General features: G+C 41.4%; 5 protein-coding genes, 1 long non-coding RNA gene and 1 other non-coding gene across 12 annotated transcripts; 3 read left to right on the top strand and 4 right to left on the bottom strand.

Annotated features, from left to right (window-relative positions):
* Positions 1–13,172: 13,172 nt before the first annotated feature.
* FBXO43 (F-box protein 43) lies at positions 13,173–28,363 on the bottom strand. Of its 2 annotated transcripts, none has more exons than XM_075213855.1 (5): positions 28,166–28,363; positions 16,079–17,571; positions 14,750–14,852; positions 14,321–14,509; positions 13,173–13,457 (listed from the first exon to the last, which is right to left on the bottom strand). In XM_075213855.1, exons 1-5 carry the CDS (start codon positions 28,214–28,216, stop codon positions 13,257–13,259), a joined length of 2,037 nt encoding a protein of 678 aa, XP_075069956.1. In that variant the 5' UTR covers positions 28,217–28,363; the 3' UTR covers positions 13,173–13,256. The 2 variants fall into 2 exon arrangements, with proteins under 2 accessions (XP_075069956.1, XP_075069955.1); XM_075213854.1 differs by having other exon boundaries at positions 13,173–13,505; positions 28,166–28,361.
* A 15,441-nt stretch (positions 28,364–43,804) lies between these two features.
* Positions 43,805–60,660, bottom strand: POP1 (POP1 ribonuclease P/MRP subunit). Its single transcript, XM_075213853.1, has 16 exons — positions 60,565–60,660; positions 59,483–59,625; positions 59,148–59,282; positions 57,127–57,302; positions 55,155–55,403; positions 54,386–54,473; positions 53,840–54,027; positions 51,114–51,514; positions 50,782–50,875; positions 49,895–50,000; positions 48,340–48,459; positions 47,401–47,516; positions 46,794–46,985; positions 46,563–46,717; positions 45,377–45,667; positions 43,805–45,148 (listed from the first exon to the last, which is right to left on the bottom strand). Exons 2-16 carry the CDS (start codon positions 59,604–59,606, stop codon positions 44,512–44,514), a joined length of 3,072 nt encoding a protein of 1,023 aa, XP_075069954.1. The 5' UTR covers positions 59,607–59,625; positions 60,565–60,660; the 3' UTR covers positions 43,805–44,511.
* A 130-nt stretch (positions 60,661–60,790) lies between these two features.
* Positions 60,791–76,690, top strand: RIDA (reactive intermediate imine deaminase A). 4 transcript variants are annotated; one of them, XM_075213849.1, is made up of 7 exons: positions 65,396–65,420; positions 67,413–67,473; positions 68,530–68,635; positions 69,641–69,695; positions 72,539–72,607; positions 74,049–74,104; positions 76,432–76,690. In XM_075213849.1, the coding sequence occupies exons 1-7, from the start codon at positions 65,411–65,413 to the stop codon at positions 76,498–76,500; spliced, it is 426 nt and encodes a 141-aa protein (XP_075069950.1). In that variant the 5' UTR covers positions 65,396–65,410; the 3' UTR covers positions 76,501–76,690. The 4 variants fall into 4 exon arrangements, with proteins under 4 accessions (XP_075069951.1, XP_075069953.1, XP_075069952.1 ...); XM_075213850.1 differs by lacking the exons at positions 65,396–65,420; positions 67,413–67,473 and adding an exon at positions 60,791–60,940; XM_075213852.1 differs by lacking the exons at positions 65,396–65,420; positions 67,413–67,473 and adding an exon at positions 64,045–64,138.
* Positions 76,691–137,410: 60,720 nt separating this feature from the next.
* Positions 137,411–144,468, top strand: RPL30 (ribosomal protein L30). Its single transcript, XM_075213847.1, has 5 exons — positions 137,411–137,474; positions 137,601–137,645; positions 138,857–139,002; positions 142,953–143,083; positions 144,375–144,468. The coding sequence occupies exons 2-5, from the start codon at positions 137,625–137,627 to the stop codon at positions 144,425–144,427; spliced, it is 351 nt and encodes a 116-aa protein (XP_075069948.1). The 5' UTR covers positions 137,411–137,474; positions 137,601–137,624; the 3' UTR covers positions 144,428–144,468.
* On the top strand, positions 143,144–143,276 carry LOC142159718 (small nucleolar RNA SNORA72). The gene has a single exon (XR_012692978.1). It is a non-coding gene; the product is annotated as a small nucleolar RNA SNORA72 (small nucleolar RNA).
* Positions 144,469–149,643: 5,175 nt separating the features above from the next.
* Positions 149,644–231,357, bottom strand: MATN2 (matrilin 2). Its single transcript, XM_075213846.1, has 18 exons — positions 231,278–231,357; positions 218,514–218,630; positions 197,323–197,892; positions 194,388–194,510; positions 191,849–191,971; positions 189,780–189,902; positions 189,135–189,257; positions 185,450–185,572; positions 177,895–178,017; positions 176,851–176,973; positions 171,798–171,920; positions 170,102–170,224; positions 165,759–166,172; positions 162,539–162,691; positions 153,814–153,855; positions 153,461–153,547; positions 152,607–152,696; positions 149,644–150,314 (listed from the first exon to the last, which is right to left on the bottom strand). The coding sequence occupies exons 2-18, from the start codon at positions 218,626–218,628 to the stop codon at positions 150,259–150,261; spliced, it is 2,634 nt and encodes an 877-aa protein (XP_075069947.1). The 5' UTR covers positions 218,629–218,630; positions 231,278–231,357; the 3' UTR covers positions 149,644–150,258.
* A 1,317-nt stretch (positions 231,358–232,674) lies between these two features.
* Positions 232,675–237,228, bottom strand: LOC142157882 (uncharacterized). 2 transcript variants are annotated; one of them, XR_012692674.1, is made up of 3 exons: positions 237,067–237,228; positions 233,155–233,265; positions 232,675–232,747 (listed from the first exon to the last, which is right to left on the bottom strand). It is a non-coding gene; the product is annotated as an uncharacterized LOC142157882 (long non-coding RNA). The 2 variants fall into 2 exon arrangements; XR_012692675.1 differs by lacking the exon at positions 237,067–237,228 and adding an exon at positions 234,822–234,953.
* Between the last annotated feature and the right edge of the window lie 38,861 nt (positions 237,229–276,089).

Below are 276,089 nucleotides of genomic sequence, written 5' to 3'. Positions count from 1 at the left end.
CATTAACCAAAATCATCATCAGGATTAAACTATATACATTGTGACCATGTGAGGTGAATAGGTACCATCTCCTGGCACAGATGGCAGCAAAGAGCAGCAATAAGGTGCATTATTTTCGGTGTAACTAACCCCAGTCAGTTTTATTAGCACATTAAAAAAATAAATAAAAACCTTGCCTGTCCAGCACTCACTACACATTTCATGTAGACCCTTTCTCAAGGGTGAAGCACCTTATGTTTCACACACAAATCGGAGGCAACCAACCTCCTCCCCAGGTCTGAGAGAGAGAGAAGGTGGGAGAGCTGTAGCCTTTTACAGCCATCACTCAGGTACAGCTCCTAATTAGTCTGATGCGAGTCTAAAGACCAGAAGACCCGGACTGGGCCTTTTCAATGGAGCCCACCCTGCTCTCTCCATGCAAAACACAAGGGATTCTTAACAGCTTTTCCTGAAGTCGAGCACAGTCTTTTGAATGCTGCTTCCTATACAGAGCAAGCTCCTTGGGTTTAAAAGCATACAAGTCAGACAGCCTGGGACATGAATACCTGCCATACAAACCAGTGACTCTGTCACAACATCTACAGATTGTATAATATTAAAAAACATCAAATACATGACTAAACTGGACTACAACTGATATAGAATTTGTTTCTATTTAATTGAGGACAGAGGGTACTGATCGATCAATGAATAAAACATGGTAGTCTAGTACTAGTGATGCCAGAACTGGTTAAATGTATTTTTGTATAATTTAAAGGGCATGCTATGATCAGGGGCACCGATGGGGGGGGGGGGGGGGGGGGGGGGTGCTTACTGATACCGGGGCCCGGGCCCGCACTGCAGATTAGCAAGATTTTTTTTTTCTTTCACTATTTTTTTTTTCTGCGGTTTTTTGGGTTTCCTGGGAGTGGGGGAAGCGTGGGGGTGTCAGCAGGCAGTCTATGCATTCCCTGTCTAGGCTGTCAAGTCACATACTGTGCGCTATGACAGTCTATGCAGGGACTGCACAGGCTGCATCCATCTGCATTAGGCAGTGGCTAGATCGTGGTCTCTGTGACTTCAGCAGGTCATGGACTGCTGCAGTCACATGACACACAGTGCAGGCGGGCTGCTGGATATCTTCATGTTCTTGTGTAATGTGCAGTGGAGAAAAAGGTAAGATAAAGGAGTGATGTGATGAGGAGGGGGCATGTGTTATTCAAGCTGCTGGGCTGAGGGGGACATGTGTGATTAAAGCTGCTGGGCTTTTCTGTAATGACAGTGCTCCAGGGCTCAGTCCCTAGACTACGGCAGCCCTGTAGCAACAAATGATTGTATCCTCTAATGAGGGTATATTAAATTATTCCTTGCCTTGCGCTTTTTACCTCTTAGGCACGCCCCCAATGACACACAGCCACACCGCCAATAGTATGGCCACACCCCTTTGGCAGTGCGCTGCCTCTGCATGGTGGCACATGGGTTTCCTTTCTAGTCGACAATAGGGGGTCCCGACAACTCGGATTCTGACGGTCCTATCACGATCAAGGCCATGCAAAACATGTTCTCCATGTTTAAATCTGAAATATCAGAAATGAGATCGTCAATCAGGGAGATACAGCGGGAGGTAGCGGAGTTAGGCGGTCGTACTGGCCAAATTGAAGATATACTGGAAGAGCTGACGGCCTCGCATAATAATCTAATAACGGAGAATGCAACCTTGAAAGCAGAAGTGAGCACATTTCGGGACAAATTTGCGGATATGGAGGATAGATCCAGAAGGAATAACATCAAGATACGGGGTATTCCAGATTCAGTTACCCCAGCTGAGCTACTCCCCTATGTAACAGATCTTTTCCGCAAACTATTGCCTGGAGCGACTGAACAGGACTTGATGATTGACCGCATACATAGGCTTCCTAGACCAAGATCAGTGTCGGATGACCTACCTAAAGATACACTTATGAGAATCCACTTCTTCCAAACTAAAGAACGTATACTGAGAGCGGCTAGATCAGAGGATAACGCTGAATCCCTCCAGAATCTTCAGATATTTCAAGACTTTTCTATGGCTACGATATCTAAACGGAGATCCTTTCAAGCAATCACCAAAGCACTAAGAGACCAAGACATCATATACAGATGGGGATTTCCTGTCAAGTTAATCATCAGGAGGAATAACTCTACCCACGTTATTGCATCAGTTGAGGAAGGTATAACGTTACTGAAAACCTGGAGTGTCCCTGTTCAGGACGTTGCATCCGCTCCTAGGTCCCGTGTGAGACAATAGGGGGTCCCATGATATTGCTGTACCAGGGCCCAAAATTTCTCTTGGCGGCCCAAGCTAAAATCACTGATAAAAGTATTTTGCACAAATGTAATAGACATTTATGGGTGATGGACCTATCTGTCAGCTGTAGTGCAGCATTGGGCAATGCAGGTGAGAAAAGTCATAATTGTCTATTTATCAATAGGAGAAAACCCCAAGATCAGGCAAAAACATGAGTTTAAAGATTTTTTCCTATTTATCAAAGACCCCTAGCCTTTGAAGACAAGGGCATCCAGTGAGGTTTTGCAGGGGGAAGTCTATCTATCATAGATAGTAGCTATACAAGTACTGCCATTGTCCTCCGATTGCCTCTTGAAGCCCAAGGTCCGGCTTCCAGTTCCTGTGTATGTACGCGAGTCGGCATGTCGGTTTACGCATGCACTAAGGGACCGTGCACTGGTCTGGTGTGGGGTAAGACTCTTCTTACAGCTGCCAGCCAGTGCTGCTGAGGGGCTGAGCATCGCTCTCCTGTCCCAGTGACGTGTTTTTTTAGATAATTACAGCAAGTGAAGATTATCACTCAGGAAATTACAAATAAGAACACAGTTCGTAGAGGCAGTACAGAGTAGCTGGATACTAGATCTAGCTCAGAGGCTGGAAAAACAGAGAAGGCTAAAGACACAGGCTGTACCACGGTGTCAGGATACTTGGTAGACTCGGGAGGCACGAGGCACTGGATGAACTATGGATGACAGGCTACCTGGTTACTCAGGAGGTACAAGGTACTGAATGAACCACGGTAGTCAGGACTCAAGGTTCTACCAGGAGGCATGACGCACTGGATCATTCCGCATTTGTCAGAAGACAGGAGGGTCAAACAAGCTAAAGAATCAAAAGCCAAGAGGGCCACAAAGGTATCAAGGAATGAGCTGAAGTGTAGTCAAGAATGGAGCCAGGGTCTGGGTCAGAAAATAAGCAGCAAAACCGAGGAATAGGCAGGGGTCAATACCAGGAAGTCAGACTGGAACAGGACGCAGAATACAAGATACTCTGAAAGATCAGCAGCAGCAGACAAGACAACAATGAACTGCCAGATTACTGGGAGAGGTAGTCTTATAAAGGCAGTGAAACAGGTGTGGTGCTGATTAGGATAGGAGGTAACTCCTGTTGGATAGGTGGAATGTTCAGTGGCAATGGTGAGACAGCAGCACCTCTGGTGGTAGAGAGCTACTGCAGGCCCGATTCACATAATGGCAAAGTCCAACATAGTTCTTAGCAGACAGGAGCTGCAGGAAGCACGCAGCATCCCTATGGAGGATGCTGCAGTGCATCTGGAGGCAGATCTTGACAGATATATACAGACATTAAGGGGTGTATTCAATTCAGTACGAGGTCCCGTAAGAGGCTCACACGCTACTGGTTATTATGGTAGAGAAATCTACACTCATTTTTGCTGAAATGAGCGTAGATTTTAACCTGAACAGTGCCACTGATTTGCAGTGAGATTCATTATGCAAGGCTCCTACAGGACCTTGCGCTGATTGTAATCCTATAGGCAGCGTTCTGTGTTTGATTCTGCAGACACTTAACAGCGTAAAGTAATGTTAAATATTTAAAGACAAACCAGCATTTTTGAGACATACACTGTAATCCCACCTGGCACACACATTATAATTATATATATATATATATATATATAAACAAATACAATAGATAGTACAGCGCGTAACTCTGAGAAGATAAACAAGTTCCAATTCAAATATTGTCCTTTGGAAGAAGTGGATATCCTATGTTCAGGGGGCTGCCAAAGTTCCCACAAAGCCAGTTGGTGGACTGGAATAATCTAAAACAAAATAAGTAGGAGGGGGCGCCACATAGTATAATACTGTATTCAACAATACAGATAGGTGTACCGCAAGCCAGAATTTAAATCACCAAGTGGGCATAGGCACTCAGGTATTAGAAGTGAATCAGTAAGGATAAAAACACACAGAGGAGGAAATATTTCCAAGATCACCAACACCATACCAATATGCGTACCAGATAAAAGAACTTTAAAGCTTATCTGTAGGTATAGTAGCTTTGATTCCCCTTCAAGTTGGTGGAGTGTTATTCTCAACACTTACAGGAGCATGAACAGACACTTCAAATATCCTCAGTGGTAGCCACATTTATATAGAGGAAAAAAGGGGGAAGACTCTCATAGTGTAATACCATATGGTTACACATTTATTGCAGAGTAAAATACAGATGTACACTTACATTAAAAAAATTAAGATATATGCTTATCTGGGTATCTTTGAGCTGGAACAGGACAGCAGGATTCAGTAACTATCACGCTACCACATTGCCAAAGATCCAGATCACTGAGTCCTTAGGAAATAATCCTCAGCCAAGTTCAACACAGAATGCGCTGCCACGCTATTGCTCCTCCATATGGACCAACTGCTACAAGACAATCTTTAAATTCTTCTTTGATGTTCCATTCCATTTGGGTGACGTTTACTACCGTAAATTTGATCTATACCAAATGGAATGGAACATCAAAGAAGAATTTAAAGATTGTCTTGTAGCAGTTGGTCCATATGGAGGAGCAATAGCGTGGCAGCGCATTCTGTGTTGAACTTGGCTGAGGATTATTTCCTAAGGACTCAGTGATCTGGATCTTTGGCAATGTGGTAGCGTGATAGTTACTGAATCCTGCTGTCCTGTTCCAGCTCAAAGATACCCAGATAAGCATATATCTTAATTTTTTAATGTAAGTGTACATCTGTATTTTACTCTGCAATAAATGTGTAACCATATGGTATTACACTATGAGAGTCTTCCCCCTTTTTTCCTCTATATAAATGTGGCTACCACTGAGGATATTTGAAGTGTCTGTTCATGCTCCTGTAAGTGTTGAGAATAACACTCCACCAACTTGAAGGGGAATCAAAGCTACTATACCTACAGATAAGCTTTAAAGTTCTTTTATCTGGTACGCATATTGGTATGGTGTTGGTGATCTTGGAAATATTTCCTCCTCTGTGTGTTTTTATCCTTACTGATTCACTTCTAATACCTGAGTGCCTATGCCCACTTGGTGATTTAAATTCTGGCTTGCGGTACACCTATCTGTATTGTTGAATACAGTATTATACTATGTGGCGCCCCCTCCTACTTATTTTGTTATATATATATATATATATATATATATATATATACTGTGCTGAGTGTAAGGCTCTCACATATATAACATATTTCCCAGAATGCAGAGCCAAGACATTAGCATACTTTACACTACTTAAACACACACCACAAATCCATCTGTGAAACCGCACTGACAGATGATTTGTTAAGTAACCCAGGAGATGGAATGCTGTGGCTGGGAGCCAGAGTGGGAAAGGTATAAAGGGGACTGATTAGCAGCCTCAACTGACTCAAATGTTTGAAAATGTATATGGCGACTTGTTATGATGCCATAGATACTATGTTTATTTTATACAAATAAGTACAGAGACAAAAGTGACACAGAAAAACACCACTCCAAGTAAAATGAAGTTTTTGCTGAAATTTCATAAATGGATACATTAGACCAATATACTACTAACCTGGGGTACAGTGTTCCGCCAAATCTTTAATTCCCATCTGCCTCGGTCTAGCAATGCTCTTCTTGCTCCTGATGGCTGCATATTGTTGGGTGACAACACGCTGCCTGTATGGAAAAAACCTGCCTTGTCGGATAGTAGCAGACATAAGGGGCATCAGTTGGAATGCCAGATCTCGGCTAAGTCATATTTTGTAGTAAAGTAATATGTTTGATTAATGCTTAACTTACGGGACTCCCACTCAAAACTGAAAACTCAATTTTTGGGTAGAATTAGCCTTTAAGATATTCAACGAATATTGTCACGTGACAATTGCTATGGTTACCAGTGTTTTGCATATAGTAGGCAACAATCAATCCTTTTAAACAATTGTTCCTTACGTTAGGTAGAATGTCGTACTCTGTTGGCCAGTAGTAAAGATGTGTTCAATTTAGTAGTGGAAAATAACAAAAGTTACATGGCTGACTTGTTTCATAGCTATTGGTATATAGAAGCATCAAACAGCCTTCAGGCTAAAAGATGCATACTGTCCAATAATCCCAGTTGACTCTGTAACGGGGACTGTCCAATAGTCCCAGTTTACACAGGAAAGTTGCAATTTTTGTAGCCCAACAGAGAGGCTTTATCAGAAAGGTCAAGTGTGGCTGAGGGAGACATCTTGTGTTTGAGGCAAACACTAATATCTCCTGGTTGGTGGTGTGAATATGGGATATTCTTAGCAGGTCAATGCAATGTGTCCTTACTAAGAGCTTGAGGCTGTGCACCGAAATAAAAATCTTAACTAAAATCGGTCTTAGCAGGTATCTAGACCCCAGTCATCATCATCATTTATGTATATAGCGCCAGCAGATTCCATAGCGCTTTACAATTGGGAACAAACAGTAATAAAACAATACTGGGTAATACATACACACGAAGAGGTAAGAAGGCCCTGCTCGCAAGCTTGCAATCTATGGGACAGTGGTTTAATACACCTCTAATACACTATAATACCTCGTCTATTAATCATTGCAAATTCTTCTACTGGCGGACTCTCAGACATTGTACATGTGAATGATTTTATTTTACATGTGGATTTAGCAGTTTCCTCTAGGATGTTTATTTTATACATGTCTTCGGGCCTTCAGTGGTCATCCCTTGCTTTCACGAATAATTTTTTGGTATGCACCTTCACAACAGAATGGCCTCCCTGCTCATGGTAAATTTAATTCTATATCATCAACTTTTCATTGCAGTTTATAAGGATTTTATGGTCTTTTGATTTTTGTTATGTAAATGTTGCTTATCTATATGTATCTGCTGTTTGTGACGGTTCTGTTTTGTTAGGTTTGAAAACTTAAATAAAGTCGCTAAAAAATAATAATGAAGTACCGTTATCCTTTAATCTGCAGCAGCTCAGACCAAATCAACCGCGGACAGATGGAAACAATGTTCAATTTTCCTGCATTGGTCTGAAGGACACAGGCACAGGGAAATCACCCCTGTGAAAGAACCCTAATGCATAGAGCTGGATGAAATGAAGGCTGTGGAGACATATGAGAGGACAGCTTACATGGAGCCTGATTAATGGAGCAGAGATGAAAAACGAGTGCAGGAACATGTCACATTTATGAATGGGAAAGCAGAGAATGAATGCGGATTGTGGATGTCACATGTAATTAACAGAATTGTTGTTAGTGCCTGGTTCTTAGACAGGTAATTGGTACCAGATATGTGAATAAATTTATTTTTGAAGTACTGTAAATGCATAAGGGTTTGGTGTGTGTCAGAATTCTCTACAGATAACTGTTTTACAGAGAAGTCAGCAATTTGTATACTTCAGAGGAGCACTGGATTATCCATGCAAATATCAGTAGTATAAACAATTACAACTCTTAAGATGCTTCTTACTGTTGTCATGATTAAAAATATCACAATTTGACGATACCCTTTTAAAAACCATTTCCAGTGGCAGAGCTTGAAAGCCGAATGGAGCAGACACGGATGTGTATCGCGCTGCTAGCCAAATCATTTAAACTGTTAATAGTGGGGTACTCCTACCTACAGATTTTTACATAAAATGTATTACCCTCTTCTTTTACGGGGGACCCTACTGCTCCATTGCCTGCCACTCTGAAGATCTGTCCTTTTCACCCAGCTGAGAGATACCAATCAAAGGAACTGTCTGAAATGCAAAGACGCATAGAGGAACCAGAAAATTGCAGCAGACGCAATAACCCAAGAGTTAGAGTCCTGGAGGATATCCCAACTAAAGGTATTGTTGATGTTGTCATGAAAATATTTAATAAAATACTAGATGTTGACTCCCAACAACTTCATGATGTTCGAATGGGCACTAAAGCCAAGAAGTCCCCAGACAGAAGAACCAGGGGACATTATATGTCACCTTCATTATTACAAAGTAAAGGAAGAGATCATGCAAAAGGCCAGAATACTTGAGGTCATCGAATTCGACGGTCATAAAATAAAGATCTTCCAAGACCTGTCTTGGCAGACACTCATACAACTTTGCCTCCAACGTCCACTAAATGACACCCTAAAGAAGCAAAATATTAGGTTTTGTTGGGGATTGCCCCTGAAAATCCAGGGCTCACATGAGGCAAGTCGGCAACTCTGTCCAGTCCAGCGTACTTATCCATGTTTTGTGAGATGCTTGGTTTACGGAAGATTTCCCTACCAGACTAGCTGCAAGCTGGCACTTATCTTGATCCTCCTCTGGGCTTTAATTGCTTGGAGAAATTTGCACCTGAATCTTTATGGTGAGAAAGATTATATTATGAATGCCCACAAAATCCTATTGAGGTCTGCTCAGGTTCCAGAGCAAGGGACAGAAACTGAACTCTGTGTGAACCGATATGATGAACAATATTAATTGTACGACTTGTGTGCCAAACACCTGCCTAGATGTTTATCAATCTAAGCAAGAGAGGATTCAACTTCACACAAATGCTAACATTTTAAGGTCTGCAATTAGGGATAAATGTTATTTTTGCTTTTGTTGTTTCTGGGTGGTAGTAATCACCATCCAGGATAAAATGTATGAAGAAATGTACACCAATATTATAATCCTGAAATACTAGTACAAAGACAAAAAAAAAAAAAAAAAAAAAAAAAAGTAGGAAAACAGTTTACTTAAATTATAAATAAAAATAAAAAATAAAAAAAGAAAATCACAAACAAACATGCATAATCTCTGGATCAACTCTGCTGCCCTTCTATCTGAATCATGCATCCTACAATCTGGAAATCTGGCATGACTTTTCTTCATCCGCCAGAGAGATCCAAATTAATATTTTACTTTGCATTCCATATATCGCCTTAAGTCTCAGCAACAAACATGAATTTTTGGACAGTAAATGGCAGTAGTACTCTATCTACAAACAAAACTAATCACCTAGCGCTGACTAAATACTGGAACAGAAGAAACATAACCCTAAGCCAATATATACAATTTATTTATTTTTATATATACACACACACACACACACTAAAACATTTATAGTAATGAATTATGTAGAATACTCATGCAATGAAGAGGTTTAAAATAAGTGTTGAATAATATGGCCACAAATATTAAAAGGTGTCCAGTGCTAACCAGAACAGATCCACTTCTAGGTTACTTATTAGGCTAAAATAAAGGTGTAGCTCATGTATTCTCAAACCCACATGAAAACACCTGTAGTCTCACAAATGCTGATCATCATCTGCTATTTATATAACGCTACTAATTCCACAGTGCTGTACAGAGAACTCACTCACATCAGTCCCTGCCTCATTGGAGCTTACAGTCTAAATTCCCTAACACACACACACACACAGATAGAGAGCAGGGTCAATTTGATAGCAGCCAATTAACCTACTAGTATGTTTTTACTCACTCTAATGCAGGTATTTAAGTTAGAAGTAGGTTTACAAAACCTTCATGAAATAAATAAATATGGGAGGTGTTGCCCATAGCAAGCAATTTCTAGCCATCATTTATCTAGTATAGTCAAGATCATCAACTGGTTGGTTGCTATGGGTAAAATCTCCAATTATTCTTTGTAGAAGGTTTGATAAATATACCCCTTAATACCAATGTGTTTAGTCAAATACGTTGCATTTCATAGTCGACCAGCAACATTATTCAAATCCATATACTAACCGAAGAGTGACATCCAAAACGTGTAACATAATGTACAGAAGACATACTGAACCTGTGACCAGTATAAAAGAGGGTATTTTCAAAAGAATCATAAATGTTAAAATCTCAGTGCTTAATTCTTTACCTCAAACTGGGGTCTCATTTGTATAGTACATATTAGTATCAATACCCCAATTCCTTCATATCTGTAACCTCTTATTTGACTTCATAACTGAAATATTTTTTTTTAACCAAACAGGGTATCCGAGTGCTTAAACCAGTTGGTTAATAGAAAATATACAGTATTCTGAAGTACCTTGTTCAGAATCCATACGAGTCAGGGGGTCTCAGGCCAACATTCAGTTAAGACCCAAAGAAGGGTCAATATCTTGGGACTCAACAGGCCTTCAAAAAAAAGGTCCACAGTCCTGGGCTCGGTTTATAGAGATCTCTTATTCATAGGACCCTATTAAGTAAATAGGCCATCTTCAAAGCGATAGTCTGTCAGACATGTTGCTCATCCCCCTTCTCAATGTACCCTATATAATCCATAGATTAGTCCCTCGTGAAGAGGGTGGTTAGCAGCAACATGTGTCCATCCAGCTTTAAACAGTAAAAATATCAGTTTCCTAAATATATTGACTGAAAGGAAATCAATTGAAAATATTCAAATCAACTGGTTTGCCATCCTAAATTGATTTATGCAGTTTAGACAATATATAGTCATACTTTACATAGCCATAATGAAGAGTCCAAGAGCCCACTAACATTGGCTATACCCAGGTCCCTGCTTACTGTGGTGGACCAGAAACTCCTCTTTGGAGGCCTCCCAAACAAGGAAAGTGGAGACTGGAAGCACCGGGCTGGCTGCCTCAGTCCCATTCAGGAGACTGCAACCGCTGCAATAGCAGCGATAAGGAAATAAACAAAGGAAACTAAAATAAGAATATTTATATCAGCTGCCATAGGCAGCACTGTACATAAACGCCCTTACTCCAGGGCACCAAGTTTAAACAGAGGAGCAGGTTAGTGATGGTCTCTTAAGTGGAGGAGATTTTGTTTCCTTAGAGTTAACTCCTAAGAACCCAGCTCCACCCTGTGGTGGCAGTGTCTCCCATATAGGATGTAAGAAAAGGCATATACTATAGCAACATGATTCAGCACACACAATATGCACCATCTGGTGCTGGGAAGAGTATAGGAGACGTTGCTCTTTTTTTTTTTTTTTAACCTTTTGGAGGCATTTCCGATTAGTGTTTCCATTGTATGTTCAACGAGTAGTGGCAACCTAATACAAGCAGGTTTGGATCTGTTACAGATTAGGTCGTTTTTTTTTTAGCTTACAGGAGAAAGTGTAGGACTACCCTGCACCTACCAGGTCTCCATGATATACCCTTAGCTTGGAAAACAAGCCAAATGTATGGTCAGCAATTTCCTGTGAATGCCAAGTCTGAGTGGAGCTTGTGCTTCCTTGAACCTGATAGAGTCAGCAGATAGAATACAAGAAACTGTTTCATTGAAACAAAGTTTTTTTTGCATACAATTTGATATTACAATCTTCTTTCATCAACTAGACCCTCACATTATTTTTCTGCTGCTAAGGGAGGGTCTTTAATCAGTTGTTTCCTGCTTGCTCCCATTCCCCGCACACCATGTGGGGAATAACGGGTCACTACTGCCTCTTACTAGACCAGCACACAAAACAGGCTATGCACAAACATAAAAATAAGACCAACAAAAAGGTGCTCAACTAGATAAAAAAAAACACAAAAAAAACCAAAAAACCCCACACCAGAAACCACACAGTTGATGTTTTGATTTGTCAAAAAACCAAATAAATAGTTATATTCTATGGTGCCCTCTGGTGGTTGACTTACCTGTTCACAAAAAAGTTTCACTGTGGAAAAATTGTTAGAACAGGATGCACAAGTTGGACCTTTTAAGAAATTCAACAAAAAAAATAAATATTGTATGAACTGTATTTACAAACTTTTTTTTTTAATTTTAATCCTTGCGAGCAATCGCAGGACAGCATAATGTGGCTTTGGCGAAATGATCAATAATCTCAGAGGGGGGAAAAAAATAAAAATAAAAACCTTGAGACACAGAGTGAAAGACAGGGAAAATTGACAGGGTACACAAGTCGAAATGAAGCAACAAGTAGCCATTTATTCACACATTAACCTGGACATAAAGTTTATTGTGTAAGGCTTCAGTGATCTGAGAAGTCAGGTTATGTAAAGTCTCTTGTCCAATGTGGTGGCATAGTAGGCAAGGGGAACGTCAGTGTAATCAGCTATCCAAATTTAGGTTGCACAATCGTTAGAGTATGGGATAATTTTACATTTCTAACTGCACAAAACAAAGTGATTGAGCATTATACTACACATGTTTAGCATGCGAATGGTAATACAAGAGAATATGGATTCCATCTTTCCCAAAAAGGAGTCACACTGTCCCATGAAAAGTATATGTCAAAGTAAAAGCTCATTTGCAGACATTTATGAAATACACCATATAATTATATAGAAAAATATATTTATCTCAGAACCAATTCAACTCAAACTTGAATGAATATTGTATGAATGCAAAACATATACAAGAAACAAACACACACAATAAGAGAAAGTTCAGGTTATTTCATAAACTGTATAGGCCAATTTCACTGTATAACGCTATAGGATAGGCCACTGAAAACACCTGCACAGTGACTGCATGATGTGGCCTGGTCACACAATGAGATGGACAAACACCATCCCAATCCCTTTTCATACAAAATACCTAGGGTCACGTTTTACTGTACCGCATTTAATAAAATGACACTTCCTAGAAATGGAAGAATTTAATATGTGAAACAGTAGAAACTATTCACAAACAAAAGTATGGATGGCACAAAAGTAAAATGAAAATGTCCTAAAATATTTTATTTAAAATTGTGCATAAACAGCAAGATACATAAACAAAAATAAATTTAAAATAAGTTATAAAAGATGTGCAGCTAAGTTAATGTATATACATATAACACATTGGACTATTTAAAATATTGTAAAACAGTCCTATAGCTAATCGGTCTAGATGCAAAATAGTGACAATAAGTGCTACACCTGCAATACATTTGTTGTTCTGCAATAATGATGTTCGCCCTATTTTGCAGCAATGAACCTAGCTATGTTAATACTCTAATCTTTACATCAGTCATAAAAAAAGGTACAAAAAGAACAAGAAATGTAAGATACAAAAATAAAAGCTGGATTAAAAACATAAACAAACTGATGAGACTGGACCAAATGGATCAATTTCAAAGCCTTTTCAAATTGCGCTTGCTCTGGGCACTTCCAGGGAGTACATCTTTTTTATGCACCCGCTTTCCTGATCCACCGCTACATTCCTTAGAGCCATGAAAAGTGCACAAGCACAAAATACAGAAATCAAAGCCACAGTCTTTCCTACTGCACTTGCCACGTTTCTTTAGGGACTGGTATTTTGCAGGGTACTGGCACTGTGGACAGGGTTTTAAAGCTTCATCTGTGAATAAAGTTTTGGCAATCTGCAGAGCAAACAATATTTAACTCCATGAACATAGTAAAGTCGTACTTAAAAATCAGATAAAACAATTATGGCAAATTGATGTTAAAAACTGAAATGATTTCAAATTATATATACAGTATGTGTATGTATAATCTATCTATCCTTGTCCTGAGCAGAGCACTGGGTTCCAGGGAGAAAGGAATTCCTCACCAATCATTCAGACTGGTAGTTATTGCCTTCTTCCTCTGTCAGGTGAAGGGGGCAGTCAGTGACCTCATCATGCATGTACATTACATCACAGAGACAGTCACACCTTTAGCACAGCGGGAGGGACGAAAGAACCCAAAGACAGGGAGAGATTCCAAAAAAAACCAAAAAAAAACAGCATTTCATGTTATGTGAACATTTCCCAAATTTATTAGATGTATTAAAAACCCGATGTTGTCCCACTATTTTGCCACCTGCAGGAAGCTACTATGCATTTGAGTCTAGGGTTAAAAAGTAATGGTATATTTGGCAACAGGGTTCAGAAGGGGTAGTTTAGTTTAAAGTGAACATTTTTTTTTTTTAAATATCAAAATATATACGGTCCACTTGTACCATATACAGTAAGAAGTCATCTGTTTAGGACTCTTCTAGACAACAGTTTTGGTTCACACATTTTCTTGCAGTAAGGTTTATCTTACGGAATTTAGTTTTGGGTGGAGTTCTCCTTTAAAGATTTGGAGGCATTAAAACAAACAAATGCCACAAACAACTCCATGGGTCGGACCCCATTTTAGCCTCTCATTACTATGCATAGATGAAGACTAGTTTTAATAGTAACAGACTAACCTTAACATATTCTTGTCGTTTGCTTGCAGAATAGGGAATGGTCGTAGAGTCTTTTGGTGTCAAAGAACCACAGGAAGAAGTTGGTGTATGAAACACAAATTTAGCTTGAGCTTGAACAGATTTCAAAGCAGACCTGTTTAAGAGATGCAATCTGGTTGTTGCATCTTCTGAAGGGAACGTGTGCCCTTCCTGTAAATGACAAGTTATTGGAGATTAGAATACCTGTATTGTTTAATTCAGTAGGAGAAACAAAACAAGAACAGGGTATAGATGGGAATGATTCAAATTACTTCTTCAGAAGACATATCAGATGTGTCACTTGCTCAGTACAGAGACCTAACTACTCATAAATAACTTTATCCCATCATCAAGAGATCTTATTGAATGTTTAATCTACCTGACAATAAAGCAAACAGTACAACACATTACCTCAGCTTCAACCCTCTGTTTTTTCAAGAACCGTTTTCTTCTCTGATATGCATTCTTATCTTGAAGAACCATTTCACGCCACTCCTTGCTTACTTTCCAAATACTAAAAAGAAAAATACCACACTTGTTTCAATGTTAAAGGCCACAATAAAATCAAAACTTCTATTGACAAGATTCAGTTTCGGGTGGAAAAATCAAAGTTAAACCAGACCCTCAATTACTTACCTGGGTGAGGTTATAATGCAGTGAAACACCCCCCAATACTTACATGCTCCCACTGATTGTGTCAGTGGTCAACACGCTATAAGGAAAAAAGAATCCCAGGTCAGCAGGAAGGTGGGTGCTCTGTCTCCCATCAAACCCTTTTTTATTTAATAAAGGCAGCATGTTCAGTTGTGAGTGGAGTTATACCTAACTAGGTTTACATTTTGAGGAATAGTCATAATACAGCTACATATACATACTGTATTACATATGTGCTACAAGTTAAAACTCTTTTAAATGTCTTTTAATATACAACCAAGATTCATAACCCAAAAATAGTAATTAACAGCAAGAACATTTTCCCCAATTTCAGTGGACAAAACAGAAGGAGCCATATTCATCAATCTGCGACAGAATTAGGACGAGTGGTTTTTTTTTTGGTTTGTTTTTAAATTGATATTATTTATCGATATCATCTGCGGTAACTTTGAAAAAAAACTAAGGAAAAAAAAAAACTCTTGCTGTAATTTAGTCAAAAAAATCTTCCCCAGACCATGTAGCTTACGTAGGCCCGGTGGAAATTAAGACCCAGATTTGGGTGGCTTTAGAAAAAAAAAAAAAAAAAAAAAAAAAAGCTCCAGAAATGTATAACAGTAAATTATTGCAGGGTTGAAGGGCTGGGGGAGACAGTATTACAGCAGGGGGAAGGGGGGATGTTACTGCAGAGGCACGGAGGCCAAATTTGTTACAGGGAAGGGGCATGGCTTATTATGTGACCACACCCTTTTCTTACAACGGCCACTCTCCCTCTAGGAATGCACCACAAAACACTTCGGTAATCCATGCAGACTACTTAACCATGACTGCAAATAGATTCCTCTGTTCTTGTAATAAACTTTACATGTTTAAGCAAATTTAGTTTATGGAGGCCCTTCAAATGAGTACCATCTTTCAACGTGGCCCTCGGACCAAACAAAGGTTGCGCAATATTTAGATGCTGTCAAGCAATTGGTTTTTTAGCAGTGAATATTGCTGAATTTAGGGTACATGCTCTAAAGAATCAATTGTATAGACACAGGAGTAAAACATGACCTTGTCTTTGTATGTACTTTACTTTGTTCTCACCTGCAAATGCTTTCCACATTTAATACTTTAAAAATAAGAGCTAGTATATGCTTCAAATTTCTGTATTTCAACTCAGATAAAATATCTATTTTTTCTAAGCCCATTTTCCTTCCAATAAGTCTTGTAAGTCCATCTTCTGATAATTCTGAAGAATCCAAACTGCCCAGGAGCTCCTGCACCGTGGCCTGCTGTGCCCTTTTCCGGGTGCTTCTCATCAGTATCTCACGAACTACACGAAGGGCAGGTGTACCAGTCAAATCTTCAATCTTTAAAAGAGAATTGGTTTCACATTCTTCAAAGCTGAATTCATTTTCCTCATCTACAGAATTTCTTGCCACTTTCGATTTGTATGTCAAACTCAAGAGTTGCTTTTCAGAACATTCTTCCTCAACCTCTGACTGGGAGCCTCGTTCCCGCAAAGTGGATAGTCTTCTACACCGTTCTAGTTTTCGCGGTCGATTTTTATGAGATGATTTTGGGGTCTCCTTCTGCTTTTGAATAAGCTCTTGGAAAGAGCCTTCATGATCAGTTAAAGAGTCTTGCGATTTATCTAAGCCGAGTGAGTGAAAAGCACTGTCCTCAGTTATTGAATTGTCAAAGTCACTTACTGGAGGACCAGTGGGTGTGCATAGATTAAAGCGAAAACTTGCAGCAAGGTCACTGACAGGAGTTTGAAACTCTTCTTTGCCACAGGAAGTTATGTTACAGGTTGGAGTGGCAGGCACCTCTGAAATGTATTCCTCACTAACACTGAGAATGCTATCATCAGTTGAATCGGTAGAGTACTGAACTGGAGAGAGGTTTTCAACTTCTGGGAAAGAAACAGTTTCACATTTAGACTCATCTATGGTGGAACTTCTCTGTTGAGCAAAAGACAGTCTCCATTTACTACATGACGTGCCAGAATCTGTTTCTGTTTTTAAAGTGCTTGTTGCTAGTGGTTTGTAAGAGGTGTCTTTTGGGGAGTCTACAAAACCATTGGAAAAATTGGCCTCAAAACTTGGAACGCGTTGAAGAGTTTTCTTCCTTCCATAGGTTTCTCTTGAACATTCTGAAGCATCAAAGTCTAAACTCCCACCAGATGTAGCTTTGGAAAGTAGTAACCTACGTCGCAGTGAAGCTTCTTTTTTAATAACACGTGGAGTTTCATAAATTTCAGAAACCATCTGCTTAGTGTTTTTTAATCCAATTTCAGACTCCCAAACTATTTTGTATCTTATAGGAGAGCATATCAGGGTAGGATCTACATTCTCAGAGTTTTCAGATTCTTGCGTTGGAGTTTTGCACTCTGAAGAATCACTGCGGCTTTCTCCATATCCTGGACTGAAGGCCTTAAGAGATTCATTGTATCCACTGTCCTGAGATAATTGCATTAGACACTCTTTGTAGCCAAAAGGATTTTCTGCACCCGCTATGTAGAGAGTTTGGTCTGCAGTAGGTCTGTCTAAATTGGATCTTTTGTACGCCATCTCCGATTTCTTTCTTCTATATGCCTGCAAAACGTGAATAACCACAAGTTTAGAATTTTTAGTTCAAAATTGGACCACAAAAAGGAAAATATCCTAAGCATAATTTTACTTGTAGAACACATACATGTGACATTTTTTTTTGGTCTTTTTTTTTTAAATTGTGAGTAAATAAAATTCATACAAAAACATACCTTTATGCTAGTTATTTTTAAACATTAGATTGTCTGTCACATCAATTCTACCACTTCTTTTCAGTCTAATTTTTTCTTTGTTTTGTTAAGATAAATTAAAAATTAGCATGCGTCACCAGAATACTTTTCATTCCATTTAATTCATTTCTGTGACAAAATTGCATGTGCACCCCAGCTATGGTTGCAACTGTGGGGGGAAGGGGGGGGGGGGCAACACTTATTTTGTCTCCATGAGCTTCTGTCCAGTTCACCTTGACAACCAGTCCAATTTTAATCAACCAGGTGGCACTTCTAGCTCCAGCAAAAGAAAAAAAAAAAAACCCCACACACTACAAAAAGCCTACATGAACTGTATTAATACTTAATATATTTGAATATTTCCATATCACCTTTGTCTTTTCTATCCAGTAACCTTTACATGCAGCCCATGAACTATTTTAGTAGACTTCAGATATTTTTTTTTTTTATATATTTAATTAAATGTCTTTTTGGAGATGGGGTCTCCAGAAATATACATACAGTACTTACGTGAAGTCTTCGCAGTGGCCTATAAAGTGGCAATATAACCTCCCAACAGTTGCACACCAGTTTGTGGTACTAGCGATCTTTCCAGAAATTACAAATTGAATTATACAAAACAGGGTCAAACAGTTCTTTTTATACACAGTTTCTGACTCCTATGTTTACAGGTTGTAAGCCAGCCCCCTTGTCCAACCAGGCACCAAAGAGTCTGAAACATTACATTCAAAAGGATGCAATATGTTCTCTCTAAACGTAGATTTTAGATGTAATTTATACTTAAAACTTACACTAATCTGCGATTTCCCAAATCAAGTGCTGTTTACATTGTTGACAAATGTTCTAACACACAGACAAAAGGCCACACAGGAAAGAAGGGCAACAGCCCCCTGCTGTGTATTCAGGCTAAACAAGTATTGGTCACTTTACATGAAAAGCTCTAATCAACTTAAGATTTCATCTCAAAGTTACAAAAAAAGATTTTCTCCAAGACATGGCTACTGTATCAGGAATCAATACCTCAGAAATTAACACATTTCTAAATACCACAATGCAACACACTATTTATCACACAAAAAAACAAAACAAAAAAACCCCCACACAAAACCTTAAATTAAAATAAATATCTACAATAAGTTATTTCTATGAGATACAACCACACTCCTCCCCCCTTGTACATGCAGACTACATCCCCACGGTTTGGCTCCTGGTCCCATAGTCTATTTGGGTTACTGGAGGAGACGTGGCTCTTTCTGCCGAGACAGTCCGTTAGCAATGCTGTGGTCCTTTCCTTGCCTCTGAACAATATAAAAATCATAAAATTTGAAGTGCAAGGCTCCACCGCAAAAGTCTGCCATTCTCCCCTGAGGTGTGTTGTAGCCACTTTAAAGGGTTGATATCAGTCACCACAGTAAAATATCATCCATACAAAAAAGGCCGACATTTCTTCACTGCCCAAACATTCCTTTTCGATTGTGGCATACCCCACCTCCTGATTCAAAAATTTCCTGCTTAAATAGACCACAGAGTGCTCCTCCCCACCGGGCCCCACCTGGCTAATACTGCCCCAAGTCCATACTGTGATGCATCAGTTTGCACAATAAAGTCCTGTCATAATTGTGCACCATCAGTACTGGAACACGAAACTAGGGCTTCCTTTGATGACTGACATGCCAGCTCACAAGTGGGTGTCCACACAACTACTTTGGGGATTTTCTTCTTAGGGAACTCTGTCAAGGGCTTCGCTACAGTACTTGTCTTTGGGTCGCGGCCAGTATCGGATTGCCTCCACCTTAACTAGTTTTGGCTTAATCCTACCACCCCTCCACTGTCCCTCAGACATTTGTCTGTTCAGACCTGCCCACTGAATCTTCTCCAAAACCTGCCCTACATGTTTCAGATGGTCTTCCCAAATGGCATTGACAAACTCAAACAGGCCAAATGGGGTGATGAACGCAGACCATTCTTGAGCCTCTGGGGTCAGTGATATTTGCCAATACCACTTGCTCAAGTTAAATGTCAAAATATACTTTGCTCCTGCTAATATGTCTACCAGAGCGTCAATGTGGGGCAGAGGATAGGCATCAGACACGGTCACCTCGTTCAATCAGCAGTAGTGCATGTAAAAAACATGTTGTCTTTCTTGGGAACAAATACAATGGAGGACGACCAGGGACTGCGTGATTGCTGGATTACACCTAGCTCAAGCATCTTGTGCACCTCCTTGTATATACACTCCTTTACCTCTTGTGAGACTCAATAAACGGATTGCCCAATTGGCCCATGCTCACCAGTGTCCACATGGTGCATCACCAAGGAAGTCCAGCTGGGCTTCCTACTAAATTGAGCCGCAAAAGGGCCCCAACATCGCGTGAAGCAGCTCCCTCTTGCTGGCACTTAACTGCTCATCACAATCCACTTCCTCTAAACCACCTTAACCTCTGGCACCCACGAGGAAGACAAAAAGTGGATCACTTCCTGGTTCCTCAGGCGGTAAGCAGCAAACCCCAACTACCGGCTTCACATGCACATGGTATGCATTCAACATATTCACATGGTTGGTCCGCTGCCGCCTACTGTCGCTATCAAATGACACCATATGGGTGATGTCACTTAGGCAATATGAGACTGTACGGTCCAGCGCAGGCAGCCTGGAGCTTTTTTCTGATGAGTGGGCATCAGAACAAGGACCTTCTGCCCTACCTCAAACACCCTGGTGCACACGTCCTTATCATACCAAGTCTTCTGCTTGGACTGCGCTTTCGCTAGGTTAGCTGGCGCGAGTCCCTTGAGATTCTCTAACCGATCTTTAACACATACTCCACCAGAGACATCCTGGGTGGGTAGTGCCCTTTCTCAAGACTCCTGGAACTGGTCAAGATGTCCACAGACTTTGCGGCCATATAGTAGTTCAAAAGGTGGAATAACCGGTAGTCTCCCATGGCACCACCCAATAAGCAAACAGAAGGTGTGGCAAGTAGCATTCCCAGTCCCCCCCACCCTCCGAAGTTACAACTGCCTGTACCATGTGCTTCAGAGTGCCATTGCATTGCCCTCACAGTTCGTTAGTCTGGGGGTGGTAGGGGGCAGTACGAAATTGCCACACTCCACACTTTGTCCAGAGACAATGGACCAGTTAAGATCTCACTATGGAACCCTACTGTACTAAGGACTCCTAGCAGTGTGTCAGTTACCTTTTTCGCAGTGATGGCGGACAAAGCCACAGCCTCTGGATACCGGGTAGTGCAGTCCACCAGTGTGAAGCTGTACCTCTTCCCCAGTCTACTGGGCACAGGCAGAGGACCTACTATGTCCACAGCCACTTGCTGAAAAGGTTTACCCAACTATTGGAGGACCTGAGGGGAGCACAGGCTTCAGTGTTTGGTCTCTTCCCTGGTGTCCAGCCATAGGAATTTCATGGGAAACAGTCATCAGAGTTGCGCGAAAGCTCTGTAGGACAACCAGTTGAATTTGTTCCCTGACTGGTCTATCCCCACCTACCTTGCTAGCTAGACAGTACAGCAACCCATCATGCCAGGTCACACTCCCCACCTCCACCCCTGAAAGGCTGCTGCCAGCTTGGCGCCTCATGCCTTCCAGCAAGGGATCAGAGAGTTGAGCTACCCTGAACCCTTTCATGCAGTCCTCACTATGGTCTAAGTCGAGACACTACAGGAAAGGGGGGGGGGGGGTGTTGATGTTACTTGGGTCAGTAAAAGGGAGGTCACTGTGGTTAGCTATACTCACCGCTGGAGCTAGCATACTAGGGGCAGGAGCATTACCGGGCACCCCCACAAGATCAGATAGGAATGAAGATCTAGCAGCTTGAGTATCTTCCTCTGGGCTGGCTGAAGATGTGGTTGCTAGCGATGGTTGTTGTCTAGCAGCTGTGGTCTCTGTTCCTCTGGATTGGTTTGTAGAGGCATAGATCTTGAGGAATATAGTCTCTTAGTTTGGCTCCAGGTAATGGAGTAGAGAAATGCGGTCACAATACCTCCCCCTACATGGTTGCCCAAGATCACATCAGTTGGGAGGCCATAAACAATGGCAACATCTCACAACTCCTGGCCATCTCCCGAGTCTAGATACACTCTTGCTACAGGCACTTCCATCTCCAGTCCATCTGCCACAGTAACTTTGGCAGTGTAACACTGCAGCAGGATGAATACGATTTGGACTCACTACAGTTATTGAGGCCCCTGAGTCTTTAGAGAAAAACAAGTGACACTTATCTCAAGTCACTTCCAATCACGCCACACTCCACTGGGCTGGAAACAGTCTCTACTGGCTCACCTTCGCCTGTTAAGTCAGCTGGGACCCAGGACTCCGACCAGGGGTACAAGTGTGGTGCTGGCTCTAGGGGACAATCCATCCTTAGGTGAAAGATTATCCCGCAGCTGTAGTACTTCTGCAGCCTGGTCTCTTGTGATTTCTGATAAAGCTCAGGGACCGGCATGAAGGTTCTTTGCAAGGTCCTAGAACTTCTGCTGATAGGTCTCTGGTGTAATAGTGTAACGTTCATGATATGAAATCGTAAAAAGGGCCCTCCTTAGTCACCACAGTCCTCTGAGGGCACACCACATCCTTGCTATGTGGGCACAAAATGCTTGACCCATTCCACTCTGGGTATGGCCGTCAGCTGGATCCTTAGCCCATCTGACCTTCATAGGATACTATACTAAACGCAATGAAGAATAATTTTCCTTTCACACCGCTTCTTCTGCATGGTCTTACAATGGCTCCCTATCCCCTACAGAATTCTCTTCAAACTCCTCAACCTCACCTACAAGGCACTATCCTACTCCACTGCGCCATACATCTCCAACCTCCTCTCCATCCTATTCCCTGTGATCTGTCAATGACTGTCACCTCACCTCCTCCCACTCCAGAATTCAATATTTTTTCCTAAGCTGCGCCCCCCTCCGTCCACTTGAACAACTTTCCACCTTCTATCAGACTGTTCCCTAATCTGTCCACCTTCGAACAGGCACTTAAAACTCATCTGTTCCTCAAAGCCTTCCACCTAACCATCTCCATGCTTGATCTCATCACCTCTCTCTTCCCGTCGCCTTACTAGCTCCACTTGTACTTGGATCTCCTCCACTGACCCATTGTGCCTGTTGTCTGTTTGCCCTCCCTTTAGAATGTAAGCTCTTTTGAGCAGGACCCTCTACCCTCCTATCTCTAGACCTATTCTTCTGCACTAGCTGTGTTTGGAGCATTTAGAGTCTTGGTATTACTCGTTTATCGTTCTGTACTGTTTCTCCTTGTATGGTCTACTGTACGGCACTGCAGAAATCTTGTAGCGCCTTAAAAAAATAAAGACAGAGGGACTAGTTCCATGGATACAGTCTGTTGAGCATATCACACTGCTCTCTAGGGTTCTGTTTCACCTTGTTCCCGATTATAAACTGGGCCTCCGCCTTGGCCATTACCGCCATAAGTTTCCTCCACTGGGGTACCATGTTGTAGGTGCCAATCTCAGCATCCCTCTTATATCTTCCCTGTTTGGCGAATGCCCGATATCAGTGCCATTGGCACTGCACAGATTCTCAAGGTCCGTCCTGGACATGTTGGCGTAATCAGTCATCCTGTGCATTCTCCTAGCTGCAGTAATTCCTCTTCTGAATAGTGCACAAAAAGCCACCTGGTGTTATCCCACCACTTGCCATCAGAAATCTGTAACAGGATGGATCTCCTATCCACCCTGTCTGTGTTGCTGGGCTTGCCTTGTCACTGCCCCTTTCTTTATCCCAAATTGCGCCCCTCTAAATGCAGGAGGGATTTGCTGCTGCCACCACTAGGCTCCTTTGTGGGCACATAGAACAAATTCCTTCTGGGTAACGCTTGCTGCTAGTAAACCCCCTTTTTGGGCACCTGGGCTGGTACACCTCAACTTTTCCTTTAGATCAAGGTTGCTGTGGATAGTCCTCCCTGGCCCGAGCTGTGGAGGTAGCAGGCAGAGCATTGGTACCGGATGTTGGGTCCCAACCTCAGAACGGATAAAGGATTAGATTAGACCAATCTGTAGGTTACAGGAATTTTCAGCAGGTAAGTTATTCGTCAAAGCAGGGTTTTGAAGCAGTGATGTTTTATTAGCTCAAGTAGTCCTAATAAGGACAATTAGATGCTAGTTTGTAACTTCTGGAAAGATTACTAGTACAATAAATTGAATGATACAAAACTTGGTCAGACAGTGCTCTTTTTATACAGTTTGACGCATATGTTTGCATGGGGTAAACCACCCCTCTTGTCCGACCAGACACCAGAGAGCCTAAAACATTACATTCAAATATTAGCATCAGGGTTGCTGCTATTAAGATGCTGATTTAAGGAGGTGCACGCTGTAGAATTTGTTTTTTACAAAGCATTTTACATTCTACAGGGTGCACCTCCTTAAAATTAGTAGCAGCAGCAATCTTAGTGTCGCCCTGCAAACTGACTTAATTTTGTCCGGAAGGGATATTGATTTGTCACAATCCTTTGAAGTGTGTTTTTCAAGCAGTCGCCATTACATGTCTGTCAGTAAGCACAGTTTTGCTGTTACTAAGTAATGCCTTTTGTTGTCGAGGTTGTGGTAGTCGGTGAAAGCTACCCAACCCTCAGGATGCAATATGTTCTGTAAACTTAGATTTTAAATGTAATTTACACTAATCTATGATTTACCAAATCACATGCTTTCTACACTGTTCAGACAGGTTCTAACACAGGATGAAAGCCCACAGCCCCCTGCTTTGTATTCAGGCTAAACAAGTGTTGGTCACTTCACATGCAGAGGTCTAATCAACTTAATGAAGATTTCCTCTCAAAGTTACAAAACAAATTTCCACCAAGAAATGGCTACTGCATCAGAAATCAATACATGTCTAATACCACAATATAAAATAAAAAACCCATAACAATCACTACATTTCCACTGCACCCCTAATTCAAATATCTATCTACAATAAGTTATTTCTATGTGATCCAGCCACAGGCATCCAGGAGGAGATGGCAGAGAGGCAACTGGACACCCAAGAGAAGTCGGGAGTAATGGAGGTTAAATGAATTGACGATTCCACCACAGGAGGCGGTGTACAGAGAGAAGAACAGAGATCCAAGGACAAGACTCCTGTGAGAAGGAACCAGGAGGTAGAAACAGATGGAGCATTTGGCAAGATAGGAGACGAACCACGAAAGGACTGGGTGCCAAAAACGTCAATGGTATGGAGTAGGAGAGAGTGATCAACAGTGTAGTCTAGGAGGATAAGCAGGGAGAAGTGGCCCCTGGATATGACCGAGAAAAGATCATTGGTGACTTGGGCAAAGCAGTTTCAGAGTGGAGAGGGCAGAAGAGAGATTGGAAAGTATCAAGGCAGGATTTATCAGAGAGGTAGCTCCTGAGACTTTTGTAGACAAGCGGATCAAGTATTTTGGAGGCAAAAGGGGAAAGAGAAGTGGGATGGGGTCAAGATTGCTTTTTTAAGAATGGGCAAGACAAGAGCATGTTTAAAGGATGCAGGGAAGATTCCAGTGGTGAGGGACAGATTGAAGAGATGAGCCAGGTGAAAGCACGCAATGAGGGATCCAGGGGACAGGTTGAGGGTGGAGAGGAGAATATAAGAGAATGGACTTCTCTTCACTCGTAGTGGGGCAGAAGAAGTACTACAAAGAGGTGGTGGCTGGAGGGAGAGGGGGGGGTGGAGTGGTAGAAAACTGATGAGGGGAAGAGGAGATTTCATATCCTATTGCCTCCCTTTTCATATCCAAAATTGAGGCAGTAAGGGAGGATGGAAGGGGGGGGGGGGAGGGCAAAGGAGTGAATTGAAAGTGGCAAAAAGACAGCAGGTACTGGAGGACTGAAGATATGAAAAACTTGACGGATTGTTTAGCAAGGGAATGGGCGGAACTGTAGAATGAGAGGATGAACATGAAATTAAGTCTGCTAAGAAACAAGAATTCTTCCAGCAGCGTTTAGGGGTACGCGTGCAATTTTGAAGAAAATGGGTAAATTTTGAGTGCCAAGGTTGGGATTTAGAGCGATTTAGGTGGACAGAAAAGACAGGGACAGGAGAGTCAAGATTGGTGGTGAGGGTGTGGTTGTAGCGGGAGGCCACGTGGTTGGGGCAGGCCAGGGTGGATAGAGAGGAGAGTTTCAAACAAAGAGGCAAAAATAGCCGGATCAAGATTGTATCCAACAAGGGTAAATTTGGGTGTGAAGAGGGGTAAAGGAGATGGGGAAAGAGCGAAGGAGAGACGACAGTGGGAAGGGAGAGTTTGAGAAATCGTAAAGAGCACATTGATGGGAGAAGACGAGGTCAAGGGAGTGGCCAAGATAGTGGGTGGGGAAGAGGTTCATTGTGAGAGAGAGACTAAAAGAAGAAGAGGGGGCAAGAAGTTTGATAGATGCTGTGTCTGTGGGGTTGTCGATGGGGATGTTAAGGTCACCTAGGATGATGTAGGGAAGGTCTGTGGAGAGGTAGTGGGGGAAGCCAGGCAGCAAAATCATCAAGAAATTGGGAAGTGGGAACAGGGGGGGCAGTAGATGACCGAAACAAGATGAATGGGGTTGAAGAGACGGATAGAGTGGGCTTCAAAAGGAGGAGAAAAGAAAGGGAGAACTCAGTGGAGATGACACGAAAGGTACAATTGATGGATAGAAGGATGCCCACCCCGCCACCTGGGTGGTCAACAGGTCTGACGGAGTGGGTGAAAGAGAGGCCACCATAGGAGAAAGCAGCAGGAAAAGTAGTATTACTGGAGGAAAGCCATGTTTCTATGATGGCAACAAGGTTAAGAGAGTTGGAGTTGCAGAGGTCATAGGATAAAGGGCAGTTTGTTGTGGATGGATCTGGAATTCCAGAGAGCACAGGAGAAAGGGAGAGAGGGAAGTAGGGAGATATTGAGGACATGGGTAGAATTGCTGGTGCATGGGAATGGGCTGGATCTGGGATGAAGATGAAGGCAGAGGGTGAGGATGGATATTGGATAGGAGCAAGTAGACAAGGCAAAAGACTAAGGGAGTAGGAAGAGGAAGCATAGAAAGGAGGAGCATGAACTAGCAAATGTGTGGGCGATAGGGGCAGGGGTACTAGGAAGAGCATCAGGGGCAAAGACAGCAATGTGTGCGTAACTGACTGACATGTGTACGCATATGTCCTCCATTAATGATCATCCCTTATCGCAATGAAAAAGGATGATATTCAATTATATCTCCTGCATTAGACTTTTGTTAACTAAAAAAAGTTACTTAGTTAAAACTTAAAAAACAAACAAATGGCTAGACTATGAGAGGGGGGGGGGGGAACACATTTCAGCATGGTTACAGCTTAATAGACACCATAAAGTGCTTAAAATCACAATAAGAACTGCATCTAAGAGGCAGATAGAAAAAAAACAAAAAAAAAACCAAAACAGTTTTGTTGGTCAGTGGGTCACTACTGAACGCAATGATTGTCCAGGGACAAAGACTTAAAACTTGGCACTATCCCTGGAAAATTAGGAACAAAGTCTAAATTTCTACAGCTGGCCATACCAACATCCAGCAAAGGGTGGGTGTGTGGAGGGCACTTCAACGTACCCCAAAATCAATCTCATTCCTGCACTCACCCATTTTTACTTACACCCCACACCCCTTTACACCAATGTCATAGTGTTACATCCCCAACTCTATATATGGAGATTTCACATGTTCATTATTGCATAGAAAAGAAAACCAGTGCACCATTTTAAAAATGAATACTTTCAAATGTAATAACAATCACACAATGTAATACAAGAACAAAGCAGACAGGTGCCAGTTACTGCACACACTATAACACTATACTAGCACCAAGCAGTCAGGTGCCAGTTACTGCACACACTATAACACTATACTAGCACCAAGCAGTCAGGTGCCAGTTACTGCACACACTATAACACTATACTAGCACCAAGCAGACAGGTGCCAGTTACTGTACACACTATAATACTATACTAGCACCAAGCAGACAGGTGCCAGTTACTGCACACACTATAATACTATACTAGCACCAAGCAGACAGGTGCCAGTTACTGCACACACTATAATACTATACTAGCACCAAGCAGACAGGTGTCAGTTACTGCACACACTATAATACTATACTAGCACCAAGCAGACAGGTGCCAGTTACTGCACACACTATAATACTATACTAGCACCAAGCAGACAGGTGCCAGTTACTGCACACACTATAATACTATACTAGCACCAAGCAGACAGGTGCCAGTTACTGTACACACTATAATACTATACTAGCACCAAGCAGTCAGGTGCCAGTTACTGCACACACTATAATACTATACTAGCACCAAGCAGACAGGTGCCAGTTACTGCACACACTATACTAGCACCAAGCAGACAGGTGCCAGGTACTATGCAGGCATTACAAGTGAAGCCCATGTGTCACCTTCAGTCCGTGGAGGAAGCTCCAGCAACCAGGCTCATAGCTTGAGTCCATAGAAATAAAGAAAATAAACGGCTATATACATAAACAAAATAAAAGCAGATAAATGCAGGTAAAGTGTAGTGCAGCAGTGTCAGGAGATGCTCGGACAACCTAGTCACACATCATCTTGCAGAATAACTCACTAGGACATGTCGCTGGTTTATTATTGTAATTACAGTGTCATGCCAGTTACCCTATGGCAACGCCAATCCCAGGCTAGAGCCACTTGCTATGGGAACTGCCGGTACCTGCGTACCCCACGCCAGCTGTTCCCTCACTGGGATTTAAATCGCCCGCCTTTTCCAACCGTCACCTGCCTGGGGGGGGCGCGTCCCGCACCCAGGAGAGCGCGTTTGTCGCGGGAACGCGCGCGGGTCGTGGCCGCGCCTGGAAGGGCGCCCTTGTATTGCATTGGGACACGGACTGTCTTCGTCACTTTTAAAGCCAAAACCAAAATCCCGAACAGAAGGAATGTGGTTGTGGGGGAGGGGGGACCTGTGTCATGTATGTTCTAAATGGAGAAATGTCACCTTGGTTAGATGAAGGGATGCTGCTTTGGATAACTGCTACTGACTAAAAAAATTTCATTAATTCCAGGTATTCAGTAGGGATAGGTGTTATCCAGCACAAGAGATAGGCAGGGACCAAGAGCAGCAGGTATGGTCACCCTCAGTGCTTTTTTTTTTTGTCATGGAACTGGGTTCCGGCACCTTTTTGACAGATTTTCCAAGTTTTAAAAAGTAACTTTGGAACATTTGAGGTTTGGTCCACGTGGACTTGAATCGCCCTGTCGAGCGTAGCAGGTTGGCGGCAAAATCATTAAAACGGTGCATGCGGGCTGCTTGTGTGTAGAGCCCGATGCATGCGTACATCATCCGCGCTGGTTGTGGTGGCGCCGCTTGGCTTGTGGCGCTGTTCAGCTTGTGATTGGTAGTGTGGTCGCACGCCGAGTGCTTACTGCGGGCGGCAAACGTTAGGTTTCATTACACAACTGACGTATGTGTACAGTGATTGACTACGTGATGTGAGTTCCGGCACCTTTTTTCTTACAAAAAAAATAGATAAAAAAGCATCGGTCACCCTATTGGACATGTGCTGCCCCATGGGGTAGGCTTCTACTAAATGTTTGTTTGCAGTGATAAAAATCCCCATTATTTATTTATTTTTTTTACTCATCAATATTTTTATTGATCAAAGCTTTGCTAGTTATTTGGGGTACAGAAAAACAGACAAGGGGAGGGGGATTGCTGAATGAGTAGTACCATAAATAAATATTGACAAATGTAAAAAAACAGTAAAAAAAACATGAAAAGAATTACAACAGTTAGCATGGCTGGGCAAAATTACAATGAAGAATACCAGCATGAGATCTATTAAGCATCTTGAACGGGTTTGAGTAGGGCTAATTGGGATTATACCAAGGAGGAGGAGATAGACCACCAACCCCCCCCCCATTGCTCCCGCACTTTCCGTGGTATATTCGTGCTATTTAAATCATTTCGTAATGGGGGCTGGGTTTTTTTTGTTTTTTGTTTTTTACAGAGTAAATTGGAACAGAAGTTGCGAATGGTCTTGACACCAAATGGCCATCCATCAGAATCTCTGGCAAAGGGCACATCTGCATACAAACCAATGCCTACAAACTACTATAACCAGCTATCACAGGGGTAGCAGATTCTCAGTACCCTAAAACATATAAACAGATTAAGAAGACATTTGTAACATAGCACATAGCCACCTCCTACAGAGAGCCAAGCTTGTAGTCCATGCACAGATTATTCTAAAGCAGAGGTGTCCAAACCAGTCCTCAAGATCTACCAACAGGTCACGTTATGCAACATCGATCTGTGTGGAGTTTGTATGGTCTCCCAGTGTTTGCGTGGGTTTCCTACCACACTCCAAAAACATACCGATTGTGTATGTGTGTAATTTAGACTGAGCTCTACTGAGGCAGGCACTGCCAATGACAAAATATTTTCTGTACAGCACTGAATAATATAGCAGCGTTTTATAAATAAATGACAATGTAAGCCAATATAAAGCTGTAATACCATGCACCATTGTATTATGTGGTGTAGGTTTTCCATTTTATCAGCTCAATAAAATAAAGAGATTGGCAACATATACAGTATGTGCAATCAGTGCCTTTTGCCATAAACTATTTATAGAAGACCAGTTAATAAGACTCAAAAACCATCCAGAATTTCAAAAGCACCTGTTGCCCAATAGGATCTGAATCTTATTAAATATGCTCTGCACCAACCACTTCAAAACCATTGGAAGAATTCAATTTGAAGAGCCATTCATATAATAGTTTTCTTTTTAGCAGTTTGTCAGATAAATAGTATAAGAACTTCAAGCATTACCAGCAAAACATACAGAAACAAAGTAATCTTGAGGATCTTCCCAAAGTCTAGGCAAAATTAATCAGAACATTATCCTACTTACTTTTTACCCCCATCTAGGAATCTGGAAGAATATAACAGACTAAAGTCATTGAATGAAGGAAGATGCCTAAAAAGCTATCTACAAAGGACAAATCATTTGAGGATGGCAGACAATTTGTACTTGCTTTTTAGAGCACAATAAAAAGGCCAGCTTCAAAAACCATCACTGACCAGATGGTTAAAGGACACCATTGCCTTACACTCTAGTCTCTCAGGAAGAAACCTCCAATGTCTGATAAAACACATTCCACTCAGGCCATTGTGGCCTCTTTGACAGACAGGCGGATGGTTTACTCCGAGGAAATACGCAAAGCAGCCACATGAAGATTCATACCTCCATAAGGTATCATAGGCTTGACACAGAGGCACTGAATAAGGCAATGTCTGAGAAGGAGTTTCTCCAGACACACTTACAGTTAGTAACTGTGGTGTTATCTTGGAATAGCAGGGTACAGGAAAGCTTCTTAAAGGACAATAATCTATTTAGTAGGATCTTCTTGTCCTATTGTAGAAGGAAATTGCCCAATCGCACCGTGTGTTGGTGCTCAGACTGGGAATAGAAACTGATGGAAGTATCATTTTTATTTTTTTTTCATACAAGTTACACTGAGTTTTGATAATGCATTTACTGCATGGATCATCAACCTTTTTTTTTTTTTAACCAGAGTTCAAGAGAAGACAGCATACGGCAATACACACCTATATATAGAACCCTTACATGTATGTGCCTCTTTTGGGCACCAGGCCAACCCTACAAAACTTGACATACACATACTGAATAATGGTTTTGCAAAATCAACCTTTATCTGTGATTGTGTATGCATGTGAAGGGACTGCTTGAACTTTTAAAACAAGTCGGTCTATTTACTGTGGTCTAGCACACACTCAACCTAGGGAGAAACACTACATTGCTAGGACTCCTCACCTCCGGGCCCTGTAAACAAACACAGCACTACTCACAATAGTGTTAGTTCCGACACTGTCCTAGCTGTCCATTTGGTTTGCAGTGGGAGAAGGTCAGATTCTAATTATTTCTTTCTGAATCGACCCCATATTGGGGCATAGACTAAGATGATCGAAAAGTACGGCATTAGGGGGTCACATTTTTTATTTTTATTTACAAGGCTGGGAGGTATTAGCTGCAACATAGCAATTGTACGCCTTCTAACATTTCAAGCGGTAAAGAACCACACTTCAGTTCTATTATATAATGTCAGACATTTGTGCTAATAGATATGCAAACACACCTCAACAAACATTTCAGAAACAATCATGTTGGGAGTTACTTGTAAGAGGGATGGAGAGTATCAATAAACTAGAATGAACTCTGGGTGATGCTCAAACCCTGGGTCACACCACATACTTACACACTTCTCATGCCTGACCACCCATTCAGTTCTCATTTATCAGCTTCAGGCCACCATAGAGTTTAAAGTTTTATTTGAACACAAAAAAAAACCTAGCTGAACAGTGCATAAACGTACACAGCAAGACTCAGACTTTAACTTTTTTGCAAAAAAACATCCCCCCAAATACATTTCAGTATATAGAAAATTCTGTAGTCCAAGGTGACCATTAACTGTCAAATGAGAGCAGGAAAATGTTTGGGAAAATTTGGGGGCCCTTACAGCCATGGTCCCCAGTCTGCACTAAATACTGCTACTATCATTTATCATTGCAGGGAGTGCAAACCCTGCAGGTTTCGGTGTTCACAAAAGTACAGACATAGAACTTCTGTCCAAATGATCATAAACCAGCTTTTTATACACAACTAAAGACACTACAAAGAACTAAACATTATGTACTATCAGAGAGGAGTGCTACTAAGAAATATGAATGCAGGATAACTCGTGTGGAAAGCTGTTGAAAGTTTATCTATAATAGATCTGAATATCAGACCCAAGAGGGGTAGTTGGTAATAAAATACATATAGGTGGACTTGGGTCTCAATTATGCAAGTGGAGGAATGAGTTGGGGGTATATAATTGTGCAACTAACCTGTTGGCATCTCCATGGTTTTACATAGATTAATGCTCATTTAGAAAAACACATTAGTCCTTAATAACTGTACAACTGTGTATTGGACAGTAACAAAAACATAATCTATACTTTCCAAGAAGTCCAGCATGGTTAGGCAGGTCTGGTTTTAATTTATTACTCCCAGCATTGCAAGGTATGCAAATTATTAGTCTTCAAATATATTCAGATGTTATTTAATTTTATCTTGATTTTGTTTTTTTAACCAAATAAAAAAAATAAAATCAAAAGCCTAAAGTTTTTACATATGCAATTAATGAAACTGAAGTTCAGTTTAGTTCTATTCTTAATAGGCTCATATGTAAATACTAGCAGCCAAGCTAGCAATAATGGCTACAGGCTCTGGTCACTGGACGTTTACTGGAGAATGTGAAGCTATTATGGATTTAAACAATGCAGTCTATAAGTATAGTATATTTCAATGTTGCAAACAGTCCCTATTTAAGTTGTCTCAGATAAAAATAATTGCCAATTATACTGTGACAGTTCTCCTATTCTTTTTATTGAATGGAATGCCTACCAGTTGTTAGAATTCCGTTTACTTTATACATTGAAAAGCGGAATATTTAAAATACAAAAACTGCATCATAACCAGGTTCAGTAAGCATGTTATGATGGAGGGTATATGCATGGAGGTCCACCAATACAGTACCCAGCAAGACATATTTAGATATACCTGCTCATCACCTAAGTGTCCCTGAAAGTTTTTTGTTTTTTTTATATATATTGTTGGCAGTATATAAAGACATTTCAGGCAGCTGAAAGCGTATGCTTATAGTGTAAAAAGGATTCTTGAATAACCACTTTGACCAAAATGTTGCATCATGATTTCATTGTGCATAACTTACACATTCACTAGTAGCAAACACTCTAAACACCAATCAATTGCAGCAAACAAATAAAAGAGCCTTAACACTGTAGTTTGGTAAGACACCAGACCTGTATATCCATAGGCTTCTATTCACTTGTAGAATTCTCTGGAGAGCAAAATGGAAAAGCCAACAATCAAAGGGAAATGAGACTGTAACAAGCCAACCAGACTAACTGCCACTGATTTCACATCACATGAGGCACATATGGTTACTTTATTTAGGTGAAGCAAGATATATTGGCTAGATTTGCAGCACCTTGTGGATGCTACTGGCTCTGCAGTGATTTGTTGGTAACAGGTGAATGAGCTCTGATTATTAGCAGGTTGGGTTGCTTTCTAGTTTAACCAGAAACTAACAAATGCTATTCTAAGGAATGATAACATAGTTTCTTTATTCTGTTATTTTAATGCAGCGGTAAAAGCAAACAAACAAATATTCCAACATGACACAAAACATGGGTTTGTATTTGTAAAAGTGTTATCTGCACAGTCACTTTCTAACAATAGTCTATTGCATGCAAATACCAACTGCTGGGGCTTGAGTGGGATTAAAACCCTCAGTCTGTTTAGTTTAGTTTGAGTACAGACTCTCCAACCAGACAGCTTGCATCTAGTACGAAATGCTCTGCTCCTGGACTTCCCACTTAATTCACTATTGTAGTTACCTGTCCTGAATATATTGATTTACATAAAAAAGACATTGCACATCAGTTACTTAATACTGCACAGGTACCTACAATAATTAGTGCATTAAGTTTGAAGTTTGGGAGCACACCATTTTGTACTTAGCGAAAGTAATCATGTTGGAGGATCTGAAAATGACATGCTGTGGCATTACTCTATAAAAGTTTCAGCTTGAAGTTTTAATTAACTCAAATATAGATTATTTTAATTTTTCCATTTTCTGATACTGTTACTCTGGATTGTTTTGTACATGTCAGGCACATTTTTTGGACCAAAATTACCATGATCTCTTACTCTGTTTGTTATTGACAACCAGCTGTAAGTATAATTTATTTCAGACCTAACGTGGCCTATTTAATTTGGGGAAAAAATGCTCTGCTCCTGATCTTTCCACTTATTTTTCCATTACAGTAACCTTGACTGATTAATTTTATAGGTGAGCGCAATGCATGTTTCTTTTGTTGTTTTTTTCTTTCTTTTTGTAAACGCCAGTTAAATAAATTCACATAAAAACAACAACTTCTTGCAGCGCTACACAGTAATGAATCACAAAAACTCACAGTAAATTAAGTAATCAGCTCCTGGTCACCATGTAATCAAATAATCTGTTTAATGTGTTTTGCATGTAAAACCACAATATCATATCATCAATTAGAAAATATGAACTCAACCAAGTAAGATCACATACTAAAATACATTACCTAAAAATAAATGTCTAAAAACAATTCCAGCCAATAGATTAGAAAAAAACATATCAAGTAATGAGATGTAAAACATGCTGGTGCATAGTAGGAAAACTCCAATTGAGCAATAGTTCCAATGTATACAATGATTAATTAGCAGCCTTTTTATCCAATGATGATGTTTTTGGTATTTATATGTGGGCCCACAATATATATTTTATTAGACAAATCTAATTATCTTTAATGGATAAAAGATTCAGTGTATACTGCTGGTATAGATTGTAAATAAAATTGGTTCTTTTGTAATGATCCTCCAATCTTATGTGTGTTTCAATTAGGAAACTACTCAATGAATTGGTAGATAATTTGATATTTTGTCAATCCAATGAGATCATATATGTTCCACACTGAGATGTACAAGCTCTTAATGTACATTAGTGCGTACAGGGTTATCCCACAATGGGGACATTTTCGAGTCTGTGGAACTTACACCCATTGGAATGGTGCTAGAATCCCATAAGTGTAATGATAAAGTGATCATTTAGAGCAGGTGGCTCTATGATAGGGAGGGAACCATAGTAGTGTACAAATCGAGAAATAATTAACCATTGCACCTCCACCCATAATCTTATTGAATCCTTTGGGGTTTTGAGACCCAAGTGTATGATTTTGCATTTTTTGGCATTAAACTGTAGTTGCCACACTTTAGACCATTCCTCTAGTCTACCTAGATCATCAATCATTTGTTTTACCCTCCTGGTGTGTCTACCCTGTTGCATATCTTTGTGTTATTTTCAAAAAGGCATACTTTCCCTTCAATACTATTTTCAATGTCACCAATTAAGATATTAAAAAGCACTGGTCCACTCAACCATCCTAGGGGCGTATTCAATTGTTCCTCCGGCCGCCGGAAAAACGAGCGCTCTAAAACTATTACCGTTTATACGGTAATATTGCGTGCAAAAACCGTTAATACGGTAGTTTACTCGCTGAATTTCATCTCGCAGCCCTGAGCTGCGAGATGAAATTCAGCGAGTAATTACCGTATAAACGGTAATAGTTTTAGGAGGGTATTCAATTGTTTCTTTTAACGCGCTAAAACAAAAAAAACCGAGCGCTCTAAAAAAAATTCATATTATACGGTAATTTTGCGCGCGTAAACAGTTAATACGGTACTTACTCGCTGCCAGCGAGCTGAATTTCAGCTCGCTGCTCAGGGAGCTGCGAGATGAAATTTAGCGCGTAATTACCGTATTAACGGTAATATTTTTAGAGCGCTCGTTTTTTTTTGTTTCAGCGCGTTAAAAGAAACAATTGAATACCCCCCCTAGAGCGCTCGTTTTTCCGGTGGCCGGAGAAACAATTGAATACGCCCCTTAGAATCCAATCCCAAGCTTTTGAGTTTGTTTAACAGCCTCGATGTAGGACAGTGTCAAAAGCCTTACTAAAATCTAGATAAACTATATCTACACCCCCCCCCCTTTATCGATTACTTTAGTAACCCAGTCAAAAAAAGTCAATAATATTTGTTTGACATAATCTCCCCCCAGTAAATCCATGCTGTTTGGGATCCTGTAAGTTACTGGTATTGAGATATTTCTTTTAAGAGTGTTTCCATCAATTTCCCCACAACTGATGTAAGGCTCACTGGTCTGTAGTTGCTCACCTCTTCCTTGCTTCCACTTTTGTGCAGTGGGACTACATTGACTCTCTTACAGTCCCCTGGTATTACTCCTGTAGCTAATGACAGGTTGAATAACTCTGTTAATGGTGTCTCTAATAAAGGTGGATATGTAGTTGCATATATTTGATTGTAGCATATATATATATATATATATATATATATATATATATATATATATATATATTTATTTATTTATTTAGAACAGAGATGGCATGGTATTACTGGGTAAACTGTACACTGCCTTTGTGGGTGTTTAATTAATGAGATGAGTTATTAAATAGTCATAAAGTATTTGCCTTGCAGCTAGTCATACAAGTGTAGCGATGTGACTTGGCAGTGTTAGTAGGAAATGTGAAAGTCATTTTACCCTATTTGTGCACAATATAATAATACAATGAAGTGTCATATACACAGAGAGCAGTGTTATTAATGCACAAGTCAAATTAACCACAGGAACTAAATACAAACGTCTTTTGTCTTCTTCTTTAAAGATCAAATAGGAATCTTCTTTCCTTTTCTTTACTTGATATCAATCAAGTAATGTGAATAGATGGCTGCAGCTTCATATAATGTAGAAACCGCAACAATGACTGCAGTACTGTCAGTGAGGGAGGTTGATTTGCAATCAGTCTGTCAGGAACACACATGATTAGTAGTTCAGCTGGCACAGTCAGTCTGGTTTGCAGTACCTACAACGTTGGCATTCACCAGCGACACTCACAAGGACGTATGGTCTTCTCTGCTAGTGCCATACAGGCTGTGGCCCCACAATCAGGTACAAGATGGGACCAGCAGGTAACTATAAGGTACTAGAAACTGGAAAAGGAGTGCCCAATATGTGTAGGAATATGCTGGATTAGGAATAGCAGTAAAAGCCAAGGATGACAGTGGAAGCAGACTACAGTTAGTTATTTAGATATCTCTGGAGCTGGAACACAGGAAAATATTCTGGAGCCAAAAATGATCCAAGTAGTAGGGCTAAATACACTAGAAGATTAGGCACCTTATAGGTGAGTCCTTAAATTTCAGGTATGTGTGTGTGACCGCCCAGAGGTAACAATGGCGGTCACATCGGGATACAGGGCCAGCGGTGCCCTGGAGCAGTTTGCCAATGTAGAGGCCTCCAGAAGGTCCAGCATGTGACACAGCCAATCAGAAGCGGCTAGATAGTGCTGCTGACTATCATCATCATTCAGTCTTGTTGCACCAGCCCTCCAGGACACACAAAAGATACACCTACTGATAGGTGTTTATTGGTATGTGTCTTATTGGTATGTGTCCAGGTTTACCTCAGTCATAATTATGTAAGCATGCCCTTAGTAAACTCCATTTTTGCCTGCCGCTCCTTCCCTCCCACAGTTCCGTCTCCACAGTCATAAGAGGCTACAACATCTGCAAATGAAAATGCATACACATTTTTGGTGTACAGTAATTACATGTGCACAGTACGGAAATGTGTATTTTACACAAATAAATAATGCCCAAGTCTACATGCGTCCCAATGTTGTGCTCGTCAGACTGTGATCTCCAGCATACTTGAATGATTTTCTACCAAGTATGAAGTGGCTGGAATGAAAATCAACACCTTCAAGTTCGAGGCCAGTGGATTGCTCCTCATGAAAATTTATCTTGGGATCTTGTTCGTGAGTGATGGAAAAGGAGAATGTGAGATTGACAAAATGCTTAAGATCAGTGGCAACTGTGTTGAGCATGTTGTAGGTCCCAAAACAGGCATGGAAGCTCCCTGGTCAAATACTTACAGAGGATACACGCCTGATGGCTTTAAAATAGAAGAAACCTTGTGTAAGTCACCCCAACAGTTTTTCAAATTTATCCCCAAATACTCTAAAGTATCTTTCTGACATTTGAAAAATATACTGGAAAATATAGATGATGCAAGACTCGGCAACATGTTTATATTTAGAGTTCAAATAGGGTGGGAATATAATCATTTAATATCCTCTTTAAACTCGGTAGGAAAGCCAAAGGCTTCTAGTACGGGCAGCACAGTGGTTAGCATTGCTGTCTTACAGTGCTGGGGCCAGGGTTCATGTCAAGCAGGGCCTTATCCAGATGCAGTTTGTATGTTATCCCTGAGTATTTATGGTTTTCTCCCAGTCTATAAACATAATGGTAGGTTAACTAGCTACTGACAATAATGACCTTATGATGGAGCTATATAAAAAACAAACTAGTAATAATAACAATAGTACATTAAATAAAAAGTGCCAATCTACTCAATCAAACTTCTTACATGATATAAAGATAAGAGCATGGATGAGATCGTATTTAATTTAGCCCACTGAATAAGACCCAAGGAATGTCTTATATCACCATGTGTCTCTCACACTTGAATGAACCCCAGTTCATCTGTGATAACTAGGAGAGGGACAAATTTGGTGAATATCTTAGTTGGGGAATACGCAAATCTCTGGTAATTAAGGATATGGATTGTTTAGTTTTATCCAATTTTTCTGAATGTGTGTTATATGGGTTTCTAGAAGCTTAACAAGGAGATTATTTATCCTCTAGCGAAGCATTAAAGAGTCTATGGAGACCAGCAGTCTCAGGTACCTGCTGTAGATAGAGAAGTCTTTACTTATGCCCAAAATCCCTGCCTCACTTATAGGCGCCTTGTCCCTTGATTCAGGAGATAGTGGTATAAGATGACAGACATTTAGTGGAAATCAAATCTGCAACTTTACAATCCCCATATAGAGTGAAGTAAAATCGACAAACTCAGATGGAATCTCATTAGAGACATATAGCTGGGATCCTCAGGGCGCCTAATCAAGACTATAATTTTCAAGTCAGGTTTATTCCCCTTTATATGAAATAAATGTGAGATCTTTTTGAAAACACAAATGGTACTTTCCCCAAGTTCCCTTTATAAGATCTTCCTTCTAATTTTTTTGTGACAGTAAATTTGCTTGCTTTGTCCATTTGCACTGAAAGCAGCTTTAGCTATTATGAATGATCTAATAGTTGATTTAAAGGCTGAGCAGGAATTTTAAATCAGTATGACAAAAAATATTTCATTTCCTCAGTAATAAATGGTACTAATGAGATCCAAAAGGTATCCACTTAATAGATATAGGGCTCTTTGAGGTGCACAGTTTGGGAACCACTGATGTATAGTACAATGCTAGCATACAATTGGCCATTTAAAGATGTCTAGAATACGGTCCAGTAAGTAGAATATAAAATGTACCCTGTCATTGGTGACCTTACCCCTCACTCCTCAAAAAGTTTAAACACTGGTTTAAAAATACATGTTTTTCTTCCTTTCCCAGTACTAAAGTAGCAGGTTTCACATTTCTTCATAAATGTGTAGAAATAGGACTGTCTCCTCCTACAGATTTTCATGGAGTGAGACCTGGATTAAACAGGGGATATTGGTATGAGGAAGAAATGTATACAGATTAATTGCTAGAATGCACACATTTCTAGAACATATAATAGGGGGCATTTATGAAAACGGTTCCATAGGTAACAGTGTAGAAAAGGAAGTGCTACCCAATCAGAATCTGCAATTTTACAGTACAGGATAAAAAAAATGAAAGGAAACATGTGATTGGTTGCTGTGGGCAACACCTCATGTTCTACAGCAATGTCCATGGAACAATTTTCGTTCTGTGTTCTCTCTACTTTTCTCCCATAGACCAAAACTTAGTAGAAGGTTAATTAACTTCCAACAAAAATGGATCCTACTGTGTGTGGAAAGGCAATTTAGACTGTAAGCTCCAATGGGGCAGGGACTTGTACATGAATATATAATCAATGTACAGCGCTGTTTAATGTAATTAGTACAATGTAATCTGATGACAATAAAAAAAAAAAAAGAAGCTTTTTTTAGGTCTGTTAGAAACACAGCTAAACATTGTACATGACACTAAATACCTTCCTAATCACAAGATATTACAGATATTTGTTTCACTTTTTTTTTTTTTTTTTAAACAAAGCACTGTAAAAATCAGTGCTTTATCTGTAGATTTCAGTAGTTTTATTCTACCCACTCCTCCCCATCTCCTTTTTAGGTGTTATCCAAGAGTACTAAACCCCCCATACTATTGAATTATTCAAAGAAAGACAAAAAACTATTACCAACTGTACTTATTTTTATATGTATTTTACTACTTAGTAACGTTCAGGACTGTGGGAAGTAATGTAAGCGTCAATTTCACTATTTCAACACAGTGTGAGAAACCACTGTGCATGTATGTATTTTTCAATGTGTTTAAGCAGTGCGGGGCACCAGAGCTCAAGATTACCCCAGACCAGTGTTGGCTAACCTGTGACACTCTAGGTGTTGTGAAACTACAAGTCCCAGCATACCCTTCCAGCAATAAGCTGCTATATATTGGCAAAGCATGCTGGGACTTGTAGTTTCACAAACACCTGGAGTGTCAAAGGTTAGCCAACACTGCCCCAGACTGTGGGAACAATCTCTATGCATTAGCTTTCATATCCACAAAATAGTCAAAAAGCAGCTTTCACGGGATATGGGATAGAGTTCTGCTGGGCTTCTCAAATGAGCAATTCCATATATTCCAACCTATCCCACAGTTTAAAACATTTTATTTTTTCAAAAAACTTTACTCACAATTTACATTTACCCCAAGTGTAATTTGCTTTCCATACTCTATTTGACATGCGATCTCTTGTACTGGAAATCAGATCTGAGGAGCAGGATCTGCCCCAGGAGGAGATGGCAGTACTCCCCTAGACAGACAATTATTTTCATCTTTCCACTGGAAGCCAGAATACATGTCTAGTTGTGTTTCTCAAACTCACAAAATTAATCTTATGCATTCATGAATTTTGCAGACATCTGCTCATTTACAGGCTGCAAATAATGTGGATATTCTTTATATCTGCAAAACTGTGTCCACCAACCGCATATCAAGGTGAACTCCTATTTTTTGCTAGTTGGAATTGCCACCATAATGCATCTACTTTCTGGGTTTTCAGATCCCCCTGCAGGAAACTGTAGAGACATCACTTTAAAGTTCAACCTAACAATTTATAAAATACAACTATTTATAGCCTCATTTATGTGATTGCATGGTCACTATTGCATATTTGAATGTTTTTTTTAGCTCCCATATAAACTGCAGGCTCAAGTCAAGGTAGATGCCATGTAGACAAAAGTGTATCTAAGACTCTCCCACTTGACCCTCTATTGTCCAGTTGAATTGTGTGTGATCCAATATCTACTAGTAGAGGGGCGCTCACAGACAGAAGCCGCAGCCGATTGTAGTAATGATGAGAGCAATTCCATTGTCAAAGAATGTTGCCACTAACAGCCACCTACATGCTCTCACTTACCTGTAACCAGAGTCTACAAACAATGGACCTTCACCTGAGGAATGTATACACCGGCCTGGATCACATTCCAGAACAAGAAAAGATATTCTCTTCACAGGAATCAGGGAAGACTTCTGTCAGTCGATTGACCAGCAGAAGTCAGTGGCATAAGGGTTGTTGTACCTCAAGGCACACAACCTTGATTAAAGGTCACCCAGATAAAAGATCATAGTGATCTACTGTAGCCACAGTAAAACCATGGGCATCATTCATAAACATCCTACACATGGTGGATAGGATGAAGGAGCGTTGTTCCATGAATGCAAATCAAAGAAACCTGCAATGCACTGAGCAGATTGAACCGTGAGAGGAAAGCTTGATGTTGTACCCCTCTGAGAGATTATCTCCCATACCAAGGGTCCATTGCTACTTGCTAATAATACCACCCCAAACTGTCAGGGCTGGCGCAAGGGGGTTGAAGGGTGTCATGCTGAAGCAGTCTTGGACCCTTGTTCATTCAACTGTCAGCAGGCTTGTGGACAGCCCTCACAGAAAATTTGTTGTACTCCATATTTGATGAGAGATTTCCCCATTTACTGTTGAGCTGCTGACAAAAGGACCCAAAATAGAAAAATGGTACCAACTCCCCTGCAGCTTTGTTAATATGTTTAAGCTCAAATCCAGAGCTTTTCATGAAAGGAAAGAATTGCTATGAACCCCTTTGGCTCAAAATTTAGTGAGCAGATCTTGCCTAGAGGGCAAAACTGACAGCTAATGGGGACAGAATAAGGACTTCACAAATGTAGAAATAAGACTTCACAATTTAAGATTCTAAGAGTGGGAGCTAAGGAGGGGGCATAGATGGAAAGTCCTTTAGTTTTTTTTCCCCAATCAGTCCAAGGACCGTGCAGAAGGTCTCCATACACTAGTTTACAGCCTTTAGCAGTCACTACATCAGGACAGGTTTAGTGGTGTACCTGGACAGTCATGGGTGAGGTCAACTGCTGTCAATTTTCACTATTTTACAAAAGTATCTTCTGATAAAGGAGAAAGCAGAAGTAGAGAAGGGAGGATTAAAAGGTGGGAAGGAGATGGGAGTAGAAGAACCTCTCGAGCAATGGTATAAGAAACCCAGAAGTGGTATACAAATATGACTGGGAAGGTATCGGAGCAAAAGAAAGGAAAATACCATTCAATAGAGTCCATGGACCCAGAGTTTTATGAAATGAAACTGATGAGTTCCATAGGAACCAGATCTCATATGAACCAGACCCTGAGGGTAGTCAGGTTAGAAGGGATTAGGATCTTTCAAGAGCCAGCAATGAGACAGGTAGTGGCACTCATAACATATCTGACAAATTTAGTAAGATGCTTTGGCACATCTGAGAGTGTGAGGGGCAGTAAGAAACATTTGGGGTAGAAAGACATGAGTCAGATAAAGAGTTTACAAGAGAATGGACATCTGACCCGAATCTCCATGAAGGGCCAGGCAAGTCCACCACATATCTAGAAAGGAACCAGCCTCTTGACAGCACCTCCAGCATACAGGGAAGGATCTTGGTTAAAACTTGTGCAGTTTGGTTGGGAAAAGGTATCACCAGTACAACAGTTTGAGTTTTCTTTAATACATACATTGATAGAAGATTTGGCAACTTCTAACCAAATATCTGACCAATCCTCTCCGTCCAGTTCCTCACCCATATTCCTTTCCAAATTTTTTCATGACGAGGTTTCAAAGATGCAACCTACGTTAAGGAGGAGTGGTACGGGGACGAGGGACTAACCATCCAAAGATATTCAAATGAGGTTAGAGACCTAGCAGACATCCTGGTCATTGATAAATGAAAAGCTAGACTCAAAAAGGTAGAATGCTTTTACTATGTTTATACACACATATAAAAAGCAAAACTGAAACAAAACATGCTGCTGTAACATACATTTTCTGATTAGCAAATTGGCTGCTAATTAACAAAACTATACAGTATTCTACTACAGAAGTAAAATGATGGATACGGAAATAAAGTTCATGTAATATTACTTTGTTACCAGCAGCATTTACATTTTGGAGTATTATATTTTCTGAGCTAGGCCCTGTTTTTCAGTTACATTTTGTTCCCTTGAAGCATTTGTAAGGTGCTGTGTAAGCCCAGATCTGAGGGAAGGGCACACAGGCCCTGGTCTAAGGTAGCAGAAGTGTAGGTGAGGAACTCTGCAGACTTATTTTTATTTTAGCAATTCATTATTATTTACATTTGGGGTGATATAGGGCATACTTATTTAACGTTAATTCAGATAGGATGCAGTGGAGAGTTGGGAGCAGAGCGAGAGATACAGCTGCTGGATGGCACAGAAGAAAGATGGCACAGAAGAAAAAAGGCACCAGGGCGGCCATGTTAAAAACATAAATCCAGTACTGATGTGAAGCCCTTGTGCACCCTCTCCCTTGCACACATTCCCCCCCCCCTCTCCCCCAGCACACACCAGTTGGAAAACCTTGGTTACAGGCAAACACCAGGGTGCCAAGCAAGATCACCTAGCAACCATAGTTTTATATATACTTTTGTATCTGGAAATAAGGCAACAGATGTTTGTTTTTATATATCTATGGTTATTTTGGCAAATCTGTACAGAAGAGATGTTGGGTTTCTAATTAATACAAATTCAATCTTCTCTCGATGTTGAGATAACATGTGTGTTAGACCTGTTAAACTAACAAACCCTAAAGCCTCACCACATCCTGCAACCATGGAATAATTCCCTTGAGTTACATAACCAAGCAGGACTCTGCTACAGTGGGTGGTGACCTCCGGCAGAGGACTCGGCCACAGTCCTAGAGTCAGCCCTACGTCGGACAAGACCACACTGGTTTCTGTTTTCTTGGAATCCTGGTTCAACTTTGCTTTAGCTTTTGCTTTCTTTCTGTCCTTTTTAAGTTTCAATACTTTATTCTTGAAAGGGTCACTGTGTTTAGGCTCCTGGGGACCAGGGAATGATTTTTCTTTTTGCAAGTGAAGCAGATCTTGCTCGGATGGAATGCAGATCAGAGAGTGGAGCTCTGGACTTCCCTTCGTCAACATGGACAGTCTGACCCACACCAAGGATCTTGGGAAGTCTCTGAGAACATCATTTACCATATTAGACATTTCCTGGGATGACGACTCATTTGCTCTCTGACCTCCACGTCCAAATGTATCATAACAGGTAGAAAGCATCCTCAGGACCTTTTTATTCCTAAAAAAAAACCAAAAACACAGCAAGACATGACTACGAATGTTGAGTTAGGATATGGTTTAAAAAAAAATATAAAGAAACTTTTTCCTGCTTTGCCGAGCCCTATAAAATATAAACAAAAGTTTGTGTCTTTAAAAACACAAAGATCAGTGTTCCTTATATCTTTCTAGCCTAACTGCATTACAAATACAACAAAATGAAATATTGGGAAGGTTTGATTTGACCGACCTTAATACAGAGAAACCTCTTGCACATTTTGCATCGTCTTCCTGTACATTCTGGGTCTCAATGGTGACTGCAGAGCTGGTGTCCATCTTCAGTTCATCCTGAGGTTCTATCTGGGAACCACAAGGGTCCTCTTTAGCTTCCAGCTCATCCTCCTCTCGCTGTTTAACTGCATCGACTTTAATCCCAGTTCTAGCCCGAATCTCCCACTCCCTTGTGAGCGGATCCCAGGGACAGCAGAAAGGAGCCAGTATACCATGCTTGATGAAGTTTGTGCGCTTTGCAGGTGGACGTCTAATGAATAAAGTAGAAACCCCCCCCAAAAAAAATTGACATTTTTGCTTGTTTGTGACTTCAAAACAAAAGCAACATTATTATTAATTGGTCGATTTTGTACATGAACATTATGCAAATTGTGGTGACTTGGTGGCTGCAGGACGAAGTGTGAAAAACAATGCATCTAGGTCATGTATTCTCTTTAATGTTCGGTGACGAAAAGCAAACACAATCTTGTAGTCTTAAAATAATTTTTTGTTTATCTTCATAGATATAAAAACTATAAATAATGCAAAACAATAGACCAATCCACGTAAACGTCTTGCAGCAGATGGCATTGGTTCCCATCATTGGTGAATAGGAGTAGGGAGATAGATCCAGTTAGTTAAAACAAATAGCTATTTAAAGGGTGGGTGGGAATGTCCACCTGTGAGATGGACAGCTGCCACATTGGGAGTTTTCTTTTTCTTCTCCATAAACACATTTAGAGGGACATGTATAAAGACTAGTGCACAGAAATATCTAAGTTTTAGGTTTTAAATTAGCAAACTAAAGAATCTCCCTCTGGTGCGCATTCTGTCTCTTGTGCACCAGTTTTCATAAGTGTCCCATTAAGAATATAAAAGGATGAACCAATGTCTTATGTCAACACATAGTGACACACCCTCCTAAGCATCTCACCCCCCTGCCCCTCCCCCAAAATGGCAATAGATTTGGACATACAGCAATTCGGACAGATTTAGTTAATATTTTAGCACTTCAGTTATTGTGTATAATTATATGATGTTTGATACATATTAACTTACAAATAACGCTTTACTTGCCCTATTAGAACGTTCAGGCAATACAGCAAATTATTAGCCAAACCCAGTAACCCCGGCTGCAGTGTCATGTGACAAGAGGGAGAATTTACCTGGTATATTTGGCTAGCAAATGAGCCTCAGTCTCCTGTGCTGACTGGACACCAGCTGGGGTGTCGGGAAAGTCCCCAGGAACGAATGGAGCTCCCATATACTGGGAGTGCTGCAATCCTTGCTGTAAGCCGCCCACTCTGACACCTCTATAAATCTGAGATTTCATTATAAGAGATTACTCGTTGCACCATCTATACTTGTACTGTTAGAGACAAAGATCACACACTCACCAGAGGAATCCAGAGAGCCATGCCCCAGCCTTTAGGCATACAAACGTCCCAGCCACTTCCCCACCCTGGACGGTCTCGTCCTGTGACTTTACCAGGCTGCTGGATTAGTAGGACTGGTATCTTGGATTCACCGTTACCGAGATCCAGCTGTGAGCCAGGTACGAGGAGCTCGCTTCTGAGCCTGTTAATTTCCTGTAATAGGTCATGGTTTTGGGAACGGGAAAAAAAAAAACCAAAAAAAAAACCCAAAACACAGTAATTCACTTATGTTTAACATAATTGTGTGTGTTTGGCATTTTCAGCCAATAAAGATTATTCATCACTTAACGTTATAAATGAAAAGCCAAATGTATGAAAAGTCAGTGATGTGTGATATGGTCTCATTACATAGAGCAATATGGTAATGGTGACTTACATATCTATAGGTGAACTATAATTGTTTCTATGTAGGCAGGGTCAATAAATAAGCACATAAACATATTTACACGCGCACATGCTCTATGCTCACCCCGTGTACCCTTATTTTAATAAACAGTAAAAAGTTCTCAGGTACATCATATCATCCATCCCAGATACAGAGTGTTCTGTAGGATTTCTAGACAATCACCTGTTCAGGTATTTTATTATCGGACACATGTGAGCGAATGTCAGCAGACCAGATAAGACTTTCAGTGCACTCCACCGGAACACCAGCCACCGCCAAGGACCTCGCTTTGCCTCCATCTGGAAAAAAAACAAAGAGAAAAGACGCATTCTGTCCATAAACAGACAAACTCTGCCGGGTACTGCGCATCACTCCACATTCACATCAGAGGCAGACGGCACGTGGTTAAAATGATATGCTGCAATTTGTAGTTTACCAATAGCTGTTATTAGCATTACAGCTCTAAGGCAAGAGCCTGACTAAAACTGGCTACATATGGAATAGGCGCTAAATTTGAACTAGGTCTGGCCAACTGGCTCTTAGGCCAAGCAGGCAAATCTGGACAAATGGGGCAAGGTCAATGAGGTCACTATATACCTACATATACAGGTCGATATCGGTCATCTGACGGGATTTACAGCTATGCTCGATAACTGTATGAATGCTTACCCTCTGAGCATTATTGGGGTCATATCATTTGGGGGCACACATATGGTTTAACCACATATTACAGGGTGTGGGGTCATCATTAGAGCAATGTATTTATACTCCCTGAAAAACTACAAATCAAAACCACTTCAATACCATCTACCATCAGCTGAGACCAGTGTCAACATTTCTGATTAGGAGGACAGGAAACCTAACACACAGAGTCTGGACCCATGTTATCTTATTTAAAACACAAACAAGATTTAAAAGAAAACGAATAAAACAAACAAAAAAACAAAACAGACAATACTTTAGTAATTGGCTTTGCCAGGATTTGAACCTGGTCATCTGTATGGAAAGACAGAGGCTCCCACCGAGCACAAAGCCATCAGCAGAAACTTACTCCTTCTCAAGTCTACGAACATGACAAGTCCACATTTCTACATGGCTACAAGTAAATAAAAGGAGGTTCACCTTCATATTTATCTAGATTCGGCAAAGTTTTTGTCCTCTTATTAGGCAAGTTGAGTCTTGGATCCCCGACCGTGAGGCCCAAAATGGTTCCGGATGGCATCTGTGCTGGAGATTCTATCCCTGGGAAGAGTGCAAAACAAGTAAGGAGGAGATTATAAAAATATTGCGTCAAAGTAATGAAATGAAGACATTAATTTCTGTTAAATCAGTTGCCGCAGAAGTCTAAGAAAGAAGCGTTCCAAACAGATTGACGGTGCCAAAAACTAGGACAACTGTAGGGCAGGGATGTGGGGTAAGAGGCGAGATGCATGGGACCTCTGGTCATGTTCAGCAGGCAGTCTGTAAACATTAGACCTCATTTACAAAGCACGATGGGTGCACAGCACAACACACCTTCATTTTGCCCGTGCATAAAAAAAGTGCAGACCTTCTTTTCGCTCGCAAGAAGACACCTCCACCAACCACTGCCTTGTTTTATGGGCAGGAGAGAAAACATAAAGAAGTGCAGAAATGTAACGTCACATTAAAAGTCCAACTTCCTACCACGTCCCCTCAGCACATTAGGACTGTATTACACGGCACTATTATTTGAAGCTTATTTCCACACTGCGAAAAGTGTACCTAGGAATTGTGTGTCTGCTAAAGTGTAACTAGACAGCACAAAATACATCCCATTAAACGTATAGGGTGAGACCACTCCCATCTGTGCCAGCTCAGACCTGGTGCAAATATAAAGGACATTTGTGGGATGGAAACAGCAGATTTTTCCCTCTGTACAAGTCAACTAATAAAATAAAAATAAATAAGAATTACAATAGAGTCTATAGGCAGAAAAAGAAGCTGTACAAACAGAGAAGGACACTCCCGGCAACACCAGATATCAAACATCTCATGTTGTCAACTTATTGGAATGGTCACAGATTGGAGAATTGTTATTAGTAGCTCATATATAAAGCAATATTTTTGGTTTATTATATAAACATTTTTATTGCAGTAACAAATCAAATAAAAATCTCAAAACATCTCGTATAGCACAAAGAGAAATGGTGAATCTGGGTACATTACAAAGCACTAAGAAAAAACAATAAACTGTGTCCAAAACGAATGAACACAACATTGTCAATATTTTAGGCTTAGTGGTCTTAAAGCAAAGATTCCCACCATTATGCATTGCAGTTTAATCATGGACATATTTACATGGTTTTCTAACAATTTCTCACAACTAAAAAAAGACAACTAAACCGCAAAAAGTAATAGCGTTGTTTAAAGTCAAAAGCAGAACGTGTAATAAGATAATCAGGTCTTTTATGCAACCTGATAGATGTGCTCAAGATATGGTGCTGTGTCTATTATACGATTTCCTATTTATTCCTTCCTAAATTGTTCGCTCTTGTGAACAGGGAGGGTCTCCCCTTTTTGTCTCAAGCTATGTTCTATAATTATTATCAATGAAGTTCTCAAAATCAATAAAGTTCTCAAAAGTTTGTTTTGCCTCAGTGCTGCAGCGCACATTAATAAGTTACAACAAGATGAAATACGAGGATAGGATTTATACCTTGCAGTAACTGGAACAAGGATTCCTGGCGCTTATGAAGTAGAACGTTATCTGGATTCTTGCAATAATCTGCCCACCAGCTGTGGGGTCCGGAATTTTCAACTTCCTGAAAAAAAAAAAAAAAAAAAATAAAAAAAAAAAAAAAAAAAATCGCAATTAAAAAAACACGTTTGTAGTACAAGATCTACAAGATTAGAGAAAGCCTGTGCATGACAAGCATTGGGATATATCATCATCATCATTTTATTTATATAGCGCCACTAATTCCGCAGCGCTGTACAGAGAACTCACTCACATCAGTCCCTGCCACATTGGGGCTTACAGTCTAAATTCCCTAACATACACACACACACACACACACACACACACACACACACACACACAGGAAGAGAGACACAGACTAGGGTCAGTTTGTTAGCAGCCAATTAACCAACCAGTATGGTTTTTTTTTTGGAGTGTGGGAGGAAACCAGAGCACCTGGAGGAAACCCACGCAAACACGGGGAGAACATACAAACTCCTCATCCCAATGCTTGTCACACACAGGCTGACCCTTCCGTTCTTCCAGAGCAGCCGGTGATGGGATACAATTGTACCGGTCATATACCTGGTCAATTTGATCACAATTCGGTGATACCCCCACCTCCTCCAATTACCATTTAGCTGATATTTACTACACACTGGCTAACTGTGTAATGTTTGTATGTTCTCCGGTGTTTGCCTGGGTTTCTTATTCCCTGGGAGGTGTTGTGTAATATGGTTATTATTGTAAACTCCAGGCCTGATGTGCTTGTATAGATTTCTGTGCCTGTACACAAGTGTGCGGGATATGTTGACATTCTATAAATAAAACAGATAGGAGAATTCAAGTAGATAATGTGCTCTTACGTTATGAAGGGGAGCAGCGCGCAGAGCATCGGTGAGCACGCAGTGGGAGAGGGGGCCGACCAGCCGATATCGCACAAATTCCATGGTCAGATCCCTGGATAGCAAAGAACACGGATTGAGAATCAGCATGGAAAAGCTAAAAGATTGGTTCCCCTAATTGCATTTGGTGCTCTGCAGCAAACAGCCACAAGCCAATTAGGTTGAAATCTGGCAAGATGGCAGACAAATAGTTACACCAAATTCCCTAACAAATACTCAAACTGTCTAATGAAAAAAAAAAAAAAAAAAAGGTAAAAAAAGATAAAAATTAAAAGATGTTCATTCCTAGGTACCGAATGCTGATGGTTGTTTGTGTTGATGTCCACCGATAAGGTTCAGGGATAGCCCTTGTTCCATCACCGATTATCTTTTTCACAGGAACATCCTTTTCTCCTTCCTTGTCCTGCAGTTTCCTCTTCTTTCCTGCCCTCTTCACACCTGCTGGTCTCTCTTCCTGGGTAGGAACCAGAGCCGATTGTATTGATGTCTTCTGAGAAGGTTCTGGGATAGCTGTTGTTCCATCACTGATGACCTTCACTGGGACAGCCTCTTCTCCTTTGTCATCCTGCAGTTTCCTCTTCACACCTTTCGGTCTCTCTTCCTGGGCAGGAAGAGGTGCTGGCTCCAGGGTGCAGACCGCATTATCTGGTCTGTCTTCACATCCACACACCAGCCTGAGCTCCTGCAAGACATCCTGAGAAATACAAAGTTTGAAATTGCTACCATTACAATAAAATAAAGCGATGGCAAAGTTACAAGAAGTATTCACTGTCTAACCACAGAGACATGAAAACACAGCGTACAGTGAAGACAACAATAAGATGACAGCATTTCATTTCCTACAGCTTTTGGTGAAATCAAGTGAAACAATATTTATTCAGGATCAAACAGAAAAGTGCACTAACCCATAGCAACAAGACATTACTTTCATTGTTTAACACACGAGCAAAGCTCGGGGCTGCAGGATAATGCACAGTTAACCTGTATAGGAACAGCATACATGACCAGCAAATGTATCTTTGTATCAGTCTTAATGACCAGTCATTTTTTGAGATTATATTTTATTTTTGTTTTATACCCACACTGCTCTGGACCAATTGCATAATGTTACTATTGGTAAGTTAGTAGTTTTCAAAATACCTTTATAAATTCCCTTACTAGTTTCACCAAGTTTACCCACGTTTAGGGATACATCAGTTCTACATAATGTGAGTTATGTGGCATTCTGCTCAATAGGAGAAGGATATTTTAAGTGTGTTTATATATTCTATATACAAACGTAAAATATCTCCTTATATTTGGTGACCAGTGAGGTCACGGCTCATTTCCATGATAAATTATTTTCTCCAAAGCCAAATAGACACAATCATTGTTATTTGATTGTAACCTCCTCTTCCCAACAACTAGAGGAACCCTATCCCATGGTGGATGGACCGCATCTCCCATTTGGGTTTGGAGAAAAGAATATAAATCACAGTGTTAATCACTAAGTGGGCGAACAAGCAAATCAGTTCTGGACACCAGATTACACTGGTCACCAATAAGCTATCCAGATGAACAAACAGTAATTATCCTTTAATATAGCAGATGATTTAATTTATATTTAAATTATTATTATTAAATTATGATGTTACAGAGAAAACAAAAACTACGAACCATACATTACAATTACTAATAGGGGTGAACTCTATAAACAGTTCTGGACATCCCTGAACTAATCTATGATGAATTTATTAATAGGGACAGAAACACAGATTAGCACAGACATAAGGAGATCGCGTTCTTCTGATCTTTGGATAGTTTTATAGTTACTTGAAGCAGAGTTTGATGACAAATTATAATGAAAGAAATTTTCAAGTGTTACTATGTAGTTATGATGTATCAACTTTATGGATAAGAGATTAGCACAATGCACAGAGACTATGATCTTTGCGTCATTTTATCGGATTAATAAATAACACTGCTCCTATTCATTCATTCTGTCCGGTGAAATAAGTTTCATTAAAGGGACACTTCTAAATTCAGAACCAGGTTTAATAATTGAAGAACTTATACAATTATGATGTGAACAAACCAGTGTGTGAAACTTGAGAATAAGGAACGACGATTTAGACTAGGATTGAGTTAAGAATATGTAAAGACATACTGTGAGTTCTGTGCAGCTATTACATATAATACTATACATCTCTGCCATAACGGCACCATTACCAACCGCTGCTAATGATATATATTCATGACATGGTACCCTAGTGGCTAAGTGAGTCAGCAGTCAGTGCTGGACAACGGACGTCATTATCAGTAGTATGCTATGCAGGAGCTGAGCCTGAATGCACATAAAATTAGTGTGAGTGCAAGCAGCAGGTACAAGAGAAAAACCTTCTCCAACAACGTCTTAAGGAGTGCAGAGAAAGAACGTTTATTTTACTGGGAGATATCTAACAATCGCACTGTGACTGCAATAGGGCATCTTCATGATGTCAGGCAGATCCATTTATAAGTGCTACCTCTTATCACAGAGCCAAAGTGCAAGGATTGCGTAAGATGGCCTGGCGGGCCTATCTCTGATGCAGCCCTGAGAGTGGACGCCCGCTCTTTATGCACCCAGGATAAGAGTGTGACATGGAGGACACCCAAAGCTGCTCTGACCACCAGAGGACAGACCGGTGCTCACCAATTGCTGCAGGTCTGGTGCAGCAACCAAGTGAGCAGTGGGTAACACGGCAAAGAACAGTGACTAAGACAGAACCCCTTCCCCTGTTCTCATTAGGCTCCAAGGCCTGCTTCATGGGAGTGGGAGAGAGAGAGTAGCCCAGAAGGGAGACACCAGGCCAAAGATACTATCACAAAGTAAAAAAAAATTAAATTGAAAGGTAAAGAGACAGTAGAAGAAAACACTGTGACCCTAACGTCACTTCCAACCACACACAACCCCCCCCTTCCCCCATCTCAGGGCTCTGTGAGCTGTATAAATTGTAACACCCTTATATATTACCATAGGGGCTACTCTATATATTTGTACCTGTTTGAGAGCTGGGTGCAGCCAGATCCAGAGCTGCCGATTCTCACACTGTGATTCTGGAACACATCTGGGTTTCCAGATGAAGGTCACTGAACCGAGCGCCCCCACTGGGTACTTGTCAGCTCTGTAGAGGGTCAGGGAGCCCTGACGCTTTCCAGACAGACAAGGGGCCGCTGCAAACGTAGGGCCTGGGGGAGAGAGAACAGAAATTACAACACTATATAAAAGTAATTCTCACCGAAGACACTTCTAATTATTTAAATGTTATTATGCATGAGTTACATGAACACAGCATTTTTTGACAATAGACTAGTTAATGGCATTTAATATGTTGTGTAATGTATATCAAAAAGAGAACAGCAAATCACTAGCAAAGTAGGTCATAATTCTCCCAATAAATATTTCATGTTTATGTAGAACCAACTAAAACAAAGGATTTAAAAGAAAAGTTACATACAGTCTCCTGGTAGTATACAAATACAATAAGCAGCGTTTAATGAACAAAGGTGGCTGAAGACAAAAGACGTAACCGCTCACGAACGCTACCTGTATCTATGCTGCATAGTCTGGACAATGCTTTCAGTAGTTCTTCCTCTTTGCCCATTAACTCCACACAACAGAGGTAAGACTGGTCCTAGGAAGAGGAAGGTGGAGGTAAAACATTGGCACATGGTCCTTGTGTGTTGTGGTGCAGATAGGGACTTTTGAGAGATTGTTTTGCACTAATAAGCATATGGCATTACAAATAGACATATAGTACATATAGAATACAGTATCCAGTTCATTAGACTATAAAAGGCATTAGAGGTTATTCTTTTTTGGCAATAAACAAAAGGAAAAAATGTTTCTAAAGCCTGGTGCTTTTGACCATTCTTTAAGGATTCAATCTCCACCGGGACAACGAACGAGGCCAGACCTGACTTTTCCACCAGGCAACCTAGGCTAGAGCCTAACATCAGGAAAGTTTGGGATAGGGGAGACGTTGGGACACAAACTGCAAAAAGGGAAATGGCTCTATAGCGAGGTATAATCTGCCCAAGCACTGCTTATTTAAGGTAATGTGCAGCTACAAAAATGTATTAGAACTATGGAACTAATATTTAAGGCATTTTGGCGTCATGTTTTATACCTTTCCCCCCAAAGCTCCTTGGATTCCTGTAATGGTGGTAGGGCCATGTGTAACATTATGTGAGAGCTCTTCACTGACTACATCCCTGGGCCCTGATGGTCTTGACATGACGCAGAACAAACCCCAACAACCACAGAAACCCGAGACAGCAGTTACATTAATCCCCAGAAGGAAGAGCAGAGTCACCTGCAGGAGACAGTGATTGGACATGGCCCGATAACATGCTCGGTAACTCTTCATTGTAGGCCGGTCTGCCAGGCAGAACCCCCACTTCTTCAGCATGTGGTACCGCTTTGTGTGCCATATGTGGCTTTCCAGCCATATGTTTTTCCTCTGCCGGCGGTTAAACTCCAACTGTAGATTCCCATGGCGTCTACGCGCTTTGCGACATTTGCTTTTCGGCTGCTCTTTCTTCTGGTGCACTGATTTATCAATCTAAAATAAATAAATAAATGAATAACACAATCTATCGACGGTGGTTGAGCTGTAACACAAAATAAATATTTGCATATTGACCTATAAAGGTCTCTATAATGCCAGGTTCCATGAAGCCTCCCCTCCAACACAGCGTGTTTGACAATAGACTAGATAATGGCATTTAAAAATGTTGTGTAATGCATATCAAAAAGAGATTTATTATAAGTTGTTCTATAGGAATTATACAAAACCTACTCCTACATAGAACTTAACTGTTTAAATTATACATTGGTACAAGCTCTTGTTGCTTTAGTTAGATTTATCCTAATATTCAGAATGTTTGCGATTTTATCTGCAGCCAATTAGAATAGGACTCAGTTATCTTTTCCTTGGGCAGTTTATTTTCATGGTTGGAGCAAAGAATCTTTCTGCCATGGAATCTTAGTGTTACTCTGCAACAAAACCCTCCCATAATGTATTACACAAAATATTTTAAAATAAATTATCCATTTTACTCCAACCGCATAGATTATTCTCAGACACACTTCTAACCCCAGTCTTCCCACCAGAATAGAATGTAGATTATGCACATTCCAGTGATACAGTCATGCAACAACTGAGAAGGGTCTGTTAGGTTAAAGGTCAGAAGAGAAATCCCTTGCAACCAAATGACAAAGGTTTTCTAATAATTCTCTAGAACAGAATGAACCCATGCTATATTTTACCAATTTAGAATTTAAATAAATGTACATGTGTTCATCATTTGAGACAGAAAGAAAAGCTAATCCGGGTGTTTGAGGTCTACACTACAATAAGGAAAGGAGCAGGATAGAGAGGGTAACAGTCTGTTAGTAAAGATTATCTAACACTATAGCCTTAAGAGACAATATTCTTTGCAGATCTCAAAGCTAATTGACTGATTATCGGGTAATATTGTACTGGTAATGCCTTTTAGCAGCCACACAGCTCAGTGTGCTGCTAGAATATGCCCTTTAGTGAATAGACCCTTAATTAACTAGTTCATCAGCTGAGAGGAAAGAGGATGTATCCTGTGGGGGTTTAGCCATCATTATGTGGAACTGGCCCCATGTAAGCACAGACTAATGTATTTGACTGGCAGCAATGAGTATAGTGACCATGGGGATGTATAGCCTTCATATTAAGGTAAACAGCACCACATTTATAGTTCATGACCTCAATGAATGGAGACAGTACGTCAAGCACTGGAGATAATCTTCCTTCTGCCCGAGATTAAATGATTCCTTGCAGTGTACAAGAGCCGCTTTAAATATCAAGACTGGAGGAGGTGCTAGGTCTAAGTTTTCTGACATTCGATCTGTAATTCTATTTGCCAGGCACTGTGGCTAGAACCATTTACGTATTTAAGTATTCCATAAGATTTTAAAGAGATCTACAGACAGCTCACCGGTAGACTCCAGTGCAGCACAGTAAGGTGGACAGCCTACTATAATAGGGATAATACCAGCAAAAGAGACTACTGGCCAATAATGCCCTGTCTGGGTTAAAGTCCCTTGGCTTTACCTTGGGGCATTATTGGCTGGTATTGCCCTGTTCCGAGGGCCCTATTACTTAAAGATGATATTTTATTAAGCATGGTCGGATGTTCCATACCTATAGAATATTGAGATAGAAAGCTCCCCCTGATAAGTGTCCCCTTAGAAGGTTCTCATACACGTGTAACACCACAAGAACAGTCCAGAAGGTGACCAAAGAAGGATACCTCTTTCTTAGCCATCTCGCGAAGTCTTCTGGGCAGCCGTTTAATGTCATGCCCCATGGCTCGTCTGCGCATGTGTCTGGGTAAAGACTGAAACACCAGGGAGTTGGAAGACTTCTGAGACACGGCCTTAACCATGGCATTGATTTCCGCCGCTCGGGCCTGAGCAAACATTGTCGCTGGGACAATAAAACCCAGTTAATTAGTAGAGAATAGGATAAAAATATAAAGGAAATAAATTAAAATGTACAATATACATATAGATCCTTTAATCTTAATAAGCAATTGCAAAGAAATAAAAAATGCAATACAAGATAGAACGAGCTGGCATAACATTCTTTAAAAAAATGTAAAAAACAAAAACAAAAATAAACCACTGCCATAAAAAGCCTCCAAAACTTATACGCAGTCAAAATCTACAAAATAATGATTTCCACCGTCCCACAGTGACTCAGTTACTTGTTAACTTACTGAATTCACAACGTAAAGCTTTCTAAATAAACAATTTAGGGTGTGGGGGAGGGGTCTTTACCCCTGCACCTCTTTATATATGGCTAGCATTCCTACCTCACATTGCTAGGGTCATGAGTTCGATTCCAGCCAGGACCCTATCTGTGTGGTGTTTGTATTTTCTCCCTGTGTTTGCATCGGTTCCCTCCGGTTTCCCCCCACAGTCAGACATACAAGTTAATACCGATTATTGGTTCAAAACAACTGTACGTATCCCATAGCATGTGGAGCTTATGCCTACACATATAAAAGTGCACACCGCTAGACTGCCCGTTGTCAGCCTGCATAGCAACAAATATGATGGGTTTGCAAACTCATGCTTCCATACTGCTCTCCTGCCTGTCTAATACACCGTAATGTGCTATATTACACAGCACAAAATGGTTAAACCTAGCACTATGCAATATAAAATATAGAATGTATCATGGAGCCAGAACTACTGTTTGGAATCGTGGTTTAGGGAACCACAAAATGATTTATATCATCTACCATCTCACTCACTGTATTTAAAAAACAGGACTTGAGATCTCTCTACGGTCACCGGCCACAAGTCTATTTGGGCTTCGCCTGAAGGGTAAGGTTAACAAGCTGACAACTCTATATTTTCCAGTTGTGTACGATAGCAAAAGTCAGCATAACAAGACTCTGGTTGGCTCCAGCAAGTCCTACGATAAGAAGTTGGAAAGCATTGGTTAACACTACTCTTGGGCACAAGAGGTTTGTGTATACCAGCAGGTAGGCCCTAAGGAAATTTGAGGCCATATGATACAGATGGGGAATCAAGTGCGTACAAGGATTCGAGCCGAGACAGCAGATCCCAAATACTTAAGTTTACAGGTCCCCAGGTCAAATGTTTAATGGCAATTGTATCTGTGTGGTCATCCATGCGTGGGCATTTCTGATTTATAATCCTGAACGAGTTTAGCACATATGATGTAATTTGTGTTCTACTTATGTGGATAATTCCCCTAATTTTGACTGAGTTATACTTGCGTTTGCTTCTTTTTGCATGTTTTCTTTATTTTGTATGTATGTTTTTGTTTTTTTTAAAAAAAACAAATAAAAATATTTGATTGCAAAAAAATAAAAAAAATACAGTATTGTTTAACAAAAGTACATTAGTCACTTTCTCATAATCAGTGAGCTGAGTGATATTGTTTCCAGATATGCAAAGACTGTCAACTCTGTTGTAGAAGCTCTATGGTAGCTAAATCAGAGTTTTGAATATGGTTCAGCAAACAAGGTTTTTAGAAAACTGATTAACAGAATCAGATATTTAACAGAAGCGGGGAACAAAAAAATGTGCAATTATTAAACTACTTAAATTTAGACTGCCCACTGTGCTGCAAGTGCTGCTAATCGCACAGCAATGATTATGTGGGTTAGTAGCCATTAACCTTAGTTAAGCAAGACTGGTTAAGAATTATTAATCTAAATGCATCCAAGCCACAGCTGAGGATGATTAAGAAAACCAAATATCAACCTATGATGATCCAGTTATTGCATACACTTACCGGTGATATATTTTGGAACCTGAGTTGCCTCACTGGGTGCTCCTCTTCCTCTACCTCCTCCTCTAGACTGGAAATGGGGACCAGGTGACTGGTATGTACCCCTCTGTTGCTGTCCAGATGAGCCAGGACTACTGCCTAAAAGAAAAAAAAAAAAAAAGGAATGTAATTGTATTAGCCATGAAGACCTGTGAAGATTGTGATTATAAAGGACAAATTAGAGGATTGACACAATTTGGGTTTTTTTTTATATGGGGAAAGGAGGGTCCAAAATGCAAATAAAAGCCAAAAACTGTGACGAGCATTAACTCTGAATGCCAAACGCAGATTATAGTTACCTCGGTGTGGATGAAAAGCTCCACGTCCTCCATGTTTGGGTGGCCCGTCAGTCTGTTCAAAGCTCACATTGGAGGGTTGATTTCGCATCCGTTTTGCATATTTCTTATCTTTTGCAGTCGACATTGCTTCATTAACTGGAATACTGGAACAATTAAGTAATGTTTTTAGAAAGTAAAGAAAATTTGTTAATAGCAACCAGGACCAGTTTACTTTTTGGACTCGTGAAATTTAGAGTCAATTTATTCTAACTTCATGGGCAATGTGTAATTAAAATTATTCTAGCTTTTAAAAATAATTGTGAAGTTGGAATAATTATGGACCCTAAATTTCATAGTTATTATTATACTTTATATAGCACCAACACATACCACAGCTTTGAAGAGGTGGCAGGTCTTAGGTGGCTCATTACCAGAGGACAATATCAAGCCTAAACACTTACCCAGAACCACTTGAGTTACATAATTTGCAAAGATAAACCAGCCTCCTGTTTTCTTAATAGATATGGTCAACATAACCTTTTCCAAGTAAAGCATCACAGTAGATTACTACATAAGGATATTCCAATTTCATTATAAAATATCTCAACTATGTCACTGAATCCCTCACCATTCACCTGGAGAACAACCTAAGTCAAGAGTCAATATCACTAGGGAAATATCGTTAGCACATCAGAATTTAGCATTATAATAAACATTTCAAACTTTCAAAAAGTGACATCTAAGATCAAATGAAAACATTGTTTCTTATTAACACAGACACATGCTTCAGATGGCACCAAAATATAAACTATACAACAGAGATTGTATTGTAAATATGGGATCCATATTTCCAATACCTTTAGGAGTTCTCCCATAAAGGTATGCACATCTGACAAAGTCAGGGACAGTTTCTAAGCAAAGAGGAGGAGGCGGATAATAAAGAAGGTGAGTTGGTTAGGACCAAGTGATCACAATATATATTTTACACCAATGTCAGTGAACATCTATGCTATTTTCTTTATACACACTAGGCATTAATAAGCATAGACAATATCATCTGTGCATTAAGAGACCATGTAACAACATATATAAGTGTAACATACCAGTTGTGAGTTTGGTAGTGTCGCTCCTGCTCAGTCACTCAGCATTCTGCCAGCATTAACCAGGACCATATACTTCTCACATGGGCGACGCGCCGTGCGTACCAAGCCTCTTTCTGCAACTCCATCTGATAATCTGATTGGTGCATGTGGAGGTGGTATGACGTCATTGGAACGTTTGCCTGGATCTTCCTGACTGCAGCTTCCTATCAATCTGCTGCGCATGCGCACCGACCATGTGCAAGCTGTGGATATAGTGCAGATAGAGCAGCAGGGTGCACGTCAGTTGGAAGCAGAGTTCAAGTGTAGCAGCCATGGCTTCTATCGTCAGAAGGATTATTTGCAGTGCTAAGGCTCCAGCTGCAATTGGACCATACAGGTAACACTTTGCATGGTGCGCGCTATCGTAGCATTATTGTACATTTGCAGAGTACAAGCCTGCAACTCATTGCTAAAATAGGTGGTTTGCAACCAGACCAATTAACAAATACCAGTTTTCTAAACCAAGCGGCCTTTCCCGATCGCTTCTTTAACTGTACATAGATTTCCTCTGTTCTGTTATTATACTAGTTTATAATTCCAATCTATGATTGTTCTCGGTTTACCTCATCCTATATATTAAAATATACGTGTCAGTTCAATTGCTGTGACACTTTAGCTGCTGAGGCTTTTTCACCCATCTGCTGAACTCTCTCTTTTTTTTTTTTTTAATCACTTCTTGGGCAGGTCATATTCCAACATAAGTTTTAATAATTTTTCTGTGTGTTGCCCCCAAATCGTACCTATTTGTTTAACAACACTGTGTGTGTTATAAAGAAACCAACAGTATTTTTGTAACACCTGACATGGAATCTGTCCAATATGGGCAGATAAGTGTGTTTGGTTTTTTTGTTAGAACTGCAACCAGGATAGGGGCAAGTGCTTGGGGCTCACACTGTGTTTCATTCCATCTGTGACACACAACAAGGCTGTAATTGGTTTGGGGAAAGACATTTTTCTATAAATTCTACAAATATTAGTGATGATGTGCTCTAAATACCTTGTCAAATGTCCATGGCTTTCCAAGGCTGCTCATTCATCAGATTAGATAATCTTTATATCGTTTGTTTATTTATATAGCAACACGCAAACATGAGAACATACAAACTTCACACAGATAGGGCCCTTGTTAATTTATAACCAATAACCACAGCTGTGAGACAGTAATGCTAACTACTGTGCTACCAGGACTTGTATTAGGATCTGTGACTTTTAGTTCAAAATGCTGCAGAAATATAAATAATTCAGAAGGGTTCACAAACTATTTTTATTTTATTAAAGGACCACTGACCCCCAAAACTGTCCTCTTCAAATATATATGTGTGTGTAAACTGCATTGTCCAATCCATTCTTCTGCAACTCACTTCATTAAACTTGGATTAAGCCGCACCACATCAGCTGAAAACCCATTGAGTTAAGCCACTGGGATATTGGTGCCCAAGCCCTTTTGTATGAATCAATTTCTGCAAGCCTGTCACTCACTGCTGGCCCAGATCAAGCAGCACCTCTTTCATAGCTTGGCAATTAGCTGCAAAGAGGTGAAATAGAGCACCATATACACATTTATAAAAGTATAAGAAGAGGGTTTTATATGGATGTCACAGTTGGCCAGAATCTGTACAAATAATATTGCTGTGGTAGCAGCAAGTCTCCATCATTGTGCGCATGTGTGAGCAGGTTTGCACATGCTCAATGGAACTTAAACCCCAGATAAACACAGATAAAAATAACTTATCCCCCAAGAGACAAGAAACATTAAGTGTGTTTTGTCGTCATCGTCCTCATCTATTTATATAGCGCCAACATATTCCGTAGCGCCTTACAATTGGAGACAAACACAGTAAACTAATAAACAAACTGGGTAAAACAGACAGAGGTGAGAAGGCCCTGCTCGCAAGCTTACAATCTATGGGACAATGGGAGTTTGATACACGAGGTTAAGTCTACATTTTGCATTTCAGCCCAGCCAGACTGCAAATGTAAAAGTTACTCATAAGCTAAATGATCCCGTCGCACAGCAATGTTGGTCTGGGGGTAGTTGTCTTGGGTAAAATTGTGTAACAGGTGGTAATAGGGTAATGTAGTGATGTTAAGATGGTAGTTGAGGAATATTATAAGCTTGTCTGAAGAGGTGGGTTTTCAGAGAACGCTTGAAAGTTTGTAGACCAGAGGAAAGTCTTATTATGCGAGGAAGAGAATTCCATAGAGTGGGTGCAGCCCGAGAAAAGTCCTGTAACCGGGAATGGGAGGATGTGATGAGAGACGCAGATCTTGTGCAGAACAGAGTTGCCGAGTTGGGAGATATTTTGAGACAAGAGAGGAGATGTATGTTGGTGCAGCTTTGTTGATGACCTTGTAGGTTACTAAAAGTATTTTACATTGTATTCGGTAAAATACAGACAACCAATGTAGAGACTGACAGAGTGACTCAGCAGAGGAATAATGATTTGCAAGGAAAATCAATCTTGCCGCTGCGTGCAAAATAGATTGTAGGTTTGAGTCTGTTTGTCTATATAATTTTCCCCTTATGCACCCCTTTAGGTCGTGCGTACCGTAATCATGCTATACTAAAGGGATTAGTCGGAGTATCAGGAAACTGCACTGTAGATAAAGCATTATTATGGGGCTGTGGCGGAACTACCATTGGTGCAGCAGGTGTAATGCCCCTGGGGCCCATGGAGATAGTGGGGCCCACTGTATGAGGAACTAGTGAACTGTGGGCCCTGGTTACCTCCTCCCCGCTTCCCTGCATCGGGCACCACAACTCGCTGGTCCCACCTCTGTTATGGGGGGGAAATTCCCCGCGCAGCTCACTGCGGCGATGTAATATCACAGATTGTTTTTGTTTATCCCATACAGGTGTGCAGGAAAATCTGTGATCGGGTATTGTAATACCTGGAAATTAGTGTAGCTTAACACATAGAATTGAATTCCCTCTAAAAAGATTTACTAAAAGATTTACATTGACAATAATGGAGACTGAGGTAAAGAAGACTCATAGTAAACCTAAGCGAGGGGTGGCTTACACAGACTACAACACATAGGTTGTGACATATTCTGTCTTGTTTTCAGTTCAGTATTAATAAAAAAAAAAAAAAAATCATCAGAAGATCTGCACAAACCCTCTTGGGTCTACAAGCTCATAGTTGATAAAAGGCATATTAAAAACTTGTTGCTTGTTCAAAGTCAACATTCAGTGAAATATTCCTGGAACATTAATAGAGGTTGTAAATGGTTAATCGTAATTAGCCTCAGATTATACAATTGTCCTTTCAGCACTCAGGAAATCAGGAGGTTACAACTGTGTTTATCATAAACACTTCCAAAGTTTTGTTATTTTTATTGGTCAGCCAGAACCAGTAAGATTTGTGATCACAACTTGGGTGACTCCTTAGGTCAATAAAAATCAAAGGTTACATCTGCTGTTTGAATCACAGATTCTGGATTCACAGCCGAATGATTTTCAGTGGATCATGGCATTTACACTACGACGCATTATCTATACACCTAGAGCGCCTGTTCTCAAAGGAGTTTACAGGTATGATGTTTGGCTCTTTACTTTATACTAACTGCCATGTGTAACCAGCTATATTTCAAATATTTTGATACTTACATATTTGGAATTCTTGAGATACAATTTGTTCTCTTGATTGTAGCTTATTATAGCTTGTGCTCTCTGAATGTTAATGTTTATACAGTTACACAGTTAGCAAGGTTTATAAAGGAACCTTCAAGTTCAACCTTTTTTGTAAATTGTGCTGAGCCACAAAAAGGCAAAGCAAAGCAAAGCAAAACACACAATTAGGCAGTTGTCATTTTATCCTAAAGGACGTAATCAACAATTTATAAATGAGAGAAGGGATAAATTATAATGCACTCCCAACTGTAAATTATATTACAGCAGATGATGGATAGCCTATTGCTCTGGGGTAACAACAAGCTAAAGCCCTGCAGAAAGGGGTGTATTTATGGCTATTATGCATTTTCCTAAATTAATATGTTCCTGTTGGTTGAGAGATCTAATAATTGCTAATGTGACAATAGCTGTGTGTTGTAGTTTACATTATCATGTATAAGGGACGATGTTGGTGTCATTTCAAGACCTCAGACAGCAAAAAGTGATAACACTGACCCCTGTCACATGCGGTCATTACATCAGTTGCACATTTGTGCCATTATAACTGCTATAAGATCGGCACACTCATCTAGTGAAATACTCTGAGCTGCTTTTATCATTCCTTTGATCTGATTGGTTACAGGTTGTTCTGTACCTGCCCACTTCAGAACCGGGGACAGACAAAGGAACAGGATAGGAAAACTAATTATAAATTGATGATCTGGTCCAAACACCTTTAAAAAGCATCAAAATTGTGTAGAATGCGTTTTAAAATATGTAATTTTTTCTTGAAAAACACTACTAGTAAATAAAGGACACAGTCCCTGTATAAACAAATAAATCTTGTGAAACAGAAAATTGATATGAATTTAATTTAACAATATTACATTTCTTGATATATGGCTGTTTGGTAAACTACATGAAACAATTAGAATAGCCAAAGGCACAGTTCCATTATTTTAAGCAAATCGGAAACAAAAACCTACAGTGATCTATAGAGATACTATGCTTTACAGTAGTGATCGGAACAGAGACAGATCAATGATGCTCTGACTGTGGCTGAGTCAGTGAGTCAATAAGACTCAAAGGTTAAATAAATCTTGTGCTGGAACCATAGACTGAGAATATCGAGGCAGAACATGTCTGATAGACTGAGACGCATTATTTATACACCAAATGCCCCTGTTCGGAGGGATGTCTACAGGTATGGACGTTTCTTGCCTCTGTCAGGGGTAAACCATGCTTGGCACTGTGGAAACTGTTAAGATTATATTTTGGTACTTTGAGTGCTTTGTGTATCTTGTCTGGCTGTACAGTATTGTATAACATTAGTAGACATTCTGCAGTTATTGGTAATTGAGAAGGAACATCTAATTCCATTTATAGTTTTTGTAAAAATTATTAGCTTTTTGTTTTTAATGGGGTAAAAGTATCTTGTCTTCTAAGGACCTTTTAAACTTGACTGCTTAGGTATTTTTCGGTAGGACAACTACTATGGTAAAGCCAGACAGTTCTTTTCTTGTTTTGTTTGTATTTAGTGTATTTGAAGCACTTTAAATATGTTCCTAATACATTCTTAAAACACGGTCTTCATTCATTGTAAATAATATTCTAAAAAAAAGCCAAAAAAAACACCTTTCTGTCTGGAAGTAACTCTATTTTTTGCAGTGCTTTATATTGGTAATTGCAAAACCTGTTTTCAAGGTGTTTTACTCTGAAACTTATCTGCTGTGCTTTGTGCACTGGACATTAAGTGTCTCTTGCTTAATATCAAACAAAGTTACAAACAGTCATTTAACATTGTGTCTGAGATCACAACGCAGCTTTTGACAAAGTAATTCTGCTTTATAAAGAAAGCGATTCGATGGCAGTATTTTTAAGCAGACCATTGATTTGCAGTTGTGATATAGTGATTGGCATGGCTGTCTCAGCATTAGGACTTGGAATCGATTCCAACCAGGTCACTGAATGTGAGGAGATTGTATGTTCCTTGAGTGTAGGCCTGGCCAAACTACAAGTTCCAGCATGCTTTGCCATTAGGTAGCAGCTGGCAGGGCATGCTGGGACTTGTAGTTTCACAGCACCTGGACAGCCACAGGTTAGCCAGGCCTGCTCTAGTGTCCTCCCAGTCCCAAAAAATATACTGGTGGAGAATTTCGACTAATTCCACTGGGGCAGGGACTGAAGTAAATGCTATATTCTATATAATATGTTGTTAGATAATACGAATATGATATATAAGTAGTATGTAACATAACACAAGTAATATAAGTACTACATGTAAGGGATAGCATTCCAGTGTATGATTTGATGGACCAATGCTAGAGCCTGTGACCTGCAGCTGATGGCATGAAGACCTTTGACCCTTCTCTAAATAAGTAAAACAAAATAGACTGGGAGTTGTCCTGTACTGTCCAATCAGACTTCAGCCATCCGGCATCCCCCACCGCCATCCCCTCTGCCCCAGTGCTGGGCTGACACGCTGAACTAAACCTGTTCTCATTCTCACTGCAGTAATTCTTACAAGAGTAAAACTGTAGGAACAGTTTATTCTGACAGTAGGCTGCCCTAACTTACATCTTACGGTTCTAGATATCATTTGCAAATCAAGAGTTGGCAGGGCATGCTGGATCTTGTAGTACATTAACCGCTGCAGAACCTGTGTGATATTGCATCATTTTATTACCCCTGATGAAAAATGTATTGATTTTCAATTCTTAAAGTGAACATGTAACATTGAAGGTTTGTTTTTTCTATTCTCCCTCCCTTTATAAAAACTGTTTGCCCTTTGTTTAAGTACAGGGAGTATGTTTGAGCATTATCCCTTGTGGGCAGCATGGTGGCTAGTGGTTAGCACTTCTGCCTCACAGCACTGGGGTCATGAGTTTGATTCCTGACCATGGCCTTATCTGTGTGGAGTTTGTATGTTCTCCCTGTGTTTGCGTGGGTTTCCTCCTGGTGCTCTGGTTTCCTCCCACACTCCAAAACATACTAGTAGGTTAATTGGCTGCTATTAAATTGTCCTTAGTCTCTCTCGGTCTGTCTGTGTGTATGTTAGGGGATATAGACTGTAAGCTCCAATGGGACAGGGACTGATGTGAGTTCTCTGTACAGAGCTGCAGAATTAGTGGCGCTATATAATTAGATGATGATGATCCCTATATATACTCTTGGGCACCACCGTCCTATATTGCAGCTCCTCTGTCTCTACAATGCTTGGAAGGCCGCAGGATGACAGCCACTGGACCTCACTGCTGGTAATCACAAACACTGTCTTTCTTAAGCTTTCCTGTGTAAAATGGGCGATGGACTTTCTGGCTAAGAATATTGTCTATCCCTTTGTTTGTGATTTGGTTATGGTGTAATAATTATACTTTTCTCATTATATTGAAGACTGTGTGTTTTATGTGTGTCAACATTACCAGCTCTGCACCTCTTCTCCCCCTCTTGTGGCCTGTGAAGTACAGTTCTGCGGGTAGACTCTATTAAGCTGTTTTTGTATTTTGGGGGGGATTTTTTTTGTAATACCTAAATAGTGCAGTAGACACTATGTAAAAATAAAAAGTTGCACCTAGATCGAGACAGGATCTCTCTAAGAGGACACTTTCAATAAAAAATACCTTTTGTTGCAATAAGAATGAATTTCATTCAGGGAAAAGCTTCTTGTATTGTGGAAGATATCTGGATTTGGAGACATATTCAGATGAGAAGCGCAGGGTTTTGTCTCTTCCATTCATCATAGAAGCCTAGAACTGTATTACAGATTTTCTAGAAAAAGGGTTGTTTTTCCTGCTATTTGTACTAAATTTATATTTAAAAATTAACCCTGTGTGTCCCTACCCTGGCTCTGGCATTGTTATCCACATTAAATTGGTTAGCAGTGCTCCTCACAGTGACCGAATAAGGAGATACTCTGATTTTGCCTGTCTACATGACACACTTGATTAGCCGCAGCATTTATTTTCTTTCCATGTTTTTCTTTCTGGTTTTCACAAATGTCTGGATTAAATATGACTTAACTTAAGCAATTTTATATTGATTGAGTTTTTAGAGCATTATAATATAGATAACATTAAGTACAATGTATAATATTTAAGCATATGTCTGGGGGAAGTAGGTTAGGGGTTTGGGTTTTGGATAAGGAATTATTTTTAATTAAATATAACTGACCATAGAAATGTATTTATTTTTTACAATACTGATCAGCACTCCATGATGTACTGTTTATCACAGCAAGGTCTACCAATACAGTAGACAATAAGCATTATATTTTGTAAAACATAAAAGTGTTTGCTGTCCGTTCTGTATTCCAGTCAAGCAGTGGTGGTGGATAAGACCATGTACGTATCTGGGCAGCTTGGCATGGATCCTACCAGTGGACAGCTAGTGCCTGGCGGGGTTAAGAATGAGGCAAAGCAGGTAAAATAACACTTTTTTTTTTTCCCCCCCCCCATGACTTTTAAATACTCATTCTGTGGGTTGGTCTAGAGAAGAAGAGGGAAGCTTAACCATTCCTGCCTGCTGACCGTACATACAGTCATTCATGGTCACTATGACCACTGTACTAACATACACAGCCCCATATCTTCCCTGGAGGAGGCCAGTGGAGCTGAAGGGTTTTATATCCACTTCCCTGTCATCCATAATAGAGCCTACGGTACAGGGGTCACATACAGACTAACATTGTCAGTTTCTTTCACATGCAATTAATACTCAGCCTCTAGCTGTTGTTATACTCCAACGGCCCATAACAACCAATGAGATGTTTTTCTTCATTTTCTATCTTTCACTACAATATGAGAGCTAGAATCTGATTGGTTGCTGTGGGTTACTTCAGTTTTCCCACATACTAGGACATAAATGTCCCCAGTCATGCTCAGCTTACACACTTGATTCTTGCACTTTCATTTTATGATGTATTTTCGCTCCAATCTCAGATGTTGGCGGATCTGTGGCTGTGGGGAAACTCAGTTTCATATCCGGTGGTCCTGCCCGATAATCGCAGAACCTTAGTAAATATTCTAAAAAAACTTGTTTCTCATGTCCAAACAGCCACTAAACGTGTGCTAGCCAGAAACTTGAAGAACCCTCTCTCACCTTTCAACTGGGAACTTGAAAACTAAGTTTGGCAACTTGCAGCCATGGAGAAGATATTCTCCCCACTATAGGGGGGGGGGGATATATTTGGGCAGGTCTGCCCCCTGTGGCTATTTAGAGAAAGCCATATCTATAATATCCTCTATTTCAAAGGCACCTCCCTTCATGTGAATCTTTAATATACACTTGTATCTCCCCTCCCCAACTAACCCCCTTTTTAGCAGTATGCTATTTGTTATTTTTTTTATTTATACTTTTCATAAAAGGACAAGTATATAATATAAACAATGACCATGTAATCAACCCTTATCTGCCTATTGTAACCAGGCTTTGCTGAACATGGGAGAGATCCTTAAGGCAGCAGGATGTGATTATGGCAATGGTATGTGGATTGTTTTTTTTTTTTGCTTTAAATGTTCATCATGTGACATACTCTCCTTTGTAGGTATCTTATCTGAACCACAGTCTCTCCTCTTGTTTCAGCTGTGCCCTCTTCCACTTAGAATGTAAGCTCTGTAATGAGCAGGGTCCGTCATACACTTTGTTTTCATGTCTGCATTTATTTTGTGTTCCTTGTATGTCCTTGTTTTATGTGTGTCCTTGTCTTCCCTACCGCACGGCGCTGTGGAACACTGTGGCGCCTTATAAATCTACAATAATAATAATATCTTATCCAGGTACCCCTGGTAGTCGGATACCTTGTTTTCTTAAGAAGCATCACTTAATCTGTCTTTCTCCCCTTTCACCAAATCTGTTGTTAATTGAATATTGCCGTCTGGGCCATATCTAACAATTTGAGTGCCCCGTTAGGTGGGTGCTGCCTTGTCCCATATTTAACTCCTGCCAGGCTCTAGGATATGAACTTGTTTTTTTTTGTTGTTGTTTTTTTATAGTCTCTGATATTTGTCATTTGCCTCCAAACACTTATTTACACTTATTTAATTGTGCCCCATCTTCCCTACTGCCTTTGTTTCCAAATCCTGTGCATCTAAGTACATAGAGATAATTCATCTCAAACTGAGCCCCTTCATGTTTTTAATATATATCTATAATATGGTACATATTTAATTGTTAATGTGAAAAGTAAGAAACTTAATAAGCAATTATGTGTAATGTGATTAGCGTTCGGCCTCTGCAGCACTGTCCTAGGCTTTTGGGCCTTTGTAGCAGGACCCGGCCGTCTCCTTTTCAGGTTATGTGTAATTTTGCATTGTCCTCCAATCAGTTTTGAAATATATGGAGCAGCAAAGCCTAAATCTGCCCATAAACTGTGTTTTGAATAGCCAGTGTCATTGTCTAAACAAAAGGAACCACAAGTTTTGTGTGTTTGCCCAGACTCCCAGTGTGTAAGTGGGATAGAGCATCAGCTCTAGGACCCTGTCACAGGCTGTGATGGCTGCTGTAAGGGCCACTTAAGTGCTCTAACCATAGAAATGTACAAAGATTTACTCTCAGTTCATCACTAACCTCAGTAGCCCCGATTTTATCGTTTCAGAGAAGCAATTTTCCAATCGCCCCTCTCAGATTGAATTGTGTCTATGTCCTAGATAGAGCCATTTAATGCTCTTTGTCAGTCTGGCCCATTAAATTCTCTCTTTGTAATAATATTTTGTTATTTATATGTTTTGTTTTATGTGCACTTTCTAATGTACGGCAGCTTGTTTCCAAAACACTAGGTGCCAACATGTAATTAAGGAGCTGGCAGTGCAGGATATAACCAGGGCTGCACAGACGTGTGGGTAGTGTTCTAGAATATTAAATGTAGAAGGATGACAAACATCAGTATTGAATTCGATACTTTGGCTATGTGCAAGTATTTTGTCCACAAGTTTTATGGCTGTTGTAACTTTTGCATTTGCAGCTTGACGTGGATGCAAATATTGCTGAGGGGGATTTCATTACGTAGTAACAAGGACAGCGCTCTTTGAACAAATCAGTGTGTATTCTGTCAGTTCAGACACAATTGGAGATTTATTTATTTTTTAAAAAAAAAACCCTGCACAGTAGACCGAATAAGACCATAAAAGAAACTGTTGTACCACAGTTATACATGTGGCTAGTTTGCTGATACCGTTGAATGATACCTGTTTCTGGCTGCTACACATTTCCAGCTTATTTATAAATGAGAAGCCACATTTATGTACACAACAAGTGGCTGCTTTCAATTTTACATATTTTTTTTAGTATACAGTTTTTACAGCAATAAACGGATAATGTTGCATTTCATTATGTACAGTAAATTAAGCTTTTTTTTTTAATGCAATGTTAAATAGCCTGTATTATGGCACATTACATTGGTAATTATTTGGTAATATGTTCTCTTCTCTGATCTTTACAGTGTGTTTTGCAGTAAATTTAAAAATGCCCTAGTCTAAGCAGTATGATCCAGTAGCAGGAAGGTGGGGGTTATAATTCAGGTGATTTCAGTAGAGCAGAACCTCCTTAAGTACGTTCGCTTGTTTTTGTTTTTTTCTCTGTCATTGAACAAACGTGAAAGCGATAGATAAAAGTGATCTAAACACTTTGAACAGGGGATCATTTTAAAGGTGGTTTGGTGGAAGTCTGTTATTTTCTCCCATTGAGACTAAACTAGATACCCCCTCACCTGGCACACTTCAGTACTGGGGGGGGGGGGGACCATGCACTTGCTCCAGATATCATGACACCACATTACACCACATTACACCACTGGCTATACATGCTTTGGTATCCTAAGCAATGTGTGTGACCCTAAAATCACAATCGATAGACTCAGTATTGAGCATGTTGTTCAGTGCATCTTCCAACCATACTAACAAGCCCCACATAATTCCAATGTGATACAACCATCTAAACTGCCCAGGTCTGGTGGCTAAGCCTTATTAATAACAAACCTAGTGACCGATTTTGGCCAGAATATACATTGGGCAATATATGCACCCCATATCATATGATATATGAACGCATACAAGATATCTGCTTCTGTATGTGACTGAACACTATTGTCCTCTGTTATCAGGTAATGTATGGCTCCAAAGACTTTCTACAGTGTAAGTTCTTTTTCATTGGCCAGGGAAAAAAAAAGCTGCAACACTTGTTCATGAGAAATACGCTTTATCCAGAGGCCAAAACCATGTATTCGATATCTTCAATTCACTTTGCTGGTCCTGGCTACTAAAAGTTGTATGTCACATAGACTGTGGGAAGAATACATTTAAAAACAACTATTTTGTGTGTCTATTTCAGTCGTGAAAACAACTGTATTATTGGCTGATATCAACGATTTTAATGACGTTAATGACATTTACAAGCAATGTAAGTATGTGCTAGAAAATAATAAAATAAATAAATGAATATATAACCAAATAGTTTCCTCTTTACCTTTTCTTGCATGATTTGTTTAGATTTTTCCACTGCAAATACCTTCACAGGAGACATGGTTATTAGGCAGAATATAAGGCCCATTACTGCAATGTTTGCTGTTAAAGGGTCACTATGGTTTTGAAAGTTAAAGTTTTTAAAACAATCAGGAAAAAAGCAAGCTTTTCTATTAATGTTTATTTATAAAACACACACATTTTGCATTTCTGATATTTTATTTCTCCCTGCAAGTTATTTCTAACTTGCCTTCAATGATTTTATATTTTATACTGTGCATATTAATATAATAAGATAAACATAGAATGACTGACATGATTATTGACATTAAAGCGTACCTGTCATTTTCACACTGCTGCACATTAATTGGATATCTGAGCAGATCGCACATAACTAAACATATGTACATTGACTGTATGTCACAGCTGTACAGTGTCTTCTATATTCACCTTTCTATATGTTGGGATGCAGCCTGCCATTGTCTGTGCAGCTATGAATATTGAGTGTGATCCGCCCATGTACTGGCAGGAGCATGCTCAGTGCGCTCTTGGTAACCCTCCTGTGACATCATCAAGCTCCCACCTCTCACTACATTGGCTGTGTGTAATCACAGGAACTACTGCTCACTACAAAGCTGTTTTAAATAATTGTAAAGGTATTTATGACCCAGAAAGGAAGAGGCAGGGTTTTATAGTTGATTTTTCCAAATAATAGTAGGCGGTTTAATTAATATATATTACAATTGGGCTTTTAACAGGCTGTGCTTTATACTTTAAGGGTCATTTAACAAAGTACAGTGCAAAAGTGTGAGTACACAAGCACCTGTTTTTGCTAAAAACCCAAAGACATTCAAATGTGCAAAAATGACACATACAGTAAAGACAATACTGATGTCCCCACAAACACATGACTTATTTAAAACAAAAATGAGGCTAAACTGAAAACTTTAGTTTAATGACGGGGGTAACTCTAAAGTGTTTGTTGGTTCGACTTTGAAGTGACTTCTGTAGTGTTTCCAGCATGCACGTATTCAGTATTTGCATACCCCTTGTATGGGGGCATTACCATCTTGAAATGAGCTTGGGGTAATTGCACCAAAACAAAAAATTAATGCGTTGTAAACTGTGAGGCAAAAAGGACATTACTTCTTTCCTCTTGTATGATTTGAGAATATGTTTATATGGAGAAATCATCTGCACCAGAATTATCTTTGTATAATTTACTTATTACTGGCAATATATTTTAATTGGAGTGCTCTCATATAACATTGTTCTGCAAAAATAATGAAAGAGAGTTCTAATACTGGAGTCACATTGATGTGAGAATTAGTTATTTTAATTTTCTTTTTAATCTAAGCACATCATCTTTTCTTTCTCAGTTTTTCAGAATAATTTCCCAGCAAGGGCGGCTTACCAGGTGGTTGCCTTGCCGAGAGTAAGTTGTTGTTTTCATTATATCTTCTTTCTAAATACAGGATTATCAGCACTTATTGTATGTTTACTCCTATTCCTATTTGGAATAATAAAATCTGGTTTAAAGTTGAACCACCTGCTCCTGGAAATGTAATTTAAAACATGTCTACTGTGACAATATACTCGAACACAGGGGTCAGGGAACTTTTTTACCTTTTACCCCAAAATATATTTAGATACGCCGACGTTACCCCCTTGATTTGAAGGGAAGGAAATCCTATATCATTAATAATTGGAATACAAAATTTTATTGAAAGCTTCAAATTCAAAACTTCAGGTTTTGGAGAAATGATGTTGCTTCATTTTTGATTCAAGAGCATTAATATTGGGGCATTTTGATGTCTGAGCAATTTGGATAGTCTTCAGCGTCCAATCGATTTTTATGTTCGTTAGAGGGGAAGATCCTTGTTCGCAAAGGTAGGTTGTTGCAAAAGGCTGCAACTTTTGGACTGCCTCCTCATGCATAATTTTGAATGCCTTTGCAGCTGTTCACATCCAAAAATATGACAGATCTGCTTTGTTTTCAAATGCAATACGTGCTTCATTATTACATCGAAGTTCAAGAAGTGCCTCTGTCAACTCTTGAGGCTCTTCTGGTACAACAGCAATTTCACATTTAAAAGGGTCTACAATTGAACTGACAGCATGTGAATCGGCAGCATTACCCCCAGGAAATTCATTTTACCCCATGTGGGGTAATTTACCCCTGACCACTGCTCTAACACTTGAACTATTCCTATATGTGTACACTTATCTTTGTACTGTGTGCGCCCAGTCAGCCATCTTGATATAACCAATGTGTTTGCATGATGCCATAACACAGTACACGCCCTCTTCCTGTGCCCATGTGTATGCCAGTCTATCTCCACCGTACCCAGGGGATTATTGTATGTGAGAACACAAGAAATGGCCAACACACCCACCCTCGGCCCCAGTAATGTTAGTGGTATCCACGTAGATCAGCCAGGAGTCTTTGATTAAAATAAATCTGTTGTCAAAAGCTAACCATTTTATTTGTTAGCCATTTATTTATACTATATTTTTATTAGTTTGGTTGCTGTTATACAACAGTATAAAGGTGCACACTGCTGACCAAGACCACAATTAAAAATGTATGTGCAAAATCTTTGCAACTGACTAAAAACTGTCCTATAATGTATGTACAATAGCCACGTGTGTAATATATAAACACCATGGAGGCAGGACCAATGCAGCCTGTCCATTCACTAGGAACCAGTGACCTCAGTCACAAGGTCAGTGGCTCAAAGTCTAAAACTGGGTACACACTACAGAAATTTCGACCAACTTTTTATGCCGAGCGATTTTTACATGCGATCGATGGTCCGATCGCTCGGTCCATGGACTGCATACACACTAGCCTTGTTTAGGACGATAAAGGGAAGAGCAGACGTCCCTTTAGCGACTTTTTACAGCCATGTTGTCCTGAGCAATGACTGAAATTTCATACTCGCTGTTGTGGATCGGTCGGAAGTTTATACACACTACACAGCGGAAACGAGATTGGAACGAAAATATTAAACGGTACGACCAACCAAATGAGGCGACAATCGTCCATTTGGGCAGACTTTGGACCATCGTGTGACTGCACACACTGACCCGACTTTTGAATGAGAGATCGTATGTCGGCTGATTTAGCCGATTATTGGATGAAAACTGTGTAGTGTGTACCCAGCTTAACCAGAAGATGAAAAAGTGATTTCGTTTAGTCTGCTGCCCCCTATGGAAAGAAATCCTACCCAAAAAATATATTTAGATTGCCAATTGAATATGCTTTGGACTTTGGAAAACTTTGGTTACACCAGATTATTAATGCCGATGTCCACACAGGTTCCCCGTTCCATACTAAATACAATTCAACGTCCTCACCCTGACCTACAGAGCCCTCAACAACAGCCCACCACCAACCCATCCACCTCTACGTATCCGACCTCCTCTCAATCCCTCCTGTCCTCTCTAATCCATCAATGAACAATGCCTCAACTCCACACTGAGAATGGATGTGTAGTCCATAGATAGGGAGGCGGATGTAGGATGTGGTTACCAGTCAGACCACCAGCCTCCAAAGTTTTAGAATCTCCTTTAAGAACCTGTTGTAAATTCCTCGACAAATGTACTGTGGGGCCCACTATGGAGTCTAACTGATGACTCCTTCTGTGCCTGTGATGTGTATCTGTAGAACAATTCACTTAAACAAAAGATAAGGTTGGTGAGGAAGGTTACATATGTTTGTTTTATTTTTAACGTATTCATTTGTCCTTTTTGTTTAAGGGAGGAAGAGTGGAGATTGAGGCGGTCGCTGTCCTTGGACATATAACGGAGGTTTCCCCCGCATTATAAGGATAATTTATACATATAATACCGCCTGTGCTCATGGTCTTGATAGAAACACTGTTTTGTGGGGTTGTTTGTTTTTTTTTTAGAACTAAACAATAAAATAAGCATTTCTAGAACATTGTGTTTAATATCTCAATCAAGACTGTTTAATTCTACATGTCAGCAATAAAGGTTACACTTCTTTGTACACTCAGATTTGTCAAGGTTCAAGTGTTTTTCTTTTCCCCCTTTGGCTTTTATTACCAGTCCAAAATATAATACACATCAAAGGGTATATTTACTAAACTGCGGGTTTGAAGTGGAGATGTTGCTTATAGCAACCAATCAGATTCTAGTTATCATTTATTTAGTACATTCTACAAAATTACAGAATCTGATTGGTTGCTATAGGCAACATCTCCACTTTTTCAAACCTGCAGTTTAGTAAATATACCCCCAAGTGTGTGTAATCGGGAACATTTTCATGTAAAATGTATCAGTGGACAGTTCCATTGGTAATCTCATATCTGCAGGATTCTTATTGTAAAATCATCCTGGACATCTCAAGAAATATATTCATACTATGCTACAAAAGAAAAGCACTCCCCTCTTACCCTTTGCAATTAATTTATCAGAAACATACTGTAGAAAGTACAAACTTTACCAGGATACTCCCATGTTGTTGTGTGTTGGTCAGGACCAGTATGATCCTAGAAATATGGCAGAGTTGCATCTTTTACAGGTAAACATCCTATGCACATAGTAAATACATATCGATTAGCATCAGCCTGTGGTCCAAATAAATAATTTTTGTAGAGAGATTTAATGCTGTGGTTCTGATGCCCGACCAGGACCTGTAAAAAAACAAAATAAAAAAAAAAAGCACAGTGTTTGGCAGAAAAATGTTTATTAAAATAAAATATATAAAGTACTGTCATTAGCTTGGGGATTTGAGGAGCCTCCTCTGACTGTGGCATCTCTACCCGTCCCTCTAGTTGGTACGACGGACTACCAGATGCCAGCTGAACGTTCCGCTGCTTATTCTGCACAGATTCCAGCTGAGTAACTGACTGAATGTAGTCTCAGCCACAGGGATTTTCTCTGATTTATCTCCATTCCAGCAATGTATTCTGCACTCTACATCTACAGTATAACAAGCTGAAAATATTTGATATACAGTTGTGATCATGGGGAAGGATTTGTTTTTAAACAGAGCAGAATTCCCCTAAGAAATCATATTGAAGAACACTGGAATTTAGATGAAGATAGTTGATACAGTCCAGTAACCTCCTATTTAGTTATGCAGCAAATGTAGATCCAATATCAAACATCTCCAGTTCTTTCAAGGTATGGAAATTCCTAACTGCTCCTAAACAAGGCAACCTGCACGCCGGATCCAAAAGCCATTTTACATCTGTATTTTGGACGCATTTGCCCTATAGATCAATAGCTGGAAGAAAGAAGAGGATCTCCTTGGAATTGGCTGTGGAATAAATTGGTGAGTGAGTAATTTAGGGAGCCTTTATTTAACTAAAGTATTTTTGTCACAGTGTGTGGCTTGTTTGTTTTTAACAATATTTATTTTTACATTGCAGTGCTGGTCCCAACTCAAAATGAACATATGTACAGAAAATCTTTTATTTTGTTGCATGGCAGTGTTTAGTTTATTTGTACCTGTTTGCTTAGTATATTCTAAAGAACTGGATAATACTCAGATTAATTGTACTTGTCCACTTTGCCACTTGCATCCATGATCACGAGTATAAAACTCTCCAATACTATAGAAGACAGAGCCTATTTAGGCTGTCTACCAGGGTCACCAACTTCTCCACCACATGGGGACTGTTACTGACTTGAGTTAGTTTGTGTATCCTACCCGGGCCTGTAGAATTATACACTGATCCAACACAGCTCTCCTCTTGGTTTAATACACATTGTAACTTCAACTAATTATATTCTCAACCACTTATTTTTTCGTGGCTGGAGTTATATGAATCTTCAGGAGCCACAGGGACACTTGTTATATATAATACAAACACCACCCCCTCCCAACCAGTCACAACATTTAAACCACCTGCCTAATATTGTGTAGCTACCCCTAGCGCCACCAAAACAGCTCTGACCCTTGAGGCATGGACTCCACAAGACCACTGAAGGTGTCCTGTGGTATCTGGCACCAAGACGTTAGCAGCAGATCCTTTAAGTAATGTAAGATGCAAGGTGACTTTTTTCTTCCCACTACATCCCACAGATGTTTAATCGGACTGAGATCTGGTGAATTTGGAGACCAAGTCAACACCTTGAACTCTTCGTCATGTCTCTCAAACTATTCCTGAACAATATTTGCAGTGTGGCAGGACACATTATCCTGCAGAAAGAGGCCACTGACATCAGGGAATGCTGTTGTCGTGAAGGAGTGTATTTGGTCTGCAAGTATAAAATGCCGTCCACAAGATGCAAAAGGAAAAGTGATTCATCAGACCAGACCAACTTCTTCCATTTTATGATAAAAACATTTTTTTTTTTATAGACGCCTTTGGTTCACAAATTAACATAAGTTTAAATATTTTTTACTTACTATTATTATTATTATCGTTTATTTATAGGGCGCCACAAGGTTTCCGCAGCGCCGCACATAGTACAAACAGTAGACTTTACAGGGTAGAACAGTACAGAACAATAAACACACAGTACCAGTACTTCAGAAACTCCGGGAGGGCAGATACAGTAGAGACAGAGCAGAAGAACAGGTATGGAGACTAGGGAAGAGGGCCCTGCTCATTCGAGCTTACATCCTAAGGGAGGGTAAACAAAGTCAGGCACAAAAGGGAGCCAGTGAATCAAAGGGGAGAGAGATGAGGGGTCAAGGGAGGATGAGCAGAAGAGATGAGAGGTTAAATGGATGGTTGGTAGGCCTTGAGGAACAGGTGAGTTTTAAGTGCCCGTTTGAAGGAGCACAGATTGGGAGACGGATGGAGCGAAGGAGGTCGTTCCAGTGAAGGGGGGCAGCACGGGAGAAGTCTTGGATTCGAGAGTGGGAAGAGGTGATCAGTGTGGAGGAGAGGCGGCGATCATTGGCTGAGCGCAGGGAGCGGACAGGAGTGTGAATGGAGAGGAGATTAGAGATATAAGGGGCAGTAGACTGGGAGAGAGCCTTGTAAGTGGTGGTAAGGAGTTTAAAAAGGATTCTGTAGGGGAAGGGGAGCCAGTGTAAGGCGAGACAGAGTGGAGAGGCGGAGGAGGAGCGGCGTGAGAGGAAGATGAGTCTTGCAGCCGCATTGAGTATAGAGCGGAGGGGGGCAAGGTGGGAGTGGGGGAGGCCAGCAAGGAGAAGGTTGCAGTAGTCGAGGCGGGAGATGATGAGAGCATGGATGATGGTTTTGGTGGCATCCTGAGAGAGAAAGGGACGGATGCGGGCAATGTTACGGAGTTGGAAGCGACAGGCTTGGGCGAGGGATTGAATGTGGGGGGCAAAAGAGAGAGAGGAGTCAAGAGTGACACCCAGGCAGCGGAGTTGGGTGACAGAGGAAATAGTGGAGTTATTGACAACGATAGAGAGATTGTGGTGGGATTGGAGTCTGGGCGGAGGAAAGACAATAAGTTCAGTTTTTGAGATGTTAATTTTAAGAAGGCGTGAGGACATCCAGGAAGAGATAGCTGAGAGGCAGTCGGTCACACGAGAGAGGAGGGAGGAGGAACGATCAGGAGAAGAGATGTAGAGCTGAATGTCATCAGCGTAAAGGTGATACTGAAGACCAAACGAGGAGATGAGAGCACCAAGAAAGGAAGTATAGAACGAGAAGACTAGAGGGCCGAGAACAGAGCCCTGGGGGACTCCTACAGGGAGAGGGGATGGGGTGGAGGAAGAGCCAGACGTGGATACAGAGAAGAAGCGGTTATCCAGGTATGAGGTGAACCAGGCATGGACAGAACCAGAGAGGCCAAGAGAAAGAAGAGTTTGCAGCAGGAGGGGGTGGTCCATGGTGTCAAAGGCCGCAGAGAGGTCAAGGAGGATGAGTATGGAGAAGTGACCTTTGGATTTGGCTGAAAGGAGGTCATTAGTGACTTTAGCCAGGGCAGTTTCGGTGGAGTGGAGGGGGCGGTAGCCAGATTGGAGTGGGTCAAGGAAGGAGTTGTCAGAGAGGTGACAGGTGAGGCGGCTGCAGACAATCCGCTCAAGTAGTTTGGAGGCATAGGGAAGAAGAGAGATAGGGCGGTAGTTCGCAAGAGAGGTGGGGTCAAGGTTGGGTTTCTTGAGGATAGGGGAGATAAGAGCATGCTTGAATGAGGATGGGACTACGCCAGAGGAGAGTGATAGGTTGAATAGGTGTGCGAGGTAAGACCAGGCAGTAGGAGAGAGAGAGCGAAGGAGGTGAGAGGGGATGGGATTGAGAGGACAGGTAGAGGGTGGAGAGGAAAGAATAAGGGAGCGAACTTCACCTGATGTAGGGGTGAAGGAGCACCACAGCTGGTTAATGGGGGGAGGTGAAGCAATGAGGGTGGTGGGAGAGGGAAAGGAGGAGGAGATGTTCTGTCTAATGGCTTCAATTTTGGAAGAGAAAAAGGTAGCGAAGTCAGAGGCAGAGAGGGAAGGCGGGGCAGTGGGAGGGGGGGGAGAGGAGGGAGTTGAATGTGGCGAAGAGGCGGCGGGGATTGGAGGACTGAGAAGAGATAAGGGACTTAAAGAAGGATTGTTTAGCAAGGGACAGGGCAGAGCAGAAAGAGGAGAGGATAAATTTAAAGTGAAGGAAGTCCGCCAGGGAACGAGATTTCCTCCAGAGGCATTCGGCTGTGCGAGAGCACTTTTGGAGGGAGTGGGTAAGTTTGGAGTGCCAGGGTTGGGGAATAAGGCGACGCCGGCGAATAGAAGAGGCCGGGGCAACAGTGTCCAGGGCAGTAGTGAGGGAGTGGTTGTAGTGAGCGGAGGCTTGATCAGGGCAAGCCAGAGAGGGAAGGGATGATAGGAGAGTGTCTAGAGAGGAGGAGAAGGAGATGGGGTCGATGGCATCAAGGTTGCGCCTGTGAGGGTGGCTTTAGGCGAGGAGGGAGCGGGGGAGGAAGACAGAGTGAAGGAGAGGAGATGGTGGTCAGAGAGAGGGAAGGGAGAGTTGGAGAAGTCAGAGAGATTGCAGAGGTGCGAGAAGACAAGGTCGAGGGAGTGACCAAGACAGTGGGTGGGGGAGGAGGTCCACTGAGTGAGGCCGAGGGAAGAGGAGAGGGCAAGAAGTTTGATGGTGGCCGGGTCAGAAGAGTTGTCAATAGGGATATTAAAGTCGCCAAGTATAATGGAAGGCAGGTCGGAGGAAAGATAGCGGGGAAGCCAGGCGGCAAAGTTGTCAAGGAAAAGGGAGGTAGGGCCAGGGGGACGATAGATGACGGAGACACGGAGGTGGATGGGGGAGAAGAGGCGAATGGAGTGGACTTCGAAGGAGAGGGAAGGTATTAGGGCTTTATGCAAAAAGCGTGTGATCCAAGACCAGCAAAAATGTATTGAGGTTGCAGAGACTAAATGGATGCATCTCTAACATGTAAAAACGTCTGGTCATGAAGAAGGAAAAACCCTCTGGTTTAAAAAGATATTTAAAAGCAGTTTTTGTTTAAACACAATTTTGTTCTGAATTCCAAAGCGTTTGAGAAGACGATCTCATCTTTGTGAAGGCAGCGTTCTAGAACTAGAATCCCACCATTGTGTCTTGACATTAATGGTGTACAAATTGGTGGATCAATGCTGGCCATCCCCACACAACAGAGGATTCACTTTGCTTCATGGATTATTAGGCTGTATAGTGGTGGTGCAAGGTGAAATCATTGAACAAGTATTTCTCTTCCAGTTAACTTGCGTTATCACCAAATCAATATATGAATGAAAAACTATCAAACACATTCAAAATCCATTTATTGCACAGAAGAACATTTACAATAGAATAGAAAATTCTTAAAACTTTGTCTAAAACATTGAATATTCTTAGTCATCATGCTTTCAAAAAAACTGGTATGTCTGGCTAACTCCAACCTAACAAAATGTAGCTATGGGTGGAATGAGGGGACCTAAAATAAAATAAAAAAAATTCAAAGGCTAAGTGGATATCGTGGTTTCCCAGATGCATCTATCAGTCCGAGCAGGAAATCCTCTCCTGCTCAGGTGGACCTTTGTCGGGTTGTCAAAGCCCCTCCCCAGTGATATTCCCATTCATGTAAATGAGAAGTTCAGGAGGACTGGCTTCAACAACCCTGAATATGCCCCAGTGAAGCCAACCAAGCTCTAGTAAATAAAACCTTTATTTTGGGTTCCATAATTCCACCCAAAACTATTGTTCATTATGGTTGTAATTAGCATTAAAGGCATTTTTCCTTATGACTTATTTTAAGAATCCTGCACCCTGACATCATTGTGTATAGGAAGCATTTGGCTAAATAAGTGTCCACTGAACAGTCTGTAGTAGCTCTACCATAGTAACAAATCCAATCAGTGTTGATATGAACGATACCTTGTTGATAGAAAGAGAGAGATCCAAACCCATCAGAATCCCCCAGTGTGTTTGGAGATTTGCATATTCAGATAGAAATCAGGTAACCATGTAAATTAATAACTTATCAAATACTTCCAGCATGGACACCTTCATATATTCCACATGACTATTGTTCTAATGCTCTAGACCACATGTCATACATAATAGATGCACTCTCCAACACTTACTCATTATCACATCAGTGGTGACTTTATTTCATAAGAATACAGACCTCTGAATAACAAGCCCGTCCACTCATGGGTTAAGTAATATTTCTGTGTAAACCTGCAGTTGTTTTTAGTGAAACAAATATTGTCTTCTGGAACAGTGACCGACAATACACAGTTATGTTTCCTTACAGTTTTAATGTCCTCTCCCAAGACTTATTAAAAGTATATGAAAAATCTTTCCAGGTAAGTTTAAACAGTCATCTATTTTATATGTCTTATGACGACTACATGACACTGATAGCAGCAGCGATGTTGGACAATTGGCTGATACTGCAGTGTGTGGGGCCTCAGGACAGCAATGCCTGATCATAATCTGATCAAAATATATCATTATTGGGATTGGGTATGGTGGTAAATCTGGAAGGAGGATGACCTGTATGTACCTGTGACATTGTCAGATTTTGATTGACAAGTTTGATCAACTTGTCTAATCCTTGTAATGTGTGAGCTCATCTTACCCAATCAAATCTGACCAACTGGATTGGATTTGCTTGGGTATTCCTAACAATCCCAGCAGCAAAGATGGTAGCAGGTGGACCTATTCTCCCCGTTTGCGTGGGTTTCCTCTGGGTGCTCTGGTTTCCTCCCACACTCCAAAAACATACTAATAGGTTAATTGGTGGCTATCAAATTGACCCTAGTCTCTCTCTGTCTGTCTGTGTGTGTTAAAGAATTTAGACTGTAAGCTCCAATGGGGCAGGGACTGATGTGAATGAGTTCTCTGTACAGCGCTGCAGAAGAAGTAGCGCTATATAAATAGCTGATGATGACCTGTTCTGCACAGTGATCTGGCTGTCCAGCATAGCTCCAAAACAACCAGGGGGTAAATGTATCAAGCTGAGAGTTTTCCAGCTGGTTTGAAAAACCAATCAGATTCTAGTTATTTATTTTGTGCATTCTACAAAATGACAGCTAGAATGTGATTGGTTGCTATAGGCAACATCTCCACTTTTCAAACCTGCCGGCAAAATCTCAGCTTGATATATTTACCCCCAGATCATGGCAGGCCTAGCCCATGTGTCCATTAGATCACTCTTTAGCAGTTGCACTGAAGAGTCAGATCCCTGTGCATGTGATCGTATAAGTTGGACATTTATACCCATTCTCTTGTAGATTATTTAAATAGGTGTCTATAAAGGTTTGTGTTCGGACCATGCAGAAAACCCCAATTCATCTATTGATCAGAGCAATCCTGTGTGCCTATAAAAAAGTAGGTGCCTTTTAAATGTTTGTGTAGACCATGCATGTGCTCAATTTTTATTTAGCAAGTCTTAGGGTGCTGTTGTCCATTAGAGCCCCTAATGACGCATTAATCAACAGAATGTATTGCATATATGATATTCATGGGACCCCAGCTGTGGTCCGAATCCACAGGTTGCAACCTAATGGTCTATTGCATAAACACATGAGGCCCATACACACTGCGATTCTGCCGATTAAACCATTCTAGACCTATTTATCTGCAAATTACAGTGAATGGATAATAATCAGTGCAGTCACCTATTTGTTTTCATGGTTGCAGATGTTGCTTAAGATTGTCAGTTATTCACAACATATCTGTTGGATTACAGCAACTGTGTGTTTCTAAGTTTTCACCAGGTAATTTCAGGCAGAGGTCCTATTTCAAGTATCATGAGTTGTTCCAGTAAGTTTTAGAACCCAGTATAATTATTTTTATTAGGCATAATGTTTAAGTGGAGTTACCCTTTTAAGCGTATTCCGTTTCTGGCCACAGCTGACAGACTACGTTCAAAAGGGTAATTCCACTTGTCCTTCATATCTAGCTGGTCAACATTTGGAGGTATCCACACTGAGGGACAGAAAAATGGAAACAGCATTCGTATTAAGGGCTCTATCTTATAATGCTAGAGAATGCCAACTGACTTTAAGACAATATTGTGATGTGATTAAAACTACTTCAAGCCACAAGGGGGCGACATTTTCTTCTTGATGAATGAGGTTCCTTACTTCTTGAGGCTAGAGACAAAAGAACGATTATATCACACCAAAAAGTTCCATAAATCTTCACTGAGTTGAGTTTGTAAATAAGGCACAACAATGTAGTGTATAAATCTGCAGCCTATAACTACATGCTGAAGTCTTGGCAATGTGACTTGAGACAGGAGAACAATTCTGACGGGCTTCACTCACACATAGCGTGCAGATCTACATTCTCCAGAAATATTCGTTACAAAAGAGTCCAGATCATGTGAGTCACAGAATGGATATACTCTTCTAAATTAGCTGCATCTGTAACAAAGCAAAAAACAAAGTGAGTTAGAAATATCTCCAAACCTATGGCCCATTTAATCAATGTAACGAACTTGGGGAGATGATTACAATAGTTTGAGTGTGAGGCTTCCTGAGTATAATAATAAGTGTCATTCTAGAGTAACACACTCCTACTAGCACAGATACCTGTCCAGTCTACAGGGCTTGTTTAAATGAATACAGCACTTTGTTATTCAGAGTGATTGGACGGCTGCAACAGTAACCATACAGTAAGCGTCTAGATGGTATTGCACTCATCACTGTATGCATTTAATCATCTGTAGACTGTAAGCTCTCATGAGCAGGGCCCTCTTTACTTGTGTATTCTTCCCCTTACTGTCATAGTCACCTGCACCCCCATCAAGGGCTGGGGGGCATCTGCCCCCCGGGCCAGTCTCACGGTGGGTTATTTTGGGCTGGGTCACTGGGCCACCTCCCTTTTTTTCCTTTAGGCTGCTGAGTCGAGACTTGCCCCCCGAGCCAAAGTTTGCCAGCCCTCCCCTGACCCCCATGTATACAACCTCCGGCCTGGGCCAGTTAGTTATGCCCAGGCTCATGGGCAATGACTCACTTCATGGTGATATGCTGCCTGGTCTGTCTCCTTCCTTCTTATGCATCTACTTCTGTCTGTTCTTTATGTAATTGGTAGTTGTTCTGCCCCACTACCTAACCTATTGTTCTGTACTGAACTCGTCTATTGTATGCACAATATGTAATCTGTATGTAATATGTTATTAAATGAGCACCAAAGTATTTTAGTGTAATTTGCTTCCATCTTCACAAATGTACTTCAGATATATTAAATATATACCTATACATCCCCTTTTGGGTGACGGTTATAGATTGTTTGTGATATATACACAATGCTGGGGGAAAACAGACTTATAACAAGATGCAGACATCCCACGATCAGACATGTTACCCCTGCACCTAGCAGCACTTATCACCTAAAATCTATCTCCAGAAGACTGTTAATGGTTCTTAAACTAAATAAGGAATCTGCATGTTCTGCCTTCTATTATCCATTTCTGGAAGGACCTACCTGAGTTACTTACATCTACCAGTTGTCTGAGATCTTTCAAAAGTTTTGTCATTCAGAGCTATAAACATGTTTGCAACTATAAAGCTTAGCTTAATGCCTTGGGTTTGTAATTAGATCACTACTCTATGTGATGTATGCAGGGTATACTTGAAAACTAAAGGTGATTCTCTATGTATTTCTTCCTGGTAAAATACTTTGTAAATCCCAAATGAGTAAATCCCATGTTCATTTTGATTGAAATTCAGCAAGGGCCTGTTCTGATGTACAGACTGACCGCATACACAGGCTGACGCCGTTGCCGACCGAATATACAGGTATACTCAAAATTATTCAATTTATTTTTTTCTGATTTTGGACACTGCTCGGCTTGGGGCCACACATGGTGATATCGGGCCAATTTCTGCATGTGCAGCGAATGTAAGACATAACATAGTTACATATTATGCGTTTTAAAACATGTGACTATACTTGTATGATCCTATCTTGTCTGTTCTTGTAATTGTTTTACAAACCAGTTCACATATAAACACTGGACATAGGTATGAGTCAGTGTATCTCTTTACATAACTGTTAACCTGAACCAGGTAACAGAAGACCAGCAGTGACAGATCCGCTCATTGTGAGGACTACTACGCTTGTGTCACCTGAGTCAGACAAAAAGAGGACATTCACTCCCCTATCAACATACTGATCTCTGGTTCTGCCGCATCCACTGGGTGTCCTATTTCATTCTCTATTGTCTCTGGCCCCGGCTTGCTATCTCTTCATACATCTTGACTTCCACTACGTCTTCAATCTCACCTGGATACAGTCACCATGGAGATATCATTTGCAGTGTAAGGTCCTAGCTCTAGCACAGTTGGCAGAATCCCGTGTACCTTGACTTCTCAGAACAATCTAAAATTCTACACAAACAGATAACTAGTGCGCTTCATCTGTAATGTAACGTACAGAAAACAGCAGTGTGTTGATTTTATAAAATTCTTCATGTGGTTTTGGGAAGGTGTTCAATAAGCAATCACATAGGAGGCAGTTATATTTAAAAGGGTTGTCCAGACATGCTTCCTATGTATAGAAAACAGCTGCCTCTGGGAACAACTTAAGAGGTGCCTTGATAAACGAGGGGGTTCCAAAAGTGGATACCTTTGATGATATTTATTATATAAGATCTGAGGAATCAATCAATTAGCAATCACTCCGTCCATCTATAGCGTTTCAACAGACCTCTATGGAAGCTCATCCGTATAATAGAGCGCTTACTTCATTAAATATTAGACAGTATTTTTTCAGAGAATTTCATGAAGCAATTAGTTAGCAGTTAATAAGTTTAGTGTGTTATATTTAAATACAGAGATGTAAAATAGATGACAATATTACCATTATTTTTTAATGAGGCAGAAAAGCTTTCAGAAACCTATTTTTTTACTGTCCATAGGCAAACCGAGGGGAGGGGGGTTTCTAGTGCCTGGAAACCCCCCTCCAACGCTGGGGCACTGTATAATTGAGGTGGCTGGACCCTGCTCCCGCTTCACACAGCTCTGCTTGAAAAGGGAGAGCTGCGTGCACCTAACAGTAGTGCACGAAGCATTGCCCATGTATATTATGGGGATAGGAAGACTTGGAGAGCAGCCAAGCAATGTCTAAAATTATAGCCACGCCCCCATGCATGCGGATCACGCCCACTGGTAGCGTGGTGTGGAAACCACCCCTCTACAAATCCTGTATTTGCCCCTGCTGTCCCCACTTACATTTGGCCATGGGTCCTAACTCATGGGTAGACTTGTGTGAATAAGGACATTTGTCCTTTTCCTCTGAGCGCTGCTGTGTCCTGCAGCACTTGGAGGAGGGTGTACGTTGCAGCAAAGAGCTCTGACAGCGACACCTGCATTTTATGACTGATCCGGAGCGCTGTGCACATTGCACAGCATTCTTGAACACTACATTTAAATCTGCTCAGAGGTGAACTGATTACAGATACGTTTCTCTCTGATCAAGCAAGAGCGAGGCATTAGAAGTACATGGTAATCATCATATATAGGTATGATCAGTTCCCCTATGAGTTCCCCCACTCACTGGGTGAGTGGGGGTGAAAGACATTATGAGGGTGAAGGATTAATGCACGCATGGGCAGGAACCTCTCTACCTATTCTCTCATGTCTGTCTACTGTCCGTCTCCCTCGTATCTCCTGCATGTCTCTTGCTACATTCTCTGTGAGTACCAACAGCGTTACTCACACTCATCGGTGCTTCTTATGCGTAACTTCCTTGTGTATTTGTGATATTGCTTATTGTATTATTTATGTCCTATCTGTATATGTACGATTGTCCAGCGCTAGGGAATCTGTGGCGCCTTATACATAAATAATGATAACAGAGGATGGGGTTTATGATAGAGGGAATTAATGATAGAGGATAGCTGAATGAAGGAGGGTTAATAATGATGCAGAAGGCAGGGGGTTAATGATGGAGGAGTATATGGTGGGGAACTGGAGTTAAAGTGAAACCTGGAAGGAGGGGATTAACGATGACTATGTGGACGGGGGAGGGGGGGTTGGGGGGTAAAATGTTATGAATATAATGAAGGTGAGATGATGGGGGCAGGGTGGCGATACGAGGGGACAGTATGGTGATAGGAAATAAAGGGACAAGTTAATAGGGGGAATAAGAGGAAGATGATGAGGGAAACAATAGACTGGAGAAGGGGATGGGTGGGAGCAAGATGTTTTTGGTGGATTGGTAGATAGATTTCGTTGAGGGAGAGAGAAATAAAATATGGTTCTAAGGGAAATGGAAGACTGACTTGCAGAGAGAAGGGAAAGGAGGGAAGAGGGTGATTGGAGAGGGACCTGCAGACAAGAGGTTTACTGTACTTATCCCCCAGAAAATCACTTATTACCATTATACCACTAGTGTCACTCTGGTATTTTTATGTATAAGATTACATCCCGTGCTGTGCTTCAGTAATACACACGCTCAAAACGAAGACGTTGACATAAGATAAACCACTTTGTTTGAGGATAGTCCGTATATTCACATTAGTTCCTCAGGTTTTAAAGTTTTGTATGTTTTAGTTCAGGCAGGGCCGGTGCTAGCCTCCATGGCGCCCTAGGCATTTTTACAAAATCGGCGCCCCAGCCCCCCGCAACAATCGGTGCCCTCCTCCCTCCTCCCCCCTCACCCTGTCTTTCCTTACCTTACCACCGCCGCCTCTCTGCTCCGTCTCCTCCCCTCCACTCACTGACACTAGTGAGTGGAGGGGAGGAGGCGGAGCAGAGAGGCGGCGGTGGTGAGCAATAGCCTCTCCCCCCCCCCCCCCCTCCCCGTGCATCTGAATGCTGTGCGGCGGCCGTGACAGGTATGGTCAGCAGTCGCCGCACAGTTTTAAAGTAATTTTCATTCTGGAGGGCGCCCTAGGCAAGTGCCTAACCTTGCCTAATGGGAGCGCCGGGCCTGAGTTCAGGGCAGATAACAACATACTTTACAGGGTTCTCATAAATGGCCTTTGGTCCCACAAAGGGGGCACATTACACATGTGCAGCAGCAGCAGCAGCCATTACCAGACCAGAGCACAGCAAGAGGTGTTTACACAGTACAAACAGTAGGCTAATATGTCCAGCTGATAAGATATCTCCATCTACAGACTTACTGGCTGCCTAGTCAGTGTGAAAGCACCAAGATCACTGTAATGTCAGATTTACTAAGAAGAGAACAAAGAGGGGAAGTTCCTCTTGTCAGGAGGACTACATGTGACCCCTCTCATGTGACCCCGCTGCCTGATGCCCACCACTGCTTTATCCTGTTAGTGTAACAAGGATTACTGAATCGCTGAATCTGATTTATGAGGAACTAAGCTAGTTGGCTACTTTTTTGTATTCTAATGACTATGTTAAACTTTTAAATATGTACCTGTGGGTGCTACTATTAGTGCTATAATATGAAGCAACGTGTATTTTAGGCTTTAGTTTCTACGTTAATTTTTTTGGCTCTTTAATGATCTGTAATAGCACAGTGTTCTAGTACAAGCATTTACTTCCATTATAGGAAATAAAAGCAAGGAGCTACTGACCTTCCACCATCGAGTTGTCCTGGCCAGTAATCTCGTGTGCTGACTACTCTGTCTGCGTAGGCTCCTCTACTGGTGGTGGTGGGTCGGGGTTATTGCTTTCCTCTGCTGCAGGTGCCGGGGTTTCTGTTCCATCACATTCCACTGCTTCCACGGCTTCAGTCTGCTCCTCTACTGGTGGAGTTCCATTCGTTGATGGCTCATTTTCTGACAATGGGTCCAGTTTTGTCTGATCTGGAATAGTTTCAATGTCATCTATGGTTTGGTCGCTGCCCTCCGATGCTGCAGAAAGCCCACATATAGTTATGGTTATATACACAGTGTAGATTTGTGCTGCTAAATACAATTATTATAATGCAGGTGTTTTACTAATGATGTTCAAAATAAGCAACACAACCTTCTCATAATTGCCAACTCCCCCGGAATGTCCAGGAGACTCCTGGATTCCGTGTAGGTCTCCTGGACTCCCGGGAGAGCTGGCAATTCTCCCACATTTGCCTACTTCCCAGTAAACTGGGCAGATTTTAGCCTCCTGCTCACACTGTCCACAGCAGAAACATAGTGTTGTTCAACAAAAGTAATTTGCAAGTTCTATATAAAAGAACTGGCCGAGCCCCAGTTCTGTAACATAGAACTGAGCAACAAAGAGCTATGTTTCTGGAGACTCATTTCACTGAATCCTATATTTTCCCTGGAAGGAGATGGTATATTATTTAAAAAGCAGCATTAGTCAATTTAGCAGTTTTATCTAAAATCATGTTCTATAAAAGTAGCAAATGGTATTATCAAATGACAATGGTCCAATCACAGCTCTAAAGTACAGGACTGTAACAAAAATGTATCAAGAGCTGCAGCGAATTTACTCCATGTCCAAATGCTCCCCAACAGAAAGACGCCCATATAAACCAGAGGAATAGATGTCTGGATGTCTAACAAATGTGAATTTACAATTATTCTGAACGGGAGGATCTAGGAAGCCAAGAACCAAACACTAATTCAAATCTATGTCCTAAACCTTACTATTACCGCTTTCATACTGCCGCCTTTGCAATTTCCGGGTTTTTCAAGCCGGGTTTTTACAGTCTCCGAGCGTCCCAGCTCAGAGACCCCATTCACACTGCACCTTGGACCCCGGATTTTCCCTGGTTGACCCCATTCATACTGAACACTGGTCTGCCCTGGCAATAAGTGTGAGTCATCACAAGAGGAGCTTTCATTGGCTGAAAAATACTGAGGTCATTTAAAGGGGACTAGTTTTTTGCACACAAAGATGAGGTCAAAGTGGGCGGGGTCCGTTCACAGCATTGCTTTAATCATGGCCGACGAGTCACTTTTGTGTAGCCTGAAGTTCATGTTTTATAACGATGATGTCATCCTCAAGCGTTCCAGAAACCCAATAAGCTGCTTTATGTGAGACCCAGGTTTAAAAACCCGAGTATCACCATTCATATTGCAGGCTAACCAGGGCCGACACGTGAATTATCCCACCAAAAGTTCCGGGTCTAAATCCCGGGTTTTCAGACCCAGGATTTTTCACTAATACCATTCATACTGCACCTAAAGCCTTGGCACGGCAAAAACCCAGGTTTTTCATGCAGTATGAATGGGGTAAAGTCTATGCTGGAGGCACCTAGCATAGAACAGCAGGTGAGTATCTTTAATAAAATTAAATGACAAAATTGGTCAACCTCTTGAAATTGAGTGTCTACCTTCTAAATTGTGTAAGGTACAGATTGTATTAGCTGCCTCTGTGACCTGCAGGATTTAATTTTAGTCACTAATAACTACTTCTGTATCAGAAAATAGTCCTCTGTATGAACGCCAGAGGAAAAAATGTCAGAATGATTTAAATGTAATACAAATAATACTAACACTGATTCTACAACGTGTGAGTGGAATTTAGAAAATTATTTCTTTTCTTGCCAAAGGAAAGTGTACAAGTTTTGGCACAACCATATATAGGCCATGTTTAAAAACAAATAAAAAGATATGAAATTCTTAGTGGTCAGATCTCCAATATTAATAAAACTAAACCATCTATATACTTACTATACTTTATATCACTGTTTTATATCTCCAGTCCTCAGGCTCCCACATCAGCTCTTGTTTTCAGGATTTCTGTCTGTGGAAGCAGATGGGATAATTACTGACCCAGCCAAGTGGACTAAGTCACCTGTGCATAGTTAAAGAAATCATGAAAACATGAGCTGATGGGGGTGCGTGAGGACCGGAGTTAAGAAACACTGATTTATATGGTTGCTCTGTGTTTATGTTATCTGTGTCTTAAGGGACCAAACATCTAATAGAATGCAGGATCTTTGATGACTTAAAGGTAACACAGGCGACCCTTCATTAATTTAATTTGGGACGCAAACATACTACACCGTTGGGTGTCTCCTTTTATTCTATTACATTCAAATGATATACTATTTGTTGTAGTGTTAAAGCTGGGTGCACACTAATGTAATTATTGTGCAGTTCACACGATAAACAACCGTTTGGTCAGATGTCGCATTAGTGTGTACACTCCCAGGGGCAAACGCAGGATTTGTAGAGAGGAGTGTCCATGCCACACCACCAGTGGGCGTGGCCAGCATGCTTCAGGGCGTGGCTATGATTTTAGACAGTGCTTGGCTGCTTTCCAACTCTTCCTATCTCGAATCATATACATGGGCAATGCTGCGTACACTACTGTTAGGGGCACACAGCTTTCCCTTTTTGAGCAGAGACGTGTGAAGTGGGACATACCTCCCAACTGTCCCTACAGTCAGGACAAAGTCCTGATTGAGTGTGTCACAACAGTTGATAGACTGTCCTGCTCTCTCCTACCTGTTCTTGCTGCTTTCAATACTTGTTGGGGAGAGATGGCTGTGAACAGAGCAGACAGAAAAGATCTGCACACAATCTGCAAAGTGGCTGGTCCCGGGGCAGGGTCCAGTCACCTCAAGCATACAGTACCCCAGGCTGGGAGGGGGGTTTTGAGGCATTAGGAAACCCCCCCCCCCCTCGGTTTGCTTATAACTCCCACGATCATATCTTATCGTGCCAAAGCACATCTCATCTGTTGATTTGGTTTAAAAACCATCATGATCTTTTCAGCAGATGGTTATGAGAGATGAAGATCATAGATCTGTAGGTAAATTGTGTAGGTGCGTACACATAAATCTGCATCCTTATTAAGACTTTCAGTCGTTGGAGAAATCGCATTTGAAGTCAGAATGCATAGGTGTGTATCCAGCTTAAGACTCAATGGTCTCAGAGCGAAATCTCAGATGTTGTTCCCTGTCATCTTCCGCTTATTAACAAACCAACCAACACACACTAAACCACATACACCTAAGTCATCCACTGCATCACTGTGTCTGCAGAAGCAACAGCCTGCTTAGTACATAGAGGAGACCTGCAGCAGGGCTGTGCAGGATGTCACTGATTATTGCTCTAGATTTATCAACCTCTGTGAGTGCCAAACAGAAACATGCTGGTGACTTCAAGAGAGGATAAGAAGCAAACAGACAATAGCATATTGGATTTACAGGGGCCCAGGGCTTCCTGGGACTGGTGAGGCTGCTATATCTGTTACAGAATTTACACTGATTCATCACTGATTTGAAACACATTGTTTGCTATATATTTAAGTGAAAATGATTTAGTAATGAAAAATTGTTATATGTTTTTCTTGTCATACATAATCATATATAATCATACATGACATGGAGTAGGAGGATAGTAGGAGGGCGTGGTGGCATTGTTGTCTCACCATAGCCCCCGCCCCCACTGTAGAAAGTCGAAATTCACGGCATTGAATGGAGGGGGCGGAGCCTAATGATGTGATTAATCCCCGTCCCCTCCATTCACTGAATTTCTGCAAATGCTGGAGCTTTGCCTACTCTTCCGGGATTCCGTGAGGACTCCCCAAAATTCGGGAGCCTCCTGGGAATTCCGGGAGAGTAGGCAAGTATGACTTTAATCCATAGTCAATGTTGTAGGAAGCCTTTGCTAAGTGACGTAGAATTTTATATAGCCTCAAAGGATACAGAATCTTTCTTAGCAGAGTTAAAGGCCCACTGAACATAAAGTGATTGTGATCAACCATTTTCATAACATACACAACAGATTGTAATTCCAAGAACACTGAGGCTGTCCACTTTTAGGGCTAGATTTACTAAGCTGCGGGTTTGAGAAAGTGGGGATGTTGCCTATGGCAACCAATCAGATTCTAGCTGTCATTTTGTAGAAGGTACTAAATAAATGAAAGCTAGAATCTGATTGGTTGCTATAGGCAACATCCCCACTTTTTCAAACCCGCAGCTTAGTAAATCTAGCCCTTAGTCTTTTTTGCAGAAAATATATTTTAATGGAGAACAATATCCTGCAGCCAGCTGTAAGTAAATTGTAAATATAATGTCAAACATCTCAACCTATATCTTTGACATTTATAAATGTATAAAAATTCTTAATAACTTTTTTGTAGATGGCAACTTGTATTTATGTTTAGTGCTAATTTAAGAGGCCAGAACGAGATTAATTAAAAATGTTCTTAGCAGTAAGTGGTTGGAAGGTGGCCAGATAAAGCTTCTAATTTGTTTTGTAAGAATAAACATAATGAAATAAAAAAAATGGCAAAATGCATAAAACTTTGTACAGCAGTTAAGGTTCCACACAACCTTAACCACAGCCATCCTTAAGGATTTTCAAGGGATGTCATTTAGAAAAACACATCACAAATGAATGATATTTATATAAATTGTGACACGGGAACACTTCTGATAATGTACACCCGAACACCTTCTTGCTTTTAACTTTGCTTTTATTGTCAGGATGGCAAAGTAATTCGTAACATAAAGTAGTACACACTTTCTTGTGACCCTAATGCTAAAGTAACAAAAACCAGCTCCCTACACACCGGCCACTGTCTGGCATTGGTCACACTGTGCAAATGAAAAAGACAGTGTAAATACACAAAACCCCTCCCTTAGGTCTAATTGCTTCATTAGACCACCTGTGCAGGTTCAGCCTAGGAGTTTTACTGCAAGGACTTAACCATGTCTGCAGCCTTCTCCTTCAGAGTGTCAGCTGAACATCTAACTCCTTTTATAGAAACCTGTGGCACACCACTCCCTTTGTCACATATTCCTCCCCCTAGTGTCACCAAGTCGGGTGGCGCAGCTTCGCAAGGAGCACAAATTTCTGTGACAATACAGTTTTGTGCAAAATCCCCGGTCTATATTCCATTCTATTCGACCGAGGTCTCAAATGTTTGGCCTCTTCCATTACCTGCTTACCAGCACATGAATAGGGATTTTGTTTTCTTGCCACTTGAGAACACTGTTCTGAAGCAGCCTGTCCTCTCTCTCTCTCCACTCATAGCCACTTATTTTTGTAAAAGGACGCTTGTGAGACCTTTCAAATATTGGCTGTTCTATAACAGTGAAATAGGTTTTCTGGCATAAAGAGCAATCCCTTCAGAACCTTTTTACGGCTTTAAGTAGAATCCGGGCCAGTAAATCCTGCGTGGAATTTGTTCCCTTGTTCTACCTTCCCCTAAGAGACTGCCACCCATCTGGTTGTGTGCAGTTCTAACACCAAGGGTACATGAACCTGTGGAACTATCAATTGTTCTATCTTCCTCCCCTTTACAGTAGACATGATAATATATGATGGCATACATCCTGCTGAATTGACAGGTCTCAAACTATCGTCAACATTATTAGCTAACTTAAAGACATGCTGTAAAGTTACATCATTTCTCTGGTCACGGGCAAAGTTTGACACACACAACAGTTCTGGATAATCAGACCAGTCTATACCCTAACCAACAAAAGGGGAGGGCTCATCCGCGACATCACCAGCCAAAACTGATTTTGCCGTGACCCCCAGGGTGGAATTCTAGGTTGGCAGTCCCCAAAGACGAAGGTCCAAACACAGTGTTTTCTTGGACAGATCCTTTAAGACCGGGCTTCCGACTGTTGAATCAGTTGCCTGGCCGGATTTGCGGATCACCTCTTTAAATCGTGTGATGTTGCGCCCTAGAATAAGGTGATATGGCAGTTTAGGCGGTAAGGCAGCCACTACCTTCACGGTTTGGCCTTTAAGTCTAATGGCAAAACGAGTCCTTTTAATCTCCTGGTTATCCCATGTGTGCAGCGCATGTGTGTGTGTTTGTCACTGGTGGAATTATAATTGTGATATCAGTAGTAAAAAATATTTATGGGGGGTTTAATTAATTAGGTGACCAGAGAATCATTGTAGTATTTAAAGTTGTGACCCAGTTAGCGTAATGAATAAGAGGATATCTAAAAAAAAAAGTTTTTATAGAACCATCACATATTCCCACAGCTTCATTGCTGGAATTTATCATCCCATGTTAAACATTGACAATACCCTGACCTGTGGGCCAATATGCTTGTTAAACCAGATTCCTTTCTGCACACAATGATGTCATGCAAGCCTTGGACAACTAATTAAACATTTACAAAAAAAAAATTACAAAATCAAATAGCTAAATCACCGTTTTCATAATAAATAGTAACACATGTGAATAGAGGAACCTACTTAACAAAAATGTAGCTAGGTAATGGGATGGAGATTAAAAGGGGCAATAACTTGCCCTGTTTAGCAATGTTCATCCATATAATATAAACACACAGGGTGAGCATTGGCTCACATTATGATACCGGTCTGAATGGTAGACTCCAGCTCCTTGTATAACTCCACATTAAATAAATATGCCACCACTTGTTATTTAAAGCAGAGAACCAGCTAGCACTGAATTGCATTTCTGCTGGGAAAATCAGCAAATTACACTATCCCTAGCTCTGCCACAGAGCTTTACACATGATTTTGCATAGAGACCTGTGCAGTGCTCTGGGCAGATCAGTCTTCCAGCTCCTAGAGCTTTGGTAAGACAGGTCTCCTCTCCAGGTGAGAGAGGGGCACACCTGGGGTGCCCAGGTGAAAGATGGGACACACCTGGGGTGGTGGTGTCCAGGTAAGAGAGGTGACACACCTGGGGTGGGAATGCCTAGGTCAAAGATGGGACACACCTGGGGTGGGGGTGTCCAGGTGAGAGATGGGACACACATGGGGTAGAGATGCCCAGGTGAGAGACGGGACACACCTGTGGTAGAGGTGCCCAGGTGAGAGACGGGACACACCTGGGGTGGGGGTGTCCAGGTGAGAGACAGGACACACCTGGGGTAGGGGTGTCCAGGTGAGATACAGAACACACCTGGAGTGGGGGTGTCCAGGTGAGAGAGGTGACACACCTGGGGGTGTGGATGCCCAGGTGAAAGATGGGACACACCTGGGGTGGGGGTACCCAGGTGAGAGATGGGATACACCTGGAATGGGGGTGTCCAGGTAAGAGAGGTGACACACCTGGGGTGGGGATGCCCAGGTGAAAGATGGGACACACCTGGGGTTGGGGTGTCCAGGTGAGAGACGGGACACACCTGGGATGGGGGTGCCCAGGTGAGAGATGAGACACACCTGGGGTGGGGGTGTCCAGGTGAGATATGGAACACACCTGGAATGGGGGTGTCCAGGTAAGAGAGGTGACACACCTGGGGTGGGGATGCTCAGGTGAAAGATGGTGGACACGTCTGGGGTGGGGGTGTCCAGGGGAGGGACAGGACACACCTGTTGTGGGGGTGGAGGAGTTTAAAGAGGAAACACATCTGGGGTGGTGGTGTCTAGGTTAGAGAGGGGTCAAACTTGGGGTGGTGGTGTCCATGTGAGAAAGGGGACACACTTGCATGTAAAAAAATAAAATGCATTTGAACCCCTTTGCATTGCAACATGGTTTTTCCAGAAGAAAATTTGCTCCTTTTTCAGCTCTACTCATAGCTGTAAAATAAGACCTTTATGTAAACTTGTTACTTTGTTACACAAAAGATGCATGCATTTTTCAAGTCACAGTCAATGAAAAGAAGCTTGTCAAACATCTAAACCCAGCCTGTGCTCTGGAAACCGTCTACCCTGAAACATAATACTTCCCACTATTGCATGTACAGGTATCGGTAATTACTAAACATGATGAACTGCAATACTGTATCCAGTACACATTATTATACTACCTATGTGTGTTAATTACTAAGGGCTAGATTTACTAAGCTGCGGGTTTGAAAAAGTGGGGATGTTGCCTATAGCAACCAATCAGATTCTAGCTGTCATTTTGTAAAAGGTACTAAATAAATGAAAGCTAGAATCTGATTGGTTGCCATAGGCAACATCCCCACTTTTTCAAACCCGCAGCTTAGTAAATCTAGCCCTAAGTGTCTTCTTACAAAACAATAGTTCCCTGGTTTCATCTGTCCGGCTCTTGCAAGAAGAGCTGCTAATTCTGTTATCCTAGTCGTAGTTGCTTTAAGCCAAGACACTGTTTAAAAACGTAGAAGTTTAAAGTATGAGATCTGCTTTGAAAAATATAAGATATTTCAGGAATTTATCAGAACTGTATATAGATCAGATATACTGTGACCTTAATCAGAGATTTATTTATTAAAATAAGCATCAAACATCTTATTATATGTGTGTAATTCTAAATGTCTTCATAAAGTGTTTATGTTTTGATGACAACTAATGGTTATGGAGTCACCTGGGCTAAATAAGACATCTCTTAAGTCACACATGTTTGTATTCACAGCTGATAATTGCATCAGCTTGAAAAATGAATTCCAAATAGACGGTAACTGTTATGTTTCCTAAATAGGATCTTTATATTTACAAGGAAGCCAATTAGTGTAATAGCCTGTAACCTGGGAATGGAGCTTTCAACAGTACAAAGGGCATTTAATTAGTATGTTGGCGTCTTTAGCATATGATAAGCTAAATATAAAGACCTTGTGTAATCTGCATTGATAGTTTTAATTTAAATTATACAATTATTACTTACCATTAAGAGATTCACGTTTACAAAATACAGAACTTTACTGAAACTCTATTTATTTCTTTACAAGTATATAGAATCAGAAAAGGTACATGTTGTTCAAATAACCCCAGAATTCTGCTGGATCTCACAACAAGCCACCGAAAAATACAAGATGAGCTCATTCAACATCAAAGGATGTCAAGAGTGCAAAGAGCGTTTGCTCTAACAATTAAAGGAGCACTAAAACGTGGCACTGCATGGGATTTGCCCAACAAGAGCCCCTAAATACTTTGCTTTATCTTTCTGGCTCCCTTTTGTGTCTTTCAGCCAGAGCCGGAATAAGGGATGTGTCCTGGGCCTCCCTTTTACAGGGGGCCCCTGGATCAGGTACTATATGGTTCCATAGGGAAACCGATGGGGGGTTTCCTAGTGCCTGGAACCCCCCCCCCCACCCCCCCCCCCCCCCCCAACACACACACACACAGTGGCGCACGCAGGGGGGCTTTCTGAGTCTCCAGAAACCCCCCCTGCACTAACTAAGTGGCCACCATAGCAACACTGTCCTATACAGCAGCGTCAAAGAAGCGTCCGCGGTGGTGCTTCTTTGACAGCGCCGCCGCTGCTGTATAGGACAGCGCTGCCGATACGGAGCTGCTGCGCATGCTCTCTCGTGTGTTTTTTTTGCCCCCTGACAATCCTGCGTGCGCCCCTGCCCCCCTCTAAGCCTAGTGTACTGTATGCTTGAGGTGGCTGGACCCTGCCCTGGGACCAGCTTGTGTGCAGATCGTTTCTGTCTGCACTGTTCACAACCATCTCTCCCCAACAAGTATTGAAAGCATCAAGAACAGGTAGGAGAGACTTTGTCCTGACTGTAGGGACAGTTGGGAGGTATGTCCCGCTTCACACAGCTCTGCTCGAAAAAGGAGAGCTGTGTGCCCCTAACAGTAGTGCACGCAGCATTGGTCGTGTATATGATGGTGATAGGAAGAGTTGGAGAGCAGCCAAGCACCATCTAAAATTATAGCTACTTCCCGAAGCATGCTGGCCACGCCCACTGGTGGTGTGGCATGAAAACCCCTCTCTACAAATCCTGCGTTTGCCCCTGGGTTCTTGGTGGGGCTATTTAATTTATAAGTGGGACCTTTACTTTAATGTTGGGGTGTTCTGGTTGCTAGAAATTGAATGAGGGGCTGAGTTTGAGGATAAAGAGGGCTATTTATTAAATGTGAATATGAATACAACAGACGGTTGCCGGAAACATGGGTGGTGCCCTAAGAGATTCACAATCTGTTCCCTGAGGGTGAAAGTACTGTATATATCGTAGCTCTTCAACCCTTAATTACGCTGCTTACCTGATTGGTTTTAGACTCTAAGGGCTAGATTTACTAAGCTGCAGGTTTGAAAAAGTGGGGATGTTGCCTATAGCAACCAATCAGATTCTAGCTCTCATTTTGTAGCAGGTTCTAAATAAATGAAAGCTAGAATCTGATTGGTTGCTATAGGCAACATCCCCACTTTTTCAAACCCGCAGCTTAGTAAATCTAGCCCTAAGAGTGACTATTTAAACTGCTGTTGCTTCATCATACATTACACCCCCTGAGGACGTCGAACATAACGCATCAGTTCATACTTGGGACTTATTTCGTTCCTGGTTAAGACTGCACCTTTACATTTGGTAGTGTGTTGGATGGTCTTTTCCTGTTTAGGGATCTCCTCTATGCCTATGGACATCTAGACTAAGATGAAACGCGACATCTAGCCTAAGACGAGACATTTAGCCCAAGATAAAATGCGCTGGCTAATACTTGGGACTTACTTTGTTCCTGGTGGACACTGCAAATTTCCTTTTGGTGGTGTGTTGGATCTTTCCTGTCCAGGTACCTCCTCTATGCCTATGGACATCTAGGGGTAAATGTATCATAGTCCGGGTTGTACAAGTCGCCGGAAATCGGCGAGATGACAGCTTAAATTTAAAGCGGCGCTGCCTGGTAAAGGGAAACTTCCCTTTGTTGCATTGAGATACGAAACAGCCCAACTGTTTTCTCTGTGTTGTATTCAAATAACACCTTCATGTCATACTCCAGGGTGATGAAAATAGCTGATTATAAGAAGCACAGGGAACTAGAGAGAAAAAGCAATGACTTTAGTAATAGTTATAGAAGGGCACCTGCAATACACCTAAACTGCTTGGGTATGCAGGAGCTTGTAGAATGACAAGTGCCGGCACACCCATGGCTACCACATTATACTGGCACTTGTAGAACTACAAGCGCTAGCATGCCCCGGCATCCAGGGCCTGTTAGGACCTGTGGTTCACCTGTAAAAATATATTACACTAAATATTCAGAAACCGCAATAAAGTCCTTTATTAGAAAACAATCATCCCGACTCCAACACTCTTTCACCCATTTATTTGTGATCTAAGTCCACTGGGGGGGAGGGGGGGGGGTAATCTTGTGTCTTGAAGCCTGGTATCCATTGGGAGGAAGAAGAAAAAACACAGAGTCCTAAGAAACTGGTCCTTTGGGAGCCACAACGCAAATGAGGGCCTGTTATTATGACTAATACCGAGTCACAGTGATCACCTACTGAGCTCTGATATTGGGCTTTAATGTGTATAACAGGTCAGATATGTCCAAACTCTCCCATCAAGTTGGAACACTGAAGGGAGTTAGCAAAGGAAGAGACATGGGGGTATATTTAATAAGTTGTGGGTTTGAAAAAGTGGAGATGTTGCCTATAGCAACCAATCAGATTCTAGCTGTCATTTTGTAGAATGCACTAAATAAATGATAACTAGACTCTGATTGGTTGCTATAGACAACATCTCCACTTTTTCAAACCCGCAGATTAGTAAATATACCCCATTGTCCTTTTAAAGTTGAGAACAAAGCTCACTCACCAGACCAGGATCAGTTTGCAGATCCACATCTGACCCTATTCTGTTGGAAAAAACACCCGACCAACAGCCAAATCCCCTCAGTCCACACCTTCTGTTAGTAATATTAAAATGTAAAATCTAAACTTTTTTCAGCCGGCTTAATAACTATTAGATAACGTTACTATGTACCCATACAGAATGAGTACAATATAATTTACTGCTCATAGTTCAATGTTGCCATTAATCTAATGCTACATAGTAAGCAATCACAAGTTGTATATTTTGTTTTCTTTTTTTATATTTGTAACTGTATGTATATTACTTTGTAAACGCAAAGGTTTATAGACAGCAGTATGTGAGTGTTTGATATCCTCCCACACAGCTTTAATCATATCAACTTTAGCAACTTTTTTTTTGTAAAATTGTGATGTTATCTTACAAATATTGTTTGTCAAAGAAAAAAGGAATAAAACGGCATAAAATAAAATGCTACAGTCAAAAAAGTCAGGTAAGTATAGTGATTTTTCATGTGACTACCAATTTATCAAATCTAACGATTAATGAAAAAGTGAGAGAGAATAGGCCAGTCCGGTATAGGGACATTAGAGTGTTGATATTCAGACCCATCAAGGTAAAAGTTTAACTTTAAAACTGCATTAGAGATTGATATCACTACGGAATATACAGTGCATTTTAGTAATAGGGTAAAAGGGACATTTGCGTTTGGTCCACTATTACACTTTCTAGCAAGTGCAGCCATTCAAGAATGTGTTTCTCAGTCTACTGGTGTTCTAGAAAGTCAACAAAACCCCTAGGGGTAAATGTATCAAGCTGAGAGTTTTCCGGCGGGTTTGAAAAGTGGAGATGTTGCCTATAGCAACCAATCAGATTCTAGCTGTCATTTTGCAGAATGTACTAGATAAATGATTGCTAGAATCTGATTGGGTTTTCAAACTCGCCGGAAAACTCTCAGCTTGATACATTTACCCCCTAGTCTGACAAAGGGAGAGTCCTCTTTTGAATGAGTTTGACAAATTGATCCGGATTCAAATTAACAAACTAAAATGCTAACAACATCAATAAGCTCAACCTTGACATAATAGTCTTAATCCTAACCCTTACCTATCTTTAACCTTAGCCCAAGTTCTATATCTGATCCCAGCGGCGTACGGAGGATTGTCGTGGGGGGGTTTCCCCCCGCCGACCCAAAAAAAAACCCAGAGAGAGCTGCTCCGTTTCGCCAGCGCTGTCCTATACAGCAGCCGCGGCGCTGTCTAAGAAGCGTCTGCGGCGGTGCTGTATCCAATACAGCACCGCCGCGGACGCTTCTTTGACAGCGCCGCGGCCGCTTTATAGAACAGTGGCCACTTAGCGCAGGGGGGGGGGTTTCTAGAGACTCAGAAACCCCCCCTGCGTGCGCCACTGGATCCTACCTCAAGCTTCCACCTTAGAGCTAACATTAGTCCAAGCCCTAACCCAAGTCTGTCCTTACAAGCTCAAACCCTAATTTACCTCCCAAAAATATAAAATTCATCATCATAAAGTTGTAAAGTGCGACAACACTTTGTAAGGCAGGAAATTAAGTATCACAAACCATCCAAAAAAACGAATCATACATAAAAATATAACAAGTACATAAGCGGTTTACGGATAATATGCAGATGTGGGGCAGAGGGTAGAGGAGGGACCTGGTTGTGACCTTACAGTTTAAAGGGAGTTGGCAATGCTGAGATAATAGGAGCTAGTGCAGGGGCTGGCAAATTTAAGTCTGGGGAGCAAAACTTGTCTCAGCAGCCTAGCAGAAACATTTTAAAAGAAAAGTGACCCAGCTCAAAGAAGCCCACTCTGGGACAGGCCTAGGTCCAGATGCCCTTCTACCCCCCAGCCCAGCCAGCCCCTGAGCTAGCGGGACTGAGAGTGGAGATTGGGAGTGTAGCTGGTAGTACACTCAGATGGAGCAATAACATGTGTGGGTTAGATAGGCTATAATGAAGTGATGGCTATTGAAAGAGTGCCTAAAAGATTGAGGTTGGGGGAGAGTCTGGTCATGCGGGATAAGGCGTACCATAAGTGGGGGCAGCACAGGAGAAGTCTTTGAGGCGGAAGTAAGAGGTGGTAATGAAAGAGGAGGCGAGGCGCACAGGTCAGAGGAAGATCTTAAAGGGCGAGAGGGAGGTCAGAGATATATGAGGAGAGATGTTGGTGAGTAAAAGGTCAGCAACCCCTGTACAATATAATTTCTACCATTGAGAAAAAAAATGATCTCTCTATCTTGAGAAAACTTGATAATTTAGGTTACAATTGTCTACGAATATGATCTTTGCCCTGGGATCATTAATGACATAAAGCAACTCTTCCACAATGACTTCCATACAAAGGGGCGGACGGGGCTGGGGATCATGTTGGCTTATGCCGCTGGGCCAGTCATATAGTAGACTACCTGGTCCAGCTTTAGCAGGGCCAGAACCAGAAAAGGGTGAAAGAAGAGGGTACATTCCTACTCTTTTTTTAAAAATTTAATTTAGGAGGGGCGCTGGGCTAGCCTCTCCCCCAGGACTAGAGATGGGCGGGCTCGGTTCATCCGAATTTAGCCTATCCGAGTACCGAGCCGAGCACGCTGGGTACTCTCCCCCCCGTTCGGTTTCGAAATCGAGGCAAAACTTCATTGTGATGTATTTGTATTTCTGAGCTCGGTTCTCGCGAGATTTGAAAAGCATAAATACCATCCTCCACAGCAATCCATCGCCATTTGACAAAGGGAGAGAGCAGGGTTAGGTCACGCAGGCTATATCAGCGCAAGGACAGAGCAGTAACTGGACACATTATTGTTTCTATTTAATACCTTTCTAATCTTAATACCAGTTGTTACAGCAGTAAGAGGAGGATAGAGGAGGGTTGTTTTTTTTTCCAATTTCTGGCACTTCAAGTGCTTTTGGGGTGTTCCCCATTCTTTTGCATTAATTTTTCTGGCTGTCAAAAGTCATATTTGTCAGCAGTATAAAAGAAAAATATTTAGCACTACAAGTGCTTTGGCCTCATTATAATGAATTAAAAGCAGTCCACATATGAGCAGAATCAGCAACCAGGTTCTGTCACCAGTCCTGATGGTAGTGTTCCCAGTATGTCATCTAGGAAAGGTGATGTCAAACTACATAGTCATTTGAAATCAAGCAAAAAAACACATTAAAAAAAAATTTACCGTGTTGAAGCGAAAAAGAAGTGTAACTGAGGAAAAGTTAACTGCCGATTAAAAAAAAAATTGCCAACATGCCATTCTACACACGCAGTGGCAAAGAGAGAATGAGGCCTTCGCCTTTTTCTATTAGTGGCAGATCCAAAAATGTTACAGAGCCTTCTTCTTGTACGGTCACTCGTGACCAAGCAAGACCAAGTAATTTGGAGTCTACAAGTGGTGCACAACTACTGTTACGCGTCAAAGCCGAGCTGCAAGATAACAGTAAGGCATTAGAGGATAATGTATGCTCTGAATCAGAAATAACACCAATCACTGTGGAGAGTCCATCCAACAGTGGGATGTCTAATCGTGAGCATTCACCTAGTGTACCCATAAAGAGGGGCCCTTTCAGCAGTTCTGCTGATGTGTGCCTAAACAGCCCTAGTGTAGCCGGTGATACACAAATTGAGGATGCCACTTTGGAAATAGAAGAGGATGAGGGGGAAATTTCTGTAGGCGACGTGGGCGCTAATGAGGATGTTGATGAGGATGAGGTTGTTTGTGTAAGTCCTGCACCAGTGGCAGCAGTACTGGCACGTGACAAGAAAAAGGCCATTGCCATGCCGGGCCATAAAACAAAAAAATCCACTTCTTATGTGTGGAATTATTTCTACCCCAATCCAGACAACAATTGTATAGCCATTTGTAGTGTATGTCAAGCCACAGTCAGTCGAGGGAGGGACCTTAACCATCTTGGAACCTCGTCTATGTTACGCCATTTGACGAGAGTTCATGGCAAAGTGTTGGGAAAAGCTGAAAGTTCTTCCCAAAAAATTACAAGCACTCCATCATCAGCTAGGACCCTCCGGTCACCGACATCCCGACGTCTACAAAATACACCCACCACACCATCCTCATCAATAGCCTCAGTAGCGCTCGGAGTTAGCCCTGCATCCCACTTATTAAGGCTGGATGACTTCTGCACTATTATTGATTCCTCTGAAGAAAGCGTTAGTCCCATTGCTGCTGCTGCTGTTGCTGCTGCTGGGGGTGAATCGTCAGCCCAGAGGAAGGCCAAGAAAAAGAGCAGTCCTACATTTCAACAATTAACTGTGAAACAATCATTTGCGAGGGGAAGCAAATATGACAGCAGTCACCCAGTCGTCAAGCGAATCACAGACGCCATGACTGCCATGTTAGTGTTAGATCTGTGTCCAATATCCACAATAAACGCAGCTGGTTTTTCACAGTTAATTGAGGTTTTGTGTCCGCGTTACAGAATTCCATCACGACACCATTTTTCCCGTAAAGCTATTCCACAACTATACCAAAAAGTGTGTACAAATGTAGAGATTGCACTGAAAAATGCCATTCTGCCCACTGTCCACTTAACCACAGATATGTGGACAAGTGGAAGTGGGCAAACCAAAGACTTTATGAATGTGACAGCCCACTGGGTTGGTCATTCGCCTTCACCAGCAGGAACAGCAGCAGCATGTACACCACTACGTAACATTTGTCACAGGCAGGCCACTATTTGTATCACCGGCTTCACTAACAGGCATACAGCTGACAAAACCAAAACACCGGGGTCAGTGAGCATCTATACCCAGGACCAACCACCTAATTGTAAGTGCTATGGCACAAATCCGTCTCTTGATCCATTAATGATATATGGGAATTGGTGGGGGGGATTAATGTTGTGTGTGTGTAATATTATGTGGGGGTTTTAATGTAATTTGGAGTGAATTGGGGTTTTTAGTATATATTTGGGTACATTAATATAATGTGGGACCTCTGTAATAAATGTGTATGTTATTAATTTGATGTTTGATGATGCCATTTAAGTAAAGCAGTGCAGAGAAAAAAATATTACCCTTAAGGCATTTAAAAAATAAGATCAGAATAACAAAAATATATCACTGGAGACTTTTATTGCCTGATTAAGTGGGGAGGAAGCCCCAAAGGATAGAAGCAGCATAAGATAAATCCTTAATGTGTGAATAAGAAAATTATTTTCTTGGATTTTTTATATTTTTAGTCCATTAGCAAAAGTTTGGATTGCAGCCTATTAAAAAGTAACCTTAGTATTGTGGATTTCCAAGTCATGTGGGAAATGTACATTTTATATATTCATTGAATGCGTTGTGTATTTTTCACACTTCTCTGGTTAAACTATAACAACAGAAACTTAGGGGTAGATTTACTAATACTTCTAAAAAGTGGAGGTGTTGTCCATAGCAACCAGATTCTAGCTATCTTTTATTTAGTACATTCTAGAAAATGATAGCAAGCATCTGACTAGTTGCTACAGGCAACACCTCCACTTTTCCTGATTAGAAGGTTTTGTACTCAGTTTTGCTTCATTTGACCACACACGTGTCGATTCTACTGCTCTTACACTGGGGCCTGGTGCAGTCATCTTCTGAATGTACTAACAGGCTCCAGTATAAGATGAACAATTGGGTAATGGTCCTGTCCTTGAGCACCTGGGCTGACAACAGTCGTCATCCAATCGGATTTTCCAACCAGCTCAGCCGGTCTCCCAGAAGAGCAGTCATATTCCCAGGAGGGCCTCCAAGAGGAATATTGGGCCCCAGTACGGCAATTTCTTGGGGCCCCTTCCATAGCTGCTGAAAGGGGTGTGGCCACATCAGGTTGTTGGCTCCTCCCACTGCACATTCAGGCCAGGGCCTCCAGGCAAGCCCAGGCCCTGGTACGTTTGTATACTCACTTAAATACTCATTTTTGTTATAGTCATTGAATATGCAGCAAATTTATTTTGGTTATTTTAGGTATATGTTTTCTGCACTATAGCACTATAATAAAAAATAATATGTAAATAAAATCCAAAACAATAGAATACTGACAAGGCATCATTCTGCTCCTCAAACCATACAATGTACAATGCATTTATTTTGCAATAAAATAATTCAAGTCAGTGCAGTTAGATGAACATATTGGATTAATAATGTGCAGCACTGTGGCTAAGTGGTTAGCACTTCTGCCTCACAGCGCTGAGGTCATGAGTTCATTTCCCGATCATGGCCTTATCTGTGTGGAGTTTGTATTTTCTCTCCGTGTTTGTGTGGGTTTCCTCCGGGTGCTACAGTTTCCTCCCACACTCCACAAACATACTAGTAGGTTAATTGGTTGCCATCAAAAATTGACCCTAGTCTCTCTCTCTCTCTCTCTCTCTCTCTCTCTCTCTCTCTCTCTCTCTCTCTGTTAGGGAATTTAGACTGTAAGTTTCAATGGGGTCGGGACTGATGTGAATGAATTCTCTGTACAGCGCTGCGGAATTAGTGGCGCTATATAAATAAATGATGATGATGATAAGATATCACATATAACGTCTTTATTGCTTTTCTCCAACTTAAATGCTGCTGATCCAAATATTGCATTGATTAGCTCTAATAAGATTAAAACATGTGTCTGTAAATTGAATTTATGGATCTTATAGCTGTATCTACGCTATCAAACCAGCGCTATTAGATGCACAGTTGGACAAAGGTATATGATTCATAATGGGCAAATTTGTCTTGTGAGATATTATTGTTATAGCAAAGATCAGGGAATTACTTTCTGTTTTACGAAAATGTTGCTGCCCTCCAAAGAAAACAAATCCATCTATTTTACATACTTACTGTGTTGTCCATTAACTTTACGGTTAATAGATAAACTATTCTTTCCCAGCAGTTTGTTGTTCACACAAAATCAAATGAGAATGAACAGCAAATAAATAGGTGAATCCTTACAGAGAGCATGGAGTGAAACTAGCATTGTTTTATTGTAGGTTTATAGTGATAGTTCTAAGCTCCTCAAGCTGCTAATGTTTATGTGGTCACTTAGTACTAAATACCCATCAGGAATTGCACCAAGAAATACCTGGAACTACTGCACTACTCAATTCATACATTAACTTTGTGCAATAAAACCTCTGTTAGAATCACCAGTACAGGTGCTGAAATTTGTTTCAAAAGTGGTTCTCAAACCAGTTATTCAAATTGTCTCTAAAGTCGGAAAGTTTGTGATACTTTCTCGAACTTTAGATAGACATATGAGTTAAATTCTAATGAGGACAAGAGGTTTGCATATATATTGACTCTGGTAAGATCATGTTTCAGCTTAAATGGCTAGAATGTATAGTATTTTTATCAGTTTACCATGTGACCGGGGAACTAGAACTTCCAACTCAAAAATAGTAAGGTTTGCGGATATTTAAATTAAAAAAATGTCATGTAGCCATTTCAACTCGAACATTCCAAATACTGAACTCGAATCATGAATTCGGCCACGGCAAAGTGGCCCGAAAATCATACTGTGAACAAGTTTGAGGCCATCAAACTGATCAAATTCAAATGAATTTCAAACCGGTTTGAATACTTCGGCATCTCTACTCACCGGTTTCTAAGAAGGAGGACAAAGGTCTATGTCAGCTATTTATCATGCAGTGAACATAGTATTATAATGTACAATGACACTGGTCTCTTCTATTTTCCTATCATGTTATGTGATCACTTACATCTAGATTAATAATTGTGCAACAAAGTGGCAGGTTTTTCTTTCCAGTTGCAGTGTTATTCCATTCTCCGTTTCCAAAATAAATATAAATTTAGATTCTATGTTTCTCTAAAACGTCTTTTAACATAGAGCTTCCGTCAATGTTTTTATTCATTTTGCATACCAATAAATGTATATATTCACTGCTGTGGACTTTAATATAAGGACATTTCTGAGCCTGCAACAAATGTGGATCCACAGGACAAATCACGGTTTGTGACACTATGCACCTAGTTTTGGCCAATAGCACCTGTTTTATAGGTAGTAGATTTCGTTTTATGGGTTGAGGCATATACATGACATTGAAGGGGTAGAGAGAGCGCATTCATGGGTGTTCCCTGGATAGTGAGGGGCTGTGAAGCTTCTTTCTCCCCACAAAAGGGATTTATTGTACATGTTCACTGAGGTGGTCTATACTGTTAATGAGGTGCCATTGGTACCTTTAAGGGAGGATGGATGGATGGATGGATGGACAGTAGATAGCATTGCTGCCTCACTGCACCGAGGTAATGGGTTCAATTCCAAACATGGACCTATCTGTGTGGATTTTGTATGTTCTCCCGCGTTTGTGTGGGTTTCCGTGGGCGCTCTGGGTTCTTCCCAACTTCCATAGACATATTAAGTTAGGTCCCTTGGCTTCTAACAAAATGAACCCTGCTGTGTGTCATTGTGTTAGGGAATATAGAATGTAAGCTCCACTGGGGAAGGGATTGATCTGACTGATAAAATATTCTCCATCATATAAATAACTGTTAATAGTAAACATTTTTAATGTGCTTTGTTTAGCTTTGGGTGGATTCTGTTTCATTTGTAGTCAGCCGCAACTGTTTATTATCCCAGGTAACTAATACCACTTCTGTTTGGTATTATTCTTCTTAGGCATAGGTGGTTGAGAATGAGGACACTTGGGGGTATATTTACTAAACTGCAGGTTTGAAAAAGTGGAGATGTTGCCTATAGCAACCAATCAGATTATAGTTGTGATTTTATAGAATGTACTAAATAAATGATAACTGTAATCTGATTGGTTGCTATAGGCAACATCTCCCCTTTTTCAAACCTGCAATTTAGTTAATATACCCCTTGAAGTTGCAATTCAGCAAGGAGGAAAAAGCAGCCTGTGTTTGCTACAGAGATGTTCACACAGAAAGCAAAATGATAATATGGAGATAAAACATTTGACCAATCATAAATACCAGTCCACCAGGAGCAGCAAAGTATGTGACCTTCTGGACTAATCATTACTGGCCGCTGTCCAATAAGACTTTTTCCACATTTGTTGCTGTCTAGATTATACTTTAACTGCTCTGCGATCCCATCCAGCCACAGCACATGTTTGGATCTGATCTAGTTTATATATCTGACGCTGTCAATGAAATGATCTACTCTGAGAACCAAGTCATGAACGCTGAGTGTGACTTTCATACTAGATGTAAGATATTATTATACAATATAAAGCGCCATCATATTCCGTAGCGCAGGCTCTTTATGCAAGCCTTATTGAGTTTTAGAAGTTTATGCACAGAATGCATGAATCACATAGGTCATCCATGTATCACATAAATGCATACATCCCATACGTGATATGAATGCAGGCTCACAAGCATGACATGTACTCACCGCTCTTCTTGGGCCCGTTAGTCTCCACTGCTTTTGCAGGGGGTCTGTTACTCCCCTGAGGGTGAGTTTGAGTGCTGCTTGAACAACCCATAACTCCCAGCTGTCTCCTCCACTGAGTGCGGAGTAAGAAGAGAAGTTCAAGGTACTCCCGAGAGAACACAGGGGCAATGTATCTACAGAGGTCACATCCAGCAGCTGAACACAACAGGCGGTGACAGAGTGCAGAGGTAGTGCTGGATCAGCTTCCCGGCAGAGCTGGTACTCAGTGCTAACTAGCAGGGCATCTGTTTGAGTAGCAGTAAAGTTTAGCACCGTCCCCAGCCCAGAGGATGATGTTTACTTGCATAGAGCGGTTGCCATATGAACAGCAGTACAGAGCCGTCTGCTGCAGCTGATGCAGCCAGTGCGCACAGTGCTGCCCTGAGTATGGACAGCGGAGAGGCATCTAATGCGCATGCGTCACCCACTCATCATCCTGGACAAGTTTCACTTACAACTTGCCATGCCGGGGGCTAAGTGCTCACACAATGCACAGGGTACAAAAAGTTCCGGCAACATGATAAGTATGAGGAGTGATGCTATAAAAACAGATTATTGTAGTCTATGTTTAATGTGTAACTATAGGGACATATTTAACATTACCTTTCTTATGGCATGATCATTTTCATTCCTTATCACAATGTTAAGGAATGAAAGTTTGGGACCATTTATTAAAAATGTTCTGCCAAAACAGGAGTCACAATAAATGGCTGCTCCGGCGAACTCATATCTCCTATCTTTTCTATGGTCACTATCACAAAGTGGTCAGCAGGTAGATGCGGTCAGGCATCCGAAGATCCCTCTACCGCAATGCTCTCCCCATAGGCTTCAATGTCTAACACCATTTTCAGGGGCAAACGCAGGATTTGTAGAGGGGGGTTTCCACATCATGCCACCAGTGGGCGTGACCAGCATGCATGGGAGCATAGCTATAATATTAGACAGTGCTTGGCTGCTCTCCAACTCTTCCTATCCCTATAATATACATGGGCAATGCTGCGTACACTACTATTAGGTGCACTCAGCTCTCCTTTTTCAAGCAGAGCCATATGAACCGGGGGCAGGGCCCAGCCACCTCAAGTATACAGTGCCCCAGGCTTGGAGGGGGTTTCCAGGCACTAGGAAACCCCCTCTCGGTTTGCCTATGATCTTCAGATGTTGCTAGCCACATGGTGGACCTAGATCAGTGTTGGCTAACCTGTGACACTCCAGGTGAAACTACAAGTTCCAGCATGCTTTGCCAATATATAGCAGCTTTTTGACGGAAGGGTAAGCTGGGACTTGTAGTTTCACAACACCTGGAGTGTCACTGGTTAGCCAACACTGACCTAGATTGTTTTGCTAGGGGGAAGGGCGGTTTAGTGCCCCGCCTCCTTTTTTTGACAGTCGCACAATACATTCATGTGTCTGTCGGCAGAGACCAGACAGAGTATGCTGCCTGGCTGCTCTGATCGCGTTTAAAGCACAATCAGAGCGGCCAGGCAGGATCCCCCCCCTCCCCCTCCGCCGGTGGTTAACCATCATGCACAAGTTCTGAACGTTTTTTATTTTCAGGACTTGTTAAATCATGAAAAATAACTGTCGCCATAGAAACCTATGTGGACTGCTGTTGTTTACGATAACAGTGGGACCACAGCAGATATTTATGATATCTGCTGCGATCCACTATTTATAAATGAAGGGGATACTTAATTTGTGGTGGGTTTTCGAGGAATTAGGGGCTTGTTAAATAGCCCCCTTAGACTGTACTTTCAACTTGTACAAATGTTAACTTCATTGGGTTATAGTTGAAATATATTAATGCTTTATTAACTGTAGGATGCTAGTACTAAAATGTACAAGCACACAATAGAATTCAAGATAGCTTTTATTGCTAATATTTTATTTTAATAATACCAGTGGGAAAATACTAATGCCTCATACCAGACTATGAGAAAATACTTTCTCACTTAATATTCAGTATATTTCAGAGAAGGGGAAGTATGGATTGTAGCTTTGGAGTGAAGACTCTGAACAGATCCTGTAGTTATTACCTGTAGTCAGTGCCTGATCAGCCAATAGGCTGACCAGGCTGCAGCCTGGGGTGCTGGAGCCAGGGGGGGCGCAGCGACGCCAAGATGTTTTTTTTTTTCTAAATGTGGCAGCTGGATTCATCGGGACTGCCCCTGGTCTAAAGGAGCGGTCCCGACTGTCACTATCACATGGTACAGTGTGGCCACAGGCGCTTCTTACTCTGGTCACGTGAGATCAGGACTTCCACATCTCACGTGACCAGAGTAAGAAGCGCCCGCGGCCACACTGACAGGCGGCTAGCAGCGATCGCTGCCAGACTGCCTGTCATACACAGCGCTGAAGAGAGGACTCCACAGCAGGTAAGTCCGTTCTAATGTCTCGGGGGGAGGGGCAGCAGATGGGCAGGTGAGCAGGATAAAGGTGGCAGGTGAGGTGGCTGGATAGGGGGGGGGTGGCGCTACAGCTGAAATAGCCTAGGGCGGCCGGAACCCTTAATCGGGCCCTGCCTGTAGTATAGAGATGCTCACTGACCCCCGTGAACTGGTTTTGGTTTTGATTTTGGATCTGGATAAGCTTTGTGTTTTGGGTTTGGTTTTGGCAAAACCGCCCTCGTGTGTTTTGGTTTTGGTTTTGTATTTTTTAGAAAAAATCCTAAAATATGCTAAAATCACATAATTTTGCTCTTTTTTTGTTCCTACATTATTATTAACCTCAATAACACTAATTTCAAGTTATTTGCAGTAAATTTTGATCACTTCACAGGTCACAATATTATTTTCATACACTTTCAAACAAAGACTGCAGCGACCCGGCTGGATGGTAAGCGACAGAGCAATGACTCAAACACACGGCAGTTCCTACCACATCTAGGAAATATTGCCACACAGCAGTGGCAGAAAAGAAAAATGGTGCAAGATGGAATTGTCCTTGGGACCGCCCTCAATTCCACCCATCATTATGTTGGATCTTAAAAAGGAATCCAGAACTTGCGAGATCCGACAACGTAACGATGACGTTTTGCCTCCTTTCCAAATCCGAGGGCTCACGAAAGTACCAAGGCGGCTCGGCTCGGTACTCGGATCTGCTAAGTTCGGGTATGTTCGGTTCTCGGAGAACCGAGCCTGAGCATCTCTAATTGATACACAGGGGTGTAGGGGAAGAAATATCTGCCTGGGGGCCCTGGCCTGTCCGTGTAGTGGGAGGAGTCACCACTTTGGTGTCACCTGCCCCCTTTAGTGGCTATGGAAGAGTATCAAAGAAGTTGCTGTACTGGGGCCAGCAGAATTTATCCCTGGAGTAGAGTACTGACATCGTGCAGAGGTCCATGCTAGCAGTAAGGCGGCATTAAAATTGTTTTGGGAGCTGAATAGAGTAAGGGCATGGCACAAACTGGGTTGGATTTAAAGAACCAGGGCCAATGGTAATGGGATATTGTTGCTGAGCTGATGAGTTTAATGGGATTTATACCCGATTTATACATGGCATTTACATTTTAAACTTTAAACTGACTCAATTTTTTTAAGTATATAAATGAACCATCTGGCGTACAAAAAAAAAGATAATGCTAAACGGTGAAAAGGAACAAATTAAATCCATGGAAATAGTTATGTTACAAATGGATGTTGAAAAACGTGAATTAAATGCTATGTTTCATCTTGTTAGATAGTATTTATATTATTTCATTGTACTATAATACTATACTATAATACTTCCACTGAGAACATGCTTTCTTTCCATATTTGTATTAATCCCTATCATGCTCTTTATATTCAACAAACTGTTTGAGGAAGTACAAACAAAATTAATACAATATGGAGACATGATATCTCCACTATGCCTTGTTTGTTTGCACCTGTCAGCATTCCTTTGTATAATAATGTAATTCTGGTATCTAACAACAATGAATGCTTTAAAGCATTCACATAGCTGCTAATTATCCAGAGGACAGTGTTACCAATATTCCATTGATATCAGACCCCATCATTATCAGACACAAAGCCCCTGTAGTGACAATAAACCAAATGGAGTGTGTTACTAGGTGTTTAACCAATCCAACACAAAAGGAGCCTTACAGAATGTGGTCTTGTACATGCCGGAACAGTAGTACTATCATTGTAGCTGTCTGAGGTCAAAGGGACAATCCTGTCTTCAGTCTGCAGAGAAACTACGGTAGTCACTGTAATGTACCATATATAGTGAATGGTGACATGAATGTTCCATATATATATATTGAAAGGTGACATGAATGTTGCATAGTGAATGGTAACATGAATGTTCCATGTATAGTGAATAGTGACATGAACGTTTCACGTATAGTGAATGGTGGCATGAACGTTCCATTTGTAGTGACATGAACTTGAACGTTCCATATACAGTGAATGGTGACATGACCGTTCCATGTATAGTGAATGGTGACATGAACATTCGATTTGTAGTGAATGGTGACATGAACCTTTCATATAGAGTGAATGGTGACATGAACGTTCCATGTATAGTGAATGGTGACATGAACGTTCCATGTAAAGTGAATGGTGACATGAACGTTCCATGTATAGTGAATGGTGACATGAACGTTCCATGTAAAGTGAATGGTGACATGAATGTTCCATGTGTAGTGAATGGTGACATGAACGTTCCATGTATAGTGAATGGTGACATGAACCTTTCATATAGAGTGAATGGTGACATGAACGTTCCATGTATAGTGAATGGTGACATGAACGTTCCATGTAAAGTGAATGGTGACATGAACGTTCCATGTGTAGTGAATGGTGACATGAACGTTCCATGTACAGTGGATGGTGACATGAACGTTCCATGTATAGTGAATGGTGACATGAACGTTCCATGTACAGTGAATGGTGACATGAACGTTCCATGTAAAGTGAATGGTGACATGAACATTCCATGTAATGTGAATGGTGACATGAACGTTCCATGTACAGTGGATGGTGACATGAACGTTCCATGTACAGTGGATGGTGACATGAACGTTCCATGTAATGTGGATGGTGACATGAACGTTCCATGTACAGTGGATGGTGACATGAACGTTCCATGTACAGTGGATGGTGACATGAACGTTCCATGTACAGTGGATGGTGACATGAACGTTCCATGTACAGTGGATGGTGACATGAACGTTTCATGTACAGTGGATGGTGAAATGAACGTTCCATGTACAGTGGATGGTGACATGAACGTTCCATGTACAGTGGATGGTGAAATGAACGTTCCATGTACAGTGAAAGGTGACATGAACGTTCCATATACAGTGAATGGTGACATGAACGTTCCATATACAGTGAATGGTGACATGAACGTTCCATATACAGTGAATGGTGACATGAACGTTTCATATACAGTGAATGGTGACATGAACGTTTCATATACAGTGAATGGTGACATGAACGTTTCATATACAGTGAATGGTGACATGAACGTTTCATATACAGTGAATGGTGACATGAACGTTCCATGTACAGTGAATGGTGACATGAACGTTCCATGTACAGTGGATGGTGACATGAACGTTCCATGTATAGTGAATAACTAATCTTTCTCAATGTAATTCCTTCTTACATTTATTTTCTTGTCCAGGACCAGAATATTGCATTGGCACCTAATGGGTTAATACTGTCCAGGACGTTAGACACCTATAACTTTACCAAGCTCAGTCTTAATCTGGTACAAGCCTAAGAATAGGGGTAAGGGACGCCTTGTGCACACTGCCTGTTCTAGCCCAGTATAAGAATAGTATGGTAAGTATAAATTACATATTTTCTTTTCTTTTACCCTTCATGGAGCAACAGGGACAAATGGTATTTACACCAGCAGTATTATAAATTATGGGTAGGGGAATAGATACTGCCCAAGAAAGATACTTAATGAGGGGTGTAATCTACATCCAACTCAGTTTAATTTAATTGAGTTTAATTGAATTTTATAAGCTAATTAAAGAAGACCATATTGTCATCCAAAAATTAAGGAAGACCACATGGCCATTCTATAGAGGTAACATCTTAATATTCCTTGGGGAAAAAAACCTGTCATATAGTTTCAAAATCATTTTGTCATGGTGGCTAATTAGGTAAGGTTGAATCTGTGTTGCCCATTTGGCTGTTTTTTTGTCTAAGTGAAATACCATATGCTAGTTTCTTCAGAAGATTAGGATACAGAAAAGATGGTTATGATAGAAGTTGTACAAGTAAGAATAAATCCCTTTATTATAACCTGTGGTTTCAACCAACTTAAGGTCTGGACAACCTGTCTATCAAGGTAATCATGGCCATCTCTCATCCATCAGGGATAGAAGAGATATGTTCATTGACAGCACTAAGGGTTATGTCTTGCTCCAGCCTGGTGTTCAGGAACAGTCATTTCCATGGAAGGGTATTTTAATGGTATATACGGTGGTAATCATGTTCACGATTACCACCATTCTGACACTAAGCAGTACTACAACTAAATTCCGAATGTTTTAAAAAACGGAGTGTGCAATAATCAGACTTACCTGCATAGCGACACTGTAGATGTCCGATTGCATTATGATGTTGACTTGAAGTGAGTCCGACTATTGACATGTCAGTCAGTCAGAATTATCCGCACCGTAAAACAGTACACAACCCGGTAGATAACCACAACTTATGAAAGGTTTGCCATCTATAATAGGCTCTGGAAGTTGCAGCCATGAACATATGAGCAAAAGTATTATGAGACAGTCCATTCTTTCTCTAGATTTCTCCCAATTCCCATACTGTTAATACAAGCTTTGTTATTTTTGGAATGACTGAGAGGTCTCTATGATAACAGATGTGCCGAGGAAAACCCGTGTGGACAACTGATCATCAAGGCTGGTACAACTGGAAGCCAAGGCCTACATGGCAACAAGGAGAGAAATATCTCTAATATTCTTTTGTAAGACCCTTGTAGGTTTATTTACTAAACTGTGGGTTTGAAAGAGTGGAGATGTTGCTTATAGCAACCAATCAGATTCTAGTTATCATTTATATAGTACACAAGTTAACCCGTGCATGATACTCATGCATTCTAGTCAAATCAAGCTACTTAAGGTGTTAAAAAGGTTCTTGTCATGCATTTGGGCCTAGCCCAGGCCTCCTCAGGGGAAAAGCGTTACTTCCCGACGCAAGCGCCCTTTTTTAATGTGGTTTTGTCCACATGTCACCACCTGATCATTTTTCTCCATCACCTCATCCTTCATCTTCATCACCACATCCTTCATCAAGCTACTTAAGGTGTTAAAAACTCCCCACTGTCACCCCCGGCAACCACCAACCACTCCCAACTGTCACTTCTCCTTCAAGAAATATATAGGTTAGTGTATAACTCTGCCCAGCAGGTGGCGCTGCAGCTTGTTTTTGTTTTTTTCACTCACGCCACTAGGCATTTATATAGTACATTCTACAAAATGACAGTTAGAATCTGATTGGTTGCTATAGGCAACATCTCCACTTTTCAAACCCACCGAAAACTCTCAGCTTGATACATTTTACCCCCCTGGAAAGCGGTGTATTAACCCTGTGTCTGCCGGTATAGGGCTAGTGACCCTTGATCTGCTGAACAGCCATGTGTTAATTGTATGTGTGTTAAATGCTTTTTAACAAGCTGTAGACCACCATCGGGTGTTATACCTTAGATTAATTTTTCGATTCTGGTTATCATTTTGTAGAACGTACTAAATAAATGATAGCTAGAATCTGATTTATTTACCAAGGAACAGAAAGACTGGCAAAATGTCTCATTGTGCCTGGACATAGCATGCGGAAGTACAATATTAAATGGTATCCCCCATTGTAACAATACTCTTATGGGGAATTAGGTGGAGGCTGAGACCTCCACTAGAATGGAAATCGGTAGGAGAAACCAACATCAATGAGTGGGACGAGAGTGGGACGAGAGTAAACTGAAATGCCTAGTGGAGCGGAAGTCAATTATAGCTTTATAACTGCTCATGTGAAGGTAACTGGATAGAAAAATGTATTTGAAATGTTGACTATGATGTCACAGACTGGAGTAACCCAGATTCAAAGAATTATTATAGGTCAGGTCCCAGCCTATACTTCTAGTGGGTGAGGATGTCCAATTGGCATTTACTAGTCTGCAGTTTTCAGCTGCAGTTTGCCAATGTGCGTCTGAAGTGGATAGGCAATAATTTCATATTAAGATACAGATTTTATTTCACCATATCAGATTCAACTTCAACTCTTTACCCCATTGTTTGGTTACTGAAGAGCCATAGTCATTAAGGAAGACACTGACACACTAAAGAGGCATCAGGAACTTTGTTGCCTAAGCAATATTTATTAACAGCAAGTCAACTCTAAGTGCACTTACATCCCTTGATACAATCATCCTAGAGTGCGAATGCAAAGTTTGCCATAATTTTTACAGTTTTCTCCCTGGTACCCTATGTCATACATGTACTATGTACATTGTAAGTATTGTGATCAAAAATAATATAACCTTTCAAGAGGAAACTCTCTTTATTTGCCTAATGTAGTGAACATGGCGGATGTTATTTGGTGACCCTGTGCTGGAGCTAATTGAATGGTACAAAGGAGTCTCTTTGGCAAGCTCTCAGTATACTTAGTGGGATGGTTATGGAGGATCACACTTGCTCTAACCAGAAGAATGGTGATGGTTAGCTCCATTGTGTTGTATCAGACTAACAAACACTGTGACCTGCACAAAAGGGTGATTAAAGGTCCACTAACAATACTACTGACTGATGTCTATGGGAGGGTTGGTTACCTTTAAAGCATCTATACCCCTATGGTTTATTTCATAATAATGTCTACTCCTGTCCCCAGTATAAGTGCCTGACACAGAATGTCTCGGTCTTGGTCAATGTCTATGACCCATAGACTAACGTAGGCCTTTTGTTCCCATGTATTCCAGTGCAGATGACGTTTCTTTGTTCTCGTTGACTAATCACCCTGATCCAATGCCAGAATTACTCTTCTGCAAACTGTTATTTTAGCTAATAGTTAAACCAGATAAATACACAGGGCTGTTATGATTAAACAAGGATAATGATAAATGTTAATTAAATATTACTGTACAATCAGCTTTGATTCTACTGAAATACAAAACGCTCTGCTAAATGATGACTTTCACATGGAAGAAGTGGTGCATCATATCATATATGTGGAAAACGAAGGATGATCTAGTGTTGGTACCGCCCAAGAAAATACTAAAAATAGTTCTACTTAACTGGACAACGTTTCTTCCCATGTCTACTCCATCTCTACAGGAACTTTTTCCAATAAATTAGTTTGTCTCTCCGTTCCGGGAACCTGGTTGAGCAGGAAAGGACAGTTTGTCAGCCCTGTCCCTACATTTTTAATAGGAATAAATCACTCAGATCAATTACATTTAAATGTGCCCAACATTTAAAAAAAAAAAATTTCATCCTGTAACAATGTGTCAAGATGACAAAACAACAAAGATTTCAGATTTAAGATGTTAGTTTCGGAGATTTGTAACCTTCATTCTGGTCTCCAAGGTCACTAAAAGCTGTGCAGTGATCTGAAGACCAGACAGAGCATCACAAACGTTTTCAAAAAATGACAGGTGCCAATCATATTAAAGCTCCAAGTAGGTAACTGAAAAGATGGTAAATATATATTGCATTTATTTACAAGCTTATTTACATTAGTTCGGCTTAATTGTACCGCCAGTGTTTTTGCCAAAGTTATCTTTGGGCTTGTAGCCCATTATCTAGTGGGATTACACCATCCAAACATGTGAACGCTGTTTCAGCAAATCTCGACTTTTATCGAGGTTCCAGATTTGTAATATGCTGCGATGAACAATGAGATATATTTGTTTCTCTGACAAAAAGAGGATAAGACGGTGCATGAGCCTGCAAAAAAGAGATGTGCTTGTTGGCTTTTTAATGTCATCATGTTCATTATCGAACAACAGAGCCTGTCACATTTAATATGAAATGCAGATGTAAAATGTGAACGTGATTTAGTGAGGAGGACACCCTGTGACATTCCTGTGTATCTATCACAATCGTTTTATCAAGGGGAAACAAACAGAGAGAGACATGAACACACCACACCTTACATGTGCGAGAAATGGTTTAATAGCGTTGAAAGATTCTTGTTGAACAGGTGAAACTCTGTTTTTCCCCCAGGCATATTAGTGGGAATTAAACCAAAAAATAATACATATAGATTGAAAATGTAAGGCCTGATTCATTAAGGATCTTAACTTAAGAAACTTCTTATTTCAGTCTCCTGGACAAAACCATGTTACAATGCAAGGGGTGCAAATTAGTATTCTGTTTTGCACATAAGTTAAATACTGACTGTTTTTTCATGTAGCACACAAATATCAACTTTAAATTTAATTGTACAAATAAGCTATCAAGTATTTGTGTGCTACATGAAAAAACAGTCAGTATTTAACTTATGTGCAAAACAGAATACTAATTTTCACCCCTTGCATTGTAACATGGTTTTGTCCAGGAGACAAGTTAAGATCCTTAATGAATCAGGCCCGTAGACAATAAGTCTGGCCACATATGAGCCCATCATCTGCTCGCAACTGACAGAATCAGTGTCAGATTTGGCCACGTACCAAGGTAACTGAAGAGTTTCGGCATCACTGTGATGTTAATACGGTTACAAGACAGACCCATGCACATGCCAGTAACGATCACCATCCAATAACATTTACTAATAGGTCCAACAATGATCTGATTTTGTTCAGTTTATTATCAGGAATTGTGGTTATTTTCAGACCAAACCGGCTGCAGTATCAGGCCAATTGCACATTATTGGCTGTGATATTGCAATGCATCATGGGAGTGCGTAAAGCCCTGCCCCCAGACCAGGTGATGGTAATTACTACGTTGTTAATCCCTGTCTGCGATAATCCAGGACAGCCCACTGCTGAAATCTCCAGGTGAGACGTTCCCACCTATGTTATTAAATTATGACTGGTGGTACATGGGGGTGAAGGTATGAACCAAAAAATAAGACTAAAAGAAACAAATGTACAATTTGTAGTAATAGTGTGTAGCAGCACTGCACACACCAAAAATATCATTAGCTGCCAGCAACAGCGATCAGGGCTGAGGAGCAGCACTTGACTGCAAGGACATGTCAGGATTTGTGCTGCTACAGTGATCAGGGCTGAGGAGCAATACCTGATTGTGGTCCTTGCACTCTAAGCCTAGCTTGGCAGGAGCAAAGTTTGGATAACATCATTGCCTTGTTTAGAGCGGTTGGGTACGCTTTGCCTATTACCACTATTCCGACATGGAGAAGCCCTACAAAGAAAATCCGAAATTATGAAAAACCGATTGGAAAAGAAACAGACTTACCTTCAATCCGACGCTGGAGATCTCCGATGGGAGCACCCAGCTGACAGCAAGTGATTCTTATTGAACAAGTGTTCGGCACTGCAGGCTGATGTCATTGCGACGTCTGTCAATAGAAATTTAAAGTGGCAATGTCGGGTTAAGTGTTTAAACACTTAACCTTAGGGGTCCCCACATTGCCGCTTTAAATTTCTATTGACAGACGTCGCGATGACATCAGCCTGCAGTGCTGAACACTTCTCCAATCGGAATCACTTGCTGTCAGCTTGGTGCCTTCATCCAGCGTTGGATTGAAGGTAAGTCAGTTTATTTTCCAATTGTTTTTTTATCATTTCGGATTTTCTTTGTAGGGCTTCTCCATGTCGGAATAGTGGTATTCGTAAAAACGATTACCACCGGTTTAGAGACTAGAATTGTATTGACTTATTTCCAAGCTCGGCTTTTCTCCTGCTATTGTACAATCACCACTCCAGCAACCACGGCCTACGTCTCCCATGGTCTTACTCTCTCCAACCATTTAACGGAATCGTCCATCACCAATCTTCCTCCCAGGACAAGCTCATGGTCAAGAGAAGTGTGCTTATACCCGCTACTTCTGCTCCTGTGGGGCGGGGGATCTCAATTTCAGGAGCCTGGTTTGTGAGAGTATAATTACCATCAACCCCCGGTGGCTTCCTCCTTGTCTTTTCGTGTGAGAGTTTCTGGTTCAGGAAAGTGGTTAAAAGAAAGGCTAACTCTACCCAAAAATCCCTCTTATTCCAGATATTCCCCAATAACTCTAAATGTCGACCAATTTTCTTCTTACTTCCGATGAGGTGAACCGTTCTTCAAAGAACACCTCTGTTGCGATATTCTCATTTGACTGACTGGGAAGTTCACAGAGAATGGGCTTTGAAAATATTGCTGCTTGTTTGAAACAAACAAGCTGCAGTAGAAGTGAAAAGTGAGTTATTGAACCGTGAAAGATATTGGCAGCGACGAACTACAGGCAAGTAATATTCAGTATTATTGTTTTTACCCAATTTTTTTTTTGTACTTTTGAGTGTAATTATCCTTTAAACAACAAAACTGGTGAAGCAAATCATTTAAAGTAGAATTAAATTGTTTTATTTACGTACCCAAATGAACAGATTCTACTGTAGTGTAAGGGCACCGCAGCCCCAAAGGGGTTAAAAGTGTAATGTGGGCAGTCTTCTCTTTGACAGTAATGCAGAAAGCTCCTTAAGTTCTACACTACACATCAGTATTACACCAAGATTACATACAGGGGGCATAAAGTGGGAAAAATTATACATAGGGAACTGCTAAAAATGTACTCTAAGCCATATATGCCGGAATCATTAGGGAAAGTAAGGCAAAAAAGGAGTAAATATTCTCTGGGACAAACCATGTTGCAATGCGAGGGGTGCAAATTAGTTTATTATTTTTCACAAAAGTTAAATACTGGCTGTTTTTTCATTTAGCACACAATTAGTTGATAGCTTTATTTTTACACTTTAAAGTTGATCTAGGACATGTCCTACTGCAACTATAAATCTGTTCCCACATTTTAAATGTACCTCCCCCCTCCAAAGCAACATGGTTTTTCCCAGGTGCAAAGTTACTCCTTTTTTATGCTTTGCTCTCCTTAATGACTCAGTCTGACTGGATTACTTGTAAATAACTTATGGTATAAATTTATTTACAGGAAATAGAACAGGGTGCTTATTTATATAATTGCAAAAGTACTTATTTTTGATATTGTGTATATGTTGGTAAAGTAGATATCTTTATTTCTGAGACCGGGAGAAGAAATTTGTTTGTTTTAACTTTACTACAGGAAATGCATTATTTCTGAGGTATATATCTGATACAATAAGCCTATGTTGAGGAAGTCTTTTGTGTATCTTGGAGTAGGGAAATGTCTTGTTTGGAGTTTTGTAACTTTCTTTGGGAATGTGTATTCTGCAGCTGTCTGAAGAAAGGACCCATGTTAATCTCATGTTAATTAGACCTTTTGATGTGTGAGGGTCCAGCACCTGAAGGCACAAGAAGGTTTGATTAGACTTGCTCTAGATTTCATGCATCTAAAACAAGATGCAGGAAATCACAGCAAGTTTTAGGATATCACAGATAAGTGTAAATATTGTTAGCTTTGCATTCCATGTAAATCCATGTTTGGGTGTACAAATTGTATCCTGATTCTAAAAATAGCTCAGCCCTCAGATCTGTATAAAAAGCACTGTCTTGTATTGAAAATTGTTCTTCTTGCTTCATCTGACCTACTCCCTGGTACCTTCAACCAGGTGAGCAAATAAACACCACTTGCTTCTAAGACCTGCTTGGAAACTTCTCGATCCCTGTGACCTACAGATTAGACCCAAAATCTAATCCGTTCCCGGCTGTTTCTGAGGTTTGGACCCAGCATCCAGTACCACTGCTCTACCCAGCAGCTCTGGCCAGTGTGATAGGCCAGGGAGGATCCATACACAGCAACCCTGATCCATAGTAAGAGGTCAGGACTACCAGCCCAGGTACGCCAGTAACGGGGTACACTCGCAGAGTCAGTTACCCAGAAGAAACCCTATACTGGATACAGGTAAGGAGTGCAGGGTGGCAGCATTTGTAAGCCCCTCCTACTGCGGTTAGATGGCGCTTTTGGGATAACGAAAGGGAATGGTGGCAGTACGCCCAGCTGGTTCCCAGCAACAACAGACAGGGTGGCATAGGTGGTCCATCCTGTAACACTCAGACAGTACATGTATTAAAAAACCACCTCTATTTTGCATTGGTAAACTGTTTATTGGTAAGCAGCTGTGAGTTATATTAGCGCAGATATCTTCATGCTAGTGTTTAATAAATCAGATTATAACATAAGATCAGGTGCTTTTAATATTGAAAAGTAAATGTTTAATTGCAAGTGAATAAAACATATTACTGGGACAGCAGGGTATGGGATTTATAAACGTCTTATATTCAATAACCATAAATAACCGTACATACCAAGTGTCCTACTGTTGCATAGAAAAAGAACTTCCAAGTTTTGATGCAGCTTTCATGAAACAGAGTTGGTGTTTGATCCGATTGGTCAAATCATACATACAAGGGTCTGACGGATATATGTCCTGCACACACAGGGCCGATTCAGCACAAATTCAGCGTAATCTCTGTGTTTAAAAAGAGTACACAAATTTTGCATAGTTTAGCCGGTATTCAATTCCAAACATCTCTTAAGATATGTTGTGATTTGAACAGAAGTAGAAATACACTCTGTATAAATAGTGCATACTTTCTGTAAGCAAAGATACACAAAAAAGTATTTTTATGAGCATTGTCACTGTACTTACTATATGGGTAATCGTGTCTGAACGCACATAACTTTTATATGACAAACCAACCAGTATGTTATGATTATTTAACATAGTGCATTCAGATTTTTGATTGTACTTCTACTTTTAGGTAAATTTAATAAAATACAGTAAGTCACAAAGACACAGAAATGATGCACAGACAAAAATAGCAAAGACAAAGTTACATAAACATAAATAATAACTTTATTTATTTATATGCTTGCTTAAAAAGCCACAGGCTTTAAAGAGTTTGTCCACTTTTGGATAACACCTGCTCAATAATACATGTCTTCACATATAGCAAAAAGCGGGGATCCCCTCAAGAACACCCCATTACCGGAAACCCAAAATCTGTCTTGCAGCTGAGCTCATGGTGTGGGAGGACTCAATCCATCCAAAGCTTTTCAATATCACTAGTTTTCAATCATAGCAATCCAGCTTCAGTTTACAGGGTGGTTCTGGGGGGGGTGATATGCAAATGGTGGCATGTTAGATGCTTTATAGAGAATGCGTTGACAAACTCTTTACACAAGAACTACGCTCACAAATGAGTTGCCTTTTAAGGAAGTTTGTCCCCTGGACACAGATAGGGTCGTTGTCCATCCCATAGGAACCTGACCCCTTACACAATCAGTGGCGGATCCAGAGGGGGGCAATTGGGGCATTCGCCCCTTGCCTGCAGTCGCACACTATAAACATGTGCAGTGTTCTCTTAAAATGCTTAACGCCTGATATCTTTACTTCCTGTAACCTCTTAACCTTATTTTAACTATTCCTGAATAAATGACACAACAGCTTAGTGTGGCAAAATTAACAGAGTTTATTTTGAAGGTCTGGTGGTGGAGAAAAAAAGCAGTCGGATCGACATCCACCAGGCAAACCAGGGTGCTCCAGCATTAACCATGGGACACCCGCAGATGGGGGACAACCAACACACCCCGGGCGCACATATCTACCTTAATGAGGCATTCGCCTTGGGCACTACAGAACCCAAAACCGTTCTGTGCTAACATAATGCAACCACCAACCGACCCGCACGGGTGGTATTTGGACCAAGACTATAGCCGACTCCATGGAAGAGAGGCGTGTTAAGGAAGCCCGCTACCGTAATGTGCGCCCTAACCACTGGCCGTTGACTGCACTCTGTTTTCCGTCAACTTCAGCATCCTTGACAACCACCAACAACACCATCCATACCGGAACCGACTCCATCATTATGGAAACAGCCTGCATCCACCAGCAGGCCCTAATGTCATCCAACCAGGGAGGGTGAGTGGGCAACTTCCATAGGCCAAGAGACTGCTCAACTCTCCGCCCATCTAATTTATGTGCTATGCCTGGTCCTCCCATATGACATCAGATGGGCGTACTCCCTTTAGTTAACTACTAACCCCAGAGTACTAAGTACAGTTTAATGATCCAGCCTTAGCTTTTAAATTAATTTAGGCTTAAATACATGCTTGCCAACTCTCCCGGAATGTCCGGGAGACTCCCACATTTTGCGAGAGTCTCCCGGACTCCCGGGTGAGTGTGGCAATCTCCCGAATTCTGCCCACTTCACTAGGAAGTGCCCCACTTCCTAGTGAAGTGGGCAGAATTAGGTCCCAAACGTCGCGATTCCCGACGTTTGCGTCATGCCGTCACAGGGGGCGGGGCCAAAATGACGCGATTTTAAAGACTGTGTTTTAAACACTGCATCCTCCGTCTACCTGTCTCTGCCGACAGGCACGTGTATATAGTACAGCTGCAGGCCCTGATCAACCACTAGGCTGACCAGGCTGCAGCCTGGGGCGCTGGGTCCCGGGGGGCGCTGCACTGTGGGTATTTTTTTTTTTTTTTTTTTTTCTTCATTCATTTTTTTTTCCGGGGTGGGGGAGGGGGGGTCGCCGCTGGGGATCGCCGCGGGGGGGTGGAGGGCTCGACGATCAAAAGCATTGGTGGTCAGTGGTTAGCAACACACAGCCAATCGCCAGGCTGCCTGTTGCTGTGCAGCAGACAGGAAGCAGGACGTCTTCACTTCCTATCTGCTGATCTGAGGAGAGGAGCGATGCTGGCACAACTACAGGTAAGTGAAGGGGGGAACTGCCCTGCATATCTATAGGGAGGGGGGGGAACTGCCCTGCATATCTATAGGGAGGGGGGGAACTGCCCTGCATATCTATAGGGAGGGGGGGGGACTGCCCTGCATATCTATAGGGAGGGGGGGGGAACTGCCCTGCACATCTATAGGGAGGGGGGGGACTGCCCTGCATATCTATAGGGAGGGGGGGGGAACTGCCCTGCATATCTATAGGGAGGGGGGGGGGAACTGCCCTGCATATCTATAGGGAGGGGGGGGAAACTGCCCTGCATATCTATAGGGAGGGGGGGAACTGCCCTGCATATCTATAGGGAGGGGGGGGGGGACTGCCCTGCATATCTATAGGGAGGGGGGGAACTGCCCTGCATATCTATAGGAAGGGGGGGGAACTACCCTGCATATCTATAGGGAGGGGGGGAAACTGCCCTGCATATCTATAGGGAGGGGGGGGAACTGCCCTGCATATCTATAGGGAGGGGGGAACTGCCCTGCATATCTATAGGGAGGGGGGGAACTGCCCTGCATATCTATAGGGAGGGGGGGGGAACTGCCCTGCATATCTATAAGGAGGGGGGGGAACTGCCCTGCATATCTATAGGGAGGGGGGGGAACTGCCCTGCATATCTATAGGGAGGGGGGGAACTGCCCTGCATATCTATAGGGAGGGGGGGGGGACTGCCCTGCATATCTATAGGGAGGGGGGGGGAACTGCCCTGCATATCTATAGGGAGGGGGGGGGGGACTGCCCTGCATATCTATAGGGAGGGGGGGGAACTGCCCTGCATATCTATAGGGAGGGGGGGGGAACTGCCCTGCATATCTATAGGGAGGGGGGGGGAACTGCCCTGCATATCTATAAGGAGGGGGGGAACTGCCCTGCATATCTATAGGGAGGGGGAGAACTGCCCTGCATATCTATAGGGAGGGGGAACTGCCCTGCATATCTATAGGAAGGGGGGGGAACTACCCTGCATATCTATAGGGAGGGGGGGGTGACTACCCTGCATATCTATAGGGAGGGGGGGGGGGGTGACTACCCTGCATATGTATAGGGAGGGAGAGGGGGACTGTCATACAAATCTATAGGGTGGGAGGGGGGGGGGCTGCCATGAAAATCTATAGGGAGGTAGAGAGGTTGATATGTATGAAGGAGGGCAGAGGAGGGGGGCTGATATATGTGACTGGGGGAGTTTTGATGTGACGGGGGGGGGATAGCTAGCTAGCAGAGTGGAGGTAAGGAAAATAGCTGCAAGGGGGATGGATGCAGGGTGGGAGGTAAAGAAAATGGCTGCAGCAGGGGTTAAGGAAAATGGCTGTGCGGGGGGGGGGTTGTGGTTAAGGAAAATGGCTGCAGGGGGTATTTAAAAAATAGAGCAGCTTTGGGGGGCAGAATCTCATGATTGTGTGGTGGTCACATGGGTGGTCTCAGCAATCACTAGAATACTAAATATTAGTGAGATGGGGCTGGTAGAGGTTTGTATTTGATTGACAACAAATATTCAGATATTGCTTATATATGCCTGTCCAATGGGGTACTTTTAGCTGGCCATAATGGAGTGTTTTGTTTTAACTAAAGGGCCTAATCATTCAGGGTTTGCATTATAATACATTTTTGCATTTTCAAAAAAGGACGCCAACTTTCCAGAAGCCAGCGAGAGGATAACAAAGTTGCAAGAGAGAAGAGCAAGGACAGGTAAGAGACAATGGCACAATCTGTCTAAATTTGAATGCTGGAGAATACACCTGAACATTCATATTCAGGAGTGTTCCTATACACCTATATATTCGGAGGAGGGGGAGGGGCGCTGCGGCCGTATTAGCCTAGGGCGGCCAGAACCCTTAATCAGGCCCTATACAGCTGACTCTGTTGGCATCTTTCATGTTCTTGCCTTATAGTACAGTGTGGGACATTATGTGTGGTGAATCTTGGAATACACTGCGTGGTAATATTAGCTGGGGATGTGACCAAGGGCTATATTTACTAAACTGCGGGATTGGAAAAGTGGAGATGTTGCCTATAGCAACCAATCAGATTCTAGCTGTCATGTATTTAGTGCATTCTATAAAATGACAGCTAGAATCTGATAGGTTGCTATAGACAACATCTCCACTTTTTTAAACCCGCAGTTTAGTACATATACCCCCAAGGCTGTATTTAGACAGTTTACACCGGCCTAGGCATTATAAGTATAACCTGATTGTGCACTCTCCTCTTTTTTACATATCAGCCAACATTACATTATTGGAAACAAATTACTTCCCCATGGAAATTGGAACAATTGGCAGATATGTTTTTATTAGGAAAAATAAATATTTGGCAATGACCAAGTAGCAAGAAATGAAAATAAAAGGAAAAAAATAAATTCAATGAATATAACACATTTTTTTATGCTGGCCTAAATATGTGTGACAGATTGGTTGCTATAGGCAACATCTTTACTTTACAAACCCGCTGGAAACTCGCAGCTTGATACATTTACCCCTTAATGTCAATTAATTGTTTTTTATGGGTCCCTCCTATGCTGCGCAAAAGCAAAGGTACGATAAGTTAACAAAACATTAAATTGACATGGGAACGCTGTTCATCTGTCACATTCTAGTCATTCCACTGTCAGAATAGCGCTATATGAAATCCCTTGACTGCACGATTGCTTTGGTGTGACAAGTGAACAGTGTTCTCCAGTCTCCAGTAAAAGTTTGCTGACTGAGCGTATACTCACTGTAGAATGCAGGGGCAGATTGGCATTATAACTAAGGATGAGCGCACTCTGATTCCTGGAATCCGAGCCCCCCCGAACAATGCGGATCCGAGTCAGATCCGAGCACTGTCCGGGTATTCCCGCCAATTCCGAAACTTAAAACGAGGCTCTGAGTCATAATCCCGCTGTCGGATCTCGCGATACTCGGAACCTTTAAATTCCCCGCTTGCCGCCGCCATCTTCACTCGGGCATTGATCAGGGAAGAGGGAGGGTGTTTCAGGTGGTCCTCTGTCCTGCTATTTATCGTGCTGTGCTGTGCTCTGTCCTGCTGAGTCCAGTGGTGCTTTTGCCAGTGCTCTGTCCTGCTGAGTCCAGTGGTGCTTTTGCCAGTGCTCTGTCCTGCTGAGTCCAGTGGTGCTTTTGTCCTGTGCTCTGTCCTGCTGAGTCCAGTGGTGCTTTGGCCAGTGCTCTGTCCTTGCTGAGTTCAGTGGTGCATCAGTCCAGTGCTCTGTCCTTGCTGAGTCCAGCGGTGCGTTTTGTCCTGTGCTTTGTTCTGCTAAGTGCATATTTATTTCAAAAGTATTAAAAATCCTTCCATAAAAAGAAAAAAAAAAAGAAAAATTCTACAAAAATCCTTTTAAAATAATATAAAAAAAAAAATCAAAAAAGTCCTTGTTGAGTCCAGTGGTGCATCAGTCCAGTGCTCTGTCCTTGCTGAGTCAATGGTGCATCAGTCCAGTGCTCTGTCCTTGCTGAGTCCAGTGGTGCATACCAAATTGGGTACCGGGGCCACTCCACTACGCAGTCCACATAGATGCGTATCAGATATTAAACTACATTCACTGTTGCTGCTGTACCCAAAAATAGGTACTGCAATTCCAAACTACGTTCACTGTTGCTGCTGTACCAAAAAATAGGTACTGCAATTCCAAACTACGTTCACTGTTGCTGCTGTACCAAAAAATCAAATATTGAACCTAAAATCAATATTGTGAGGTGTGAGGTGTTCCGAATAGACTGTAAATTACTGGAAATGATTGTTATTGAATGTTATTGAGGTTAATAATAGCGTAAGAGTGAAAAATAAACAAAAAACTTGATTTTAACCGTTTTTATGCTTTTTTAAAAATAAATCAGAACCCAAAACCCTAAATCAGAACCAAAACCTTTCGTCAGGTGTTTTGGCAAAACAAATCAGAACCCAAAACCTCAAGCTAATCAAAACCCAAAACCCAAAACACTAAAAGTGGCCGGTGCACACCCTTAATTATAACCTACCGGGAAAATCCCTGGTAGGCCGATGGCCTCAGGAGGCTGCCTGGAATCTTTTTAGAGTTAATTAAAAAAAATAAAAAAAATATGCTGCAGCTCATGATGTCAGGGAAAGATACAACAGTTCGGTGAGGTGCTCATATGCTGCTGTGGCAGACTGATCAAATAGGATTCTGCCAACAAGTTTTGTAATAGTTAAGCTTATTAAACAAAGTCAGATATGTTTCTATGAAGGGAATTTTGGAAGGATGTGTTAGTCGGCAACTAAACAAGTTTGAGCACAGAGGCATAAACCAGTCACATAAAATGTAGAATGATTCATGTATTTTTATAGCACAGGTCTGGCAGCTTTTTCCTTGCACTGCTTCAGAAATGACCCACTGTGTCTTAAGTCATCACATCCAGGTTTTCCTAAATGTTACTACAACCGAATTCCAGTAGTTCTAAACCCGCCTACATTTGTGTTGGCCACACCCACAGTTGATTTGGACCTACCCACATGAGGCCACTTCAAATTTTTTCCACGGCCACTTTAAGTTCCCAATCCGCCCCTGATAGAATGTCATGGTTGTCTGGCCAGAAAAATGCAGCGTTCTAAAATCTCCCATAAGACAATGTTTTTAGTATTGCTGGAACTGATATGGAAGTAAAATACTTGCATATAGAAAGAGATAATCATATAATTTGGATCCCTATATTATACCAATACTGACAACATAAAGGAATGATTTGTAATCCTCAGCGTCCACACTGTCCATGTTATTCAAATAATTTAGAATTTTAAATTGCATGATTAATGACAAAAATATTACCTCTTTTGCTGACAGATTCTTTCCAAAATAAAACTTTTATTTCTGGTGCTAAAAACACCACCTCAGCACAGTTATCTGTGCACCATGTTTCATACATTTTCCCACTTATGTGTTTTGGATGTGGTGTGCAGCCAACGGAAAGATCTGCAGAATTTCTGGCAATTACTGGTAAGAAGAAACTTGGCCAATATTTCAGGAGCAGCAGAGAAGTATCATCAGCTGTAAATTTCACTCTGTGGGAGCAATGCATGTCACAATGGAACTATATTTCCAGAATCATAAAACCATTGCACTCCATAGATTCTATTGATTTAAGAAACTCTGAAAACAGCACTTCACTTAGTTACACTTTAACACAAGTGTACCACTGCCTACATTTATTAACATTAGAGATGCAGAGCCATCTAGTGGTCAGTAGAGTGTAGAGCAGATGACATTCATAAACCCATGGACTAATAAATATACAAACATATTTACATTATCAGAGGTGCTGAGATGGGGTGGTCCAGGTACAATGTAGCCAGGCCCACCTATCTTTTGAGTTCTTCGTTATAAGATTATGGTGTGGGCGGATTGTACAGCCCCATTCGCGAAACCAGCTGAGCCATGTTAAAGGCTGGGCAAAGTGACTTTCTATTGGTCCACATGGTCACACCACTCCTAGGCTGTGAGTTCAGTATATGCTTTTGCTTAGCTTGTGCTTGAGGCTGTTGGGATCCAATCGGTCAAACACCACAAGGTTGTGAGGAAATGCACCACAAGAGCTGGCAGTCTCTGGGCCTGAGGGTCACTCGACCGTCCTGTACATTATACATATGAATGATGTTACCTCTAATTTGCTTTACTCATACAAAGTAAAAGTGTGACCTCCGAGGTTTTTGGTGAATGTCTAAATACAGGTCTGAGTACAATAATAGCATAGCACTATGGTATGCTGTGTGTCAAATCTACATCATGGGGACCAGTCCCTAATGGTCCGCAGCCCATACAGCAGGCTGCCATGTTGTGGTTGTCAGAGTGTATTTGTCTGTTGTCATGGTTATTTGCATTTTACAAGCCCTGCACTAGTTAAATCACCCCTTACTATAAGGCTCATCATTAACTCAGCACTAATAAAGGCAATGGAAGGATTAAATGGTAAGAAAGAAGTTTGCAAGGTTTGTGTAAATTGGAAAAAGACGGCTGAGTCTGATCTAATTAATATTCATAATGATACCCAAGGTCAACATAGAGATTTGTCTTTTTATACACATGACCCTGCAGATGAAGGGTTAGTTCATCAGCACTGAAAGCTTCACAATAAGCATAAGAAGGGCTGTCTAATTTCTCACCACGGGACGTGATAATAGCATAGTTGCCTAATCTCCCGAAATGTCCGAGAGACTCCCGAATTTTTGGGAGTGTTCCCAGAATCCCGGGAGAGCAGGGCAACCTCCCGCATCCAGCTCTACCCAATGATGAAGTGGGTGGGGACGGAGCTAAATGTGTCATCCTGCACCCCCCTGCTGTGATAGGTTGAAATGGTCAAGGATCGGTAAGGGGGCGGAGCCTATCAATGCGCTTTGCAGGGCCACTCAGAAAGTTTTTTTTCCAGCTTTGAGGTTAAATTAGTAATTTTATACTAGAGTTTTTTGTCTTCCTTTGGATGTTCACAATTATGATTTATGAAAAGTGCAATTTACTGAATGTGTTACTTTTTAAAAACAAACAAACCCCATACTAATTAACTATAAGTAACAATGGAAGAATAGAGCAAAAGAGTGTATTTTTCCAATTATTCCCTATTTATATATGTGCATAGAAAGTACTCTTTATCTCTGTATTGTAAACTGGGCACTAGAATGTACTGAATTACTGGTCAAATGGGACTGTGTTGTATTTCACAACAGCTCTTTGAAATAACAATTTTTCATATGCTTAATTACTGTGGCGATGTCTGATTTTCATCATCCTAGGCTGACGACTCTGAATGCAGTTAAAATAAAAAAGCTTTATCTTTCCCAATAAAATAAAAAAAGAACATTTGCGTAGGTAAAGTAAGAGTGCGTACACGTCTACTGTATGCCATTATCGTGCAGATCACACGAATCATGTCTGTTTGTTCAGATATTACAACAGTGTGTATGCTTCCACGATCTTGTTTTATGGTACCCCATATCATAGATGGGGTGAGCATCACTGGGGAGGGATCTTCAGTCATGTATGCACTTTAACCACTTCGGGTCAGATCCCAGAGTTCATGCGTCAGTAAAGTCATCGCTGGGCCAGCCTCTTATCGGATGCGTATGATTTTATAATAAATGGCTGTGTAATATCATCTCGTCATTACGGTAACAGGGGGAAATGTGCCCATTCAAAAATAGGCCCCATAATCTAACTGGAAAAGAGACGGATTTCAAATAGTTGGAGGGTCTGTGCTTATAATTCAGCTGCTTTAACCACGACTTAAAAGCTCCCACTTCAGAAAACTTGATGCTCTCTTTGGGATACAGTTGCAAGTTATCCCTCATGTTTCACCAGGTGAGACAAGTATGGGGAAACAGTAACTGAATCCTTTCCCGAGGCCCCGATCGCCTTACTGCTGCTGGGCAGATATATATTTACACTTGCCTTTAGCAGGAGACATTTATTGAGACTTAGGCGTAGATTTACTAAAGCTTCTAAAAAGGAAAGTGGAGGTGTTGCCCATAGCAACCAGATTCTAGCTATCATTTTCTAGCATGCACTAGATCAAGGGTTGGCATCCCCCGGCACGTGTGCCATGTGTGGCACGCAGACCACTTCTGTATGGCACCCTGGTGCTGCAGTTGCCTCAATAAATCAGCCGATGACGGCCGAAACAGAGTTTCTGCGCATTAGCTGGTTTACTGAAGCAGCTCCCAGGTTTCTGGAACAGAAGACGTGTCTCCAAAGGTGAGTAAGAGCAGCACTAAAAATTGAGGGGTGTATCTAATTGGCATACTATGAATATGGGGGATAACCATGTGGCATACCATGAATTGGGGAGACAACTATGTGGCATACTATGGGGGGGGGGGGGGGGGTACAGTGTGGCATTACATGAACGTACACGCACGCACACACATTAGCTTTTAGCCGGAACACTGATAAAAAAAGGTTGCCGACCCCTGCACTAGCTTAATGCATACATGTCAACTCTCCCGGAATGTCCGGGAGACTCCCGCATTTTGGGAGAGTGTGGCAATCTCCCGCATGTGCCCGAATTAGGGCCAAAATGCCACAATTCTCTGGGAATCAAGGCATTTGGCCCCGCCCCCGCTGTCAAATGACGCGTTTTACGTCATTACATCACAGGGACGGGGCCAAAATGACGCAATTTCAGAGCCCGGCCCCCCCCACCGAAAGGCTCCCGGACACCAACTGAAAAAAGTGGGTAAGTATGGCTTAATGATAACTAATCACATTCTAGCTATCATTTATCTAGTAATGGCTAAATGATAGCTGGCATCTGGTTGCTATGGGCAACATCTCCACGTTCCCTTTTTAGAAGCTTTAGTAACTCTATCCCTTACACTCAGCAGACATAACAAGGCAACGGGACTGTGCTCTGCATCAGAGTGCAGCAACGTGACTGTTACCTCGCTTGTCCCCGCCCCCAGGCAGCAACGTGACTGTTACCTCACTTGTCCCCGCCCCCAGGCAGCAACGTGACTGTTACCGCGTTTGTCCCCGCCCCCAGACAGCAACGTGACTGTTACCTCGCTTATCCCCGCCCCCAGGCAGCAGCGTGACTGTCACCTCGCTTATCCCCGCCCCCAGGCAGCAGTGTGACTGTCACCTCGCTTGTCCCCGCCCCCAGGCAGCAACGTGACTGTTACCGCGTTTGTCCCCGCCCCCAGACAGCAACGTGACTGTTACCTCGCTTATCCCCGCCCCCAGGCAGCAGCGTGACTGTCACCTCGCTTGTCCCCGCCCCCATGCAGCAGCGTGACCATCATCTCGCTTGTCCCCGCCCCCAGGCAGCAGTGTGACTATCATCTCGCTTGTCCCCGCCCCCAGGCAGCAGCGTTGCGTTTCACACGAACGTGCGTTTCACCAAGCCACGCCCATTCCCTCATCTGAGGGAAGCAGGGGGCGGATCCATCATGAAAAGCATTGCATTGTGGGTCCTCCTTCCTTTCTCGGTCCCCGGCCATCTTGGAGCTACACCTCTGGTGAGTGGGGCTCCAGGTAATATGGGGATATCTCTCCGCTCAGGGCCCCGGGGAGGTCACTGGCGGCCCGGGGAGGTAGAGCACACTGACCGCCGTCTGACTGTGTTGTTTCTCTGTCCCGTGTAGGTCCGGGTTCCCAGCGCTGCAATCATGGTGGCCGCCAAGAAGACGGTGAGTGCGGCCTCGTCTCACGTGGAGCCTCGGCCGGGTCTGGGCTGCTCCGACAGGGCTGGTCCGGGCCTCTAAGTGTCCATCTCCGCTTACCTGAGGCAGATCCTACACATGGGGCTCAGTACGGGGCAGGATTACCCCCGAGAGCAGGGTCTATGTGCTGACACGGGGGATAGGCCGGACCCCTCCAGCATGTCCCCAGCTAGCAGGGTCTGTGTACGGGGGGCTGACACTGGGGATAGGCCCGGACCCCCAGCATGTCCCCTGCTAGCAGGGTCTGTGTGCGGGGGGCTGACACTGGGGATAGGCCCGGACCCCCAGCATGTCCCCAGCTAGCAGGGTCTGTGTGCGGGGGGCTGACACTGGGGATAGGCCCGGACCCCCAGCATGTCCCCTGCTAGCAGGGTCTGTGTGCGGGGGGCTGACACTGGGGATAGGCCCGGACCCCCAGCATGTCCCCAGCTAGCAGGGTCTGTGTGCGGGGGGCTGACACTGGGGATAGGCCCGGACCCCCCAGCATGTAGTTCTCCCACTGGGATAACATATGTATAGTAAGCCGACAGGTCAATTACAGTGTAATAATACTGTGCAGGGACATAGATATCAACTAATCTACATTATTGTCCCAACGGAGCTGCACATTGTAGCACAATCACCATTATACATATTTATACCGAAACATAATAATTGTCCATTTAACTGCTGAATATTTGGTTTCTACATCTTACCAGATTTTAAGTTGTCGACATCCGTTAATTTCCCTTCATAACCTGGTTTGTGTTATCCATAAAGGGTTATTCTTTTATATACATGGCTGTTGGTGCCCTGACTATCCAAGTTACTTTGATGTCATTGAAAGGCAAGAGTCAGTTTCAATTTAGTTCACTTGTCCCTTAGTTATTATAGTTTAATATATTGCAGGGTCTGTATTTTATCCTTTACTGATTCTACTAGCTTTTGTTAACATGCATCCATTATAAACATATGCTTGCAGAATGTAGTAATTAGTTATCCATATATATTTGTGCATATACCTGTCTAAGTGGCCACTTTGTAGCATCTATATTTTGTACTCCTCTTCATCCATGCATTGTTCTGGTCTGGTTGGGGAATCCTAATTAGCAGGAGATAGCTTTTATTTTGTCTGTCCTAGTGACTTCTTTTTATTACAACTCCTTGTGGTACAGTTTTTCTTATTTTCTATATTATAGAAAAAGTCCCTGGAGTCTATCAATTCACGGCTTCAGCTTGTTATGAAAAGTGGTAAATATGTCCTTGGTTACAAGCAGACTTTGAAGAGGATCCGTGAGGGCAAGGCTAAACTTGTCATTCTTGCCAACAACTGCCCAGCTCTGAGGTGAGTTACACTTCTAAAGTTTTGCATTTGGTTACAAGTTGCCCACAATCATTAATGCATTTTCTTTACTGTGAAGCAGACTTAACTGTGTTAAACATATTCCACTTTATAAAATATAGGTGCTATATGTCTTTACATATGTGACCTTCTTACCTGCTGTTTTATCATTGTATCTGATCGTTCCTCTTCCTTATCATTGGACAACAATGTGATCTGTGGGAGAACTGCACCCAGCCCCTTCATTCTTGTATCATGGGGATTCACACACCCTGTGGGTGAAGCTGCGTTTCCACTTGCTAAAAAAATAAATTAACATGTTCCTCCCCCTTCTGTGGCTACATGTAGTTATTTTACATGGGGCTCCTTTATTTCTTACAGCCTGATTGGAGCAGGTGGTCACAGGTCCTCTTGCTCACAGCTTCCTCCACTGTCATTTTAAAGTAGTTAACAGCATTAACTTGCCAGTACTGAATTGCATGAAGCTGCGCCCAGGTCCTGCTTAGGGCAAGTAGCACATTACTGAAATTTTACTGTAAGCAGTACTGTGGCTGAGTGGGTTTCTATATGCTAGTTATCCATGGAAGCCATTTATAAAGTATGAATCGCCTGACAAATATTTTAACCCAGTGTCTAACAAATGTTGACTAACAGATAGGATTTATAATTTTTTGTAATGAAATTAAGAGCATTGCACGAAGGTTAGCTCTTGCTGTGAACTTTTACTCCATTTGCTCACTCTGGCTCAGGTTAACACGGTTATAAATAACGCTGTTCGCTAATGAGCGATATTGCTGTTACCTGTTGTGTACAGCACTGTGAAAAGTGACAAGCTATTGAGATTGAAAATGGGACTTTCATGGACTGTTTAGCATCTATTCGTTCAGTGGATGGTAAATTCTTGGCAAAATAGTTAACTGAATATCACGGAGTCGATATGACTGGTGTAACAAACACTTTGGACCATCTTGCGGCCATGGACTGTCCAGTATTAGAAACTGATAAAATTATAACATATAGTCCTTGAACCATTATTTTGATTGCACTTAAGAGTATGGTGAAACCCCACTATGGATATTAAATAAGTTACTGTGACAATAGCTGGTGTAGGTGTGTTTATTCTAACAATTAAACATTCAAACTTGTCAAAAAGTAATTGTCACTAGAGACTTGAGGCCTCCTAAAATCTGTTTTAAAGGGGGTGTTGTAAAAAATGGGGATGTGGCAATACTGATGGAAAGATTTTTGCTGTTTTCCATGAATAGGTTAGTTTGGTATGCTACAAGATGGTGATAAATGCTGGAGTTCATCACTTGGTACCATCAGCCTTACACTTGGTGTAGCCTGCAGCAAATATATAGTATGCACACTGACTGTCACTGATCTAGTTATACACTTTAGATGTCTTTACTGGTAGATCTGCCATTGGGGATCTTTGTGAAATTTTGTTGTGTGCAAATATATTCTTGCTGGTTCTGGCTGTAAGTGCCAGACTTGTACGTTCATTAGTCTGTGTCCTCCGACCTGGCCCATTATCCAGTTGTGATTTAAAGCTAGTTATTAGTATATGTAGTTTACACAATTCTACATTTTAAGAAAAATCCTACAATCATGTCTGGAGGTGATTGAGCGATCAGAATGAAGTGTTCACAATGCCAGGCATACCGGTGGCGCTGATGTGCCAGGGTGAGAGCACCACTGGTAAAGAGCCCCTGCTGAGTACATAAACAAAAGTATATTCAAGTTGGTTATTACCTGTAAATAGAGAAGGATATGATATTCGTTGGATGAATGGTTCTAGTTTAATTGCTTATAGGGCAATACTATAGTACAGGTCAGGTCAACACGTGGCTCTCCAGGTGTTGTGAAAATACATGTTTTGCTAGTCGATACCTAGCAAGGTATGCTGGGGCTTGTAGTTTCACAAAGATTGGGTGCTTTATCATGATGCTGAAAATGCAAACATGGAATAGTCCGACATGAGACCGAAGGTGTTATGCACGACAGCGTGGAAATAGTGACAGCTTGAAAAGGAGACTTCAAACCGTTCCAGTGAATGAACATCCTGGCAGTCTACAATGACGTCAATTTCAAGGTCCCCGCTATCATTTGTGCTGTTAAACTGCTATTTTAAGGAGTTGCCGGCTGTACAATGTTCTAGGCTTTATAAAGAACTGTTTGAAGTCTCCTTTTTAAGCTGTCGCTATTACCACTGTAGTGCATAACGCCTTCAGTCTCATTTCTGCTGTTTCAGCATCATGATAATCACTTCCACTGTTTTACAACACATGTAGAGCTGCAAGTTGGCCAGGCATGCTATAGTAAAATTTATTAAATAATGCAGTTATGCTTTAATGTGGCCATACACAGACAGTTCATGATACGATGATTGGTTCAGTTACTGATGCCGTCATATGTGGAACAACTACATTTTGAAAGAATTGGAGCACATTGTGCGTGCAACAATTGATCGGCAAGTACAAAGATTTTGGTCTGGTAGAGCACTGCAATGTTAAACAAACAAGCATGGCATTGTATATTTTATTATCAGTCTTCAAAACTTTCAAAAATAGATTTTTTTTTTATATATTTTTTTTTAAATCTTGCTAACTCATATGATTAAGTAATTCAAGCTGAGATGCTTTTTTGTCAATTTAAAATTTTGACCAAGCTCTTCATCTTTCAATTTGATTTTTTGAGGCATAAGATATGTTTTGTTTTTTTTTTCATTTGCTAGTTAGTTGCCCATTCTGTAATGCTTGAAAAAAGCTACCACTAGTATTGGTACCTGTTGGGGATGTGTGGTTAAAGCTTATGGGGGTGCAATGGGATTACAATGTGAGCCTAATGCAGTAGGTACATTGTTTTATGTTTTAGAGCAAAAACACAGTGCTCAGTTTAATAAAAAATATGCAAATAAGAGGAGTTGAATAGGATAAAAAATCTCCCACACAATGACATCCTAATAAAAGATCTGATAACATCCTGAAACATTTACATATATTTTTGTGAGTGGTATTTAAGTTTTCTATGGAAGATTAATATATTTTCAGCTTTGTGGTACTGAAGGGTGTGTGCATGGTCTTTTTGTCTTCTCTCTGTCCTGTTTTGGACAGATGAATGGAGAAGGGACAGATGCTGAAATAAAGTTCAAAGAGAGTAAGATAGATAGAAGAACCCATCCTACAATAGTTTTGTAAGAGCCCATGCATAACTTCATAGAGGGCACTGATGTGATCATACATTTCTCCATCTATCAGACTTGTAATTGTACACATGCCCATGCCCATCTTCCATACATAAACATAGATCCCCCCCCCCTCCCCTGTCCAATTCATGTTTCATGGACATTTAGGGGCATATTCAATTGTTGGCGGAAACCCCCAAAATCTCGCGCTCGTCGCACTATTACCGTTACTACGGTAATAGTGCGCGTAAAAGCAGTTAATACGGTAATTTTCACACTGGATTTCAGCTCGCAGCTCTCTGAGCCGCGGGCTGAAATCCAGCTACCTATTACCGTATTAACGGTACTAGTTTTTCCGCGGCGCGGAAAACTAACAATTGAATATGCCCCTTTGGCTTTGAATAGTTAGAACCTTGAAATAGTGACAACCATGTTTGTGTTTCATGTAAACAAATAGTACTTTAAAATGAAATCTATAGTTTGAGTGTTTCATGATTTTTGGTAGTTTATAAATGTTGAAGTAAAAGTATCACTTTTTGGGTATTTATTTAAAATGACAACCCTTTCCTTGTGTTTTATTTGAAGATATATCCTAGTACTTGTTGTTTTTGAGTGGTTTGGTTTTGGAATGTGGATTAAAGGTGTTCAAAGGATATGGTTTAAGTTCTCTGTGCATTTTAATGTTTACAATCTTGATATCCTTAAAATAATGTAAGGCTTAATAAATAAAATTAGATTTTAACTGTAAAATGTGTGTATCCTACAGAAAGTCAGAGATTGAATACTATGCAATGTTGGCGAAGACCGGAGTCCACCACTACAGCGGCAACAACATTGAGCTGGGTACAGCCTGTGGTAAATACTACAGAGTATGCACACTGGCTATTATTGATCCAGGTAAATATCTGATGCTCCACGTACGGTTGTTGTCACCATTGTGGCTTTGTGACGATGTCTGTGCGAATTTATTCTCGCTGGATTGATCTGTCTGTGATCTGTTCCGGGCTAGACATTCGCTAGATTAAAACTAGTCTGTGTCCTCAGTACTGGCCCATTATCCAGTTCTGATACTTAAAAGCTAGTTACATGTTGTTGCAGTACGGTGTATAGCAGTATATGTTCTGATGGAGCTCTTCATATGCACAATAGCCGCCACTTGTATGGTGTCACAACTGCAATCTGTATAACAAACCATACATAAAAGCAGAAGGCATACATAAGCGAAGGTGCAGTAGTGAGAAGCCCCTGCCTGTAAGAGCTTACAGTCTAGACCTGAAGTGTCTGCTTTACAATATACATTGCAAAATAAATTGTTACGGAATGTTTCCTTTTTTGTTAAATTACTTTGACACCAGCTGATCAACATTCAATCAATTGACTTTTTATGTTTCATCAGAAAATATAATGTGCAGTAACACTCTTGCTGTAAATAAGTCTTCAGGGTCTCAGTCAGTGAAACATTTGCATATTGCAGTACCATATGGAGTTTGCATATGGGTGTTTTAGCATTGCTGCCTTCCGGCTCTAAGACCATGTCTGACTTCTGATTAGGGCGCTATTTGCAGGAGGTCTGTATCTTTTTGTGCTCACGTAACTTTCCTCTGGTTGTGTTTTGTTTTGGTCCACAATCCAAAAAGATACGGAAGAGTAATTGGCTTTTGGTGAAATTGGCCCTAGTGTCTGATAGGCAATGACCTGATTTTAATGCTTAAACAGAGTATGAAAAGTGCTGCGTAATATGTGGGTTCTATATAAGATCATCTACTCTAAGGTTTGTATTCTCCATTTCTAATTTTAAGTACGTCGCAACACAGGTAGATTTTTTTTAATCTACCTTTTAGAGTCGTCTCTTGTATGTAGTATTGTTTCCAGGTGTCCTGCGTTCTACAATAGGGAACAAGCAAAAAAAAATTCATAACCTTTAACGAGCTTACAATCTGAAGGAAGAGTAGGATTTGGGTTGTTATGAAATTATGGCTGTTGGGTTAACCTTAAGGACAAGTTAAAATTGTTCCTGCATAACTGCATCAGTACAAATAAAGGGCTGAACCGATATTGATGGAAATGCAGCCTATTAAATCATAAAATGATATACAGCATATATTGTATCTGTTCAATAAGAAATATATATAGATTACTACTGCAGACATTTTATTTATAACCGTTTTGTTTGTTTTCCTTCTCGCAGGTGACTCTGACATCATCAGAAGCATGCCAGAACAACAGCCCATTGAGAAGTAAATTTCTGTACCATACTTAATAAATGACTGGTTTCCCAACAAGTCTCCTTGTTTTCAGTGATGTTGGTTTATCATTTGCTTCCAGATATTTAACACTGCTGTATACAATCTAACATAGGTTCCTCTTTGGCTCATCTATTTTATACATGTGCTCACCTCTTCCTTAAAGCCTTCCAGTCCCCCACCTAACCGACCTCCTACCAGCCTCCCACCTACCGCCCTCCCTATCCTGCCCTCCTCCTACCTCCCTCCTCGTCATTCTCCTCTCTCCCCCCCCCCCCCCCCTCTCCGTCTCTGCCTCCGTTCTCCCCCTTTCCTCCTCCTACCCTTGCGTCTCTGTCCATCCTTCCCTCCCCTTAGATTGTACGCTCCTTCGAGCAGGGCCTCCTGTTCTCCACCACCTTAACTCTGCTCTCCAGCTCCTTGTCTCTGCTCTCCAGCTCCTTGTCTCCTCCGTGAGGTCCTCTTGCCCTTCTACCCCGCTGGGGGCTCTCATCTAGCTGTACATTGAGCTTCCGAGTTACTGTGCTTTTTGTTAACTGTTCCGTGCTGTCTCACCCTGTATCGTGTTTCTGTCTGTCCCTGTACGGCGCTACGGATACCTAGTGACGCCTTATAAATAAAAATTAATATAATAATACAGTAACACATCATTGTAATTCACTTTTACACACTACATCAGCGGCTGTGCCTCAGACGGAAGGTTTGCTTACCCACAAAGCCCTCAAAACCACTACCCCTGCATACTTCTCAAATCTTATATCAAAATACCTTCCCTCCTGCCCTCTTAGATCTACCTCTGACCTGCGCCTTGTCTTGTCTCTAGTAACCACCTCTCATTCCCGCCTACAAGACTTCTCTGTTGCTCTCCACTTATGGAATTCCCTACCACACTCAGACTTTCCCACAGCCTTCAATTCTTTAGATGCTCTTTGAAAACCCATCTCATGTCTGCATTTTTTTGTCTACCTTGTATGTCCCTGTTTTCCCTACTGTACAGCGCTAAGGAGCACTGTGGCACCTTACAAATCTACAATACATATCTTTCCACTGTCTCTTTATATGGAGATCATCTTATGTGGCGCCACAAAGGGTCTTTACACACAGTAAACAAAACATACCAAAACTTCAGAGACTCCAGGCAGGCTAATGCAGTAAAGACTGAGCAGAGGAACAGGTATGGAGAAAAAAAGGGAAGAGGGCCCTGCTCAAATGAGCTTACATCCTAAGGGAGTGTAGACAGAGCTCAGGCACACAGGGAGCAAGTTGAAGAAGTGGGGAGAGAACGGGGGCTGGGAGAAGAGGGGGAGAAAGGCGGAGGAGATGAGGTGGTTAGGTGGAAGGTTGGTAGGCCTTTAGGAACAGGTAAGTTTTGAGTGCCTTCTTGAAGGAGGACAGATTGGGAGAAAGACGGATGGAGCAAGGGAGGCCGTTCATAGGACAAAACAGAACATGACATACAGGGCAGTACCAAAATAAACGGTACAATTAAAACAACTGCTGAGAGCAGGTGCACAGGGCAGAGGTGTGTGAGTGAACTGCAGAACACTAGAAACTTGGGAAGGAGAGGTGGGCAGGGAACTAAAGCAAGTTGAACCTGTGCCCAGCAGTGTGGCTGTAACCAACGGGATCAGATCAGTGATGAAGATGCAAAACAGAAGACGAGAAACAAGAGCCGGGGTCTAATGTGAGATGCAAAAATGAGGCTGGGGAGCTGAAGGCAGATATACAGGCTGTTATATTTGGGATACGTTGGCACGTCTTCATTTCAGAACCAGGGACCCTCCTTTAGAAACCTATGATTTTTACTTTACAAAACCAGTCTTCCTCATCTGTTCCAAATCTGTTGCGCCACTCTGCAAATCCCTATACTGCTAATATTAATCCCTGCTCTCCCCACTGTCCAATGGTGTGAAGCACTGTGGTGCCTTACAAATCAAAGATCGTACTCTAGTAAAATAAAGGAACATGGTGGCCCCAGGGTGTAGATCCTCTAGTTATCCCATCCAGTCAGTCATTGTTCATATCAAGCGGGTTACTTCCAAAGATTTCCAGTAGTAATCGTAGATTTTGGCTGTAAGGAGGACATGTTTGTCAATGACAAAGAGATAAGAATTAGGGTTTCCATCTTTGATTGGCAGCAGTTTTTAATAGATGTTATAATGGAGTGCTAATCTGCTTTTATGGAGAAAATTGATGCCCAGAAGTCTGGCTGCTCAGGCTGCATGTTAAACTACAAGGCAGACCGGTGAGAATCTGTGACCTACAGGACTTTCTGCTGTGTAACAAGTAGCAGCCCTTGTAACTAAACAATAGATTAGACAGTTTAACAGTACTGTTTGGATTAGGTGGCAACATAATGAATGTGTTTGATTGATGGGGGTGCTTGTGCTGAATGGCTGGCTCATGTGCAGCTTGGTGTAGTCTAGTCATATCTATGCACATAGGTTGTCGTGAGCTGACATCTCTCTAGAAGTAATATAATCTGGTAGGGTTTTTTTGTCTGTGATTGTCCACATGTGGGTAATTTTGTCTTGAATTAAGGCAGTGGTTCCCAATGGCCGTGCCCCTAGTAGACCACACTTTAAGAATATGTTTAAGCACAGGTGATTGCATGAAAGTGACTGCACTAATGAAGTCTCCTTGGTTTTAATTTAAGCATGGATATCGGTAAAATCTGGACAGAGGGTTTAAGTGGGTTTGAGGACCAGCTTTGGAAACGCCAGCTTCAGGCTGTAAGAGTGAGTACATATGTATATCGGTAGTATTCCCTAAATAGAGCCAGAATATTACATACAGTCCTTGCCCTATCGGAGCCCTTACTGTCATCCCTACCAAGCAACCACACCAAGACCAGTTTTTACATCCTACAAATAGAGCATCCAGAGGAAAAGCACGTAACCACATGGAGAACATACCTGTCCTGGTTGAAATTGAACCCATGGCCCCAGCGCTGTGAGACAGCAATGCTAACCACCATGCCTCCTGTGTATTACAAGATGTTACCTGTGCTGTATGTAGGGGTGTGAGGATATCATGGGAGTGGTTGGCTCATGTGTCTGACATCTTCAGTTCATAGTTGTGTTCTATTGTAAATGGTGAGTCCAGCTCCTGCTGTATTTCCCATCATGGTGGAATGACGGCTAGACTAGGCAGTACTCCGGTCTAGGTGGGCTTTAGAGTGGTATCATGGGGTACACTAGGCTAGTTCCCTGCCCATGACTCTAAATCTGAGGTCCAGGCATTTCTCCACAATCCCAATATTTGGCCTATTAGATGTGGTTGCTCAAAATCCCCATAGTTTTAACAAAAGGAGACAACGCCACTATTCCTCAAAAGTCCACATAAGTGCCCTCAACCGGTGGCTCTACAAGCCTTCACCTACAGCTCTCTGCTCTTTCCTTTATGCCGTCAGACTTGATTATCATCATGTAACACTTGTTTGTCTTACAGCTGATAATGTTACAGTGGTGGTTATTTGATTAAATGTATTATTTTAGCCTATTGCTGAGATTAAGGGTAATGTGTGTCGCTTGAAGTGTATCCGGTTCCTTATCATGGGTCTAATGTGTGTTAGCTGTTAGGATAAAGGTTTGAATAGGATTAATTCAGGTATTTCAATAGGAAGATGCTCATCAAGGGCCTGATTGATATCCGTACGCAGCTTGCTGTTAATGAGCACGGAATGTGGGCGGAATTCAAATCTGTGCAGATCTCTAGATGAGTTTCTATTTGACTCTGGGGGGCATATTCAATTAGCTTTTTGATTCGCGGTAACGCGCGTTGCCGCGAAAAGTGCGCGTTCTTGCGGGTATTACGGTACCGCATTAACGCGGATTTTCGTTCGCAACCCTATGGGCTGCGAACGAAAATCCACGTTATTGCGGTACCGTGTATTAAGTTTCGCGGCTGTTCCGGCGCGTTACCGCGAATCTAAAAGCTAATTGAATATGCCCCTGGGTGTCTGTACGCTCTTTCTATACGTTACATGCCGTATATTAACAGTCACAACAGATTGCAGGATATGCTCATACATAGTACACGTTCTATCTAGTGGCGGGCATGCGTGTCATTTTTTAATACAAAGACTGTTGTGCCAGTCATCACTGTCAGTCGACACTTACACCTGCCCTGTAGCTGGTGGAAATGATATGGCTATAAAGAGCATACTTACAAGATACCCAGGACTTGAACCAGCCGCATCTGCGTTGGCACACCCTCGCCATGGCTTACAGTAAAGGGACTACGTTCGTCCACCACTTCCCGTTCAGCTATTCAAAATGTAGACATTCGTGTCATATGATTTCGGACATGAATTGCATTCATTGGTGTAAGGTGACGGGTAGATGTAGTTTGCCAATAATTGCACTGGTGTATGTCAGTGTCGTATGGGAGTCATTTCTCCTGATCACTTTGGGGCAGCATGGTGCCTTAGTGGTTAGCACTTCTGCCTCACAGCACTAGGGTCATGAGTTCAATTCCCGACCATGGCCTTATGTGTGTGGAGTTTGTATGTTCTCGTGTTTGCGTGGGTTTCCTCCGGGTGCTCTGGTTTCCTCCCACACTCCAAAAACATACTAGTAGGTTAATTGGCTTCTATCAAAATTGACCCTAGTCTGTCTGTCAGTGTGTATGTGTGTTAGGGAATTTAGACTGTAAGCTCCAACGGGACAGGGACTGATATGAGTGAGGTCTCTGTACAGCGCTGCGGAATTAGTGGCGCTATATAAATAATTGGTAATGATGAAATGGTGATGATCACTGTACACCCAGTTCTTAACAATCTGTCTCTCCACATGTGTAGTCAAACTGACAACAGACCTGGTTCTTTAATGATCTGGCTGACTAACTGCGCAGCTCTGTTACCTTGTTTACCTTAGGAGGTAGGTATGTTGTTCTATCCATATATAGTGAGTACAGATGTTATGGTATATATTATAATTTACACCGGTGTTTCCCAAATCCAGTCCTCAGGGAGCCCTAATATGCACTGATAGGGCATTGATTTGGGGAACGTCGACCAACACAGTAAAGCAGGGGTGCTGAAGTACCCCCAACAAGTCATGTTTTCACGATTTCTCAGCAGCAGGGTTGATAATTGCTGACCCAGTGAACTCATCTGTGCAAGATTAAAGAAATCCTGAAAACATGACCTGTTAGTAGAATTCCTGCATGACATAGGTCACCAAGTGAATTAACAAAACACGGCCACACTACTTATAACAAATAGTTTACCTTTTAATATTTATATTTCATAAAACAATGTGACATCATGAGCTCAATCTTGACACAACAAAACTAGATTTGGTCATCACAACTGTTTTTGCAGTTTGCCCGCGGCTTTGTTTCCAATAGAAACACAAAATAAGAAAAAATGGCACAAAATATTCTGTGTACTCTGTTTTTGGATTCAAACATGCAATTCCAAAATGATATAAATAAAACACTTTTTTTGTACTTTCTACATTTCTGATTGTGTCCTGTGCGGTTTGGGTTGGTTCTTCCCTGTGTTGGGAGGGCTGACAGGGGACCACGGTTGTTTTCCATGATGTGGGCAGGTGTGACAAGGTTTTAGTGGCCCCTTCAATGCATCGTATAATTAAGTCTGCATTGTACAGTAACAAAATTATCATAGCTATACCTGCAGGAAGGTAGAAGCACCAATCATTTATAACTAACTACATTCCTTCCTGCAAGAGCCTATTATTGTATATATCCTGTGCTATGATAATGATGGGCCCCTTCTGCTTCCCACCTTGCTCCCCCCTTCAATATCTGTCACCCCTCCAGTTTATGTTGTATCGTCTTTGTACACAGCAGAGATCAAGTCTGTTATCTTTGTCCCACACGGTTCTCAAGATCTTCCATCCGTCGTGTGATCTGCTCCAGTGAGTTTATGTCAAGGAATCACCTGATATTAGTATCTCAGTCATCACAGTTACGTTTCTGCAGCAGGAATGGGGACGTGGGTGTCTAGAAAATGGGGCTGGAGAAGGCGCATGGACCCCTTCACCACTGAAATGATATAACCAGCCTGCCTACCAATCAGTTAGATATCTGTGATTGGCAGATCAATGAACGCTCTCACTAGCCATTGTTCAGCATTGAAGCAGAGGGTCTGTTATTTTAAATCATTTTCTTGTATTTTTTTAATAACATGACATTATTTGGACAGTTACCTGATTGGTAGCTAAGCATTGCAGTCTTCTGTGCTCTGTGTATGAGCTCAATGTTATGGTCTTGCCTCTAAACCTCACTCTATCGTATTTTTTTTTCTGGATGGAGCATGAAAAATGTTCACATGATGTTGGGCACACTCCTCGGACCAGCGTGTCCTGTGAACGCCAATGAGGGGCAAGAAAACTATTCTTTGCAATGATTTTTCTTTTTTAATGATTAAAACCAGGGTTTCTCATCCCTCCCATGGTTTGCAGATTTCCTTCATCATGCAGTGATCATTTAATAATATTCAAATGGTCTTAAATGTCTACACCTGCTGTCATACAAAGGAAGCCACAAAACAATCTTTAGGGAAGGTTTGATAAACTGGTCTTGACAAATGGATTTTAAACCTGCCCTTAGGTCCCTAATACATTCTATGTGTTCCTCGATACTGAGATTGAGTCCCATGCGCCACCCATGCCGTGATCACTCACAATTGCCCTTTGCAACCTCTGGCCGAGAGCAACCTGTATGTGTTTATTTCCCTCAGACCCGTGTACAACTTCACAGTCCCTCTCGGTGTGTGCTTGTAAAAAGATCATGAACGGTGTCAACCTACTTAGTCCCAATGTGGACGTATGAAGGTATGATCATATTGATCAGCCATCTGCGCTACAGAATTTGCTGGCGCTATATAAATAAATGCTGATGATCTGCCAGTATGGTTATCATTGAATTGGTCATTTGATATGCAGACTTTCTGACACAAATCTCCCCATATATGGTTATGGGTGGTCCTTCTTCACCCTATGACTGACCATGCTCCAGAAAGCGCAGGTATAGACTGAACCTGAGGATCTATCCACTGGGATCTACTGAAGTTTTACTGTGGGCTCTTCACCTCGGACAAAATGACGTGATTCGCTTCATTTGTTTATTCTAGTGTGTGTATGCAAGGATTATATCTATCTGCCTATTGGGTTAATTGTAATAGACAAATGCATTTTGTTCTGTTTGGGTTATTCATCCTATGTCCTAAACTATCTGCACATAATCCTGAATGTGACAGTATTTGTGAGTGCGTAAGGTACAACTTGCTATAGAGCAATGAAGTAGGTCCGCTGTCCATTCATATACATAAGTATTGTGACTGAAGTATGGTATTAGAGGCAATAGCATAGGCTTCAGCAGGAGTGACTCGAAAAGCCATTGTGTACTTCTGGTCTGTACTGTAAGCAGATAATGGTGTATGCACTAGGCGGAATAATAAAAAATAGCCAGGGTAGGAAATTAAATTAGAGATTAGGAAAAAGTTCCCTTTACTGTTTTGCTCCATAATGTTGTTGTACTGCATGTGTAATATTGTTAATTTTATTAAGGTGTTTGACTTTAGTCAGAGCACCCTTTGTGGTATCTATATTCATCTCCTCCTAGTCCAGTTTTGAAGTGAACAGAACCAGAATACTCTGTGGACAAGCAGAGCATCAGAACACTCACAGCACCACAGAGTAATTCAGGAGAAGTGGGGTAATCTGTGACTTGTCCACTTGTGTGACGGAGTAAGGACAGGGCTACATGTAACAGGAGCAGCGTTATCATGTGAGGAGGGGAACGGAGGCAAACGAGTACACAGACAGAGCAAACGGAGATCCTGTTCCTCCACTATATAACTCTCAGATAATATAATGATGTGAGGCTCCTGCCTCACCTCTGTATTACACAAATCATACATTCAATCTGTTTATGTCATGCACAGAACATTATACTCTGCTCCACACTATGGTGAGGAGCAGCTTCTACTTCTCCCGCAGACAGACAGGACTCTGCTGTCGTTAAACTAATGTGATGTTTGCTTTTGCCACAAGAGTTCGTGAACGCATGAAAACATTCCCCATCTTCTACCAATGCCCAAAGGCTTTAAAGAGAGGAACAGGGGCGGAAAAAGGGTTGATTTATAAACAGACTTTAACATTGTAGTGAATTTGCAAGTTGTCAATATAATGTACTTTAAAGGATATATTGATGGGTTAGCCTCTTGACTTCTTCATTTGCATTGTACTGAAACTCCATTATATTCTTACACTGGCATTGTTCTTCATTGGGCTTTTCTGTAATATTAAATATGTTTAAGAAAATTAATCAACATTTAGATTCAGGACTTGCGTTCCAAAGATGATTGACTTAAAATCAGAGACTAATGATGTATGTCTACTTATATAGAAACAAAATTGGAGAAGGGTATTCACCAACATTGCTCAAAGTTTAAAATCTGCACTGAAACCATAGCAACCAATCAGCAATTAGGTTTCATCTGTCTAGTGTGTTACACAATAGAAGCACATTGTTGATTGGTTGCTATAGTTTCGTGCAAAATTGCACGATATAGCAATTATAGTAAATAGACTTCACATTGGTCGAAGTTATCCATCTAGTTCGTAAAGAAAATGTATTTATATGAATTCCATCCCATCACAATTCACCACAAAACAATGCCATGATTGAAATGGTGGGGGCACGAATCTCTGGATCTCAGAGTTTTCCATAAATAGTCCCCAGCTGTCCTACTGTTTGGCGGTGGGGGACCTTTTCTAGAAGAATTTAAGTTTGATAGGAGGAAAAAGCGAAGATATGTTTCTATTGTTAAGTCTTAGATCTAAAATTTCAAAAGAAACATTAATAAATAAACCAAAACCACAATAAAAAGACAGGCTAGATGGATCATTAGCTTCTTTACTACAAGATCTATGTGACAGCTCCACGTTGTCAGGTCCAGAGACCTTTGTCAATGTAACAGGAGGTAAAATACTTAAGGAAAGAAAATAACCAAGAAATTTCAGGGAGTAAATGGAGACAAGCGTTAATGAATTCTCACCTTCTGCTTGTGTTGTGAATTTGATAGCAGACATGGAACAAGAGACTGTGATTTCACTATTTTCTGCTTTTAATTCCGAAGAATAGTCTGAAAGACACAGAATATACCAGCGATGCAGACATGACGATTCCAAGGCCGGTACATGTGTTTAATGCGGCCACAAAGCTTACTTGCGTTACATTAATGGTGTAATAAATGTATTTAATTTAAGATAATAAATAACAACTGATTTGTCGCATACAAATATAGATTACATATTAGAAGACTTTTGTGCCCTTTACCACTATGACTGGCAGATTGCATATTGAGGTATTGGTATCAATAATCACAATACACCACTGAGCAGTTCTTACCTTGGTTGGAGAGGTCAGTAGTTGCTTTCCAATTGCTCCATCCTGGAAAGAGATTTGTGTTAGCAATTTCCCGCAATCTCCAAGTGCTAAATGTCATTGTATTCTGGACCAAAAGCCTGTAAAATGGGTCATATCTTATTTTATCAATGGATTTTCTTTCTATCTGCTCTCCGAACCCCTGACAAATCCTTTCAAGAAATGGATTAAAGAATACCCCAAATTTGGCTTAATTATTATTAAAAAAACATTGGGGCCCAGAACCAGGGTCAAAAAATGGTAGGTAATGGAGTAGGACAGAGTGAGATTATATATATATATCTCTATATCTATATATACTGATGGAAGCACTGGGAAACCAGGTGACAGTATATATGTGTATCCCAGCTGTATGTCTTAATTGTTTTAAATCTCAATGGACTTTTACAATGCTATTGGAAAGCTCTGTTCGGTTCAAGTGAGAGCCGCTTTCCAGGGTCCCTGGAGTGAATGGAGGAGAGTGGGTGGGCCTCCATTTCTTTAGGGCAGTTCTGGTCTTCTACCTACCCAGTCAGGTAAGAGGCTGAGTGCCCAGAAGACCGAGCTGTGGTGTAGAGATAAAAAGGAAGGACAGCCTTCAAGTTGACCTCACTGCTTGGAAAAAATCAGGAAATGAAAACCTTTGATAGTTGGGAAAACTTGTTGCTCATGATTATTGTTTTGTGTGGACTGGACAATAGATTCTCCCATTTGTATTTTGCACAATAAAACTAACTGTGGGTTGCAATCTAAGTTTGTCTCAATAGTACTCTATTGAAATGTGCCGCCGTCTATACTAGACCAACATACACTGTATGTGTGTGTGTATATATGTGTGTTGCCAGATCCAGTTTTCATGCTTCCACAGCTACCCCTGACTGCGCAACCTTTTCAAGGAGTCAGATAGGAGTTTACCAAGTCAACATCTAGAGGACCCTGTAAGGACGGACAACTTGAGGTGAGAAACTGAAGCAGATGGAGGAGAAGAAAACCTGGAAGCTACATAAGTAAACATGTAACATACATTAAGAAGGACCACATAATATTGCTTGAAGATTCAGTGCAAGTGACAATGCACACTGACCATTATATCGATAAGCCCACTATATATTATTTTCTGGTACGCAAATTTATGGTGGAATGTTTGTGGTCCTAGATCATATGATTTCTAAAGGATATTACACTATGATCTTTCTCTGTTTCTTTTGGTGAGAGTAGCTGATCTTCCTGGATACCTGTGAGAGGATACCATTACTTGGTAGAATCACCAATTCAACACAGCTTCTTGAAGTGTCTGTTACAATCATCTTTCTGGTACGAATATTTTTTCAACACGTCTATCTATAGAAGGCGCCTACTTCATATCTACTTTTGTTATCTTCTTATTGTTTCTGGACAAACCAACCAGTTTTGAAGCAGAGCTGCCACATGTACATATGGGACTTATCTTCATATGAACTTTAATTTGTATATGTCAGATATACAGTGAAGCGCCAAGTATATTCACACACACACATATATATATATATATATTATCAACAATTAACAATAAAGAGTAGCATGCAAGTTCTCATTCGCTATTGAATGTCTTGCCTTGAATATGGATACTGTATATATATCCATATTCAAGGCAAGGGATTCAATAGTGAATGAGCACTTGCATGCTACTCTTTATTGGGTTTGTTTATAGAGCCACAATCAATTATAATATTGTTATTAAAACATCTTTGAGGGTTGGCAAATCTCATGAGAGCAATGGGTGAGGGGAATGGGGAAGTGAGGGACTTAAAATGATGGAAAGTGGGGTAGTGAAATATCTCAACCGTGCTGTGAGAAGCAAGAGATCAGAGGAGAAGCGGGTTGTGAGAAACAGGAGACTGGAGGAGAAGCGGGTTGTGAGAAGCAGGAGATCGGAGGAGAAGCGGGTTGTGAGAAACAGGAGATCGGAGGAGAAGCGGGTTGTGAGAAACAGGAGATCGGAGGAAAAGCGGTTTGTGAGAAACAGGAGATCGGAGGAGAAGCGGGTTGTGAGAAACAGGAGACTGGAGGAGAAGCGGGTTGTGAGAAGCAGGAGATCGGAGGAGAAGCGGGTTGTGAGAAGCAGGAGATCGGAGGAGAAGCGGGTTGTGAGCAGCAGGAGATCGGAGGAGAAGCGAGTTGTGAGAAGCAGGAGATCGGAGGAGAAGCGAGTTGTGAGAAACAGGAGATCGGAGGAGAAGTGAGTTGTGAAAAGCAGGAGATCGGAGGAGAAGCGGGTTGTGAGAAGCAGGAGATCAGAGGAGAAGCGGGTTGTGAGAAACAGGAGATCGGAGGAGAAGCGGGTTGTGAGAAGCAGGAGATCGGAGGAGAAGCGAGTTGTGAGAAGCAGGAGATCGGAGGAGAAGCGGTTTGTAAGAAACAGGAGATCGGAGGAGAAGCAAGTTGTGAGAAGCAGGAGTTCGGAGGAGAAGCAAGTTGTGAGAAGCAGGAGTTCGGAGGAGAAGCGGGTTGTGAGAAACAGGAGATCGGAGAAGTGAGTTGTGAGAAGCAGGAGATCGGAGGAGAAGCGGGTTGTGAGAAGCAGGAGATCTGAGGAGAAGCGAGTTGTGAGAAGCAGGAGATCGGAGGAGAAGCGGTTTGTGAGAAACAGGAGATCGGAGGACAAGCGAGTTGTGAGAAGCAGGAGATCGGAGGAGAAGCGGGTTGTGAGAAGCAGGAGATCAGAGGAGAAGCGGGTTGTGAGAAACAGGAGATCGGAGGAGAAGCGGGTTGTGAGAAGCAGGAGATCGGAGGAGAAGCGAGTTGTGAGAAGCAGGAGATCGGAGGAGAAGCGGTTTGTAAGAAACAGGAGATCGGAGGAGAAGCAAGTTGTGAGAAGCAGGAGTTCGGAGGAGAAGCAAGTTGTGAGAAGCAGGAGTTCGGAGGAGAAGCGGGTTGTGAGAAACAGGAGATCGGAGAAGTGAGTTGGGAGAAGCAGGAGATCGGAGGAGAAGCGGGTTGTGAGAAGCAGGAGATCTGAGGAGAAGCGAGTTGTGAGAAGCAGGAGATCGGAGGAGAAGCGGTTTGTGAGAAACAGGAGATCGGAGGACAAGCGAGTTGTGAGAAGCAGGAGATCGGAGGAGAAGCGGGTTGTGAGCAGCAGGAGATCGGAGGAGAAGCGTGTTGTGAGAAGCAGGAGATCGGAGGAGAAGCGGGTTGTGAGAAACAGGAGATCGGAGAAGTGAGTTGTGAGAAGCAGGAGATCGGAGGAGAAGCGGGTTGTGAGAAGCAGGAGATCGGAGGAGAAGCGAGTTGTAAGAAGCAGGAGATCGGAGGAGAAGCGAGTTGTGAGAAGCAGGAGATCGGAGGAGAAGCTGGTTGTGAGAAGCAGGAGATCGGAGGAGAAGCTGGTTGTGAGAAGCAGGAGATCAGAGGAGAAGCGGGTTGTGAGAAACAGGAGATCGGAGGAGAAGCGGGTTGTGAGAAGCAGGAGATCGGAGAAGTGGGTTGTGAGCAGCAGGAGATCAGAGGAGAAGCTGGTTGTGAGAAGCAGGAGATCAGAGGAGAAGCTGGTTGTGAGAAGCAGGAGATCGGAGGAGAAGCGGGTTGTGAGAAACAGATCGGAGGAGAAGGGGGTTGTGAGAAACAGGAGATCGGAGGAGAAGCGGGTTGTGAGAAGCAGGAGATCGGAGGAGAAGCGGTTTGTGAGAAACAGGAGATCGGAGGAGAAGTGGGTTGTGAGCAGCAGGAGATCAGAGGAGAAGCAAGTTGTGAGAAGCAGGAGTTCGGAGGAGAAGCGGTTTGTGAGAAACAGGAGATCGGAGGAGAAGTGGGTTGTGAGCAGCAGGAGATCGGAGGAGAAGCAAGTTGTGAGAAGCAGGAGTTCGGAGGAGAAGCGGGTTGTGAGAAACAGGAGATCGGAGGAGAAGTGAGTTGTGAGAAGCAGGAGATCGGAGGAGAAGCGGGTTGTGAGAAGCAGGAGATCTGAGGAGAAGCGAGTTGTGAGAAGCAGGAGATCGTAGGAGAAGCGAGTTGTGAGAAGCAGGAGATCGGAGGAGAAGCGGTTTGTGAGAAACAGGAGATCGGAGAAGCGAGTTGTGAGAAGCAGGAGATCGGAGGAGAAGCGGGTTGTGAGCAGCAGGAGATCGGAGGAGAAGCGAGTTGTGAGAAGCAGGAGATCGGAGGAGAAGCGGGTTGTGAGAAACAGGAGATCGGAGGAGAAGTGAGTTGTGAGAAGCAGGAGATCGGAGGAGAAGCGGGTTGTGAGAAGCAGGAGATCAGAGGAGAAGCGAGTTGTGAGAAGCAGGAGATCGGAGGAGAAGCGAGTTGTGAGAAGCAGGAGATCGGAGGAGAAGCGGGTTGTGAGAAACAGGAGATCGGAGGAGAAGCGGGTTGTGAGAAACAGGAGATCGGAGGAGAAGCGGGTTGTGAGAAGCAGGAGATCGGAGGAGAAGCAAGTTGTGAGAAGCAGGAGATCGGAGGAGAAGCGGTTTGTGAGAAACAGGAGATCGGAGGAGAAGTGGGTTGTGAGCAGCAGGAGATCAGAGGAGAAGCAAGTTGTGAGAAGCAGGAGTTCGGAGGAGAAGCGGGTTGTGAGAAACAGGAGATTGGAGAAGTGAGTTGTGAGAAGCAGGAGATCGGAGGAGAAGCGGGTTGTGAGAAGCAGGAGATCTGAGGAGAAGCGAGTTGTGAGAAGCAGGAGATCGTAGGAGAAGCGAGTTGTGAGAAGCAGGAGATCGGAGGAGAAGCGGTTTGTGAGAAACAGGAGATCAGAGGAGAAGCAAGTTGTGAGAAGCAGGAGATCGGAGGAGAAGCGGGTTGTGAGAAACAGGAGATCGGAGGACAAGTGAGTTGTGAGAAGCAGGAGATCGGAGGAGAAGCGGGTTGTGAGAAGCAGGAGATCAGAGGAGAAGCGAGTTGTGAGAAGCAGGAGATCGGAGGAGAAGCGAGTTGTGAGAAGCAGGAGATCGGAGGAGAAGCGGTTTGTGAGAAACAGGAGATCGGAGGAGAAGCGAGTTGTGAAAAGCAGGAGTTCGGAGGAGAAGCGGGTTGTGAGAAACAGGAGATTGGAGAAGCGAGTTGTGAGAAACAAGAGTTCGGAGGAGAAGCGGGTTGTGAGCAGCAGGCATCTGTCTGGAGGAAATTTGTGGAGGTGGATTGAGCAATCAAAAGAGAAGATGCTGATAGTAGAGTGAGACTGGAGGTGTGAGGCGAAGAACGAACATTGGTGAAGTCAGAGGGTCACATTTGTGTTTCTTTTCAAAATCAACTGAGCCCACCTTCTGCGCACATGGACGTCACTAACTGAAATCTATAGATGCCTCTATCCGGTCACTTTCATGTGATATGTGTATGTTCAGGTGCTGTTTTGCTATCCCTATATATTCTGCCTTTACCTCTTGCCTGATCAGCAGGATACTGTAGTACTGTATTGTAGTTCTACAAGCTCCAGCATGCCCAGATTGTTAATGGCACCCAGGGGCTGACTGGGACTTGCAGTTCCACAAACTAAAATGGTGTTTTATACTTTTTCATGGTATTACCGTAGACCCATTACCCCAGGGGTGTAGGAAGAGTCCTAGTGCTTTCAGCACTGTGCTGGTTCATCCTGGATGAGAGGGGGAGGGAGGGAGGGAGGGGGGGGGGGCGTCACTCCTAGGGAATCCAGCCCAGTGCTTAACAGCCTGGAGTTGTTTTTTCATTATAGCAGGGGGACTCCTGCTGCGTGTCCCCCTGCTATAATAACAACCATCCCGGCTGGTTTGTGAAGTGCTGAATTTCTCAAAATTAATTGTAGTTATAGGGGGGACCCCACGTTTAATGGCAGCAGTGTGATTGTCTGCATTTTCACTGTTGGCAATCACACTGTCAGTATTTTATAAGTGTCAGGATTTCTTTCATGTAGGTATTTAGGCTGTAGTTATTTTCTGCATGTTAGTGTTTGCAACATTAGGTATTTCCTACTTGTCTGTATTTTAACTGTCGGCATTTTAGTGTCAGTATCCTTTGTGTCTGTATTATTTGAGTAGGGAATATGATTTCCATCCATGTGACTTGTCTCTGATCTCTGGTAGCCCTGACCCCTGGTACTACACAGCCCGCTGGGGCTGTAACTTTGGTCACTTTGTGGGTTAAAATCGAAGAGAATCTTAAACGCAGTACCCAAAAGGAGTCAGTGTCAACCAATAGAAGCACAGAAGGTCCCCCTCCTAACAGGGCCCGAGCTTGGTTGTTCAGAGTTCCCTTTGTCCTGGGTTGATGCATGCACCATGACGTTCTGTTCAACGCTTCTCTGTGCATGGGCAGAAGCGCCTTCACTATGCATGCGCTACCCCCCTATGCTTGCTCCAATGCCCCTGCTCTACTCAGAAGGTAGAACAGCACCTGCTGACCTGCCAGGCACATGTGAGCTAGCGTGGCGCCAGAGAAGCATGGCGCCCTCCTACTGTACTTACCTTACAGCATTCAGCCAGCCCCACTTCCTCACTTCCCCTTAAGTATAAACTCTTCGGTTATTTCAGACTTTAATATATTAGTGTCTAGTAATGGGTTTCCTTTCTGTTTAAAGAGTACCTAATCTGACCATTATTTATTTACTAGAAAGTTAATGCTTAAGACAGTGTAATTACTATTTTTCTTAACTGGTTATTTACATTTTGAGTGACAACCCCAGCAAAGTAGCATGCTCAGTAAGTGAAAGACGTGCTGGGCAGCACTCCGCCACCTAAGGTAATGCTCCAGACCAGTAAGGAATGCTGAGAGCATCTACGTGGAGGAGTCACTTGTGACGAAGACTAAGCACTGGCCAGCTTGGATCAGAAGGACAGAGTGACGACAGAGCGCTGCCCAGCTGGGATCAGAAGGACAGAGTGACGACAGAGCGCTGCCCAGCTGGCATCAGAAGGACAGAGTGACGACAGAGCGCTGCCCAGCTGTAATCAGAAGGACAGAGTGACGACAGAGCGCTGCCCAGCTGGGATCAGAAGGACAGAGTGACGACAGAGCACTGCCCAGCTGGAATCAGAAGGACAGAGTGACGACAGAGCGCTGCCCAGCTGGAATCAGAAGGACAGAGTGACGACAGAGCGCTGCCCAGCTGGGATCAGAAGGACAGAGTGACGACAGAGCGCTGCCCAGCTGGAATCAGAAGGACAGAGTGACGACAGAGCGCTGCCCAGCTGGAATCAGAAGGACAGAGTGACGACAGAGCGCTGCCCAGCTGGAATCAGAAGGACAGAGTGACGACAGAGCGCTGCCCAGCTGGAATCAGAAGGACAGAGTGACGACAGAGCGCTGCCCAGCTGGAATCAGAAGGACAGAGTGACGACAGAGCGCTGCCCAGCTGGGATCATAAGGACAGAGTGACGACAGAGCGCTGCCCAGCTGGGATCATAAGGACAGAGTGACGACAGAGCGCTGCCCAGCTGGGATCATAAGGACAGAGTGACGACAGAGCGCTGCCCAGCTGGAATCAGAAGGACAGAGTGACGACAGAGCGCTGCCCAGCTGGAATCAGAAGGACAGAGTGACGACAGAGCGCTGCCCACCTGGAATCAGAAGGACAGAGTGACTACAGAGCGCTGCCCAGCTGGAATCAGAAGGACAGAGTGACTACAGAGCGCTGCCCAGCTGGAATCAGAAGGACAGAGTGACGACAGAGCGCTGCCCACCTGGAATCAGAAGGACAGAGTGACTACAGAGCGCTGCCCAGCTGGAATCATAAGGACAGAGTGACGACAGAGCGCTGCCCAGCTGGGATCATAAGGACAGACTGACGACAGAGCGCTGCCCAGCTGGAATCAGAAGGACAGAGTGACGACAGAGCGCTGCCCAGCTGGGATCATAAGGACAGAGTGACGACAGAGCGCTGCCCAGCTGGGATCATAAGGACAGAGTGACGACAGAGCGCTGCCCAGCTGGAATCAGAAGGACAGAGTGACGACAGAGCGCTGCCCAGCTGGAATCAGAAGGACAGAGTGACGACAGAGCGCTGCCCAGCTGGAATCAGAAGGACAGAGTGACGACAGAGCGCTGCCCAGCTGGAATCAGAAGGACAGAGTGACGACAGAGCGCTGCCCAGCTGGGATCAGAAGGACAGAGTGACGACAGAGCGCTGCCCAGCTGGGATCAGAAGGACAGAGTGACGACAGAGCGCTGCCCAGCTGGGATCAGAAGGACAGAGTGACGACAGAGCGCTGCCCAGCTGGAATCAGAAGGACAGAGTGACGACAGAGCGCTGCCCAGCTGGAATCAGAAGGACAGAGTGACGACAGAGCGCTGCCCAGCTGGGATCAGAAGGACAGAGTGACGACAGATCATAAGGACAGAGTGACGACAGAGCGCTGCCCAGCTGTAATCAGAAGGACAGAGTGACGACAGAGCGCTGCCCAGCTGGGATCAGAAGGACAGAGTGACGACAGAGCGCTGCCCAGCTGGGATCAGAAGGACAGAGTGACGACAGAGCGCTGCCCAGCTGGGATCAGAAGGACAGAGTGACGACAGAGCGCTGCCCAGCTGGAATCAGAAGGACAGAGTGACGACAGAGCGCTGCCCTGTGAAAACAACGAAGGCCAGGACATTTTTATTTTACAGAAATAAAGTCATAATATCTCGAACATGACAGATCTTCGTAAAATAATTGAATTTCTTCATGATTAAACATTATTCTAAGGATGAGAATGGATTTAATTCAGTTTTCTATCCCAGTTATATATATGTACCTTATAAGAAATGTATATTCTACAAGCAGTACCTTCACAGATGCTGGATTTTACTTTCTCAGTGATATAGCCCATTGAGCTGAAGTCTTCAGCATGAATAACATGTTTCTCTTGTGGAGCTGAAGCAATTTCTTGTAACTCCTCGTCGATCGCCTTTCCCACTCCAACAGCGTAGATGGTGATGCCTGAGAAGGAGACAGAAAGATTGCTGCATAATTACGTCATGGTTATTAAATCCACAACAACCTCCAAGTGACCTGAACTGACCACAACTGTGAGTAGTCAGAGAGTCGTACAGTACAGAGAGGCTTCTACAGATACCGGCACAGTCAGACACCTAGTGATATACATGGTACAACAACACAGTACATGCATGGTGCTCTCATATAATAACACTGCGGCTACCGGCACAGTTAGACACCGAGTGATATACATGGTACAACAACATAGTACATGCATGGTGCTCTCTTATAATAACACTGTGGCTACCAGCACAGTCAGACACCTAGTGATATACATGGTACAACAACATAGTACATGCATGGTGCTCTCATATAATAACACTGCGGCTACCGGCACAGTCAGACACCGAGTGATATACATGGTACAACAACACAGTACATGCATGGTGCTCTCTTATAATAACACTGCGGCTACCGGCACAGTCAGACACCTAGTGATATACATGGTGCTCTCATATAATAACACTGCGGCTACCGGCACAGTCAGACACCTAGTGATATACATGGTACAACAACACAGTACATGCACGGTGCTCTCATATAATAACACTGCGGCTACCGGCACAGTCAGACACCTAGTGGTATACATGGTACAACAACACAGTACATGCATGGTGCTCTCATATAATAACACTGCGGCTACCGACACAGTCAGACACCTAGTGATATACATGGTACAACAACACAGTACATGCATGGTGCTCTCATATAATAACACTGCGGCTACCGGCACAGTCAGACACCTAGTGATATACATGGTGCTCTCATATAATAACACTGCGGCTACCGGCACAGTCAGACACCTAGTGATATACATGGTGCTCTCATATATTAACACTGCGGCTACCGGCACAGTCAGACACCTAGTGATATACATGGTACAACAACACAGTACATGCATGGTGCTCTCATATAAAACCACTGCGGCTACCGGCACAGTCAGACACCTAGTGATATACATGGTACAACAACACAGTACATGCATGGTGCTCTCATATAATAACACTGCGGCTACCAGCACAGTCAGACACCTAGTGATATACATGGTGCTCTCATATAATAACACTGCGGCTACCGGCACAGTCAGACACCTAGTGATATACATGGTACAACAATACAGTACATGCATGGTGCTCTCATATAATAACACTGCGGCTACCGGCACAGTCAGACACCTAGTGATATACATGGTGCTCTCATATAATAACACTGCGGCTACCGGCACAGTCAGACACCTAGTGATATACATGGTACAACAACACAGTACATGCACGGTGCTCTCATATAATAACACTGCGGCTACCAGCACAGTCAGACACCTAGTGATATACATGGTGCTCTCATATAATAACACTGCGGCTACCGGCACAGTTAGACACCAAGTGATAAAGCCCCCCACCCCACACACAACAAAAGCACCCCACACCCCATACACAACAAGAGCACCCCATACACAACAAAAGCACCCACAACTCCTACACAACAATTGAAGCATCCACACCAGTGTATATATCTTTATGCCTATCTAGCTGCACTCAGCTTCCCTGGATTGTCTGAATCCACAGACACAATAAACATTATTTTATTTTTTCCACATATAGTTTTTTCCTCTTCCACGGGTTAGGTCAGCTTGCCGTATGCTCATTTTCTTCTCATGCCGCATGCAGTGAGCCGAGACATAATTAACTGTCTGTAGAAAACACAAGTCTTATAGAAAGACCCGAGCTGGCTTTCTACAGAATCTTCAGAACTTTAGTTCAAAAATAAATGACATCAGTTTAATTAGTTTTCTCTGGGCCCTGCCAAATATCTCAGCCTATGAATGAATCTTCCCTCTTCAGCTTAATGAAGTGAAATATTAACATACGCTGCTAATGCTAAAAAAATACACCTGAAAGAAGGATCCGGTCTGCAATGATTTGAACAGAAATAGTAAATATAGAACGCTGGCCAGCATTGGTAATTGGTGCTTTTCTATAGAGAAGTTGTGGGCCGCTGGGTGATAGGGGCTCCTGTGGTGACTGTCTGAATGGGGTCAGCCTTTCATCACCACAGAGGGAAATATACTTTCTATTAATTATGGTGGATTTAATTAAGATACGTAATAAAGTAAAAACAAAAAGTCATGGATCACAACAAAACTGATGTGTAAAATATACCTTTAGATATGTAAATCGTGGGAAAGAGCATTGCATGCCATGCTTTGGAAAGTAATCTACAGTATTCTGCTGTCAACTTTTGTGGGATGACAGTTGCCATGGAGATCTCTTTATAGTGAGCAGCAATGAACTGTCATTGCTGATAGCAGATTCCAGGACAATAGATGTGCATTGTCCTGACTGGTTCTTTATTTCATTTTCTTAAAGGGAGAGGATACAATTATCTGTAGCTTATAGTGGAGTGAACAGAACAGTAGGTAAAACTTGCAAATTTCAGTGTAAGTAGTTAAGTAAATAATTTCTATAAAACCTAATAAAAAAATATGAACTGGGACAGACTCTCTCACAGATATGGTAGCATTCTTCCTGCACGCAGGAAGTCAATTATTTATCTGCAAACATATCTGTCGCAGGGGCAAACGTAGGATTTGTAGAGGGGGGTTTCCACACCACGCCGCCAGTGGGCGTGACCAGCATGCATGGGGGCGTGGCTATAATTGTAGACAGTGCTTGGCTGCTCTCCAACTCTTCCTATCCCCATAATATACATGGACAATGCTGCGTGCACTACTGTTAGGTGCACGCAGCTCTCCCTTTTCAAGCAGAGCCGTGTGAAGCAGGAGCAGAGTCCAGCTACTTCAATTATACAGTGCCCAAGGCCTGGATGGGGGGTTTCCAGGCACTAGGAACCCCCCCCCCCCCCCCTCGGTTTTCCTATGTGATGCTACATCAAGAAAGAAAATATTAGTTTATCCTGTATGGTAAAATATTATTTTAGCACTGATAAGATTGTAAGGTAATGAGAATAAAGTAACATTCTTCCTAGAAGTAAGATAATAAATACATAATACCGCTCTGTTTCGCCCGGCTTGCCCAGTCGGCAACTTCATCTTGTGCTCGGCCGTCAGTAAACACAATGGCCACTCGCGGGACACCCAAGGACCTTCGTCTGGCGCCCTGTGTCTCTGTAAAGCTTTTTTCATGCATAAGCTTGAGGGCAAGTCCAGTCATGGAACCTCTGCCCATGTATTTCATTTGGGAAACGGCTTTCTTCATATCTCTGGCTGAGCTGTATTGAGCCATAGTGAATTCTGTGCGGACATGAGTGGAATATTGTACCAGTCCCACACGGGCGGCTTTCTGCGAGATCTCTAGTGAGTCTATGATCCCATTTACAAACTGCTTTACTAGTTCAAAGTTGTCCTCCCCCAGGCTTTTGGATCCGTCAATGACAAACACCAAATCAACTGGTCCTTCTCCGCATCCTGAAAGACACATACATCATTGGTTGATTTTAGTGGTACATGGCATTTAACCTATAGAACAAAGTTGCTTTCCCTGCTTTAAATAAGGAACGAAGAAAATAATGTAGGAGCCAGCTGGTTGTTCTAAAGAAATTTGAAAGATTTGCATCCATTGAAAGTTAGGAGCCAGCAGTAAATTTAAAAAATATATTAAAAATGACAGGTGAAATAACCAATTTTGCTAATGTCCAGAACAGAATTGAATACACCACTACTGTATTTATATGTTGTTTATTGCTCTTTTTTTATTTTTTCAATATTTGCTGTGTAGTGTGATATATTTTATAAGGCAGCACGGTGGCAAAGTGGTTAGCACTTCTGCCTCACAGCGCTGGGGTCATTAATTCAATTCCCAACCATGGCCTTATCTGTGTGGAGTTTGTATGTTCTCCCTGTGTTTGCGTGGGTTTCCTCCAGGTGCTCCGGTTTCCTCCCACACTCCAAAAACATACTGGTAGGTTAATTGGCTGCTATCAAAAATTGACCCTAGTCTCTCTGTCTGTCTGTGTGTTTTAGGGAATTTAGACTGCAAGCACCAATGGGACAGGGACTGATGTGAATGAGTTCTCTGTACAGCGCTGCAGAATCAGTGGCGCTATATAAATAAATGGTGATGATGATGATGATAAGTGTGTGTAATGTTTGAGTTTTTACTGTAATACCGGTTACTCCCACCAGAGGGTGATGCCGAGACAGAAATTCACATTTTCTTGTCTTTTCCTATGTATTTGTGTACAGTGAAAACCACATTTTACCACTGGAAATCTTTAACTCAGAAAGCTTGTTTTCCTTGTTAAAGTAGTTGCAGCTGTAAAATGCCACTTATGGCAATTTAAGCAGATTGAGTGCTGTAGCATTGTAAACTTGGTGATACTGTTTCTTTTTTTTATGAGACAAGCTTTGCAGAAATCCATTCTCTTTCATCAGTTCAAGCAATGCAAACATGTTACAAGTCAAGATAATAATACAATATAGTTAAATTGTTGTCACTGTGTGGTTTTATTCTAGAGATCATTAATCCCTATGGTACTTCTTGTACTTAAATTCAAGACACCTCTAGAATGCAGCATGAAGCTATATTTGGTCTGTCCAGTACAACATAAATGAGAACAGAAGATGAATTTACTATAGAGATCAAGGATCTTTACAATACTCATGTCAGGGGCAAACACGGGGTTTGCAGAGGGGGGTTTCCACACCACGCCGCCAGTGGGCGTGACCAGCTTGCAAGTGGGCGTGGCTATAATTTTAGACAGTGCTTGGCTGCTCTCCAACTCTTCCTATCCCCATAATATACATGGACAATGCTGCGTGCACTACTGTTAGGTGCACGCAGAGCTGTGTGAAGCAGGAGCAGGGTCCAGCCACCTCAATTATACAGTGTCCCAGGCTTGGAGGGGTTTTCAGGCACTAGGAAACCCCCCCCTCGGTTTGCCTATGCATGCTCTATCAGGATCCGCTATGCACTGAACACAGCTAACTGCAGTAGAGATAAAATGCAGGTATTTTATCTAGTCTGTATAAACTAATGGGGATTAAGTATAAAGTGGAGTAATGTAGTGTTGGCACTAACAACTGGTTTTGTCTAGATAAGTTTTGCAGAGTTCCACCCTCTTCTTCAATACCCTAAAAATGAGCTAAAGAGACAGAAAGGTAAAGAAACGAATAGAAGACACCTCTGTGTATTAAAGGAAACTGACGACATGACCCCAGCACCGATACAATCAGGCCCCTGTGATACATTAATATACCCTGTACTGTGTCTCATTAATCACCTGGCGCTGTCATTGACCAGTTTGCTGCATGGAAGCAGCCATGATGCCTATATTTAAAGAGCAGAAGAGAAACAAAAGCAGATCAAATGACAACTGAGACACGTTGGTTTGACTGGCTATCTATAACATTTAAAATATATTTGTGCATTTTTTTTTTTTTTTTTACATATTTGTGCATATTTACTCAGTTAAGCCTAAAAAGTGAGCGCAGTTTCATCAGACCTTGTACTGCAATAGAAATTATCAAGTTTGACTATGCAGAAAAGTTCTAGATGTCATTCATGACCAGGTAAGCAAATAGTATTAAATAGCACAAAATTGCTTGGCATCAATGAGCTCTTCAGAAAGAGCCTCTAGACTTAATTTTGCTGAGTATCACAACTTGTTTCCCTCCACAGGACACACTCATTGCAAATGATTCCCCACCCCAATGTAATTATTTGCAATGCATGCATAGTTTTATCTAATCATATAGATTCCTTGGAGCAGCAGAGCATTAAGCTGGACACAGAAACACATTATGTATCTAAAATTTCTCACCCACTCTTCCGGCCTGATTTGTATTCTTTGTGGCGTCTGATTTGCTTACACAGGCAAATCCTATTGTGCTATTTGTGGTTGATCAGTTTCTGAGACTTAACTCCTTCTGTTCTATGGGAATAGATGATGCTGATGCAGAATGATGCTGTCAGTGCAACTGAGAACCCCCAACAGTGCTTAAAATCAGGAGAGTAATGAAGATTAACCCCTGGAACAGTTACCATACATAATCCTGCGTCATTTTGCCCCCGTGATGCAATGAGGCAGAAGTGCCGTTTCGTCGCGGGGCCAAAATGACGTGAATCACTGTGAATGGCGTCATGGAGGTTCGCTTCACTAGGAAGTGAGCAGGAATGCGGGTGATTGGCCAGCTCTCCCGGGTGTCCGGGAGATCTACCCCGAATTCAGGAGTCTCCCAGACATTCCAGGAGAGTGGGAAAGTATGATCTTCCTACGTCTACATATTATCACATCTACTACCCAGAGCTCCTTCATAAATGCCAATGTCTGTACATTGTCTTATGCGGATTAAAGAGAACTGTCTGTTCTGTGGCTGTTTCTTACAATACATGAACATTCTATTACAATTGCTTACCTTGGTGTGCATTCATGTGTAGATAAAATGATATCTTGGGACCAACAAATGTAGTTTCCGTTATAATTGTTTTGTTTATATAGCGCTGATCATATTACGCAGCCCTGCACAGAAAATATGTAATCATTCACATCAGTCCCTGCCCCATAGGAGCTTACAATCTAAATTCCTTACACCACATGCACACAGACTAGGGTCCATTTTGTCAGAAAATGTTTTTGGAGCGTGGGAGGAAACTGAAGCACTCGTAGGAAACCCACAAAAACACAGGGAAAGCATACAAACTCCACATAGATAGGGCTCTGGCCAGACTCGAACTCACGACCCCATCACTGCGAGATAGCAATGCTAACCACTGTGTCATCATGCTGTATAGATAGTCCATAGATTTTGGTTCTGCAAAGTTATTTTGTGGTCAGCATGGGATTATATAGAACAATATGGAGAAATATGTTTTACTTGATACATCTGATTATTAAAGCAAATTGTGTATTCCAAAATTACATCCACTGCCAATAAAGAAGAATAAACTACCTCTAGACGTCTAGCCTATTCTCAGAATCCAATATCACGTTTCAGGGCTCTGATATATATTTATCACTAGAAAGAAAAACACACAAATCTTTCATCTATTATCATGGCAGACTTTATTTTGGATTTGGGGGTATATTTACTATACTGCGGGTTTGAAAAAGTGGAGATGTTGCCCATAGCAACCAATCAGATTCCATTTATCATTTATTTAGTACATTCTACAAAACAACAGCTAGAATCTGATTGGTTGCTATTGACAACATCTCCACTTTTTCAAATCCGCAGTTTAGTAAATATACCCCTTGGTTTTAGCAAAATATTGTGCTCTCCTTTACCCAGAGATTCCTCAATGCTATTAGTGGCAGTGACCTCACACAGCCAATAGGAAGTGGCTCAGGTAGAGCAGCTGGATGCTCAAAGCCATATGGCTGTTATATAGAACTTACTTCTACATTTTTTTCCATCATCCGCCAAGTTGTAACCTTCAAAACATTTGCAGACAAAGGAATTCTCGTTATTTACACAGAGGTGCTCACAGCCATGCTCAGCGGTGCTGCAGGGGTCTCTACCTGGGAATGTAAGAACTTGAAGTTAGCAGAATAGGCTGCTGTAAAACAAACAGAAATTATTTAGATCTCGTCTATATTGAAATTCCAGTGCGGATGGGATAACAAAATTTATTATATTCAAAGGCAAACCAACAAAGTAATTATCCTTTAAAATGAAGACATGGGGGGGATTTACTAAAACTTTGAAAAAAGGAAAAGTGACGGTGTTTCCTATAGCAGCCAATCAGATTCTAGCTATCATTTATCTAGTTCATTCTAGTACTTTATGTGGTTTCTATGACAACGGAATGTTGGTTCTCATCAGATCATTTTATATTTGGAAGTTTTCCATGCAATGTTGTCAGTGCATTGAGTGATGTATCCACGTCGTTAGCTGAGTGTCATAGTCACTTTGAAGTTGAGAAGCAGCTCAACCATGTTTACTATATCCAGATTCCAGTTGTTCTGACAACCGAGGAAATAGAAGCCAATTTATTTAATCAAATATCCCATGGGGTCTATTATCCAGAATTTGTTGAATGTTCTTTTTCTGTAACTTGGAGCACAATGTCTACAATATACTAAATTCCATTTAAAATCACCCATCTTCCCATTTCACTGGACCTGGTCTCGGGTCACCTGATTAAATTGTATAGCAGTGCTCTTCACAATGACTGTAAGAGAATGTGTTTGGTGTTTCGGACTGTATTGCAGCAGAATTATGACTTTTCTTGCTGGATTTTTTTTAACTTTCTGGGAATTTTCTTGCTAATGGATTTCCAGGTAAGAGAACCCATATCCGTGCTGTAAAAAATAACTTTGTTTGGTGATATTCCACAGCAGAGTTCATATTGCATTAGAATGGACTGAAATCCGTCCAACAGTACTGAACGCCCAGCCTAGTGTTAGGGCTAACAGATACCTAGATAAACATTTAAAACAGATTGGAGAGAGATCTTCACCTATAGCAGCCGCCTTTCCCGTAGAACTGGTTGTATTCAAATGTACTCGGATGTCTCCAGGACTTTAAAGATCATGGGTCAGTAGCGAGCAGGATTAACAGGGACAGGGCAGAGGTCAGGGCTGGTTGCAAGCAAGGAAAATCCAAATGACAGGCAGAGGTCAGGGGCAATCAAGCAGGCTCCAAAAACAGGCCAAGGGTCACAACAGGAGTCACTAGAAGCCAGCAAAGTATCCACAGTACTGGAACTGGTCAGCAATATGCGGCACACAGGAGGCTATAACCGGCAAGGAGGCTAAGCCAACCCTGCCTTAAAAACACAGATGGGCCAATCAAAAGAGGGGAGGCCCAGCAGCTCACCATCAGCCTCAGGAGACTGATAATGGATTACTGTTTGGTGTGCAGACACCCGGCTGTCAGTTTGGTAGGGCCGTGGTGGTGAACGAAAGAGCTGTCACTGGGGCAACAGCTGGGACGAAAGAGACAAAAGAGTCGTCTAATTACATTGGGGGACACGGCCCTCGGTGCAATCCTACGAGTCGCTGCGGCTTGTAACACCTAGCACATGTGTATTTATTTAGATAGAGGCCCCCTAACAAACAAGCCATAATATTACTGTTATACAGAACTTACTTCTACATGTTTTCCCATCATCTGTCAAGTTGTAACCTTCAAAACATTTGCAGATGTAGGAATTCTCGTTATTTACACAGAGGTGCTCACAGCCATGCTCAGCGGTCCTGCAGGGGTCTCTACCTGGGAATGAGAGAACTCGAAGTTACCAGAATCAGCTGCTGTAAAACAAACAGAATATTACTTTAAAGTATGTACGTGATTGGATGTCTGTCACCACAGAGTTTGTTCTGTGTTAGGGAACGGCCTTAAGTAGATCTCCAGTCATGTCCAGCAAATAATAAGATCATCATCATCATCATTTATATAGCGCCACTAATTCCGCAGCGCTGTACAGAGAACTCACTCACATCAGTCCCTGCCCCATTGGAGCTTGCAGTCTAAATTCCCTAATATAGACACACACACAGACAGGGACTAGGGGATGCTTCTTTGACAGCGTCGCGGCTGCTATATAGTACAGTGCCGCTATGGTGGGCACTTAATCTGCGGAGGGGGGGGGGTTTCTGGAGACCCAGAAACCCCCCCTGCGTGCGCCACTGCATATGATGGGATATAATATGTGACATGACTGGCTTCTTCTGCAGCAGAGGATCAACTATTTTCAAGAAAGTTCATATTATTGTTACTATTATTATTGTAAAAAACTAACACTAGGTTCTGGGTGCTGACCAAATTCTATTGTAACAATTACAAATGATACATTTCAGCTGTAATCTCCAACTAATAGTTAGATTAGAAATAACTTTGTATTTTCTATCAGAAAGAAATCAATGACAAATTAGATTAAAACATAAATAAAATAATATAGATACTTGCAAAACGCACGCTATTCACAACCGAGTAGGTCACTCAGTTGAACTATGTACAAGAGTTGTTTGTTAAATCGTGTGTTACTATGTGACCTTGACATTACCAAAGTCTCAATGTATTGTTGTTTTGTATATTGTACTGCTTTTCAAAACTAAACTAAATAAAGTGATGTTAAAATAAAGAAATTAATAAAAATTTAGCATTTACACAAGGCTAGGGGTGGAGATAAGAATCCCACTGCTTCCTCTGTCCCAGCCTGATCCTGCTCTCTCTCTTTTCCAATCCCTTCCCACTGATTGCAGGAGGAAGAGCAGTGTGACACAAATCACCATGTGGTTCCTCCTGCAGCCACTAGTGGGAGCACTGTGAATGGTAGTGAAAGTAGAGTAGCTACAACAGGAGGATTCTTCTCCCTCCCCTGTACGCCTTCTCATGCTATAGGTCACTGCGCTCCTTTGTGTCTAACCGCATTATAAGGAGTGGCTCTTGAAGACAATGCGGAGCCTCAGGAAGAACAGAGCTGAAGAATGTCCGTAAGTCTAACACCTTCAATGGCAACATATATATACGTCTCTGGTACAAGTAGAGTTACAGTAGAATAGCAGCACCCAATCCTGTAGCCAGATTTAGCTAATGAGGATGGTTTTGTTATATAATTTTACATCACCAGACACCCTTCCACTGCTGGACAATTTTTAATACTGCATGTCGTCCCTCCTATGCAGCTAATTAGACTAACAGTCACTGGGGTAACATGTGTTACTATCATCTCAGACCAGCCTAAAGCATTGTGCAAATTCCTGCACCCTATGTGAACCTATAGGAGCAAACCCTTTGTTTCACTGCGCACACTTGTCATAAATAACACTGTGTAACTATAACATCTGATAAATAGTTGCCTATAACACAACATTTGTAATGAATAATACCTTTAATCACATTAGGTTTGTTCACACACAGTCACGCAATATCCTTGAACACTGACACACATTAAGTCAAGCAAACAATAACATATATTCATTATTTAGTAATGTTAGAGGAGTTTGTACTTTTATCCTGGTTTAGGATGAAGAATGTGATGATAGAGGAATATGCAGGCGCACCGGATGATAACAAATATTCCTTTTATGTTCTGTCTCCAGAATATGTCAGTACTGGTTTATCTGAAGCCATTAAAGTTGTAGTATCTGTGATGCTGGGAATAACGATGGTCTGTATAGAATGGTTATGGACAGATCATCATCATCATCATCACCATTTATTCATATAGCGCCACTAATTCCGCAGCGCTGTACAGAGAACTCACTCACATCAGTCCCTGCCCCATTGGGGCTTACAGTCTAAATTTCCTAACATACACACACACAGACTATGGTAAATTTGTTAGCAGCCAATTAACCAACCAGTATGTTTTTGGAGTGTGGGAGGAAACCGGAGCACACGGAGGAAACCCACGCAAACACGGGGAGAACATACAAACTCCACACAGACAAGGCCATGGTTGGGAATTGAACTCATGACCCCAGCGCTGTGAGGCAGAAGTGCTAACCACTGAGGCACCGTGCTGCCCAGATGGACAGATGCAGCTATATAACCTTATCTTATGACTGTATAGTACAGTGTGTCTGTGCTCTGTATGGTAGTATGGATGAGAACTCTAGGGGAATGACTTCTTCAAGTTATATATCGCCCAACAGCCCAGATTTTCAAGTTGAAAAATTTGCAGTAAATTCTTGAGCTTTAGATTAGACTAAATAATCGAGTGAAAATCAAGAAAGGGAAACAGTTTCATCCATGTTCAAGCTCATTGTTCTACCTTGTTTAGCGTTGTTAATGTTTTTTTTTTTTGTAAGCTTACTTGAAAATCAACCGTGAATGCAATCATTAAATGTGAAATTGGTGGCAGAGCTGGTGCGAGAGTTGGACCAGATTGAGCCGTCTGATTGTACGCAACCAGAATTCGAGGCCAAGGAACAGGCCAAACTTAAGATGGTTAGAATGATTAAAGTCTCTTGTCCTAACTCTGAAACTTTCCTTGGTTTTTAATAAAACTGAAATCTTGCCTTGCCAAAGGGGAAGGATTGACACCGGAGGTATGTAGTTAGGGGACTAATCCTTAAAGGGCATCTCCTTTAAGGACTTAGTTTTCTCTCAACATTCTCTTGCAAGGAATGACTCTTTACTGTTCAAGCTTTCAGCAACAAGAGTCTTCAGACAGTCAATGGGTATATTACCTAAACTGCAGGTTTTAAAAAGTGGAGATGTTGCCTATAGCAACCAATCAGTTTCTAGCTGTCATTTATTTAGTACATTCTACAAGATGACAGTTAGAATCTGATTCGTTGCTATAGGCAACATCTCCACTTTTTCAAACCCACAGTTTAGTAAATCTAGCCCTTGATGAAGTGGTCTAGCTAATATATATGATGCTCATTATTCTGAATGTTTCACAATATTATTCTTATTTTTCTTTTCTACTTATTTGTATTTCTTAATTCCCATTTTTGTACTTATAATTATTTACAATAGATATCTATACATCCCATTCATTTTTAATGTCTTGACTGTGTGCATCACCTCTGTCCTTGTTCTCCTCTGCACTATGTGGATTTCCTGTTATGTTTTGAAGTTTGTAATTTAGTAGCCCGTCTGGTGTTTCTGCTTTATTAATGTCTTTTGGGGGGATAAGGTCTCTATTTACCGCAGGCAACACACCAGCTGTGGTCTCACCGGTGACCAATAAAGTGGCAATATATCCTCCACCTTCCTGCTGCTAATACCTAATTCCTATACAGCCAAGAATTCTGCTTTTCCCTGATTTATAGCACTGCTCTCTGCCCTTCCTGTCTCCTGGCATTATAACTCCTAGACCCTTTTCCTCTGTGATTCTTGACATTAAATCACCATTCATTCTATATTCCAGGAAAGAGAATATAAATAGTTCCATAGTAAGGTTAAAAAAAAGACAGTCCGTAAAGATCTTTCTTGTATACATGCTAACTGTGTTGATCCAGAAGAAGGCAGACACCAATTAGCCAGTTGACAGTTGCCAATTTAACCTCACATGGGAAATTACCACAATACTATATATAATACTTAATTGCCTGGATCAATTATCCCCATACTGTCCTACACTAATTGTAGCGCCAATCATAGGCAACTTATCTTCTGAAAAATAATACCCACTCTTTTATGTGATTAGAATGATGCAGGTACGGGAACTTTGATCCGGAATACTTCATACTTGGGAGTTGCCGTTTTCTGAACAGCAACAATTATTCCCTTTCTTTCTGGTTTACAGAGAATTCTAGATAGCAGATATCTGAATAAAAGATCCCATAGCTGTATATGCAAATAGCCACCTCTGGCAACTCTCCGGGTTTGACCCTCAGATTTTATAATGCAATATGATGTATAGGTGAGGTGACCATGTTCCTGAACAGTCCCCATGCCTGTACGCCAACAGTGACAGCCGGCGGATCTGGCGATACAGCCAGGAAGCATTGTGTTCTGATCCTGACTCTGTGATCCGTACAAACAGCATTCAAGGGTAAATGTTGCTTGTACAATACAGAAGTATCAGTGCTTCATAAACTCTCTATAAGCGTTAGTAAAATATATATATTTGGTATCCCTATGCTTGGGCGAATCAGACAAATACATTGCAGGATTCTCTAGGATTATCCTAAAAGCACCCAAAAATTTATATAGAAATTGCTTTACTAGATTAAAAATTACAGCATATTATAAATTCTGAATTAACAGCAAAGGTTCTATAAAATATTGATCTAGAAAGTACCCAGCTATGTGGGTAGTGCATCTAGATACTGTTTTGTAAAGCTAAGCTTTTTCTTTAGTCTTTTAATTGTAATATTGTACCATTAATAATAATAAACGTAAAATGTGTTCTCTTACTATGAAGAATGCTAAAATCTTTCCTTCAAAATAACAAAACCACAGATATCAGCTTCTACAGTCTAGTATAACATCATGACTTGCCCTCAGTCTCTGTGAATATTTGCGGTGCAGCTTTAACCTCTGATTCTGTCTGCCAAGAGACGAGAAATGATGATGCTGACAGCTGGTTCTACTACAAGGATATGTGGATGTAACCACAAGGATCTGCATATGCCAAAATATAATCATTTGTGCTTGTGGAGAGATCCATGTGGACACATTCTAGAGACGTTACGAATGATTCTTCTCTGGCTTGTCTGACAATAGCACGAGAGCAACTTACTTTGACATGTCTTCTTATCATCCCGTAGGAAATACCCTTCGAAGCACTGACACATGTAAGAACCTTCTGCATTAACACACAAGTGCTCGCAGCCATGTTTATTCAAGGCACAGTGATCCACAGCTGAAATGTAAAACACGTTTTTATTAACACCCAATGGTGAATAGAGCTAATCCAAACCACAGTCTTCTGGAGGGTGCATGGATCACTAAAAGAAATACACCTACAGTTGGTAATAGGGGTATATGGCGTAATCCCGGAACAGGCAACCTGTGACTCTCCATCTTTAGTGGAACTACATGTCCTGTGCATCATCATCATCATCTTATTTAATTTATATGGCACCACAGAATCTGCATTGAGTCAGTAAAAATCATTATAACTGAATATGGGAGAAGCAACTACATAAGAAAACACACCTATGTAACCCATGTTAATGATAAATTTTATTTATGCTACGAGCATTATTGAAATTTTTTAAATAATGTTAACACTAATATAGAGAAAGAGTGATGACATTAGAAATTAGTGTGCAGGAGGAATGTGTTGAGATAAAGAACAGGAAGGTGTTCTATGATTAGAAACGAAGCAAAGATAAGGGTCCAGGTGATAGCGAGCACGAGCAGGTGAGACAGGTGAGAGGAGGAGAACAAACGAGAAGGGGGAGGACATGTGAGAGGTGAGGAAGAGTAACATTGAGTGGAATTCAGCAATCTAGTATATGAAATGAGAGTATTGTGACAGAATAAGAATATAGCAATCAATACAAAAGGAGAAAAAGCTATAGAGAAATCTCAGTCCACATGGATGTGAACCCGTGTGCTGGGACTACGTCAGTTGTTAGGGATAAGTGTATCAACCAAGATGTTTGTATAACTGAACTAAAGTAGTTTCCCTTTCTCTAAACAAAACAAACAAAAAAAATGAATTTAGAGGTAATTAGACTAAGATTTTACTTCTAGCAGAGACAGTGAAATTATAATAACTTTTACTGCACTCACTGTAGTAAGATAATGGACCTATATATGTACTGCAAGGTCTTACCAGTACATGTCTTCATGTCTTTGTTCAGGACAAATCCCTCATTGCAGTGGCACACATATGATTCCTCGGTGTTAGTACACACGTGCTGACATCCATGGTTACTCTCAGAGCAGTGATCGACTTCTGTTAACAAAGAAACAGAAACTTGACGTAAGAGCAGATAATATAACGCTTTCTTTTATTGTTTGAGTGACCTTTATCTCTGCTATATCATAACTTTATTATTATTTAAATTATTTGGGGCAACGTTTCAAATAATAAAAATGCTAATACTTATAGCCAATGTCATGGACAAAAGCACTTCTTATTATAATTATATAGTCATAGTGGTACTTAAATAATTCATGCATGAGGTCACCTTGCCTTAAAATAATAAGTACCTTTTAAATACACTCTAACTCTGTTAATGCATAACAATTAACACCGAGTAAAGAAACATGATCAATCTGCAAACTGTCTGTGTTGTCTAAATGATGAGTTCCAAAGACAATCTCCAGCAAATTATAATTATTACACTAGAAATGGTTAACACAAAATCCCACAAGTCACCCTTGGAAGGTGATTTCCAGATGGTGGTTCAGCTACTAGAATGTTACTAGAAAATGTGGATAATTTAAGATGCTAGAAAACAAAGTGGAGCAGAGCACTTTAATCATTTTGCACCAGTCTTTATGCACTGAGCAGGAATAGGTTGCAAGTTGCCTGCTCACGCTTAGCCGAACCATTGTGATTTGTTGTTGCTGTGATTTAAATGCGCATGGTTTGCAGAAGTGAAAATATCACTCCAAAGCGCTGCCTCATTTCACCCTCATTTATGTGTTATGTAACTCAGTAATAAACATACAGTTGTTATCCTTAACACTGCATATCTGTATGTATCTAGCAAAATGAAAACCTGAGGTATTGGTTCATATTTTGATAAAAACATTTAAGCCTGCATCCCAGAGTCAAGGGCTCCTCAGTATATGCAGGTCCTACACTGATCTATATGTTTTAAACACCATTAAAACGCAGCTAATGAGATGCACTCACCTCCCAGGTATAGGGGCACACATTTAGAAAGGGCTGGCTTGTAAGCCACACCCAAATGAGCCTTAAATAGGCTTGATGGACAGCTGCTAAGACAACACAAGGCAATATTTTGAGAGAAAACCAGAGATAAAATAAGCCAGCGTAACTCAGTAATGTAAGGTGAAATTGGGGCTGCCTTTATTGCAAATGTCAGGGTTTCTCATTTGTTAAAATTTAAATACATTAGTTAACATAAGAATTATATCCATGCTTTTTATTGTGGACATAAACGAGTCAAAATCTGGGTCTAGCTTATCATTGGTATATCCCAAAGACCAACTCTGGGGCCCATTATATACAGCATGGAGGCATTCTGTTCTTAGAAACACATGGGAATACTGTGCCTGTTATTGTTAAATATAGTAGAAGCCAACTGAGATTTCTGTGACCATATAATCGGATGTGACTGTAGCCTGAGGTTACTTTTATCATCTTTTTGATTTCAGTAGGGTAGTATCATCATCGTCATCATTTATTTATATAGCGCCACTAATTCCGCAGCGCTGTACAGAGAACTCACTCACAACAGTCCCTGCCCCATTGGGGCTTACACTCTAAATTCCCGAACATACACACACACAGACAGACAGAGAGAGACTTGGGTCAATTTTGATAGCACATACCAGTATGTTTTTTTTGAGTGTGGGAGGAAACTGGAGCACCCGGAGGAAACCCACAAAAACACGGGGAGAACATACAAACTCCACACAGATAAGGCCATGGTCGGGAATTGAACTCATGACCCCAGTGCTGTGAGGCAGAAGTGCTAACCACTAGGCCACCGTGCTGCCCAAAATTGTGTAATTGGAATACATTATTGGATAAATTATACAAGTTTTCATTTGCTGGTATAAGATGAGCCTCATATCCCCATGTGCTCTACTTCCACTGATAGTTATTCATTTCACCACAGAACAAATGGGTCATGTGACACAAGTGACAAGACTAGTCTCTGAATATAAGGCTATATTTCATAGGGATTTCTACATATATTCTTGTCACGTGTGTAATACAGAGATATATACTGTCTATGCCTTCTATCCTGCATGTTGCTTCCCCCATGCTGATCCTCATGAGATCATTTTGTTATCTGCAAATATTCCTCCCATGTTGTAATGTATTAAATGAAGAATTAATGTATGACAATGCATTACTAAAACCAAGGCTGTGTAAAGCTTCAAGCCCTGGATTGTATAACATGACAGTAACCTGAACAACAGTTCCTTTGTAGTGCTTCCAAACGGAACTACTCTTTTCATTTTCTACATAAATAGTACCAGGTTTGAAATCTCTATGGGACATGGTTGCAAAGGTCATTTGTAGGACAATTAACCTACCATGTATGTAAGCTACAAAGCAGGCAGGTCAGTGGACCTTATACATAGTTACAGAGCAGCGCTGGGACTTCGTCAAGACTACAGCAGAATTATTGAGCCCTCTGGGGAGAAAAGTTGAGGGAGGGTCGCTGATTGAGGAATGAACTCTGTATGTTGCTGTATAGGTATATCAAGGGCTAAAGCTGCACTGTGCCTTGCAAAACAAAATAATAATGAGGGCGATGTACTCAATTACATTTCTCTGGGTTATTATTCTGTAATGTGTCAGAAACAAGACTCTCAGAGCCTCTTAAATGTGTGGAACACAATTCCCATATTCCCATAATCGATTAAATTACTGAGGAAACACCTCTGTATTTATATATATATATATATATATATATATACACACACACACACACACACACACACACACACACACACACACACACACACACACACACACAATGGGGTGTATACGGTTGTATGCCATACCACCACTTTTCCTACTGCCTTCATGGTAAATCTATAAAATTCCATTCACTTAGATTTCCATTACATTTTCCATACCGCAACTTCTAAATTGTCACTTGTTGACAGGACTCTGGGCGTTCTATTCGCATGTGCTGTACGGTTGAATAGAGCATGTGCTCTATTACCAGCCGTTATCCTTTAAAAGTATCTAAAAGAGGCTGACTGTTGTGTCCTTCAATATGACAATTGACAGAAAGTCTGCTCGTATTTAGGAAAATATCTCCCATCCTGGTCACAACTTTATCTCAAATATCTGTATAGTATATTGTTTCCCTACACGGCTTCCAGGAGTCTCCTGGACACTCCAGAATAGGCAACTATGGTCTTGAAATGCTCCTAAAAGTTTTACACACACGTAGCTGTAATATATTAGCAGACTTATATTTTAGTAGTCCTGTAACACTATAATATGCTGCAAAACCTTGACATTCCCACTATGACTTGTGCATTCAGTTCCTCCCAGTGCAAGATTTTGATCAAGTTTGGTCTATTCTAGTGGTGCTTCTGTGCTGAGACCCCAAACGTGGGTGTTCCCAATGTAATGTATCAGGTATCTGACAATCAGGTAGATTCTGGGACCCAACATGGGGTTTCAACCCACAAGTTGTGAACATGTCATCTAGTCATCCATTGTGTCACATGTGGTCTCATAATATACAAACGAAATGTACTTGTTTGATCAGATATGGTGGGAAAACCTGACTGTATGATCATTCTCATTGTTACATGTATGGGTTCCACATTAGAACCCACAATACAGATGGGGGCAGGTTGACATGCTCAGCACCTGTATAACCAAATCCATGCAGAGAGACATTTAGCATTCAGACCTGGGCTTCTGTATGGTCACAGAACTCCTCCTTGACCAATATCCTTATAATTAACACCTCTGTACAGAATCCCACAATTGCTGCTTAGCTGTGACGTCACTGATATATTTGGTGTTTAATGATGTTTTTGTATCACATGACCCATATCGAGTTTTTTTAATGGAATGTGAATGTAAAACACACTTGGGGGTATATTTACTAAACTGCTGGTTTGAAAAAGTGGAGATGTTGCCTATATCAACCAATCAGATTCTAGCTGTCATTCTGTAGAAAGTACTAAATAAATGATAACTAGAATCTGATTGGTTGCTATGGCAGCATCTCCACTTTTTCAAACCCGCAGTTTAGTAAATATACTCATTAGCATTGAATGTAACCACACATTGGTCCTTTGTCTCCACATGTGTGTTTTCTAATTGCAGGAGACAGTGCTTACCCTTGCACCGTGGGTCCTCGCTCCTCTATTACATCCAGCCATAGAACAGCAAGTGGCATACAATTCGGCCTCCACTAAATTATTCATAGAAAGGGGCATTGGCAAGGGTGTTTTTAATTGTCTTGACCGGTCTGGACGAGCCCTCATGTATGTGCCAAAACTTATGTACTATTATCAGCTGAAATTGACATCTGAATCTATCAAAGTCCGATTTTTTTAGCAATTTAAAATCGCGGAAAATTTTAGTCCCCAAGTCGCCAGACGTATTAAACTACGATTTTTACTATGACCTTAAAAATCGCTAGTCATCTCTGGCGATTTGCTACGGTGTCAAACACTCCCGTGTTTGGCTAACTCTCCCGTGTTTAGCTAACTCTCCTGTGTTTCCTAGCTGCTTGTAAACCATGTCCCAAAGCAATTTGTAAATCCAATAGTCCTTGCTTGAAATGTCCAAAATAAATTTGTAATTCCAAATGTCCCTGCTTGTAAAAATTGTCTGTTCTTCTTGGTCAGGAGGGCCCCCTTGTTGATTGCAGTCTTCTGTTCTTCAGGCCAGGATGGCCCCAATATTTATAATCCAAACCGGAACATGCTTGGTTAAAAAAACAAAACGACAGACGACGCAGAGACAGCTTGTACACTGTACAGCGATACGCAATGACTATAACAGAGCCGCAAGCTCTATTTATAGTCTAAGGGATTTCCCCATGACGACGTGGTAAAATCCCTTAGATATAAGGGATCCACTTAGACTACTAGGGAATCCAGCCCAGCGCTGAACAGTCTGGAGTTGGTATGTCATGGGGACCCCTGCCGCGTGTTCCTCTGCTATAGTGCCACCCACCCCGGCTGGTTTGCCTAGTGCTGGCTGCAGGAAAATCGTGAGGGGCCCCACGCAAATTTCCCCCTGATTTTCACGCAACCAGCAGTAGGCTGGCAGCGCTAGGGTTAATAGTGGTCAGACGGGGGAACCCCACGCATTTTTTTTTTGAACATTTCTCTGTTTTTAAACTTTTGACAGCTGCCTAACCTCCGGCTGTATAGACAGACAGTGTAACAGTGTTGTGTTTACTAATCTCGCAGCTAGGATGCAGCGTGTTGTATCTGGCGATTTTTAAAGCAAACTCGGGAGAGTTTGCTTAATCGCAGCTTTATACATTTCAGACTTGTATAGCCAGAGTGGCAAACAGTCGGGAGTTTGATCTCTAGCGATTTTGGAAATGACGATTTCGACAGTAACGCATTTTACCTAAAATCTCACTTTAATACATCTGCGAGATGAAACACCCGCACGAAAATTGCTGTATTTTCAAAATTAGAGCTTGATACATTTACCCCCTTGGCTGGGTACCAATCACATTCAAAATTCTCCAGGCGAAGAACTTTAAATGAAGTAAAACGTTATTGCAACCAAACTGACTGGAGACTTGTTAATGTTGCCAGCTGTTTACAATTAAAGCTGACTTTGTACAAAATGTTCACTAACTGGTTTATAAATGTTATTATCACTTGTTTATCCCTCTCCCATGTTAAGCTGTGGTTTTCTTAAGAATCATGTATCTTACACACTAATTGGCTGCAGGTACAATTTCATACTCTGTTCTCCGGGAAATGCACCATAAATTATAAAAAAATGGGGCCCAACAGCTGTTTGAGAAGGACTTTTATTTTCAATAAACCTTAGCATCTGTTTATCCTGTAAATACTCTTTAGATTTGGCTCAGAATAATGTCTAGATCATGAAATTGACTGGAGATTAAAGAACTGCTGGAGATATAACAAAATTTTGATTGTAATAAATTCCTTGGGGCCTAGTTATTAAAGTAAACTTGTCACTATCAATTACTATTTTTTATTGAAAAAAACAAACAAAAACACTAATATAGGCATTATTATCACATAGTACTACAAAGTTTTGCCACCGACATATAATCAAAATACCTTAGCCCTGGGCCACTTCGGGCTGTATATGAAAGTCATTGGGCTGTATATGCTGGACATTGGGCTGTATATGATGGACATTGGGCTGTATATGCTGAACATTGGGCTGTATATAATGGACTTTGGGCTGTATATGCTGGACATTGGGCCGTATATGCTGGACATTGGGCTGTATATGAAAGTCATTGGGCTGTATATGCTGGACATTGGGCTGTATATGACGGACAATGGGTTGTGTATGATGGACATTAGGCTGTATATGATGGACATTGGGCTGTATATGACGGATATTGGGCTGCATATGACGGACATTGGGCTGTATATGACAGACATTGGGCTCTATATGATAGGCATTTGACTGTATATGATGAACATTGGGCTCTATATGATAGACATTGGGCTGTATATGATGGATATTGGGCTCTATATGATGGACATAGGGCTGTATATGAAAGTCATTGGGCTGTATATGCTGGACATTGGGCTGTATATGACGGACAATGGGTTGTGTATGATGGACATTAGGCTGTATATGATGGACATTGGGCTGTATATGACGGATATTGGGCTGCATATGACGGACATTGGGCTGTATATGACAGACATTGGGCTCTATATGATAGGCATTTGACTGTATATAATGAACATTGGGCTCTATGTGATTGACATTGGCTGTATATGATAGACATTGGGCTGTACATAATGAACATTGGGCTATGTAACTGGATATGGTGGATATTGGGACTTCATATTGTTGGCATAAGATTATACTGTATATGATGGACATTGGGCTGTATATGATGGACATTGGGCTGTATATGATGGACTTTGGGCTGTATATGCTGGACACTAGGTTATATATGAAAGTCATTGGGCTGTATATGCTGAACATTGGGCTGTATATGCTGGACATTGGGCTGTATATGATAGACATTGGGCTGTACATAATGAACATTGGGCTTTACGTGATTGACATTGGGCTGTATATTACGGACATTGGGCTGTATTGGGCGGACACTGGGCTGTATATGATGGACAGGTGGGTCTACTGTGCACTTCCTTTACTTGTACACCAAGTATTTGCTGATGTTATTTTGGGGTGCAATTCCCTTTTAAAATATAGCTTGTTAGTTCCTATATGCTGTGATCTACAACAACAAGAACTGATTTTCTTTCGGAAGGTTACAGTAATAAAAATATGAAAAGGACTATGCCGCTGGGAACACACTGTATGTGCCTCACCCTCCTGCTAACGCACTACAGGGAGACAGCTGCAACATATCAGTATCACAATGTTTATATATACGTTGCAGCTGAAGTATTCTGACTTCATTTGTGTTTTCCTGCCTTGCATAATTGCAGTAATTGCTTTCTGTAGCCCTCAGTGCCTGTGTTTCAGGAGATATGATGTCTCTATAGCAACTTACTCCTGCATGTCTTCCCGTTGCGGGTCAGAGTGTAGCCTTTCCGACATTTACATACAAATGAGCTGTCAGCGCTTAGACATTCGTGTTCGCATCCGTGATCGCCCCGTGCGCAGTAGTTAATCTCTGGAATGAGACAAAACAAGGAGAAGAGTAAATCTGCTGTCTTCGTAAGAAGAAACTTATACAGGGAAAACGGTTTAATAAATGTAGTTCTGTATTTTTCACACTTGCAGGAATGCCAACATTCCAACACAATCTCGCTGAGTGTTCTGTCCTTTATTTAATGACATATTGCAATGTACACACTGACCAATCAGAATGTTAATCTATTACTAATAGGTCACACTATGACGTCATCAACTTCGATTTTGGATTTCTTTTTGGTTTAAAGTCAAAAATGACTAAGAAAAGGGCCAACGTGAAAAGGGATATCTGGTCTGAAGGGCAACAGAAGAACCTTCCCAGGACCAATTCTTGTTCTCTGCTACTTTACCGTTTAGTGGCAATTTAAGCTGACCCAGAATTTAAAGAATATAGATAGCAAGATGATCAACGTTGCTTACTGTGCTGGTAAGTTCCCACCTACCGGGGGTCATTTACAGAAATGAACTATTTTTTTTACCCCACATCTGCTTTTAAATGGACCTGATCCTTTCTACTTCATTTCATGGATAAATAAACTGATAGTGACATGAATGCCAAAGATAATCTCAAAGTAGGGTATACCATACATTACACTGCCCTCTGACAACTTTTCCTTGTTGATCCTAAACTGCTGATTTTGTGGCTATTACACAAGCTGGTGGCAATTTTGGATTATTTAGAGGCCCATGAGCACCAACATAATCAGGTATGCCTAACGAAGTCTGCACTTTACATCCCCTGCAATTCAGGGTAATTCCCTGCTGCAAAACAAAACGTGTTTTTGGTTTTTTTTTGTGCATAAACCATGTGTTTCTTTTATCTCTCTCCCTAGTTGTTTTACAGTATAATATTATGTATATATTTTTTGGGATGTTACAAAGTTCTCTAATATGTACAGAACTCTTATTTTATTTTATTTTTTCAAAAAATGCAACTATTTTAGGGCATTTTAAATCATTTACAATGATATCATTTTATTAAATATTCCTTTTATAGATGGTGATATCTGTTAAAGATAAATTAAATTATCGGTCAAATCAATCAATCTGAATCGCTTTTGAATTGTTTACGCTGTTGCAATTCGACCAGACTATGGCATGTCATCGCTAATGTGGTCGTGCACAACTGCTTCGAGATGTAACCGTATTGATTGTTGCATTAATATCACTGTTCCATCATATTCCCATAGATACTCATTTTTGCAATAGGATATGCCTAGGCATTTCTAATGACAAGGCTTCCATTCATCAAAGAGGTCTTAGGACAATGAAAATTGCTCTCTCATTAAATTTGGTATTTACACAAAAATAATCAATACCAATAATAACTTAGACATGAGATATACTTAATCTGTACCAATATTCACTAACTGAGTCTTTGTCCAGCTTCAACATTGGGATGTTAAACATTCTCCATCGCCTCTCACTATTCTACATTCAACATTGTATTTGGTTAGTGCACAATTCTCATCGTCTGTGCTAAATTCACTAGTTCTTATCCTAATATAAACATTGTAACAATGACCATTGTCCTTGTATGACCCATGTACCTGAAATTGATGTTGGCAATAATATATGATCCTATCCCGGTGAATAAATTGTACTACTTTGACCATTGGAAGGCAGATTATCCTAGTGAAACTCTTGTGCTAGGCTAGCCGTGCAGGTTAGTCTTGGTGATATTTTTGTCCTGTTAATTCTTCCCTTTTTCCTGCACCTTATTATTATTGTGTAAAAAGTATGTGATCCCCTCGCATCTCAATAAATAGTTTTTGTGCTTTGGAACCACAGCTGTGGAATCGGACAATCACTTATTTATATCTCTAATATGACCTTAGCTATTCATTGTTTATTTCAACTAACCCTGCACTTTTAACACAATTCTATCGAAATGTTCTTAACTGCAGCAACAAAACTTGAAGATGTCCTGCCAGAATCGTATGTTCCAGACGAGGAAGTGTAATGTAATACAGATGAAACCATAGTCTGCGCATTGTTCCAATCCCACAAGACAACTTTCAGCGCTGACATGGTTAATAAATTCCTTTCTTCTGATTATATCCCGAATAACAAATATTTACACCGACAAACACATTAAAAATATACATAATATAATGTATAGAGTGGCCACTACTCATCTGCACCCCTAATAATAGGTCATAAAAATCATCTGATTTGATAAACATCAACTGTCAGAACAATCTTTATAAATGTACGGCATTTATGTTAGTGCCGTTTACACTCCTTTGTTTCTGCTTCCGCTGTTCTGTTTCTGCACGGTTTTAATAAGCGAAACTTCTTTTTAGAAATGTCTACCAGTGTATGTTTCCCAGATCAATTTTCAAGATTACCGGTGAAATTATTCATAATTATTTAGACCTTTTCGAAAGTGCAAGTCACTAAGGGGCCTATATACTAATTAACAAGGTTTTGCCGTGTTAATTATCATCTCTTCTTGAAGCGATGATAGATGACATTTCTTATTTATTTATTCAAAAACTTTCATCTTATTGGGTGCGCTGTCCAGGCAATGACTTCACGTACCTTAAAACTCCAGTTGTCTGTCTCTGCTCTCCGGTCGCTATCGCTGAGAAGCTTTGCGCATGTGCGACCTAAGGTGCGCAGAGACTTTCTGTGATAGTAACTGGAGGGATGACTGCGCTGAGGGATCCAAAGATCCCTCTCCTGTGATGCACTCCCCATAGGGTAGATTAACTCTATCTTCTGATAGCAGGGGCACACGCAGGGGGGGTTCTGGTTCTCCAGAAACCCCTCCCCTCCGCAAACGAATGGGCGCTAAACATTGCCCCTACACAGCAGCACCGTACTGTACAGCAGCCGCGGCGCTGTCAAAGAAGCGTCCGCAGCACTTCCACGGACGCTTCTTTGACAGCGCCGCGGCTGCTGTACAATTCAGCATAGCTGAAATGGAGCTGCTGCGCATGCGCGGCCACATATATATATATATATTTTATTTTATTATTATTTTTTTTTGGGGGGGGGGGCCCCCTTAAAAATCCCGCGTTTCCCCCTGGATGGCGTTAACCATTGGGCTCTAACTCCAAAGAGTTAGGCTTTATGGAGCTTGTTAAAGACCGCAATCCCCATTGAAAATTATGGGTACTGCGGTATAATGCAAAACTTAGCCTAATGCAGAAGATATCTATTATATCTCCTGCATTAGGCTATTGTTATATAGTAGGGTTACTAAAAAATGTCTAAACTACACGGAAAAAGCCATTTACACATAGTTTACGGTTTAATAAATAGGCACCTAATTATTACACCTGTATGTGCCGTGAAAACAGGCCCCTTTGTGGCTAGTGAGCAGCGGTCGCCCTTGTCCAATCAGAAAAAGGTTATCATTACAGTCAGTATGGCGGAACACCCTCTGTCATGTTCTCCCACATCGCACATCCAGGGGCGGGACGCCCACTGATATACTAGTCTCGGAAGAAGGGGTGAAATACTCTTAAAAGGCACAAATATTAAGTAAATCACAATGAATTCACTGTATATCTATATGAGATATAAAAACATACTTGTGCAGGTTTTCTTGTCCGGATTAAGTGAAAACCCTTGTCGACATCTACAGTAAAAGGACTCATCAGTATTGACACACTCGTGTTGACAGCCGTGACGAGACAGGGCACAAAAATCTGGTCCTAAGCAAAATAAACAAGCATACATCAATAATGCATTGTGCATATGGAATGAACAGACATCAGGGGGTAAATGTATCAAGCTGAGAGTTTTCCGGCAGGTTTGAAAAGCCAATCAGATTCTAGTTATCACTTATTTAGTACAATCTACAAAATGACAGCTAGGATCTGATTGGCTGCTATAGGCAACATTTCCAGTTTTCAAACCCGCCGGAAAACTCTCAGCTTGATACATTTACCCCAAGAAATGCATTGTACAGAGATCACTGGGCATTTTAGGAATCTCTTCTACATCTCACACTTGTTTCTCTAGATATTAATCAATCAGATTTCCGTAGTGGGAGGTACTACAATTCTAACTCTACGCAGGAACAGACTCTTATCTACATAGCAGAACTTGATTCCAAAAGATCTGAGACTGAGCACAGCAGAATAAAATGACAGTGTTATTGTCACATCCGTTTCTAATTATAAGTTGACATTGAAAATCACAGCAGAAGGAAAGGACGGCTACAGTATGCTTACTGCGACAAGTCTTCTTATCGGAATGCAGAATAAACCCAGGGCGACACTGACAGATGTACGAGTCGTTAGCATTAAGACACTCGTGTTCACAACCGTGGGTTCCCAAGGCGCAATAATCTACAACTAGAAAAAAACAACAACATTTTAAAAAAAAAAAATACGTATACATCTATAATAAAATAAAGCAGTAAAATTGATTTTAATATTTTGGAGTCTGTCTGAAAGAAAGCGAAGAGATACATAGAGCTGTTAACTAAACTATTTTGGAACGTTGTCTGAATGACAGAACAAGATTTATTGTCCCCAACTGTTGAACTACATGGTGCACTGCACTGTCTAACCAGTCTGTACCTTCAGGACAGCTCACCTTTCGCAGGAAATAACAGTATGAAAAGTTGACGGTGAAAATGTCTACAGTCATAAGGTCGACAGTCAGAATGTAGACATGTTCATAATGTCTAAAACGGTGGAAGCACTGTGGGGATAGTTACTGTGTTTTTCAATAGGGATCCATGGTTCCTATTTTGAGTTCCTTTGACGCTGTGTTGGCTGCGTAGTGAACACAGTGCCATGTCTTGGTACATAGGCACATAGGTGTCAACCAACCTTACTGCACACGCGTTCACCCACTGCTCAGACAGCGATGGCAGTGGTGCCAATTGCCAATCACTTCTTTAGTCAAACCACAACCGCCAATGAAATATCTTCAGAAGAATCTTCTTTAAGTTTGAACTGACAGTATGTGATGATCATGTGTATTGATGCACATTGTTCGTTTAATTCTCAACAATGGTGAAAGAAGACTGCAGAGCAGCCTCAAGTATCAACATAACAATAGATAGATAGATAGATAGGCCTTGTTTAGAGTAGGACTTATGCCCATTATTTGGATGATATGCTTTTCCATACTCTGCATGTGTACCAAAAATGTATGCGAATACACCCATATCTATATTTTTGCTTAGCGTTGACTTATGTCCCCTTACACCTATAGAGGCAGGATGGGATAGGCAGGAGAGGACAAGAGTAAACTGTGTACAGTCACAGTGTGGTCATGTGACAAACAGACATGGACGTACCCCAGACATACCTTTTAGGAGGCGTGTCTCTTGTTGGGGAGCTTATGCAGTGATACTCAGTGCTGATGACTATCTAGCAGCTGCTGATTGGCTGATTATGTATTTACCCCTCCAGCTGATAGTACTTAATTCATTAGCAACGTGACTATATCAAGTCACGGCCGTATACTCACATTACTTAATTTCCATTTCCATTTGAATAACCGCAGGAGCAAATATTCCCAATTTTATTTTTAACGGAGTAAACGGATGTAGAGGTTTGTGTATTTTATCACATTTCATATCGAAAATGCAAGTTTCACATTTATTATCCAGACAATATTCTCTTCTGTGTATATGAAACATTATAATATTGTGTACAATTAGGGTAATTTGAATTTACTACTAACACTGCCAAGCCACATCTCTACAGCAACCTTAGGAGTAAGTATACACATTTGTACGCCTGGTGCCAATACTACTGTTTTTGAGCTGTACACATCTTGAGACACATGCAACTCAACATACATTTATAAGCATTCTTTTATTTGCACGTGACCTATTAGTGCGCAAATACGTTAACTCTAAATGAGCCCCAAAGTGATCAGTTCTGGAATGTTATCTGTGAGAAATTGCTAATTCACATTACACCATTTCTTGTATATGAAACAATTACTGTTATTGTTTATTTATGTAGCGGTGTGCAGAGAATATGTAGTCATTCACATCAATCTCTGCTCCCTTGGAGCTTACAATCTAAATTTCCTAACACAGACACATACACTGATCCCCTTTTTGTCAGTATGTCTTCAGAATGTGAGAGGGTACACTACCCACACAAACACAGGGAGGACATACAAACTCCACACAGATAGAGCCATGGTCAGACTCAAACTCATGCCCCAGCGCTGTGAGACAGCAATGCTAACCACTGCGCCACTGTGCTGTCCAAACAATTTACAATTAATATGCTGACTCAACTGCAGACAAGAATTTGCAGGCAAGACTTACTAGTACAAGACTTTCCATCCCTGGCCAACTCATAAGCATCATAGCACTGGCACAGATAAGATCCAAGGGTATTCACGCAGATCTGCTCACAGCCGTGCTTCTCTGTAGCACACAAGTCCTGAGCTGCATAAGAGAAAGGTATAAAAGATGCACTCAATAGACTGCACCATGCAGTAATTAATAAAATAACATCACATTTTTAAATATGTTTTTGTTCTTCTAGCGACTGCTAGAGATACCCCTATAATGTTCTCACCCCTTCAGCACTTGACATTAATACATGAATAATTCAAACAATTAAAGAGAAACTCCACCCAACACTTACGTTTGAAAAGAGCCGCCTTAAGCAGAGAGCATAGCGGTTCATGGCATGTGGTGTGTACAGGGAGAAACCGCGGGATCACATAGCATGAGTACGGCCATACCAAGGGTGGGGTTACACTCTGTACAAGCACGCATCAGGAAGGGATTTACGGCAGTGAAGTCAGTGACAGTGCTCACACTGGAGATGTCTGACATGAATCTCATCTAACTACATTTCCATGTGAATAGAATGTTCAAAACCTTCAGAACAGCTTCTTAACCTCCATATTTTATTGGTGGAAAAAAACATGATATGCAAAAGTTCTCAACTGACTTAGAGCAATATCACGGGACATATGTTCAGTTATTTTCACAACACAGAGTTCAGTAATATTACACAGACATAGCATTTTTGGCATCTTCCCAATCTTGGAGACAGGTTTCCCAAGGGGCAGTCCCCTACATAGAAGCTGTCAGGTAAGGTTGAGAAGACATCTGTGGACCCTTGCTGTGGGGCAAGGCCATACATATAATTAAGTTTGTCTATAGGCCCAGATACAATTCCTTTCTTTCAGTTCTCTCATTCATTCCATTACTGTGGGGCTCCCATAAGGTAATTTAGCAGAACTATTAGTACAGTATGGACAACTGAGACTAACAGTGAGGGCTAACTAGCATATTCTAAGCCAGGTGGAAATGAGTTTCCCAACAGAGAGGACCTCCTAATAAGCACCCCCTACACATTCCTCAACAATTCATTTATAATTAATTTTTTTTTATATTGTTGAACTTTGATTCACTTTAGAATGTATTTAAATCATTTACATGGGCTCCTACAACCAAAGTCTGGCTGGGCTGGGGGTCATCTGTCCCCTGGGCCAGTCCCATAGTGGTATATCTGGGGCTGGGTCACTGGGCTACCTACATTTGTTTTCCTTTAAAGTGTTCCTAAAAGGCTGCTGAGCTGAGTCTCACCCCCAGGTTGAAATTTGCAGGCCAATCCCTGCCTACAACCTAGAATTGGCAAACAGGACATGGGGGTAAATGTATGAACAAGCGGGTTCTTCAACACCCGCGTGTTCAGCGATTAAATTTCAAGCGGCGCTGCATTGTAAAGGGAAGCTTCCCTTTACAATGCAGCGCCGCGTGAAATTTAATCGCCGAACACGCTGAACACGCGGGTGTTGAAGAACCCGCACGTTCATACATTTACCCCATGGTGTTTGTTCAGTGTGTAACAGTCACCTTATGATTTCGTTTAGGAACAAAAAACAATTAAAGGATGTATTCCCAATAATCTTATTAATCTAGGGTACATCTAGGGTACACCATAAGTTTAAATTCTAGTACAGGGCCATAGCAACTGCATTTCTTAAAATACCAAATAACAATTGGGCTAGTTTTGGGGTGACATATGCCGCAATATCAGGACACTTACCCAATATCAGATGGTGTGGTCACCTTGACATCACATTTTGAGAGATATCATTATTGCTTCCTGTATTTATTTAATGTTAATTGACTTGTGTGTGATTATTTCTGTAAACTACAAAAATTGTCAGTTACCTAAATGCCCAAATTTATATGTACTAATTACTGTATATACGGTACGATACTGCCCTACGTTCTGCACCAGGATGGCAGTTCCAGGAAGTCAACATAGGCTTCAGCCCTGTAGGACCCAGACTGCCTGGCTGGGTGGAGGAACATCAGCTCTTCAGATGCAGATGTGATTGGCCCTCTTGCTATCACTTCTGCAGGCACAAAAATACACTCTGTGACCATGCCGAGTGGACATCCTTCTGACATTAACCAATAATGTGCTTGTAGTCCCTGACCAGGAGGCTCCAACCACCAATCAGCCAGATCGGAGAATATAAGTCATTCTGGAGTTAGTCCAAATTTCTTCATCAATGATGGCTCCATCACCTCCCTGCTGGTACAATCATGTCACCATGTGTGGGTGCTGGTATCATCAATGATTGGGGGCACCAGTACTATAATCAAGGTGTCAGGCCATATATAGTACATTGAAACGGTAACCAATGAGTGAGAACACTGCAACGATAATCAATTTGTGAGGGTGCTGCAATTATAATCATGTGCATGGCAAAGTGGATTTTGGAAATAGGGATCCCAATCCCAAAGGCGATACCCTGGAAAGGGCCCTATTTGCTCTTAGTCCAGCTCTGCTTTGCACTATTCATTCAAAGTAAGTTGAAACAATATGACTTACTGCTGCAGGTCTTCTCGTCAGGGTTCAAAAGGTATCCTTGTTGGCATCTACATATGTACGAGCCCGGCGTATTGATGCAGAAGTGATCACAGCCATGCGTGATTGTAGAACAGAGATGAGGAGCTGGAAGAAAGTGAAGGGTAATAATCAGGAGAGCATAGAACATATTTATACAGGCTCTAATAAGCAAATGTTGATTGTTGAAGCTATTGCCTTAATGCTACACATAACTGCACATTAAACAGATAAACAGACAAGACATAACTTTACATAAGTGGTGGTAGAGTTTGATGAGAAAGTCCTGGAAGTTTGGTGTGGGAGATCTAAAGCCCAGTCTAAGTGGCACCGGTTCCGAGTGGGTACTGAGCCCCATAGCTTCTGACTACACAAGGACATAGGTGATGACAACTCCCTACCACTATAGTTAAGATAAAAGAAGGTACTCAGGTGGTAGAATAGGTTTGCTGAGTACCTGTGAGGAGAGGTGGACCTGGTATCATTGTCGAAACAGTCTTGGTGGCAGAAAAATCTAGCTAATCATGGTAATTGTCCATAAGGAGTCTCAATACTGGTAAAACCAAAATTCAAAGTTTCGGATTTCTGGTAGCAAAAACAAGAACACATGGGATCCCTAACATAAACCCATTCATGTCTATGATGGCTATCATATATCAAAAGTCTAAATATAAGGTACACATTTCCTATGTCAGTCTATACACTAACCATGTGCATTCAATCCAAATCTACATTCACTTCATTTATTGCATCTGCAAATGTCAATAAATATTCCCTAAGCTAAATATAATATTCACTTAATCGTACGTGTGGAGTTTACACAAATCAGTTAGCGCTAGTTCCAGAGTCATTGACTATGTGCTACCCTGTTTATTATGATTTTTGCTATTGAGCTTTATTTTAACATGTTTATTTTAACATGCATTACTTCATGTGTTGGTTATTCTAGTTGAAGTTCATATCTTCACTTTAGTGTTTGGATTGTTTCCATAGCGGGAGTTAACTGTAAATCATTGTGTAAATCAACCACAAATCCCTAGGGCCCGATTCCCGTCTATTGAAATAACAGCCGTATTTGCTGCAAAACAAAGGGGATTCTTGTGGTTTTTGGTGGCAATGTTATGAATGTCTTCCAGGGGACTGACCATTTGTTATAGAACTGTGCATGTGGTCTGCACGGAATCACAGGATTCCGATAGACCTCCCATACTTAGTTTGGGGTTAGTTAATGTCAAGAACTTAGAGCAATCTCTTAGCTAAGGAAGATATTATTGTACTTGCACGGTGAATATCTTGAAACATCCACAGCATTGTTACTCAAGCCAGCAGACTTTTTTTTCCGTACAATCAACCAACACCAGATGGTTTAAATGGTTGAGCAGATGTTTCTAACTAGGAACTGAACATACTGATCTGCATTTATTGAAGGTGGAACATAATGAAAGTGAAATTACTTTTCTGGTTGCTCTTAATCATGGGTACAAATTAAAAGTTACCAGTTTACCTGTTGTCTACACAGAGAGAGGAGACGGTCATTTTGTTGGCTAAACCAATCAATCGCTTAACAATTAACAAAGAACAAGCTTTCCCCAGTCTTTAACTCAGTGACTGCTAGAGTTGCTCAATTGTACGCAAGAATGGTGGAAACTGCATAAGTAAACACTGTTAAATGTATTTAAACAAACATATATTTTGGAGAGTGTTAAACCTAAATTAAAAATACCCAGAGTTAATGTGCTTTCACGTTGGCATAGTGGTTAGCACCTCTGCCTCACAGCACTGGGGTCATGAGCTCAATTCCCGACCATGGCCTTATCTGTGAGGAGTTTGTATGTTCTCCCTCTGTTTGCATGGGTTTCCTCCGGGTGCTCCAGTTTCCTCCCACACTCCAAAAAACATACTGGTAGGTTAATTGGCTGCTAACAAATTGACCCTAGTCTGTGTGTGCCTCTCTCTGTCTGTCTGTGTCTGTGTATGTTAGGGAATTTAGACTGTAAGCTCCAATGAGGCAGGGACTGATGTGAGTGAGTTCTCTGTACAGCACTGCGGAATTAGTGGCGCTATATAAATAAAATGATGATGATTATGATGATGAATCCTACTTGTGATCACAAAAAAAGGTCTCACCATAAGCTGGAATAATAGAACAGTAAATATTGAAAAAACATATATTGAAATGATTGTCGCAGCCTTTACGATGGCTCTGTATTCTCTCCCATTTATGTGAAATCCATTGGCCTTTGCATTACCAATTACAAATTTAAGGCGGTATCTTAATATAGAACTTTCCTAGTCTTTAAGGAAAGCAACACAAATCAGTCTGCAGCCTTAAAATGACTTTGGACCTGATTCATTAAGGATCTTAAATTAAGAAGTATCTTATTTAAGTCTCCTGGTCAAAACCATGTTACAATGCAAGGGGTGGAAATTAGTTTTCTGTTTTGCACATAAGTTAAATACTGACTGTTTTTTCATGTAGCACACAAATATCAACTTTAAATTTCAGTGTACAAATAAGCTATCAAGTATTTGTGTGCTACATGAAAAAACAGTCAGTATTTAACTTATGTGCAAAACAGAATACTAATTTTCACCCCTTACATTGTAACATGGTTTTTTGTCCAGGGGACTGAAATAAGATACTTCTTAATTTAAGATCCTTAATGAATCAGGCCCTTTATCTTTAAATGCCGAAATACACATCTAGCTTGAAGAATCATCCATTGGGAGTATTGCAAAACCACATAATGTCCAATGTATTGAATATTTTTATATTTAGAAACAAACACATGCTTTTTGGTATTTAAAGGTGCACAAACATATGTTTATCTCTTGCATGCTAGTTACTTCTAAACAGGCTTGTATTGAATAATTGATTTTCATTTTTCCTACTTTGAAAAAAAAAGAAGAATATCCTTACCACAAAGTTTATTCTGAAACACAGACGTCAGCGTTTCAATCTGGCTGAAATTGGCCACCAAAAAGACATGCTCTTCATGCGGTTCACTTCCGATCGATTTCAAGGTGGTCATGTCTACTCGGCCCACACCGATTGCAAATATCAAGATTCCAGAGTTCCTAGCTTTGGCTGAGATCTCAGCCACAGGGTCTTGTGGTCTGCCGTCGGTTACGATCATGGCAATCCTCGGCACATACTGTTGTGCCGGCCGCGCACCCTCAGCCTCAGAAAAGGCGATGTTCATGGCGTACTGAAGGGCCAATCCGGTCATGGTGCCCGTCGCAAGGTGCATCATTCTCTTCACTGCGCGCTCAACATCAGATTTCTTTTTGTAAGTCTTAAGAGAGAATTCATTTTTGACTGTGCTGCCGTATTGCAGCAGCCCCACCCGGGTGGCGTCCGGGCCGATGTCGAGGAACGTTAGCACGGTGATCAGGAATTCTTTCACTTTTTCAAAGTCGTATGGACGGACACTTCTGGAACTGTCAATGATGAAGACAAGATCGAGCGGCTTATTATGGCAAGCATCCTCTAAAGAGAAAAGAAATGCAAATAAAACATTGTTGATGTGCAAGGTTTAGTATCGAGAAGAAAAGGTTGTATATGAGGTGGCAATCACTCATTTAATTATACTTTATATCATAGAACATAACAGAATTACTGCTAGCTATATATAATGGAGACAGACATTGTTGGGTTGAACCAATATCCATGACAATGCAGTCTATCACTTTACTAGTAAGAACTGACTACAGTAAATACAATCAAATTGTGCAATCAATTTTGTGGTGTGAGACCTAATTGGCCACAAATTGCAGTATTTATTGGCCCAAAAAGACCACTGATAACTACCAACATCTAATTGGAATCGTTCGGCTGTTGACTGGGCCGGCTGGTAAAGTTGGTCAGAAGATGACTCCATTTAACCATGCGGGTGGTCATTGTCCAAACACGCTTGACCTGTATGTTTCGGCCTGAGTGCTGAAAGATCGTGTCTTTCAGTTTTGGCTGGATATGTGCGTACATGTAAAAATCTGAGATGCGGCCACTGGGCTGTTGACCCGACCTCTGGATCACACCATAGATGGGCACCATAAAGTATGGAGTGACTCTAAGAACAGAGGGCTGTAGCTAAGCTCGAAGGATAATAAAAGCTAAGGCTGTATTGAACTGTATTGGTACTCTGGGGGTTAATTTGTGTGGTCTGCTCATAACGTCCGGATGAGTCATGGGGAGGAGTTATGGAAGTTATATCTGGAATGGGCGGAGAAGAATCTTTCTCTCAAGGCTGCTGGACGTTGCCCACCCTCCCTCCCTATGGAACAATAAAGATGGTCATCTGCAGTGATCCTGTACCGGTACAGTTTGGCGGTGGTGGTTATCTTGGAGGAGCAGTGGCCGGAAATCGCAGTACAGTCGACGGCCAGTGGTAAGGGCACATGACGGTATCGGGCACGCTTAACCCACCTGTTTTCAAATGGAATAGGCTATTAGTCTCGGTACAAGTACTTCCCGACCGGGTTGACTTGTGGTTGCTTCCGTTAGCCTAGAAAAGGTGAGGGTTCTGTAGTGCCCGGGGTGGTAGCCCCGTTTAGGTAGATATGTGCACCTTGGGGTGTGTGGTTGTCCCCCGTTTGCGGATGCCCCCTGGAAGGCTTGGGGCATCCTGGTTGGCCTGGCGGATGTCGACTCGGACTGCTATTTCTCCACCACCATACCTGGCAATAAATCCAGTGTTACTTTCCCCATACTTAAGTTGTCGTGTCTTTATTATGGTTATGATTAAAACGATAAGAGTATAATGTAAGGAAAGGTTATCAGCCGTTAAGCATTTTAAGTCATATCACTAGTTGTTTGTGAACCAATGTCATTAGTAACTGCTTTATATGAATATTGGTTCAGTCATCAAAGTAGCTGAAAATGGTTGTCCATGTATATATAGATAATGGGTGAACTTTAAAAACTCGATTTGTAGTTGAATGTAAATCTACCTTGTTTGCATATGAGCAAAGATGTATTTGCACGCTTGCGTTTCCAAGTCTGTATTGTGAGGTGCACACTTCAAAAACATATGAGCAGGCTTAAATCTAGCGTGTAGGTGTCAGTCACCATCTTCAGCTCCAAAACCTGCACCCTATTTATGTAGGTGCCACATATTTATGTTGTAATTTCAAGATCAACTCAACATACAATGCATCTCAAAGGGGCGTGCTTAAGTTGTGTTTGCTGCCCTGACTGTCCTGCCCGCCAATTTTGCACCAAGACATAACTTTACATGACTCCTAAATGTGGAATGAAGTAGGAAAGTCCTGGAATTGATTACTTAAACCAGAGAATTAGACAATCACAGTAAAAGTGATAATGTATGATTACTCTAGAATAATTTTATATACAGTATTAATGAACAAAGGTTTAAACAGTGTGATTGTTAAATATTATATTAAACGGGTTTTCCATTTCCAGAGGACTTTCATTTATTGCTAATTATATGTCATGCTGCAACTTTTACTTATTTACTTATCTTATTTTTGTGGTTTTCAGCAAAGTATTTATATTACTTTACAGAGTTGTTTTATTTTCTTTGCCTTGGATATAGGAGGACATGTGTACCAGTCAACAACTTTCATGAAGGTGGTAACCTCCTGTACCGAATAATGACCAACAATGTCCATAGAACACAAGTGATGGCTCCCTACATAAAGTCAGTATTTGCTTACCGCGGTAGCGCGTTCTGGCAAAGCTTATTACGTTACAAGCAAACGTGTAATGTGTTTATATACACACCCCAATCTACACCCATTATTTTTAGATAACTGCTGCACAGATAGCAACATGGGGGGGGGGGGGGGGGTCATGTTGTTTTGTGGGACACATGCCAAAGATAAGACTATTGTAGGAGAGCCATAAAGATCTAATTAAACAAACTTTGAATTCATAGTGAACTGTCTATTTAAATGCGCTATTTTGCTAAGAAGCCAGCTGCAGCAATTACCGGACTCTTTATTCAGATATAAATCTCTACTCTGGGTTTTCATTGTGTATTAAATATGAAAAAGAAAACAGAGACAAGTTTTATAACCACATATTATAGAGATTACAGCGAATGAGAAAGGATTATGGTAAGATATTTGCAAAGTCCTTTTATAGAGCAGAGTCTCTAGAGTAAGTTAGAGTGAAGTGTTCTTGTGGGAAAAACGCATTAGTACACCAAATGGGAAACTGAAAATAAATACATACACACAGGCGTTAATTTTAAGCTCTGCGTGTTCTTAAAGCCTAATAAACAGCCCAAAGAATAATGTAAACCAATGGACCTGTACACACACGATTTGACAAGCGTTCATGTTTAGAATAAAAAATTCAGTTGCTTAACTAAATGAGAATCTTAAGGTCCTGTATAGTACAAGTGCTGTATGTGGGTTGATACATTCAAATAAAAAATGAATGTAAAAGTAGGTTTCAATCAATGGGATATTTACATGTAAAGAATTAGCACAGTAATCGCTGGCCATAAAATCCAATCATTGTTTATCCAATTGCTAAAAATTGATCCAACATAATGAAATGTTGAAGCTAGATTGATCAATAATCCGTTTGTTTTTGGTGAAAATTTTTCATCCCAAACCTATCAAATTGAAGTTGCCTATTAGATTGTAAGCTCTCAGGAGCAGGGCGCTCTCTTCTCATGTCTTCTTGTCCGTTCCCACCTTGTCTATGCTTCTTCTTGGGCAGCACGGTGGCATAGTGGTTAGCACTTCTGCGTTACAGCACTGGGGTCATGAGTTCAATTCCCGACCATGGCCTTATCTGTGTGGAGTTTGTATGGGTTCCCTCCGAGTGCTCCGGTTTCCTCCCACACGCCAAAAAAACACATACTGGTAGTTTAATTGGCTGCTAAAAATTGACCCTAGTCTGTGTGTGTGTGTGTGTGTGTTAGGGAATTTAGACTGTAAGCTCCAATGGGGCAGGGACTGATGTGACTGAGTTCTCTGTCAGCGCTGCGGAATTAGTGTTCTGTATGTATACACCTTACCTATTATGTCTTATGTACAGTTTTATGCTTAGCTTCAAGCATGTAGAATGTCCTGTATTTTGCCTGTTGGTCTCTTACATCTCTGTAATATGTTCTACTTCACCATTATATGATGCTGCAGAATTTTATTGTATTTAAGCAAAAAAATAATAATAATTGAAACTGATTGAAGTGTATGTATTGTAATCGTACAGATTGAACTATATGATCCTACAACTGTCCTACACTGCAATTGTCTGTCTGCTCTGTCACAAAGGGCCAGCGTGTGCCCCCAGGTGTCCTAGGTGGTGCCCCATGCACATCCCGCCAGGCGTCAGCCCCCTCTCTTCCCGCCGGGTGTGACCCCACCCCACTACTTATCTTGTGTGGAGCAGGGGTGGAGAGGCACGTACTCCTCTTGGGAGTGTGGCCCCAGGCTGTGACATTGAAGCCCAGCGCTACACTCCAAGGCCACTTCCACATCCCCAACACGGAAGAAGCAGCCGCCAGCAGATTCACAGGTAAGAAGCTGCTGACTGCTGCCCCCCCTGTGCCACGGTGATAGTAAAGACACTGAATGACTGACATTATTCCACTCATTTCCGAGACCTTGGTGCCCTAGGTTTGTCTAGCAGTAGCGCCGCCCTGCTGGCAGATCAATACTGTAATGTGTGTGAAACAATTGTTACTCTTTTAATGAACGATCGAATTGAAACATGTTTTATATAAATGTTGAACAGAAATTCATGTTTGGCCAACTTTGCAGTTCGCAGGTTTATATGGAAAAGACTGAACCAATGACCTCCTTAAAAAGTAGAACTAAATTTTAAAAATTATTATTATTTCGACATGTAGAGGATCATTAACTGCACTATCTGCTTTTGCTTCAATGTCATGACAGTTTGCGTTACTCAGAAAATGAATCAATGGATGCCTGATTCAATCACATTTCAACATCAATCCTCCTAATCCCCAAACATATTCTGATACCATTTTTCAATAATTCTCGTTCCTTTTAGGGTCCAAGATCTGGCACAGAGCCACTGAAATGGTGACTATTATTGACCATCATTAAACACACCTCATATTGTTGTTTTTACTCACTTTCCATCACAAACACAACAGCACAAGATCTTTGAGGGACATATACTAAATGACGGCCTCTTGGTTAAAGAAATACTAGTGATTAAAACTTTAAACACCTAAAACTAATGATTGCATTTTGACATTAGATTGCAAGCAGTTTGACAGACCATTCATATAGTGCGTCTGAAAAAGTCAGTCAAATTGCAAAGATCATACGATATTATTTTCTTTTATGGCTGGTAAAAGGCCGATAGTCTCATGTTTCTTGTAAAATGAAAACCGTATGCTCTGACGCAGGATCACAATGAAACAGATGAGATTATTTTTGGCATTCTGAAGAGAGTTCAATTTATCCAATTCTTCCTCCACTTCTCAGTTTTTTTCATCTCAATGTAATAAATTAAATAAGGGAAAAATACTCTGTGGCAGTTAACTTGTGAATTGAGGCCTAGTTCTAGGGGGAGAAAAGAACATCAGACACATTTGTTGGTTTGTGGTTCATTTTTTTCAGTTAAGTTACATTTTCTTAAAGAGAGACAACAATGTGACAGAACAATAGCACAATTAAACTGCACGGCTGAAGCAATATTGTACATTGCGGTAAACATACCTGCAAGGAGTGTAGCTTTAAAAATATGCAACTACATTTAAGGATGGTGCCCAGCCAGAGTGACATCAAGACGTTAGAAGAAAATATTACATTAGTGGGGCCCAATGGAGGCCCGCAAGACAAATTTCAAAGATACCTCAAAATGTCTGTAATGTGTTCTCTGCAGAGCAGCCCATGACAATAGGTTACTCCGAAGGGGAGGTCTAAGTAGCAGGTGGGGGCCGGGGACATGACTATGCAATGCGCATCATCACACCCCCGCCCCCTCTGCACAATACCATAAAATCACATCATCAAGTTCCCTGTCCAGCCGACTTCACTAGGGAAGTGAACGGAATGCAGGAGAGTTTGCTACCTCTCCTTGGAGTTTTCCGGACGTTCCGAGAGAGTAGACAATCAAGTTATATGGTGTCTGGGCTGGCAGCATGGCTGGGCAGATCAAAGGACAGCTCATTTCTGTCCCTATACCCCCCTCCCCTTTAATAGTGGGTGGTATGTGATTAGAATGTAAGCATGGATTAGGCTTACGTTAGCCCCAGAGATTAAAGGTGAGTTAGGATTTTAGGGTCACCTTTGTCAAGTATCTTATTAAAAAGCTGAACCTCCCTTGTTCCCTTCTCTTCCCAGGACAGGAGTCTGATCAAAGCATTTATCCCGGCTTCATCTCTAGGAAGTAAAGTGGTGGCCCATAGCTAATGGCTGTTTGCTCCATAATTGAATCAGTCCTGTGCTCAGTTCTTGTAGATTGCAAACTTATTCCCTATTAGAGACAAATAGCATTTCTGTTTTTGCATATAATTGTAAAAGAAAAATGCACATTTTACAAACGCATACAGATGCAATGTGCAGTTATTTACAAGGTGATTTATAAGACTCCCACGTGTCCTAGATTTTTTCCACTTTATATACTGAAAACCGTTATCTTTGCAACCTTAGCTTACTGATAATCAGCGGCAATATAACAAAGAGGAGACATGAACCCCAGAGTTTTATTTTAGTAGTTTCTATCTCCCCCTTTCAGAATTATCAACTGAATAAATAAGGATTATTGCTCTTACTATTATCCTTTATTTATAGGGTGCCACAAAGGATCCGCAGCACCGTACAGAAAGAGACTACAACAAAATAGTACATAGCATTATAGGACAATACAATAAACACATTGCAAAACAAGTTACGACACACCTACCTATAGCCGCAATGGGCAAAGAGCTGCAAGGGGTGTAGCAACATTCTATAACTAATAGAAGGTAGGAGGAAAGGTGGGAGAATGATTCACTGCAAGCTGAAACCTGTGCCCATGAGTGTGGCTGGATCTAACAGGACCAGAGCCAATCGTAGAGGTGCGAAGACAGAGAGATGTGTAGACCAAGGACAGAGTGGGTGCAAACCATAGCTAGCAAGCAAAAAGCATAGGTAATGAAAATAAGAGGACAAGAGGTAAGAGGGCCCTGCTCGCAAGATCTTACAGTCTAGAGAGGATGGGGCAGACAAACGGGTGACACCTAGTGAGAAAGGAAGCACACTGGACAGTGTAAATCAGATGTGTGTGTTCAAACAAGAATGGGTGACACTAAGAGGGGAGGATGAATGAGCATGAGGTATACTTCATATAAGTGAAACGGACACACAGGAAAGATAAAGAGGGCAGGGGAGTGGTTTATTGGTGGAACGATAGGCTTTAATTAAAAGGTGGGTTTTCAGGGAGTGTTTGAAGCTTTGCAGGCTTGAGGATAATCTGATAGAACGAGGGAGATCATTCCAGAGGTTGGAGCGCAGCACAGGAGAAATTTTGGATGCAAGAGTGACACATGGTTACCAGAGGGGAGGTAAGGCAGAGATGGCGGTATGCATGGAGATGAGAGTGGAGAAAGGAGTATGTATGGGGATGAGGTTGGGAGCAGTGGAGTTGGACAGGGGTTTGTAAGTGAGGAGTTTAAGAGGATTCAGTAGGGGAATAGGAGCCAGTGTAAGGCTTGGCAGAGAGGGGAAGCAGAAGTGGAGCGACGAGAGAGGGAGGTAAGTCTTGCTGCAGTGTTAAGTATGGATTGTAGAGGAGAGGCCAGTAAGGAGACAGCTGCAGTGATCGAGAAATTATAAGACAATGAATGAGAGTTTTGGTGGCATCGTAGGAGTGGAAGGGTCTGATACGAGTGTTTGTTGCAGAGCTGGAAGTGACAAGATTGGGTAAGAGATTGGTTCTGGGGGGGTGAACGAGAAGGAGGAATTAAGGATGGCGCAAAATGATCAGAAAAATGATGACTTCCTCCTGACTTTAATATACTACACACTGAAATATAATACCAATGGTCTTGGGGTTGGGTTGGGTACTAAATAACGGTGTGTAACACACCGACACTACTTACCCCAACCTAGTTAATCCAAAAGTGGGATCCGCGACATTTTGATGTTCCTGACTGTTAAAAAAGCTGACTTGCAACAATTTGTACAGATTCAGAGCCCAACACACAGAAATACGTCACTTGTCAACGCTACACTATTACTGCTGGTCTTAAGGGGGAAATGTAACTAGGAGCTGGCTGGAGAACGCTTTTTACTAATCCTTGTACATTCAATTCAATAGGAGATGTTGGTATTACCAATAGAGATAGAGAGGGTGGCAGGGAAGGAGACTCTAGAGGGAGGGAAGACTATAAGTTCAAATTTGACCATGTTAGGTTTAAGGAAATGATGGGACATCCAGGAAGAGATGGCAGAGAGGCAGCAGGATACATTAGGGATACATTAGTGAGGAGGGAAGGGGAGAGGTCAAGAGATGATAGATTTGAGAATCACTGGCGTAGAGGCGGTACTGGAGCCCCAAGGAAGTGATAAGTTCGCCCAGTGAAGAGGTAAACAGAGAAAAGAGGAGAGGGCCAAGGACGGAGCCCTGAGGGACTCCCACGGGAAGAGAAGAAGGTGGGGAGGAGGTAGAAACAGAGAAGGAGCGGTCAGAGAGATAAGAGGTGAACCAGGAAACAATAGTGTGAAGGGTGTGCAGCAAAAGAGGGTGATCAACTGCGTCCAAGGCTGCAGATTCAAGAGGATAGGTAGGGAGTAGTAGCCTTCAGATTTAGCAAGTAGAAGATCGTTAGTTACTTTGGTCAGTGCAGTTTCTGTGAAGTGGAGAAGGCGGGATCCTGATTGGAGAGGATCGAGAAGGGAGTTGGTGGAGAGGTAGCTAGTGAGACGGTTGTAGATTAACCATTTGACGTTTAGAAGCAAACGGGAGGAGAGATATGGGGCGGTAACTGATTGGGGCCAAGATTAGGTTTTTTAAGATGGGCAAGAAACAAGCAGCTTTGAAGGATGAGGGGAAGATACCAGTGGAGAGCCAAGTTGAGGTGGGCAAGGTGGGCGCAGGCCGTAGGGTATAGACTTTCTTGATGATACAAGGCGCTATGTGGAAACTTTACACCACTTCAGAGGTGCCAACAACCAGTACACTTCCAATCATTTCAAGAAAATTTATTGCTTCATATAGGTGTAAATAACGCACAATCCACAGATGTAAAACAAAGTGTTTAAAAAATAAAATAAAATTAAGTACTTGAAGTAAAAAACATAACTAATGTACTTTTAATTTCCAGAAACATTGAAAATAATTATAGAAAAATTGTTCTCACACTCCTATGTATAGTATAGTTATATCTAACTAGTCTAATGCACTATAAACCCAGACACTTCAACAAACCTCTGAAAATGTATTTTGTGAAGGATCATTTTGCACAGCTTGGTTGAATAGTATATGACAAATGGAATTAACACGGTGTATGCACCAACAGAGAATCCTGGCCGAGTCTCAACACTATATTCCCCAAGCTGGGAAAATTCCAATGAGTGTTAGTATCTGGACTCATGGTAAACAACAGGCTTTTGGACTAATACATGGTTGGCTTATCATAACCTGTCCAGTGTGTTTCCTTTCTCACTCAACTGCTGGAATGTGGTCATCCCTTAAAGAGTAGAAAGGAGAGGCCTTCCTCCAGGAAGGACACATCCGCAGGATAATTACTCCTAACTATATGTAATCACTCATGAATTTGACATATAAACTTTATCTTTCTTTCGTAATTGGATATCATCCTGAAATAAAATACTTGGGAGATCTTTCGTTAAACTGTTATGTCTTGCCAAAGCTGTACAAGTAAGCCATACACACGTTCTGCATTTTCTCATAACTTGGGTGACTCTGTTCTATTGAGGTTTATGGATGATACATTTTTACACTGTTGCAGAGCAATGAACATGACAATATAGCCATACACATAAATTCTAGTATGCAACAAATAATGTGTATGGGTTAACAGGTCCCCCGAAGGCCTCATTGCTCAGCGGTGTCCCTCCTTCTGCTTCAATGGAGGGTCATTTCAAATACCAAGGGATGAATGTCTGAAAGTCTGGTTTTGCCAAATGACCATATTTAAAACAGCAATATCATAAACCCTGGCGGGTCTTGCCTTTAATTAAATTGCAGTTTTAAATATGGCCGGAAAACCCACAGAAAACTGTCAATATTACATAACCGGACTTTCATACATTTACCCACAAGTGGCGTTGTCGATGGCCCTCCCCTGAGTACTCATTATTCACATGCCCCTCCCCTGAGAACTCCCTATCCACATGCCTCTTGTCACGTTACTGTAGTCTGAAGGAGTTGCTTACTCATTTTAGCGCTACTTAACAATGAGGTGCGGAGTCTAACGTTGCCCAGGTCTTCACCAGGGACCGCCGCAAGGGAGTATGGACTTCACTGCGGGGGACACGCAGGTCGCGGTCCTCAGAGTGAGCAACCAGTGAAGCGTAGATAGAAGAGGAGTCAGGCAGTACCAAAGGAGAATCCGTAAACGTCGTCAACAATCCGGGTCAAACACTGGGAGCAAGGTAGTCAAAGGATGAAGAAAGCGGGTAGGTCAGGTAACGGGTCATACACTAGATGCACACAGAATAGCAGGAACCACTGGAACGCTGGACCAGGGGGAACCAATAGCAATTTGGCACCAGAGTCTGATATAAATAGAGGAGGGGGGAGGCCCTAATTACCGGCGGTGGTGACGCAGAACGCCACCGCTGGGGCCGACAATAGCGCAACCGCTGAGCTAGTCGGCAGGCCCAGAGGAAGTGCATCTGGTTGCCCGGCAACCAGACGCCCGAGGACCGGAAGCAGGCGCCCGTCCCTGTGCAGGGGAAGCGGCACGGAAACGGTGCCTGACAACCCTCCCCGAGTACTCTCCATTCATATTGCAGGTGATGCATTGACAATACCACATAATGTTTGTAAATCTTCTTAAGCAGAGACATGATTGTACCTATGGAGCATTTGGGGGAAAGAAGGGAACCTGCTGGATCACTGGACCATCACACAACAGGGAAGTTGCATTTTTTTGTAACTTAGTGACCTCCTGGATGGAGATTTTTTTTTAATCAATTTTTAATTAATAAAAATCATGATTCCTAAGGGCTCAAAAAAAAATAATGAGTAAACAAAACCTTGTATTTTGTCCCCCTTCTAACTAGGGATGAGCGCACTCGGATTTCTGAAATCCGAGCCCACCCGAACGTTGCGGATCCGAGTCGGATCCGAGACAGATCCGGGTATTGGCGCCAAATTCAAAAGTGAAACTGAGGCTCTGACTCATAATCCCGTTGTCGGATCTCGCGATACTCGGATCCTATAAATTCCCCGCTAGTCGCCGCCATCTTCACTCGGGCATTGATCAGGGTAGAGGGAGGGTGTGTTAGGTGGTCCTCTGTGCTGTTTAGTTCTGTGCTGTTTAGTTCTGTGCTGTTTAGTTCTGTGCTGTTTAGTGCTGTGCTGTTTAGTGCTGTGCTGTGCTGTGCTGTTTAGTGCTGTGCTGTGCTGTGCTGTGCTGTGTTCTGCAGTATCAGTCCAGTGGTGCTGTGTGCTGTGCTCTGTCCTTCTGAGGTCAGTGGTGCTGCTGGGTCCTGTGCTGTGTCCTGTTCAGTCCAGTGGTGCTGTGTCCTGTGCTCTGTGCTTCTAAGGGCATAGTTATTTCCCCAATATTCCCCTGTGTTTAAAAAAATAAAAAAAAGTTTTTTTAAAAAATACCAAAAACTACTTTAATATTTTTTAATTACCACAAAATTTTCACAACCAATCCTGCAGTATAAGCCCATTGGTACTGCAATATTACCAAGTTCACACATTCAGCAGTAAAAGTCCAGTGGTACTGCAATATTACAAAGTTTACACATTCTGCAGTATCAGTCCAGTGGTGCTGTGTCCTGTGCTCTGTCCTGCTGAGTTCCGTAGTGCTGCTGGGTCCTGTGCCGTGTCCTGTTCAGTCCAGTGGTGCTGTGTCCTATGCTCTGTGCTTCTAAGGGCATAGTTATTTCCCCATTATTCCCAAGTTTTTAAAAAATAAAAAAAAAGTAAAAAAAAATAAAAAATTTAAAAAAAAAAAAAATATATAATAATTATAACCAAATTTGCAAAACCAATCCAGCATTATAAGTCCATTGGTACTGCAATATTACCAAGTTCACACATTCTGCAGTATCAGTCCAGTGGTGCTGTGTCCTGTGCTCTGTCCTGCTGAGTTCCGTAGTGCTGCTGGGTCCTGTGCCGTGTCCTGTTCAGTCCAGTGGTGCTGTGTCCTGTGCTCTGTGCTTCTAAGGGCATAGTTATTTCCCCACTATTCCCAAGTTTTTTAAAAATAAGAAAAAAGTAAAAAAAAATAAAAAATTTTTAAAAAAAATAAAAAATAATAATTATAACCAAATTTGCAAAACCAATCCAGCAGTATAAGTCCATTGGTACTGCAATATTACCAAGTTCACACATTCTGCAGTATCTTGTGCTACATATAATGGAGACCAAAAATTTGGAGGATAAAGTAGGGAAAGATCAAGACCCACTTCCTCCTAATGCTGAAGCTGCTGCCACTAGTCATGACATAGACGATGAAATGCCATCAACGTCGTCTTCCAAGCCCGATGCCCAATCTCGTAGTACCGGGCATGTAAAATCCAAAAAGCCCAAGTTAAGAAAAAGTAGCAAAAAGAGAAACTTAAAATCATCTGAGGAGAAACGTAAAGTTGCCAATATGCCATTTACGACACGGAGTGGCAAGGAACGGCTTAGGCCCTGGCCCGTGTTCATGACTAGTGGTTCAGCTTCACCCACGGATCTTAGCCCTCCTCCTCCTCCCCCCCCCTACAAAAAATTGAAGAGAGTTATGCTGTCAGCAACAAAACAGTAAACAACTCTGCCTTCTAAAGAGAAATTATCACAAATCCCCAAGGCGAGTCCAAGGGTGTTGGTGGTTGTCAAGCCTGACCTTCCCATCACTGTACGGGAAGAGGTGGCTCGGGAGGAGGCTATTGATGATGTAGCTGGCGCTGTGGAGGAACTTGATGATGAGGATGGTGATGTGGTTATTGTAAATGAGGCACCAGGGGGGGAAAAAGCTGATGTCCATGGGATGAAAAAGCCCATCGTCATGCCTGGTCAGAAGACCAAAAAATGCACCTCTTCGGTCTGGAGTTATTTTTATCCAAATCCAGACAACCAATGTATGGCAATATGTAGCTTATGTAAAGCTCAAATAAGCAGGGGTAAGGATCTTGCCCACCTAGGAACATCCTCCCTTATACGTCACCTGAATAACCTTCATAGTTCAGTGGTTAGTTCAGGAACTGGGGCTAGGACCCTCATCGGTACAGGGACACCTAAATCCCGTGGTCCAGTTGGATACACACCAGCAACACCCTCCTCGTCAACTTCCTCCACAATCTCCATCAGATTCAGTCCTGCAGCCCAAGTCAGCAGCCAGACTGAGTCCTCCTCAATACGGGATTCATCCGAGGAATCCTGCAGCGGTACGCCTACTACTGCCACTGCTGCTGTTGCTGCTGTTAGTCGGTCATCTTCCCAGAGGGGAAGTCGTAAGACCGCTAAGTCTTTCACCAAACAATTGACCGTCCAACAGTCGTTTGCCATGACCACCAAATACGATAGTAGTCACCCTATTGCAAAGCGTATAACTGCGGCTGTAACTGCAATGTTGGTGTTAGACGTGCGCCCGGTGTCCGCCATCAGTGGAGTGGGATTTAGAGGGTTGATGGAGGTATTGTGTCCCCGGTACCAAATCCCCTCGAGATTCCACTTCACTAGGCAGGCGATACCAAAAATGTACAGAAAAGTACGATCAAGTGTCCTCAGTGCTCTTAAAAATGCGGTTGTACCCACTGTCCACTTAACCACGGACATGTGGACAAGTGGTTCTGGGCAAACGAAGGACTATATGACTGTGACAGCCCACTGGGTAGATGCATCCCCTTCCGCAGCAACAGCAACAGCTGCATCAGTAGCAGCATCTACAAAATGGCTGCTCATGCAAAGGCAGGCAACATTGTGCATTACAGGCTTTAATAAGAGGCACAACGCTGACAACATATTAGAGAAAATGAGGGAAATTATCTCCCAGTGGCTTACCCCACTTAGACTCTCATGGGGATTTGTGGTGTCAGACAATGCCAGTAACATTGTGCGGGCATTAAATATGGGCAATTTCCAGCACGTCCCATGTTTTGCCCACACCATTAATTTGGTGGTGCAGCATTACCTCAAGAGTGACAGGGGTGTGCAGGAGATGCTTGCGGTGGCCCGCAAAATTGCTGGACACTTTCGGCATTCAGCCAGTGCCTACCGCAGACTAGAGGCACATCAAAAAAGCTTGAACCTGCCCTGCCATCACCTCAAACAAGAGGTTGTGACGCGCTGGAACTCCACCCTCTATATGCTGCAGAGGATGGAGGAGCAGCAAAAGGCCATTCAGGCCTACACAGCCACCTACGACATAGGCAAAGGAGTGGGGATGCGCCTGAGTCAAGCGCAGTGGAGACTGATTTCCGTGTTGTGCAAGGTTCTGCAGCCATTTGAACTTGCCACACGAGAAGTCAGTTCCGACACTGCCAGCTTGAGTCAGGTCATTCCCCTGATCAGGCTGTTGCAGAAGCAGCTGGAGAAAGTGAGGGAGGAGCTGGTAAGCCATTGCGATTACAGCAAGCATGTAGCTCTTGTGGATGTAGCCCTTCGTACGCTTTGCCAGGATCCGAGGGTGGTCACTCTTTTAAAGTCAGAGGAATACATTCTGGCCACCGTGCTCGATCCTCGGTTTAAAGCGTATGTTGTGTCTCTGTTTCCGGCGGACACAAGTCTACAGCGGTGCAAAGACCTGCTGGTCAGGAGATTGTCCTCTGAAGAGGACCGTGACATGCCAACAGCTCCACCCTCATTTTCTTCCACATCTATGGCTGCGAGGAAAAAGCTCAGTTTTCCCAAAAGAGGCACTGGCGGGGATGCTGATAACATCTGGTCCGGACTGAAGGACCTGCCAACCATTGCAGACATGTCTACTCTCGCTGCATTGGATGCTGTGACAATAGAAAAAATTGTGGATGATTACTTTGCTGACACCATCCAAGTAGACATGTCAGACAGTCCATATTGTTACTGGCAGGAAAAAAAGGCAGTTTGGAAGCCCCTGTACAAACTGGCTCTATTTTACCTGAGTTGTCCCCCCTCCAGTGTGTACTCGGAAAGAGTTTTTAGTGCAGCGGGGAACCTGGTCAGTGAGCGGCGAAGGAGGTTGCTTCCTCACAACGTTGAAAAAATGATGTTTATAAAAATGAATAATCAATTCCTCAATGAAGTACAGCACTGCCCTCCAGATACTACAGAGGGACCTGTGGTTGTGGAGTCCAGCGGGGACGAATTGATAATGTGTGATGAGGAGGAAGTAGACACTGTAGGGGGAGAGGAATCAGAGGTTGAGGATGAGGACGACATCTTGCCTCAGTAGAGCCTGTTTAGTCTGTACAGGGAGAGATGAATAGCTTTTTTGGTGTGGGGGCCCAAACAAACCAATCATTTCAGTCAAAGTTGTTTGGTAGGCCCTGTCGCTGAAATGATTGGTTTGTTAAAGTGTGCATGTCCTATTTCAACAACATACCTCTCAACTGCAGCTCATCCCTCCTCTGCGGGGATAATGTCTCCTGTGCTCTGACACGTCACTCTGTGTACTCTCAGCCTCAGGATCTGACACTACAGCTACCATGCCTCTTGTAGCAGCCCTCACTCCAGGGCCTCTTCCATGTGCAGTGTCCCCCTCTCTCTTGGGTTCACTATAGTGGCATGGAGTTCTCCCCCTCATCCAGGGCACACATTCCTTGCCCTGGCTCAGTCACCACGCTCAGACTTCCAGGCAATGCTGGGGGAGCCTGGGAGCTTCCACCCCAGGTCCCCAGCTACAACTCTCCTCTCCTGTGTCTTCTCTCTCTTTCTGACACTTTAAAGATCGTGCCTTTAAATGAAAAAGTCAGTCTTCATTGCACGACTATGTGCAAGTGCAACAGGGACATTTTTTTGGGTTTACAAAGTCAAACAATAACACTTCGACCCTGTCTGTCTGGGGTCTCTCAATGACGAATTGTCTGTAGCATGTTTGGAGGAGGTATTGTGGCCCCGGTATCAAATTGGGTACCGGGGCCACCCCACTATGCAGTCCAGATACTTGTTTGGTGGAATTCCGACACGTGGAGGGTTTTTTAATTATATTGTGGCCTCGGTACCAAATTGTGTACCGGGGCCACCACACTACGCAGTCAAGATACTTGTTTGGTGGAATTCAGACCAGTTGAGGGTTTTATTATTATATTGTGTGGACCACTCTATCTATACCACACTACAACTCTATACCACTCTATTTCCTACTTTAATTCTATTTAATTCTATTTCCTACTTTAATTCTATTACTAATTAATTACCATAAAGAGGAACAAAAAAAACCAATTTTACCAAAAGTATAATATGACTTAGACTTACAAACACTACACTTTAAAGATCGTGCCTTTAAATGAAAAAGTCAGTCTTCATTGCACGACTATGTGCAACAGGGACATTTTTTTGGGTTTACAAAGTCAAACAATAACACTTCGACCCTGTCTGTCTGGGGTCTCTCAATGACGAATTGTCTGTAGCATGTTTGGAGGAGGTATTGTGGCCCCGGTACCAAATTGTGTACCGGGGCCACCACACTACGCAGTCAAGATACTTGTTTGGTGGAATTCAGACCAGTTGAGGGTTTTATTATTATATTGTGTGGACCACTCTATCTATACCACACTACAACTCTATACCACTCTATTTCCTACTTTAATTCTATTTAATTCTATTTCCTACTTTAATTCTATTACTAATTAATTACCATAAAGAGGAACAAAAAAAACCAATTTTACCAAAAGTATAATATGACTTAGACTTACAAACACTACACTTTAAAGATCGTGCCTTTAAATGAAAAAGTCAGTCTTCATTGCACGACTATGTGCAACAGGGACATTTTTTTGGGTTTACAAAGTCAAACAATAACACTTCGACCCTGTCTGTCTGGGGTCTCTCAATGACGAATTGTCTGTAGCATGTTTGGAGGAGGTATTGTGGCCCCGGTATCAAATTGGGTACCGGGGCCACCCCACTATGCAGTCCAGATACTTGTTTGGTGGAATTCCGACACGTGGAGGGTTTTTTAATTATATTGTGGCCTCGGTACCAAATTGTGTACCGGGGCCACCACACTACGCAGTCAAGATAGATAGATGCGTATTGCGTATCATAGATAAAGTACATTCAGTGGTGTGGGGCAAATTGAAAAATATTCCAAATGCACTGACATTATCAAAAACAAGAGGTTGTCACACGCTAAAACTCCAACATGTATATGATGGAGAGGATGGAGGAGCAGCCGTATGTGTAGTGTAATGCAGATCTGTTGAAGGTTTTTTATATATTTTATTGTGGTGCCCAGTGCCCACTCCTCTACGCAGTCCAGATACATTTATTGGTGCGAATCATAAAAGTTCAGGGTTTTTAATATATATTGTGGTGACCCACTCCTCTACGCAGTCCAGGTACATTTATTGGTGCGATTCATAAAAGTTCAGGGTTTTTAAGATATCTTGTGGTGACCCACTCCTATACGCAGTCCAGGTACATTTATTGGTGCGATTCATAAAAGTTCAGGGTTTTTAATAGATATTGTGGTGACCCACTCCTCTATGCAGTCCAGGTACATTTATTGGTGCGAATCATAAAAGTTCAGGGTTTTTAATATATCTTGTGGTGACCCACTCCTCTACGCAGTCCAGGTACATTTATTGGTGCGAATCATAAAAGTTCAGGGTTTTTAAGATATTGTGGTGACCCACTCCTCTACGCAGTCCAGGTACAATTATTGGTGCGAATCATAAAAGTTCAGGGTTTTTAAGATATTGTGGTGACCCACTCCTCTACGCAGTCCAGGTACAATTATTGGTGCGAATCATAAAAGTTCAGGGTTTTTAAGATATTGTGGTGACCCACTCCTCTACGCAGTCCAGGTACAATTATTGGTGCGAATCATAAAAGTTCAGGGTTTTTAAGATATTGTGGTGACCCACTCCTCTACGCAGTCCAGGTACAATTATTGGTGCGAATCATAAAAGTTCAGGGTTTTTAATATATTGTGGTGACCCACTCCTCTACGCAGTCCAGGTACAATTATTGGTGCGAATCATAAAAGTTCAGGGTTTTTAAGTTATTGTGGTGACCCACTCCTCTACGCAGTCCAGGTACAATTATTGGTGCGAATCATAAAAGTTCAGGGTTTTTAATATATTGTGGTGACCCACTCCTCTACGCAGTCCAGGTACAATTATTGGTGCGAATCATAAAAGTTCAGGGTTTTTAATATATTGTGGTGACCCACTCCTCTACGCAGTCCAGGTACAATTATTGGTGCGAATCATAAAAGTTCAGGGTTTTTAATATATATTGTGGTGACCCACTCCTCTACGCAGTCCAGAAAGATACCTTGTTGCAACGTTTTGGACTAATAACTATATTGTGAGGTGTTCACAATACACTGTAAATTAGTAGAAATGCTTGTTATTGAATGTTATTGAGGTTAATAATAGCCTAGGAGTGAAAATAAGCCCAAAAACTTGATTTTTAAACTTTTTATGTTTTTTTCAAAAAAAATCCGAATCCAATACCTTAAATCCGAACCGAGACCTTTCGTCAAGTGTTTTGCGAGACAAATCCGAACCTCAAAAATAACGAAAATCCGGATCCAAAACACAAAACACGAGACCTCAAAAGTCGCCGGTGCACATCCCTACTTCTAACAAAGCAGTCATGTATGAGGGGGCAGTCAGACATGGAGGGTCTCATGTAGAGTTGGACCTAGGTCCAGTTGCGTAAAATATAAATTTCACTACTGCGCATGCCCACAAAAAGACTTAACACACAGCAGCAGTTACACATAGAGGATACTGTCATAGTGCCATAAATACACAGTAATAAATATCATTCAGTATTACACCTCCTACTGTCAATCACTGAACCACAATATTTTCTGACACAGACTCTTTCCAGGACTGAGAGACACCTCTAAAGTCAACAAGGATGTAAGACACGTCCATGAACACGGTGGTGTATTTTGGCAGGATGCTGAATTTGTGAGAAAACCAGTGAAATTAGCTTAATATGAAAGAATCTCAGTTTTGCATTATAAAAGGATGGCTCAGTTAATCATCAGATTAAATAAAAAAATCCAGCATTTCAAGCATCCGCTACAGTTTTATTCTAACACAGCACTTGTTGTACTTCTGGCGGTAAATGTATCAAGCTGAGAGTTTTCCGGCGGGTTTGAAAAGTGGAGATGTTGCCTATGGCAACCAATCAGATTCTAGCTAAATGATAGCTAGAATCTGATTGGTTTTTCAAACCCGTTGGAAAACTCTCAGCTTGATACATTTACCCCCTGGTGTTTTTACTGCTCAAAATAACTAGCACGGCTGTGACAAAGTCTCATGGAGCTCTCGGCTCTGCAGGTGTTAAAAAGTTATGTCTAGCGCAAGCCCGAGGTCACCACAGGACTGTCATGCAAGTGGCCCAACGATGCTATATAAGGGTCTGTTTCAGTCACTAGGGTGTCTTTTAGATTGCCACGGGAAGGGTAATTTGTCCATCCCAGTCTGATCCATTCTATCTAGTAATGCTGCATCCAAATGTATGCTATTGGCCACATAGCAAATCCTTTATTAAAGGATTCTGCCAAACCAACTACAAACCCTACTTTACATTTCAAGTAGGAGCTACTTAAATAGTAACATTGTATCTTTAATATTCGTGTCTGAATGTGACAACCTTGTCTGCATGTAAAAATATTCTACGGAAATTGGGCTTTGTACAAATGACACTTCCAACTCAGCTTCTCAAATTTGACCTGTTTTTAGACTCTCTAAGGAAGGGTGGAAGCAGGGACATAGCCAGCAATCACTAGGTCCCATAACAAAATTTTTTTGGGTGGGGACGGGAATGTGTCTTTTTACCACTCCAGAGACCCCTGGCTCCGCACTTCTGAGCCTGCACAAAGCCGGGCCACATTCAGTGGAACTCTGTTTGGAATTTCTGTTCCATTGTGATACATCGGGCCAAACCTAGCACACCACGGACACTGAGAAGGGCCGTATGTACGTAGCCTCAGCATTCTGCTAAATTCCAAATCAGTTCCTGGATATGTTACATTTCTTCTTCTAATTAACCTAATGAATCACTTTACATCAAGCTTTCTGCTACTTTACTCTGAATTGATGGAGCTTCATCCTGGATATATTGATGGTCTAATCAGGGATGGAGAGGCGGAAGTGGGGTGTAAACCTGAAAAATTATGAGTGCTCATTTTCTTTCTAGTACCAGAATACTTTATTCATTTACTTGTTATTTATTTGTTTTCTTTTGAAATCTTTATTACATTATAAAAAGGAACTCTACCAAAAAACGTAATGAACAAAAATATAAATAAAAAACTTTAAGAACACCCATGCGATATTATATATTGAAGGTAATACTTTAAAGACGGACTCCAGCGTGTTCCTTATTTAAATCTGCACACAGGTGCATTGGTGCAACGTAAATACGTCTCGGTTCAAAAATGTGGCGCTACTTATGCGCACATCATACTTCCGTCCAGTTACACGTCTCTTGTGCTTGCAGCCCCTTGTTTACACCAGTTTTGATTTTATCCGTTCAATATACAAGCTAAATGCGCATCAAAAAATACGAATTATACTGAAGCCGTTATTACGGCACAGTGCGCGCTTTCGTATGTGTTCGTAAACAGGTGCTGTGCAGAAGGAAGGTGGCGTTAGAGACACCCACTGCGCAACAACCAATCACGGGCTATTCACCGTCCAGTCTCTGTTATAATACAGACAAAAATGTAGCTTCCTTTCTTTGTGAATTCAGTATGTGATCAATTTTAAATGAGTTAATTTTTTGAATGCGTGTTCCAGACTTATACAAAGCCCTCTTGACGTATACGTGCTACAGGATGTCTCAGTCTTGGGGTCTAGATGTAAAATCTGAAGTTGACTTACTTAATAAATTAGCTTGAACTTTGGCTTCCAATTTTCCACCTGATTGTCGCTTCTCTACCGTCTCTGCAGCCAGAAAGAGCAGCGGGAGCATGATGCACGCGTTCATAAGACTCATGTCTGCAATAGATAGAGGTAATCATGGATACAGATACACATAAAACCACAAGGCAGTATAAGTAGCTTCAAACCCACAACACAGACAAAAGAGAGGATAATGTATCGTTCGGCCACATTTATGGAAAGACCACATCAGGCTTGGGCAGCAGTGGTACAGGGGCGGCACTTTGGTCCATCGTTGCTGTTCAATTTCTTGCACATCAATAATCAATTATTACATATATGCACAGTTTGCAGTTTTCCAGATGAGAGAAATTGGGCCGATCAGGACATACATTAGAAAGTGCTGATTGAAAAAAAAGAGATTGAATTTTATGGCATTGGATAATTTAAATGAACTGCTGGAGATGATGAAGGAACATTTAGGGATCCACAATTGCTCGGTGTACAGCCTTTTTCTCAATGCAAAATGATATCAAGTATCTGGCTGGTCAAACGTGCCAGTAACACTGTCTTGTTCTATAATTTAATAGGACACATTCTGCTCCTTACAGCTGCGCTTTTGCAAAAAAATGTACCGCATGTCTGAGGTGGGCGGGCCGAAGATATGAATTATCATGGCGTGTTCCCACCCACCTTATAGGCAGGTTAGCGGCCTTGCGGATGAATTGCGCAAATGTCTGGGAGGTCTCACCCTATTTTGAAAATCTCTTGGACATTACAGGTGAGTAGGTAACTGTAAAATACTACAATATGGACACAAGGATAGAAGCTTGCAGAAAGACGTGATAAATACTTCTGGTACACATACTGTTATATACATACAAATAAACACACACTCTTGAAACACCTTTTCAGGAATAGATAGTCGCAGGCAGCATGTGAGTCCAAACACACAGACACAAAGGCATAGACGCACGCCTTGACATTGCGATTTTAACCATTAATAATTCTGCACCGGGCAGCAGCACACTTTTGCTAGTAAGGAGATAAAGTGCAAATGCACAGTAAAGCCACAATATTAGGAGAGAATAGGGAGGAAATCTGTGTCTGCTGTGCAATGTTATAGGAGCAGGACAGAACCGTCAGCTCTACCAGCTGCAATAGCCATCTTGTCGTAAAGGGTTTAACAGACCTCCGTAAACAGACTGACAACGAGGCCTTTGGTGGGCAGACTTTTTTTCCGACAAGTAAAATAAAAAAGCTGACAATCTTTCTCTATTTTAAACGTTTGTCTAAATACATTCATACTCGAGCTTACTTATGGAAACGTTTTCCAACCTTTGATGGCTTAAATAAATATTCTGTCTTGGAATGGGTTTAAGGAAAAACATTCTCAAATTACAGGCAATATAGAGAGATCAACATTTGTCTACTTTAATGGCCCTATTAAAACAGGAGTTCTTTGCAGCTTGGAAGTTCTACTGAGATTCTTGGCAAGATCATTTACATAACTTCATAATAAATTCACAAGGAGTGGCAACATACGCTGCAAACTGGACGTTCGGTTCAGTGTCTGCAGTCATTAAACTTTTTAAATCTGCTGACGAGCCACAGACAAGGTATAGAAGGTGATTCTGGTACCCAATTGATTTTAATGTACGATCTGACAGTTGGCATTGTACACACAGCATGCCAGATCATTCTCAGATCGTTAGAGCTCTGCCGTGTTTATATGGTAAAACTGGCAGGATCCTCTATTCAGCACCTGGTTTCTGCATTTGCCACCTGGAACGGTTTCCTTTCTTTCCTTCTCTCTTATATAAATAAAAATTAGATCTACATTTATTCATTTTGAACTATTCAAGTTAGCGCCCTCAGTACCCGCGGGGCCTGCCATTCAGCACTGGATAATTACTGGTTGTTTCTACAGACATCACGTTATAATTTACAGTTTCCAGCAAACAAAGGTGATGATTATTCCCCGTTTGGTACTTTATTGTTGGTTAATAGAGAAAGCTGACTCACCGCTATACTAAAACAGAAGATCATCTATAAAGACCTAATTTTACTACTTCCCAGTCATTTTTAATTGCAAAGAGCTACTAAATTGAAAGATAAATCCAAACTATAAAGGTCATTTTCGATCCAGAAGAACGTAGATGCGCAGCGCGCAATTCTTCCGCAAAATGCGCCTTATACGTACAATTACACTTTATGGTAGTGACTGCATGTGCTACTATTTGCAGGATGCCTGGTCACTTTGGAACTAGACTAAGGGGACAAGGAACTGCTGTTATTACACATGTCCCATTGGTATAGTTTGAAGTTTTAATTACATTGTTATTTGCACACATATTAAAGATTTTCATGTCACTATGATTCAAAATAATGGAAACTGCGTTTATTCTGAACAAACTGCACTGTAGGTGTAAACTGAGATGCAGGAACACTCTGTTCCCGCTTGTTGGAATAGGTTCTGCAATCTACTGGGTTTTGGCAGTAAGAATATTGCAGCATCTCCCTTGTGAAGCCATAGTTGTACATTGCCAGCCTAGGTGTTGTCCTAACGTTTTAGAAGGCTGAGGATCAGGACAGGAAGCCAGCTGTGATATTATTACTGGCGGGATTTGGCCAGCAGGTACCAGCCAGGGGATGGAGGACCATTTGCACAGCTTTAAAAGCACAGACCTGCAGGGGTATTGTATATATGAGATGCACTTATGTAAATAAGTGTCCTTCATTGAAAATTTCACATTAATAATAAATGTACCAGGTATCCCGACCAAGCCTAATAAAAATGATGTTAATATTCTAAAGATGTTTTTCTTGAGAAATCCTCTGCTTGTACATCCTGGGGGAAATGTATCAAGCTACAATTTTGTTGGTGGTTTTTAAACCCCGGACATCGCCAGTGATTTTAACCTTCTGTATTATTCAGCGGCTTTGAGGGTCCAAACTAAAATCACCATTGATGTTTGGGCAGTTTCAAAACCGAGAACCATGATCCCTTTCTGGCGCGAAGTTAAATCTTTGATAGAAACGGTGATCCAAATTCCTTTACCCCTCGACCCTAAATGTTTCCTTCTACCCCTCGGATTTTCCATGGCCACTAGGCACCAAAATAAACTTGCTTGCCACATTATTTCAGCGGCCACATGTCAAGTTGCCATTGAATGGAAACAGGTCACTCCCCCTTCACTTACCGCTGTGACTAATAGGATTTGGCAAACTCATCGGATGGAATACATGACTAGCGTTATACGGAACTCCGCCAAGTCTTTTAACAAGGTCTGGGACCCATGGATGTCTTACTTCCAATACCGCTGCCCCTTTACTTAGTCATACCCCCTACCCATTCACAATCCTTCCCCTCCTCTACTTACTGCATCTTATTCTGGGGTGATTTCTGCCACACCACCCCTCTCCTCCTTTACCTATCTCTTTATCATTTATCTCTCTCTTTCTTTCTCTCCTTCTTTTCTTTCCTTAATCTTCCTTTTAAATGTAAAAATATACTTGTCCTTCTTTTACATCATCTAATAGAATCTGACCTATTCCCTTTCCGATGCACAGAGAGCTCTGTACCTTTATTTAAAGTATTGATTGTACTTTGTATGATATAACATGTATTCATATTGCATTGTATATACTATGTGACCATTAATAAACACTTGGGGCTAGATTTGCTAACCTGCGGGTTTGAAAAAGTGGGGATGTTGCCTATAGCAACTAATCAGATTCTAGCTTTCATTTATTTAGTACCTTCTACAAAATGACAGCTAGAATCTGATTGGTTGCTATAGGCAACATCCCCACTTTTTCAAACCCGCAGCTTAGTAAATCTAGCCCTTGGTTTAAAAAAAATGAAGAAAACCCCGAGAACTATGAAAATCTCCAGCGATTCAAGTAAAAAAAGTTTTTTCAAATGTAGCTAGGTTCTGACTGGCTGTTTTGTAACATGCGCTATTTTGACCTCATCAGCACTATAAAAGGCTAGCTTCTTCTAGAACATTAGACAGAGTACAGGAGAGAAGAGTGCTTTGTTGGTTTAAGGCTGGGTACACACTAGAAGGTTTTCAGCCAATTATCAGGCTAATCACACCATAAACGACCGTTTGGCCCAATATCGCATTAGTGTGTACACTGCAACGATGAACGATTATGGACAGCACGGTGGTGTAGTGGTTAGCACTTCTGCCTCGCAGCACTGGGGTCATGAGTTCAGTTTCCAACCATGGCCTTATCTGTGTGGAGTTTGTATGTTCTCCCCGTGTTTGCGTAGGTTTCCTACGGGTGCTCTGGTTTCCTCCCACACTCCAAAAACATACTGGTAGGTTAATTGGCTGCTAACAAATTGACCCTAGTCTGTCTGTCTGTGTTAGGGAATTTAGACTGTAAGCCCCAATGGGGCAGGGACTGATGTGAGTGAGTTCTCTGTACAGCGCTGCGGAATTAGTGGCGCTATATAAATAAATGGTGATGGCGATGATGCTAGTTATAGATTGATTTTTAAACTGAACTAAAAATCTTGTTCAACGATGGAAAGACGTTGCTCCAATTCAGCCCAAGTTTCATATTGATATCCGATGCCAGCTCTCACTGCCTCTTGTGACATTTTATCCGGTGGCAGCTTTGGTGTCTTTCCATCTCCTGCCTTCCGGTAAAATACTCCATCCAGTATCCAGCTTTGATCTGTAACACACTTTCTGGAACCAAGTTAACTCCCCTCTCCAGCCACCATCCAGTAAGGCAGTTTTTCAGAACTTTTGTTCATTCTGACTCACATTCCTGGACAAAGGATTATATTTATTGTTTTTACTTGTGGGAGTTTTTAATGATTTTGAATTTAGGTGTTTACTTAATAAATATGTTTGTTTATGAGCTGGTTCCTGTTATGTTTGATTACATTTCTGCCATAGTTTGATGTTTTTAATTTTTTTTTATCATTTTTTAGTGTTGTATTATATTTTTACAACCAAACTTGGTTTTTAGGTATAAATGTGAACAACAGTGCAATATTTTAAACTTCAATGATTAAACTTATATTGGGAGTAATTAAGGCGGTGCATATGCTTTTACTTACATATCCAGTAGGCATCCCTCCACCACCGGAACCCTCTGAAACCGCTCATAAAGGTCTGACTGATGCAGGATATAGGTGTTATAACACGAGCCAGCATAGCCTGCAATTTAGTGGCGGAACTACCATTCGTACAGCAGGTGCGATGCACCGGGGCCCATGGAGATAATGGGGCCCGTTGCACGGGGAACTAGCGAGATGGTGGCCCTGATTCCCTCCTCCCGGGCCCACAGCTCGCTAGTTCCGCTTCTGCTGCAACTACATTCACGATCCTCATAATTGCGTCACAGTCCACAGACAGCGGGAATAGTGGTGGTTTATATCGGTCTCCGCCCTGTTGCAAGGTGGTCTCCACGCAATGTCTGTGCAATCTATAGCCCTCAAGACATTAGGTAGTCCTGAGAGCTTATAGATTGCTAACTTCAGCTCATGCCACTGTCCTGGCTCATGTCCTGGCTGGGGAAGCAAATATATGTGCCCAACAGTGTTGGGCACAAATGTTGCCTGTATGATCCCTACCACCGGTGACCACACAGCCGGAGAGCACACATTACTCTTTGCAGCCAGAACACTGCATTGGCGTGTGACATTTATGGCTCCAGATCATCTGTTATCTGATTACCTGAACATTTGCACTACCTCCTAATCTGTGAGGGAGTCCAGGGTCAAGTGTGAGCCTTAAACATGTGGAGCCTGCAAGGATCTGGCGCTGGAGATGTTGTTCCTCCCCTCCCTCCCTTTTTATAGGCATCATAGACTGCATAGGCCAAGTGGGCTGGTGTTTTTAGCAATCTCGCCTCTCAGAACCACCTCTATTTTTATGCCACATTTTTGGTCGGTTTCCTGCTTAAACATGTAAAATACGTAGAATTTCCTTCGGGAACCTCTTTCCGTTTATGCTATACCTCAGTCATGCCCTACCACTCAATATTTTAAAAAGTCCTCATAGGTAGAGAAGTATGTGCAACGCCACAAAGTGCTTGTTTGCCACCATAGAGGGCGTGGCCATGTGTTGTGGGCGTGATCAAGTCACATAGGAAGCCATCCATGCCACACCACTGTAATAATACATTGGGTCTCATTGTCAGGAGCGCACGCAGGGGGGTTTCTGGTTCTTCAGAAACCCCTCCCCTCCACGAACGAACGGGCACAAAAACATGTATAAACATGATAAACACTGCCCCTTTCTACAGCAAGCGGGACACTGGGCTTATATGGAAAATTATATAGATAAATAGGTCTGATACCCCCGCCTATAAAGAGATTTGTCGGCTATCTCCGGCAATAACAGGAAAGCCTATTTAACAAAGACAACAGCGACACAAGTACTGCTGCACTCCACCTTTCCATGTAAACAATGATAGGAAAAAACTTTATTATTTAAATAATATAACATAATTAATTTAATATAACATCATTCTTATTTTCTAGTTTTTATATCCCCAGCGGCGCACAGAGGATTGTCGGGGGCCGACCCCGCCGACCCAAAACCCCCCCCCCCCAAAAAAAACGAGAGAGAGCCGCGGACACTTCTTTGACAGCGCCGCGGCTGCTGTATAGGACAGTGGCCACTTAGTTAGCACAGGGGGGGTTTCTAGAGACTCAGAAACCCCCACTGCGTGCGCCACTGATCCCCCCCCTAAGTGGAGCTGATAGTCCAAATCAGGGCTTCCAGTTCGACTGCGCATGTGGTCACTGTTATCGCTGACATCCAGAATCGCCACCAGTGATACTTATATTTTCTAGGTAAATTGTGGCACTAATAGGTTTTCTATCGCTGCAATAACTGGTGTTTGAAAATCCTGGTTATCGTCTCTTAACAGTAAATAGACTTGTCTGTATTAAAAGAAAACATTCTAGTATACCAAGAGAGAAAGAGTTGGTGAAACAAATAAGCACTGTTTAAAAACACAAAGCAATAAAACTATCTACAAATCGACTTAAATAAACTATGACTTTTTTCCTGCAGTTTTCATTTAAGCTAAATATGGCAAAAACAATCCAAGACTTAATGTGAGAAACTATGACTCTACTGAATATTATAGATGCTTGGGTAAACGTCCAGCAAATGTACTTGGAAAAATAACAAAATGAAATTTCAAAACAGGTCTATCCAGAGATTAAACCAAAAGTCAGAGAACAAGCCTGAATAATGGGCCAAATGGTCCTCATCTGCTGTCAACATACCCCCTATTAGCATAGAGATACCAAGCTAATTCTCCAAAATGCAGTCTGACCCTGTTAACTGTCCTCATAATTTGTATGCATGTGTGGTATATTGCACCGTGATATTGTCTAGTCATATGTTCAACGTACCATATACTTTATGGTACTTTATTGATGGCTCTAGAGAAGTACACAAAATTCATCTTGGATGCTGAATAGACCATGGATGCTACTTGGTGGACTTTCTTATGGCTAAGGTCAGCTCAGTGTGGGCCTGATTCATGCTCGAACGTAAGTCCTGTTGCGTGCCGTAATCAGTGCAATATAGCTCAGTACATGCTCAGAAAGAGACCTTACACCAATCATAATCACTATTTATTTATATAGCGCCACTAATTCCGCACTGACATCAGTCCCTGTCCCATTGGAGCTTACAGTCTAAATTCCCTAATATTCACACAGACTAGGGCCAATTCGATAGCAGCCAATTGACCTACTAGTATGTTTTTGGAGTGTGTGAGGAAACCGGAGCACCCGGAGGAAACCCACGCAAACACGGGGAGAACATACAAACTCCTCACAGATAAGGCCATGGTCGGGAATCCAACTCATGACCCCAGTGCTGTGAGGCAGAAGTGCTAACCACTGAGCCACCGTGTTGCCCCATTGCATGCAATTCATGTCTGAACGCAAACGACACTTACGACTGGCTACGACTTGAAGAGAAGAACCGGGTGGGAAGCGGCAGACTAACGTAGGTAATATGCAGTATGCATGCACATGCAGCAGGTTCAAGTTCGGGGCATCTCTTAGATACCTGTTTTTCAGCCGTTATCACTCTGTCCAGCTACAGGGCAGGTGTAAGTTCCGACTGATAGTGATGACTACACTTATGTGTGGCAGAACATATGTTTACAAGAGAATCTATACAAATGTATTTTATGTACAGTACACATTAAGAACATCCTAACTTAGGTATTTCATGTAAAAAAAAAATACAAAAATGTTTTTGTTTTTAAAAAAAAGAAAAATATATATCTATTTATTAATGATTAAAGCATTAAGACGTTGAGTGTGTTTTTTTAAAAAACACAAGTTGATTTGTCCAAATCTTGGCATTCAGTGCTGGAGCAGAATCTACTATATTCCAGGGTTTTCTAAGGACTTAGAGGTATGGCACCTACCAGTGGAGCAGGCCGTGGTAAAAACAAATACATTTGTACTACGGTTCTTAGCCACATCATGTATTATTGAGGTGAACCTCATTTGTGTCTTACCCAGGCAGATCTTAATGTCAGTCAGCAGGTACCCCCTATCCAAAAAAACATTGAGTCACCTACTCCAATTGTGCAGCAATTACAGTAGTAACGCAATTTTGAAAGAGCTTCAAAAATTTGGAGGTTGGAAGACCCTGTTTCGAAAAAGGTAGATGGTGACTTGCTGCCAAAAGTGTGTTGTTCCTATTGACTTCTGAAAATGAGTATAGCCAAGGATGTCATGATCAGGAAAAATCACAACAATTAAAAAATGAATGGACCTTTAACTGGACTCCATAGTGAAAGTGACAAGAGTTGGTAATTGATTAAGTTACTCCACCATGTCATTTAAGGCCACAACATCAGCATTCCAAATCAAGACAATATCATTGAAAAAATGCTTATAATGATGGTCATAGTGATCCATGTACAGATGCCAGGGATAAATCAGAACCCATTGCGGTTCCAGACCCTATATATATAACTTGTTAGAATAGCGAAAATAGTTATGATACAAAACTACATTCAGCAGGTAAACAATAACTTTAATCAGCGAAGAGAGATGTTCAGACTGCACAGGTGACTCCCCTGCTGCGTGAACATTAACATCATGTGGAATTATTACGTACAATAATCTAACATCCATCGCTATTAGAATAGCAGTATTGGGTAGTTGGGTTATATACTGTAGACCTTACAAAAAATCTGCAGGGTCTTTAATATAACTTAGAGGTCTTAGAAAGGATTGAAGCAAAAAAATCAATGCACTGGGCAAAAGATGTGAAACGTGAACTTCTGGCTGATATGATAGGTCTACTAGATGGCTAGTTTTGGGGGTTGTCATAAGGACAGAAAAAACCCTACGGTATGTATTGGTGTCTGCTAGTGCCGGATTATCTCACTGTCATAACTGTAAATTATGGATCACTACCGTGCCACCTTTATCTGCTGAGCGGATAACAATCAAAGGATATATTTGTAAGGATGACAAAGCAATATCTGATAGTGGATAATAGGTTAAATTAAAAAAAATAGGTCTGATATGAGGGTAGGGGTTGTTGCATGTTTCATCTTGCTGCTCCCACAGCAGTGTTTGCATACTATAGTTAAATGCACCATGACGCATGGCCGCTTATCCCCACCCCTATCACCTATATATATATATATATATATATATATATATATGTACATAATGCACAGCAGTGATCCATACAGACGGAAGTTGTCAGTCAGTAAAGTTATAGCGGTCATGACTGTGGATTTCTTGGGACACCAAACATCAACATTCTTCCCAACATCAAAGTTTCATTCTGTTATTTGCTCAGCTGAACACACAAACAAGTGTTAACAGAAAGTGACATCAAAGATCCCCTAATTACAAAATGTAGGCGCACTTCTTTTTATTAATAAACTGATGACAGACAATGGACACAGCCTGACCTAATTTTCTGCATCCATGGCTTATCATTCATAGTGACAGAAAAAATACATACTGTGACCCCAATAGGTATCTATGGTCCATATGTCACTCTTTGTGAACAATTTGTTATCCACATGTTCAGCTGAGTAAACGCAATAGAGCTTTCATGGAGGGAAATAATATTTTCTGTCAGAAGGCTTCCTGTTCAAATGAGAGAAATGTGTGAGGCATATACTTTAATTAAATTGTGCAAATGGTCTGGGTACACACTACAGGTTTTTCACCCGATTATCAGACCAATCACATGATAAACAACTGTTCGGCCCGATAGCGCATTAGTGTGTACGCTCCAACGATGAACGATTATCGTTCCAAAGCTCATCGTATTGTTTCATTTGATTTTTAAACCGGACTAAAAATCTCGTTCAACGATGGAATGATGTTGTTCCGATTTTGCAGTGTGTGTACACTCACGACCAGCAGTGTCCATAGATCTCTATGGAGTGTGCAGAGTCACCATCTTTTCAACCAATGGTTATGACAGATGAAGAGCACAGATCTGACGGTAACTCTTGTAAAACGTGTATACAAACTTTTATTTTTCCCAGTTGTTGGTAAAATTGTTAACAATATCGCATCGGGAGACATTTTCTGTAGTGTGTACCCAGAATTAGTTTTAAGAAGTGAATACTTAACATTTCTGTCGATGAGTAGATTTATTTATGCTATTTTCCAAAGTTATTTTCAGTTTTCTGAGGCTGTATGCAAAAACTACATCATGCAGACAAAGCAGTATTTATACTTATATATGTATTTGTTATATGTTAGCCTCCTGTATACTGCTGCAGGATCCTCCCTAATATCAGTGTCATGCCAACCAAAGGAGAGCAGAGGAATATTCAGCAAGTACCCTAATAGTTGGGAAAGATTAACCCCATAAATGTAGCTTCAATACCTAGACCAAAAGGTCTGCTAATATGGCTGACTGTTTTAAAGTTGCATTACCCCCTAATCGCTAAAAAATTTTCACCTGCTCTTTTCTCTCCCCCCAGAGCCTTGGGGGCTGCTTCCCGCCCTGTTATTTCCAGGGGTTCTATGATTCATCTCACAGCTCTGGCCGAAAACTTGAGTTGGGTGATGCTGCAAAGGGGGTGTGTGAAGAAGTGGACCAATCAGAATCCGCAGTCATGGATATTGCACCTTCTGATTGGTTCTCTAATACCTCTTTCTGCGGTCATTTTGAACTGGTGAACTTAAAAGTTTTGCAAACAAATTAGAAATTTCAGAATTTGAGGAGCCACTGGTTAAAGAAGTTGCAGCCCCCTGGGGCACCAGGTAGGGGAAGGAGCAGGTGAGTAGAATTAAGCTATTGAGTGGTAATGCAGCTACACATTCAGAATGCAAATCCTTATGTTTAAAAATAAGTAGTGCAGTTTTCTATGAACATGACAGGTCCAATTGAAACTGTTAGCAGTATGTGGTACACTTGGGAGGGTCAGTGCAGGGCAATGGAATACACGATGGGTATAAGTTTTGTATCATTACTGACTCTTGTACTAAATGAATGCTGTCACTCTTTACATGATAACCTTATCTGAGAAGCTGTGGTTAAATGATGCTTGCACAGCTTGTTTCCTCCAACCAGTGTTCATAGCATCTGAGAGTAATGGAAACATTTTTTTTCCTGTAGGCGGATTCAGGTGGATATGAGCCAAAGCTTCTCCCATCCTTCTCCAACACACCCCCATCAGCTCACTTGTAGCCAGGAGTAAAACTCAGACTTCTGACAGCAACTGCGGATATTGGCAGGGACTCTCGCAGCAGCAGTCCTGTCCTCAACCCAAGCCAGGGGATCAGACCCAAGAAAGAGATGTGCAAAGCCCCAAAAACATGCAGACCCACAAGATGAATAACATTATGCTTTATGTGCTGTAAAGGGTTAACCCTGTCATTTTTCTCTCAGCAACTCCAATGTAAACTTGAATGAAAACACCATCTTAATATATCATAGATTATGATTTATGGTGAATTAAAAGTTATTTACACCCTTTTACAGGATGGAAGTTGTCAAAACCTGTACTGTCTGGCATAGGCTGTACTGTAGGGGCTGGAGGTTGGTGTATGGAACTACATGTCATAGCCTGTTCCATCCAGCCATAATAACTGTGGTAACAGGTTGCTAAAGCTTCATCTACTCACTGTCACAGCATAAATGTTCTGGGACAACAAAAACCACTATTAAACTATGTCAATCTGTTGCTGTCATAAAACTCACTTCTGGCTTCCATAATATAAAAGAACAGCAGACATCAATTGGTAAGTGAATTTACTTATGTAAAAAGAAGAACATTTGCTGTAGCTTTTTAAGAGCACTCCTCATGCAAATGAAATATATGGATGAGGTGAATTTACCAGCTAGTGAAACATTAATCTAATCTCTGACACACTAAATGCCCACACGCTAGAATGACTGTATACTTGTTCTTTGCATATACTAAAACAATCCATAAACAATATATTGTGCTGTACCGAAGTATCTAATCCACATAGAGCACAACTTTCATCCACACTTTGCAGCTCACTGTTCATCTAACCATTATAGCACTATCTGGATTCAGACATGACATAACTCCCTGTATCCAAGCTCAGCACTGTACACCTACACAACGAACCGCACACTTGGGAATAGACACAACTGCACGATGTGTATACCCTGATATAGCAGCTCGGTGCGCACTCTGTGGCGCACGAGAGGTCCCAGGGCGCATTCCAAGACTAGACCGCCCTTGTTACCTGCAACTACTGGACTAGGCAGCGCCAGCGAGGATCACATCTCTCTTACCTGCTCATGTGGATGAAGGGGACACACAACTTTCAGAGGGTTCCGGAGAAGCAGCAGATAGAACGCGTTCTATTTCCAGTGTCCAAAAAAAGAAGAAGCAAGATTGCCCCCCTTGGGAAAGTCCATGCAAGGAAAGACCCGCCCCTCCTCTCCACCAGGGCCAGTAACCGGGCATACAACACAGGCTGACAGCATACAGGACATGCCAAGGCTGCTGAGGTGGGATACATAGGGGCTGGCTCATTGAGGACGAGCTCTCCGGGGACAGAAGTGTGTATTACACCAGTGTAACTCGCTCCAGATATGTAGAAAGTGAGCCTGGCTGATTCATTTAACCATCTGTAAATTGGAAATGAACAGTACGTGTTCCTGGTTGCATTAACATTTATGCATATTTGAGTTTTGTGTATGTGATTAGTAGTATATAAAACAGACGTCGGCGTTGTAGACTGAGGAGCCACAGATTGCATAAATTGTAGTAATATGCATAAACCTGGTGACATTGTGCAAGGAGCTATTCCATCAGCCCCTTCTCTGGCTTTAGGAAGTAAAGCATGTAAAGTTGAATAGTGCATGGAAATAGTGCATTAATAATTCATGGAAAGTTTTACAAACTTATTTTAAATGTTAAAATGTTTCTGGAATTTAGGTGTGATATTTCTGTTAGGGTGTTATTTATCAGATCTCGCTGTCAGTAAGTGGGGAAATGCACAGGGCCACCAAGAGGAATTTTGGGGCCCCTTCCATAGCTGCTGAAGGGGGTGTGGCCACATCATGTTGGTGGATCCTCCCACTAAACTAGCAGGCCAGGGCCACCAGAGAAGCCAGGGCCACCAGAGAGACCCGGGCCCCAGCACTTTGCACATGATCCATCCACTTCTCAGCGCCCCTTTATATATATGAATATATATTGCCCTCTCTACCTTCGATCTCCTCAGCCTGTTTGCAATTTTTCCATTGCTCTAGTCTACTTATCTGTATTTTATTCTGTTTTATTTTTTGTTGGGTGAATTCTGTGGCACCATATAAATAAAGATGGTGGTGGTGATGATGATCTTCTAAATTAATCCAAACTTTGTAATAATAAATTAAAGAGGTTAGTCTTGGGTGCTGTTGTTATTTAGTGCCAGCAAGTTCAAAGTAGGATAATATTTACCATAAGATTGTAGTTATGATAAGGATATATTTGAAATTAAAGCTTAATTACAGAATATAATGACACAGTTCTGTGTGTCGTTACCTCAGCCAACAACTTTAATATCTAAATAATAAAATAACTACCCAAACCCTATTGAAACAATTGTGCACCAAGCCTAATATGGAAAGACAGAATAATCTTTTCTCCTTATTTTTCCGATAGAAAAAAACAATAAATACACTGAACAAATAATGTCACATATTTATTGTCTCCTCAGTTGTTTATTTGGACCTTTGAAGAGCCACAGGGTGTCTGGTTCTGCTCATTTCATTCTGTAAGAGAAGAGGGATCAGCTGTGAGCCATTCTGTAAGAGAAGAGGGATCAGCTGTGAGCCCAAGAGGTGCAAACTCTTGATTCACGTATTACGCCCCCTAGTGTTGAGTTCAGTTACCCAGGTGTCCTTTGGGCTTGCATTGGTGCACCAGAACCACCACAATGGGGATGGGGAGAATAGAGCAACGTAACCAGGGAGCGTTTTTTTTAATGATTGCACAGGAGATAAAAAAAGTTTTACTTTTAATGATATACATAATCCAATAATTTTGTGTGTTTGAACATATAACTACACATGATTTAAAATTGTTATTGTATAATCCAAATAGAGGAGGTAATTTCAAATTCCAAAATATAATACATGACTTGAAAAATTAAAATATTCACATATTATATAACACAGACCTGCTGAAAAGTGTCGCATTCGCCGACTGCCGGCTGTTGCATCCACTGGCATGCTGATTCTGGTGGATGTACTGGATCTGGCAGAGAGCAACCAAGCTGCAACATGCCATTCTACAAACACATGGTTATTACAGTTAAACTTCACTAAACATTAGTAGGGAACATGTGGAAAAGTAGTGTTACCTTTAGAACCTTGAGTACAAAGTTGTTGAGCTTAGCAATACAACATGTGCAATTTGTGTCTTTTAACAAGCATATTAATAAGCAATGCTGAAAGACTGAACATAAATTACACATGACATATTCTAATACAAAGACACTTTTGAAATGGTCTGTGAGAACTCATGTAATATTATATTAAGAAAAGTACAAGACGATATGACATATATTGACACTGGACCCATGGACGGAGTTTAAGAGGAGTGTGCTCCTACCAATCACCAAAGAGCTTGTGTCAAAGGCATCAGGTTTGACATCAGGACTGAAGCCCGCTTTTTATACTCGTCACCAGGATTGAGGCCTGCTTTTTACATTAGTCACCAGGATTGAGGCCTGCTTTCTACACTAATCACCAGAACTGAGGCCTGCTTTTTACATTAGTCACCAGGATTGAGGCCAGCTTTCTACACTAATCACCAGAACTGAGGCCTGCTTTTTACATTAGTCACCAGGATTGAGGCCTGCTTTTTACACTAGTCGCCAGGATTGTATTAAATGAGTACATGCTAGCATTGGTGCACTGACACTGGCAGGGTGAGGGTGGTAGAGTAACGTGACCATGGAGCCTACTTATAATTATTCATTATACATAGGTGAAAAAGGTAATTCTTTTTTGCCGCTTATCATGGAGAAACAACATTTCCCTCCAAACATATTCATCCAAAACAAATCACAGAGTGATACACAGCTGTCCCTGCCATAATGGCTATACTGAAACGAGAGTTGCTCCTTCCCCTGACCAGTGTCTGTGCACGTCATATATAAAAATATTATAGTATGTATATATATATATATATATATATATATATATATATTATCTCCCCCCCCCCCACACACACACACACATACACACAATGTTCTAGCAGATATTGTTTGGTTTGTTTTATTAAATGTTGAAAAATTGCTAAAAAAATTGGAACTGAGGGGCTTTAGTTGGAAAGTTTAAAGGTTGGTAAATGATAAATCTTACTATTTTACTCGGTTTGAGAAATAACATCGTTGAGATCAGTTATTATTACTTTGTGTAGGTGTTAAATAGATTCTACCATCTGTGGCAAAGAGGGATATTTGCCACAGTTCCCTGTAAGTTTACAGGTAGGAACACAGTTATTCTGCAGCAGCAGGCTGCAGACAGGGTAAGTTTTCCCTAGGTTCCTCTCTTAGCACACACACACACACACACACACACACGTGTTCCACATGGGTGTGATTGGTTTGCTGTGATTTGTTGTAGTGCTTGGGGTGGAGGATAATGACACTGTCTGTATGTGTGGGTGGCACCACTGATGCCAGTAAGTGGCCGGTGAGCAGACAGGAGAGTTATGTCTAGCCAGATGTAGGTGGTGGGGATTTTCGTGTACTGTTACTGGATATGATAGCTGTACCAGCATTGAAGCTGTTTTACCATCCTGACAACTGCTAATAAACAGCTAAATAGTTCAGCATACCTGTGTCCGATTCCTGTGAATGGTGCACTTTCTGACACTTATGACTGCGGTGTTAAGTAGATTCCATCATCTGGCTGCGGTGTTAAGTAGATTCCATCATCTGGCTGCGGTGTTAAGTAGATTCCATCATCTGACTGCAGCTAATTTTCATGGAACTTTACATGTTAAACTGATAAACTCCATCAATAATGAGAATAGATAATAATGTACACAACACGACCAGCAACTACTGCAGATTGTGATGTGTAGTAAACCACCAGGACAGTAACATAAGCAACCTAGAAGATAAATGTTTAATAATATTATTGACTTCGAATTTTAAGCAGCTTCTATAAGTTGTTAATAAGCTGAGAGCAGTTGGGAGGTACGGAGCGCTTTAATGCATAAGGCTTCTATTTGTCCGCCAGGTGTATAAATTCCCTACAGAGACACTTTTTGCGTATCTGTGATCTGCCACAGGAATGTCGTCAAAGATAAACTCATTACTTCACAATTCTGCTTACTGTCATATTTATGTTAGTCCCCTAATTAATGACAGTGATTAATGTGTGTATATTAATGTGTCTCTGCTATGTAATGCACCGGAACAGGTGTTCTATGGAATGTAGTGACTGGCGCCTGATTATAGGTGGATTAAATATCTACCTGTTTTGTACAACTAGAAACAAACACCCAGTAAAGGTGAAAGCCTCTAACAATGCTCATCATCCACCCCTTGTTTATTAGAATATTGTGTAGGGTGAAATGAAATCTTTTTTTTGCATTTGTGGTTAGAAGTAGGAACATAACTGTCATTAGCCGAGATTATCCATGGACCATCCTGAACCCAAACATCACTATCCAGCTTCTCTCATCATAAAGAACAAAGATTCCCTCTGCTCACAAATGACTCCATCTTTATAACCAGACACAACACGGGGGGACTGCGCGATGTATGTCAGCACAGCCCCGCCCCTCCCCACTGTGCAGTGCTGTAATTCCTGTCATCTTGCAGCGGTGCGGAAGCTGTCGGCTGGTTGTCCTCCGTATCCACCTCTTAGTGTGGAGAAGCCACAAAGAAAATAAAGACTCTGAGGGACATTGTGTTGCTCATTCAGGGGTCTATTTATTAAAGTTTTTCCCCTTGTAAAGGTTGTTTTCGGGGCTTTACCGTGAAAATCCTTATGTATTAATCTAGCATAGCAGCAGATATCGGAGATATCTGCTGCTTTGCACCCATTAGCGTTTTTCTGAGCACTCCCCATAACAATGGATGGGGAGTGCTCAGTAACGCTATGTATTAAAAACTGGCAGGTGCAATATTTCTTTTTTTTTTTACTTGTTAATGTACTCCATCTGAAGCTGGCGCCATCTGAAGCTGGCGTACATTAACATAAGTGAAACTTTACACTGAAAACAGCGCTGCTCTGACGAGCACAGCGCATGTGTGGAGGGATCACATGATCCCTCCATCACATGCTTCAGGTTCCTGCAGACACGGATCTTTGTGCACATGCCCGAGTTTACCAGTCGGCGCATGCGCACAGGGATTAAAAGAGGGACGATCGGCACCGCAGAGGGAGGAAAAGAGAAGGATCAAGTGTTAGGTAAGTGTAAGACTTCACAGGAGCAGCCGTTTTTCGGAACGGCTGTTCCTGTGTTGATTTTTAATACATATGAGAAACTTTTCAATCCGCATCTATGCGATGAGGATTGAAAAGTTTCTACAGAAAAAACGAAGGGTCATAAATAGACCCCTTAGTGTTTAAGACCTCCCCTAAACTAGGTTTTGAAAATGCATTCACACAGAAACACACAATTACGTGCACATGCTGATTAACACATATCTTAAGATTCATATTCAAATGTGATCATCGGTGCGGTTTTCCAGCAGTGGTTATAAGGCTTAATGTTACTTTTGGTAACACGTGTTTTCAGATCAGATTTCATGTGGGCATTTACATGGAACTGCATGCAGGTAAAATATCATTTATGAAACATATCGGAAATTGGAAGTGGCGGTTTGGAAAATGTAAGTGAATGGAATTTGATAGTTTTACAATGAAGGCAGTAGGAGAAGTGGCGGTATGGTTTACCTCCGTATACCAGCCCACTTCCACTACTATCCCATACAATATATTTGTATGCTGCAGGCATATCATAGCACTTTGAGATACAACATAAGCTACGTAGCTCTGTAAATAGTCACTAAATTCAATACACTACAAATAAAATCACAAATGTGGGATAAATTAAATCCACTAACCTGCAATTGTCCTGGAACAAAGTTGTAAGACAGCATTGGAATTTGTGTTGGTGAGAGAGAGAGAGAACGAGACAGATAGAGAGTGAGACAGATTGGGTATCTTTGCTTTTACAGGTATAGAATTACCAATTTCCTACATCTGCTTTTCATAGTACATGTCTGGTGTTATTAGATCTGCAAAAAAAAATACGTTGAACTTAAACAATATTAAGCACATGTATTGTCTAGCAGGGAGCTTGTTAATATTTGCACATAGAAGCCTTCGCTGGTGAATCTGAACGCTCTCAGGGATATCGCAGGAGATATCATTGTTATCACTTTGGTGTATAGGATAAAAGGATGCCAGCCATTGCATAGATAATAACAGGGTATTTTGCACCTTCATCATCATCATCATCATTTATTTATATAGCGCCAACATATTCCGTAGCGCTTTACAATTGGGGACAAACATAGTAAACTAATAAACAAACTGGGTAAAACAGACAGAGAGGTGAGAAGGCCCTGCTCGCAAGCTTACAATCTATTGGACAATGGGAGTTTGACACATGAGGTTAAGTCTGGCCCAGCCAGACTGTAAAGGTAATTAACTGACCGATTAGTGCATGCAAAATTTTCAATGAGGAATCTTTGAACGGTAATATCTGAAAACCTCATTGGTGTGTGCGCTAATGAGGATTTAGCTTGATGAATAGGGCCCATGTTATAGTAAAAGTTTACTATACAGCAAAAATTATTAAAATCAGAAACATCAGTGCCACCTTCAGATCCAGCTGTGTGGTACTGGACATGGGTATAACCACATCACTACCAGGACCCCATCGTAAACTTCAGCAGAAGAGGTGGAGGAAAGGAGAAGTGGAAGAAGAAGGGGGAGGCAGAAGGAGGTGCAGAACAAGAGTAAGGGTTATATTTACTAAACTGCGGGTTTGAAAAAGTGGAGATGTTGCCTATAGCAACCAATCAGATTCTAGCTGTCATTTATTTAGTGCATTCTACAAAATGACAGCTAGAATCTGATTGGTTGCTATAGGCAACATCTCCACTTTTTCAAACCCGCAGTTTAGTAAATCTAGCCCTAAGAGTAGATTGTAAGGGACAGAGGGGAAAAGTGGGCGGTGGAGGAAAATGGCAGTATTCACACACAATTGGTGGGACAGAGGCACACATGGGGAGACAGGGAGAGAGACTGGCATAGACAGGGGGATGGGAGTGAGGAGGGGGAGAAAGGCTGACTTACACAGGGGAAGGGGAGAGAGACTGACTTAGATAGGAAGAAAGACTATGGAGTAGGCAGAGTTACGATCTTTTCAGATGGTTATGACAGTTTCCTACTCTCCCGGAATGTCCGGGAGACTCCCGCATTTCTGGGAGACCTCCTGGGCTCCCGGGAGAGCAGGGCAACCTCCCGGTTCTCGCCCCAGCAACAGATAAGGGGTGGGGCTTAATGGCACAAATATCACGTCATCTTAGCCCCACCCCCGGCCAAAATTGTGACAATTGTTTAGGGGGAAGGGCCAAAATGATGCAATTAATCAAGCCCCGCCCTCTCACATCCCACCTCCCCCGGGATCTCCCTGAAGCCAACAAGGACAAGTTGGCAAGTATGATATAGACATGAATCAGAATGCTGATCAGGACTTTTTTTTTTTTTTTTTAATTGTTGGTAAAATCATTAAGGATATCACATCAGGAGAAATTTTGTATAGTGTGTACCCAGCCTTAGTTATTTTGTCTCCCTAGCTCTTGCTTCTTCTTTTTCTAGTTCTTCTCTTCCTAGTTACTGCTTATCCCTTTTCTAGTTAACGTGTCTCCCTTTCCCAGACACCGCACCTTGTGGTAATGATATAATTCATTTTTATTTTATTAACAAGCAAGATGGGTATCTGTCATTATATTGTGTGTCTCTTTATGTGCTGCTTTGCACAATTACTTATTTTTATGGCCTCGTTGTTTAATAACTCTTCAGTAGGCGTCGCCCTGCAGTCTGAGCGATTTTAGAAGTCAGTGTACTTATTTTTTCCCATCAAGTGTATTTTATAAATTTTTTCTAAAAGACAAAGTTACATATGAGGTTAGACAAGAGGTATCCATAAAGATAAAGATAATCCATCAAAAAGTATATTAAAAATAGGTAGATAGTAGTATAATGAGAATATGAAATATAAATTAGATAAAAACGAAGGAGAAGTAGCTAGGCACCTTGGTTATTATGGATTAATATAATCCCTATCTATTACAAGAACCGATTTAGTCCATCTAGACCAAACATTTGTAAGCTTAGAACAAGTATCTCTGCTGGTGTACATAGAATGCTCATTATCAACAGTCTCATTCACTAAATTTATCCATTCTCAGAATTGAGGACCTGAGGAAGTCTTTCAGGCTCTAGCGATACATACTTTAGCCAAGGTAATAAGGTTAACCACATGCTGCCTAAATTCTTTATCTAACAATGTTGGTAGTCTTAGGTTGGGATTATCGGGACAATCACATGATAAATGACTGTTCGGACCGATATCGCATTAGTGTGTACACTGCAACAATGAACGGTTATCGTTCCAAAGCACATTGTATCATTTCATTTGATTTTATGAACGGACTAAAAATATTGGTAAACAATCTAACAATGGTTGTTATGACAGATGAAGAGCACAGAGCTGAAGGTAAATCATTGGCTATTAGTTAAACACCACTAATTCTGCAGCGCTGTACAGAGAACTCACATCAGTCCCTGTCCCATTGGAGCTTACAGTCCAAATTCCCTAATACACACACAGACCGAGAGAGACTAAGGGTCAATTTAGTAGCAGCCAATTAAAGTACAAGCATGTTTTTGGAGTGTGGGAGGAAACCCACGCAAACATGGTGAGAACATACAAACTTCACACAGATAAGGCCATGATTGGGAATTGAACTCATGACCCCAGTGCTGTAAAGCAGAAGTGCTAACCACTTAGTCACCGTGCTGCCCACAAGGTAAATCTTGTAAAACGTGTATACTGTGTACACTTGAATCGGCATGCTGGTCGCAACTTTCAGTCGTTGGTAAAATCATTAATGATATCGCATCAGGAGAAATTTACTGTAGTGTGTACCCAACCTTAACCCACATATATCTACTTTAGGTACTAACAATGATATGGGTTGTCTCCTCTGATAAAAAAACAAGGCAGCAAACAGTTTCATTATCTTTGAAAATTCTCAGTGAAACGCGTCAGGTGACTGACTGCATAATCTCCATTTAGTTATTATAGTAAAACATAAATATGCTATTTTACATAAAACCCTTTTAAACTTAAATATTTACCCATATGTGTCCAACTCAGCATCAGGCCCGTAGCTTTTAAACTTAACTAAATATACAGCATGGATATTCACCTACTCCACAGTAGGTTGCACTATTACTCAGCTGGCTGAGTGAGTGTGAGTGACAGGTTTGAAGTCTTACTTTGCAGAAATGCATTGTACACCTTGGTTGATTCATACATAGGGAGAGGCTAGTGATGTCACAGCAGCTAAATGAACTGTAGCCTCAGCTCTGGTCCAATTAGGATGGTTTGTGATTTATTCCGCAACAGGTAGATTTGCATAATATATTACACTACAAATGTTCTTTTGTAATCTTTTAATTTTTCTGCAGAACCCTGTTGTGATATGTTGACTTGAGCCAAATTGCAGAGGAACAATGCAAATTCTTCATTTAGTGCTGTTTGCATGATGGGAGGAGTTGGGCAGAGTGAGGCGGTACTTTGCTAGTTTTACAGACCCATGCCAAAATGAGATTTAGCTTTGCAGAGCAAGTTTATTAAAAGGAGAAAGGGTGGAGAGAAACATTTCTTTAGGATTTTTACTTGTTTTGCGGAAGGGCGCACATCGATTTTTACTCCGTAAGACTTGAATTTTGTGACTCACAAATTCTGTTCTACCCACAATTTGCTTAATTTCTGGAGTTTCATCCATTTTTAGTAATGTAACTGTGCTTGATGAAGCAGGTACCTGCCTGTGGTTGAAGCATGGAAACATTGGAGATTGACAATGCTTTCTGTTTTTAAATAAACGCAAGAAATTAACAGAGGTGTTATCCTATATCAGAAGACATAAGGCCTAATTCATCAAGGCACGTATCTGGCGATTTTGAGAATATCATATGCAATATCACTCTGAGCATTGCCAGAACCCGGGAAATACGTCCATGAACGCAGCCCTGTCCGCTGTGTGCTCGAACGCAAAGGACACTTACTACAGCCTACGATTGCGAAGCGTAAACGGGTTGGGGAAGGGGCGTTTTGCCATATCCACTGCACGTTGTGGGTGTGCCAAACTCAAGTGCACGCAGACACGTCCGAATCAAAGTTACTTGCATTTATGTCTTTTCTCTTGCATCGGCTATAAGGCCAGTCTAAGTCCTGAGTCCTGGTGATGTCAGTATCATATATATTCAAATAAATGTTTCTTATGGAAAAAATGATAAAAAAAAAACACTTTTCATTTTTTTTTACTGTTTTATTACTAATGCCCATGTTATAAAGATTATGTGCTTTCCCCTAATTTTCCTGTAAGTAAATTTTGAAATTGTGTATAAATGTAAAGTTTTAAGTAAATGAACATAAACACCAGAGACTTGAGTTTTGGAATTCCGTAAAAAAGTGTATTAATAAATCCACACAAAACACAGGTAAAGCAATCTGAACATAACAAATTAATGTGTTTATTTCTGGCACTTCTTGTCCCGTGTTTCACATTGGGCTAGATGTTGAACTTATGGTTACCCGTGATGTGGTCGGCAACAGTGTGGAATTGGGAGAAAGAGGTGGCTAGGGAGTAGGTAGACGTGGTTTGAAAATAAGAGGCTGGTAGTGATAAATTATGTTGTTGCAGAAATGGCCAAAATAATGCATTTGGTTTGGAGAAGATAATGGTTCAGTTTGCAAAAGTGGGGATTATAACCATGGAAAAATGGTGCTTGATAATGTAGCAGAGGGTCTTGTGTGGGTAAGTTAGGACGATGGACAGGAGTGAGGTATTGTGCTCATAGAGAAGGAGCCACGGCATTGACCTGCGTTGTTTTGTCATCCCATGCACGAGATGTCGCTGGGCGGAGAGCTGCCAGGTGGTGAAGTGCAGCCTCTCCACCAACAGCTGGACCAACACCTTCACCTCCTGTGATGTAATATTGGTCTGCTTCCTATTCGAGGCTGAGGACTAACTCGGGCCTGGCTGTTTGCGGTCAGATATTTGTCTAAAGAGAAGTAAAGCAAAACATATATTGTATGTAAAGTGGCTCACATAGGGCCTGCTACTCACCAATAGAGCAGAATGGACCTCAGACTGTAGACCAAGAAATGGCTCAAAAATCATTCAAAGATATTACAGCAATGTAGAAGCTCCGAACTCTGCTGAGACTCAAATCACAAAATACAGGGGTGAATAATTGCCTCTCCAGCTGTTATATAGGGCATGCTGGTGCGTTCTACTGCGATGTCCAGTGTATAAACGGCTAGGCGTTGTCATGCCCCTAACTGCCTGGATATGGTTGATGACTGATATTTATTGACAGGTGAGTCAGACATCTTGCATATGGTATTGAAGGGATCCGCGAATGGCATGGCTGAGCCCATACGTGCACTAAGAACCAATCAGTGCGCGGCATGTTGAAAATTTTCTTACACTTGCAAAGATGAGGACTGCCACATTCGCCCGTGCCAAGCTGCGGGTACTAACCGCAGCTATGGATGATCTGTACCAACCTACTGGTCGGTACATCACAAACGAGGAAAAATTGAGGGCGTACATGGCCGTTTTCAGGCGCCTACGGTTGCAGTTTAACAGCAGGTGTACTGTGGTACAACTGCAGCGGAGGTGGAGCAACCTGCAGAGGAGACAACCTGACCTCGCAGATTGTTGGGCAGAGATTTGTAGACATAAGTTCTCTAGTAATCGCAATTGTTTGTATTTTACAAACAGTAGCATAACTGTTAGATCTGAAACATTACAATGCAATATGGCTGATAATAACCCTCATTGGACAAAGTAGAAGGCCTGCTATGTGATAGTGATGTTTCTGATTCACTATGTTAAAATAGGAAACCACCCAGGTCAATTCCATCTGTAAGTGGTGTAGAGGTGAGTTTCTTTGGCCACTCATTGTCTATGTGTGGTATAGATTTTTCACAATGCAAACTAACATTATCTATCTCTATGTAAGTGTGATACAGAGATAACCTTTAGAAATCAGCTAATCTGTTGTATTTATTCCAACAGAACGCCTCACCATGTTCCGCCGGCTACATCGGCGAAGAAGTGGGATAAGGGCGGAGCCTGCGGCAAGGCTGAGGAAGTCAAGGCAATGAAACGCGTTGGTTTCACTTTGACCTGCCCTAGATATCGTTATACAGCCTGTGTGGGACTATGGCCAAAGTTGGGATTCCACCCTGGGACATTATTGCTGTAGAGGATTACAGATAAACTGTGATTGTTTTAAATGTACGGTCATTTGATTGTCTTAAATCTTTCTCATTTGTATATGTTTTGTTTGTGAAATTCACTGATCACTTGGGTTAATCACTAGAGCTTATGTTTTCTATTTATATATTTGCATAAGTACAACTTTTATGAGTGACTTATTTCTATGATGCCGTTGCCTGAGCAGGGCATATATACCAAATTAATGTTCTTGGTCTGTAGATTTGCAGAAAAATATTGGCGTTATAATCGGTTGCACGTCCTCCTGCTAATGCCTTACCAATGTCCTCTGGAAAATGTGACAGTAGGCAATACACCTGTGCACCTGCTGGTTGCTCAGGAAACTATGACAGTTATTTGCAGCCTGCTGGGTGACCTGGAACATGTGACTTGCTGGGTGTTCTGGAAACTGTGACAATTATTTGCAGTCACATATATCAGCACATCTTGCGGGGACCATGCCCAGCAATTTAACTACAATGCAAGCAATTATACATATATTGTAAGGTATAAACAAAATTCTTTAGTTCCTTTAATATAGTGATCGATAATATAGTTATTTATTCATTATACTCCATTGTTAAAATTTCTACATGTAATATAATGCATAAAATAGTTATTGAATTCTGTTAATAAAGTAATTTTACTTAATTTAGTCATTACATTTCACTTTAATTTAAAGTGGTTACCGCCGGGTTTCACTAGTTTGCAGGAATTCAACAACCCGCCATGGGTAAATCACCTGTGCTGGTAGGGTGTGCCGTTATTGGGGTCTGTGGGTGCCCAGACATGAGGAGGGAGATTCATCTCTAAATAAATAAATAGATTTTTGTTGGCAAAGTAAATATGTACATACGTTCACAAACTAACACTAGTTATAATTATATGCATTCTTTTCTGTACAAAGCAAATTCTAATAGACCATATCTCAATACAAAGTCATAAACCTCCAAGAAAAACTCATACAAGGAGGGCAATATCATAGCTCCCAACATGTCTGTCCCTGACAGGGGGCATGGTCACTGCACAATGGGGGCATGGCCGTGACAGGGCGTGGCTACACCCGCACTGTAAAGTACTAAGCTGCCCATTAGATACCGCCTTTCCCCCAACATTCCCAGGACAGTTGGGAAATCAGGACAGTTGGGATGTATCCAATATGGATATTATTTATTAGTGTGTGCAGATAGCAATAAGCACCCTCTGTAGCTCTAATGCGATGCCACATGGGGGCCTAGTCTTCTGTGTTTTATTCCTCACTTATCATTCTTTTTAAAACATTCTGTCCTGTTGATATAAATAGGCATTTTATAGGGGATGTAGCAGAGTAGGTTTCCTGCATGCAGCGTTTAGGGCTCGCAGATAAACAACTCAAGACAAAAACAAGTGCTTGATAGAAGTCTATGTTATTCCTCCTGCACCTGTCACACAAGCAGTTAAACAGCTGCTGAAAAACTGGATGCTACGTAGAAGTTTTCATGCGCTGCTTTTACTGCCACCAGGAAAAACACTGTGAAATGTTGAGAATCTTCTTTTCCCAGCTGTTTCTCTGTTGCGTGAAAGGCTCTGGTGTGACACCACCCTTAAGGCTCGTACCAGGCGTTGAAGCGTAGGTAATTTGATCTTGCTTCAGAGGAGCTTTGAGACGCATTCATTAACACGTTTTCAAAAATGCGCTGCAGCTTAGTGTACTTTGTACTTAACATAGCGCTTTGACAGGCTGTCCCACAGAACCCCATTATATTTTACCAAGTGTAAAAGATTATGAATGCTGCAGAATACATTGAAATTGACCCAAAGCAAATGGTGTCAGAGATTGTTTACTAGGCCTCGACGGGTAGCATGCTTGATTTAAAGCCCGTATATATACGAGCCCTTAAGCCTGGACTTTCTTGCTTTATGACCCCTATCTTAGTCCTCCCAGCTGCTGATAAAGAGGCAAAGTATTGATTATAAGGACATGGAATTTACTTAATTATGAGCTGAAGCAGATTTAATATTAAAGGACGGACAATTACAGAAATTATTTTGTAGGACAACATAAAATGGTTAACCAGCGCTGGCACCATGGGGATAGTGTGCAGTGGTGTTACATACTTCTATGGTATGCTGGAAGCAGAACAGTGTCTCTGAATTTGTCAAAGGCCTTTAAAATTCCTGGCTTTACCGCTAGTCAATTATTTCACTTTTTTCTTTCTTTCCGGGCACAATGAATAAGAAAATGTAGAAGCCAAAACAGCACTACAGAGAATGTCAGAGAAAGTCATGAGGGCAGGTATGACCTGCAGCATGTAACACTAATCTACACCACATGGAATTAGGGCTATTCTCACTAAATAATGCAAAGTGTAACAGCGTATACACCGATCAGTCACAACCTTACAACCAGCTGCCTAATATAGTGTAGGTCATCCTTGTGCCGCCAAAACAGCTCTTACGCCCGAGGCATGGGCTTCACAAGACCTCTGAAGGAGTCCTGTGGTATCTGGCACCAAGACATTAAGGGTGTACATGGTGACTAGTGGCACTCAGATTCAATTTCTATATTTCTCGTAAGTATGGTTGTTTTAGCTGTATCATGTGCACCAGCTACAGGGTAGGTATAAGTGCTGAGTGATAGTGATAACTGACACAGCATTGTCTTTTTATTAAAAGTAATACAGAAGGGGGCCAGGAGCACAGTGTGATACAGAAGGGGGCTAGGGGCTCAGTGTGATACAGAAGGAGGCCAAGGGCACAGTGTGATACACAAGGGGGCCAGAGGCACAGTGTGATGGTGAAACAGGCCGGGGGCACAGTGTGATGGTGAAGCGGGCCAGGGGCACAGTGTGATGGTGAAGCGGGCCAGGGGCACAGTGTGATACAGAAGGGGGCTAGGGGCACAGTGTGATACAGAATGGGGCCAGGGGCACAGTGTGCTACAGAAGGGGGCCAGGGGCTCAGTGTGATACAGAAGGAGGCCAGGGGCACAGTGTGATACACAAGGGGGCCAGGGGCACAGTGTGATACAGAACGGGCACAATTTTTTTTGTGTGTGTCTGCATGCGTGTGTGTGCATGATAGGCGGGAGGCCGGGGCCCAAAGCAAATTTTTGCACCTGGACCCACAATTCGCCCGATCTGCCTCTGCAAGTAAAAGATACTATAAAAACAATGTATTGTATGTATAGGACACATTAAGAACATTTAGATTTATGTATTTATTTTTAAAAATTAAAAATGTTTTCTTTTTTAACACATTTTTATTAATGATTATAGTATTAATGATTATAGTATAATTAGTACATTTATTTGCTAAAATAATATTTTTTGCATGTGTTCTGATGTGACCTTATATTGCACATATGCCTATGTGTAACCTGCTCTTTGTTGTGTCTGTTAACATAAGCAAGTAGATGATGCTGGACTGCTTGTTGTTATTTTTTTTAACCTAAGTTTCTGATTTTCCCAACAGCTTTCCAATAACTTGCTGAAAAATACTGTAACATGGATGAGGAACCTAGATGGTTAAGGACCCTACCTCTACTGAGTGTAGCTTTTACAACACTACAAATGGCTAGACAACTGTTGTCAGGATTTGTGTAAAAATAATTGCACACTTAAGAGGTGGATTTTTGGTCTTATGCCCAGGCATGACAATGGCCTTTTTCTTATCACTGGCAAGAACTGCTGCAATCTTTGTTTGAAAGTATATGAAAATAATATTGTGACCTATGAGGTAGTCAAAATTGAATGGAAATGACTAGAAATTAGTGTTAGTGAGGTTAATAATAATGTAGGTACAAAATAATACCTAAATTATGTTATTTTAGCCCAATTTTTTTAAATATTTTTAACAAATTGCAAAACAAAACCAAAACACGCAAGGGCGGTTTTGCCAAAACCAAACCAAAAACCAAAACCAAAACACGACGGTAATCCAGATTCAAAACCAAAACCAAAACACGGGGGTCAGTGACCATCTCTATAATAAACGTACTTTATGTTAAAATAAAAACAACTTTTTTATATTTTAATGTTTTGCCATTAATGACTATATTATTAACAGGTGACATTAAATGAATATATTTTTTTTCTGTGCGTTCTGCTTGGACTTTATATTCCTCATATGTATTGGATGTATCCTGCCGGGTCTGGTCTGTTAGAGCAGAGCAGACCTAGACCCATATTTATTATTAAAGGATACTCTTAGATACAGCCCTGTAGTAATGTTAACATACACAAAACTGACATCAAATCATCTAATTGAAATGTTAACTGTTGAATGATCTGCGGACATGACAAAACTAACATGTGTTTTTGTTTTCAGGGCAATGAGGGTGCTGGTAAATACCCGAATGCTGTCCATGACATGTAATGGAACGTTTCTAGTTAAAGAATAACATGACTGTGCTTTATAACATTGAGAATGTAGCAGTCATGTGCGAAAGCTCATCTGTATTGTATCTATTTAAAATCTCTGTTGAGAGGGCAGGGGCGGATCTAGACAACTGCTTTACCCCGGGCGATTTTAGGGGGGGGCGATTTAGGCCCCGCCCCCTTTCTGATGTCTAAGGCTGCCGGCAGCTGCACACTATGTGCAGGTCCGCTCGGCAGTGACAGTGTGCTGCCCCGCTGCTCTGATTGTGTTTAAAACACAATCAGAGCAGCCGGGCAGCACACTGTCACTGCTGAACGAACCTGCACAGTGTGCAGCTGTCGGCAGCAAGCCCCTGCTAGGGGAGGGGCGATCGCCCCCCCCCCCCCCTTCCCCCTGGATCCGCCACTGTGAGAGGGTCCCCAGGCTTATTCAGTAATGTGTTGTTTCTTCACAGCTAATGGACCATTACCGTTGCCTGGAAGGGGACAGCGACGTGCGGCAAATCACGATAGTGGCGGATGTATCAGCCGCTGATCGCAGTGTCTTCCTACCAGCTGTGCCTGCTCTGTGACGAGGGGAAAAACTCAGGGTAAAACAGGCACAAACTATCAAACCAACACCAGGCGTGGCTGGGTGGGATCTTGTAAAGCAGAATGAGGCAACCAAGAAGTGAGGGGACCTATAAAGGACCCCAAGACCCTCCCATACAGTCATTGGTCGGACATGTAACTGCTGTTAACCCTTTAAGGTAAACTCAGATGCAAACACTCGCTATTTAATGGCTTTCGTATAAGAGACTCTTGTAATTATCAGAAATACACAATATTCTACAATGTAGGCAACATTGGTTAATTACTTTGAGACATAGGGAAATAAAGGAACATTTGCCAGGTTTTCTCTGTCCAACAGCAGCATCAGGCAGGCAAAGATGGAAAGTGGCATAGCGAGGTAATGGAGTCTGGAGTGGGGTCTGCTTTTTACACTAGCCAACCGGACTGGGGTGGTCTTTTCACACAATTACCCTGATCTAGGGACTGCATTTACACTGACCACTGTATCAGGGTCTGCTTTTCCATCTGGTGTGGGGTCTTTTCTTCTTACACTATCCACCAAGCTCGAGGGTCTGCTTTGTACACTAACCACCAGAATTGGGATCTAGTTTTTACACTAGCCACCAGGACTGGGGTCTGCTGTCTACACTAACCACCAGAATTGGGACCTAGTGTTCACACTAGCCACCATGACTGGGTTCTGCTCTCTACACTAACCACCAGAATTTGGATCTAGTTTTTACACTAGCCACCAGGACTGGGGTCTGCTGTCTACACTAACCACCAGAATTGAGGTCTAGTGTTCACACTAGCCACCAGGACTGGGGTCTGCTGTCTACACTAACCACCAGAATTGAGGTCTAGTGTTCACACTAGCCACCAGGACTGTGGTCTGCTCTCTACACTAACCACCAGAATTGGGATCTAGTGTTCACACTAGCCACCAGGACTGGGGTCTGCTGTCTACACTAACCACCAGAATTGAGGTCTAGTGTTCACACTAGCCACCAGGACTTGGGTCTGCTGTCTACACTAACCACCAGAATTGAGGTCTAGTGTTCACACTAGCCACCAGGACTGTGGTCTGCTCTCTACACTAACCACCAGAATTAGGATCTAGTGTTCACACTAGCCAGCAGGACTGGGGTCTGCTTTCTACAGTAGTAGACCTATATTTTTGGAAGGTTCACATAGGCCTGGGATTAAAGTGGCAGAATTGCAAGGACAATAGGCTGTCCCTTATTTCTCGTTACTTTTATAATTATGAATACTTGCCAGCTTAAAAGAAAATCAATAATTATTTAAAATACTGGTAGAATGCATGTATTGGTTTTATTTACATGTCACGTGGAATCTGGTGGGCAGAGACGACACTGACATTTCCAGTGCCCCTCCCCTGCTGGAGTTTGCACATTCGTAGAAGCACCTTTGGGGTGTTCACTGCACTTGTCCTGCTCTGCCATACCCAGGCGTCTATTCTTAACCTATGCTCTGTTCAGAGCGGGACAATGGAGTTCTGCAGCAATGAAGAGTGGAAGGGGCAGCACGACATGGACTAGGGGAGTAAATAATTTAAATGTACACAAGCCACAAGTACAGGGGGCCACCAGTATTGATTGACTCAAACACAGGGTTGGTGTTAGGAATGGTGCACACACAGAGGTGAGGTCAGAACAACTGGCTTAAGTAGGCAACATAACAAATGAAGGCCTATGAATGACTTGTTCAATTGAACAAAGTGTCCGTTGTTCAGTTCATGGATAATAAAAGTTCTGTTTTTGGTGAACCAAATCACATATCTTTGATTGCTAGTTAAAACAAGGTTATTTCATTTTAAAGGTATACACTACGTACAGGCAGAGACCTATTTTTGTTTCAGAACGTCAAAAGGGACATTCCCAGGATAAATAATTGTTGTGATAACTCCAGCTCAGCTTTATATATAAGAAATAAAGTTGTCTATGAGACACAACACAAGGCAGGAAGTTGTCAATAAACTGTCAGGGAAAACCTATTGGTTAATAATCACTGAGCTAAATGCTGTGGGTTGTTCAGCTGGGTAAAATAATTATATCTGTTTTCAATTTAATTCAAACATCCATCAGTAATTAAATGAAATGAAATGCTTGTACTATTGCAACAGAAGTCAAGAGCCAGATGTATTATTATTGTGATAAGAGATGCAGTCTATGTTATGACAAGGGGAAGGGAAAGGGAGAGAAAGGGGGGGTTGGTTTTATCATATGGGAACTGAACATTCTATTGAGTCTTTTTACTTTTTTGTGCTAATTATACCCCATTCATACTGCACCAAAATCCCGGGTTTTTCCCGGGGCGAGCTCAAACGACCCGGGTCTTGGTGCAGTATGAATGGTACAAGTCCAAAATCCCGGGTCTAAAAACCCGGGTCTTCAACCCGGGATTTATCGAGGGGTAATTACCGGGTCGGACCCGGGTTGCCTGCACTATGAACGGTGCAACCCGGGTTTTTCAACCCGGGTTGCACAGAAAACAAGATCATTGGCTGTCTGCCTGTCAGTGAATCATGAAGAACTGTGGGGTAATGGTGAGGGGTATGTTTTATAGTACAGATCTGTGTGCAGCATATCTCACAGTGATTCTACTGTGCTGTGTACATAAATTTTTTGGAACTGAACGTGACCTCTCAGTTTTCTTTATTCTTTATTAAAATGGGAAAGAGTAAAATGTAGTAATTGGGTTTGGATTGTGAGAAAATTAAGAACATCAACCAGAATAGAGCTACAAGTACACTAAATTTGGAATATAAGTAGTATATAAAGGTCATCAACAATTAAAGGTCATTTAGCCAGTCCCTGCAGCTGTATAATGCTCATTCTTCAGCCACAGAGGGGTCACAAAGAAGAAAGCTCAATGTACATGTCAAGTTGCTGCCTCGTTTTATTACCATAGAGTAAAATTAAATTCTAAGCACCAATAGGTTTTATCCCTGCACCTTTAAATCACAATATCTTGCCAAAATGAATTGTCAAGGCGTGTTGGAAGGCTGGCCTGAGAGTATGTTCTGCTGCAGTCTACACATTGGTCACACCTTCTTACCATACCTTTTTGTAAATATTGTGCAGGAATCCGAATGATAAGTTCAGTCGCTGGGTGATGAAGAAAGGTACTTAGATCCCAAATACTATACACATTATTATATTGATTGCGTGAATCATCACATCGCCAGATTATGAGACATATAAATGCTGTGTTCCAGCATTAACCAGTCACCTTTCAATGACATCACCATTTTTTAGCCAATGAAAACTGCTCTGGTGATGACTCCCACAAATTGCCAGGGTACAGACTTGTGCAGTATGAATGGGGTCAACCCTGGAAATTCCCGGGTCCGAGGTGCAGTATGAATGGTGTTTCTGAGCTGGGACGCTCCGAGACCCTGCAAAAACCCGGCTTCAAAAACCCGGGATATTGCAGGGGCGGCAGTATGAAAGTGGTATAACTTGTGGATCATTAGCTTACAAACCATTTTACGGAGCTACATGACATTGGAATTATGACCGAAATAAATTCATACTTGTTACTTTTGAGAGTCCAGTTGAAAAGAAAAAAAACTGAAAAAAAAAAATGGAAAAATAAAATACAAAAATCTTAATAAGGTATATATATGTATTTGTACCCCTAAAGACAATAAATCTGGAAAAAGAATTATGGGAAACTACATTGGTTCCCTTCTAGAGTCAAAAAAGCAAAACATTTTATTGCTATGTGACTTAAGCCAGGTACAAATTCTCCTGGACATGAGCTGGATACATCATGTGATATGTCCTCCCCTCAGGCACTGCCTTCCCCCCCCCTCCATCCTTGCTGCTTCTTACCTTGGGAGGGGAGTGCCGCCTCCTTTAATTCAGATTGGGAGTGTGGTGCCTGCAGATCCCTAACTAGAAATTTTAGAAGTCAGGGTAAGAAGAAAATATGATGCCTTAGCCTTCAACTGTAATTAAGTTAACCTGAAATATTAATTATATTTAAAGCCTTCAGCTTTGCGTCCACTCACACAGCCCTCGTTACGGCTGAGACTAAATGACCTCTTCACTTAACAATCTCACTGCAAACATGTTGAAGTACCACTATTCATTTGTTTGAACTTCTCTAATATATGTCTGCTAAAAATCCTTGCTATTCAGTTCCATCTACACCACTACCCTTCTGTATTACAGTGGTCGAAGTGGAAATTTAGATGGAGAATGTAATGGGAATATAAGTGAATGGAATTTGATAGTTCTACAATGTTGGCAGTAGACGACATGGCTGTATTGCTGTATACACACCACATCCACCACTGCTGCACTAAGAAGTACTTTCTTATCAGACTTAGAGGGGAGGAGGATGCGAGGGAGAAGAGAGTGTGTGGGAGCAGAAGAAACCACAAAGGACCACACATGGCTGCTTTCTGTATGTAAACAAACTTAAATATCATATATAGTTATACCTATTGTCACGTCCCCCAAATACAATATTAAAAGTAGAATGTTATAATTGTAATGTAATAATGATGCAAGACTTTATATTACACTAACTAGGCATGTCTGAATTTGCCGTACAAAGTAATTATTGTATAACAGCCACTCAGATGGATTAAGAGTGAAAAAAGAATGTAAGCGTATAAAATAAATAATTACATATCCATGGAGTGTCTCACTGGATTGCTTAAGGCAAAGTTTAATAGTTTCACAACGTGCTTAACACATACGATACACCCCGAACTGGTGCACACAGATTTCTAGCTCTTGGATATACAGAATAGTGATCACTCCCAATCTCCCCATTCTGGAATAGAATACAATCTCTTTGGATATGTTCGATGGAAACTCCTGCACAAAAAAAAGATTGTAAGCTTGCGAGCAGGGCCCTGTTACCTGTTTGTATGTAGGTATTACCCAGTATTGTTTTATTACTGTTTGTTCCCAATTGTAGAGCGCTATGGAATCTGTTGTCGCTATATAAATAAATGATGATGATGATAAAAAGATCCCTGGACCTTTCTTCTCTGTTACCCTCCAAAGAATTTAATCAAACACTCTAATAAACGGATGTTCCAACAGCTAGCAAGAGTCTTATAGCCAATAATTGGAAAACCCTCAACCTTAGCCTCTAAATACCTTGTATGGCATATAGCTTCTGTGGAGGTGTTACATTTTATCTCCATGATAGAGAACATGTATATGGACAAATATGGATTCCATGGCTTTTTATTGAATCCCAAAATCAAGGGCGTAACTCCTTCGATTAATATACCCCGTCGCGTCATTACGATCATAACACTACTTTTCGATTTCCTATTTTACGCTGCTAAAAACCCTCCAGACGCTCACAATTTCTTAAGCTCAGAACTTAAAACAGAACCTTTTCATATATCCCTACATCTAAGAGTTCATTGATTATAAAGCACAGCTAATTAACATTTATTTCACTGCTTTTACCAATGACAGGGTTTGCTTTTAACAAGACATTTCTAAGTAAGCCCCTTTATTTGATAATGATTCATTGAAGTGATTTGAATAAGTTTCTGTGATACAGTTAAACATCTATTAATCTTGGACTAAAGCTGATGGCACTATTATAGGAACACAAGTTCCTTACTATGAAATGTACTAGTCCTCAATCGATATAACTTAATGTGGTTGTTTTTTAAGATATGTGAATAGTGCTATATAGCCATGCAGCTCACCTGTGCTATCTGTAGAACCGGCTGATGGATCAGAGTACATACACTAACCAGCAGTGGAGAAACAATTCCTTTCTGATACCTATATAAAGGCCTTCCTTCATTTGCATGACCAGGAATTACCTAACCATATTCTTGAAAATCCCCTTGTTCTTTCTGTAAGGAAAATTTGGCATATATTATGACATAAACTTCACCTTAACCCTTAAAAATCTATACCTTTACCGTTTGTTAAAAACCCTGAATTCCAAAATGGCATGGTGGCTCGACCCTTCACTGTGTGGGAGAGGGAGGGACTGCACACAGTTGGACAACTATTGGATAAGACCAGGATAAAACCACACCGCCATATTGGGGCGCTGGAGTTATTCCCCTTTTTAGGGCCATGTGGCCTTTCTTTTATCCAAGCTCAACCTTATGCCCAAGAGGTGATATCCCTTTTCACAGCAGTCGACTGGGATAACCCCCTCGACGTTTTATTACTAAGCACCCCTTCTAAGCGTGGAGCCATATCCTCTAACTATGTTCCTTAACATCTTTCATGGAGACTACTTCTCACCTCATTGTCGAAATATCATTGGTCTCTCAGTTGACTCTAGATGCCCCAAGTGTGGTGACTCTCAGTTCGATTTATATCATTATCTATGGGCTTGTCCCATAATTAAGGCCTTCTGGACCTATGTATGGAGATTTGCGACTGCAGATTTAGTAAATTACTTACCATTCACTCCTGAATGGGCAATTTTGGGCATTCTGCCTCCCGATATACGGACCTCCGCAGGGGTGAGAATGTTACTTATGGCAATATCTGTCGCGGGTAGGAAGTCCATTCTTCCTATGTGGGATCAGAATTCTCCTCCAACACTCGATTTGTTTAAGGAGAAAATGTATTTCCTCCTACGGATGAATTGGCTGGAGGCATCCCTCCAGAAGGGTACATTAAGTCGTAAGTTTTGTGAAACCTGGGAAAGTTATATTAATATCTTACCCTCCCCGCTGCGAGTACAACTCCGTGACTGTTTCTACCAGACACTTTGGTTTGAAACTAGAGTATTTCTCCAATACCCTCCAATCTCCATATAAGAGATTACTGTAAGCCTGTCTGTTTTTTTCTGGTTTCTCCCCACCTTGATGTCTGATGCTTTTTTTGGTAGTTATTTGGTATGAAAATGGGGCTTTTTTGTCTGCTTTCGCCCCTGGGGGATACTACAATTACAATGTCCTGCAAGTTAATTTTTCAAAAAATAACTTATTTATGCTGGGAATATTTGTATTTGAAAAAGTTAAGATGTTATCTATGTAGACAAGAACAAGACCCAACATTGACCAGTCTCCCTGACCATACTCCAAAAATATGTAATACTATATATGTACATGTCTGTTGATCGTACCTGAAATTATTGTCAATATATAATAGCAATTACTATGTAATATGTATCCCAACTTCAATAAAAATGTTTTAAAAAAAAAAAAAAGATATGTGAATAGGTTTGTTTTCAATATATGAGCTCATATTTTGTGCATGTTAGAACTAATTGTATAATAAATTGGTTTTAAATAAGAATTACAAAGAAAGTATTGTGATCACCCCAACACAGCCATGATAGCCGGCAGTTCTTAATAAACATAAAAGTGATACCCATACCCCTGGCGTCGCCTCTTACACATGAATCAATAGGATGTTATAGGCAGGGCCGGATTAAGGGACTGGAGGCCCCTGGGCTAAGGGGCCCTCCATTCCCCGCGAGGCCCCCAATGTGAGCCGTCCGCCGCCCCCCGCGAGGACCTCCCCAAGCACTTACCTGTCAGTGCAGTCCTCCGTCCCGGCGCGCTGTAAGCTCCTTACTGAGGAGATCTCGCGAGAGTTCATGAACTCTCGCGAGATATCCTCAGTAAGCAGACTACAGCGCGCCGGGACGGAGGACTGCACTGACAGTACTCAGCAGCATCGATCGGGCCGGGGGTGCCCCCGCCCCCGACCGATCAATAATGCTGCTGAGGAGTTTGAAGGGCCCCCTGGATGCCCGAGGCCCCTGGGCTATAGCCCAGTTAGACCTCGGGTTAATCCGGCCCTGGTTATAGGCAATATATGACTGTGCTTATTCACACCAATAAAAACTAGTCTAATATGTAATATACACATACAGACATCCAAATAAAATATAATTAGATTGTAATTCCTAATCAGTCCTCAGTCCTTTGTACACTGGTCAGTGTTACATTCAATGATCCTTTACCTTGTGCACATCTCATCAGTTGGTGAGTACTCACGTATATCCTAGTAAAGATAGATATTCCATCTGTGGTGTAGAGATGATTAGTTCTGTAGTGCAGTGTTCCTCCCTGGACGAAAAGAAAGTCCTTGGCCAGTTCTCTCGTAGTGCCGGACTCGAGAGTCCACTGTTTACATGCGGTACTCATTGTGCGTTCCAACTTCTGAACTTCCGGTTTCGGCAGTGAGTTGTTCGTGCATACACGTCTCTGTCTTTCACTAGCTCGTATAGTACATTAGCGTGCTCTGCTTGGTTATATAGTGTTCCCATTCACCTCCAACGCGTTTTACCTCTGCAGGCTTCCTCAGGGATTGGGAGTCTCTTGTGTCAGGATCTGCCTGCAAGCCCCTTGCAGTACATACTGCTTTGCTTGGCAGCTCCTGCCTTTTGACTTTATTAGTGTGTATTGCAGCAGTACCTCTGATCACCAGAGGTGCTGCTATCTTGCTTTTCATGTTTGCATTAGGGGTTAACATTTTCTCCAATTATCCCATGCAACTGGGTGTGGTTTATTTTCCCTTATATATACCTGTTCCTCCCAGCAGTCATTGCTGGTTACTGTTGTCATCCTGATGTCATATCCTGTGGTTACACCCTGTGATTCTTCCTCCTGCATTGTTCCTGTGATTCTACTGCATTAGGATCTCATCATTCATTCTGCTGACCTGTTTCATATGTGAACCTGGGACTTACCTGTGCATTTCCCTGTATCTGCTGCCTGGAATCTTCCCTCACCTTCCATTTACCTGCAACTGCTGAATATCTGGTATTTCTGCAAACTTATGATTTCATCACCTGTTTATATTTGCCAGCAATAAACATTGTTTGTTCTTCACCTATTCATGGCTCTTTAGCTGTATCTTTACGTTGTATTGTGACAGTAATCGTGACATCTTGTAGATTGGTCCTTTAAATATAAATAGTTTGTGACTCGTGACGTTAGTCAGTATATACGCCCACCTTTCTTACTTCGGCACATCTACTGACAGCACGATTCAATACATATGTATCATTATCTTAGTAAGAGGTTAAGCTAGGTACACACTACATTGTTTTCAGCCAATAATCAGGCCAATCAGATGATAAACGACTGATTGGCCCGATATCACAGTAATGTGTACCCTGGAACGATGAATGATCATCGTTCCAAAGCACAGACCATCGTTTGAACGGATTGGTCATACTGCTTAAAAAATCTTGTTCAGTTATGCACAATGTTGGTCCAATTCTGCAGTGTGTATGCAGAATTGGACAGACATTGCTTGAAACAGCACTTACCTGTCACTGGAAGTGTTCGGGGCTCCGCTGTCATCTTCCCCCTGTATCTTCCTGCAGACGTTGCTAGTGGTTCTAGCTTTCACTTTAAGAACGCAGAGGCTGCACTTAGGGGAGGGGTGGAGGGTGACCTTTGTGCTGATGATGACCTTTGAACTGTGTGTGCATGTCCAGACATCCAGGCAGCAGCAGAGCTCCATGCTGGCTGAGTCTGTCCAGAGTGCAGTGAAAGTGACAGGCCTATTTACATGACAGATGAACAGCAGACATCTGAAGGTAATTACTATAGTGTGTGTATACACATATCGTCATGCTGATCGGGTCTTTTTTTTCTGTCGTTAGTAAATCGCTAATTGCTACCTTTTCCTGCAGTGTGTACCCAGCTTTAGTTCACAAGCAGGCAGCAGGATAGTAAGGCAATGAGAACCAGATAGCAAGGAAACCAGAACATAAAAACAGCAAGTATACACTTGCCTGTGGCTCTTTGCCCCGAGCCCTTGTCAAAAAATACTCAAAATCAATTGATCACTATGAAAAACTGTTTCTATACTGAGCGCAGTTTTATCAAACACAAGAAGGGCGATGCATTCATAATCTAGTGTTTGATAAAATTGCCATGAGTCAAGAAATACCATTTATAAAAGTGATTAATCCATCGTGGTTTAGAAAAGCACACAAGCTCTGTTCACTTCCAATTAAATGAAGCTTAGTGCAATTTACCACAAATTGACCTTATGCTGCTCATTATAAGGTATCTTTAGGCATCAGACTATATTATGTATTATTACGTTTTTAAATGCTGCTGCACAGCGTACAAAGCACGGTTCAAATATGATCTTGAACCGCTATGTATAACCGCGCATACTTATGCAGGCATACAAATGTGTGCACAGGACATAAGTGTATTACAGTGCTAAAGTAGATGATCAACATTATATCTTATGCTGTTTATAAAGAAATAGCAATAAATCGTCCTTATGCCTTAAGGAATATATGTGTCTATGTGACACAGGGATTAAAGGGCAGCGCACTACTACCGTTACAATGGTAATAGCCGCGCATTATTACAGTTACTACGGTCATTTCAACGCTGAATTTTGTGATCCGCGAGCAAAAATCGGCTTTAAAATTACCGTATTAATGGTAATAATGTGCAGCCCTTGAATCTGCCCCTAATACTAACTACTGTAGCAGCAGAAACATTGGCGGGGTCATACATATATTGTGGATCTACAAAGACCTGATGATGTGACATGTTCACACTTGAAGGCATGATACTTGGAGATCTCACATTGAACTCTTAGGGGCGTATTCAATTGTTAGCGTTAACGCTCTCCAACGAGCGCTCAAAAAATCTTAGCGTTAATACGGTAGTTACGCGCGGAATTTCAGCTCGCTGCTCCCTGAGCTGCGAGCTGAAATTTTGCGAGTAAACTACCGTATTAACGCTTTTCGCGCGCAATATTACTGTATAAACGGTAATATTTTTTGAGCGCTCGTTTTTTAGCGTTAACGCTAACAATTGAATACGCCCCTAATTTATTAAGTAAAGTCAGAAAATTAACCACGTGTCATAACTTGATATATGCTGCAACATAAGCTTTGATTATTTTTACTGATCAATAGCATTATAAGGGCAATGCTGAACGTGGAAAAAACCTATCTAATGCCATAATATTTTTCAGTTATAGTATTTTATTAGATTGAAATATGAGAGTTACATAAATTTTCCAGAGAGGAAGTTACTATAGTTCTGGATTGCTTATAACTGAGCAAAACTGCCAAAAATATGCAGTTTGTAAAAGACAAATGGCTTCAGCGTGTACCTAGAAAGTATCACACATTCTACAGTTGTGAAACAGGAGGTGCAGATTGATTTTCTGGGGCAGTTCCGATAATTCAGGATATGTTATGTGGACATATCTCTGAATGCCTGAATGTTTTGCACATTAGTAATTGACCTTTACTGTGTCTACTTGCTGTGATTTTCATGTCAATTTGGTTTTGGTCTAAAAAGATGTGTTTTTTGCAAACATTTAACATTTGGCTGAACTATGGATAGATCACTGCAAACTGTACATGAAACTAGTTATGTACATTTTTTGGCAACCAGTGCTGAGCAATTCTACAAAATAAAGCTGATGGATGTGTTACTTTTAGTAAGCACAACTGGGCAAACATAAACATGTGTACCAAAGGTTGCAGTTGTTTTGGTGTGGAAATGGATTTTTATGCTTGGTCCCACGACAGCATTAATTTGGATTGTTAATGGAATGTTGGGCATGCATGTAGCCACACACAAAGCATTTGGCATGGAATTGTGAGCACTGGAAAGCGAAGGCCAGTACTTTGTAAAAATTGATTTAAAGACATTGTTACCTTTCAGACAGACAGGCGGTGCCTTAATCACACAGCTGAATCAACTTTAGGAGACGGTCCTTGCGCTTGCTGGATGTTCTTGGGCGCCCTGAAGCCTTCATCACAACTATTGAACCTCTCTCCTTGAAATTCTTGATGATCCGATAAATGGTTGATATAGGTGCAATCTTACTACCAGCAATATCCTTGCCTGTGAAGCCCTTTTAATGCAACACAATGATGACTGCACGTGTTTCCTTGCAGGTAACCATGGTTAACAGAGGAAGAACAATGATTTCAAGCACCACCCTCCTTTTAAAGCTTCCAGTATGTCATTCTAACTCAATCAGCATGATAGAGTGATCTCCAGCCTTGTCCTCGTCAACACTCTCACCTGTGTTTAGATATCCCGACTTTATGGGTGTCCACCCTACGACTTTATGGGTGTCCACCCTAGGGTCTCCCACCATTGCCTGTACAGTCAAATAGAGTTTAATAATTTTACTAAGTCCATCATTGTATCTTCTAAATCATCGGTGCTCAAACTCAGTCCTCAAGAGCTACCAACAGTTCATGTTTTCAGGATTTCTTTAATCAGGCACAGATAAGTCAATCATTTCTTCTGGGTCAGTAATTATGGCATCTGTTTCTACAGACAGCCTGAAAACATGACCTGTTGATAGCGCTTGAGGACTGGGTTTGAACAACACTGTTCTAATTATTCAACAGTTATGGGGTCATTGACATGGGCAGTTTGGTCTAAGGAGACAGAATTTACAGTAGGCTCATTTATATAAGTTGAAATATTTTCCTCCGAGCCGTAGAGAGGAAGATTGCTAAATTTCCCTTTGCTATTGTATAAGTTGAAGTAAAACTGGAAAACTGAAGCTATTTGTTCATATTCATGCACAAGCCCTTCCCGTTCCCTTGTCACTTGTAATATACAGAATATTGATGGTACTGGACCTCTGATGCTGGGGTGTGCTACTTGACTCCCACCCTTGCTACCAACATTTTTTTACTTTAGTCTCTAGTCTAAACCTTAAGGAGGCCAGGAACAGGGAGAATTGCCTGACCTCCCCGGAGTCTGGGAAGACTCACAGAAATTCCGGAGTCTCCCGGAATGTAGACAACTATGGTTAACATACGGCATGTAATGTTTTGGAAGAGTGTACTTCCACCCTGATTCAAATTGAAATGCAGCTTGAGATCCGCTTGGATTTGTATACAGGTGGAAATACGCAAGTTGCTTGAAAGTTGCATTCAGACTTGAATCAGGCCCATAATGTACCATAGGAACTATTCCTGCCCATTTTTCCCTCCTTAGGCCAGTGTGATGAACTGACAATGGGTTTAAATTAAAGTTTCACCTAATCTTCACACTAATTGTACCCAACAATGGAATAACTGTCCCTTGTAAGCTGAATCCTCAAATAACAGGGCAGATATATGTATTAGGTGAAGTGACCCTGTGCTTTTAATTGAAATTTAAAATTTGTTAAAAAATGTATTTTAACATTTTTTACACTGACTTGTGAACGCGACTGTCTTTGAAGTTTGCTCTACGTCTAACCTCTATTTAAGGTTTGCTGCTAACATTCTAGGGTTTACCGTTTGTGGTGCGCGGTTCATGTTTAAATAGGTGTTTTAGGTTGTTATTTCAATTTTTGTTAATTAAAAAGTATTTTAAACAGTTTTTAAAAATAATCTTACTGCAAACCCATATGAGTTCGTAATTTACTGTTTGGTGTTCACCATTAGCATTACAAAAATGCCAATTTTAATTTAATTTACCAGTGCATTTAGTCATTGCTCACTGTACCATGCCAGGCACCGCATGGTGCCGAGTGAACCATTTTTTTTGGCATCGCAGAAGAAGAGGCTGCATCACAGTTACATTTTTTCACAGGGCCGCAAAAATGATAACAATTACCCTGCCCTAGCTAGGACCACACAAAAGAGAAACTAGTTTTTTCCTTCTGATTTCAGCATTGTATTTTCTATTCATCCACTTCCACGTAGGGGTAACTTATTCCTTGTAATCAGTGCCGGATTAACCCGAGGTCTAACTGGGCTGTAGCCCAGGGGCCTCGGGCATCCAGGGGGCCCTTCAAAGTCCTCAGCAGCATTATTGATCGGTCCGGGGGCGCCCCCAGCCCGATCAATGCTGCTGAGCACTGTCACTGTAGTCCTCTGTCCCCGGCGCTCAGTAATCTGCTTACTGAGGAGATCTCGCGAGTGAACTCTCGCGAGATCTCCTCAGTAAGGAGCTTACAGCGCGCCGGGGACGGAGGACTACAGTGTCAGGTAAGCGCTTGGGGGGGCCCTCACTGGGTACGGGGGCGGGTGGCTCACATTGGGGGCCTCACGGGGGAATGGAGGCTCCCTTAGCCCAGGGGCCTCCATTCCCTTTATCCGGCCCTGCTTGTAATACACTAATTTTTCTAATGAACATTGAAATGATGACTGTACTGACTTTATTTACAGGAGTTTATTCATATATTAGCTTCCCTTGTGTATTATATTGCAATTTAAATATCTGTTTCAAGTAATATAAATGCAAAGAAAAGTTGGTTTTGGACAAATAGACTCATTAGGGAAAGGGTTAAAATAATACTGTTATCATTTTTCGACACAGTAACAACTTGACTTCGTCCTGTTATTCTTAATAGATTCCAGTTATTTAACTAAAACAGCATAAATTCATGTTGTAAGCTTTGTAAATTAAGTTCAGTGGAGCGGAAATGTGTTTACAAGGGGAAGAATGTAGTTTGGAATGACAACTGTATAGCTGTACAGTCAAACAGACTTCTGGCAACTGAAACTCAGGAATAAAAGCATTTTGTTTAAACAACCTAGCACTCTGGGCTCTAGTGCTAATTACATAATCATACAATTAAACTCCGAGAGCTAATGTAATTTTAGTGTCATTTAACCTAACTATGCACCCTGAATAATTGTTTTTATAAATATTATCATTTTTCAGTGATAACAAGGAAACACCCTCCATTTTTCCTTCTCTGTAATACTGTATTATCCAGCATAAGATCTGTACACAATACACATTATATTTTACATATTATTTTTAATGGTGTTTTATTTACATTAACATTTGACTATCTGCAGTTGGTCGAGCAATTGGTTGTGATTTCCTACACACTGCCGAATGGGAAGGCGGATGGAACGAGATTTATAGTTCTGCCGAACAATCAAATGAAATGACGATCGGTACGACAGTCGTTCATCGTTGATGTATACTCACTAATGCGATATTGGTGCGAACGATTGTTTATCGCTAGATTGACCCAATAGTCAGCTGAAAAACCTGTAATGTGTACCCAGCATTACTTATACAATCAGGTGTCATAATGTCATTAATCAAAGCATGGCAGTTGAGTGGACGGAAAAGAACCATAGATCAACATTCATCAGGCTTCCTTTAAATATGAAATAAGGAAACATATACAATTACATATGGCTCCACACAACAGTAGTATGACTATATATGGAAATATAATGCAGTTCTGGCTATTGCTTTCTAAATACACAAACTCTCTCTTCATCAATGATGTAAGTGGATGAAGTACACTTCATGTAACTTTAATGTAAAGCCATAGGGTCATGATCTATGTCCTGAGTGTAGCCCACATAAAATTAGGTTGTTTTCCTTTAACCATGAACATCTCTAAATGTGGGTAAAATTGACAGAAGTGTCTGCAGATATGTAGTGTGGCCTTGTTAGGCCTCCCAAATCCTTACTCTATCAGCTATTTCAGTATGTTGATGCGTCTAATTGGCTGGAGGCTAAACACACTAAGCTGGGTCTCTGTTGTTATAGGTGATAAACAATGGAGAGTGGAGAGTCCCCAAGGGTCAAAGCTTGACAGTCAATGAAAGGGCTGGATCAGATAAATATAGGGGCTAAGAGGTGAGCTTTGGTCTCTGTCTGTCAGAGCAGGGTGGTCTGTAGCTTTCTCCTTTATCACCAGAGATCATTAACATCTATAATAAGCCATAATCCTGCATTACACAGACTACCTGGTATTCTGAGGTACATACAGACGGTACATTTAATCGTCATTTCAGTCTAATCATCAGCCCCGGGGTATTATATGCATTATATTATCCTAGAGAGCAGATGTTTAAGAGACTCATAATTTCACAACTTGTGAAAATAAATTACTACTGGGCTATTCATGGCCAATAATGACACAACATGTACTCTAATGTAGGAAATGTCAGTGTTTTAGATAGTTTGCCAAGAAACATGTAACCTCACCCTTTTTGGTTAGCAACTGTCTATACATTTTCAGAATTGTGTATTTGTGTATTATGTATTTTTGGATTTGACCATTATAAATTTAATTACATTACCGGAAGGACTTATTAGTAGAAATGGTCCATTTTGATTAATGTTAGACTAATGGAGTTCTGGCTTTTACTAAGAAGAAAGTTAGAAAAGAGAATCAGTGCAGAACCAGGGCAAACAGAAGTCCAAACAGATATTGGGTTGCCTGATTGTCCATATGATAACAGCATATATAGAATACACATCATACACGCCTACTTTTCCTCCTTCCAGGAAAGCCAAAGCGATTGGTGGGGGCGTGGCAACACCATTTGCATCATCATGTCCCCGCTCCTGCTTCGCAACAACAGGGTTTGCATCATAACACAACAGGGGCGGGGAGTGATGATGCTGTTAAAGGTTGTGCAACTATGCACTGAGGGGCTTATAGCGAGGCAAATATGCTAATGACCATTAAATAACTATGTAAAACTGATCTCATTAATTAACTTATCACAAAGGTAATTTCCATTTTAACCCAAGAAATACTATTCCTTTACTGCTTTAAATTAACTGTGTTAGACATACGTATCACGATATACTATTCATTCAGACCACAGCAGGTACCATAGACGTGGAGCTGACAAGCGTACACACAACACGTATAGATTCCCTCCAACCACTTATAAACTGATGCTCATAGATATTCATACGGTACCAATAGACAATCATATATACGCATAGATACATATAACAACTGATAGACAATGATACTTATATCAGGAAAGATTGCACACAAGGGGCCTGATTCATTAAGGATCTTAACTTAAGAAACTTCTTATTTCAGTCTCCTGGACAAAACCATGTTACAATGCAAGGGGTGCAAATTAGTATTCTGCTTTGCACATAAGTTAAATACTGACTGTTTTTTCATGTAGCACACAAATATCAACTTTAAATTTCAGTGTACAAATAAGCTATCAAGTATTTGTGTGATATATGAAAAAACAGTCAGTATTTAACTTATGTACAAAACAGAATACTAATTTGCACCCCTTGCATTGTAACATGGTTTTGTCCAGGAGACTGAAATAAGAAGTTTCTTAGGTTAAGATGATCCTTAATGAATCAGGCCCAAGATGTAGCTTCATTGAAGATATTTGTTAACATAACAATCGTCAATAACAATCTTATACATAACATAAAACAGAGAAGCACAGATGGTATATTAAGTTTCCTTTATTAGCATAGATGGTAATTATATTATTTGCCTCTTTTATAACAACTATGTGTAAGCACTGTACTTTGTGTGTGTTTGGTGTGGTATTTGCATGTGTTTGTATTTCCCAGACACCATTACAAACTTGCATTAAACACATGCTATCCTCCATTTTGTTTCTCATCACAAACAAATGCTCATTACCAATATATTACACAACCACAACTATCCTAAAACTCTCAGTCCAAAACTACTGGAAGAGGTTTGGGAAAATACATCTTTTAACAGATAAACTTTGCATTGAATGTTCAAGGCCCCTTCCATCTCATTTCAGTAGAAAGTGGAGAGGGATCTGGGAGGGTGGCCTAGTCCCAAATTTGGGACTCTCCCAGGCATTAAGGGAGAGTACTGTAGGCAAGCATGATACACATAGAGGGACCCCACAAGGACAGTAAAGACACCAAGATGTATATTTTATAAACTGCGGTTTTGAAAAAGTGGAGATGTTGCATATAGCCACCAATCATATTCTAGCTGTCATTTTGTAGAGTGCACTAAATAAATGATAGCTAGAATCTGATTGGTTGCTATAGGTAACATCTCCACTTTTTCAAACCTGCAGTTTAGTAAATCTAGCCCTAAATGAGTAACATTGTGGCACTATTCCAAGAGTGTGCAAGTAAATACATTTTAATACTTTACATAAGGTTATATTTTTATGATAACTTCCAGTTAAAAAAATAATGAAGAAGTCGCCATTTGGATATTAATTCTTCCTGTGGAGCACGTATTGTAAAAAGCTGTCCATAAGGACTTAAGCGTTAGTGGTTTGGCTGCCGAGTCTGTTTACATTTTTTTTCTGTAGTTAACTTTACAAGAGAGGGTCAATAGAGTTCAGTTTTTTGGAGGCATTCATACTTATTTATGTTATGTCGTTGAAAGCAAGTCAAATAAATCATGTGTTTACTGAAAACCAAAAATTTGTTCATGGTTTGTCCCAAAGTACAAGATATTGTCAAAGGTTCTCAATAAATAACATCCTTGCTTAGAAGTTGGGGGAGGGATGTTTAAGCTATTATCTAAACTATCATTGTTCAATATGTCATTGTAGATGAACCAGACTCTAATTTAGCTGCTTACTGTAACGCATATTTAAAATGCCATTCACCTTATTTAAAACATGTGATTTAAAAATGTACAACAATATATTCAGGTAGAAACACATGATGTACACAGTGTGGAACATACAGAAGAGAAAGGGATTCTGTTGGTAGAACCAATAATAATTCATTAGGGACTGTGAATTTAGGCCTTAATAGACAGACCTTCATGAGTGGACACAATTTTTATAAGTGTGATGATAGCATGGTAACAGTATTGTGCACTGTTATTATAGTTATACTTTCCAGATACATTATCTTATCTGTAGATAATAGAGACTAGACTTTATATCTTCAAGATGTTTAAGTTAAATTCTTGATATATGAGACTTGTGTAATTAACAAGAAGAAAGGAATGTGTACTGATAAGAAAACTGTTTTCCTAGCTAAATCATATTTTGTATTGCACATGTATGATATGATAAAGTTTTTTCTTTATTTTTATTGTTTCAAGCTATAAATATTTGTGTCTACATAGGGGGAGAAAGTGTCTTGTAACTTTCATGGTGAACTTATTGTTATTGTGAATCCTCTCCCTGGTACATGGTTTCTTAATAAAGATAACTGGTCATTCTCACTTTATAGAAATCTCAGGATCTTTAATTCTTCCAAAATTTATGTGGTGCTAGAAGTGGGATGTAAACGCCTGGAAGAGAAGCGATAAATAGAGCTGGATTGTTCCTGGGTGTGGCTCTGGTGTAAAGAAAGGTAATGGACTTTTTAAAATCCCTATTTATGGTTTTACACCTAGGGTCTGACTTGTAATTCCCTTTTACTGCAAGAATTTTATTTGTCCTTACAGTCCAGGTTCATGTAAAGGATTCTAGTGTTGTACTCTTAAATTATATTATCATTTATTGTTGTTATTACATTCATTTGTATGAAATATTGTTTTCACTTAGGACAATGGAGAGAAACAGAAGAGGTGGTGACAATGAATGGTTGTGTGGATTGAGAAAAGTCTGAGTGAAAGAAGTGTTCTCGCTTAACAGGTCTGGGAATTAAAACTCAATGGAACTTCTTAACTCAATGAGACATGCTTTGATCCTTGTAAACAAACTTTTTTCCTTTGTATTAAAGTACCATACGATAGTCTCTCTCTATATCAGGTACCTGTGTGAATTGGATATGGGGACTTGTATCTATTGTGTATGTAGCTTCCCCGAAGTGCAGATTTGGGACTATAATCGTAATGGAATACTTGGGATTGTCCCTGATACAAAATACCGTGAGTCCTAGAGTGCTTGGGAGATGCGTCTGTCATCTCAAGTCTTCTTTCCTTCTGATTTCCTACCTATTTGTTGTATCAAATGCTGAATTGGTGACATCTGCGTTGATCGGTAATAACTGCAGCTGTTTCTATGCTTTGTGTGACTAAAGGTACAAATAGAATAGTTACTAAATAGGGACAAGTAATAAATATGTTTCATCTTCTCACACTGTGTATGAAGTATGGTTCAGAGCAGTGTCGGACTGGGGCATGAAGGGCCCACCGGGAATGCAACACTAGGGGCCCACCAGAGGTGGTGTGGTCAGCCATCATAGAGGCGGGACCAGACACTAGAGGGGGAGTGGTCAGCCCACAAAGGACAGCTAGCACCTTAGTGTAGTATATAAAGAATGCAGTGTGTGTATAAAGAATACACAGTCTTGACCTGCCTCTTAGATTGGGCAGAACAGTCACCAAAAATCAGGATTGTCGCACTAGACCAGGTTTGGCTAACGTGTGACACTCCAGTGTCTAATTTTCCAGGTGTTGTGAAACTACAAGTCCCAGCATGCTTTGCCAATATATAGCAGCTTATTGCTGGAAGGGTATGCTGGGACTTGTAGTTTCACAACACCTGGAGTACCACAGGTTAGCCAAGCCTACACTAGACTCAGAACATTTGACAGACTGTCCTACCTGTTGTTGTCACTGTTACCACCTGTGGCTGCTGGTTTCTTTAGTTGCGGCTTGTCTGCATCCTGGAATGTTGAGGGCCCTATTTGGAAAAAAATAATGGGTACATTTAGAAACGCCAACCATCCCTGCCATTAAATCAACAGCACCCACATTTAATAATTAGGCCTCTCTCCAGCCTCAACATTAAAGTAATAGCGCTCACATTTGATAAATAGATCTATTTCCGTCCAACCAACCCCAACATTAAATTAATAGTATTCCCATTTAATAAATAAACCTATTACCCTCCCTCCAAATGGCCCCAGCAATAAATCAATAGCATTTACGTTTAATACAGCCATTTCCCACTACCATTCCTAGCATTAAATAATTAATATTCACATTTAATAGATAGCCCCCCTCCCCACACTCAGCCCCACATTCAACTATAGACCCAAACCAACTCAGCATTTAGTGTTCTCTGTGCAGCTAAAGTACTCTCAATTCACACTAATTTTATATATATATATATATATATATATATATATATATATATATATATATATATATATATATATATATATATATATATATATATCTAATATATAAATGCTTAGTGGTGTCTGTGTGTGGAAAAAAACAAACCAAGTTGCAGCGCCACCTGCTGGGCAGAGTTATACACTGACCTACTAAATTCTTAGTGTGTGTGGGAAAAAAAATTCAAAAAGGGCTGAAATTTGGTAGGGCTCAAACTAATTTTCGTGAGGTAATTTTACCTCATGAACACACATGTGTAGAGGCGTGCATTAGTGTGTGTGTGTGTGTGTGTGTGTGTGTGTGTGTGGAAAAAACTATTTTCTCAGAAAGGGCTCATCCAATTGACCTGAAATTTGGTATACTGGCATTATTTGACAAAAAAATTAGAATAGGCAAGTCAGTTAACTTCCATCATCCCCCCTTCCTCCCGTGGGAGGGGTAGTAAAGGCTAAATTTACGAGTTGAGGGGTCAAACTCATTTTCGTGAGGTAATTTTACCTCATGAACACACATTAAAAAGGCCGCTTGCGTCGGGAAGTAACACTCTTCCCCTGAGGAGGCCTGGGCTAGGTCCAAATGCATGACAAGAACCTTTTTAAGACCTTAAGTAGCTTGATTTGACTAGAATGCATGAGTATCATGCACGGGTTAACTTGTGTATATATATATATATATATATATATATATATATATATATATATATATATATATATTCTTTATTGTTTCCCAGGAGTTGTGGTGTTTTTAACAGTGTATAGAACCAAAGCAGGGGAACTCTCTTGCTAAGCCTTGTGACAATACCGTTTGGCTAAACCATCTACAGAATTTTACAATGATAATGTTTCCGTGATGTATAAAACAAAAGTTTTTCACATCCAGGCAAACATCTGAATAATGAAAACTTAAGTTTATTTAACACAACGGAGATATAGTACTTTTTATTAAAAGGTTAAACAATTATACCATAACAACTGAATACGTTATAATTATCAGTCTCTCTTTAGCCAACCCCTGGGCACAGTCCTGTGGTAACTAGCATTCTCCCCCTCTTACAGCCAGCAAGGCAGTCCTGCTCCAATGACAGCCTGTTTTTGGGGCACACGCTTATACAAGGCTCACAGGCAATGAGGAAAAAGATATCTGGTCCTTGCAGCCTCTGCATCTTGTTGGTACAGCATGAGTCGTAACCTCTTGCTAGTACTGGTTAACCTGGGTCCCCCTCCTGTGGAGGCTTCTGGGTACAGGTTGGGCACTCCCAATTCTGGCTCCTCGATTGGCAGGGAGTGAGGTGCTACGCATTACTTCTGGACCTCACATTGGTTGTTGCTCCACAAATTCTGAATGTAATAGACTCCCACAATAAATGTCAACAAAGGAGTCTAATCACTGCTGATTTTACTTAACCCTTTATAGCTTTTTCCTAAGATCCAGAGCATTGTACATACTTATGGTGAATGCTAGTCAGCTATCTGTGTGCATTTTAACAGTACCTGCAGTACAAAGAGGGGGCAAAAAAAGAGGTGAAAAGTATCCCTCATTCACTGTGGGAAACGAGTAGTAATAGTAACCCCTCGTTTTGCCACTTACCTTACCTTGAAAAGCTTCGGCATCCTGCTCCTCTGGGCGGCGCGGCTAGTGACAAGAAGACAGCCGCGGTAGAAACTCCGTCCTCCTCCCCTGCTGAAGTTCACAAAACACTACCACGCAGGCGCAGAGAGCCAAGGCACGGCTCTCTGCGCCTGCGCGGTAGTGTGTTTCTTACACTGCCGCCGCAGACGACCGTCTACGAGGTGCTCCCTGCAAGCTCCGCCCCAATATCAGAGGGGGCGGGGCTTAATCGCGCCCGGGCCTACCGGTCTACAGCCCGGCTGGCCGGTAGGCCAGTCCGAGGCTGGTTCAGAGACTTGCAAGTATGAGCTTCCGATGCCTAACTCCCAACTACCCTGATTTCAGCAGGACAGTCACACTGCAGCTTTTAATCTTTTAGGTTTCCTTGTATCTGTCCTCTACTGCATTGCCCTAGTCTCACTGTGCCGTTCTTCAGTACCATCAGCCAGGCTAGCAACAAATCAGAACAAATCAGCTACACTAAGATTCAGGCCAGACTGGCACATACTGTACTGCGAAGCTCTTAATCCTATGAGCGAAACATGATCAAAGTCTCATCTCGTGAGACTATGTTTTGTACCGGACTAAGCTACTCTGAATCACTATAAGAGCTAGCCTGTAGTTGCTTTGCTGCTACTTTTTGTTGCTACTGGTTGAAATCCATCCTTAAGGAGATAGAGTGCATGGGCCTGATTCATTAAGGAACTTAGGCAAGAAATTGAGTAAGTTTTCTTACTTAAGTTTTCTGGACAAAACCTTGTTGCAATGGATGCAAATTAGTTTATTATTTTGCACATAAGTTAAATACTTGATCTGGGGGAGAATTGGTTAAACGGATCTGTTACCTAGGTAGGTGTTCTGCTGGTTAGGTATACCCTCTCCATAGCCTGAGGTCACTTCGCTGAGGCGCACGTTTCCCTTTATAATTTTTTGCACCCTTCCCCCGATAAGAATTGACCTGTGGACACCCATGCTTGCAAGTATTTGGAAGACAAAAGGGGAATCAATGTTACAGTGTTATCTGGAGGGTATCTGATTTAGGCAGATTAATTATTTGCTATATTTGAGTCATGCTTCCACTGTTAACCTCCTAGGAAGAGATTTACAATGGGTCTTGGGGTTATTTAGTGTTATGCCCCACGTCAGGAGCTGATTTGTATCCTTGCACATAGGGTGCCTATGGCTAGCTTATATTCTCTGCATCCCTGGGTTGTGTGGATGGTAATTTGGAAAAAGGGGTCCTTTTATATGCAAGTTTAAAGCATGCTAAAGTTAGGACATCAACAACAAATCAATATAGTACTACTCCTAACCTCCTAATGGGCATGTTCTGCTAGAGTAAACCCCATAAATGGGGTGTTACAGACCTGATCCAGCTGTGCAAGTCATCTTAAATACAGAAAGAGATCCAGCTGTACCTCCTTGTTCGTGGTCACTGCACACAACTCAAGTAGGACAAATTCTCACTGCAAAATATTTTAAAATGTGATTAAATCCTCATAAGTCGCTACCTAAGGTCCCTCAGTATCCTCTGTCTCCCCAAGATGAGTAAGGTATAAGGCCTGTAATATAGGACCTATTGAGACAAGGTATCATTATTTCTATAGAATCACTTTGTAACAACCCTATAAATCCTATAAATAAAACAGACAAGAATAGTAAAACAATAAAAGAAGGATTTATGTGACCCAAAGCTTTTAATGAATACTATTAAAACACATAAATAAATTCGTATCAATCCCATTTTCTCCCCCCCGCCTTTTTCTGGATGATCTCTAAGTAACATATGTGGTGAGTGCCCCATCCCTTACTAATTGTAATATGAAATATGTGGAAGAATCAATGAATAAATAATAGGGAATTTTTGAAGAGATAGTGGATTGGCTCAGTGTGATACATATATCTTCTTGTTGCATCATGGGAGATGTTGCTTTATGTTGTCAGATGATGCCCAAGGTTAGTGGTGATGCAGTGTGGGACATACTCCAGTTTGAGTAGCATATCTTATGTGCAATTGTTCTGCATATATACGGGTATACAGACTTGCCTGATTCTGTCACAAGGGTGTTATAACATAGGCCGAGTATGGTAAAGGCGTGTTTACGCAAGTGCAGTTCACGGGGGCCTGCAGACACATGCATATACCTGCCACCCTCAAGAAATGCTGCCTTTGCCTCTGAAAAGTATGCTATTGCAAATCTGCTTGTGGCATAGAATGTTATGTTGTTTGCATGATAGCATGTGTCTCTCCCTTGGTAAATAAGAAGGAAGCAGAGTTTAACTGTAGATACTTGCTGAGAGTTATGTTTTCAGAGGACAGTAAAATAATTCCATATTTGGTCAGTCTGACATGATACTTGTTCGGTGTCTTTAACATATAAGCAGCCATCGCATTTGGGCCGGCTACAGTGAGTGGTAAGCCCAGAACAGTAGATGCTGAGAATACCACAAGAATTGCATGAACAGCAGCAACCCTAAGACAAGGCATTTACCCAGAGGCTACTGAATCAAGTGCTATACTGTAATACAGTGCGGTGTACTAAAATACAACAGTCATAGGTAAATGCAAACAAGAAGTGACTATCAGGGTAAAGAGATATACAAAAGAAAACAGAGCACAGATCCACCACCATGAAACAAGTAGACTTCTGTGGTATAGAGGATAGGGTAGTTGCTGGAAAGAGTCAAAGCTCTTTCCAGCAAATGTTGACTAACTGACTAACTATTGACTAATTGACTAACACTGTGTCTGTCTCTGGAGCTAAATTGCCTTCGCTCATCTATCTGACATAGGATTTAAGAATCTCTTCCCTTCATTAGTCTAAGCTCCTGTTCATAATGCTTTAAATGTTGTGAGATATATATATATATATATATATATATATATATATATATATATATATATATATATATATATATATATATATATATATATATATACAGTAATGAAGGGAAGAGATTCTTAAATCCTATGTCAGATAGATGAGCGAAGGCAATTTGGCTCCAGAGACAGACGCGGTGTTAGTCCCATATATTTACTCATAGCGGCTGCACTCTATAGCTAACCATAGCTTCACATGTCTAGATAGTCAATCATTTTAGATTATCTAGAAGCTCAGTGTCCAAATTAGACTGTTAGGCTGCAATATCGCTATTGAGAAACCGCATTACCAAATAGAGTGTGTGGATGTGTATAACAGGTGAATGGCTTATTATAGCTGCAAGTTAAGAAAATCCACAGGTGATTATCATTAGGGGAATAACAGCAGCTCAGCCAGTATGAATGGAAACGTACTAATACTCTGCTCTAAACAAAGGAGGAGTTTCGAAGCTCCTGTCAGCAGTTAATTAGCATATTTACTATCATGTGACTAACAATAGATATTAATGTATGCCGGAAAGTCTTGGAAATTGAAAAGAACTGCATTATGGATTTCAGCTTACACTAAAAATCATATAAAGGAGCTCATTAACAATTAATTGTACAATTACTATATAGAACACAAAAAACAGCGGCGTGGCATAGCAGGTTTTACTGATATTTTTAACAGTTTTTCAAAGAAGGTTTTTCTTTCTCATTCATCCCTGGTTCTAGTTATTTTGCTAATAAAGAATTGAGTTAAGTGATGGTAGATATCATCCTGAAAAAAGGGGGGGGGAGAGAAAATGGGTTTGCATCAATCCAGTGAGTGCCCTGCAAACCCATTTTCTCTTCCCCCCCTTTTTTCAGGATGATATCTGCCATCATCATCATCATCACCACCATTTATTTATATAGCGCCACTGATTCCGCAGCGCTATACAGAGAACTCATTCACATCAGTCCCTGCCCCATTGGGGCTTACAGTCTAAATTCCCTAACATACACACACAGGGTCAATTTGTTAGCAGTCAATTAACCTACCAGTATGTTTTTGGAAACACAGGGAGAACATACAAACTCCTCACAGATAAGGCCATAGTTTGGAATTAAACTCATGACCCCAGTGCTGTAAGGCAGAAGTGCTAACCACTTAGCCACCGTGCTGCCCATGATGTGTCGCCTTCAGGATCTGCCTCTCCATCTGTTTTGGCAGGTACTATTTCCAGAAATCTCACTAAGGCCATGGGTGACAGGAGTAACACAGGTTTACATTTTTAAAAAATGTTCACAACTGTGAAATATAAATAAATGTGTGAGGCATATTGACTGTACCGTGCACTCATGCAATAGAGTGTTCTATGTCGTCTTCACACATTCCTGTTATTGAAAGCAGAAATCCAGGACACTCATGTGTGGCCTTAAGATCTCTTGGTCTATAAGTGCCACTCTACATGCAGACTGGTGACATTAGGAGCCTCTTATCGAGCCATCTACTTCTACCTCAAGAGGAGTTTAGGGATAATGCACTGTGATTCCATTTGCATTAAGACACGCTCCAGATTGCTTTGCTTGTCTGAGATAAAGCTTTTCCACATGTATGCTTCTTCTGGGGTGCCAAATGTCTTAAAACAGTTGTATAATCCCACAAATGCTAATAAATAATCCTGATGCAACAGGAAATCTAGGTAAATATGCATTCTCAGATTTAAAGGGTGAAAAAAACATCCATGTGAAAACCGGGACATGGGGAGTTCTACATTCCATATAACTTCCAGCAGAGTGGAGAGAACTGGAAACAGCAAATAATGAAACCTATAGTTACTGCCATATTACACATATTAACGCACAGGGCTTGGCCGGGTTTTCCAGCTATATAAAGGGAGAGACTTGTGTGAGTTTAGTTTAAATGAGTCACTTTTTACAGAGATCCCACTGTAACTTTTTCCAGTACTAACCAAAGAATATGAGATACAAACAAAATGAAGTGTGCACCTGTATCTATCCACGTTCAATAAATGAAGCTTTTCTCTTAGGGGCGTAAAGAACACATATTAATAGTATCTTGCTTTTTTATATCATGCTAAACTCCTTGTCCAGAAAGTCCACATGGACATTATATAGCAGTCGACGATTTACATTTTGTTTCCTATTTATTCTGCTTTTTTTTATATTTTCTCAGCAAATATTGTATGTAAAAAAGCACAAGGCCACATCTAGCTACATTTTATTATTTATTATATTTATTATGGCTTGGGTGTATTTGCAGTAACTCAGACATGTCTTAGAACAATCAACTTTCATGTTAACGTATTTAAAATCTGCTGACGTTAATGTTTCCCACTCTTCCTTTCTGGCTGAGAAGAAGTACATGCCACCACTTTTTGCTGGCATGGTTTTGGGTGGATGATGGAACGTTAATAATTTGATATAGTATATTATAGTAAGGTTTAATTATATCGCATTCCTAAAAACTGA

Source organism: Mixophyes fleayi, chromosome 5 (genome assembly GCF_038048845.1).
Source record: "Mixophyes fleayi isolate aMixFle1 chromosome 5, aMixFle1.hap1, whole genome shotgun sequence".
In the NCBI taxonomy this organism is placed as follows: Eukaryota; Metazoa; Chordata; class Amphibia; order Anura; family Limnodynastidae; genus Mixophyes; species Mixophyes fleayi.
This window is presented reverse-complemented; position numbering and strand designations above follow the sequence as displayed.

Excerpts from the sequence above, each read along its gene's own strand:
- MATN2 (XM_075213846.1), bottom strand. The coding sequence starts at position 218,628 with ATGAGTCTTATGAACGCGTGCATCATGCTCCCGCTGCTCTTTCTGGCT. Across the intron at positions 153,856-162,538 it reads AAAATCCAGCATCTGTGAAG|GATGGAGCAATTGGAAAGCA; the intron begins GTACTGCTTGTA and ends ATCTCTTTCCAG. Across the intron at positions 153,548-153,813 it reads TACTGACCTCTCCAACCAAG|ACTATTCTTCGGAATTAAAA; the intron begins GTAAGAACTGCT and ends TGTGTCTTTCAG.
- RIDA (XM_075213849.1), top strand. Across the intron at positions 67,474-68,529 it reads GCCACTGGACCTCACTGCTG|TCAAGCAGTGGTGGTGGATA; the intron begins GTAATCACAAAC and ends TCTGTATTCCAG. Across the intron at positions 69,696-72,538 it reads AGGATGTGATTATGGCAATG|TCGTGAAAACAACTGTATTA; the intron begins GTATGTGGATTG and ends TGTCTATTTCAG.
- POP1 (XM_075213853.1), bottom strand. The coding sequence starts at position 59,606 with ATGTCGACTGCAAAAGATAAGAAATATGCAAAACGGATGCGAAATCAA. Across the intron at positions 51,515-53,839 it reads TGCACCCAGCTCTCAAACAG|GATGTCTTGCAGGAGCTCAG; the intron begins GTACAAATATAT and ends TGTATTTCTCAG. Across the intron at positions 45,149-45,376 it reads AGAGGTTTCTCTGTATTAAG|GAATAAAAAGGTCCTGAGGA; the intron begins GTCGGTCAAATC and ends GTTTTTTTTTAG.
- FBXO43 (XM_075213854.1), bottom strand. The coding sequence starts at position 28,216 with ATGGACTCAAGCTATGAGCCTGGTTGCTGGAGCTTCCTCCACGGACTG. Across the intron at positions 14,853-16,078 it reads AATGTGGAAAGCATTTGCAG|TATTTGGAAAGTAAGCAAGG; the intron begins GTGAGAACAAAG and ends TTTTCTTTTTAG. Across the intron at positions 13,506-14,320 it reads AACGACAAGAATATGTTAAG|ATTGCCAAAACTTTATTCAC; the intron begins GTTAGTCTGTTA and ends TTTGCTCTGCAG.
- RPL30 (XM_075213847.1), top strand. The coding sequence starts at position 137,625 with ATGGTGGCCGCCAAGAAGACG. Across the intron at positions 139,003-142,952 it reads AACAACTGCCCAGCTCTGAG|AAAGTCAGAGATTGAATACT; the intron begins GTGAGTTACACT and ends TGTATCCTACAG. Across the intron at positions 143,084-144,374 it reads ACTGGCTATTATTGATCCAG|GTGACTCTGACATCATCAGA; the intron begins GTAAATATCTGA and ends TCCTTCTCGCAG.